This window comes from Microtus oregoni, unplaced genomic scaffold (genome assembly GCF_018167655.1).
Source record: "Microtus oregoni isolate MIOR12 unplaced genomic scaffold, Mior012 000073F_001, whole genome shotgun sequence".
Taxonomy (NCBI): domain Eukaryota; kingdom Metazoa; phylum Chordata; class Mammalia; order Rodentia; family Cricetidae; genus Microtus; species Microtus oregoni.
Window position 1 is genome coordinate 2,524,174 of NW_024543981.1, and position 259,912 is coordinate 2,784,085.

The window sequence follows — 259,912 nt, forward strand, 5'->3', positions numbered from 1 at the left end:
TCAGAATTAAGTATAGGGTATGTTGCCAGAACCCTGGGTAAGCCAATTCTAATTGCTGGTGGAGGCATTGTATCTTGTCCTTGTGCCTCCTTACTCTGTTCACCAGCTGCAATAATTTCTCCAATCTTTTCAAATCTTTTTATCATTGTCTCTCTTAAATCCTGAATCTCCTGACCTGTATATATTTCCAGTGATTTCACGGAGGTATCAATTTTTTGGTCCCCATTCTGCACCTGTGATTCCAAAGCTTTAATTTTTTCCTTCAAAGATAACATGTCCTCCTTAAACTTTTCTTCTATACCATGTAGATTCCCATCTCGGAGGTACATTCTGTCTGTTACCTTATCAAAACTTTGTGATAAAGTCTGAACGTCAAATTCAACAGCCTGAACCCTTTCAGGTAACCTTCTAATACCCTTGGATATGGAGTCAGTTTTGTCTGTCATAGTATCCACTTGTTCAGATAACCTCTGATTTTCAGTAACTTTAATCCTGTCAATTAGTTGTTCATTATTAGTTTGTAAAGATTCTATCATTCTTAGGAGTGCCATATTCTTCCTTAATGATAGAATATGGAAAAGAAAACTGAAACCTAGTAACAAGCAAATTAAGGTATCCCCATAATCATATAAACCTTGTATGACGTAATCCATTATATTAGTAAATACAAATTTACTAATCCATTGTATTAGTGAAAACAAAGCAGTAAAATTTGCGTTAGAAACGAAAACTGCCATATTACCTATTATCCAGCAGGTGGCACTGTTGCCAAGTCGCGATTAAAATGGGGTCCTGTTTCAGTGCCTTAGTAGATGTTAAAAACTGGAAAATGCAAGTTTCTCAACAAAGTAAATGTAATTAAATCAATTCCAGAGTCGGAACCAGAAACCCAGAATCCAGGGGTAGAGAAGAACAACCTGGAAGCCGCTTATGCCTCCACATGACAGAGTCACCCTGAGGGGTTACAGCTTTCAGCAACTGCGTGCTCTGGTTCGCGCCACTTAAGAGCTGTGCTTGCATGGGAGATTTAAAAATGACTCAGAAAAGAGCAAACCACGCAGGCAGAGACTACGCGGGCCTGTGGAGTTTAAATCCACGTGGGGAGGCCAAGGCCACAGCTGCAAGGCACAGGCGGTGGCTGAGGAAGGGAGGGCTACCGCCAAGCCTCGCGTCCGGCAGCCTAGCGGGGGGAAGGAGAGGTTTTAAAACCAAACATTGGGTGCCAACTGAAGGTGTAAGTCACAAACAATTGTACACCAGTTTGGAATTATGATTAATAGGGTGGTATTTATTTAAAGGGGAAAAAACTTACAGATCACTGTCCCAGGCAACATCCCTCTACGCAACCAGGACCGGCAGGGCAGGAAGTGAAGAGAGAGAGGAGAGGGAAGTGGCCGCTTTTTTAAAGGGAGAGAGACCATGCCCCAATGGGCTGGTATCTCAGCAGCATTTTATACTCATAACAGGAACAATTCATCAGGAAGAAGTCTCAATCCTGAATATCTATGCCCCTAATATAAAAGCACCCACGTACGTAAAAGAAACATTACTAAAACTCAAGGCAGCCGTCAAACTGCACACACTAATAGTAGGAGACTTCAACACTCCTCTCTCACCAATGGACAGGTCAATCAGACAGAAACCTAACAGAGAAATTAGAGAATTAATGGAGGTAATGAAGCAAATGGACTTAACAGACATCTACAGATTATTCCACCCGAAGAGGAAAGAATATACCTTCTTCTCTGCAGCTCATGGAACCTTCTCGAAAATTGACCACATACTTGGTAACAAAGCGAACTTACACAGTTACAAAAAAATATTAGTAACCACCTGTGTCTTATCAGATCACCATGGATTAAAGTTAGAATTCAACAACAATGCTACCCCCAGAAAGCCTACAAACTCATGGAAACTGAACAGTCATCTACTGAACCATACCTGGATTAAGGAAGAAATAAAGAAAGAAATTAAAGTCTTCCTTGAATTCAATGAAAATAAAGTAACAACATACTCGAACTTATGGGACACTATGAAAGCAGTCCTGAGAGGAAAGTTCATAGCACTAAGTGCCCACCTAAAGAAAACAGAGAAAGCACATATTGGAGACTTAACAGCCCACTTGAAAGCTCTAGAAAAAAAAGAAGCAGACTCACCTAGGAGGAGTAGAAGACTGGAAATAATCAAATTGAGGGCTGAAATCAACAAAATAGAAACACAGAAAACAATCCAAAGAATCAATGAAACAAAAAGCTGGTTCCTGGAGAAAATCAACAAAATAGATAAACCCCTATCCAAACTAATCAAACGAAAGAGAGAGAACACGCAAATTAATAAGATCAGAAATGAAAAGGGGGACATAACCACAGACACAGAGGAAATTCAGAGAGTCATTAGATCTTACTACAAAGGCCTATATGCCACAAAACTGGAAAATGTAAAAGAAATGGACGCTTTTTTAGATAAATACCATTTACCAAAACTAAACCAGGACCAGGTGAACAATCTAAACAGACCTGTAAGTCGCGAAGAATTAGAAGCTGTTATCAAAAACCTCCCTACCAAAAAAAGCCCAGGACCAGATGGTTTCAATGCAGAATTCTACCAGAACTTCCAAGAAGACCTAATACCTATACTCCTTAATGTATTCCACAATATAGAATCAGAAGGGTCATTACCAAATTCCTTTTATGAAGCCACAATTACTCTGATACCAAAACCACTCAAAGACTCAACCAGGAAAGAGAACTACAGGCCAATCTCACTCATGAATATCGACGCAAAAATCCTCAACAAAATACTGGCAAATCGAATCCAAGAACACATCCGAAAAATTATCCATTATGATCAAGTAGGCTTCATTCCTCAGATGCAGGGCTGGTTCAACATACGAAAATCTATCAATGTAATCCAGCATATAAATAAACTGAAAGAAAAAAACCATATGATCATTTCATTAGATGCTGAAAAAGCATTTGACAAAATTCAACATCCATTTATGTTAAAAGTCTTGGAGAGATTAGGGATACAAGGGTCATACCTAAATATAATAAAAGCTATATACAGCAAGCCGACAGCTAACATCAAATTAAACGGAGAGAAACTCAAAGCCATCCCGCTTAACTCAGGAACACGGCAAGGCTGTCCACTCTCTCCATACCTCTTCAATATAGTGCTTGAAGTTCTAGCAATAGCAATAAGACAACATAATGGGATCAAGGGGATTCGAATTGGAAAGGAAGAAGTTAAACTTTCGTTATTTGCAGATGATATGATAGTGTACATAAGCGACCCCCAAAACTCCACCAAAGAACTTATACAGCTGATAAACAGCTTTAGTAATGTGGCAGGATACAAGATCAACTCCAAAAAATCAGTTGCCCTCTTATACACAAAGGATAGGGAAGCAGAGAGGGAAATCAGAGAAGCTTCACCATTCACGATAGCCACAAACAGCATAAAATATCTGGGGGTAAATCTAACCAAGGAAGTGAAAGATCTATTTGACAAGAACTTTAAGGCATTGAAGAAAGAAATTGAAGAGGATACCAAAAAATGGATGGACCTCCCTTGCTCTTGGATTGGGAGGATCAACATAGTAAAAATGGCAATTCTACCTAAGGCAATTTATAGATTCAATGCAATCCCCATCAAGATCCCATCAAAATTCTTCACAGATCTGGAGAAGACAATAATCAACTTTATATGGAAAAACAAAAAACCCAGGATAGCCAAAACAATCCTATACAATAAAGGATCTTCTGGAGGCATTACCATCCCTGACTTCAAACTCTATTACAGAGCTACAGTAATGAAAACAGTGTGGTACTGGCATAAAAACAGAGAAGTCGACCAATGGAATCGTATAGAAGACCCGGATTTTATCCCACAAACCTATGAACACCTCATTTTCGATAAAGGAGCTAAAAGTATGCAATGGAAGAAAGAAAGCATCTTCAACAAATGGTGCTGGCACAACTGGATGTCAACCTGTAGAAGAATGAAAATAGACCCTTATCTCTCACCGTGCACAAAACTCAAGTCCAAATGGATTAAAGACCTCAATATCAGTCCGAACACACTGAACCTGATAGAAGAGAAAGTGGGAAGTACCCTACAGGAGATGGGCACAGGAGATCGCTTCCTATGTATAACCCCAGAAGCACAGACATTAAGGGCAACATTGAATAAATGGGACCTACTTAAACTGAGAAGCTTCTGTAAAGCAAAGGACACTGCCACTAAGACACAAAGGCAACCTACTGACTGGGAGAAGATCTTCACCAACCCCGCAACAGACAAAGGTCTGATCTCCAAAATATATAGAGAACTCAAGAAACTAGACTTTAAAATGCTAATTAACCCAATTAAAAAATGGGGCACTGAACTGAACAGAGAATTCTCAACAGAAGAAGTTCAAATGGCCAAAAGACACTTAAGGTCGTGCTCAACTTCCTTAGCAATCAGGGAAATGCAAATCAAAACAACTTTGAGATATCATCTTACACCTGTCAGAATGGCTAAACTCAAAAACACCAAGGATAACCTTTGCCGGAGAGGCTGTGGAAGAACGGGTACCCTCATCCATTGCTGGTGGGAATGCAATCTTGTGCAACCACTGTGGAAGTCAGTGTTTCGGTTTCTCAGGAAATTCGGGATCAACTTACCCCTGGACCCAGCAATACCACTCTTGGGAATATACCCAAGAGATGCTCTATCAAATGACAAAAGCGTTTGTTCAACTATGTTCATAGCAGTATTATTTGTAATAGCCAGAACCTGGAAACAACCTAGATGCCCTTCAATGGAAGAATGGATGAAGAAAGTATGGAATATATACACGCTAGAGTACTACGCTGCGGTAAAAAACAATGACTTCTCGAATTTTGCATGCAAATGGATGGAAATAGAAAACACTATCCTGAGTGAGGTGTCCCAGACCCAAAAAGATGAATATGGGATGTACTCACTCATAATTGGTTTCTAGCCATAAATAAGGACCAAGGAGTCTACAATAGGTGAACCTAAAGAAGCTAAGGAAGAAGGTGAACCGAAGGAAAAACATATAGTTGTCCTCTTCGCTAAGGGAAGTAGACCAAATTTCCGGGGAGAAAATGGGATCTTGGGGGGGGGTGGGATGGGGGTAAGGGGAGATGGGGAGAGAAAAGGTAGAAGGGAAGGAGGGGGGACCTGGGAAACGGGAGAATTGGGATAAAGGAAAGGTGGATAGGGGAGCACGGAACCACAATTCTTAGTTAAGGGAGCCACTTTAGGGTGGGCAAGAGACTTGACCCTAGAGGGGCTCCCTAGTGCCCAAGATGAGGTTCCCAGTTAGTTCCTTGGGCAGCTGAGGATTGGGAACCTGAAATGACCCTATCCTAGAGCAATACTGACGAATATCTTGCATATCATCATAGAATCTTCATCTGGTGATGGATAGAGATCGAGAAAGTGACCCACACAGGAGCACTGGACTGAGCTCCCAAGGTCCCAAGGAGGAGCAGAAGGAGGGAGAACATGAGCAAAGAATTCGGGACCACGAGGCGTGCATCCACCCACTGAGACAGAGGAGCTGATCTACGGGGAGCTCACCAAGGCCAGCTGGACTGTGACCGAAAAAGCATGGGATAAAACCGGACTCTCTGAACATGGCGAACAATGAGGGCTGATGAGACACCAAGGACAATGGCAGGGGGTTTTGATCCTACTTAATGTGCTGGCTTTGTGGGAGCCTAGCCAGTTTGGATGTTCACCTTCCTAGATATGGACGGAGAGGACCTAGGACTTAACACAGGGCAGGGAACCCGGACTGCTCTGTGGACTGGAGAGGGAGGGGGAGAGGAGTGGGGGAAGGGGGAGAAGGGTGGGAGGAGGGGGAGAAGGGTGGGAGGAGGGGGAGAAGGGTGGGAGGAGGGGAAGGGAAATGGGAGGCTGGGAGGAGGTGGAAACTTGTTTTTTGTTTATGTTTTTTTTTCTTCTTTTCGCAATAAAAAAAAAGATTTCTGTCTCTTCCCCGCCACTGCCTCCCATTTCCCTCCCCCTCCCCCAATTAAGTCCCCCCCCCCTCAGCCCGAAAAGCAATCAGGGTTCCCTGTCCTGTGGGAAGTCCAAGGAACCCCCACCTCCATCCAGGTCTAATAAGTTGAGCATCCAAACTGCCTAGGCTCCCACAAAGCCAGTGCGTGCAGTAGGATCAGAAACCCATTGCCATTGTTCTTGAGTTCTCAGTAGTCTTCATTGTCCGCTATGTTCAGAGAATCCAGTTTTATCCCAGGCTTTTCCAGACCCAGGCCAGCTGGTCTTGGTGAGTTCCCAGTAGAACATCCCCATTGTCTCAGTGTGTGGGTGCACCCCTCGCGGTCCTGAGTTCCTTGCTCATGCTCTCTCTCCTTCTGCTCCTGATTTGGACCTTGAGATTTCAGTCCTGTGCTCCAATGTGGGTCTCTGTCTCTGTCTCCTTTCATCGCCTGATGAAGGTTAATATTCAGGAGGATGCCTATATGTTTTTCTTTGGGATCTCCTTATTTAGCTTCTCTAGGATCACTAATTATAGGCTCAATGTCCATTGTTTATGGCTAGAAACCAAATATGAGTGAGTACATCCCATGTTCCTCTTTTTGGGTCTGGCTTACCTCACTCAGGATAGTGTTTTCTATTTCCATCCATTTGCATGCAAAATTCAAGAAGTCCTTGTTTTTTATTGCTGAGCAGTACTCTAATATGTATATATTCCATACTTTCTTCATCCATTCTTCCATTGAAGGGCATCTAGGTTGTTTCCAGGTTCTGGCTATCACAAACAATGCTGCTATGAACATCGTAGAGCATATACTTTTGTTGTATGATAAGGCCTCTCTTGGGTATATTCCCAAGAGTGGTATTGCTGGGTCCAGGGGTAAGTTGATCCCGAATTTCCTGAGAAACCACCATACTGCTTTCCAAAGTGGTTGCACAAGTTTGCATTCCCACCAGCAATGGATGAGTGTACCCCTTTCTCCACAACCTCTCCAACAAAGGCTATCATTGGTGTTTTTTATTTTAGCCATTCTGACAGGTGTAAGGGGCATTGAGCTGAACAGAGAATTCTCAACAGAAGAACTTCAAATGGCCAAAAGACACTTAAGGTCATGCTCAACTTCCTTAGCGATCAGGGAAATACCTGTATTTTTTTAACTGTATTTTGATACAACATAAAAACCTTACATGTCCAGTTTATGGGATCAAGAAAAGACAATCAATACTTAAAGGAAACATATCAAGGTGAAATGTGTTGAATCGTAATTTATTTAGAAAACATTTAATAAGTAAAGGATATGTATCCAGGTGAAACTGTGTTAGATCATAAATATATCCAGGGTAAGTAAGCCAAGTCATGTCATTCCATTTTGCCTCACACAGTATTTGTTTCAATCATGCCTCCACATGAGGCAGTTTCTGCCTATGTAAACTGCCTTGCAAGTTCCATCTCCCATATCAATGCACCAGGACAGGATAAATCACGTATTTAGCTACATCAAAGTGTTAAGTGCTCAAGGAGTCTCATGAGCATGGACATACTAACTGGTTTGAAGGAAAAGATGAACACTGGGAGTTAGGAACAGCGACTTAGTGCTCGGTTGAGCCCAGAAAATAAAGAATGTGTTAAAAGGCAGTGATTAACTGCCAGATGCTGAAAGGTGCCAGAGATACTATGCAGAGGTCATAAAAGGGCTCACAATCGTCCCAGTGCATCAACCACCATAACCAGGACATCCACTTTCAGCTAGCTCTAGGGCCACCATAACCACGACCTCCACTTTCATCTCTAGGGTAACAGTAACCAGGACCTCTACTTTCAGCTCTAGGGTCACCATAACCAGGACCACCGCTTTCACCCCTAGGGCCGCCTTAACCAGGATATCCACTTTCATCTTTAGGGTCACCATAACCAGGGCTCTGACATTCAGCTCTAGGGTCACCGTAACCAGGGCCACCACTTCTAGCTCTAGGGTACCCATAATCAGGACCTCCACTTTCAGCAAGCTCTAGGACTACCTTAACCAGGACCTTCACTTTCAGCTGGGATCACCATAACCAGGACTTCCACTTTCTGCTCTAGGGTCACCATAAACAGGACCTCCACTTTCATCTGAAGGGTAATAGTAACCAGGACCTCCACTTCAGTTCTAGGGCCCCTAACAAGGACCTCCAATTTAACCTCAAAGGCCACCTTAACCAAGACTTCCAGTTTCACCTTTGGGTGACCATAACCAGGGCCCCCACTTTCATGTAGCACTAGGGCCACCACAACCAGGACATTTATTTTCAGCTCTGGGGTCACCACAACCAGGACCTACACTATCATCTTTATTGACACCATAACCAGGACCTCAACTTTCAGCTTTAGGGTCACTGTAACCAGGATCTCTACTTTCAGCTCTAGGGTAACAGTAACCAGGGCCCCCACTTTTATCTCTAGGGTCACCATAACCAGGGCCCCCACATTCAGCTCTAGGGTTACATTAATGAGACCCTCCACTTTCAGCTCTAGGGTAACAGTAACCAGAGCCCCCACATTCAGCTCTAGGGTCACCTAACCAGGTACAAAACTTTCAGCCCTAGGACTACCCTAACCAGGACCTCCACTTTAATCTCAAGGGTCACTGTATCCAGGGCCTCCACTTTCAGCTCTAGGGTTACCTTAACCAGGACCCCCACTTCTAGCTCTAGGACACCTGTAACTAGGACCTCCACTTTCACCTCTAGGGCCACATTAACAGAACATCCACTTTCAGCTCGAAGGACATCATAACCAGTAACCAGGGCCCCCATGTTCAGCTCTAGGGTCACAGTAACCAGGGCCCCCACATTCTGCTCTAGGCTCAGAGAAACCAGTGTTACCACTTTCAGCTCTAGGGTCACAGTAACCAGGGCCTCCACTTAAAGCTCTAGGGCCACCCTAACCAGGACCCACACTTTCATCTCTAGGGTCACCGTAAATGGCACCCTCACTTTCAGCTCTGGGGTCACCAGAATCAGGGTCTTTTCTTTCATCTCTAATGCCAACATAACCAGGATCTCATCTTTCAGCTCTAGGGGCACCGTAACCAGGACCTCCACTTTCATATTTAGGGTAACCGTAACCACAGCCCCACTTTCGGTTCTAGAGTCACTATAACCAGCACCTCCAATTTCAGCTCTAGGGTCACTGTATACATGGCCCCCACTTTCAGCTCTGGGGCACAAGTAACCAGAACCTACACTTTCAGCTAGCTCTAGGGCTACCGTAACCAGGACCTACACTTTCAGCTCTGGGGTCACCATAACCAGGTCCTCCAGTTTCATCTTTATTGACACCATAGCAAGGTCTTCCTCTTTCAGCACTTAGGGTCACTGTAACCAGGGCATCCACTTTCACCTCTAGGGGAACCTTAATGGGACATTCACTTTCTACTTTAGGGTCACCATAACCAGGGCTCCCACTTTCAGCTCTAGGGTCTCTGTAACGAGGACCCCCACTTTCAGCTAACTCTAGGTCCATCGTAACCAGGACCTCTACTTTCATCTCTAGGAACACCATAAACAGGAAATCTTCTTCCAGATCTAGGTTCACCATAACCAGGACCTCCACTTTCAGCTCTAGGGTAACAGTAACCAGGGCCTCCAGTTTCAGCTCTAGGGTCACCATAACCAGGGCCCCCACTTTCACCTCTAGGGCCACCTTAACCAGGACCTCTACTTTCAACTTTAGGGTGACAATAACCAGGGCCCGTAATTTCCGCACTAGGGTCACTGTAACCAGGGCCCTCACTTTCAGCTTGCTCTATGGCCACCATAAACAGGACCCCTACTTTCAGGTCTAGAATCACTGTAAACATGGCCCCCACTCTCAGCTCTGGGGCACCTATAACCAGAACCTCCACTTTCAGCTAGCTCTATGGCCACGGTAACCAAGACCTTTACTTTCATCTTGGTCAGGATAACCAGGACCTCCACTTTCACCTCTAGGGACACTATAACCAGTAACCAGTGCCCCCACTTTCTGCCTTAGGGACACCGTAACCAGGCCCCTACTTTCAGCTGTAGGGCCACAGTACCCAGGGCCCCCACTTTCAGCTCTAGGGCACTTGTAACCAGAACCTGCAATTTCAGCTAGCTCTATGGCCACAGTAACAAGTACCTTCACTTTCAGCTGGGGTCACCATAACCAGGACCTCCACTTTCATCTCTAGGGACACAATAAGCAGGAACTCCACTTTCAGCTCTAGGGTCACCAAAACAAGGACATCTAATTTAGCTCTATTGTAACAGTAACTAGTGCCACCACTTTTAGCCCTAGGGCCAACCTAACCAGGATCTACACTTTCATCTCTAGGGTCACCATAACCGGGGCCCCCACTCTCAGCTCTAGGATCACCGTAACCAGAGCCTCCACTTTCAGCTCTAGGGCTACCTTAAGCAGGACCTCCACTTTCAGCTCTCTGCACACCATAACTAGTAACCAGGGCCCCTACTTTCAAATCTAGTGTCACAGTAACTAGGACCTCCACTTTCAGCTCTAGGGTCACCATAAAAATGACATCTTCTTGTACCTCTAGGGTCACCGTAACCAGGACCTCCACTTTCAGTTCTAGGGTCCCCATAACCAGGACCTCTACTTTTATCTCTAGAATCACCATAACCAGGACATCCACTTTCGTCTTTAGTATAACAATAACCAGGGCCCCTAGATTCAGCTCGAGGGTCACCTAAACAGTGCCACAAATTTTGTGTTTAATGCTACCCTAACCAGGCTCTCTACTTTAATATCTAGGGTCATTGTATCCAGGACCACCACTTTCAGCTCTAGGGCACCTATAACCAGGACCACAACTTTTCCCCTAGGTCCACCCTAACCAAGACCTCCACTTTCATCTCTAGGGTCCCAGTAACCAGGGTCCCCACTTGCATCTCTAGGATCCCAGTAACCAGGGCCCCCACTTTCAGCTCTAGGGTCTCAGTAACCAGGGCCCCCACTTTCAGATCTAGGGTCACAGTAACCAGGGCCCCACTTTCAGCTCTAGGGTCCCAGTAACCAGGGCCTCTGTTTTCAGCCCAGAGTCACTGTAACCAGGATTTCTACTTCAATTCTAGGACCACACTAACCAGGACCTCCACTTTTTTCTTTAGAGTCAGCTTAACCAGGACCCCGACTTTCAGCACTAGGGTCACTGTAAACATGGCCCCCACTTTCAGCTCTAGGGCACAAATAACCAGAACCTTAACTTTCAAATAGCTCTATGGCCACTGTAACCAGGACCTCCACTTTCAGCTAGCTCTAGGGACTCCATACCCAGGATCTCCACTTTCAGCTAGCTGTAGGGCAACCATAACCAGGACATCCACTTTGATCTCTAGGGTCACAGTAACCAGGGCCCCCACTGTCAGCTCTTGGTTCACTGTAACCAGGACCTCCACTTCAATTCTAGGGCCACACTAACCAGGACCTCAATTTTCAGCTCTAGGGTCACCTAACCAGGGCCACGACTTTCAGCCCTTAAGGCCACCCTAACCAGGACCTCCACTTTCATCTCGAGGTTTACTGTATTCAGAGCTCCCACTTTCATCTCTAGGGTCACCGTAACCATGACCCCCACTTCTAGCTCTAAGTTACCTGTAAACAGGACCTCTACTTTCATCTCTAGGGTCACTGGAACCAAGAATTCCAATTTCAGCTCTAGGGCCACCTTAAGCAGGACCTCCATTTACCTTTAGGGACAGCATAACCAGTACCCAGGGAGTCCACTTTCAGCTCTAGGGTAATAGAAACCAGGGCCCCCAATTTTAGCTCTAATGCCACAATAACCAGGACCTCCACTTTCAGCTCTAAGGTCACAGTAACCAGGGCCCCAAGTGTCAGCTCTAGGGTCACCTTAACAGGGACAAAACTTTTGTCCTTAGGGCCATCCTAACCAGGACCTCTACTTTCATATCTAGGGTCACCGTACCAAGGGACCAACTTTAAGCTCTAGGGTCACTGAAACCAGGGCCCCCACTTTCAGCTCTAGGTCACTTGTAATCAGGGCTACAACCTTCCCCGCTAGGGCAACCCTAACCAAGACCTCCAGTTTCATCTCTAGGGTACTATTAACCAGGGCCCCCACTTTCAGCTCTAGAGTAACTGTAACCATGATTTCTTCTTCAATTTTAGGACCACACTAACCAGAACCTCCACATTCATCTCTATGGTCACCGTAATCAGGGCCCCCACTCTCAGCTGTAGTGTCACTGTAACCAGGGCCCCCACTTTCAGCTCTAGGACACCCACAACCAGGACCCCCACTTTCAGTTCTAGGGTCACTGTAACCAAGGCACCCACTTTCAGTTTGCTCTAGGGCCACCACAACCAGGACCTCCACTTTCAGTTCTAGAGCGACCTTAACCAGAAGATCCACTTTCATCTTTAGGGTCACCATAACCAAAGCCCCCACTTTCTGTTCTAGGGTCACCATAACCAGGGCCCCACTTTCAGCTTGCTCTAGGACCACTGTAACCAGGACCTCCATTTTCAGCTAGCTCTAGGGTCACCATAACCAGGACCTCCACTTTCAGCTAGCTCTAGGGCCACCATAACTGTGACCTCCACTTTTATCTCTAGGGGCGCAGTATCAAGGGCCCCCACTTTCAGCTCTAGGGTCACAGTAACCAGGGCCCCTACTTTCAACTCTAGGGTCACTTAACTAGGGCCAAAACTTTCAGCCCTGGGGCCACCGTAACCAGGACTTCCACTTTCATCTCTAGTGTCACCATAACCAGCCCCTCCACTTTCAGCTCTAAGGTCACTGTAAACATGGCCCACACTTTCAGCTCTAGGTCACCTGTAACCAGAACCTCCACTCTCAGCGAGCTCTAGGGTCACCGTAACCAAGACCTTCACTTTTACATGGGGTCACTGGTGTAGGAGTGTCTTCTTTCTATGTGTTGCTTTCATTGGTTGAATAAAGAAAACTGCCTTGGCCTTTTGATAGATCAAAACTTAGGTGGAATAGACAGAACAGAATGCTGGGAGAAAGGAGGCAGAGACAGAGAGAGCTGCCCTGGAGCCAGCTGCCAGGTCAGACATGTTGAATCTCTCCTGGTAAGCCACAGTCAAGTGGTGATACAGATTAATAGAAATGGGTTAATCAAGATGTGAGAGTTAGCCAATAAGAGGCTAGAACTAATAGGCCAGGCAGTGTTTAAATGAATACAATTTCCATGTAGTTATTTCTGGGGTTTACCTAGCCAGACAGCGGGACACAGCCAGCTGCTCCTATTACAGCAGGTCACCATAACCAGGATGTCCACTTTCAGCTACTTGCAATACTATGCTGGGCTTCAATCTTCAAGATAGTGTTCTCTGAGTGAGCACAGGAGAACAAGCATGCAGGTGACTTAGTACTGATCTCTAGACAGACGATCTTGAAGCCAGAATCCTTCCTTAAATCTAGAATCCTCCGTTTAGTATTCCTGTAGGGAAAACAGAACACAGAACACTATGAGGTAGAGACATTACTATAACCCATCAGGATCAATGATAACATGTAGTGACAAAATTATATTTCTTTTTCTTTTTGTCATTCCATATACCATCTACCAGCAACATATTGTTACACAAATACTATATCCTTTTCTGTTTTCTGTAATCAATGAATGTTCATATTGTCTTGCTATTCCTGTCTTCATGAAATATCTCCATTATGGATATCTCTCAACAGTAGCCACTCTTGCCTGTATTAAAAAATTAAAACCCTCTGTAAGATATCAGAGTTGTTAAGATAACCTCAACAGATGTACCAAACCCCTTACATTGATTTTCAGCATTCACTATTAACTAATTGTGGGAGATTATCTGGTCCACTCTTGCAACAGGCTCCAGGATAATGTCTTGCTATCTTCCCATATATGTATTACACACATTCTTATTGAAAAGCTGAGTTCTTGACAGTAACAACTGAAGACCATCAATCATGCCTTTCAGTTCCCTGTGTTTCTTGTATACTAAATTTTCTAATGTAGAGACAAAACAGAGTCCAGCCTTTACCATTGCTGTCAGTGTCTTCTTATGCCCATTCATTGAGGAGACAGCATTGAACAAGACGACAACATTTATCACTAAACAGCACACATTATTTTTTTCTTTAATTGCCACCAATCCTCAGCAATCTTAACACTCGTGTCTTTCTTCTTTGTAATAATAATACAATATTGCAAATCTGACAACAGTGCCCTCAGTGACAAATATCCCTATATTCAATATTTTAAGAAACTTGCTTTCAAAGTGACCTCAGGTATTGGACTAAGAGTCCCACATTCTTTATCACTATGTGCACATATTACCTTTGGAAGTGGAACAGGATGTGGTGTAACCTCCTGTGTCTTGGCATGCCTCTATTATAATGGGTCTTACCTAGATCCCGAGTTCTGAACAGGCAGGAATTGAAGACCTTCCAGCATGGCTGTCAGGAGTTCACGATGGGATTCGTGCACAGTTCATGTTCCGATATGGAGACAGGTAAAGGGCCGAACCTTCACCATAGCCTTCACTATATTCTTATGCACACCCTTAAATGCAGCAGAGAGGAGTGGAACAAAAAGCTCCCTTGAGATCTCCTCGAGAGCATGAATAGCTGCAGATTTATTACTCAGGAGCTGATGTATAGCAAGATCCAAGAGTGTGTTTGGTTTCTTGCTGTCCAGCTTAATGCAAATACATAAGGGTGAGAAACATTTAGAAAACTTGACAGATATCCACAGAGTCTTCTTTGCAACAATTGTTGGAAATAATGGATACCTATATGCAGAATAAATAGTAAAACAGCCACTTCTATTTGTAGGCAAACAAAATTGATTGTTGTGTACATTAAAATCTATTTGTATATGGATAAACACATAACCAACTTCTCTACTTCTATATGCATATATAAATAATTATACATTGCAAAATGTGAATAGAAAAGAGCACTAAGTTAGCAGAAGACAATTTTGATCACCTAGCTATTGGACTCCTTATATTTGATCTCAATCGTATATAAACCATCACAAAAGAAAGGGTAAATCTGTGCAAAAGTGATAGCATCAGTACTAACTTGGAAAAAGAATATGCTAAGACATCAAATTAACTGTGATTAAAGAAAAAAGAATGACATTATAGCAGCTGATTACAATGATTTTGTTTATGATCTACCAAATAAATCTTACCTGAAGATTAGAGAGAAGTCAACCACTAGAAAGCTCTTAACTCTATGAAATGTTCAGACTGAAAAGATAGTGAGTTCTTATCTCATCTTGCCTTATATTCCTCTCTAGCGTTGGTATTAGAGGTGTGCGCTGCCACTGCCTGGCCTCTATGGATAACTAGTGTGGGTGCTGGGATTAAAGGTGTGTGCCACCACTGCCTGGCCTGTATGGCTGACTAGTGTGGCTAGCTTTGCACTTTGGTCTTCAGGTAAACTTTATTTGTTAGATAATCAACAAAATATCACTATACATGACTTGTCATACTTGGTCACCTTTGTGGCATGTGTAAACATACCAAAATTGCAAGAGATATCCTTGAAAGAAAATGGTTAGGGTCTTCAAACTGAACTGAGCCTATAGTCAGAAGTACTAGTTCCAATATAATCCTAAAATACGAAAATGTATCTTAAAGATAAAGAAAATGTATCTTTAATGAAGCACCTCTCCAAATGATGTCCAATTAAATTCCTACATTGTCTCCTGTATGTGGACCATAAGGGACCTGCCACCTGAGACCCTGGTGACATCTGGGCCCGGGCTGCTCCCTATGAACAGGTCAGAGTCTGTGGTCTTGCCACAGTCAGGGTCTGTATTAATATCTGTGGCTCATGTTGCCACCAAAGACCTCTGGTGTCTGGGCTGCAACCTGTGGCCATGAGGGTGTCGGAGGGCTGTGCTTTCACCAGGGACATGTGGATATTAACAGCCACCCAGAGCCACAGTGCCATTCAGGAGGAACAGCATGGAAATGTCTGGCACAATCCACCACCTAAGGCCATGTCTGGGTTCATGGTCCTGCAGCAGCTGGGATCTGTGATGATTGATGCCCATGGCACATTTTAGAAGAAGGGATCATTGGAACCATGCTGTGCTGAGCCAGGCCCACGCTTCACTGGCCATGGGATAGCTGTCCCTGCCCCTCACTGGATACTACAGCAGGGGAGCTGGCCCTACCCCATTAAGAAGAGTTCCCTCAACACAGGTAAAATGCCACCCACTGCCACAGGTGTGCACCTCACCTGGGCAGGACACTGTAGCTGACCCTGTGGGCAGGGAGCAGGTTTGCTGACCCTAAAGGCATGAGAGCAGGAGATTTGATCCTGCCACCTCTCATCTGTCACGTGGTGGCATGGGTGAGAGAGAAAATGATGCCCTCCCCCCTCACCATTACCACCTGAGGCAGGTGAGAGAACTGGCCCTGGGTCACAAGAGTGGGAGAGCTAGCCCTAACCCACAGCAGCTGCAGTGCAAGAGAAAGCAGGCTCTGCCCCCTGTCTGGGCAGCACACTAGAGCTGACCCTGTGGTCTGCGGCAAAGTTGAGCCAACCTTGATGGCCTGAGAGCAGGATAGATGACCCTGTCTGGCCTTGTATGCCCCCTACAGCAGTCAGCAGAGAGGGCCCTGCACTTTGCCTGTGCAATACATTAGAGCTAGCCCTGGTGGTGTGAGTGTGGGAGACCGGATCTGAGGATGGGAGAGCAGGAAAACTGGCCCCTCTCCTTAATGCAGGCTGCATTGGTTGAGCTAGCAGAGGCAGTGCTAGAGAGCTCACCCAGTAGTGTTGATGAGGGAAAGAAGGTAGGCTGACCAAGCCAGCTACCAGTCCCTTCTCACCCTTCCCATACCCAGGCCCAGAAACAGCAAAATGAGTTAGCCCATCCCAACATCCACCTTATCTATGAACTTCTGGAGCATGTGAAGGGGACGAACTTACAGGTCCAAAACAGTAGGATCTCTGCAACACAGTACAAAATCAGAATATCCAGGAGGAGCACCAATGAGAGCCCATTATCAGTAGTCTATCAGAGGCAAGAGGCCTTGAACCAGACCAATGAGCCATAGCAATAAGCACAAGCTGAATGAACTAAATAGGGTAAACTGTGCGATTCAAATGGTCACACTACAGCTTCCACGACAAAGTTCTTCTCTCTTTTATTTATTTATATCATGTTTTGTTTTGTTTCTTCTGTTTGGTTTTTCTTCTAAATTTGGATTTGATTGGGCGGGTTACAAGGACAGAGGGCAGATGCAAGGAGTATTAGTAATAAATGGGGATGGGATGCATGATTTGAAATCCACAAAGAATCAATAAAGAGCAATAAACAAACAACAAAGATGATGTTAAATAATCTCTATGGACAAATGATGTGCTCATATAATTAAAAGAGTAGAAACACAAACACAAACACGAATATGTGCTGAATCCTTTCACCAGGGAAGCAGAGTGCACAGTACGATAAAAAAAAAAACAAACCTGTCATCAAAAACCCTGATACAGAGAAATAATTCAGAAACACAACCCCATGCACAGTGGTTAGTTTTAAAATTTATCATACCTAGGAATAAACCTAACTGATGAGTGATGTACTTGAACAATGATAGCATTAAAACACGGAAGAAACCGAAAGAGGCGCTAGAATAGTAAAAAGCTATCCATTCACATAGATGAACAAAATGACTATGTGACTGAACGTTATATACAGATGCAATGCAATGCCTTGCAAAATCCCAAGTCTATTTATCTCAAATGAAAACAAAGATCCAGAATACACATGTTAGAACAAAAGTAGCCACAGCAATGCTGGAGGTGGTACAATACCTGCTCTCAGATTACACTATGGAGCTAGCAACAAAAATGAATGCAACTGCAAGAATCAAGATATGCAGAGCTCTGGAATAGAAAAGAAGACTCGGAAGTAAAACTATACAGCCACAGTTACTTATATATTTCTAAAGATGCCAAAAGACAAATATTGAAGAAAGCTGCTTCAATAAAAGTATCTGGTAAAAATTGGCTAACTAAATCTAAATGGATGATTATTCATTCTTTACTCGCACTACTCCAAAACTAATTCAAAATAGATCAAGGATCCTAATTTATCATGGGACATACTGAAATCTCTTCAACAAAACTTGAGGAAAACATTGCTTTTAATCCCAGCACTTGGGAGGCAGAGGTAGGCGGATCTCTGTGAGTTAGAGGCCAGTCTGCTCTACAAGAGCTAGTTCCAGGGCAGACGCCAAAGCTAAAGAGAAATCAAGTCTTAGAAAAGAAAAAAAAGCAGAAACAAAACAAATCATAAAAACAAGATATAGGTACACCATAGCCTTACTAAAAAGAAACTGGAAACAGCTCAGAAAATAACAAGAATTCGTGAGTGACATTGCATGAAATAAACAAGCTTCTGCAAAGCAAAGGAAATAAGTGAAGAGGCAGACATCAGAATGGCAACAATGCTTTCCCACTATACATCTGATGTGTTTAATATCTACACTCTATAAAGAACTCAAAATCTAATATCCAAGTACAGGAATCACCAAATAAAAGTGGGAAATGCACTGGGCAGTTCTCACGGGAATACAAATGACCACTACATGGATTCAATATGTTAACTATATCCATTAGATAAATGTTCATTAAAAACATACTGAAATCATACCTTCCCCAGTTAGAGAGGGGATAATCAAGAAAATAAACAAGAACAAATGCTGAGGTGAATGTAGGGAAATGGAACAACTACACAGTGATGTTGAAAATGTCTAGAAGACAAAAGTAACATGTGTTTTCTCATATTAAGTATTAGGCTTAAATACCTATTCACACATATATGTAATATAATATAGACAGATCGATAGGTAGATAGATATATAATGGTTCCTTACTTAAACTGAGTTTATTGTATTCTTTTGTCCTCCATCCATCTTCCTTCTTCTAGAATCCCTTTACTCCACCCAATCAGTCCTCATTTTACTTTATATATATAGATTATATGTAATGAAATATACATATATGTGTGTACATGTCATAAGAAAATGCAGTATTGCATGCACTACACAAAAATTTTAAGTGAGACATATCCAAATTGAAAGGAATTTGGAAAATATCCCTGACCAAGAATCTTCAAATATGTTGTATTTGCAAAGTCCAGTGAAGACTGAGGAATTGTTCTACTAGAATTGACTATGGAGAAATGATGACTAAATTCACTGAAGTATCTTGAGTGGAATTCTGGAATGCAATGACAATAGTATTTGAATAGATCATAAAATTCAAATGAAATATGTAATTAATTTCATATCACTTCAGCAATTGATCTCTTTGATTTTGGTAATTTTTAAGTCTGTAAGTTGTCTATACTAGGCAAAGTCGAGTGAACATTTTCCATGTGCCTAAAATCAATGACTAAATTGAAGGATAATAATAGGCCATGTTCTGAGATACACAACTGTAATACCATCACTATGGATACAGAATCAAGGATCATAAAGGTCAGTGAGCCGTTACTTAGCAACAGTGTCTGACAAAGTTCCAATGCATTTTCAAAGTTCCAGAGCTCATTATACTAAATAACACTCATCTATAACAGTTATTAACATATAGGTACATGGCCATGAACTTGCTCTTGAGATGTGAAAATCAAGTTAAAACAATTATTGTAGAAAGAGAAACACGCATCTACACAATTCAGTCCTTACCATTTTAAAGGACTCGCATATAAAAGACATCTCAGTACGTTATCCCAGGTTGATGAAGAATTCCAAATCCTCATACCAGAGTTGTGGAAACGCCACGAAGACCTTCTCAGGAATATAAATCTTTGAAGTGGAGGAGGAAGGATGTATGGAGAACATTAAAGAAGAAGTAGGGAATAGCTAGTCACATAATTGAAGCTAGCACTGAAAGACCTGGAAAAATGTTAGCCCAGACCCAAAAAGAGGAATATCTAACTCAGTAAAGTGTTTTGGTTAATCCCAGATTAAAGAGATTTTGTATAAGGCACCCTAGGGTAAACAGCAGATCCCATTTTGAACTGCAAGTACCCATTTTAGAGTCTATGCCCAACTACGTGACCTAAGTCCACTCTAGCACATCTGCCAAAATGACTCTTAGGTCCAAATTGGGCCGCAGAGATTGCATGCCTGGCGTCCCAAAACAAACAGATCTTCACCTCAGCCAAGCCCAGTCCAGCAGGTCTGACCACCTCTGGGTATCAAACCCCTGGGGTGAGCTCACAACTTCAGCAGGAATTCGAAAAATGACAAAAATAAGTACTAATGGTCCCCCAAAAAACCCATAGCATAGACAAGAAAAGGAACTCACCAAGACACAGCCGCTGTTTCCCAGGAGCTAGTTTAAACATGGTGTAGAAAACTCAAATTGTAGACTAGGGGAGCTTTCAACACGTGGCCAGCCACATGGAAAGGCCTGCCCTATCTCAGTGGCAATATTTCCTAACACGAGCTTTCTGACAACGCAAAATTCCCAATCAAGCCAAATCAAAACAAGCCAAATTAAGGAATATCCAGGTTTAACGGGAGTTCTGCGCTCTCAGGTGGCCCCTAGGGGCCACTAAGGTGACTAGTGGGAGGAAGGAAAAGGGACCGCCTGTTTCTCTTTTGGGAGCTCATTTAAATACCCTGGGGAGTGGTCCTGACCCCTCCCTGACCTGGCCTGCTGGGATTTGGAGTCCAGAGTGCTAACTCTCAGGGTTAGGGGCTAGGATAGATTCAAGGGACTGGGGCCTAAGCTCCCAACTTGACACCCAATTCTCCTTTCTTTGTAAATATCTTAATTAGGGTTTATATTGCTGTGAAAAGACACTACGACCACAGCATCTCTATAAAAGGAAGACATTTAATTGAGAAGGTAGCTTACAGTTTCAGATGGTCAATCTATTATCATCATGTCACGGGCCGGGGCAGTGCTCAATTAGACACGGTGCTGGAGAAGGAACTGCTACATGCTGATATGCAAGTAACAGGAAGTAGGCTTTCTCATTTGAGCATAGGAGACTTTAAAGCTTATCCCCACAATGACATACTTTCTACAGCATAGTGACACACTTTCTAGAGCATGGCCACACCTACTCCAACAATGCCACTCCTCCTATAAATGTCACTCTTTTTGGGGACATTTTCTTTTTGTACTTCAAGACCCAGCTATACAATACTTGGGCATATACCCAAAGAACATTCAGTCATATTCATTATGGCTTTATTCATAATAACCAGAAACTGGAAACAACCCATCTGTTCCTCAACAGAAGAATGGATAAAGAAAATGTGGTAAATTTACATAATGAAGTATTATTGAACTGTTAAAAATAACATCATGAAATTTGCAGGCACATGAATGAGGAATGGAACTTTCAAGTCATCCTGAGTGAGGTAATCCAGACCAGAAATAGAAATAAGGTGTGTATTCACTTATAAGTCAACATAGGCTGTTAAGTAAATGATAACTAAGCTACAATCTGGTTTCCCAACTTTCTGAGGAACCACCATACTGATGTCCAAAGTGGTTGTCCAAGTGTGCACTTCCACCAGCAATGGAGAAGTATTCCCATTGCTTCACATCCTCTCCAACATGAGCTGTCACTTGGTTTATTGATCTTAACAATTCTGATAGGTATAAGATGGAATCTCAGAGTTATTTTGATTTGCGTTTCCCTGAAAGCTAAGGATGTTGAAGATTTTTATGTGGTTTTCCACTTTTTGAGAATTCTCTGTTTAAATCTGTAGCCCATTTTTTAAATTGTATATCTCAACTATTTAGATTGTTTGATATATAATTCCTTAAGTTATTTATATATTTGGAATATTGGTCTTCTATCAAATATAAATGTGGTCAAAGTCTTTCCCCATTCTGTAGGCTGCCGTTTTGTCTTTTTGACAGTGTACTTTTCCTTACAAACATTTTTCAGTTTCATTTATTAATTGTCAATCGTAGTGCCTCCACTACCAGTGTTATATTTAGGAAGTTGTCTCCTGTGCCATTGCATTCAAGGCTATCCCACACTTTATCTTCTATCATGTTCAGTGTATCTGGTTTTATGTTGAGGTCTTTGGTCTACTTGTACTTGAGGCTTGTGCAGGATGATGTATGTGGATCTCTATGTGTTCTTCTAGATGCAGACATCCAGATTGACCAGCATCTTTTGTTGCAGACAGTATCATTTTTCCTCTATGTATTTCCGGTTTCTTTATAAAACCTCAGGTTTGCGTAGGTGTGTGGATTTATTTCTGGGACATCAATTCTATTTCATTAATTAACATATCTGTTTTAATGCCAATACCTTGTTGTTTTGTTACAATAGCCCTGTAGTAACAACTTGACATCAAAGATGGTGATATCTCCAGCAGTTCTTTTATTGTTCAGGATTGTTTTAGTTATCCTGGGTTTTGTGATTTTTCACAGGAAGGTGAGGATTGTCTTGTCAAGGTCTATAGAAATTGTGTTGGGATTTTTTTTTAAATTTATTTATTTATTAAGGATTTCTGCCTCGTTCCCACAACCGCTTCCCATTTCCCTCCCCCTCCCCCGATCAAGTCCCCCCCCCCTCATCTGCTCGAAGAGCAATCAGGGTTCCCTGACCTGTGGGAAGCCCAAGGACTGCCCACCTCTATCCAGGTCTCCTAAGGTGAGCATTCAAACTGCCTAGGCTCCCACAAAGCCAGTACGTGCAGTAGGATCAAAAACCCACTGCAATTGTTCTTGAATTCTCAGTATTCCTCATTGTCCGCTATGTTCAGCTAGTCCGGATTTATCCCATGCTTTTTCAGACCTAGGCCAGCTGGCCTTGGTGAGATCCCAATGTTGGGATTTTGAAGGGGATTGCATTGACTCTGTAGATTGCTTTTGGTAAGATTGCCATTTGTGCTATGCTAATCCTACTTATCCCTTTTCTTCAATTTCTGCTTTAAGACATGCAGTGTTTATTGTTCATGTCTTTCACTTCTTTGGTTACATTTACCCCACAAAATTTTATATTATTTGAGGCTATTGTGAAAGGTCTTGCTTCCCTTATTAACATTCCCTTATTAACATTTCGATTGTTATTTGTACATGGGTGGGCTACTATTTTTTTCAGCGTTTAATGTTTTCATTGTTCAAGTACTTCACTCATCAGTTAGGTTTATTCCTAGGCATGATAAATATTGAAACTAACCACTGTGCATAGGATTGTATTTCTCTGTATCAGGGTTTTTGATCCCAGTTTCTTTTATCTTACCATGCATTCTACTTTCTGTGGTTACAGGTTATTATGTGCTACTTCATAGATGTGGGCACTGGAAACCAAACTTAGGTCCTCTGGAATAGATGTACACTCTCTTTAACTTTGGGGTCATCTTGACAGCTCCTCTTCATTTGTTCTTGCTACTAAGAGTCCCATAGGTCGTGATAAGCATGGTTAATTTTTGCAGGGATTCACTAGAGAAGGCCATACTGAGTGCCAAACAAGAAAAGAGAGCAACCAGATGGCTTAAAGGGAAAAGGCATTTGAAGGACTATCCTCCTGGACAACCTGATAGAGGGAAAGAAAGATTCATCCAAGTTTTCCTCCAAGATCCATATGCATCCCATGGCTCAGGAGTGTGTCTATCATATATGTGTATCTCACATAGTATATGATGACTGTGGTTTCTCCTCTCTCTACTCCTGCCAGTTCCTCCCCACTTGACCTTCTATCTGGAGCCACTCCCTTTTGGTTTCTCATTAGAAAGCATACAGGTTTCTAAGGGATACTAATAAAATAAAGCATGCTATAAACAAGATAAAGCAAAAGCTAATACATCAGAGTTGGAAAAGACAAGCCAACAGAAGGAAAAGAGCCCAAAGGTCAGCTCAAAAATCAGAGACCCGCTCAGTCACCCAGAAGCCCCATACATGTACTAAACTAGAAATAATTGAATATACACAAAGGAACTGGCACAGACCTGTGTAGACCTTCGGCATGTTGTTTCATTCTCCATGAATTCATGTGAGTGTCTATCATGTTGCTTTCTAGTGATGTGGGAGTGTCATATATCAATCTGTTGATTTCATTGGTTAAGTAATAAAGAAACTGCTTGGCTGGCCCTCATAGGTTAAAACATAGGTGGGAGGAGTAAACAGAACAGAATGCTGGGAGGAAGAGGAAGTGAGCTCAGACTCAACAGCTCTCCTCTCGGGAGCAGATGCCTCAGGAGAGACGCCATGCCCCACTCCAGGGCAGACATATGCGATGAAGCTCTGATCCAGGATGGACATAGGCTAGAATCTTCCCGGTAAGCGCACCTTGGGGTGCTACACACAGATGGTTAGAAATGGGCTAGATTAATATGTGAGAATTAGCCTAGAAGAGGCTAGATAGAAATGGGCCAAGCAGTGTTTAAAAGAATACAGTTTCTGTGTAATTATTTCGGGTAAAGCTAGCCGTGGGGGTGGCCCGGTGACGGGAACGTAGCCCCGCCGCTCTTACTACAACATTCTAGGGCCTTGATGTTTAGGTGTCCTTCACTACTTCTCTTACACCCTTTCCACCTCCACTTCTCTGGGGTTCCCTAAGCCCTGAGGGGAGGTATTTGATGGAATCTTCCCATTTAGGTCTGAGTATTTAAAAGACTCTCATTCTCTGCACCTTGCCTGGCTGTGAGTCTCTATATTTGTTCCCATCTGCTGCAGGAGGAAGACTCTCTGATAATGGCTGAGCAAGGTGCAGATCTATGAGTATAGTAGAATGTCATTAGGAGTCATTTTATTGCTACTTAAAAAAAAGTAGCATTTGGTTTCAACCTAGGTCACTGAACAATTACTCTCAGGTTCTGGGTCACGTAAGCAATGTTGGACCTGGATTCCATTTCATGGCCTTCAATCAAATCAGATACTGGTTCAGTACTTCCACAGGCTTTGTGCTACCATTACTCTAGCATATTTTGCAGGCAGGACTCCACTGTAGATGAAAAGGTCTGTGGATTGCTTGGTGTTTCCATTTTTCTTGTGGTAACCTACAGAGTACCTTCCTATACCAATGATGCTAGCACATAGGGTTGAAGGCTCTATGTAGGCACCAGTTGGACTTCACCATGTTCAATAGATTCTGTAGGTGTTGTCTTCAGCAACATGTGCTTGCCATCAGCTTTTGGACAGCAATCTATAGTTATAATCTTGGCAATATCCTGGGTTGTTTAGGTCTTCTCATAAGACTGGTTTGGCCAACAGCTCAATTAGATGCAACACAATCCTGGTACAGGAATTTTCATTAAATAACAAAAGATGGAGCCAGGCGGTGGTGGCGCACGCCTTTAATCCCAACACTCGGGAGGAAGAGGCAGGCGGATCTCTGTGAGTTCGAGGCCAGCCTGGTCTACAAGAGCTAGTTCCGGGACCGGCACCAAAGCTACAGAGAAACCCTGTCTCGAAAAAAAAAAAAAAGATGGTCATTTATGGTGCTGTATCCTTCATTATTTGATGATGTCATTTATATTGACTTCATATAAGCATATATTTTAGGATGATTCCACTGTATTAGGTTTCCATACTACTCCTTAAATGACACATAATTTTAGCTATTTCTTCAAGTATTGTGTCTTTGGCCACCTTTCTCATGCTCTTCTCTCATAAACTTCCCATTCCAGTACCCTCAATCCATCCATAACTGTATATTCTATTTTCATTACCTAATGAGATTTATTCTCTATCCCTTACCCCCAATTCTTACCACTTTACCTAACCTCTATAGTTCTAGAGGTTGTAGCTTGGTTATTAGTGAATCTAACAGCTAATATTCATATAAAAACAAATACATACCACAGTTGTCTTTCTGGGTCTTATATGCCTTACTCACTGATTTTTCTAGTTTCATCAATTTACCTATGAACTTCATGATGTCATTTAATAGCAGAATAATTTTATTTAATAGCTGAGTAATACTCCATTGCACAAATTACCACATTTTCTTTATCTATTAATCTGCTGAGAGACAATCTAGGCTGTTTCCAGTTTCTGGATAGTGTGAATAGAGCAGTAATGAACATGGTTGAAAAAGTGTCCTTCTGGTAAGATGAAGAGGCCTTTGGGAATATGCCCAAAAGTGGTATAGCTGGATCTTGAAGTAGATTCATTCCCATCTTTATGAGAAACTACTAAACCAATTTCCATAACGGCTATACAAGTTCACACGCCCACCAGCAATGGATGAGTGTTCTCCTTTTTTCATAATCTCGTCAGCATGAGCTGTTACTTGTTTGTTTTATTATCTTAGTCATATTAACAGGAGTAAGATGAAATCTCAAAGTAGTTTTGATTTGCATTCCTCTGATAAGTAAGGGTGTTGAATAATCCTTTAAGTGTTTCTCAGGCATTTGAACTTCCTCTTATGAGAACTCTGTTTAAATCACCCAGAAGCTTTTTACTTCAATTCAATCCCATTTGTCTACTTTTGTTTTTATTTTCTGTACTTTTGGGGCACCTGATTTTGTATAAAAGAGAAAAAATAAACATTGGAGAGTTGATAGTCTTTGTAATGACTCATGTGGGAGAAAAGATATGTATATGCTGAAATATGAGACTAGACCTTTAGCTGTTACTACTTGCAGATGTCAACTTGAAATTCAAAAACTAAGGTTCGAACTGAGAATCTAACAGAATGGAGGGGAAATTTCAGTCCACTGACCTCAGAAAATATTTTCTTGTTTGTTTGTTTGACTGATTGATTGATTGACTGACTGACTTAATATATACAGATCTGAACCCCTCTAAGGCAGAAATATCTTAACAAGCATCCATGTGTCGGATTTACAGTGACACGTGAGCGCATTAAAGGTCAGGTACAATGTTAAGAGAATACAGAGGTATGGGCCTTTTTCCAGGGATATGTCTTGAAACTTTCTTTTTGATTTTTGACATTGTACAATTCATTTTATTTATTTAATTTTTAACATATTGTATTACTTTATAAATCATACCAATCAAAACTCCCACTTCCTCCCCTCCTCCCACTTCCCTTTTTCTCCCCCACACACCCTCACCCCACCAACCTCCAGTCCTAGGAGAGGGCAAGGCACCCTGCCCTGCCCTGTGGGAAGTCCAAGGCCCTCCCTCGTCCATCCAGGCATATGAAGGTGTGCGTCTAAATAGACTAGAATCCCAAAAAGCCAGTACATGCAGTAGAGACAAATCCCAGTGCCATTATCATTGGCTTCTCAGTCTGCCCCCATTGTCAGCCACATTCTGATGGTCCAGTTTGCTCCCCATGCTCGTTCAGTCCCAGACCAGCTGGATTTGGTGAGCTACCATTAGATTAGGCACACTGTCTCAGTGGGTGGACCAACCCCTTGTGGTCCTGACTTCCTTGCTCATATTCTCCCTCCTTCTGTTCTTCAACTGGACCTTGGGAGCTCAGTCCAGTGCTCTCATGTGGGTCTCTGTCTCTATCTCCATCTGTTGCCAGACAAAGGTTCTATGGTGATATTCAAGATAGTCATCAGTCTGACTATGGGACCAGGCTAGTTCAGACACCCTCTCCTCCACTACCCAAGGTCCTAGCTGGGGACATCATCATGGACACCTGGCAACCCCTGTAGAGCCAAGCCTCTTGCCAACCCCAAAATAGCGCCCTTAATTAAGATATCTTCTTCCCTGCTCCCATATCCACCCTTCCTCCATCTCAACCATCCCAATCCCCAAAGCTCTCCCCAATCCTCCCCATCTCCCTTCTCTCTCCCCCTCTCACATTCCTCCAACCCCACTCCCACTCCCATGCTCCCAACTTTTGCCTGGCAATCTTGTCTGCTTCTAATTTCCAGGAGTGTCTATATATTTTTTTCTTTGGGTTTGCCTTATTACTTAGCTTCTCTAGGATCACAAACTATAGGCTCAATGTCCTTTGTTTATGGCTAGAATCCACTAATGAATGAGTACATACCATATTCATCATTTTGGGTCTGGGTTATCTCACTCAAGATAGTGTTTTCTATTTCCATCCATTTGCATAAAAAATTCAAGATAGCATTTTTTTTTACCGCTGAGTAATACTCTAATGTGTAGATGTGCCATACCTTCTTTATCCATTCTTCTATTGAGGGGCATCTAAGTTGGTTCCAGGTTCTGGCTATTACAAATAATGCTACTATGAACATAGTTGAACAAATGCTTTTGTCATATGATAGGGCATCTCTTGGGTATATTCCCAAGAGTGGTATTGCTAGGTCCTGAGGTAAATTGACTCCCAATTTTCTGAGAAACCACCACACTGATTTCCAAAGTGGTTGCACAAGTTTGCATTCCCACAAGCAATGGATGAGTGTACCCCCTTACTCCATATCCTCTCCAGCATAGGTTATCATTGGTGTTTTTGATTTTAGGCATTCTGACAGGTGTAAGATGGTATCTCAAAGTTGTTTTGATTCGCATTTCCCTAATCGCTAAGGAAGTTGAAAATGTTCTTAAGTATCTTTTGGCCGTTTGAAATTCTTCTTTTGAGAATTCTCTGTTGAGTTCAGTACCCCATTTTTTAAGTGGATTATTTAGAATTTTAATGTCTAGTTTTTTGAGTTCTTTATATATTTTGGAGATCAGACCTTTGTCTGATGTGGGGTTGGTGAAGATCTTCTCCCATTCAGTAGGTTGCCTTTTTATCTTAGTGACCGTGTACTTTGCTTTACAGAAGCTTCTCAGTTTCAGGAGGTCCCATTTATTAACTGTTGCTCTTATTGTGTGTGCTACTGGCATTATACATAGTAAGTGATCTCCTGTGCCCATGCATTGCAGGCTACTTCCCACTTTCTCTTCTACCAGGTTCGGTGTGGTCAGATTTATATTGAGGTCTTTAATCCATTTGGACTTGAGTTTTGTGCATGGTGATAGATATGGATTTATTTTCATTCTTCTACAGGTTGACATCCAGTTATGGCAGCACCATTTGTTAAAGATGCTTTCTGTCTTCCATTGTATAATTTTAGAATCCTTGTCAAAAATCATAGGTTCATAAGTGTGAGGATTCATATCTGGGTCTTCAATTAGATTCCATTGGTCAATGTCTCTGTTTTTATGCCACTATCAAGTTGTTTTCATTACTGTAGCTTTATAATAGAGTTTGATGTCAGGGATGGTAATACCTCCAGAAGTTTCTTTATTGTTTAGAATTCTTTTGGATATCCTGAGTTTTTTTTTTGTTTTTCCATATAATGATGATTATCATTCTCTCAATATCTGTGAAGAATTTTGATGGGATTTTGATGAGGATTGCATTGAATCTATAGATTGCCTTTGGTAGGTTTTCCAGTTTTACTATGTTTATCCTACCAATCCAAGAGCATGGGAGATCCTTCCATTTTCTGGTATCCTCTTCAATTTCTTTCTTCAAAGACTTAAAGTTCTTGTCAAATAGGTCTTTCCCTTCCTTGGTTAATGTTACCGCAAGATACTTTCTGCTATTTGTGGCTATTGTGAAAGATGATGTTTCTCTGATTTTTCTCTCATCTTCTTTATGCTTTGTGTATAGGAGGGCTACTGATTTTTTTTTAGTTGATCTTGTGTTCTGCCACATCACTAAAGGTATTTATCAGCTGTAGGAGTTCTCTGGTAGAGTTTTTTGGGATCACTTATGTACACTATCATATCATCCGCAAATAACAAAAGTTTGACTTCTTCCTTTCCAATTCAAATCCCCTTGATCTCCTTATGTTGTCTTATTGATATTGCTAGGACTTCAAGCACTATGTTGAAGAGATATGGAGAGAAAGGCCAGCCTTGTCTTGTTCGTGATTTTAGTGGAATTGCTTTGTGTTTCTCTCCATTTAATTTGATGTTAGCTGTTGGCTTGCTGTATATTGCTTTTTATTATATTTAGATATGATCCTTGTATCCCTAATCTCTCCAAGACCTTTACCATAAAGGGGTGTTGCATTTGGTCAAATGCTTTTTCAGCATCTAATGAAATGATCATATGTTTTTTTTCTTTCAGTTTATTTATATGATAAAATACATTGATAGATTTTCATATGTTGAACCAGTCCTGCATCTCTGGGATGAGGCCTACTTGAACATGATGGATAAATTTTTGATGTGTTCTTGGATTCGGTTTGCCAGTATTTTATTGAGAATTTTTGCATCGATGCTCATGAGTGAGATTGCTCTGTAATTCTTTTTTTTTTTTTTTTTTGGTTGTGTCTTTGTGCGGTTTTGGTATCAGGGTAACTGTAGCTTCATAAAAAGAGTTTGGTAATGACCCATGTTTCTATTATGTGGAACACATTGAGGAATAGAGGTATTAGCTCTTCTTTGAAGTTCTGGTAGAATTCTCCACTAAGACCATCCAGCCTTGGGATTTTTTTGGTTGAGAGGTTTTTGATGACAGCTTCTATTTCCTCGTGACTTATAAGGTCTATTTTAATTGTTCTCCTGGTCTTGAGTTAAATTTGGTATATAGTATCTATCTAAAAACTTGTCCATTTCTTTTACATTTTCCAATTTTGTGGAGTATAGGCTTTTGTAGTAAGACCTAATGATTTTCTGGATTTCCTCAGTGTCTGTTGTTGTGCCCCCCCCCTTTTCATTTCTGATGTTGTTAAATTGGGTGTTCTCTCTCCGCCTTTTGATGAGTTTGGATAGAAGTTTATCAGTCTTGTTGATTTTCTCAAAGAACCAGCTATTTGTTTCATTGATTCTTTGCATTGTTTTCTGTGTTTCTATTTTGTTGATTTCAGCCCTCAGTTTTATTATCTCCAGTCTTCTACTCCTCCTGGGTGAGTCTGCTTCTTTTTTTTTCCTAGAGTTTTCGGGTGTGCTGTTAAGTCTCTAATGTGAGCTGTCTCCATTTTCTTTATGTGGGCACTTAGTTCTATGAACTTTCTTCTTAGCACAGCTTTCATAGTGTCCCATAGGTTCGGGTATGTTGCGTCTTCATTTTCGTTGAATTCAAGGACAACTTTAATTTCTTTCTTTATTTCTTCCTTGACCCAGGGGTGGTCCAGTAGTTGGCTGTTCAGTTTCCATGAGTTTGTAGGCTTTCTGAGGATAGTATTGTTGTTGAATTCTAACGTTACTCCATGGTTATCCAATAAGACACAGGTGGTTACTCCAATTTTTTGTATCTGTGGATGTTTGCTTTGTTACTGAGTACGTGATAAATTTTAGAAAAGGTTCCATGAGGTGCTGAGAAGAAGGTATATTATTTCCTGTTTGGGTGGAATGTTCTATAGATATCTGTTAAGTCCATTTGATTCATTACAATTGTTAGTTTTCTTATTTCTCTGTTAAATTTTTGTCTGGCTGATCTGTCCATTGGCGAGAGAGGAGTGTTGAAATCTCCTACTATTAGTGTGTGGGGTTTGATGTGTGCTTTGAGTTTTAGTAATGTTTCTTTTACATATGTGGGTGCATATCTTAGGGGCATAGATATTCAGGATTGAGACTTCATCCTGATGAATTGCTCCTGTTATGAGTATAAAGTATCCTTCTCCATCTCTTCTGTGATTTTAGTTTGAAATCAATTTTGTTAGAATAGCCACATCTACCTGTTTCTTAGTTCCATTTGATTGGAAAACCTTTTTCCAAACCTTTACTCTGAGGTAGTGTCTCTTTTGAAGTTTGAGGTGTGTTTCTTGTAAACAGCATAATGCTGGGTCCTGTTTTTCATATTCATTCTCTTAACCTGTACCTTTTTATAGGTGAATTGAGTCCAATGATATTAAGCTATATTAACGACCAGTGGTTGTTAACTCCGGTTATTTTTTGTTGGTAGTGTTTGTGTGTTTCCCTTCTTTGAGTTGTGTTGGTGGCAGGTTATCAGATGTCTGTGGGCGTTGTTAGCTTCCTTGGGTTGAGATTTTCCTTCTAGTACTTTCTTTAAGGCTGGGTTTGTGGATGCATATTGTTTAAATCTGTTTTTGTCATGGAATATCTTGTTTTGTCCATCACTGGTGAAAGAAAGCTTTGCTGGGTATATTAGTCTGGGCTTGCTTCCGTGGTCTCTTAGTGTCTGCAGCATATCTCTCGTGGAACTTCTGGCTTTCACACTTTCCATTGAGAAGTCAGGTGTAATTCTGATAGGTTTACCTTTATATATTTCCTTTGCAGCTCTTAAAATTCTTTCTTTATTCTGTATGTTTTGTGTTTTGATTATTACATGGCAAGGGGATTTTTTTTTTTTATCCAGTCTATTTGGTGTTCTGTAAGCTTCTTATAGCTACACAGGGATGTTTTCTTTAGGTTGGGAAAGTTTATTTCTATAATTTTGTTGAATATATTTTCTGGGCCTTTGAGCTGGAGTTCTTCTCCTTCTTCTACCTCTATTACTCTTAGGTTTGGCCTCTTCATGGTGTCCCAGAGTTCCTGGATGTTTTGTGTTAAGAATTTGTTGGATTTCCTGTTTTCTTTGATCAATGAGTTTGTTTCTTCTATAGTATCTTCAGATAGATTCTTTCTTCTATCTCTTGTATTCTGCTGGTTATACTTGTCTCTGTAGTTCCTGTTCATCTACCCAGATTTTCCATATCCAGTCTTCCCTCGGTATGTGTTTTCTTTATTACCTCCATTTTGGTCCTCAAGTCTTGAACTGTTTCCTTTACCTGTTTGATTGCTTTTTCTTGGTTTTCTTGGGTATCTTTGAGGGAATTATTAATTACTTCAAACTTTTTCTTTGTCTCTCTTCCATTTCTTTAAGGGAGTTTTTCACTTCCTGCTTAAAGGTCTCCATCATTTTCTTTGTTTTATATTTTTTATTTTTTGTTTTGTTTTTTGTTTTTTATTAATTTATTAATAATAGGAATAAAAATTTCCACTTCCTCCCCTCCACCCACTTCTGTCCCGCTCCCCCACTCACCCTCCTCCCCACCCCCTCCAGTCCTAAAAAGGGCAGAGTATGCTGCCCTGTGGGAATTCCAAGGCCCTCCTCCCTCCATCCAGGCCTAGGAAAGTGTGCATCCAAATAGACTAGATCCCAAAAAACCAGTACATGCAGTAGAGACAAATCCCAGAGTCATTATCATTGGCTTCTCAGTCACAATTGTCAACCACATTCAGAGGGTTCAGTTGATCCCATGCTCAATCAGTCCCATTCCAGCTGACTTTAGTCAGCTCCCCTTAGTTCAGGCACACTGTCTCAGTGGGTGGGATCATCCTCTTGTGGTCCTGACTTCCTTCCTTGGTCATATTCTCCCTCCTTCTGCTCTTCAACTGAACCTTGGGAGCTCAGTCCAGTACTCCCATATGGGACTCTTTAACAAATGGTGCTGGCATAACTGGATGTCAACCTGTAGAAGAATGATACCAAGGACCTCACAGGTGAAAGATAGAAGAAAGAAGGTAGATTCATATCTATCACCATTCATAAAACTCAAGTCCAAATGGATTAAAGACCTCAATATAAATACAACCACACTGAACCTGATAGAAGAGAAAGTGGGAAGTAGACTGCAACACATGAGCACATGAGACCACCTCCTACATATAACCTCAGTAGCACAGACAACAAGAGCAACAATGAATATATTGGACCTCCTGAACCTGAGAAGCTTCTGTAAAGCAAAGGACACAGTCATTAAGACAAAAAGGCAGCCCACTGAATGGGAGAAGATCTTCACCAACCCCGCATCAGACAATGGTCTGATCTCCAAAATATATAAAGAATTCAAAAAACTAGACATTAAAATTCTAAATAACCCAATTAAAAAATAGAGTACTGAACTGAACAGAGAATTATCAACAGAAGAATTTCAAATAGCCAAAAGATACTCCATCATTTTCATAAGGTTATGCTAAAGTCTTTTTTTTTTCTACTTCTTCTGCGTTAGGATGTTCAAGTTTTCCTGTTGTGTGTTCACTGGTTTCTGGTGTTACCATGTTGCTTTTCAGGATGTTGGAAAAGTTTTTGCATTGGTGCCTACCCATCTCTTCCTTTAAATGAGGCCATCAGAGTCTTGGCGTCTTGGTCCAATCTTTGCTGTGGCTGACTTTGTACTTGGGAGCTTTTCTTGGTCTGCCCACTCTTAGGTCCCCTCAGCACTGGAACAGGCTGTGTTTGAGGATTCCAAGGACCTCACAGGTGAAAGGTAGGCTTGGAGGAAGGGTGGGTTGAGGGCAAGCCCAGCATCAAGGACACTCCCAGCTGGCTGGCCAGAAAAGCTTAGATAAAGGTTTAGATATTCACTAAGAGGAGTTGAAGCCTCAGGAACAAGTAGACACCTGAAACAGACTGAGGACAAAGGATAGTCTCAGGCAGAAGACCTGGAAAGCCACCAACTACAAATGGGCATGATGGGTCCATCTTGTATCCCAGAATTCAGGAGGTTCATAAAAAGTTCACAAAGAGCATGAGTTGCAGAGTAAGATCCTGTCTTGAAAACTGTAAAACAAAAAGAAAAATAGCACTCTACCAACTATATTATGTCAAACATTTAATAAAATCAGTTTCAGTGGACCTGGCAAGATGGTTCAGTGGTTATGAGCACTAGTTGCTTTTCCAAGACACCTGGATTCAATCCCCACCATTCACATGACAGCTTATAACCATCTGTAACTCCACTTCCAGGGGATCAAATACCTCTGTCTCCCAAAGAAACCAGACACACACATAGAGACAAAATACCATAAACATAATATAAATTTAAATCCATCTTTTAAAAAATAAAAATGAGTATCAAATCTGTATAGCATGGATTGCAAATGGTATTAGTAAATTTAATGATGGGAGGACTTCACTTTCTCAGTTCACCTTCTCTGTGGAAAATGCTTTGTGATAAGTTAGAGAGCTAAGAACTCAATGGAGTGATTCAGAGGGGACAAAAAACCCTTTTCAAACATTATTATTGTTCTCTCTTGTTCTTTCATTGAAAAGATTTCAAAATAAACATATATGTGTTCAAGGCCTCTTTCAGAGGAGTTCTGATACCATTCATGGATCTTCTGCACATGTCACCCACCACATCTCCGAGGCCTCACCACTATACCATTACCTCCGGGCTTAATCATCCAACATATGGACATTGGTAGAAAGGAACCATAGCAGGGACACAATTTCTATGCTATCTTTGAAATTTTCAGCTATATATGCTTGGTATATGTTTATATATTAAGAGCCTGAATGTAAAAAATTATAATGAAATGACCTACCTCATGGACACATCCATATAGTGACATGGTGAATGGAGACCTGACAGTGCTCATGACATGCTTGTTCAGATCATAGTCTTCAATGGTTCATACACTAATTTTGCAAGTTTCTTTTTTAAGATTATAATTATATCATTTCCTCTTTCTTTTTTCTTCCTCCAAACCCTTCCATAAAGCCCTTCATGTTGTTATAAAAATTCATGGTCTCTTTATTTACTAATGGCTGTTATATATACATGTGTGCATTCCTAAATCATAAATATGATCTGTTCAATTGGTATGATGTTACTCGTGTGTGTGTGTGTATGTGTTTCCAGTGTAGCACTTTCTTAATCAATTTGTGAATGGGGTACTCATCTAGCAAAAGAGAAAATAAACAAAAATCTATCTTGAATGGTTGTTATGATGGTTGTATACTGTGATATTTCTAAGAACTGTATGGAACCACAAAGGTACTTAAACATCCACATTTATTGCTGTTTTCTTCACAATGGCAAGGAAATAAAATGGATAATGAAAATGAAAATGAAATAAAAGAATACATTAGAATTTTAGTCCTCCACACTCCAATTCCTTTCAGATCCTCCCCATTTCTCCCACCACCTAATGGTGCAAGTTTGGAGACAGGTTGTCATGTAGCTTTAGCTGACTTCAAATTTTTGGGGTGCACAGACTGACCTTGAACCCTTGATTCTCCTGCTTCTGCCACTTGAGTGCTAGGATTACATTCAGCTGCTACTACAACTCAGTTCAGGTGGTAATGGAGATTAAAGCCAAGACTTCATGTATGCTGTACATGCATTCTAGTGAGCCCTGTCCATAGTCTGTAAATAATCATTTTGTAGTGCAGTCTAGCAGGCCTGCACAAGGCATGAGTCCTAAACTGTCATGGAGGAAGAAGACTATTCAAGCAAAGAGGCCATGGACTCGCAGATTTGGGATTATCACATTATTAGTATTATGTTCATGTGCAAGATGAAGTATTTCCTGCTCAATTGTGTAAAACCCTGTAATTGAGGAAAGCACTGACTATAGACATACTACTTGGGTTATTATTATATAGCAGGCTAATGAACCTGCTGAGTATCAGAATTCTAGGCAAGAACCTCACTACATGGTAACTCACTAAACAAGATGTAAATAGCATCTGGCTTCATTAGGATTATAAGTGTTTCTTTGAAATGTTTTGAAATTAAATACAGAAGAAAATCAACTAAGTTTTTGCACTTAGTGATTGCAAGTGATAGACTGCTTCCTACTCATATAGAGGACTGTCTGTGTTCATTGTTCTCAAAAACTTCACAAGTTATAAGTTATCACATATGTCACTTCTCCTCTTAGCAAGTCTTTCATCTTTGGTGAAGATTTCTGTCCTTGGCTTGTGTGGGAAATTTCCAGGAACAGAAAGATACCTCAAATAATGCCTCGAAGTAATAAGATATCTAAATGATACATACTTATCAATTTGTTTCATTTCACAAAGTTTCCATTATGTAGGTATTATCATCTATTACATATTACTATCGTGTGTTCTCCATTCTGTAATTAGATGTAGGGCTAAAAATAATTGAAGTCATTAAACCACAAAATTATTAGGGTTCAATAATGTGACTGAACTCATTTTTGAGCACAAAAACCTTTCAGAGGGGCATCTTGCCTGACTTTACTATTATTGTTTCAAACTTTCTATGACTACCCTTCAAAAATGATTTCACAGTTTAGAAATCACTGTTTCAAAATGTTTTCATGGTGGTAGCATTATATACATTAAGAGATGATCAATATTTTGGAACCTGTCAAAAGTCATACTATTGGTTTACATGTGATTACACTGGGTAATAGAACTAAAGCAGAAATAAATTGTATTTATATTTCAAAGTATTTATTTTCTTATGAGAAACCTACACTACCTTGTGTCTAAATATTTCATAAATTAATAAACAGATGAGTACTTAAGACTGTCTGAACTTTTGCATCAGGAATTCATAGCCTGGGTGGCTTCAAATGACAGAAATGTAGTTTTTATAAAGCTGGAAGCTAGGAAGTCGAAGATCAAGGACTTGACAGATAAATATTTTAGTGAGGTTTCACTTTCTGGTTCAAAGAATATTGTCTTCACATAGTAGAAAATATTCTAGTGTTTTTATGAACTAATTTTCTCCCAAAGGCACCACCTTTCAGTAGAAGATTTCAATAGATGTGTTTCACGGGTCTCAAACCTTCACTATCTCCAAAGAGAATCTCAAAAGTTGTTTTATGCAACAAATTTGAAAGCAAACACTATCTAGAAACTAAGAATTTCAGAACTAGGGATATAGTTCAGTGGCAGCAGACATTTATATTATGCATGAAGTACTGGAATCAATCAATCACCAGCAAAACACACACACACACACACACACACACACACACAATTTGCATGCAAGACACCTCTAATTTTTATAAATTGTGAAGTCACTTAGTCACACCATATATTCCATGAAACGATTAACTGGATTGCCTGAAAAAGAAGAACCCAGGAGAAATCCCAAGAGTAAACTTCATTTCCAAGCCTTGTAACTCAGTCTCAATCTGGCATACTCCCAGAGATAAACCTCTTTAGAAATATACACAGCGGGGTCTCCCCACCCCCACCCCTAGAGCAGTCTCCCCCCTAGATCCACTGCCCTTTGGTGCAGACAGAAAGAACAAGTAGCAACTAAACAGGAGGAGAATGGCACTGAGGCAGATTTCCAGCAACAAGTGCTTCGGGGGGCTCCAGAATGTCTTTGAACATGACAGTGTTGAGCTGAAATGTAAAATGAGACTTGCTGTCTACCTGCCTCCACCGGCAGAGAGTGCAAAGTGTCCTGCACTCTACTGGCTGTCTGGTTTAACTTGCACAGAACAAAATTTCATAACCAGGTCTGGCTTTCAGCAAGCTGCCTCAGAACACGGCCTTGTCGTCATTGCTCCAGATACCAGTCCCCGTGGCTGCAACATTAAAGGAGAAAATGACAGCTGGGACTTTCGGCACTGGTGCGGGCTTCTACGTGAATGCCACTGAAGACCCCTAGAAAACAAATTACAGAATGTACTCTTACGTAACCGAGGAGATTCCACAACTCATAAATGCCAATTTCCCAGTGGACCCACAGAGGATGCCTATTTTTGGTCACTCCATGGGAGGCCACGGAGCTCTGATTTGTGCTTTGAAAAATCCTGGAAAATACAAATCTGTGTCAGCATTTGCTCCAATTTGCAACCCAGCGCTCTGTCCTTGGGGCAAAAAAGTTTTTAATGGATATTTGGGACCAGATGAAAGTAAATGGAAGGTGTATGATGCAACCTGTCTCATGAAGTCCTCTTCAGGTTCCCAGATTTACATACTAATTGATCAAGGAAAAGATGACGAGTTTCTTCCAAATGGGCAGTTACTCCCTGATAACTTCATAGCTGCCTGCACAGAAAAGAAAATTCCTGTTGTTTATAGGCTACAGGAGGGTTATGATCATAGCAACTACTTCATTGCAACCTTCATCACCGACCACATCAGGCACCATGCAAAATACCTGAATGCATGAAAACCTTCAGGTGGAAGAATCTCATCGGGATTATAAACCTTGGACCACATGGAATTGCTCAGTAAAAGATTTGGGGTTTCCTCTCAAAAGATCATCCTCCTGCAGTTGAATCACTTTTCTGAATAAAGATATCAAACTTTCAAAAAAAAAAAAAAGAAATATACACAGCGCCAACCAGAAAGATTTGGTACAGCAGTGTGCAGAGAAAATACAGAAGAACAAATAAAATTTAGGAGTCACTCCATCTTTTATCACAGGAAGATCAGAATCTCTGAATATTTGCCCATCTTATAATCTAATCTCTTTTTATAAAAGAATAACTTTCAAATGCATGTTAGGCAATACATTTATTTTATTACTTTTCAAAGAAAATATTGACCCATTCACGTATCTTAGATTAATCTGATTTTGGAGTCATGAATAATCTAAAATGAAGCTGTTAAATACTCACTATACATAATTTTCATGCAGCAATATATAATTACATTTATATGATAAAAGATTGTCAAAGTCAAGAAGATATGAGTAAAAATGATATGCACAATTCTGGTATATTTATTTTTTTGAACTCACATATATATGATTTTATCAATAACATTGTTAAGAACATATACAACATCTATGTTCAAAACTAATGATTCAAATTTGAAAGGAATAAAGCAAAACAAAATACATCTTTTATCTTAACTAAGAAAAACTATAACTGTCTATTCTTCAATTCCATCAAAGACTCCAGAAGGTTATACTACCTAAATGAACAAGAAATGCATTTTAAGCAACTTCCAAAACTCTAGATTGACAGAGACATCTTGCTGCCTGGACAGTCACCCAAAGATCTTCTGTAACATTGGAGCAGCCATCATCAGCCTACAAGCCAATAGTATTTGGCAAACTTTTCAATAAAGCAGGAAATTTCAAAGACAGTTCTGCCTATATGGGCAGTTTTTCAGTCACTTTCTCCTGTGTCCTGTAGAATGTCTGGCAGACACTTTCATGAAGGAGGAACCCTAAACGACTGTCTCACCTTCTTTAGACAACTTCAGCAGTCATTTTTCTGTGGTTCACACATGTCCAGTTCATACAACATACCATTAAGCAGTCCAGGCAACTGCAGTGTCAATATTTGGGTATTTAGACATAGCTCACTCTAACCTTCTTCCTGCTTTTTTGGGGGAAGAGTAATTTATGGGGTTTACAGAGACCATTGATGAGTCTGAGTCTACCAAACTACGTTAGTCTGGATGGAATCCACAGGTTCTCACCCTCTGTGGAAGCAAAATAAGAACCTCTTTTCCAAAGCAACATATCCTTAGACACAAATTTTGAAGTCAAGGTACCTTTAAGGTATATATGTTGATTTAGCTTAGCAGCCTGCACAACTAAATGTGTCTCTCTCTCTATTTGGCTCATTCACACTTTTAAAAAATTCAGAGAAAACACAACAATGTTTATAATCCAGATTCTGTGTGTTTTCTATCTTTATGTGGCTTATTTTTCTTTATTCCTTCATCTATGACTATCTGTGCTGTCTCTTTAAAGACTGTTTTATCTTTTTTATGTTCTTGTTCTTCATTCTCTCAAGCCTACATACATTTTTAAACACACTGTGACCCGTTCAGTGGTTTATTTCTGTGTGAATCTATCTGTATTGCACATCTGTAAATTATTTTCTGACCAGGAGTGCTTTTTCTTAATGATAAGCAGGTGTGGCTAGGAACAAGTAAGTGGTACTGCCTGTTGGCTCTGCCCAGTCCAACGTGAATAAGGCATGTTTGCTGCTTCTAAGAGACATGCACATTGCCCCAGCTCCAGGGTCACAGCAGGTCTGTGTCACCATTAAGCAATTGTAACAAACTGCTCACAGACCCCATTTAAGTGCTCAGTATCCTGAAAGAGTCAGACTTCATGCTGCCAGCACAAACCAGGAAGCTACTATTTCTTATGCTGAGTCAGTAAGATTGTCTTAAAGGAGTCGTGGTGCCCCTTCTTGCCCCGAGAAAACAGAACCTATCTGAAAAAAAATTTTGTTACCAAGAAGCTGTATTTGGCTCCTGTTTTTGTGAGTCTAGAAGCCTTTCTCGTAATGCTTTCTTAGACTATATGTGGAAATTCTTTCGCCATGCTGGCATGCCATTTTGTAGTCAGAAACTGCTTGGTCGATTTTCTGGATGCCCAGATCCAAAATAATCACTCAAACTATATCAATTAAATCACTACTTGAAAAGTCATTTAAGCGTATTGCAAGCTAAAACTTAAACATCTTAAATTAACCTATTTTTATTAATTTTGGTATTGTGGCATAGCTGTGGCTTATGGGGCAAAGTTCTTGCATCTGGCATTTCTGACAGCTATATGGCTTCTCATTGACTCCACCTACTCTCCCTTGCTCTAATTGTTTGAAATTCCCACCCTGGCCTTTTCTGCACTGCAAGAGGACCAAAGCAGCTCTTTATTAACCAGTGGTATTCACAGCATACAGAGGGGAATCCCATATAGTCTCTCTTTGAGTTTCTGTTCTGGGTTCCTTCAATGGTGGTCTCCATTGAAGAAGTGTGAGCCAAAGAAGTCCTTTCCTTCTGAACTTGCTTTTTGGTCCTAATGATTTGTTGCAGTAATAGAAACACTAAGTGAAGAAAGGCACTCTTCACGCTACCAAAAGAGAAATGCAAACACCAACAACACGACAAAATTTGAACAACAATATGTCCTGCCTGCAATGGATTCTAGGGTAGTGGTAGTACTGAACTAGTGGGAGTAGCCAACAGGTAACTGATTCACCTAAAGCCCAATCCACGAGATGGAACCCATGCCGGACATTGCTTGGGTGACCAAGAACCAGAGACTAGATATCGCAGGGACCCATGGTAAAAACAAATAACACTAGTCCTAAAAAGGAAATAAATGTAATGTAAATGACTCCTGATGATATGCTGCTATCCTCATACAACAGGGCCTTATTTGGCTATTCTCAGAGAAAATCCTTCCTGCCACAGAAAGGGTCATATGCACAGAGAGGGTGGCAGAGACAATTCTTGAAACACACATTTCTAAAGAGGATGTCTCCATTAAATCCCTCTCTTCAGAACACAGGGAACCCTGTGAAAGAGGAGACAGAAAGAGTGTAAGAATCAGCAGGGGTGGAGGACATCAGGAGAACAAGGCCCTCAAAATCAACTGAACAAGGCTTACATGAACTCCTACAGACAGAAGCAGCAAGTACAATGTCTCCTCTGGCCTGCAATAAGTCCTCTGTGTATATAGTATAGCATTTAGAATTATATTTTTATGAGACTCCTGAGAGTGTGATAGAGTAGGTCCCTGACTATTGTGCCTGCTAGTGGGGCTCTTTGCCTACTGTTGGGTTGTCTGGTCTGTCAGGGTCTAACCAACATAAACTATCTCTCTGGACTGGCATGGCAGCCTCGGAATAATTGTGACACAGTTCACACAGCAATATTGAAAGGCAGTCTCAGGGTTCATTCAAATCCTGAAGATCACCTGCATTTATTCTCAAAACAGTTTTTATCTCCCAAGGTGAACTGAGAGGGAAGTTCATTAGCATTCTATTTCCAGGGTAGCAGGACTAAAGTCACATCTGCATCTCTGTCATTACCTTGGAATTAACACCTCTTCCCAGACAGTCCTCATAATTACAAAGAAGGAGCAGAACAACATCAGGGCATCCTGACCTCAGGGGACAGCCAGTCCGGAAAGTACTTTTAGCACCTCAGCTGCTATTGTGGCTTGAGATCCTGGCTGCCAATACAAGTGTGGCATGTATACTACTTAACCACAATTCACTCTCTCCTACCAGGACATCCATCATCTAATCTGGTGCCCCATAAGATCACATCCAAAACTGCCTCCAGCTATTCCTGTAGTTTGCATTCTCCCTGGGCCTAGGTCTCTCTGCTGGGATATGACAGCGTTAATTCCCTTTCCCTGCAAGGCAGCAGCTATGACCATTCCCTGTGTATATGATTGGCCAATATCCGAGCAAATGTGGATATAATCTGCAATGGTACCCTGCTTTTTAAAAGGTCTTAGAGCTGCCTTACATACAGCATTACTGTTCTCAAAGTCTAACTGTTTAACTTTTAACTGCCCTGCTTCTGTGTCTCCAATCAACCTATGAGATGCCTGTGTTAGTCTGGAAACAAAGTCCTGAGCTAGTTCATCTTGTCCCTGTCTTATACCAGATAACTCCTCAATCTGTTCTTTTGACGATGGAAGTCTAATCCAGGCCTTCTTGGCCACTGAAGTAATTTCGGCATATGCTGCTATATCCAATTCTAACCACTGATCTCTTCCTGGGTAAGGTTCCTCACTGGCAAGCATTTCATATGAAATAGGAATCTAATGAGCTCTGCTTCTCTCAGCTGTGGCCTGACATTGGTTTGAAAATTCAGTTTTCCACGATAGCTGTCTCCTCCTGACAGGCAAGCCTTGGCTATCTGCTTCTAATCTGCTTGTGGCATAGCTTCTACAGCTATATTCTCTAACAGCAACTGTGTAAAAGGAGCCATGGGGCCGCACTGAGCACAAGCAGTTTTTAATTCTTTGAGTAACTTAAATGATATGGGAGTATGTATCCTAAGCAAGTTTCTTTGCACATCTCTTTGCCCTATTATGGGAAAGAATGGAAACCCTTGCATTTCTTCCCCTCTGCTAGTCGTTTCTCTAACACAAGATTGTAGAGGAAATTCACTGCTATTGTTATGCATCTGCTTCACTTTTGGAGTGCTTTGTATTGTAGGCGAGTCTAAATCAGCTATTATGGTAAGAAGAGAATTACTCTTCTGACAAGAGGCCTGGATCTCCATAGATCCTAGTCTGTGCGATAGCGAGTTTATCATCCTTCTCAAGCCTTTTCATTCCTTCTGAACCTTATTATTCTGTTCCTGTCTCTCAGCATTGCTGGTTGCTAGTAAGGGAGATGAAGACTCCCTTTTACAATCTAAATCATTAGTCTCTGACTGATTGCAACTACTCTGTTCTGTAAAAGCATCTAGCAACTCCTCAGGTGGTGTGGATGGAACTATCTCCTGCTGGTCAGGATTTAAGTCCAACCTTTCCTGTATTAGCATCCAGAAATGCTTTCTGGTCCACAATTACAATAACATTGGTAAATCTTTATCCTTACTTCTTTCCATGAACCAACATCTATGATTCTGAACTCAGAAAACCGAGGGCTTATCTCCTCTATAAATTCTAAAAATTCCTTTATCTGATGTTGCTGTATTCTCTCTCTTCTCTCCTTTAATATATCTCCAATCAACTGTATAGCCATTTAATTGCTTTTTCCTTGCCCCATATTTCTATATTTACAAATTTTACTCCCGATATTACTGTCCCGCTTTATCCTATGCTTCCTTAAATTCTATTCTTCAGTGCTCATTATTCACATGTCGACCTGTGTTGCAGTTTTCCCTCGTGGATTCTTCACATTCTCCTCCGTACTTCTAGTCCCTTCTCCAGCATTTCTCGGGGTTCAGCACTCAGTCCAATGTTACAGGCATCACTATGTCGGGGTCCAACTCCAACATAAACTAAACTTCTGGCCTGGTATGGAGGTGCGGGAATAATTGAGACACAGGTCACACAGCAAAATCAGAAGGCAGTCTCAGGGTTCAATTCAAATCCTGAAGATCGCCCGCATTTATTCTCAAAACAGTTTTTGTTTCCCAAGGTGAACTGAGAGGGAAGTTCATTAGCATTCTATTTCCAGGGTAGCAGGACTAAAGTCACAGCCACAGCTCTGTCAGTAGCTTGGAATTAACACCTCCTCCCAGGAGGTCTTCATAATTACAAAGAAGGAGCAGAACAACATCAGCATATCCTGACCTCAGGATACAGTCAGTCTGAAAGTGCTTTCAGCACCTCAGCTGCTGTCGTGGCTTGAGATCCTGGCTGCCAATACAATGCAAAAATAAGTGGCCTGTGTAATATGGTCCTACACTGGTCCAGCCTCAATGTGATAATTTTTGTTTTTTCTTATTATAGCTTATTTTCTTATTTGGTTGTTAACTCTTGGACGTCTATTTTTTTCAAATAGGAGACAGAAATGGAGTGGGACCTGAGGGGAGAGAAGTTGGAAGCAGAACTGGGATTAATGAAGGGAGGGGAAAATGTAATTAGGATGTTTCACTTTAGAAAAGAATCTATTTTTAACTTTAAAAGAAAAAATAAGTTGTTTTCATTGGCATAAGGGTTCCCAGGGCCCTGAACTAGTTGACTTTCATGGACACTGGGTGAGAGGAATCACATACAAATAAGAGTTCACATTTATTGGTTAGCTGGAATAATAATGATGATACAATGTGTACCTGGTAATAAGAGTTTATATAATCCTTTAAGAAAGATTTTCAACACAGCATTGGAACTGGTTTAGTAAGTAAGTGGTAATGGCAGCTATGCCAGATTAACAATGCTCCTTCCTCAAGATGTGCATGGTAAAAGAAATGCCAGATAACCAATGTTCTAATCCCAAGACGTGCATGGTAAGAGGATGAGAAGACAGTACAAACTGCAATTCTGATTTCCATACATATGTTATGCACTGTTCACGAACTAGATAGATAGATAGATAGATAGATAGATAGATAGATAGATAGATAGATAGATAGATAGATTGATGGAAGTATGGATAGATGGATGGATGCATGCATCATTGCATACCTAGCTAGCTACATATATACATACATGCATGTATACATGGTAGATAGATGTACAAACACATATTTAGATATGATGATAAACTAAACACAAAAATATAGTGCTCTACTCAGACCCACACTGAGCATGACTTACTACTCCCATTTGATGCACAAAGAATGAGGATTCAAACTACAAAGTCTTCTAAACACATACAAAAGCCACACAATGTCCATTTGATGCACAAATATGTGATTAGGAACTGGGCTTTCTTTAGTTTCTGACTCTTGTCAGGAATTACACCCTTGAACTCTTCCTCAGACTTTGGTCTTAATTCATTTACTACTGTGTGCTAACTGATATTTCTAATCCACTGGACAGTAATACTGTTGAAGATTTTTATTCTGCTGCTGATATTTCATTGTACACCCTCAGTTCTAAGATGTTTAAAATACAAAGTTTTATAAACAAAGGGGAAATTTAGCAAAATAAAAGGATCAATGAACCACAAGAGATATTACAAAGACAGTAGGCAGTGACAAAGTTCTTACTACCTAACTAAAAACAAAAATACACCATGGAGTATTATTCATTATTTAAAAACAACAGAATCACAGCATATTTAGGCAAATGGATGTAATGAGAAAAAAATCATCTTGAGTGAAGCAATCCTGACCCAGAAAGACAGACATGGTATGTACTCACTTCTAAGTGAATATTAGTTGTACAGTAAAGGATAATCTTGCTAAGGTACATCTTTTTAAGACACATCAGTAAGAAAGAAAGCTTCCAAATTGCATAAAATTAACCTAGCATCTGGTGGAAAAATGAACACCACAGAGGAAATAATTTTGCACATAAAGTTTATATTCTTGGCAATATTGGTTAAAATGATTACATTTGTAAAGTAGAATTACATAATGGTATGTCTTTGAAACAAAAAGTTAGAAGATATGCATACATTGTGATTTCCAAACAAACTTGAACATGTGAGACATTTAAGCAATTGGTTGCTGGATTTTAATGCCAGTAGATGATAAACATACCAAGAAAATATCAATATAAACTTAAAAGAAAACAATAACACCAATAAGTGAACAACAATAAAAACAACAACAACAAAGTATCCATATCATCTGTGGCATCTTCAGGAGAATATGCAGTTATCTGAACATTGTTCCAAGAACGTAGCTAGTGTGGGCTTCTTTTTCAGCCTCCAGGTTACTGTTTAGCCATTCAGTTCAGGGCACTAAAGATGGAACCACTCCATTTCTGAAGTTGTGATGGATGCCCTGAAGACTGATGGCTGTTTTCCAGACTCTCCTTGCTACACTTGAGCTCTAAGACCTCCAGCCTGAAGGGAGAAATATTATGTTGATTAGCAGAAGTGTGCCCAAGACTTCTTGTCCAACTCATGTACATGAGATGAGTCTTTGAGCAGAGTGGAAATGTCAGACACCTGCTTGGAGAGAAGGAAAAACTAGAGGCCTTTGGATAAGAATGTTAGTATAGACACTTTACATAGGAGACAAGGAAGATCTGAAATTCTCTTGGCCAGATGTGGAGTTTGAATACTCAATTAAAGGGAAAGAGTATGCGGAGACACCTTTGGTGAATGGGAGCACTATGGAAAACCTTATATTCAGACCTTGAACGCCCCCCAACATAAGTCAGAAATATACTAATAGGGGCCAATTGGCAGAAGTGAGATGTTGGGGGAAGGGGGACAAGAGTGATGGAGAAAATACAAGGACCCCCAGGTCAGTTGGGAAATGTTTGAGGGCGTCTTGTGAGGAGTGTGGAAATCTGGGGGCTATTGTAAATATAGACTAACATGTTGGGTTGGGTAAAGCTTGAAATCAGCATACCCACTGCTGGACATGAGATCAAGGTCTCAGCCCAACTCATGCAGTGGAACACATTCTAGGAACTGCCTTATCAGCTTCTAGCTCTTCATCCGAGGTTGAACGTATGTCCACTGTAGAGAATGTGTGGTATGTGAGGCAGCAGTCTGAGTGGTCATCCAATAGTCTGCATGAGAGTCCCAAGCACGTTCTCCTTCTCAAGCAAATGCTCATCTGCTCAGATCTAGGTTTTAAATGATGAGGGCCACATTATATTGGTTTCTGCCTTGAGGTAGTGGAATCAGTTCTAGACATTACTTTCTATACTTTGGTCCTCATACTTTAAGCCTGGGTATTCTGAAGAAGTCATCAGTGAAGAATTAAAAAAATACTCTTTAAGCTCATGTTTGCATGTTGGAGGCCCCTGAATCAGAAGACGACAATATGAGGCACTCATTGGGCAGAAGGGCATATTTGAAGAAAACCATGGCTGTGTGAGATGATCTGAGGCCCACTGGTAAATCAGAGTCAGTAGACTGGAACTCCTTTAGACCCAATGGAATGATCTAAAACTCAATTACAGACCGAGTAAGTCACTCACACAGGGTCATATTCAGAAGATCTGAGAACCCTTTGCATGCTGGTTGACTCTACCTCTCTATTAAAACAGACAAGTCTGAGAACATTTTGGTCAGAAAAAAAAAAGAGCTGGTGAATACTTGGGAGAGGAGATAATGGAAAAGTCACTTCAGCAAGAGAAAGAGAATACTCTCTATAACATAAAGGCCTGCTTGTAGGGGTTTCTGTCCGGCCCAGTTCCCACAGTTGTTAGGTCCCAAATAATCACACAGAAGTCTACATTAATGATAAATTGATTGGCCCATAAACTCAGGCTTCGCATTAGCTCTTATAACATATATTAACCCGTTAGTCTTATCTATGTTAGCCGTACATGGCTCAGTACCTTTTACAGCAGTATAGGTCACATCCTGCTTCTTTGGTGGTCGGGGCAGGACTGGGAGGGAGCTTCCTTCTTCCCAGAATACTCCTATTCTCATTGCTCCACCTCTACTTTCTGTCTGGTTTTCCTGCCTATACTTCCTGCATGACTACCTGCCAATCAGTGTTTATTTAAAATATAATTGACAGGATATAGAATTGTCCCACACCAACTCTCAGAATTCTTGGGATAGGTGGGGCATATCCAGGTTCCCAGTGGGCAGAAGAAGAATTCCTGCTGTCACTTTTGGAGCAGGTGAAAGGTCCAAGACGCTCTAACTTAAAAGGAGGAGAGAGGAGCTCCCTAGAAGTGGATGAAATACTTTGAACCTCTCTTGGTTGTATGTCTGTAGCTCTATTGGGCAGAATCTGAAGGTCAAATGGTACCCTGAGAAAGAGAGGAAGTCCCAGGCACTCACTTCTTCATCAGCACCAAACTTGAAATCACAATCTAGACTACACATCTTCTGAATGTTCATGTCAGGCATGTCAGCAGTCATAGAAATCTTCTAAGAGACTGCATGACAGTAGTCTCTGGCTCAGTGTCCTTGTCTAGTAAAGGTTCATCCACACATTCCTCTTCATGTATGACAGGAATTCTCTGTCTAATAAACTAGAATGAAGGAAGTAGTCTCAGTTACCCTTATCTTGCTGTTCTTGTGATCAAGTACCTCAGTTCAGAGTGCACTGAGATCTCTTTAGTCAGGACAGTACTTTCTAGGCCTCGCAAATTGTAAGTTGTAGGTATGAAATCAACTGTGCACTTTCTTTGATCACACAAGGCAGGGCAGAAGCATTCTTTATTAATGTGGATGTCTCAGTCTCACTTGTAAGACTGACAACATCCTGGACCTTTGAACAGAAATGTAGAAGGAGCGGCGGGCTGCGTTCCTGGCACCCGGCCGCCCGCACGACTAGCTTTATCCGAAATAATTACATGGAGACTTTATTCTTTTAAACACTGCCTGGCCCATTAGTTCCAGCCTCTTATTGGCTAGCTCTTACATATTGATCTAACCCATTTCTAATAATCTGTGTAGCCCACGAGGTGGCTTACCAGGGAAGATCTTAACCTGCGTCTGTGTCCGGTGGGAGAATCATGGCGATTGCCCTGTCTCAGTTTCTTTCTCCCAACATTCTGTTCTGCTTACTCCGCCTATCTAAATTCTACCCTATCAGAGGGCCAAGCAGTTTCCTTTATTAGTTAACCAATGAAAGCAACAGATATGATACAAGACCCACCTCCATCACAGAAATGGAAAAGTTATTATGCCCTTCATCAAAGAAGTAATGTGGCAGACTCCATGGGATTAAGGAGAAATGTTGATGCACCCTGTATTTCAGAGACATTTTGTGAAAAGGTAAAAGTCTACACATATTTGTCTGAGGTATAAAGTTTATGGCAGTGTTCAATGAAATAGGAAATGCAATATCACATTGAATAAAAAGTAAATACCTTGTGGAACAGAGGAAGGTCCAATACTGCTTGATCAGCTTCCAAGTCTTTTTCAGTATTTAGAATATCCATACCATTTTGGGGCTAAGTGGAAGGCCTGGCAGTAATCATTGTACATTTTCCAAGTGGTTTGATGGTTAGCCTCAGTCTAAGAAGCATTTGGTGAGGTAAGATGAGCCTAAGGCTCCTTTGCTCAAAGGAGTATTGTCTTAGATTATACCCAGCAGGGAGAAATCTAGAAGCATTCCTAGACATTTTGGAATACAGAAGACATACATAGTCAATAGAAAAAGATCTATGTGTCTAGAAGAGATTGTAGCCCTTAGTCCCCCTTGGGCAAAAGAGGATATAATTCAGGTCACCTAGGTCTTTAAGAGAAAGTTTTCTTTTTCCCCCATATGAAGGGGGAAACCCAAATAATTATGAATAGAAGGGGAGTGTTGGAATCTATGATAGGCAGAGTGAGAGGCTCTGAATCCCCTTTGTGATGGCAAGACTTTTTCAGACATATGGATCAGAGGGCAGGAATTTGAGGGCCCTTGAACATAAGGAGCATAATGAAATGCCTCTCAGATGATGTATTGGAGGTGAAACATATTTAAGTAAAAGTAGATAGTAGGAGCTCTCCTTCAACAAAAAGTGAAATATTTAATCCTTCATAAGAGAGAGTTACTTTTGAAGGCCTTTTTGACTGGAATTGGAAAATCATGGGGCCTTGGACAGGAAGGTATGCTGTGTAGCCCCCTTGATTTTGCAGGTTAGATATCAGGCCCTCTTGGTTACAGAGTGTGCATTTGAAGTCTAATAGACAGAAACTAATGGTGTTTAAGAGTGGAAGACTTCAGTAGACTTAGAGAGAGTAGCAAAGTCACAAACCACTTAGTGGAACAAGGGTGTCCCAGTCTACCTTGTGCAGTGGATGAAGGACTATCATTGTGTCAAAGAAGATGCAAATGAGCAGAGAGATGAAGGAAACAACTTGATTAAAGATTCGAACAAGAAATTGAACAACTTGGATGAGAAATTCAATAAAGAGAAGAGATTCTTAAAAATAAAATCTCAGAGATAAAAAGCTCATTAAAAAAACCACAATGGACAGAGAAACCATGTCTTGAAAAATAAAACACACAAAAAACCCTCAGTGGAACGCATCACCAATACACTAGACCAAGTGGGAGAAAGATGTCCAGGATCTAAAGCATTCCACTCAGCTAGCAATAAAGAACAAATTAGGTGTTGACAGACGTTTCTGTCCCTCCCAATACCACAGCAGTTCAGTCCCAAATAAATACACAGATGTCTACATTAATTATAAATGGATTGGCCTATTAGCTCAGGCTTTTTATTATCTCTTATAACTTATATTAGCCCATTATTCTTGTCTGTGTTACTCACATGACTTGATGCCTTTTTTGGCGAGGCAGTCACATTTGCTTTCTCTGTGTCTGGGTGATGGGTACAGACTGAGTCCTCTTCCCAGTAGTCTCCTGTTCTCCTTGCCGTATCTCTACTTCCTGCCTGGTTGCTCTGCCTATACTTCCTGCCTGGCCATTGACCAAATCAGTGTTTATTTAAAATACAGTGACAGGATACCGACCATTCGTCCCACAGAAAATAGAAGTTGGAAATAGTCTGAGCTCACACTGATTGGGAGGCGGTGGTGCATGGCTTTATTCCCAGCACTTGAGAGGCAGAGGCAGGCAGATCTCAGTGAGTTTGAGACCAGCCTAGTCTACAAAGCAGTTTCCAGGAGAGCCAGGACTGTTACACAGAGAAACCCCCTCTTGAAAAACTAAAACAAAAACAAAAACAAAATGAGCCCACACTGATCTTGCAGAGGACCCAAGTTCTGTTCCTATAATCCATGTCAGTTAGCTCACAGCAGCCTCTAACTTGAGTACCCTTGGGGAATCTAATGCTCTCTTCTCTCTCTCTCTTTTTAAATTTGTTGTTGTTGGTGTTGTTGTTTGAGACAGGTTTCTCTGTGTAACCGCTCTGGCTGTCCTGGAACTCACTTTTTAGACCAGGCTAGGCTCAAACTCACAGAGATTCACCTGTCTATGCCACCTGAGTGCTGGGACTAAATGTGTGTGACATCACTGCCCGGCCTGATCATCTCTTCTAGATTCTATGAACACCCAGACACATGCACACAATTAAAAATAAAAATAACTCTTTGAAAAAGAGTAAGTAATCACTATTACAATTGTCAAGCCCTCTGTGGCATGATTATGTTGTGAAAACCATGAATTGCCAAGTGGTGGTAACGCACACCTTTAATCCCAGCACTCAGGAGGCAGAGGTAGGAGGATCTCTGTGAGTTTGAGATCAGCCTGGTCTACAAAGCAAGTTCTAGAACAGCCAGAGTTGTTACACAGAGAAACACTGTCTTGAGGGGGGGAAAGGAAAAAGAAAAGACAATCTTTGAATAAATTGAACATAATGAAGGCTGTCCAACAACCCAAAGGTCAGCATTCTATTGAATGGGGACATACTGAAAGCTGTTCTCTAAAATCAGAAGCGAAACAAAGATGAAACAAAAGACTTTTAGAACTGATAAATTTAGCAAAATAACAGAATATAAAGTGTGCACTCAAAAACCAATAGTTTTTACTATACACCAATAATCAATTCACTGAGAGAAAAAGATAGAAGAGTAAATCTTAGAACAATCTTCAAAACAATAAAGTACATAGTGATAAACTTAATCAAGTGGGAGAGAGACTTCCATAATGAAAGCCATAAAGTACTGAAGATAAAAGTGAAAGAATATGCTGGGTGTAGTAGCACACGCCTTTAATCCAGCATTGGAGAGGCAGAGAAGGGCCATTTTCTGGGAATCTGAGGACAGGACAGACTGGTGTACAGAGCCAATTCCAGGCCAGCCAGGAATTATGTAGGGAGACCCTGTGTCAAACAAACAACTGAAGAACAAATAAAAGTTGATAAATGATCAACATGGATCAGCAAAAATGATATTGTTAAAATGGTCATATTCCTGAAAGTGATCCTAAATTCAAGGCCAGCCTCAGTTACATAGTGAGTTTAAGGTCAACTTGCTTCATTGAGACTCACTCTGATAAATTAGTTAATTAATTAATAATTAAAATAATGTATGTATATATGGTGTGAATATAGAGGTAAAAGTGTTAATGGGAACAAGAGAGACTTACAAGAAGGGAAAAGTGAAAAAAAGGATGCTTAGGAGCATATGAGAAGAATATGCCTGATTTTTAATATAAACTTGTACAAAAACTGAAGAAAGAGTAAATTTGTCAGAATTCTAGAGGTCTAAATTATTAAGTATGCAACCATAGGTTTTAATCTTCATGAGTTTGGATTAGGCAGTAGCTTCTTATTTATGATATGAAAATAATAGTAAAAATGGTGAGTGAATTATGTTTCATCAAAGTCAAAGATGGTGGTGCTTCAGAAGGTACTCTCAAGGAAGCGATAATAGAAACAGCTAACAGAAGAAAATACTTACAAATCATGTGTTACGGTTCAAGATATGAAAGGCTCCCAAAGACCTCTAAACAGAATATCATGATTACACTACTGTTTTTGTAATTATAATAGCATGATAACCAATGTTAAGATATTTTTCAAACTGTATCAAAATATTTTTCTTATGGTTTGATCAAACTGAGACTCAAGTATGTTCCACTAGCATACAGGAATACACCCTGGTTTTCCTCTGTAGAATAATGCCAGCAGTTGAATGGTGGCCCCTAGTTTATTGTACAGGCCAAGTCTCCAGGGAGATTTGCAAATACTGAATTAAAAGTGGCAGCAGATATGAAATGAAGCCTGAGGGAAGGAAAAAATCTACACGGATCTCCTGGTAGTCATTACTCCCTCAAGATATTCTTGTAACGTAATTGCTCTGAGGGTTCCTGGACATTTCCTTGTTAGTCAAGAGGTAAACTGAAAGACTTCGCTGTTAAGCTTCATTGGAAATAGCTTGTTGCATGCTCATCCACATAAGCAGATTTGAATCTAAAAACTATTCTGTTGCCACTAAAAATTATAGATTGAAAGCCATTCTTTTCACGTCACACCGAATTTGCTATTTGTTTGCTTGGCAATGTTTCTATAGGCTAAACTGTAAGAATAAATTAAGGAACCCTACCTACACACAAATGGACTTGGTAAAAACATTTGTAGCACTAAAATTTGTCTTTTAAATTTCTTGACACCATGCTTCTGATTGATGCAACATGCAAACTGCCTCTTCCTAAACTCAGTGTTTGAGATCTATTTTTTTAAAGTTTTTTAGAGACAAGCAGCAGCCAGGTTGTTTTTTTTCTCCCCCCAAATTTATTTATTTTTTGTTGTTTTTTGTTTGTTTTGAGACAAGGTTTCGCTATAGATTTGGAGCCTGTCTTGGAACTACCTCTATAAACCAGGCTGGCCTCGACTCACAGAAATCTGCCTACCTCTGCCTCCCGAGTGCTGGGACTAAAGGTGTGTGCCACCACCGCCCGGCTCCCCCAAAACTTAAACATTCTACCCAGGAAACCCAGTATATAGCGTGTGTGTGTGTGTGTGTGTGTGTGTGTGTGTGTGTGTGTTTTGTGTTCATGGCCCGGGCTGCATGTGGAGATCAGAGAACACTTGAGGAAGTCTGTTCTCCCCTACCATGTGGGTCCCAGTGATGGCCCTTACCATATTGAGCCATCTCTCAGGCCTGGAATCCTTATTTAACTTGCTGAAGGTGCCAAAAGCAGAATCACTTGGGTTGCAGATTTTACCTTGAAACTTTTCTGCCCACACCAAAGGAAAAGGTAGAAATGATATGAAATAGTGTTTAAAATTTAAAAGACACGGGGCAGTGGTGGCACATGCCTTTAATTCCAGGCAGAGGCAGGCGGATCTCTGTGAGTTCGAGGCCAGCCTGGTCTACAAGAGCTAGTACCAGGACAGGCTCCAAAGTTACAGAGAAACCCTGTCTCGAAAAAAACCAAAAAATAAATAAATAAAAATAAAAATAGTAAATAAATAAATAAAAGACATGATTTAGATAATGATTATGTAAACCGTATTTTGGCAAGTGTTTTTCTTGCAAAATTTGAAGAAGCCAGGGGTAGTGGCACTCGGGAGGCAGAAGAAGGTGAATCACTGAATTCAAAGCCAGCCTGGCCTACAGAGGGGGTTCCACGACAGCCAGAGCTAAAGAGAGAAACCCTAGCTCCAAAAAATAAATAAATAAATAAATACATACATAAATAAATAAAGAAAGAAAGAAAGAAAGAAAGAAAAATTAAAAAGAACTTTTTATAACTATAGGACTTTATAAGGCAGGAGTGACAAAGGAAAACAAAATTGTGTTTAAAACAAAGTGGTGGGTGCCATCAGTCAATGACTTAAAAAGTCGATTCAATTTCTCTTTTCTCTTAAAACGCGAAAGCTATGTCAAGTCCAGTGTTTTTAAAAACGGGTGCCTTTAATGTTTATTCGCAGGGAGATCTCGGAATTCCTGTTTGTGTGTGCTTAGCTACAATATAGAGCCGTAGTTTGGGGGGAGGGGTCAGTGTTCCCGCGGCCCCTTTCCGCTTTCCCAAGGCGGGCATCCAGTCTAGCAACGGAGCCTTCGAGGCTGCTCCTGGCGGCTCACACGCTAGCACCCACCATTGGCCCGGCGGCCGTCTGCAAGGTGCCCGGATGGACACGTTACCCATCAGGCAGTGCGTGCTGTTCTAATTCGCTCCTCTCGTCAGCGCAGCTCATTTGGCGCTGGAACTCCTTGGGGCGGTAACACCACCGCAGCAGCCCTGTGAGTGGAGGTCACCCTGTGTTTTCGCGCTCCTCCCTTTCCGCTCTTCCTCCCTGCCTCCTGTCCCCCTCGGCCCCCCTCCTCCGTCTCTTCCTCCTCCTGCTCCGCCTCCTCTGCCTCTTCCTCCTGCTGCTCCCGCTCCTCCTCCTTCTCTGAGCTCCGGAGGTCCTGCAGCGTCGTGGGTAAGCCTCCCCGCACCTCCCTGCCTCAAAGGCGAGGACAGCGGCAGCGGCGCACTCCGGGGCTGGGGTTCCCGTGGCTGTGGAGAGTAGGGACCCCGTGGCGCGATGGCGCGTGGCCCACCATCTTGTTTCGGTCCCGGGGAGAGGGGTGCTTTCGTAAAGGTCGCCTGGGTGACGCGGGGCTGGCACTGGCCGAGGTGACCCTGAGCGGCCGCCTCCGAGGCGAGGCCTCAACTGTCCCGGGGGGCCCTCGCGGGCCGGGCCGCGTGGGTCGCGGTCTACGGAGGCGGGGGGGGCTAGGGGGGTGGGGAAGACGGGACACGGACTCCATGCCTTTCCCGCTTTGCTTTCTCGAGAGCCCCTCCGTCTGGATTTTTGTTTGTTTGGTTTTTTTTGGGGGGGGGGGTTGTACATCGGATGTCTCTTTTGTACATTGGAGAACGAGGAGATCCTCCCAGCCGCTGGTCCCGGCCGCCTTGGGAAAGACTGGTGGACCCATCCGAACTTTCCAGAGGCCCTTTGCTTCTGCCCAACCCCTTTCCCTGGGTGGCCAGGAGTTTTTCCGTGCCGATCACCTTATTCTTCCCAAAGGGACTGCCCTCCTCGGCCACAGAAATCTTGCTCTATTTTGTTATTGTCTAGACTCTGGAGGATAAAAGCCCCGAGGGGAAAGACGTGGTCTTAGGCGTGATTTTCCTGTCAGTGATCTGTGTGGGTTTTTTTTTAGCGGTGGATGGGGCGAGCATCTCAATTCGGAGGAGAAAAACCTACCGCCAACATGGGAGTCCCCTCAATGCACCTCAAGTTTGAATTGTTCTCAGGAAGAAGTCTCAGTGACAAGGGAACCAGTTTCTTCCAAATGCGGGAGATTTTATCCAAGGACCTCTCTTTTGTTTGGAGGATTTGCTCATTTTTATTTTAAATCTGTGAGCTGGAGTTTTTTGCTTTTGTTGGTTGGGGTAGGATTATGAGTTTTAGTGCCTGTTAGTGGCACCCGTATTCGATACCTAAAAACATTTTTATTTATTTTTTATTTTAACTTAATTTTTCTTCTTTTTTTTATTGAGAAAAGGAGAAAAAAAACAAGTTTCCACCTCCTCCCAACCTCCCATTTCCCTCCCCCTCCCCCCACCTTTCTCCCCCTCCCCCCACCTTTCTCCCCCTCCACCCACCTTTCTCCCCCTCCCCCCACTCCTTTTCCCCTCCCTCTCCAGTCCAAAGAGCAGTCAGAGTTTTCTGCCCTGTGGTAAGTCCTAGGTCCTCCCCCCTCCGTCCATATCTAGGAAGGTGAACATCCACACTGGCTATGCTCCCGCAAAGCCAGCACATTAAGCAGGATCAAACCCCCCTGCCATTGTCCTTTGCGTCTCATCAGCCCTCATTGTTCGCCATGTTCAGAGAGTCCAGTTTTGTCCCATGCTTTTTCAGTCACAGTCCAGCTGGCCTTGGTGAGCTCCTAATAGATCAGCTCCACTGTCTCAGTGGGTGGGTGCACCCCTCGTGGTCCCGACTTCTTTGCTCATGTTCTCCCTCCTGCTCCTCATTGGGACCTTGGGTGCTCAGTCCAGTGCTCCAGTGTGGGTCTCTGTCTCTATCTCCATCCATCACCAGATGAAGGTTCTATGATGATATGCAAGATATTCGTCAGTATTGCTATAGGATAGGGTCATTTCAGGTTCCCTATCCTCAGCTGCCCAAGGAACTAACTGGGGACCTCGGCTTGGGCACCTGGGAGCCCCTCTAGGGTCAGGTCTCTTGCCAACCCTAAAGTGGCTCCCTTAACTAAGAATTGTGCTTCCGTGCTCCCCTGTCCAACCTTCCTTTATCCCAATCCTCCTGTTTCCCCAAGCCCCCCCCCCTCCTTCCCTTCTAACTTTTCTCTCCCCATCTCCCCTTACCCCCATCCCACCCCACCCCCAAGATCCCAATTTTCTCCCCGGCAATTTTGTCTTCTTCCCTTAGCCAAGAGGATAACTATGTTTTTCCTTGGGTTCACCTTCTTACTTGGCTTCTTTAGGTTCACCAATTGTAGACTCTGTGACCCTTATTTATGGCTAGAAACCAATTATGAGTGAGTACATCCCATGTTCATCTTTTTGGGTCTGGGATACCTCACTCAGGATAGTGTTTTCTATTTCCATCCATTTGCATGCAAAATTCGAGAAGTCATTGTTTTTTACCGCAGCGTAGTACTCTAATGTGTATATATTCCATACTTTCTTCATCCATTCTTCCACTGAAGGGCATCTAGGTTGTTTCCAGGTTCTGGCTATTACAAATAATACTGCTATGAACATAGTTGAACAAATGCTTTTGTTATATGATAGGGCATCTCTTGGGTATATTCCCAAGAGTGGTATTGCTGGGTCCAGGGGTAGGTTGATCCCGAATTTCCTGAGAAACCGAAACACTGGGTATATCTCTTCAGTGTAGAAGCAGGAACCGTTCCTGTCCAGATGGGATTCCTCAGCAACTCAAACATTTTTACTTTTAAACTTCACAGTTCTCCGACGGGTTTGTGAGGTGTCTTGCTTTGAGAGTTACAATATAAATTCAAGCCACCTTATGTTTAAAAAAGAAAAAGTCTATGAAGGTGCTGGTTTATTTATGAAATTTAGTTAGATCTGTGTGATTTGCTTTAATGTCTGCAAAAGCAATTGTCATAGCATTTGAATGTTTTAATGCTGTCGCTCCTTTACTGGGCAGTGATGTGTTAAAGAACTGTTGCAAAGATGAAGAAATAGCCTCAGTTCTTAAATAGAAACAGTTGTGTTTTTTTTTCTTTTAAATTGCGTTTATTTGTTTATATTTCTCTTTTTTGGTGTATGTATGTATGTAGGTGTGCGCACCCTGCAGTTTGGAGATCAGATGACTGCTTGGTAATACGAAGTTCTCTCCTACTGAGGTAGGTACCCACAATGAATCTCTGATTTTGTTTTGGTTGTAAGCTCCCTTACCTGCTGAGCCCATCTCACTGAAACCCCGTTTTATTCTGTTTTTTTTGTTTGTTTGGTTGGTTTTTGAGAGGGTTCCACGTAGCCCAGGCTGCCCTTGAACTTGATATGTAACCGAGGCTATCCATAAACTCTTGATTCTATTGGCTCAACCTCCCCAATACAGTGATTACAGGTAAGAGCCAACGTGCCTATCCCCTTAGAATCAGTTCTTGAACAAGTGTCTTCTGACTTTCACCTAAGGTTCAATTCATTGAATAATGCCTCACTTTTTATGGGCATCTCAAAGTGCCTGAGAAAGATAGGGAAAGAGGGTTTTATGTATACATTGTTCTGCTTGTAGGCAAAAAGAAGATCATGTTATAGATGGTTGTGAGCCACCATGAGGTTGCTGGGAATTGATCAGGATCTCTGGAAGAGCAGCTAGTGCTCTTAACCTCTGTGCCATCGTGCCAGCCTGGGTCACCTAAAATTTTTAAGAAGTATTATTCAATTTTTCCTCTCTACATTTTTTCTTTCTTTTTTGTTTTTTTTTTGTTTTGTTTTGTTTTTCAAGACAGGATTTCTCTGTGTAACAGCCCTGGCTGTCCTGGAACTTACTCTGTAGATCAGGCTGGCTCAAAGTCACAGAGATCCATTTGCCTCTGCCTTCTATGTCCTGGGATTAAAGGTGTGAGCAATCATTCCCAGCCCCTCTATACATTATTTAATGTTTTATTTTTTTAGATGCATTGGTGTTTTGCCATGGGTATCAGGTCCCCTGGAACTGGAATTACAAACAGTTTTGAACTGCCATGTGGGTGCTAGGAATTGAACCCAGGTCTTCTGGAAGAACAGTAACAGTCAGTGCTCTTAACCCCGAGACTTTATAGTTTTGTATTTTAGCATTTGAATAATATTACATCCAAGTATGCTGAAAAATTGAAGAATAGTATTGAAAAAGTTCTGATGATGAAGAGTTCCATACCTCAACTTTTTCTTTCCTGTTCAACTCCTTCCCTCCGACTGTTAAATTTTCCAATTAGACTGGCCTTTTTAGCCCAGCATTTTACCACTTAGCATTGCTTTTTTATTAAGAAAAGGGAAAGGGGTATAGCATTCTATGCCTTCCTTTCCTTCCGCTTATTTTTCTAGGAGAATATTTAGAACCACACAGAATTTGGGGGGAGTACTAGTGATCAATTTGTATGTACTAATTATAGCTAGATGTTCTTTATGCTTCAGAGAGGACATTAAATCTTATTTCTCAAGCCAGCAAGATGGTTTACCAGCTGCCACCAATTCTGACAGCTTGAGTTCAATCCCAGACCCCACAACGTAGGAGAGAACCAGCTCCTTCAGGTTGTCTTCTGACCTCCATACATGCTGTGGCATATGCAAACACACACAATTTGAAAAATAATTGATTTTTAGTGAGATTGTTGTAAGAATAGTATAGGAAGACTTGATTTACTCAGTGAGTTGAGTAAAAATATACATCTATACTTTTTAAACATTCATTCTCTACAAATTAGTTTTTTATTAAAAGGTCTTTGTATTATCTTTAATGGGAAAATTGTCAACACTAAGTACCGTTTGGGTCCAATGATCCACTTTAATTTTTTTATATATTCTTTAAGTTAATTCACACATACTTTCCATAAAGGTAAAAGAGTTGCAGGAACAGCTATTTGATAAAAATCTAGGCATGGTATTCTTTTTTTGTACTTAGAAAAATGAAAAGCATCCAGGCATGGTAATACATACCTGTGATCCTGGCAGTTGGGATGCAAAAGCAGGAGGATCACTGGAAGTTCAAGGCTGATCTGGTGTATATTACAAGTTCAATCCAACCAGGGTTACATAAGAAGGTCCTGTCTCAGAAAGAGAAAGAGGGGCAGTATGAAGGGAAAGAAGAGAGTGAATGAAAATATAAACAAATGAATTTAATTATTTTTACTGCCTTTATTTTAAATGCTTTTAACTTATTTTTATTTATTTTAGTGTGTGTGTGTGGGTAGGTGTATGCACATGTGCTCAGTGTGAGCATGCGTTCTCGAAGGACAACTTGTATAGTTTTCTCTTTCCATTATGTGGGTTCCAGCGATTGAACTTAGGTAATCAGGCTCTGTGGCAGTTCAACTGATGCATTTTAGCAGCTGAGACCAATCTGTTTTCTCCTCTCGGTTCTAAGAATCAAGCTCAGGCTCTAGTGCATGCTAAGCAAATACTCTGCCACTGAAGTGCATACCTAGCTTTTGATTTTTCAAGCCAGGCTTTCACTATGTAGCTCAGGATAGTATTGACTTCCTATGTATCTTATCCCAGCCGCAAACTCATGATTCTCCCTCTTTTCCCTCTCAAATTCTGGGATTACATTTGAATGTGACCACATCTAGCTATAACTAAGATGCTTTTAAAAATTTTTATTTTTAAAGAGAATTTGTAGAGTATATGGTATGTGTATGAGAATTCAGGATATAACTTAAAATTCTTTTTAATGAAGCAATTCAAATTTTTGATTTTAATGTAACACCTGGGGGTTTGTTTGAGACTGGGTTTTTCTGTAGGTTTGGAGCCTGTCCTGGAACTAGTTCTTGTAGACTAGGCTGGCCTCAAACTCACAGAGATCCACCTGCCTCTGCCTCCTGAGTGTTGGTATTAACAGTATGTGCCACCACTTCACGGCCAACACCTGGTTTTTTTTTTAAAGGTCCAAATAAGGCTGCAAGATGTTGCTTATAGAAAAGCACTTGCTTAGCACATGTAAAATCTTTTTTTTTTTTTTTTTTTTTTTTAGTTTTTCAAGACAGGGTTTCTCTGTAGCTTTGGTGCCTGTCCCAGAACTAGCTCTTGTAGACCAGGCTGGCCTCGAACTCCCAGAGATCCGCCTGCCTCTGCCTCCTGAGTGCTGGGATTAAAGGCCACATGTCAAATCTTAAATTTGATTGCCAACACCACAAAGATAAAAGTCTAAATACTGTAAACAAATTAGATTGTAAACTTCTGAAGAATGGGACTACATTTTATTCTTTATTTTCCTCTAGAGTATAGAGGGTAATGGAAATTTGGTAATGAATTAATCTATGAAGTACTTTAGGTAATTTTCTTTTACTTTTCAGTTAGAAATGATAAAAAGGTCCATAAGCAAAGTATTTATATGTACCTTATTATAGTAATAATAGCATTCATTTCTAAAGTATAAAGAATAAGTCCTAGTTAAAGATATCACTTATACTCGAAAAACCAAAATAAAGATATCACTTACATTGAAATTAATATTTATTGAAACATGACTAGATAATTATGTTTTTATGTGGCATACCTTTTAATTTTTATTTCTAATTCTAAAATACTATTTTTCAGGTAGTAATTACTTAAAATATTCATGAGTTTATTTGCTAAATTTACATTCATTCAGGAATAAGCCAATTTGGGAAAGTATTAGATGATGTGTACATTTGATAGTCCCCATTTGGGGATGGGGTTACAGCTGTGAGAAGCCATGCCTAGTTTACATTAATTTTTTATTATTCATTGTGTATTTGTGTGTGCAGGTTTGTGTGTGTGTGTGTGTGTGCGCCACAGGACAACCTCAGGTGCCATCCTCAAGAATGCTGTCCCCTTCCTTGAGACATGATTTCCTCATTGGCCTGGAGGTTACTGACTATGACAGTCCTGCAAGCAGTTGTCTTTCTCTGCCTCCTCACTTCTGGAATTGCAAGTGCTTACTTTTATGCCCAGCATTCTTATATGGATTCTAGCAATATTAGACTCAGGTCCCATGCTTGAAGAGCAAGAACTTTACTGCTTGAGCTATTGCCCCATCCTTTAAAAAAAAATTAATGTGGGTGTGTGCTTGTACACATGCCCGCTCAGACATGTGACATGAGGAAGTGAGAGAACAGTTTGTGAGAGTCATTTCTCTCCTGCTATGTGTACTGGTACTCAAATTCAGGTGGTCAGACTTAGTGGTAGAGGCATCTTCATCTACTAAACCTTTGGGGGGGGGCGGGGTATGAGACAGGATTTCTCATTGTAACAGCCCTAGCAATCCTGGAACTAGCTCTGTAGACCAGGCTGACCTCGAACTCACAGATATCCACCTGCCTCTGCCTCCTGTGTGCTGGGATTAAAGGCCTGTGCCACTGCTACCACCTGGCAGCCACTAAGCCATCTTGCATACTCTCTTTTTAATTTTTTTTATACAAGATCTCATGTATTCCAGGCTATCCTATAACTTCACTTACAATTAGCCAATTGTTATGGAATAATGTGTTCTCTGGGAATGATGTAGCCATTACCTTCTTCAACTATCAGCAGCTATGATTTCCTGAAGGAGACCTACATAAGATTGGGTCCATTAATTTTTCTTCATGGAATGGGAAAGGGGCTTATGATCCCACATCCTTCCCTGAGAATTATAGACAGTTAACAGTAAAGGAGGGGGCTTATGAGGCCACATCCTTCCCCAAGGATTTATAGGCAATTAAATATTGATGTGATGTGAGACTGTGAGATGGCTCAGTAGGACCAAGCTTGATGATCTGAGTTCAATCCCTGGGACCTACATGGTGGAAGGAGAGACTTGACTGGATGTGGCCCTCACAATTAAGTATAAAACCAAAAATGTTGATGGGAGGTGGGGTTAACAGTTGTTAAGAGGAGGACTCATGAGGCCCTGCCCCTCCTCAAGGAATTATGGACTGTTAAAAGTTTCACAGTCGAGTTTGGCCTGATGAGGTCTTGCCCTTCCCAAGGTTTTCTAGACAATAATTACTAGGGGAATGAGCTCCAGAGGTCATAGATCTAGCCAAAATTTGTAAATAATTAGTAGGGGACAGGTTTAGGGGCCCCAACCCTCTTCAAGACTTCCAGGCAGTTGTTTCTGGAAGAATGCTTCATGCCTATCTCCAAACAGACTGAAAGCTTTTGCATGGGGGGATGGGCCTCAAGAAACCACTTGCTAGGTGAAGAGACTTTTTCTTCAGTAGTGAAGTCACCCTCCATAAGTTGCTCATGAGCTTGTAAATAACCCCCAGTTTAAAAAAATTTAGAGGCTGGGTGCACGTGCCTTTAATTCCACTGCTCAAGAGGCAGAGGAAGGTAGATCTCTGAGTTCAAGACCAACTCAGGTCATTGGGCTGGGGCAGTAGGCACCTTTACTCGCTGAGCTACCTTTCTAGCCCCTGTTTGTTAAATTTTGTCAGATGTCTCTAAAAGATGATTTTCTCGGGCTGGAGAGATGGCTCAGCGGTTAAGAGCACTGACTGCTCTTCCAGAGGTCTTGAATTCAATTCCCAACAACCACATGGTAACTCACAACCACCTATAATGAGATCTGGTGCCCTCTTCTGGCCTACAGGCAGGATACTGACTGACTGACTGACTGACTGACTGACTGACTGACTGAATCTTTAAAAAAAGATCATTTTCTCCTGTCCTCTGTATTATCTGTTTTTGTTTATATCTTTTAATCTGTTTAATTGCTTTGGTCTTTCACATTAGAGACTTTCCTCAAAATTTTGGTGTTCATTAATTATTCATAACCATTTTTGTTATTTTTTTATTCTTAGATTATTTTAAAGATGTATTTATTTTATGAGTTTTGCTTACATTTATGTATGGGCACCATATATTTGCCTTGTGCTCTCAGAGATCAAAAGAGGGGGTCAAATCCCCTTAAACTGGAGCTATAAGTAGTTGTGAGCCCTAGTATCACTGGTGGGATATGAACCCTGATCCTCAGCGAGTATTCTTAACTGCTGAGTCATCTCTCCAGCTATTTCTTTGTTTTATGGTTGTTTTTGTTTTGAGACAGGTCCTTGGCTACCCTGAAATACACTGTGTAGACCAGGTTTGCCTTGCACTCACAGAGATCCGCCTGCCTCTGCCTCCTGAGTGCTGGGACTAAAGGTATACACCACCATGCCTAGCTTATATCCATATGTTAAGAATGAAGTACTGAGTTGGCATGACAGCACACACTTGAAATCCTAAGACTCAGGCTGAGGCAGGACATTTATGAGTTTGGGGCCAGCCTGAGGCTACATAATGAGTTCCAGGACAGGTCAGCCCAAACTACATGGAAAATCCCTGTCACAGAAACAAAACAACAACATCCCCAAAGGAATAAGGCACTAAAATGTTTGCTATGAGCTGTGTAATATTTGTAGTACGTCCTTTGTTTAATTTCTTGAGATAGAAAAAAATGTTTACTCTATCCTGGAATAAAATAAGCTTCTCTTTTTTCCCTGTTTTCATCCTAGTATCTCGTTTTTCTTCTTTACCCTAATATTTCTGAATCTGATGCAGTTTTTTTTCCTTCTTCCAATCTAATTGCCTCCTATGCTTGGTTTATAAACACAAGTGGTAGGCTTTTGTCTCAGGTAATAATTATATAATATTCTTTTTGGTATGTATAATATCCTAGTCATGTAATATAAACTTAGCTTGATTGGATTTAATTTTTTGGCCACCTGGGACTAGAGAGATAGCTTAGCAGTTAAGAGCACTGGTTGTTATTCCAGAGGACCCCAGTTTGATTACCAGAACCCACATGGCTGCCAAAGAACTCCAGTTCCAGATGATCTCATGCCCTCTTCTTGCTTCTGGGGGTATCACATACATGTGGTACACAGACATACATGCAAACAAAACATCTATATATTTAAAGCAAAAATTACAAAAAGAAAATTTTGGCCACTGTAACTCAACTGCTGTCCCCAATCTTCTAGCTACTTAGCCATTTTTTACTAGCTTTGTTTTTGAGACAGGGCTTCATTGTGTAGAGTAGACAGGCCTCAGAATAACTATTCTGTTACTTCAACCTCCTGAATGAATGGTAGGTAGGGTTGCAGGGGTATACCACTACACTGAGTGCTTAGTTTAGATATATAAATTGCTTTCTCAGTTTATTCTTGCTATGTGTAGTTATTCAGTAATTTCCTTTAAGATTAATAAAACTTATCTTTAATTATCATACTTCCTGTTACAAAAAGTTTTTTTTCCTTTTGAAAATATGGGTTTCTCTCCTTTAGGAAATTAGATAATTAAAAAATGGCAGAACTTGTTATGGAATGTGAAGAAGAAGAGTTGGAACCATGGCAGCAGAAAGTAGACGAAATTCAAAATAAAGACGATGATGATGATGAGTTGATCTTTGTTGGAGAGATATCAAGTTCCAAACCAGCTATTTCAAGTAAGCATTTATTTCAGTGAAGATTCTTATGATAGTTGTTGGTTTTTTGAGTGGGAAAAACCTGTGACTTTTATTTTTAGTGCTTGATGTATTTATTCTGTACAGAGCTTAGATGAAAAGCAAGATAGGGCTAGGGAAATGCCTTAGCAGTTACTGTACTTGTCATGTGAGCCACAAGCATGAGTACTGGGATTTGGATAACCAGAAGCCATGTAAAATGGCTGCCTTTTTGTAATCCCAAATCTTAGAAAGCAGAGAAGGGGAGATCCCTGGAAGAAAGTGACTGGCTAGTTTGTAGCCTTTTTGGCCAATCTAGGTTTAGTTTTTTGCCTCAGTAAATAGAGTGAAGAAGGATTGAGGAAGACTGCCAGCATCTTGATGCCTTGGGCCTCCCACATGCATATATACCCACACGGTATGACCATGCATGTACACAAACACACAAAGTTTTTTTACAAAGGAAAGCACAGTAACGGTCAGTGAGCACTTAAGATGTTTGTGGTGACAATGTAGTTTGTAGCACAAATTCTAATTGTTCTTAATAATAAAACCTTAGAGTTAGCTATCAGGGTGTAGAAGCTGAAAGATCAGAGAAACAGAGCAGCCACCCACTAGAGTTCCTACCTCTTACCAATACATCCTCAGACTGCAATGAGCTCCTGTCTCCTCCAGCCTTACAGTCCTCTCTCTGCCCAGCCATATCACCCTTATCTCTACATTGCTAGTGCTGGGATTAAAGGCATGGAATCCCAAGTGCTAGGATAACCTTTGTGTGAGCTCTGTTTCTCTTTTAGACTGAATCAGTTTCCTGTAGCCTGGGGTGGCCTTGAACTAACAGATCAGTCTGCCTCTGTCTCTGTCTCCTAAATCCTGGGATTAAAGGTGTGTGCCACCACTGCCTGGCCTCAACAGCTAACTAGTGGCTTAGCTCTGCACTGTGATCTTCAGGCTAGCTTTATTTGTTAAAACAAACAAAATAACACTACAGTGGTTAGATACAGTAATGAAGGGGAGAACTTAAAATAGCGTGTGTAAGAAAAGAGGGAATAATTAAAGTAACTAAGGATTAAGATTACCTGAATGCATTATAGGCCTTATATGATAGAGAGCCTACTTTTAAAATATTTTTGTCACATGTATTTTAGTGCATGAGTGTGTGTGTGTGTGTGTGTGTGTGTGTGTGTGTGTGTGTGTGTGTGAGAGAGAGAGAGAGAGAGAGAGAGAGAGAGAGAGAATACACCCATGGGTAATGGGACAACCTGGAGAAATGGGTTTCTCTTTTCCCTACTATATGGGTCCTGGGCATCAAACTTAGGTCATCAAGCACCTTTAATACTGAGCCATCTCACCAGCTGCTCTAGTTTGTTTGTGTGGGAGGCTCCTTTTATTGAAAATGGATATTTTTCTTACATAATATTTAGCTTTATTATGTTTTCCCCTTCCTCTACTCCTCCCAGATCTTTCCCACCTCCCCTTCCATCCAGACCCACCCCTTTCTGTCTTTCATTAGAAAACAAATAAGCTTCTAAAGGATAATAATAAAGTAAGATTTTAAAAAACCCTAACACATCCTAATAGGACAACATAAACAAACAGAAGAAAGATCCCCCAAAAGGCACAAGAAACAGATATAGATGTAGAGACCCACTCATTCACATACTTCAGCATCCCACAAAAAACACTAAACTGGAAGCTATAATATGAATGCAAAGGACCTGTAGGATTAAAAAGAGAGAAGGAAAAATATATACATACATATAAAATAAAATGAAAAAAAATAAGATAAATTTTTTAAAAGCTAGAGCCCTGACACAGCATTATGAAATACGGAACCTCCAAATATGTGTTGAGATCATTTTCAGGGATTGCAGCCTAGCCTTAAGAGTAGTTAGTTTCCCCAGTGAGACTCCTTTGGAGAAAACTAGATTTTTATTTGCAAGTGGTTATCAAATGGAGAATGCTGCTGGATTGGGGTGGGAACATGTGTCCACTTCTCCTTAAAGCTCTAGGACTCCATCTGGTGTAGACATGTGCAGGTCCTGTGCATCATTTTATTGATTGAGAGGGCCTTGTTCCCTTGGTGTCCTCAATCCCGTCCCCTCTGGCTCTTTCTGCCTCCTCTTCCCAAGGGTTCCCTGAGTCCTGAGGGGAGCAATTTGATGGAGACATCCTGTTTAGGGTTGAGTGTTCCCAAGGTCTCTCATTCTCTGCGTGATGTCTGGCTGTGAGTCTCTTTATTTGTTTCCACCTGTTGCAGGAGGAAGCTTCTCTAATGATGGCTGAACAAGGCACTGATCTATGAGTATAGCAGAATATCATTAAGAGTCATTTTATTCCTGTACTTTCTTGTATGTTTGTTTTGTTCGTTTTAGAACAGTAGTGTTTGCTTTTACCATAGGTCCCTGGGCTATCTACTTTCAGGTTCTTTGTCACCCAAGCAGTATCAGACATGGGTTCCATCTTGAATCAAATCAGGAATTATTTGGTTACTCCCACGAGCTCTGTGCCACCACTACCCTAGCATATCTTGCAGGCAGTACCCCATTGTAAATAGAGGGTTTGTGGCTAGATTGGTGTTTATGTTTCTCTTTTGAGAGCATGTAGAGTATGTTCCTGTACCAAAGACATTGGAATGTAGGGATGAAGGCTCTATGTAGGCACCAGTTCATCAACTCTAGTTGTGTAGATGTTGTCTTCAGCAGTGGGTCCTTGCTGTCAGTTTGTGAAGAGCATCCTGTTGTCTTGGCAACAATCTGGGTTGTTTGGGGGTTCCCATGGGACCCCTTAGGCCGACAACTCATTTAGATTTAACCCAGCTCCAGTACTGGAAACTTCCATTTAGTGACAAGAGATACCCAGTTGGGACTCTGTCTCACCCATTATTTGATGATTTTATTTAGATCCTCTTCATTATACATATATATTTTAGGAAGCTTCTACCGTATTAGGCTTCCCTATAACTCCTCAAATGGCCCTTGATTTTAGCTCTCTTTCCCCATATTTCCTCCCTCATCTCCCACTTCCCTGCCCATCCCTGCTTGATCCTCCCATTCTAGTCCTCCTATGCATCCATAATTTATTTTTCATTCCTTATTAGTCTGTGCCCCCACCCTCCAGTCACTTATGATTATACCTAACCTCTGTGGGTCTATGGATTGTAGCTTCTCAGGTTTATGAGGTCCCATTTAACTATTTGTTGATCTTAGTGCCCGTGCTTAACAGTATTCTCTTCAGGAAGTTTTCTATTCTCCGTTTTCTCTTCTATAAGGTTCAGTGTGTATTTATTTTGATGTTTTTGATCCACCTGGAGTTGAGTTTTGTGCAGGGTAATGAGTATAGATAAATTTGGATTCTTTTATATACAGGCATCCAGTTTGACCAGCACTGTTTGTTGAAGTTGCTTTCTTTTTTTCCAGTGTGTATTTCTGGCTTCTTTATAAAAAATCAGATGTCCATAGTTGTGTGGATTTATATTGGGTCTTTAATTCCATTGATCAACATGTCTGTTTTAGTGCCAATACCGTGCAGTTTTTATGACTATACCTCTGTAGTACAACTTGAAATTAGGATAATGATACTGCCAGAAGTTCTTTTATTGTACAGGATTGTTTTAGCTATCCTGAACTTTTAGTGTTTCCATATGAAGCTAAGAATTATCCTCTTAAGATCTGTGAAGAATCATGTTCGAATTTTGAGGGGAATTTCATTGAATCTGTACCTTGCTTTTGGTAGCTGGCCATTTTTTCCTGTGTTAATCCTGCTGATCCATGAGTATGGAGATCTTGCCTTCTTCAGTTTCTTTCTTCAGTGCCTTAACATTTTTACCATACAAGTCTTTGATTTGTTTGGCTAGAGTTACTCCAAGATATTTTATATTTGAGGTTATTATGAAAGGTATTGTTTCCCTGATTTCTTTCTCAGACCATTTGTTATTTATATATTGGAGGGCTACTGATTTTTTGAGTTAATCTTGTATCCAGCTACTTTGGTGAAGGTGTATCAACTATAGGAGTTTACCAGTGGAATTTTATGGTCACTTATGTATGCTATTTTATCATTTGCAAATAAAGATGCTTTGACTTTTTTCTTTCTGATTTATATCCCCTTGATCTCTTTTAGTTATCTTATTCTAGCTAAGACTTTAAGTACCATGTTGATTGAATAAGTATGAAGAGAGTGGACAGCCTTGTCTTGTTCCTGATTTTAGTGGAATCGCTTTATATTTCTCTCTGTTTAAGTTGATGTTGGCTATGGACTTGCTGTAAATTGCCTTTATTATATTTAGGTATGTTTCTTCTATCCATAATCTCTACAGTACTTTTATCATGAAGTGTGTTGGAATTTGCCAAAGGCTTTTTCAGCATCTAATAAGATGATCATGTGGTTTTTGTCTTTCAGTTTGTTTATTTGGTGGATTATGTTTATCGATTTGCATGTGTTGAACCATCCCTGCATCTCTGGGATGAAGCATACTTGATCATGGTGGATGATCTTTTTGATGTGTTCTTGGATTTGGTTTGCAAGTATTTTACTGAGAATTTTTGCATTTATGTTTATAAGGGAAATTGGTCTGTAATTTCCTTTGTTGGGTTTTTATGTTTTTGGTGGGTATCAGGGTAACTGGCCTAAAAAGAATAGTTTCTTCTGTTTCTATTTCATGGACCAATTTGAGGAGTATTGGTGTTAACTTTTTTTGAAAGTCTTGTAGAATTCTGCACTAAAACTATCTGGGCCCTTGGCTTTTTTGGGAGATACAGGAAGTTGGGAGACTTAATTACTGCTTCTATTTTACTAGGGGTTATAGGTCTGTTTAGATTATTTATTTGACTTTGGTTTAACTTTTGTAAGTGGTATCTATTAAGAAAATTATCCATTTCTTTTAGATTTTCCAATATTGAGGAATGTAGGATTTTTTAAAGTATATCCTTATGATTCTTTGGATTACTTCGATGCCTGTTGTTATAACCCCCTTTTTATTTCTAATTTGGTTAATTGAGATATTCTGTCCACATTTTAGTTACTTTGAATAGAGGTTTGCCAATCTTACTGATTTTTCTCTAAGATCTATTTAATTGATTCTGTGTATTTTTTGTTCTGTTTTATTGATTCCAGCCCTCATTTGATTATTTCTTGCCATCTATTCCTTTTGAGTGTAATTTTTTCTTTTTGTTACAGAGCTTTCTAGTGTAGTGGTAAGTGACTAGTACAAACTCTCCATTTTTTTCAAGTTTCTATTTTTTTTATTGAAAAATTTCCACCTCCTCCCCGCCTCCCATTTCCCTCCCCCTCCCTCTCCAGTCCAAAGAGCAGTTAGGGTTCCCTGCCCTGTGGGAAGTCCAAGGTCCTCCCCACATCCACCCAGGTCTAGGAAGGTGAGCATCCAAACAGGCTAGGCTCCCACAAAGCCAGTACATGCAATAGGATCAAAACCCAGAGCCATTGTCCTTGGCTTCTCATCAGCCCTCATTGTCCACCATGTTCAGAGAGTCCGGTTTTATCCCATGCTTTTTCAGTCCCAGTCCAGCTGGCCTTGGTGAGCTCACTTTAGATCAGCCCCACTGTCTCAGTGGGTGGGTGCACCCCTCGCGGTCCTGACTTCCTTGCTTCCTTTTATTTTTTTTAAATGTAGGAACTTAGTGCTATGAAATTGTCCTTAGAACCGCTTTCATTATGTCAGATTTTGGAGAAAGTTCCATGGGGTGCAGAGAACAATTAACATTCTTTTGTGTGTTGGTAAAATGTTTTGTAAATATCAGTTAGGTCCATTTGGCTTATAAAGTCAGTTAACTCAAGCATTTCTATGTGTAGTTTTTGTCTGGATGTCCTGTCTGTTGGTCGGGTAGGGTAGTGAAGAAGGAACCACAATTGAGAAAATACCCACACCAAATTGGCCTATGGTCTTAACTGATATTTATGTGGGTGGGCCCATCCCATAGGTGATGGTGTCACCCTTGGGTGGTATAAGAAAACAGCAGGCTGAGCAAACCTTGAGGAGGAAGCCAGAAAACAGCATTTCTCCAAAGCCTCTGTGTCAGTTATTGCCTCCAGGTTCCTGCCCTGTTTGAGTTCCTACCCTGACTTCCCTCAATGATAAAGTACAAATTGTAAGATGAAATAAATCCTTCCTTTTCTAAGTTGCCTTTGGTCGTGGTGTTTTTTCAACAGCAGTAGGAACCATAACTTAGATATCATTTTCTTGTGATAAGAAATTTTAATCAGATTTTAAAATTCTGTATTTAAGCTGGGTGGTGATGGCACACACCTTTAATCCCACACTCCAGAGGCAGAGGCAGGTGCATCTCTGGTGAGTTCTAGACCAGCCTGATCTACAGAGCTAGTTCCAGGACAGCTAGGGCTGTTACACAGAGAAACCCTGTCTCACAAAACCAAAAAATAAAATAAAAAGATAAAATTTTGAATTTAAATATGATTCCTCAGTAACCGTAAAATTAACTTCATATGGGGACAAGAGATAGCAGTCTGAAATGGTCTAGAGTATCCTGTCAGACCCAAATTGACTTATAGTGTATTTAACCTCTGAAACTAATCATATACTAAAATCTAGGTTTAACTTAATGTGTTATCTGATAATTTTCCTTTCTGAGCTCAAGTAATAAGCAAGGACGGATTTATTTCATCTTACAATTTGTACTTTATCATTGGGGGAAGTCAGGGTAGGAACTCAAACAGGGCAGGAACCTGGAGGCAATAACTGACACAGAGGCTTTGGAGAAATGCTGTTTTCTGGCTTCCTCCTCAAGGTTTGCTCAGCCTGCTATTTTATTATACCACCCAGGGGTGACACCATCACCTATGGAATAAGCAAGCCAGTCAGCTAGTCCATAATGAAACTTCCAGATATCTATGGATGAGGAATGTGCATGGGCTTGATTTTTGACTAACAAGAATTTGAGTCATAAAATCTTATAACCATTAAGGGGAATAAATATGTTTCTACTGTTGGTTGTATATGTCTATTTTAGACAGTTTTCCATAATCTTTATGTAGTTTATCTCAGTAATGAGTTTTTAAATGTTCTTGTAGATATTTTGAATAGATGTAGCCCTGGTTCATCTTCAAAGGGACTAAAGAATTACTCACTCAATCCAGGTACAGTATTACTATACTCTCTTAATGCCAAAAATTTGTTTAATTTTTTATTTATGTGTATGTATTTGTGCCTGTGTAAGTTTTTGTGCACCATGTATGTGCAGGTGCCCATGAAAGGTAGAAGAGGGCATTAAATCCCCTGGAACTGGAATTAATATGTGGTTATTAAACACCTGATGTAGATGCTAGGAACTGAACGTGGTCACTGCAAGAGCAGTGGGTATACTTAATGGCTAAGCCCTTACAATTTTAAACTCACCTATTTGACAGAATTGTATACCAATATGTTCATTACATTGTTTTTTGTTTGTTCTTTATGTTTAGCTATTTCTAATATATTCAGACCTGCAAATCGACACTACAAAAATCCATTACATAATCCAGTGGCTGCTTTGCCTAGATTTCATCCTAAATCCAAATCTTCAGAGAATTCTGGTGTTCAGACTGTGTTTAAACCTGTAAGTAATTTTTAACTTCACAGTTAATTCAGGAACACATTGGATAGTATATATCCAGCTTTAATGGAGAATGGTCATAGCTAACTAACATAATTACTCATAGAAAATGTCATTATCTTTAGGTTTTCTTTTTTGCTTGTTTTTTTCCAGACAGGATCTCACTATGTAGCTCTGGCTCTCTGGGAAATCAGTATGTAGACCAGGTTGACCTCAAAACAAAGATAGCCACGTGCCTCTACCTCCTGCATGCTGAAATTAAAAAACATGAGCCAGCACACTTAGCTTTATTTTTAAGCCAAAATCATTTCATTGTGTTAAAGAACACTATTTTATGCTCACAATTATGTAGCATATTTTGTGATCTTTATATGCAGGTTTTCCCAATATATTAAAGTCAACACTACAAGTCCAATAGCTACGTTACCTAGAGGTTATTTTTTGCTTGGTTTTTTTTTTACTTTTTTTTATTATTAAAAATTTCCGCCCCCTCCCTTTTCCCTCCCTCTCCCTACTTCCCTCCCCCCCACTCCCCTCCCCCTCCCTCTCCAGTCCGAAGAACAGTTAGGGTTCCCTGCCCTGTGGGAAGTCCAAGGTCCTCCCCCCTCCACCCAGGTCTAGGAAGGTGAGCATCCAAACAGGCTAGGCTCCCACAAAGCCAGTACATGCAGTAGGATCAAAACCCAGTGCCATTGTCCTTGGCTTCTCATCAGCCTTCATTGTCCACCATGTTCAGAGAGTCCGGTTTTATCCCATGCTTTTTCAGTCCCAGTCCAGCTGGCCTTGGTGAGCTCCCGTTAGATCAGCCCCACCCTCTCAGTGGGTGGATGCACCCCTCGCGGTCCTGACTTCCTTGCTTATGTTCTCCCTCCTTCTGTTCCTTATTTGGACCTTGGGAGCTCAGTCCTATTCATTAGTGTTTACCTAGAGTTTTTTGTACTAAAGTCTTGACTATTCCCCTTTGCCCTTTCCAGCCCCAGTAACCTATATTCTACTCCTAGTATTTGACAAAGAGGCCAAAAACACACTGAAGAAAAGACAGCATCTTCAACCAATGGTTCTGGAAAACTGGGTGTCCACATACAGATAATTGAAATCAGACCTATATCTATCACCCTGCACAAAAAAATAACTCAAAGTGGATCAAAGACCTCAATTTGCAACCTGAAACATGGAAACTACCAGAAGAAAGCATAGGCAGTACGCGATGTAATATAGGTATAGGAAAGGACTTTGAGTTGATAAGTGGGACCTCATAAAACTAAAAAGCTTCTGTACAGCTAAAGAAAGAATCAAATAAAGAGGAAACACAAAGGAAATCAACTTAAGAGAGTAAACTTAGGTGTTCTTAATTGAGATGATTATTCCAACAAATTGTGACTGTTTATTGTCAAAACCCTTTTCACTATTTAGTTCTTAAACATTTTAGCCAGCATGGTTGTTGATGTGCCTGTAGTCCTAGTACTTGGGAAGCTAGGCAAGAGGATTTTGACTTTAAGACAGTCTCCTTGGGCTGGAGAGATGGCTCAGCGGTTAAGAACACTCACTGCCTGCTGTTCCAGAGATCCTAAGTTCAATTCCCAACAACCACATGGTGGCTCACAACCATCTATAGTAAGATCTGGTGCCCTCTTCTGGCCTGCAGAACACTATATACATAATGAATAAAGAAATCTTTAAAAAAAAAAAAAAGACCAGTCTCCTCATTGTAAGTTCCAGACCAGGCTAGAATAGAAAGTATGACTGTTTCACAAAACAATAACAAAAGACTTTTAATAGAAGTAAGAAATGGCAGTGATGTTTAACATTTGGAGGGAAACTGTTGATATGTGCAAATGTAATTTTTACATAATTCTTAGGACATCCCTATGAGGGAGGCTATTCCCAATTTATGGTTGAGGAGACGGAAACTCAAGGAGCCAAATGATTATCCGAAGGCCAGCTGGTAACCAAAACATAGGATTTCAATCCATATTAGCCCAGGGGTTTATACACATATCTAATCATACATTTAAGTATATATATATCACTGCCTGGCTGTTTTAGGTAATTTCAGTATCTGTCTCCATAATTCTTTTGTCTGTGTGTATGTATGCACACCATGTATGTGTTTTGTACCTACAAAAGTCAGAAAAGGATTCCAGATCCCTTAGAACTAGGGTTGTATTCAATTGTAAACCTATATGTGGTTCAGGTCTCAGGAACCACAGGTCCCCAGCAAGAGCAGCAAGTACTCTTATCCACTGAGACATTATCTCTCCAGTACCTGTCTTTTTAAGTTCCTAACAAACTGATGAGAAAATTTAGTGACGAAGCCAGTTATGGTGGCATATGGCTATACTCAGGAAACTGAGGCAGGAGGATGAAGAAGCCAGTCTGTTCTTCATAGTCAGTCCCAGGCTATGCAAGATTATATTGGGAAATTGTTTCATTTCCTCTTTCTCGATTTAAAAAAAAGTAATATTTAGTAAGAACAGAAAATTCGTCCAACTTAATTATCTCAGCTTGAAAGCATAAGACAAGCAAACAAAATATTTGTATTATGAAAGTTAATGTATGTGAAAGTTATTAGAAACAAGGGAATATATTATATTTTGATTTTTATTTTCTGTAGATAGTATAGTCTGTCATGACCATATTTATACATATTTAATGCCTATTCCTCATTTTTAACTGAATATTGCATTAAAAATATAGTTCTTTGTCATTCATTGTTTATCATGCTTAATAGTCTGTCAAACTTATGGAACTATTCCTCTTTTGTTGAACATACAGGTTTTTGTGTTTTGCTTTTATAAATGCTCTGTTAACGTTTTCACTTCCTTAACACAAATTCTTAGAAGTAGAATGATTATATCAAGGAATAATGGATTTTGAAAGCCTTTATATTTTAGTAGATACTGCTAAAACGTTCTTGCCGAGAAGTTATACCAAAAATGAAACCTTACCAGTGTTATAACTGTTTTTTATTTTAACACTTTATTTACACCTAATTTTAATTTTCCAAAGAAATTACAAAAATATTTAATAATGCCAATATGCTTTTCACGCAGTATGTGCTCATTTTAGCAGAGGGTAGTAATTACTTTTGTGCTTTCTAACTGATTTTTGTAGTACTAGCATACAATTCGGTTTACTTTTTTAATAACTAACAAAATAACTTTAACGTTTTACAGAGTTTTTCAAAGACTTCATCACAAGATGATCCAGGTGCTTCTATCTTACAGTTAGACTCAGCCAAGGATAAACCATCCTACAGCATACTGAAAAGGAGTACAGAAGGTTTGATTTAGTATTTCTTCTTAAAATTCTACAAAAAGAGACTTTGTTAATGTTCATATAGAATTTTTATACAAGGGCTTAAAGATGGCTCAGCAGGTAAAGGTGCTTGCTGCTAAACTTGCAACCTAAGTTGGATCCCTGGAACCTACATAGTAAAAGTAGAGAATCGACTCCATGCCATCCACAGATGCACACTAAATAAACAAATTAATAAAGATTTAAAAAGGCAGAAAGATTGCTCAACAAAGGCAATTGCCAAGCTGATCTGAGTTTGATCTTTGAACCCACACAATAAGATGAGAGAACTGACTCTGGCAGGTTGTCCTCTAACCTCCACAGTACACCCACATGCATACACATACTTCTGAAATCAGTGCCTTCGTGTTATTTTTTGGATATAAGATGTAAATAGAGCTATCATTCCTGAATGCTTTAGATGTGCAATCTTATTTAATGGACTATCTCCTTTCTTTCTGTTAGTTTAGCTAGTGTGTGCTAATTGAGGTTTTTGGGTTTGGGTTTTTTTGGTTTTTTGTTTGGTTTGTTTGTTTGTTTGGTTTTTTTTTTTGTTTTGTTTTGTTTTTTTTTTTGAGACAGGGTTTCTCTGTATAGCCCTGGCTGTCCTATAACTAACTCTGTAGACCAGGCTGGCTGGTAATTCAGAGATCCACCTGCCTCTGCCTCCTGAGTGCTGGTATTAAAGATTTCACCACCATCCCTGCCTGAGTTTATTCTCATTTAGAACTGTCTGTGAGCTATGAAATCTTAATATAGTTTCTGTAAGTCAGAGAAGTCTCCTGATGACTTAAATACTGTGTAAAATATATTTATTGTTTGGCATGGCTTTAGTTTAATTTTGGTAAACTTTCTATATAATAAATGACATGTGAGATAGCTAAACATAATAGAGTGGTATTATAAAATGGCAGAACTAAAGAGATAATATGCACATGATCAGTACCTAATATATATTCATTGAAGGAATAGAAATTGCACAATTGAAATAAAATTCATTTAAAAAATTTTTTTCTGCCTTGACAAAATCTTAATGAATGTAAATAATATAATTGTAGAAGAATGTTACCTAGATAAAAAAGAAATTCTTTATAATGGAATAAAGTAGCTTCTCTATTAGCTAATTTGATATATTTCACTAGAAAGGAACATAATTATCTTTTGAATTTTTATTTACTAATAAGTAGTATATTACATTTATCAAACCAAAGGGAAAGTTTTAAAGTAATTTGAGTGTCACAATATTTTCTCACTTTGCTAAATACTTCATTTGATATTAACCTATGTCCAGTTAGCAAAATAACCAAGAACCAAAATTGATAGGGAAATAAAATAGTTGTCTTAAATTTGATTTTACTAAGCACATGGTCTCATTCCTAGAACAAATCTCAATTTGTGAAGCTTCTAGAAGTTAAAGACTAACTCCTACTCACTATTTAAAGATCCTCCACTAAGTGTGGTGGCACACATATGAAATTTATGAAATTCCACCACGTGGGAGGTAGAGCCAGGAGGATCAGAAGTTCGAGGGCCAGTCTTAGCTGCTTAGCAAGTTCAAGGGCAGCATGAGCTACATAAATCCCTGTCTCAACAAAGGTTTTTAAACTGTAGAGAAGAGAGCTTTGTCCTGTATATTAAACACTGTTAAAGTTGGATTAAAAGATAAAAGTTTAAACCTCTGTTCTACAGATTTGTATAGGCTTTATCAAGTCACCTAACTTAATCTATGTCACTTTTCTCACATTGATTAAAATACTGTTTTTATTTATTTTTTAGTTTTTTTTGCTCCAATGAGCTGTTTTTTTTTTAAATTTGATTTTTTTAAATATTTATTTATTTATTATGTATACAATATTCTGTCTGTGTATATGCCTGCAGGCCAGAAGAGGGCACAAAACCCCACTACAGATGGTTGTGAGCCACCATGTGGTTGCTGGGAATTGAACTCAGGACCTTTGGAAGAGCAGGCAATGCTCTTAACCTCTGAGCCATCTCTCCAGCCCCTATTTTTTAGTTTTTTGAGATAGGATTTCTCTATAGCTTTGGAGCCTGTCCTTGAATTTCCTCTGTAGATCAGGCTGGCCTCGAACTCCCAGAGATTGCCTGTCTCTGCCTCCCAAATGCTGGGATTAAAGGTGTGCACCACTACTACCTGACTTTAAAATATTATTTTCTGTTTCTCACATAATACATTCATTCTCTGGACCTAATATGAGCCATTTGTAAATAATGTTATTCATCTTAGGATTTTATTGAGTTTGCAAAATTAAGAAAAGTGAAATTGTTTTATAAACTTTAAATGGTTTATTAAAGTTTATAATAATAACCACAAATATGTGATAACGTTTGAAGTCTAGGATGACCATGAAAACTCAGAGAAAATTAGATTTGAGCTTGAATTTGAAGAAGGGAAATAGGATTTTTTATGAGAATAAGTTTTTTGGTTTTTAGCCAGGCATGGTGGTGGTGCATGCCTTTATTCCTAGCAGAGACACACAGATTTCTGTGAGTTCAAGGCCAGTGTGGTTTACATAGCAAAGTCCAGGACAGCCAGAACTACAAAGTGAGACTCCATCCCAAAAATTAATTTCAAAAATATTCTTTTTCATCAATTTATTCTTTCACAATTTCACACATGTATGTAATGCATTTTGACCACACTCATTCCCCCCACCACCACTATACTCGTCCCACCTCCAACTCCCTAGTCCCCATTCCACTTTTTGTTTTTACTTTTCTTGTGTGACCCACTGGATTTAATTAGGGCCGCCTGCTTATTTTTATTTGTGTAAATAGGAAGTCTTGAAAGTAGGGAATAGCAAAGATCAAAGCAATAAAAATAAATAACGTGAAAGATCAGTATTTAAAACTCTTTAAGAGTAATTTTCTTTAATTTAGATAAGGCTGGTGAGATGCTTCAGCAGTTAAGAGCACTTGAGCTCAGTTCCCTGCATCCATGTCATGTCATGCAGCTCACAACCACCTGGAGCTCCAGCTCGAGGAGATCTGACACCTTCTTCTGAGCTCTGTAGACATGCATGTAGCATATAATCCCTAAGATGCACAAATACCAGTTCTGAGAGGTCTTGACACCTTGTGTGCTCTGCAGACATGCATGTAGTTTATATTCCCTGAGATGCACAAACACCAGCTCTGAGAGATCTGATACCTCCTTCTGGGCACTGCAGACATGTATGTAATGTACATTCACAGAGATGCACAAACATACATGTGCATAAATTAATAAAAATAAATCCATCCTTAAAGGCTATATTAAAATGGTCTATTTTTATTACATGGTATATTGTATAATATTACCTAGTGCAAAATGCCAACATTTATTGATTATCCAAGTGACACAGGCATCTTAAAGAAACATTAAAGTCCAAGGACCAAATAAATAAATTTAAAAAAAAAAGAAACATTAAAGTAACAAAACCAAAGTCAGTCTCATGTGCTGGCAGTAATCATTCAGTAGCCATAGTCTCTAATAATGGGAAAAAGAATTCCATCATCTCAAAGAATGAAACATAAATTTGACAAGAATATGTCTACTGCTTCTGTGAATGTACACTTGAGAACATTAAATAAACGTATGTTTGATTTTACAGACTTTGTCACAGAATACAATTTATTTTGGATTATTTTATAAAATCACTTTTTCTGTTTCTGTGGCTGTTTCTCAAACAGATGCCATTGATTACCTAATCCTTTGGATGCTAAGACAATAGTGTTAAAACAAAACTATTTCTCCCAGTCGCAAAAGTCAAATAAAACATAAAAGGAAAGGCTCTGTCAGGAATCCCCATTATGTCTAATTAACTTGGTATAGTAGTTGGAGAACTATAGTTTTTTTTTTCATATAAATGACTTACGCATTTTTTTTTAAATGTGTAGCCCAGGCTGGCCTCGAACTCGTGATCCTCCTGCCTCTGCCTCCTTCAGCAAATCCTACCGGCGTGCGCCACCACAACCGGCTGACTTACGCATTTTTGTTTCCATTTTCTACATAAGAAAGAAAACTTTGATTGGATAGCTCAAGATTTTTAAAACAGCTATAAAAAATTCTCTTGGATTTTAGAATGAGTAATTTTTTTTAGTTTAAATATCTTTAATCACCAGAACATAAGTTCATTTGTAAGGGCATAGCTCAGAAAAAGTTATTTACCTTCTCTTTTCTCTCTTTCTTTTTTGTTATATTATTGTTGTTATTGTTGCTTTGGGTTTTGTGTGATTTATGCTTTTCTTTTTTTTTTTTCCTTCAGCCTGCTTCCTTTAATGGATAGCTTTATTTGAAAGTATCCTTATAGTTTTCTTGCATAAAGTTCATTTTGTGAATCTGAAATATATATGAAGCTGCTTCCTTGTATAATTTCTGCTTTATGATTTTTTTTTCCATTTAGGTTAGCTCCAAGGTGTTTTTACTATATTAAAATCTAAGGCCATTTTTATAGCAATTTAAATAAGTAATATTCTGTACTAAAGCATTTATAAATCTTTCCTGCTGTTCAAATCTTTGTAGGTATCGAACAAACTTCATTAGGATTAAAACATCCTTCCACTTCCAAATTAAACAGTGTTAATCCAAAAAAGCCAAAGACCAATGAAAGTGTTTCTGAAACAAATCCTTCCTCTTCATCATCTTTAAATAAGTCTCCTTCCGAGGCTTCTTCCCAGGTTGTACTATCAAGTAAGTATGAAATCTCATGTAGAAAAATGTATTAGTTAGAAACAAATTTTAATAATTGTGAGATGGATTTTTTTAAAGATTTTTAAGCTTTTTAAAAGATCAGTTTTTACTCATAAAAGTCCTCAATTTATTTTAGATGAAAATACCTCATCAATTCAGGCTGAAACTGGAGCGCCTTCATTAAGATCTTGTCCAAAGTGCAAGGTTAAGTTCAGTTTTTTGGATCCTTTGAAATGCCACATGAAGGTAAAATAGTGTCAAATTTTGAGTTTTGAAAATGTTTATAAATCCAAGAAATAGTAAGAATAGTAGAGAGTGTTTGTCTATATATTTAAATAAAAACCTATTATTGTCATTTTCATATGAATAAAAATTAATTTTCAATTTTCATAATGATTATACAAAATTTAAATTCTTCCCAATCATAAAATTATAAAACTTAAGTTCATCCTACATACACCATCGTATGTGATCATGTATACTCTATAGTATGTGTGCATTGCTTTTTAATTTTAAATGAAAATTCATAAACCGTAATATTGACTAAATTGTGCCATTCTTTTTATTTCTCATAAAGCAGGCGTTTTATTAATCTAAAATATAACTTAAAATTTCCTTCTATTTTACACGTTTTTCCATGTTGTCATATTCATTTCCTATTTTTCAATGGAAATTTTAGTTGTGTGTCTTAGTTTTCCACAGTTTCCTAATGAAACATTTCTTATGAAATAATAGCTTTAGCTAAATCCAAAATAGGATATATACAGTTATTAATGAATTATAGCTTTATATTGGTATTTCAAACTCCTGAACTTAGGTTTTAGATAAATTTGAAGCTACTAAAGTATGGAATTTAGAGGGATTACTATTAAAATATTTTATAATATAATATGGTATTCTGTTGTATCTTTCTAAAGATAGTTCATCTTTGGTGGCGCACGCCTTTAATCCCAGCACTCGGGAGGCAGAGGCAGGTGGATCTCTGTGAGTTCGAGGCCACCCTGATCTACAAGAGCTAGTTCCAGAACAGGAACCAAAAGCTGCAGAGAAACCCTGTCTCGAAAAATCAAAAAAAAAAAAAAAAAAAAAAAAAGACAGTTCGTCTTCTCTTTGTCTGCCCCATGTAAATGGTAGTGAGTGAAGAGGCAAGAAAAACAATAAGTAAGATAGGTGACATGAAAAAGAAGGATAGGGAGAATGCAAAGAAGCATCTTAGGAAAGATTCTGCTTACTGTTCCAAAGAGATTTTTATTAAATCCCGCCCCTTGGAGAAAAGTACAAGAGTAAGAATGAATTCCAACATTTCAAATGCAGTATCTATTCTGGGAACAAAACTGATCCTGGATGTTAATCCCTCTACGTCCCTGAGCATGTAAGAATAGTGAAGCCAGTCTCACATCATTAGTACTTTCTTTGATGTTTGACAATTCTATTTTGTATGTCTCTATCTTTTTCTCTGCGTGTGTTTCATAACTTCACTGACATTTTAAATAAGGTATCCTTTTGCCTTGTTTAATTCATTCTGGCCTAAATTGCATTTTAATTTATTTATATTGTTCATATGTAAATGTGTAGGTATATGTCTGTGCAAATTTGTATGTTTGCGTGTAAGTGTGCACTTCCCACTGTACACATGTAGAGGTCCAAGGACAACCTCAAGTTTTAGTCCTTGCTTTCCACCTTGTTTAAGACAGGGTCTCTTTGTTGATGGGGGCTGGGTATGCCACATTCTCCAATCTCTGCCTCCCATCTTTATGTAGTAGTATAGTATTATAGGCGTGTGTTACCATGCCTGACCTTTCTAGGTTCTGGAGATCCAAAATCAGCTTTTCACCCATGTTCAGAAATGCTTTCCCCACTGAAGCATTTTCCTGGCCCTCATAATTCTTATTTTCCTATTTCCATTTGCTTGCTAAATAATTTATTTATTGCTTTATTTTTGAGACAGGGTTTCTCTATGTAGCCTGGACTGTTCTGGAACTTGTTATGTAGACCATGCTAGCCTTGAACTCAGAGATTTACTTGCCTCTGTCTCCCAAGTGCTAGGATTAAAGGCATGCACTACCTCGCCCAGCTACTTGCTATGTACTTACTTTATCCTATTATTTTCAATATTTCCAAAGCCCTTTATTATTTATATATTTCTAACTTTTACCTGTGTTGCTTTTTCTTTCTAACCCTATGTGAAAACTCCTTTTCTTTCAGGAGTTTAGTTAGATCTATTTGCAGTCATTGATGTAAAAGATTTAACTGGTAGTATAGGTATGTGGACATAAGTGAAACCATAAGCATACACCAATTTCAGAAACCTCCACCTGTCCATTTTGCATTTTCTGTGATAACAACAAAATCTATTCTGTTAGCAAATTTTTAAACATTCAATTCAGTGTTGTCAGCTATGCATATTAATGCTGTACATTAGATCTTTAGGGCCTATTTATCTTAAATAACTAAACCTATATATCCATTGCCACTTTCCCAGATTATGGCACTCAGCATTCTACTTTCTTTCTGTATTATTTAGACTATTGTATATTTCTCATGAAAATATAATCATGAAATACTTATCCTGTTACTGAACTATTTCACTTATATAATGTCTTCCAGGTCTATCCATGTGGTGAGAATAAGTAGAATTCTCTGCTTTCTTAAGGCTGAATAATATTCCAAACTGTCTATTCATCATATTTTCTTTGTCATTTGAATTTTAGTTGATTTATATTACTTTTGTATCTTGGCTATAAATAACTCTACAGTGAACTTGAGCCTGCAGATTTGTCTTGAAATCCCAAATTCACTTGTTTTGGATAAATACCCAGTATGGTATTGAGGGATCATATAGTTATATTGTTTTTAGGAACATCTGTATTTTTTCACATTGATTTTACTGTTTTGTATTTACGCCAACAGTGTAAAAGAATTGACTTTCTCCACTTATCTTTTCTCTTTTAGATAGAACCATCCCAATGAGGCAAAACCTCATTGTATTTTTGACAGTTACTGATTTTGAGTGTTTTTTTTCACATATCTATTGTTCATTTTGTATGTCTTTTTAAAAAGAAATGTCTTTGCCTTTTTTGTTTTCCAAATCTTTATTAGAAAATTTAAATAATGAGAACTAATGAAAGGTAAAAGGCATCACAATAAAACTAAAGTGAAACTCAGTAGAAATAACTGAATGTGGAAATGGGGAAAAATAGAATATAACATTTTTAGTAGGTTAGTGATCAGAAGAGGAAATAGATATAGAAAGAAGTTGAACAGCAATTCCTAATAGACTATATCAGTTTATTATTCAGGGTTCTCTAAATAACAGAACTGATAGGTGAGGAAAATATATATTCAGTTCAATTATATATTTAATATATATTAATATATACTAAAAAGTGTTTGTTAAAATGGCTTATGAGCTGTGGTTCAAGTGGTCCAACAGCGACTATCTCCTAAGGAAAAGGTCAAGGAGATCCGGTAGTTGTTCAATCCACTTCACTGAGTGTCTCTTATTAGGAGTTCTAAGCCTACCAAGTTGCCAGTTTGCATTCCAAATTGGAATCCCAAAAGACTGGATTCTAACACAAGCAAGGGAACAACTCAGGAACGGGATCAATAAACTTACCAGTGAGAGTGAAAGCAAGCAGGCAAAAAGCCAAAAGTTTCTTTTGTTCTTTTATGTGAGCTGCCACCAGGAGATATAACCTAGATTTAGGGTGGGTCTTCACCTCAAATGATCCAGCTGAGAAAAATCCCTCACAGGTGGGCCTAGCTGCTTGGGTTTTAGCTAATTCTAGATTTAGTCACATTGGCAAGCAACGTTAGCCATCACAATAAGTAATGTAAAATTCTTTCATAAATGGCAAAATGCTAATCCAGTCAACAATGACATATATTAAATCCAGCATAGATAACATTTACTGAGATTTAATTATATGGTCATTTGTTTTTCTGAAAGTAATTTTTCTCCTTTCATACATAAGTCCCTTTTCTACCATATGTGATTATTTTTAAGTTGGTTTAGGATATTTTTAGTATAGTTGTTATTGTTGTGCTACTGAATTATAAGAATTCTCACAGTTGTTTTCTTTTTTACTATTTATTTATTATCTTTTGTTTGTTTGTGTTCCAAGACAGTGTTTTTCTTTAGCTTTGGAGCCTGACCTAGAACTAGCTCTTGTTGACCAGGCTGGCCTCAAACTCACAGAGTTTGGGAGACCTGCCTCTTGTCTCCCAAGTGCTGGGATTAAAGGCATTCACCACCACTGACCAGTCACAGTTGTTTTCTAACACCTTAAATAAAAATTTAAATACTTAACAATTATAAGAATTCGAATTTGCTAACATTTTCTCCCATTTTATTTTGTTCTCGTTATTATTTAAATGTTTTTTTTTTTCATTTTATGTGTTTGGGTGCTTTGTTTGCATGTATGTTTGTGCACTGCTTACTTGCCTGGTACTCCTGGATGCTAGAAGCAGCATTGGCCCCCTCAGGACTACAGTTATAGTCGTGATGATGTGGGTGCTCAGAATTGAACCCCAGGTCCAATGTTCTTAACTGCTAAGCCACCTTTCCTCTCTGTTCCAGTTATTCTTAGAGAATCCTCCTAGAGAAATTCTACCACTGAAAATTATATATAATAAAAAATTAATTTTTTCCATTGAGAAAAGACTTACTATATCAGTTTAAATGAGATTCTGATTTTATTCAAAGTAAATTTCCCCCATGAAATATTTAAGTATTATAGATAGGACACATTGAGATTTTGAGGACTGATAACTTTTCTTTGTGGGACATACTTTATGTTAGGAGAAGAGCATACCAACTCTCCACATAAGTCTAGTTCCAACTATGCTTTGTTAAAATATTACTATGTCATTAGATAATTAAGCTTCATACATAAATGATATATGTGACTTTTAAGTTATATCTTGACATTAATATGAATGAAATCTATGATTTGTGTTCAAAAAGCAAATTAATAAGTCCTACTCTGAAAAGAAAAATTACAAGGTAATTTAAAGTTTTAAAAGTTTTCCATTCATTTTGGAAGCTATTTCATTAAAATGGTGTTTATTGTTGGAATTTTTGCAATTTAGAAGGAAAGAAGCGAATGGTTTTGGTGGATGTCTTCCCATATATCATATATTGCTAAGCATAGCTTTATATGATCTGAACCTACTGTAAATATAGAATGATGTCTGGTTTTTATAAGAAGTACAAATAAAACACACTATTTCTCTTTTAGCGTTGCTGCCCAGACATGATAAATAACTTTTTGGAGACTGTTAAGTCAGAACATTCAACGACTGAAAACAAAGCTAACATTGGCTCGGATAAAGAAAAATTGATCGTGCTAGTTAGTGATTTTTACTATGGAAGACATGAAGGAGCTGTTGAGGAAGATCTAAAGACTTACACAACTTTTAAATGCTTCAGTTGCTCGAAAGTTCTTAAAAATAATATTAGGTATGTAAATATTACTTTGTTTGAAAATTAAGAAATAATAATTTGCATCTTGATCTTTTAGTATAAATATATTTTTCTTTGCTATCCTTAGGTAAACCATCATAATATTTCTGCTAAGAAAGGCTATTTGTTATGCTGAAAGTTGTACCAGGCTTTTCTTTTGGTCCACCAACCAGCTGCCAAATCATGACGAAGAGACGTATTAGTTTTCAATGCTCAACCCTAATTTAGGCTCTTTTCCAGCAAGCTCTTTTAACTTAAATTAACTTAACCTGTTTCTCTTTACCTTTTGCCTCAGAGCTTTTTACCTTTTCTTTCCTTCTGTAAATCTTACTTTCGCTGCTTGTGCCTGGCTGGCTGGTCCCAGGCATATTCCTTTTTCTCCCTTTTTCTCTTTTCCTTTTCCTCCCTCTTCCTTCCCTATTTACTCTCTGCCAGGAAGACCAGCCTATTCCTCTCCTGTCTAGCTGTTGGCCGTTCAGCTTTTTATTAGACCAATCAGGTGACTTAGGCAAGCAAAATGAAACAGCCACACATCTTTTCATAATTAAACAAACAGCATACCTTTATGCAGTTAAAATAATAGTCTGCAGTATAAACGAATATAACACATCTTTGCCCAGTTAAAATAATATTCCACAAAAGAAAATTTTTATTTTTTCTTATATTTCATAGTTTTATACCTGGGTCTACCCAGTTAGAATTTTTCAGATAGCTTAAGAAAACACAAGAGTATTTACTGTAACTTGGGGAAAATAATATATTTTCCACTTGTCTGAGTTACTTTCCTATTGCTGTGATAAAACACCATGGCCAAGGTTTTAATTTGAGCTTATTGTTTCAAGTGAAGCAGAGGTATGGTATCAGGAACAGCTGGGCACTCACATCTTTATCCACAAATAGGAGGTAGAAAGAGATCAAGACACTGAAAGTGACCGGAGTCTTTTGAAACCTCAAAGCCTGACTCTAGTGACACGTCCCTTATAACAAGGCCTTTCTGAACAGTTCCTCCCTTTTGGGAACAAATATTCAAACATATGAGCCTCTCAGGTCCATTCTCTTCCTAGACACCACATTCCAATCTGTATTGGTCAGAGTTCTCTAAAGAAACATAACTGATAGCATGAATATATATAAATATGTGTAGAGGGATTTATTAGAGTAGCTTACAGGCTGTGGTCTAAGTAGTTCTACAGTGGCTGTCTTTTGATGGAAAGGCCAAGGATTTGGTAGTTGTTCGGTCTACAAGACTAGATGTCTCAGCAGTCCCCAGTCTGGTGTCAGAGTCCCAAGGAAGTCCTAGAGAGCTGCCAGTCTTCAGTCTTTGTTGGAATCTAGAAAAAGTAGGCAAAAAGCAGTCTTCCTTACTCTATAGCCTTTTATGTAGCTACCATCAGAAGGTGAGTCTTCTCACCTCAAATGATGACAGTAAAGAAAATCCCTCACGGATGTTGCAGCTTGGGTTTTACTTAATCCAGATATGATCAAATTGATAACCAAGATCAGTCACCAAATCCCTACATTTATTTTCTCGTCGTGTTGAATTTTATATTTATTTACATAACAAGAACTACCTTATTCTGCCTAGTATCTCCCATGCTATTCTTATTTTTCAATATTAGCTCGAACTTTTATTCTAGCTCAATTTTTTTCAACTCATGTTATAATTTTCAACATATTTACCTTAGGAAAAAATTATTCATATTTAAATTATCTTCTTTAGAGAAGTTGTATACAACATGTCTGCTTTGATTTTTTTTCTTTACAATTTTTATAACACATGTACAATGGAGTTCTAAAGGTTTTTTTTTTTTTGAGACAGGTTCTTACTATATATCCAAATTCACTATGTAGACTAGGTTGGCCTTAAACTCAGAGCTGTACCTGCTTCTTCCTCCTGATTAATGGGGTTAAAGGTGTGTGCCTCCATGCCTGGTTGAAATTCTAAAGATTTTGTAAGTTTTTATCTTAAAATTTAAGAACTTATATTTTATTATCTGAATTATATGGCATGTTGAATATTTATCATCATAAGTAAGATAGTAATAAATCAAAATAAGACAATTGACTGATTTTTTTTCATTGGTTTTATAGCCTTGTATTTGTGGTAAGTGACTTTTTTTTCCCAATTGGTGTGTGTATAACATTTTTCTTGATATTTATTGTTAATACTTCTAAAATTTTTCTAGAGGAAAAAAAGTTTGAGACAGGGTCTCTCTATTTAGTAGCTCTGGCTGTTGTGGAACTCATTATTGTATCTCAGGCTTGCCTCGAATACACAGCGATCCCCCTGCCTCCCAAGTGCTAGAACTAAAGGTTTTAAACTATGCCTGAATTAGAGAAAAAAAATTTGAGACAGGGTCTCACTGTGTACCTCTGACTAGTCTGGAACTCACTGTGTAAACTAGACTGGCATCAAGACTACATAGCTCTGCCTGGCTCTGCTTTAATCCTGAGTAGTGAAATTAATGGTATGTACCACCATGCCCCCACTAGAATTTTTTTTGCAAATATAACCTAATATATTTCTTAAAGCCTGATATTTTATTCATTCTTTTATTCTATTCATATTTACTAAATTACTACTATTTGTAAGAATTGGGCTATGAGCTCTGTCAAATACAGACATGAGTCAGTAAAATCTTCACATAGCTTGTAGACTCTATAGACACATACAGTACAGCTTTAGGGAAACTAATAAAGTATGGGTTAGTAGCCCTTTTCTTACTGTTTTTATTGTTTGAGAATTTCCTATATGCATATAAAACATTTTGATCAATTCCACCCCATTTCTTTCCCCTACTTTTTACTCCCAAGGTCATTTTTTTTCCCTTAAATCTACTGGATCCACCTAGTACTGTTTGGTGTAGCGATGTAGGGCCATCCACTGAAGCATGAGCAATCTTTTAGGGACCACATTCCTGAAGAAAACTGACTTTTCTGTCCCACCAGCTCCCATTAATTGTCAGTTAGTTTCTCGATTAGGAATGGGACTTCATGAACTCTTTCTCAATCCATGCTGAGATTTTGACTGGCTTGATCCTGTATAGGCCTTGTGCATACAGTCACAACTACTGTGAGTTCATGTGTGTAACAGTGCTAGTTTCCCAACATTTTATAATAAAATTGCTTAAATATTTAACAAGGATTACTTTTCAGAGTAACTTACAGACATCTACTAAAACCAAAAGAGTAGAGAAGATATTGTACTCCATGTATTTACATTGCTAAGCAATGGAACAGATGTGTTCAACTTTAGGGAATACTGTCAGGCACACAGTAAAGGGAACATTTTAATTTACTCTCTCATTGGATCCAGTTACTTTTGTCAGTGCTAGATTTTGTTGTTGTAGCCATGCTAGTAGGCATCTGGTGATGTGAAATTGAGATGAGGAGGGTGGGCATTGGAACTGTGGTGTTCTTTGCAATTTCCAGATGAATAATGGTGCTGAGAACCTTAAGCTCATCAGTGCCTACAACTGTCTTGTGAAATGCCCTTTAAATATTGCTTACTATTTCATTGGATTATCTGTTTTTATGATATTTTTAATTCTTTGCATACATATTTTGAGTTCTTTTTCACTTTTCCTAGAATACAATTAATTTTTTCCCTCCATGGAAAATGCTCTTTTGAAAAAAAAATCTTAAGTTTGCTCCCCTAAAATAATAGGTACATTCTATCAGGTTTGATTCCAAAAAAAATTCATTGCTTTAGACTTAACACTCAAACCTACATTATACCTTGAATTGATTGTTTGTCTGCAGAGGAATAAAAAACTGACTCCTTCTAGATCCACACGAATCATCAGCATTCCCTGGGAAGTTGTATCTCCAGTGCCCTGCACACGTGACCTTCTGTCATTACTCATAGGACTACATGTCTGTGGGTCTGTGTCTGACTGATGTCTGTTCTGTCTTCATCTACTTGCTTACTCTCTAGTTCACATATGTCTGTGGTGTGTGTGTTTGTCTGGTCAGACACTGACAGAAAATCCTTCCTAAGTTGCTCTCACCTTCATTCATTGAGGCAGGGTCTCTCAGTTGAACACAGTGCCCATCATTTAATCTAGTGTATCTAGTCGCCTTATTCTGGGGATCTGCAGTCTCTGCCTTTCCTGACCTGAAATGAGAATGTGAGACTGCATATGACTTATGTGTTATGTGGTGATTTCAGGATTTATTTGATAATCTTTAGATATTCATCATTATCCTGAGACATGAGTATTATCAGTCTAATTTCATAGATAAAGAGCCTGAGGCATTGGGAGGTTCAGTAACTTGAGAAGAGAGCACAGAAACTGAACTGCAATGCCAATAATCCCAGTACCTAGGATGCTGAGACTGTATGATTGTGAAACCATCCTGGGCTACCTAGAAACCCTGTCTCTAAAAAAGTAGATATTGTAGAATGTAATTATAACCAGGTATAAAGAACAGTGTTTTGAAGCCTGTAATCCCAGCACTCAGAAGGTAGAAGCAGGAGGATCAGAATTTCAACACAGGCATCAGCTATGTAATGAATTCAAGGCCAGCTTGGGCTACATGAGACTTTGTCTCAACAAGCAGAAATAAAGAGTGCTTTGGTAGGGGTGTGAATAGGAGATGAATGATCAAAACCTCCGAGATGATTGGTTCTCTAAACTGATAAGATTATTACTCAATTATAGGATGGTTTTTATAGAGACTCATAGTGATTTGTTATAAATAGTCAACCTAATCTTAAAATTGCTTTTGATTGTTGTTTCTCTTACTTCCAACCTTAGCCTCCCTAGCTCTACGATTACAGGTGTGAGCCGCCACACATACCAAAGTGTTTTGATTGATTGAGTTATTTTACTTTGAAATTCAGTTTGGTAAAGGCTTTAAAATAGGTTTGCCCATTTATATCGTAAGCTTTGTCACAGAAAGGCAAAGTTCCTTCTCATAAGAAGCCCATTTATGAGAATGTAAAACTAAGCATATGGAAGGTGTTACAAAGATTAACACACTGCAAGAAAAATAATACTTTCTGCATTATAATTTTTGACATTGTGACAGATATCTAAGAGAAACAGTTTAAGGAAGAAAGGATTGTTTTCTTCATGGTTTCAGAGGTTCCAGTCCATGATTAGCCTGTTGCAAGGCAGAATCAACATGGAGGAAGGATATAGTGAAGGAAAGTCATTTATCTTGGTAATTAAGAGGCATAGGAAGTGCCAGGGGCGAGGTCCCTCATTTTAGGGCCTGCATCCAATGATCTACTTCTCTCAGCTAGGCCCTGCCTTCCAGTGATGCTGTTTTATTACAACTACACCACTGAATTAATACATTGATTAGATCAGAGCCTTCAGGATCCAGTCACTTCCCAAAAAGCTGGCTCTAAGGACATAAATATAATATTTTGAATTGCAGTCATGCAACAACATTTTAAAATTTTTAGGATCAGATAATTATTTGTGAACCTTTCGTTGTTATAAATCTGCATTTTGCACCTATTTTACTCTGATTTATAGGTTCATGAACCACATGAAGCATCACTTGGAGCATGAGAAACAGAACAGTGAATCCTGGGAAAGCCATACCACATGCCAGCACTGCTATCGGCAGTATCCCAACCCCTTTCAGCTACAGTGCCACATTGAAAGTACACACACTCCTCATGATTTTTCTAGTAAGTAACAGTTTTAATGAATTTGATTATCTGATTATTAGGGGGAACCTGTTCCTTTTACTACTCATAGTAGTAGTGTTACTGTATTACTTGATGTTATGATTTATACAAAATGAATCTTGTTTTCATATGCATGTGAAAATGGTATGTTTTTTTTCTCTTTCAGCTATTTGTAAAATCTGTGAATTGTCATTTGAAACAGAGCATATGCTTTTACAACATATGAAGGACACTCATAAGCCTGGTGAAATGCCATATATTTGCCAGGTATACACATTTATTGTATACTTCAGTGTTTGTTCAATGTCTACATGCCATTAAATAGTATTGTGTCCTTTTATTTCTGAAGCATTTAAATAAAATTAATTAGCATACTAAAATTGAAAAACCTTTGTGTTTATAGTGAGATTTCCATTTGTTGGGAATTGTTCATACATGGGTATAATGGGCTAGATTTGGCCTTCTTGGCCATAGTTCTCTGACTACTGTAATAGAAATTGTCCAACTGGAGAATGACAAAGATGGACTTATCATACAGGGAAGAATACAGATGTTTTGGAAAATAGGAAATATTTGAGAACTAAATATCTTTTGACCAGTGGTTTTTCAGAATTTGAAGTGACTCCCAGTATTAAGACAGCAACATAAAAATATACTGTCTCTGGCTTAGCCTGAAAAAAGAATGAGTGGGATCAGTGCTTGAAAATTAAAGTCAACATAAGGGATGATCGATCTGCAAAGAGGAATGAAATCTGTGCTTTAAAATATCCCTAGTGCAGAATGTTTTTCTAAACCAATGATCTATCACTGCTAATGTGATGTGAATTATATGCAAATTATAAAATTTTATATTGAACATAAACTTTATTTCTAGGTTTGCCAGTTTAGATCATCAATATTTTCTGATGTAGAAACTCACTTTCGATCATCCCATGAGAACACTAAGAACTTGCTGTGTCCATTTTGTCTCAAAGTTAGTAGAATGGCAACCCCTTATATGAATCATTACATGAAACATCAGGTGAGATTTAAACTTTCTTTCTTCATATTGTTTTATGGAAAAGATATACAGACTTAGAACATTCATTAAATTTATTCCAAGAAGACAAAATTGTTCCAAACGACGTTTGACAGTTTATGCTGATTTATGAAACATTCACTTCTTTTTCTTTCTCATTTTCAGGTAATTCTAAGGTCCATAATCTGAACTTTCTGAAAGCTATCACTAGAAATAGGAACCACAGAATGGGGGGGAGGGGAGAGGAGTAAATGAATGGAATATAACTTGCATATTTTGGCATTCCAGATTGCTAGGCATTGTGTCTTGTGGGTAATTTTGAAGAGCATAGGAAAGGATTTTAACTGAGAAAGCGTAAAGACTTACAGCCTTATGGTTTTGCTTTTCTTCAAATCTTTCCACTTACTAGTCCATTTTTTTGTTGCTGTTATGAGAAGACAAGTAATTGTCATCAGTGACCCAGGGTGGTTTCTAGTGGTAGCTGCTAAAAGAGGAAACAGTTTTGACCCTTATTACCAGATTTATAAACTGTGTCAGGGAACTATACTTAGGTTGTAACTTGCTTCCTCCATGACTTTTGCTAGTTGTACTTTATAATTTCTAAAATACCAGTATCAGTGCTTGCTCCTCTCTTGAGTTCTGATTTTGTATTCACCTACTCTTTCTTTTCTTTTCTTTCTTTGTTGTTTGGTTGTTTGTTTAGAGACAGGGTTTCTCTGTAGCTTTGGAGCCTGTCCTGGAACTAGCACTTGTAGACCAGATTGGCCTCGAACTCAGAAATCCACCTGCCTGTCTCCCAAGTGCTGGGATTAAGGACACGCACCACTACCACCCAGCCTCACCTAGTCTTTATATATCTCCTCCTTCCCTACTACCTTCCTCTTTCTCACCTATCCCCTTATTCTTAGTTCCTTTATTCCACTAGACAGTTTCATTTCTCTTTTTAGTACTTAGTTCTGGGTGGATTAATACAACTCTGGTCTAAGAGAGTGCTTTGAGGTTGGTGCCTGGTATTCTTTATCCTTAATCTGTTTCTTTATTCTTTCACTGTAATAAACAAAACTGGCTGAATCAGCAAACCTGGGATACTTATGGAAATCATTGATATCCTATGAGTACTCTCTTCATCTATTTAGGCATCTGTACCACTATAATGAACTGGATCAAATAATAATAAATATTTATTTCTCACACTTCTAAAGAAGGGAAAGTTGAAAATCAAGGCACCAAAAGAATTGGGTGTGGTAAGGGCCTGCTTCCTGATTCACAGATGCCCATGTTCTCACCGTGTCCTCACATGGCAGAAGGGGCAAAACAGCTCTTTTATAAGGACACTATCCCACTGCCTCCATGATCTAATTGCCTTCTGAACATTCTGCCTCCCAGTGACGTTACATTGGAGCTCAGGAATTCCATATAAGAATTCATATAAGGGGCTGGAGAGATGGCTCAGTGGTTAAGAGCATTGCCTGCTCTTCCAAAGGTCCTGAGTTCAATTCCTGGCATCCACATGGTGGCTCACAACCATCTGTAATGAGATCTGGCGCCCTCTTCTGGCCTGCAGACATACACACAGACAGAATACTGTATACATAATAAATAAATATTTAAAAAAAAAGAATTCATATAAGAAAGATGACATTCATTAAGTTTAGTATACTTAAGAGGTAGACATTCAACAGGAAAGAGAAAAAAATCTTTTCATAAGGCTTATCATGTATTTCTCAGGTATTTTCAGTTTGAAAGCCAGAGATGAGCAGTTTTAGTCTTGTAATGGAAATTACATTATTAATAAACTAACAATAATTGAATTTTTAGTTTATTATTATTTGTTAAGATTTTTGTTGTATGTAATATTTTCCTAAAAGGAATATAATTTTAGGAATATTAGTTTGCATAATGTTTAAGAAATACTAAAGCTTTTAGATATGCTAAATATTTTCCTTAATTTCTTAGTAGTAAAATTGCCAACTACTAATCATTTGCCTTATAATAACCGTGATGCTTTTATGTCCGTTTTATTTAACAGCTATCCTATGAAGTAAGTATATGATCATTTCCATTTTATAAAACGGAAAACGGGCTGGAGAGCTGGCTCAGTGATTAAGAGCACTGGCTGCTCTTCCAGAGGTCCTTAGTTCAATTCCCAGCAATCACATGGGGTGGCTCACAACCACCTACAGTGGGATCTGATGCCCTCTTATGGCATAAAGGTATACATGCAGATAGAATATTCATACATAAAATAAATAAATAATTTCTTTAAAAAGAAGGGAAAACAAGGCTTTATAGGGAATAATTTGACCAATATCACATTCTCCAACAAATGGCAGCTAAAAGTTGATTCAGAGCCTAAACTTTATCACTGACTCAAAATCCACAATAATAGGTAGGGAGGCAGAAATTACAGAAAGTTAATATTACTCTTTGAAATCCTTTAAATTCATCAAACAGTATAGTGGCTTGTCAAATTTCAGTACAGGGAACCTTTTGTGTTTCTTTTTAATGCAAACTTTTTTTTTAAGATTTATTTATTTATTATGTATACAACATTCTGCCTCCGTGTATGCCCACACGCCGGAAGAGGGCGCCAGATCTCATTACAGATGGTTGTGAGCCACCATATGGTTGCTGGGAATTGAACTCAGGACCTCTGGAAGAGCAGCCGGTGCTCTTAACCACTGAGCCATCTCTCCAGCCCTTGTGTTTCTTTTTTTAACCTTTGTAATATATCACTGTCTCTTTGGTTGGATATCATGGTATTCCTGTATCCTCATCAACCTTACTTAGTACCTTGCAACATACATACACATGAAAGACATTGAAAATTTAAGTTTAGTTAATTTTAATATTAGATTAATATCTCTAACACAGGCCTCTAGGAAAATCTACTCTGAATGGAATAACAGACATTTTAAGCTCAATGAATTGTGTTCTGTGCTTATGTGTATTTTTCCATTCTCTTCTGCCTAACTTGCTATTTATTTAACAAATAATTTATAGCATATAAATATTAGGAATGCTAAAGTGAGAAAAGCAACCTTTGCCCTCTGAAATTTGTACTATAATGTGGAAAAGTGTGTGTGTGTGTGTGTGTGTGTGTGTGTGTGTGTGTGTGTGTGTGTGTGATTTACATATCAGTTAGTAGTAAATACAGTGGGAAGAAAGTGCAGGTGGATTAGGACTTCTAGATCTTTTGTGAAGTGGTGGGTGCTCTTTTTTACATTATTTGGTCAAAAAGGCCTCTCCTGAGGGGATAAGGCAATATATAATATGGCCATCAGAAAGAGAATATATTCTAAACAGCGGGAATATTTTAAGTACATTAGATAGGAGGTGAGCATATATTTGGGATGTTGGAGGAATAGCAACAGTGTTAATATGGCTAAAGCACAGTAAAGAAGCAGTAAGGCCAGGTGTGACTCACAACCTTTAATTCCAGCGCTTGAGAGGCAGAGGCTGGCAGATCTCTAAGTTTGAGGCCAGTTGGGTCTACAGAAAAAGTTCCAGGACAGCCAAGGCTACACAGAGAAACCAAGTCTCAAAAAACCAAGGAAGGGAGGGAGGGGAGGGGAAGGGACAGGAAAGAAGGAAAGGAAAGGAAGGGGAAAGACAGCAGTAGGAAAGTAGTAGCTGAGGATGTGGTGATGGAAGATGGAAGTCAAGCCAGATGAAGTAAGGCCTTGTGTGCCAGAGTCAGGATTCCTGAGAGTAAATGGAAAGTCATCAAAGGACTCTTTTGTTTTGTTTTTTTTTCGAGACAGGGTTTCTCTGTGTTGCTTTGGCTCCTGTCCCTCCTCGAACTGTTAGCTCTTGTAGACCAGGCTGACCTCAAACTCACAGAGATCTGCCATTTTCTGCCACCAAAGGATTTAAGCAACTGAGAAATGTATGATTTTAAGGTCACCCCAGCAGCTGTGGAAAGGAATGACCATACTAGGGGTTAAAAGATAGAAACAAGGAGAAGATAGGAACCTTTTTCAGAGTCCACACATGGCTTTTACTAGTATGGATGGTAGCAGTGGTTGGAAGTAATGAAAAAATAGAAAGATAAGTGATTTAAACATATTGCCAATAACTTACAGGTTGTATTAATGTGTAAGAAAGAGGAGTTAAGAGTGACCAAGTCTGGTGTTTGTTATGAGCTACTGTAAGAATTGAATTTTCATATACTGAGACATTAGAAAAATATGGAAGGAATAAATTTTTTAAGTGTATAATAATTTTTTGAATTATTATTTCCACTTCTTTTCCTCTCTCCAACCCTTCCCATAACCCCTCTCCTCTTGTTCTCTCTCATTGATATCCTATTTTTCTTTATTTGTTGTTACACACACAAACATACACATTCACACCCCTAAATATATAACCTGCTCTAACCATATAATGTTACCTGTATGTATATGATCTAAGGATTGCTCATGTGATACTGGATAACAATGGGGGACCCTTTCATGATACTTTTACATGGAAGCATATAGTGTTGTGTTTCATTCTGTACATGAAAGAGAAGTTACTATTTCCTAGAGAATATATAAATTTGAATCATTGATATATGAAAGTGCTTGCCTATTCTACATGAAATCCCAGAATTCATCTCCAATACTTCAAAAATGAATGAATGAATGAATGAATGAATGGCTCCATGTAGCCCAATGATAGCATAAAGGCTTAAATATGATCCCTAGCACCAAAAAGGAAAAAAAATACTTTGGCATTATCTATGATGGGAGATGGTAAAATGGTTGCTTTTAAAATTATAGAGATGTAAGTCAAAGAGAAATTTCAGGGTTTGTGGTTGGTAGTTGTTAGTGACTCTAGAATGTGGTGGTACATACCTATAATCCTAGCACTTGGGTGCTGAAACAGGAGGATCACAAGAAACCAATAAAGTATAACACAGAGCTTTCAACGGCAGATGGGGTGTATAATGAGACTTTTCTCATAAAAGAAAACAATTTTAATATCATTTCTAATAATTTTTATAAACAGAATAAAGGAATTTATCGTTGCCAAAAATGCAGACTACAATTTTTGACCTGCAAGGAGAAAACAGATCATAAGTTAGAACATCGCACATTTATAGAGCCTAAAGGACTAGAAGGATTGCCTCCTGGAACAAAAGTGAGTATTAAATATGTTGTATCCTAGTGTTTTGTCTAGTAAAATCCTTGACTGGCCAGGCGGTGGTAGCGCACGCCTTTGATCCCAACACTCAGGAGGCAGAGACATTTTTTTTTTTTTACAGAACTTGCCTCAAGTTTATTTGTAAAAACAGCATAAGGTCCTGAACATCTGCAAATACTGTGTAGGTGTTCACACCAGTCCATCTGTCTTCACATTGGCAGACTGAGACCTTTTTTATGGGGCCTTCACAGGGGCCTGGGCACCTTTTGGAGCCTGAGCTGCAGCTGAGGCCTCTGCCTTGGCTTGAACCTTGGGCATTGTTATTTGGAGCCTACGACCCCTGGCCATGTAGCTTCTAATCCGCTTCCCAAGCTTAGGGTGAGCAATTAAAGCCAGACGGGTGAGTTTGCGGCTGGGGCCCTTTGTACCTTGGGCTTCACCACCTGGGACTTCACCAGGGCCTTGATGGCCTCCACACGTGCACTCATGGCCTTTGCATTATTTGCCTGCATCTTCTTCCGGCCTTTCTTGTTGTGCTTCTTGGCAAAGCACATGTTCCTCAGGAACTTGGGGTCAACCCCTTGAGAGATTCGTATCTTTGTGACCGGGGTTTCTTGATGCCGTTTCTGTGCCATTTCCGGGACTGGTTGTGTGTGGTGTCATTCTTGGACTTGGCCATGGCTGGACGGTAATCGGTGGCTCCCGAAGCACCTGCGACCGGAAGAAAAGAAAAGGGTCTCTGTGAGTTCAAGGTCAACATGGTCTACAGAGTGAGTTCCCTGACAGGCTCCAAAGCTACAGAGAAACCCTGTCTCAAAAAATAAACAAGTAAATAAAATCCTTGACTGGTTATAGTGGTGCATGCTTTTAATCCTACCACACAGTATGCGGAAGAAGCAGGTGGGTCTGAGTTCAAAGATAACCTGATCTACATAGTGAGTTCCAGAACAGCGTGACTCTGTCTCAGAAAAGGGGTGGGGGAATAAAGAAAGGGAAAAAAAAAACTCCTGTCTGGGTATTGAATATAATATAAAAATATTGTCTACTTTTATTAAGAACTAAAGTTAAAGTTTTGTTACATTTTTTAGTGTGTGAGTGTGTGTTATATTAGTACCTGTAGAAAGGCATCAGATACCCTGGGGTTGCAAGCAGTGAGCTGCCACCCTACATGGATTATGGATTCTGGAAAACAAACTCAGGCACTCTGCAAGAGTATCAAGTGTTAAGAACTGCTGAGTATTTTATCTCTTCAGCCAGGTTTCATCATTCTTATTCTTGAAAAGTAAAACTTCTGACTGTTGTTCGAGTTGATTGACAGGTGCCTTGTTGAAGTGATATTACTTTGTTGTAGGCTGAGTCACTAAGTGGTTGTACTGTTCTGTAGGCTTTTTATTTATTACATGTCTCTACTGCTAGACTACAAAGCATTTGAGACTGGGAGTCACATTTAATTTATCTTTGTAGTCCAAGCATCTATCATAGCAACTTGAATATTATGGTGTTGAAGTTGATATTACTGAATCTACTTACAGAGAAACAGGTTCTTTTCCTGAATGACATTACTGTTTTTTTAAGGTTTATTTTTCATGTATACAGTGTTCTGTCTGCATATATGCCTGCAGGCCAGAAGAGGGCGCCATATCTCATTACAGATGGTTATGAGCCACCGTGTGGTTGCTGGAATTGAACTCAGGAGGACCTCTGGAAGTGCAGTCAATGCTCTTAACCACTGAGCCATCTCTAGCCCCAACATCACCGTTTTCAGTGAATAAACATACATTTGACTATAAATTTAGTTCTCTATGTTAGTTCACCATATTTTTTCTCTGGTTTCTTTATGTAAAGTTTGCTCCCGAATATTTGGTCTGGCACATGAATGGATAATCCAAAATTAAATTATTCCCAAGCTTTCATGTTTGGCTTTTAGCACATACTTTTGTGAGTGTATCTGCTATTAGAATTACCTAAAATAATACAGAGCAATTGCTGTGAACATCTAGAGTAAGAAAAGCATTTCAGTGTAACTTCTTGCAACCCACTTATCCCGTGTTGAGACTAAACATAGAGAATACTAATATAAACATTGCAAAGCTCTCATTTTCCATATTGTAATACAGTGGTAGTAATAATAATATCCATGTCCTTTTTTATACATTCTAATTTATCCAGTCAGCAATCCAACAAGACAGGAGAGTTAGTATTATCCCTGTATTAGAGATAAAGAGAATTAATTAGATGAAATCAATTATTTACTTAATTACAGGAAGAGTTGAAAAGTGCATTATTTAGATGCTCATATAGTTTACATTAACTTCTAATTATTAATATCTCTTTACATATAAATGTTACCAATATAAAATTATAATATTTCAATAGCAAATAAACATCTAACTAAATTTCATTTAACTGGTAAGAACATTTACAATAAATGGGAAACTGGGCCAGCGAATAAAGGTACTTACCTCCCAACAATGCAAGTCTGATTATCTGATTTCAATTCATAGAACCCATATAGAGATAAAAAGAATCAATTCCAGAGTTTTTCTTTGACCTCTACATATGTACATGTATACACACACACACTACAAAAAGTAGAGTAAATGGAAAGTATATCTAGTTGCATCTTATGGTTTACTCCTTTAAATAATAATATTTGGCTTTTTGAGTCATACTGATTTTTTGTAATAGCTTATTTAGAATATAATTTATGTACCAGACATTTTTTCCATTGAAAGTGCTCAGTTCAGTGGTTTTATTAACATTCAGAGTTGTTAAAACACCATCTTGTGCCATTTTGGCCCATTTGCATTATCAGTAAAAGGAACTCTATATCCATTAACAGTGACTGTGTTCCAGCACCACTCAAAGCAAGATAGAATCTCTTCCCTATGAATTTTCTCATTTTGAGAATTCCATGTAAAGGAAATAATACAATATACAGTCTTTGAGGATTTATTTTATTTGCCTCATCTGTCTTATAGCATGTTCCAGTGCTTCATTCCTTCCATGATTGACCATATTCCATTGTGTGTATATTTTCTTTCATCAGTTGGTAGTATTTGAGTTTTTTAGATTGTGCAATGATGCTATAAATATTTTTGTAAAAGTTTTTGTGCAAGCATATGTTTTCATTTTCTTAGGAATGTACCTAGGAGTAGAATTATGGGCTCCTTTGCTAAGACTTAAATTTAGTGTTTATATCTTCTTTGAAGAGATGCCTGCTTGTCTATTTTGTTATTTGCTTATGCTTGGGATGGCATATTTAACAAGTCATTGCCTGGGCTGGAGAGATGACTCAGCAGTTAAGAACACTGAGTGTTCTTCTAGAGGACCCAGGTTCAATTCACAGCACCCACATGGCAGCTAACAACTGTCTGTAACTTTAAAACCTGACACCCTCACACAGATATATATCCAGGCAAAATGTCAATGCATATAAAATAAAAATAAATTTTTAAAAACTTCATTGCCTGCAGGCATGGTGGTGCCTTTAATTCCATCACACATGGGAGGCAGAGCCAGGTAGATGTCTATGAGTTTCCAGCCTGGTCTATATAATAAGTTCCAGAACAGTCAATGCTATATAGAGAGATCCTCTCTCAAAAAAAAAAAAATTAAAAAATAAAAAGTAGAAGTCATTGACTAACCCCAATGGTATGAGAATTTATTTCTGTATTTTCTTCTGAGAGTTTTGTAATTTTAACACTTGAGACTTGGTCCTTGATATATGTTGAATTCATTTTTTTTATGTTTAATATGAAGTAAGGGTTCTAATTCATCCTTCTACATGTGAATGTCAGTTTTTACATCACTGTTAAAATGTTGAAAGAACTGTCATTCCTGCCTTTGTTTTGGCACTCTTGTAAAACAAAGCATTTGATCACAAATGTGAGGGCTTGGGCTGTCTGGAGAGGTAGCTCAGTGGGTAAAATACTTGTACAAATGGGAAAACTGAAGTTTTGGAGCCGTAGCAATCTCTAAAATAAATATGGGTAGATGTGGTGGCCCAACCATAGTCCCAGAATGTGGGGGATGGAGGGAATACAGGGGATTCTGGGTGCAAGCCAGCCTGCTAGACTAGCCAAACTGTGTTTAAGCAAAGAGGCCCTGCTTCAATATATAAGGTGGAAAGCAATTGAGGAAGACACCTAGTATCAAATTTCAGGCCTCCATATACACAAATGTGTGTATCCACACACATGAACATATTTACACATATTAGATAACTAAATGTGAACCCTTACAGGCAGTGTTTTTTGTTTTGTTTTTAAAGATTTATTCTATTTACTTACTTATGTATACAGTATTCTGCCTGCAGGCCAGAAGAGGGCACCAGATCTAATTACAGATGGTTGTGAGACACCATATGGTTTCTGGAAATTGAACCCCAGTCCTTTGGAAGAACAGAGTTGCCAGTGCTCTTAACCTCTGAGTCATCTCTCCAACCCACAGGTAGTGTTTTTAATGCCACTTTAATAATCTAAAAATGCATCCTGCCTTTGTTTTCATAGGTTACTATTCGAGCTTCGTTTGGATCTGCTCAATCAGGATCATCAAGTCCACCTTCTAGTTCTATTCCTAGCACTTCTCTTCAAATTGCAGCTTCAGAGTCTAAAAGTACAACTACTAAAACCAACACAAAAGTATTTGCAAATAAAAGTAAGACAACTAAGTGTCAGGCAGTCTTAACTGCGACATGTAAACCCAATCCAAGTAAACCAGGTACAGGTGCAACTAAATCCAAAGCCAAGTCCTCCTCCAAGCAAAGGAAACAGCGCACCAGGAAAAACAAATTCAGTATTGCTCTGAAGAATTTGAGGTACTGTCTTTATCCATTATATGATACTAACTTAATCTCAGAAGTTAGCTTTGTTTTAATGACTTACCATGTCACATAACCTTCCTCTACACTTTTATAAAAACTTTATAAAAGTTTTTATTTAATTATAAAAACTAAGCAAATAAGAAAATGGGACATATTTACAACTATCAGGTAGAATTTAAACTGCTGTGTTATGATTTTAATTTTTTTCATTAGTCTTAAACTTTGTATTTTTACCTAATGACATTAAATTGCTTAACTAAGTCCTTTTTGTTGTTGTTGTTCTTGTTGTTTTTGTTTTTGCTTTTCAAGACAGGGTTTCTCTGTATAACCATCCTGGCTGTCCTGGAACTCAATTCATAGACCAGGCTGGCCTTGAACTGACTGAGATCTGCCTGCCTCTGCCTCTCGAGTGCTGGGATTAAAGGCCTGTGCCACCACTACCCAGTTCAACTAAGCCTTTTTACTCTAGGGAAATATTTATATTTGTTAAACTTTTTGCACTCATTTTTCTTATTACTTCAAGAAATTTTCAGATTTTAAATACATCTATTTGATAATCTTAAAAACATCTTTTTTTTTCAATTAATTGTTAATAAGAATTTCCTTATTTTATGGTATGACTTTTTTTTTCTGTCTCCATAAGATGTCACCAGGGAATTCACACGTGTATTGAGTGCCATTCCAAAATAAAAGATTTTTCAAGCCACTTTTCTACATATATAAACTGTGATTTTTGCAAGTACACTACTAACTGTAACAAAGCCTTTACAAATCATATGAGGTAAGTTGAGCATGTAAGTGCCAGTCAAAATTACTTTTCAGAGCTGGGGTGTAACTTCTTGGTTTACCATTGCCTAGTATGTGTAAAAACCTCTAGATTCAATTCCTAAAAACAAAAAATATTGCCATCCAAGTTTGATGGCGAATGCCTGTGATCCCGGCATTTGGGAGGTAGAAGCAGAAGGATCAAGAATTCAAGCTTGTCCCCAGCTTTATATTAAGTTTAAAGGTAGCTTGGGCTTCATGAGACTTCATGTATCAAAAATCACTACCCTTTAAGGAGTTTTTTGTTTATTTGTTGTTTATTTGTTTTAAAGACAAAATTGTCCTATTAAAAGTATCTGTATGTCATCATGGAAGTACAATTCTAGAAATACAGAATGTCTAGGATGTTCCTTGTATGTTTTCTAATTAATAATTTATAAAACCACTGGGACAGAAGTTATAAAACCAGTTAAATTCATATAATTAGACTGGCTTTATTAAATAAATTATTTTAAAAATACTTATTATATTATGTATATTAGTATTTTGCCTGCTTTTGTATACATATACACTGAATAGTTAGTGCCCATAGAGACCAGAAGAGGGTATCAGATTCCCTAAGACTAGAGTCAGAGAAAATTATGAGCTGTTGTGTGGGTACTGGGAATGAATCCAAGTCCTGAAAAAGCAGCGAGTGCTCTTAATTGCTGAGCGATCTCTAATCCCCAGGCTCCAGGGTTTTTAATGATGCTAAAGAACACTTGTTTTCATTCCCCTCCTTCTCTCTGACCTTTTCGTCTCTTTGCCATCCATCTTTTCCCTCATTTAATGAAAAGATCATGATGCAACCATTGGGATCCTTTTTCATACATTGATTCAACTTCCCATTATTTTGCTCTTATTAAGGGTTCTATGTGAGGGGAAAACTTCAGGGCCCATTTTGCTTTCATTTGGACCTCATTACTAGAGGCTTACTTTGTTCCTTCAGGATGGATTTTTAAGCACTCAGACATAATTATATGTCAACTATTCCTATTAAAGTTCTGCCTCTTTTCAGCTAAATAAAGTACAATCTCTAAAAGTAATTTTCTTTAAGATTATTTTACTTGAGACAGGGTCTCTCTCACTGTATAGATAGCTCTGGATGGCCTGGCCTAAAATTCTCTATATAGACCAGGCTAGCTCAAACTCACAAGAGAACTGCCTACTTATCTCTCCTGAGTGCTAGGATTAAATTCATTTGTTATCATACTTAGCTTTTCTTGAAGGTTACTATGCAAGATCACTGTTATTTTTAATACATAGTAGGTCTCTTGGAAGGACTTCACATATTTTGATGACTTCGACTTTTTTTTCATGGTACTTTAGCTTTAGTGCTAGCACTGATTCATATATGCTTTTGACTTACTAAATTCTGTTTCTTGCTACCATGGCATTACCTCATTATATAGAATATTTGTTTCAAATACTTATTGACATAGCTCTTGGGGCCTTGATATTTCTTTTTGAGACAGGATTATCTGTGAACCAGGCTGACCTTAAACTCACAAAGATCTACCTGCCTCTGTCTCTTGAGTGCTGAGAGTAAAGGCATGTGTACCTTTTTTCTAATCCAACAATTCTACAACACCAATCCATTTTCTCAGTCAGCTTTATACTCAGTGTTGTCTGTTTTGAATGCTACTTTGTTTTTTCTTAAACACTTTGCATTTCAAATTATAGTTAGCATTGATATCTTTGAATTTCTCTTATCCTTTTTTATTTCTATCTTCTGGACTATTAAATCATGATTTATTCAATCAGGTCTTAATTCATAATCTTTAATTTCAGCCTATGTTTTGAGCTGGAGAGATGACTCAGTGACTGATTAAGAACACTTGGTGCTTGTTTTTCCAGGGGACTAGAGTTAGGGTTTCAGCACCCACATGGTGGGTTCACAACTATCGATAACTCCAGTTTTAGGAGATTTGATGTTCTCTTCTGGCCTCCATGGGCACCATGCATACTAGTAGTACACAGACATACATGCAGCCAAAACACTCATAAGAAAAGAAATCTTAAAAAAAAGAATAAAAAGTAAAGGGAAGAAAAAGGAAAGAAATGAAATGAGAAAAATAAGAGGTACCAACAAGAACAAGTGTTCTGGTGAAGGCCAATCCCTCATAATACCTTCTTACTATGTTGTACAATGGAGGGAACAAACTAGCTCTTAGGTCTCTTCCTATAAGGGACACAAATCCTATGTGTGAGGATTCTACTTTTGTGACCTAATTATCTCTTAAATGGTTTCTTCTAATGCCATCACATTGATTGAGATAAAGGGGAGGTTAGGATTTTGATATATTAATGGGTGAGCCCTTGCTCAGACCATACCAGGATCAATATAATCTCATTATTTCTGTCATTAACTTCTATTCAAAATTAAGAAATTAAACATAGACTTGAAAATATGAAAATAAAATTAATGACTTATTTAGTAATAAAAGTAATAAATTCTTGTTTGTCTTTTATCTACCAGCTCTCATAGTGACCACCCAAGTAAACAGCTTTATATTTTTAAGAAGCATTCAAGAGCTCTCAGGTAATTAATTGATCTTTTTCTGTACTTTGCATTAAAGAGGTGAAATTATATTTTTTAGCCAGATGTTGGTATACCTAATTTGAAATTCTAAACAATTGTCACTGGATATGATAGAATTATGTTTGTTATATTCTTAGAACAAAGAAAGGGCTAGCCTATCATATGACTAACTTCTGTTTCATTGGTACCAGATATTGAATTGAAACTTTCATGAATTTACTCTGTAAAATGAAAATAAAAGTCTCTTTAGCAATACTTGATTGGGAATAAGTTTATTTAAATGCTATAATATTTGAAATTAATATATATTATTTATAAAGCTCAGTTTTATTCTTTTTTGAATATACTTTATTTTATTATGTATGGGTATCTTGCCTGTATCTATATCTGTGCACCGCATGATTGCCTGGAGCCCGTGGAAGCCAGAAGAGAGAATTGGATCCCCTGAAACAGGAGTTTCAGTTGGTTGTGAACCACCATGTATGTTCTGAGAATCAATTTTGGTTTTCTGCAAGAGCAGCCACTGCTCTTAACTGAGCCATCCCTCCAACCTCTCACTTTTACTCTTTTATGAAAAAAAAAAGTATATGGCTTTTTATACTATACAGAAAGAATGTTTGGTTACTGCTTATAAAGATATTTGCTCAGAGTCAACTAAGTATTATGGGACTTTTCTCATTCTTCTGCAGGTTTTTTACTCAATTTTTTTTAATTATCTCATTCATGTTGTCAAGACATTGAATGTGCCTTGCACATAATAGATACTTAGTTAAATTACAATGTGTATTAAAAATATACGTCTGTAATATTAGGTCAGTAGCTCATAAAAGAAAGTTTGATGCCATTAAAAATCAGGCAGGGCATGGTGGCTCACACCTTTAATCCCAACACTCGGTAGGCAGAAGCAGGCAAATCTCTGAGTTTGAGGCCGGCCTGGTCTACAAAGTGAGTTCCAGGACAGCCAAAGATACACAGAGAAACCCTTTCTCAAAAACAAAAATAAGACCTGGAGAGGTGGGTCATGATTTAAGAGTACTTGCTGCTCTTGCAGATGATTAGAGTTTAATCCCCAGTACCCATGTCAAGCATGTCATATCAAAAGCCTGTAACTCCAGCTCCAGGGGATCCAGAAATCTTCTGGCCTCTTCAGGCAATGCATACATGTATACACATACTCCCCCATGCACATAATTAAAATACAGTCTTAAAGTATATATATTGTAGCATTTGGGAAAGAATGCCTAGGGCCCTAGCACTAAGGAGACTAAGATAGAAGGATAGTGATGTCAAGGCCAGACTGATCTACATACCAAGTTCCAACCCAACCTCTTACCTGTCTCAAAGTAACAACAATTAATAATAATTAGAAAAAGAAAGAATATTAGATAGTGCCATTACTAGAAATATTTGTAAATCTAAAATGGATTTTTTTAAATATTATTTTATGTTGAATTGTTCCTTTAGCTATTTATTGTTCATCTGTCACATGTAACACAAAGTGTTAAGTCATGTACAGATCAATGATGAAGAAGGCTTGGTACCAACTTTCTAGAAGGTACAATTTAAGCTGGGTATGGTAGAACATGCCTTTAGTCCCGGCACTTGGGAGGCAGAGGCAGGAGGATCTCTGTAAGTTCCGGGATAGCAAGAGCTACATAGTGAAGCCCTGTCTCAAAACAATTTATTGGAAGGATATAAGAAGTAAAAATAAGTTAGTACAGCAGAATCAGGAAATTTGTCATAAATACAGTGAGTTACTTATTTCAGAGATGACCAGAGGTTTCTACTTAAAAGATGCATGAAGAAGAAAGCATGACTTGAAGTGTAGAAACAAAAAGAAGTATGTAAGTGCTTCTAAGTCACATTGAATAACTAGTAGTACAGTTTGAATGGATGACAAAGTTCACGTATATGGTGAAATAATAATTTTGAGTTTAGAGACAGAATTTTTAAATCCAAAAAAATAGTTCTAAGGAATTAAGAATTAATTTTACTTTGAAAGACATTGAGAAAATCAAAACCAATGCTTTGAGTCGAATCAAGGGTATGAAAGGAAGATCAGTTTGCAGGAGTATACATGGTGAGTTGTAGCTGCATAAACCACAGAGTAGTTACGGCTGTTGTTTAGTAATTGATTGGGCTGGAACTAAAGAGATGCTGATGTGGTCAAAAGCGCTTGTTGCTCTTGCAGAAGTTCTAGTTCCAGTTCCCAGCACTCACGTGGTGGCTTAAAACCATCCATAATTCTACTTTCAGGGGAATCTTACGTTCTAACTTCCCTGGGCACCAGGCATGGATGTGGTTGGTATACATACATACATGTAGTCAAAACACTTATACACAGAAAATAAAATAGTGTATCTTTTAAAAAAAATTCCAAAAGAAAGAACCAGAAGGGCTAGTGAGATGGCTCAGTGGTTAAGAGCACCCACATGTCAGCTCAAAATTGTCTGTAACTCTAATTCCAGGGATCTGACACTTTCCCACAGACACGCATGCAGGCAAAACACCAATGAACATAAAAATAAATTATATTTTTTTAAAAGGAAGCCCATTTGTTTAAAAAAAGATAATTAAATTAAAATCTTAAACAAAGCTTATGGGCTATTTAAAAGAAAAGGGACAGAAAGTAGGTTTCTGAATCAAAGCGCTAATTTTCAAATATGGGTCTAGCCTTAGATAAGTTATTAAATCTGATCCTGTCCTCTTTAGAAAATTGGTCATTATAACACCTGTCTTTTAGAGGTTATTTGTTTCGAAGAGATAGGTCTTAAAATCCCCAGTTTTGTATAATGTAAATGATATTTGAAATTGTTATTAAATATTAGATATTTGAAATACTAAAATATTTTTATTTGAACCTTAGAAGCAAGGAAATGACATCATAAGAGAAACTAGGAATAAAGGGTGGTTTGGGGGAGGAAAAACAAATTTTGGTTGTTAAAGGACACTTTTTTATGTGTCTAACACCTAGTCTTGACTATAAAACAGGATGTTAAGACAAGAGCTGCAGAGAAAAAAAATCAGCATAAGGTATACTACTGGGTTTTAGACATATAAAGGTAAGGTGTTTTGTATGATGAAGTGGTTGTGGTGGCTCACACCTATAATTCCAGCACTGGGGAAGGGAGGCAGGAGCATCCCAAGTTAGGATCCACTGGGCTATTAGTGAGACCCTGTCTCAAAGCAAACAAAACATAACTAAAATACCAAGTATGTATATGCTTTGTTGATAAACTAATAATTATATTAAATGACTAAATTAAAGGCTTTCACATCTCTCCTAACTTTATTCAGATTTAAATACAGTAGCTTATATGCTTTATAAACTGTACTGTTTTGTTTGCTGTTGTATACAAAATGCCTACTAATTTGATGTATAGAGGATATCCTAGGGCTTATTTTTAGTTTTTAAAGAGACTCTATTCTGTTTTCCATAATACTACAAACGTATACTTCTAACAGCACTGTATAAGAGATCTCTCTCCATTATCTTCGCCAGCATACGTTTTGTCTATTGATACAAGCCCTTCAGACTTGAGTCAGATGATATCTCATTGTGATATTCATTTCTATTTCTTTGATGGCTAATGAGTTTGAAATCTTTTTCAGACCTCTTGACTATTTATATATCTTACTTAGAGATCTTTTGCTCAGTTTTGTGTGAAAATAGTGCTGTGTTTTGTTCAGGTGTATATCCATCTCTCATGAAGACATGCAAGAAGCAAACAAGATATATTTTGAATAAATGTATCTTCTTGCTTGGCAGATAAACCAAAGCATGGAATCACTGTGATTTACACAAGTTATACAAATTGCTAGTGGATCCAAGGCTGCTTTGGGTCTCTGGATGCCAATATTTTAGCAACAGATTGAGAGCAATTTATAAAGCACTAAATGATATCATAATTTACCTATGGCTAGGCCAGATTTTTTTTCTTTTTATTATTATTATTATTACAAATTTTCACCTCCTATTCCCCCTTCCTCTCCAGTCCAAAGAGCAGTCAGGGTTTCCTGCCCTGTTTATTTATTTATTATATATAGTGTTCTGTCTGCTTGTACGCCTGTGCACCAGAAGTGGGCACCAGATCTCATTACAGATGGTTGTGAGCTACCATGTTGTTGCTGGGAATTGAACTCAGGACCTCTGGAAGAGCAGCCAATGCTCTTACCCTCTGAGCCATCTCTCCAGCCTTAGGTCAGATTCTTAGAATCATTTTTTTTTCTTTTCAGGGCCAGTGATTAAATCTAGAGCTTTGCACATGGGAGGCAAATACTGCCTACAACCCAACCCTTTGAAGAGAATATTATATATATTTATAACAAAATTGGAAAACGACAGTGATAGCACATAAAATAAAAATCAAGAGTTATTACATGGAACAGCAGTTACTGAATTTATGTATGTATTGCCATATATAATCTGTCTTATTAGTCTTTTCTCTTTCCATAGGGGCATAACTCTAGTGTGCCTTAAATGTGACTTCCTAGCTGATACTTCTGGCTTAGACCGTATGGCTAAGCACTTAAATCAACGTAAAACTCATACTTGCCAAGTAGTAATCGAAAATGGTATGTACATGTATCTATTACTTTGAATTTATGATATATGAGCCACATTGTGAGCTCTTACAAATTAAATTGATACTCCATCTATGTGTATTCCATTTGTAAACATAAAGCCCTCTGTGATTTCAGTTACAGAAAGAAGCTTAACTTCTGAATCCACTTCTGAGTAAGTTTAATTTTCATTCAGCACAATTTACTTTGATAGATTTTATTACTGTTGCAATTTTTAAATGTATCATTAACAGAAATGAAAAATATTAAAGTATTTTATTTTTGTTTTTGTTTTAAAGCGGCTTGTTGAAATAGATTCCTGCTCTATGGAACTCATGCAACCTGGTGCAAGACAAGTTGGAATTTCCTAAGTTCAAAGTTCTGCAGTGTTTGCCTTTGCAAATCCAGTTTCCTAAGTGCAAAGTTCTGAAATGTTCCATAAAGGCAGTTAAAATCCACAACACTAGTTCGCATTTTTTCAGCTTTCTGATTGCAGTAGATTCTTATTCCACCTTATCTTTGTGTCAGGTTAACATATCTTAACCTGTACTTGGCTTCTCTAGTTAGCTCTGAAAAAAAAAAAAAAACTTTAGTTGCTATTGTCTTTACTTGCTTTGCTTCAGATAATTTGTGTTTCTTTGCTTCAGATAATTTGTATTTCTCTCTGCCTTCAGAATATTACATATCAAACAGTATAGCTATTCTATTTCTTTTTTTCTGTTTTGTCTGCTTCTTAATTTTTTTTAAGTCTTGCTGCTCAGCTGCTTTTTCCTTCATTCTTTGTCTGTCATTGTTCTATTTTTCAGATGCAGAAGCGACACAGAAATTTCAAAAGATGTCCAGTATACTCCTGGACAGTGTCCCCCTTCGATGGACACAACTAATGCCTGTTTTTCTTTCCATGGAATGTGAATTGTTTGACTGTGAGACCTGTTTCAATTTGTGGCCTTGGGAATCTATCAGTTCTTAGGCAGAGTCCCTTCCTGCCTAACTAGCCTTACATAAGGCTGATGTTGATTTGGCCATCAACAACCTCAAGGTCCACCAAAATGAACACAGCTTCCTACTGGGGGCTTTGGTACTTTTTAGGCTTATGAACGATTATAATAATGAAAGCCTACCAAGTAAGTGCTTTAACACCCAAGTTCAACTTTAATCACTTTGGCTGCAGTCCTTTAATCTTCCTCTAGCATGAATACAGTCTGAGGTATATGAAAAACCTGATTGTATAGGGAGTGAAAATTACTTTCATGTTCTTGGAAAAGCAAACTTTGTGGAGTTCTAGCTCCAAAGTAATTTTTTGTGTTGTCATTTAAAGTTTTAGCCAATATTCCAAGAGTTCTCAGCAGTGATACTATTTAAATTCCTAATTTTTTAAAATTTTGATAGCTTGGTTTTTGTCATTCACCAAATTTATTGATGTCTACTTTGTATGTTAACTTTTGTAATTTCTGATTAAACTTTTTGTGTTTGTTAAAAATGCCAAGAAATTTCTTTAAAATTTTTTACAGATTTCATACAGCTACCTGTTGGTAGTTTCTTTTCTTTTTTTCTTTCTTTTTTGGAGGTTGTTTGTTTGTTTGTTTGTTTGTTTTTTGAGCCACGGTTTCTACTATAGTCCAGGCTGACCTTGAACTCACAGATTTTTCTGCCTCAGCCTCCCAAGTGCTGCTTTTAAAGGCATGTGAGGTCCTTGTTCAGGTCATTAGACATTAATATATGATCTGTCTATCTTGAGACTATCATGAACATCTTAGCAGTCAGGAATTAAAAGACAAAGGAACAAAAACTCCCCTTACAAATATTACAAGTTTTACATTGCTATTCAATTAGCAATTACCTTCTTAGCCATTAATGTAATTCCTTTAGATAAAGATAATATATTCAATAATATTGGGACCAAAAAATGCACTTGTTTCTTGCCCACATATATATAGAGAGAGATGTATATTTTTTTATTTTGGTGTTTGTTTATTTTGGTTTACATTGAATCTAGATTTTCTGAACAGTTTTGGTGTTACTTTTTTTTTTTAATAAAATTTGTATTGTTAAACACTCTTAGGAATTATTTTATAATAAGTTGCTATAAAAACCTATAGATTGTATCATATAACAAAAATTGTTTTCCTTTTCACATGGAAGCCTGCCTGCTTTGCCTATAGACTAAGATCTTTATCTACAGAGTATATCTTGTGCTGCTTCCTTAAGCATACTTAAAAGCTCACTAATTTAGGGTGGGTTTTTTTTCTGAGACAGAGTTTCTCTGTAGTTTTAGAGCCTGTCCTGGAATTAGCTCTTGTAGACCAGGCTGGCCTCGAATTCACAGAGATCCTCCTGACTCTGCCTCCCGAGTGCTGGGATTAAAGGTGTGTGCCACCACCTCCCAGTTAATTTGAACTATTTTACATGTAGGCCAAATACCCATATACATAAAATAAAGTTTCTTTTAAAGTTTTGATGTAGAATCTTTCCGTTTAGCCTTGGCTGTCCTAGAACTTGCTGTTTAGACCAAGCTGACATTGAACTCACAGAGTTCCACCTGCCTCGGCCTCTTGATTGAAGTTTAAAGTCATGCAGCACCATACCTGTACTTTAAAAAAATTAAGGATTTATTTATTTGTGTATACAGTGTTCTGCCTGCATGCCAGAAGAGAGCACCAGATCTCACTATAGATGGTTGTGAGCCACCATGCAGTTGCTAAGAATTGCTCTTTTGGAAGAGCGGCCAGTGCTCTTAACCGCAGAGTCATTCTCCAGTCATTTTTAAAGCTAACAAATGACTTCTTAATTATGGTGAAAGGAATATTATTACTTTCTTGATTATGGTGAAAGGAATCTGGGTCTGAAGTACTGATTCAATTATGAGGGGTTTTGTTCATTATTTGTTTGTTTCTTTGTTTGTTTCTTTTGATTTAATTTGAAGTCAGATCTATATGAGCATACTTTGAAACACTCTAAAAGCCAGTTCAAGTGGTTATGTAGTATATCCTTTGTAGTCATAATTAAGAATTGAATACATAAGCCAGACAGTTTTTGCACATGCCTTCAATCCCAGCACTCCAGAGGCACAGGCAGGCAGATCTCTGTAAATTCAAGGCCAGCGAGAAACCCTGTCTCAGAAAAAAAAAAGTTGAATCATTAGGCTAGGTTTTCATACTGATACCTGCCAACAATGTATTTTAAAATCTTTTGGGATTGACTTATTTTGAAATAGTGACCGTGGTGATACACTGGACTTTTATTTATGTACCTAACTAAAGGAATTGTTTTTGTCAGTTACCATCTTTCCACTCTATTTATAGAGCATTTTGTTTTAGTAGTATTAATGGAAAACCAATTCTTAAGTTTTAAACTCTTTATTTTATAGATTTTATTTATTTATTATGTCTACAGGGTCCGTGCCTGCATACCAGAAGGCGGCACCATGTCTCATTGTAGATGGTTATGAGCCAACATATGGTTGCTGGGAATAGAACTCAGGACCTCTGGAATAGCAGCCAATGTTCTTAACCTCTGAGCTATCTCTCCAGCCCCAATTTTTAAACTCTTAACAACTTTCTTTAAATAAAACATTTCAGATGGACTGAAGAGATGGCTCAGAGGTTAAGAGCACTGACTGCTCTTCCAGAGGTTCTGAGTTCAATTCCCAGCACCCACATGGTAGCTCTCAGCCATCTGTAATGAGATTTGGTGTCCTCTTCTGGCATGCAGGCATGCATGTAGACAAAATACTGTATACATAATAAATAAATCTTTAAAAATAACACATTTCAGGCACTTAGTACTAAGCTTGCCTATGTAAATAATATTAATGATCACTAAACTGCAGAGACTTAGATCCATCCTTGCCTCCATTTTGACAACACATAGTTGGAACTTATGGTTTGTTCAGCAAAGATTTATTGATAATTTACTAACTGCCACTATTCTAGGTATTTCAATAACTGAAATCACTGCCCTTGAGAAATTTGTACTTCAATAGTGGGGGACAGACAATAGAAAATAAGTCCTAGGTACTTCTGAAAATAACTCTTAACAGCTCAGTAAATGGTTGTAGGAATTGATTTAAAAAAAAAAAGAATTGCATGTGATTAAAAACCTGCGGAGCAGCAAAAGAAGCAATAAGAGTGAAGTGACAGCCTACAAAATGGGGATAGACATCTTTGCCAACTATATATTTAACATGGAGTTAGTATCTAGAATCTATCAATAAATACATCATTATGTGTAGTTAATATATGCTAGTAAAAATACCAAATAAAAGAATACAAACGTTGAATAATCCAGTCAATAACTTAGCAGACATTTCTTAAAAAAAATAGAAGGATGACTCAGCAATTAAGAAAGCAAGCTGCCCTTTCAGTGGACTGGACATCGATTTCTGGTATTCAAGGGCAGCTCTAACCATCTACAACTGATCTGATGTCCTCTAATGGCCTCTATGGGCACTACATGCACATGGTGCATGGACTTGGAAAAAAACACATAAATATTTTTCTTTTTTTGGTTTTTCGAGACAGGGTTTGGCTTCTCTGTAGCTGGTATTAAAGGCATGCGCCTCTACCACCCGGCTCACTGAACAATTCAAACAGCCGTATTCTTTCTTTAAAATTAAGATAAATGGCTGGGCAGTGGTGGCCCATGCCTTTAATCCCAGCAGTCTGGAGGCAGAGGCAGGCAGGAGGATCTCTGTGAATTCGAGGCCAGCCTGGTCTACAAGAGCTAGTTCCAGGACAGGCTCCAAAGACACAGAGAAACCCTGTCTCGGAAAAAAAAAAAAAAAGTGAGTAAAGGTCATGCCATCAAGCCTGATAACCTGAATTTCATTCTTGGGACTCACATGGTATAGAAAGAGGGATCTCACTCCTAAAAGTTGTCCCCCAACCTCTTCATTTGCCCTGGCATGCATACATGCACACACAATAAACGATGTATCTTTTCCTTCAAAGATATACAAATGGCTGATACACAAAAAATCCAACAGCCTTAACCATCAGGAAAATGCACAAACTACATTGAGATTCCATATGCCAAAGTCTATGAATGGCCATCATTATAATGTAAGGAAAGAACACATGTCTCTGATAGTATTATACACTCATGCAGCCACTATGGAACTCAATGAGGTTCCTCAAAAAACTAAAGTAGAAGTGCCATATAACCCACTGTACTTCTATGACCTAGACACCCAAAGGACTCTGAGTAAACATACCACAGAATTACTCATGTCTATATTTATTGTGGCTCTATTCACAATAGTCAAAATATGAAATACCTAGATGCTCATCAACAGCTGAATGGGGGAAGTGAATGAATTTAAAAAGGTGGTATGTGTGTGTGTGACTGACAAAACTCCATTTTGTGTGTGTGTGTATATATACACAGTGGAGTTTTTGTCAGCCATAAGGATGATGGTAATTGTGTCATTTTACAGGAAAATAGGTGGGACTAGAGTTTACTGTCATATTCAAGTACCACATTTTCTTTCATATCTGAAAAGTGACTGATGGTGATGGTGTGTGTGTGTAAATGAAGGGAACCATGCAAGGGGAAACAAGGCAGGATGATGACAAGATAGAAAAAAGAAGCCATATCTTATGTAGAACCTAGAGTAAATCATTACTTTTTTTATGTGTATAGGTATTTTGCCTGCATGCATATCTGTGCACTATGTGTATTCAGATCCCCTTGGAGCATCATTGCCCTTGGAATTAGAGTTGTAGGTGCTGGAAGTCACACACTGTGGTTCCTAGGCAAGAGAATCAAGTGCTCTTAACCACTGAGCCCAGTCATAAAAAGATCTCTTCCAGAGACCCTGAATTCAGTTTCCAGCATCACATTTTTTTATCATAATCTGATGAGATGCATTATAGCATATTCTAGTAGGAAAGAGTTTTTAATTTTAGTACATTTTTTATTTTTAGAGACAGGGTTTCTCTGTAGCTTTGGAGCCTGCCCTGGAACTTGCTCTGTAGACCAGGCTGGCCTTACACTCACAGAGGTCCACCTATCTCTGCCTCCTGAGTGCTGGGATTAAAGGTGTGCATCACTACCGCCTAGCTATTTATTTAGTCGTTTGTTATGTGTGTATGTGTATGGGTGTGCACATGCCATAGCTCATAAGTGGAAGTCAAAAGACATTTTTGGGGAGTCTGATGATCTATGTGGGATCTGAGGATCAAACTCAGGTTTAAAGATGGACTTTGCTGACTGAGCCATCTAACCAGCCCTGGAATGAGATATTACTATTTACCAAATGTTCAGAGCCTCAAAACAAGATAATTGTTAGTAAATGAGTAGGCTATTTACCAAGTTGTCTCTCACTGACTGGGTCAAATGTCCTAAAGACAATTTGAAATAGTATTTAAGTTAGCTTAGATCACTTAGTAGTCTCTGAGTGCCTCTGAATAAAAGAAATATAATTCAACACAAAATTACTTTTCTAAGCCAAATGGGAAAAGATTGTGTAACCTTCCATTTTCACTTATTTCTCAAAAGAATTCAGGGTTGGTGTGAGCACAGCCTTTAATCCCAGCACTTGAAAGACAGAGGCAGGTGGATCTCTATGAGTTTGAGGCCAGCCAGGTCTATGTAGAAAGCTCCAGGATAGTCAAAGCTTCATCAAGAGACCCAGTCTCAAAATAACTGTATATATGGAAAATACATACAGTATACAGATATCTATCTAAAAGTTATCTTCTTTAACCTTCCAAAATTCCTGAACAAATGGTTTCCAAGCCTATTTTATGTATGAGAAAACTAGAGTGACATCATTCTGGAAGATAACATCATTATCAGGAAGTGCTTATATCTGTATGGTAGAAGTACCACTTTCCCTGCCTCATTTTAGGAAAATCAGCATTTTCTTTTTACTACTAAAGGTTTGGGTTTTCTTTTGTTTTGTTTTGTTTGGAATGGTGTGTTTTGGGGGTTTGATTGATTTTTATGGTGGTGCTGGAGATGGAACTTAGGGCTTCATGCATGCTAGACAACACTCTACCAACTGAGCTATACTCCAAGCTGGAGCACATTCTCACATAGCCCTCAGGTTGGCCTTGAATGTGCCACTAGCACTGTTCTTGTTTTTGGAGACAGAATCTCTCCGCGCACCTTTGGCTTTCCTTTACTTTACAGTAGACCAGGCTGGCCTTGAACTCACAGAGTCTGTCTGCCTCTGCCTCCCAAATGCTGGAACCTGACCTGAGCCACCATACCTGGCCAAAGGATGGTCTTGAACAAAGATGTATTGAATTCTTTTTATGTTGCATTTGTTTAATTCTGTAAAGCTGTGTTACTTTGCCTGTCTAAAACACCTAATTGGTCTAATAAAGAGTTGAATAGCTATTAGCTAGGCAGGAGAGAGGGATAGGTGGGGCTGCCAGGCAGAGAATAAAGAGGAGAAATCTAGGGGAGAGAGCTAAGAGGAGGAGTGAAAAAAGGAGAAGAGGACACCAGGGGCCAGCCATGGAGTAAGAAGGAAAAAAAGATGTATAGAATAAAGAAAGGTAAAAAGCCCAGAGTCAAAATGTAGTTAAAGTGGGATAAATTATGTTAGAAAAGCTGACTAGAAACAAGCCAAAGCATTTATAAGTAAGAATGAGTGTGTATTTAAACAAACTACAGTTATCCCTTGGAGCATTTTATCAGAAAATTTGTAGTATTCAAAGCTGATTTCTGATTTGTAGACAAACAAATAATTCTTATCTTTTGGCCTAAATCTTCATTATCTTCATAGTGAGCTTAACATGCATATGTCCATAAAAAGTAGTGCTCAATCCTAATACTTATATTTGTCAAAGGAATAGTGAACTGGAAAGAATCTTACAAATCATATTCCCATTTCCCAAGTGGTGCAAGAAGTGTCTGTAAAGTACCTCTTCTTTAAAAGCTCTATAGTTCAAAACTAGATTTTCCATCCCTTGCCATTCCCTTCTCTCCTAGGATGTTTTGATTTTTGTGTCCCTGTGAACTCCCAGGTACTAGCCTAAGCCTATTTAAGGATGATTTAACCAACTCAAGCCCTGGTATCCTGTATCAATGCCCATCTACTCTGCTTATCCTAAATGACACAGATATGGGGCCAATAAGCTCAGGCCCAAGAGTGTTTACTCCTCTCAGGTTTGAGATGGAGTGGGGTAAGGGAAGTATGCACTGTACTTCAGGCTGTGCAGTTAGGCATAACAGGGTTCTACCCTATCCAACACTTGGCAGCCACGTAACCCTAGGCAAAATGCTTGGCTCATTATGTGCCTCAGAGGCTATTGTGAGGATTAAGCATGACAGCCAATGCTAAAACCATCATGTAGTACTTAGATGTGGTAGCGCATGCTTGTTATCCCAGCACCCAAGAGACTGAGGCAGAAGAATTGAGAGTTTCAGCCTGAGCTGTTACATACTGAGTTTCTAGACTGCTTAAGCTACAGAGCGAGACTCTAATTCAAAAAACCAAAAATAATAACGTAAGAGCTGTCGGGCAGTGGTGGCACATGCCTTAAATCCCAGCACTCGGGAGACAGAGACAGGCAAATCTCTGTGAGTTGAAAGCCAGCCTGGTCTACAGAACGAGCTCCAGGACAAGAGCCAAAGCTACAGAGAAACCCTTTCTCAAAAATCAAGAACAACAACAATAATAATCTAAGAGCTGTCATTAATTCAGTGGGAAACAGAGACTGAAAACTAGAGTTAGTCCTCATGAAGTACCATGTCGGGGCTGGAGAGATGGCTCAGCGGTAAAGAGCACTAGCTGCTCTTCCAAAGGTCCTGAGTTCAATTCACAGCAACCACATGGTGGTTCGCAACCATCTGTAATAAGATCTGGTGCCGCCTTCTGATGTGCAGGCATACATGCAGGGAGAACACTGTATAGATAATAAACCTTAAAAAAAGAACTATCATGTCTAAATAAACCAAACTTTTCAATTGATTATGTCAAGCCACTGAAGCATATCTAACTTCGGGAAGGGCCATTTGGCCCGTGTTTTTGAGGCAGCAGCAAGTCACAGTGACAAGTCATAATGAGATTCTCTCAGAAGGGACGGCCTTCACATTCCAAAGCTGGGAAATGGCCTTGGTCACAAGATACTGGTCATTAGGGCTTCAGTGACCTTGAGTAAACAAACTCCTTGATTTAACCCTTATCTTCCAATAGTTACTACACCCCCACCATGTTTCTCTGTAAGGACATCCCTAGAATTTACTACCCTAGTCCAGATAAACCATCCTGTTATTACTGTACAGATTTATTGACATTGATCTAAAAAAGTATGAATGCACCATGATTTGATCAATTCTTCAGAACTCAATGTGAAAATTACAGTGTATATGTAAAATTAATTGAAAAAAGTCTTGTCCATCAGTTCTTGTATTGACTTCATTGATCTTGCCCAAGGAATCTACACACAAACTGAGAAGAATAGAGCTAATCTTTTTGTCATCTAGTCTGATATTGTTTCCATTCAATGAGGTCCCCAGAAGAATAAGCAGGACAGTATTTGAGGTACTCCCCTTTATTTGATTTCGTTTTTTATTTTTATTTATATTTTTTTGGTTTTTTTTTTTTTAAGACAAGGTTTCTCTGTGTAGCCCCTGACTGTCTTGGAACTCACTCTGTAGGAAGGCTATATGCCTCTCCCTCTGCTTCTTGAGTGCTGGGATTAAAGACATGCCGCCATTGCCTGGCACCCTTTTATTTGAAGTATCTGAATTTCCATATGGGTTTGTGGGTAGACTCAAGTAAAGCAGGTTTCTTAACCATGATTGTGCCTAAAGCTTCCTCTGGTCATGTAAGATTAAATGCAAAGTCACAGTGCTTACTCAGTTATTGGGGGAAAAATGAATACTAACCACAGAGTCAGAGCCAGCCTTAAAATTCCATTTCTTATTCTGGTTCAGCTGCATCCTGATTTAAGGCAATCAATATATCCCCAAAGCAACAGGACTAGCTACTTTACCGGGCTTCAGAGGCTGCCTCCCTGCACAGATCAAGTGCTTCCTATGTGTCCCTGCTTTTTCCACTCTGCTGCTATGCTATAGTTCTTAACATAGCAGGTTAACAGGCTTCCCGGGAAGAGCGAAGCCCTAGTAATTGGACAAGGAGTAATGTCAGGGCACCTTCAGGTCATTTCCTTGAGTAAGGATATCCTAGCTCCTGGTGTCTAAGTGCCCGAGTTAGTGCCAGAATTTGTTCCTGCTACTTAGGCAAGCATCCAGGAAATATTCATTCAGCTGTCAGAAAACCACTTTGTTGCCATCACTAACTTCGCCAACAGGAGGCGTGTGGTGGACGTGTATCTCCTTTTAGTGTCAATTTTGTCGCTTGCATCTAGAGTGGCACTCGATGTGGAAGTGTTTATACTCAGGATTAGTCTTCCCAAGTCTCTTGAAGTTAAGAGGCTCTTACCTAGTAGTTTCAGGCAAGCAGCCCAAGGACAATGGGTGTGCCCAAAATAGTTTCATTTTTTTTCTTGCTTAGGGCCTGAAAGGATCCACTTCACCAGGCTGAGTTCCTTGGGAACCCAGAGTGTCCTGCTGGCTTTAACGACATGGCTAAAGAAAGACAGTTTCTGCTGTTAGAGCTTGTCAGGAAGCTTATGGAAGACTATACACATGGGGGCACCACAGAATCATCTGTGACCATTTTAAAAATTCCAATTCCTGAACACCACTTTTGAGCTTCTAGATAAAGTGGTTTGGAAATCTGTTCTATAAGTAATTGAGATACTGCAGTTAACTTGAACCAGTATTTGAGATCCACTAATCTAAGAAACTCTCAGATGAAATATTTCATCAATCTTAATGTCTATGCACAGCCCTTAGAGGCACAAACAACCGAAGGACTTAGAATCAAAACAAGAGTTTAACTCAGATGGTTGCTCTGTGTAAATCATGCTGATATGGTCAAGAAACTTAAAGGTACCAGGAGGTGGTGGCACATGCCTTTAATCCCAGCACTGGGGAGGGAGGCAGAGGTAAGTTGATCTCTGTGAGTTTGAGGCCAGCCTGGTCTATAAGAACTAGTTCCAGGACCCTAGGGCTGTTTGTTACACAGAGAAATCCTGTCTTGAAAATCAAAAAAAAAAAAAAAAGACGAAGGAAGGAAGGAAGGAAGGAAGGAAGGAAGGAAGGAAGGAAGGAAGGAAGGAAGGAAGGAAGGAAGAAAAGAAAAACTTAAAGGCAGTTTAAGAGCCTAAGCCAGCCTTTTTTTCCAAAAGGAGCAAGTGCCCTTCCAGGAAGATGATGAGGAATGACCAATGGAGGAAGGTAGCAATGAAGGAAGGCAGCAACTCTATCCCCTTTGGTGTTTCAAAATAATAAACTACCGCCGGGCGATGGTGGCGCACGCCTTTAATCCCAGCACTCGGGAGGCAAAGGCAGGCGGATCTCTGAGTTCGAGACCAGCCTGGTCTACAAGAGCTAGTTCCAGGACAGGCTCCAAAACCACAGAGAAACCCTGTCTCGAAAAACCAAAAAAAAAAAAAAAAGATAATAAACTACCTTTAGAGGCATTTGCTAGTAAACATAGTAGAAATTAAGCCTTGCTTTCTAGAAAGCTGTCTGTACATAACTGGGTCCATGCCATTCCAAGTGAGCTTAGTTCCTTTCCTGGGCTTATCCAACTATTCTGGACTAAGGATTTTTTCTTGCCTTAGCCTAGCCAGTTGTGCTTAGATCAGCATCTGACCCCGGACTCTCTTAGTAATTGAGGTGACGGTCCTTAACATCACTGACCTTAGCCACAATATATCCTCGTGCTAGCTACAAGCCTCTGAGCAAGCAAGTACAGTCTGAGTCACGGCTGGAAGATTTTCAGTCATAAAAAAGCATACCAACCAGGTCATCAAGTCAACAGACAACAGAACCCAAGCTCTTTTGGTAAAATGCAGAGGCAAGACATTGGGTAGGAGCAACTGACAAGAAAACCAGCTCTTACTGGAATACTAAAGACTGGTATCCAGGCCAGGAAACAAGAAACATACTGGTGATTGTGATGAGCCTGAGGCCAGGTGGTCTTGCCAAAGGACTGTAGAGGTGAACTGAACCTTTCTTTGAGAAGCCCACTGAAATGAGTTACATTTTGCTATCTGGGGGCAGAGCTGCATAGGCCTAACAAGAAAGAACTCAGAAGCTGTCATCTCAAGACTCTCTCATAGCAAGATTCCAGTAAGACCATTAAAGGAGCATCTTCAAACATGGACACTCGCCCAGGACTATTGTACCTTTACTAGACATTTTTAGATTACAGTTGAACAGAGAACTAGATGTATAAAAAACAACTATTGAAGTCTCCTGCTGGAGAATCACCAAAAAACAAATAGAGTGTTCCACCTGACAGTAAGGCCATCCACCTCAGCACCCTTTAGGACAATAATACCAAAAGAAATTAAATGTTTCAAAATAAATTTATTTAGCAAAAAGAAAAAAACATAATGTAGGCTTGTACACAGAAACTATTAGGGCAGGTCTGGGGAGATGACTCAGTGGTTAAGAGGCTACTCTCCTAGAGGACCCGGGTTTAATTCCCAGCACCCATATGGCAGCTCACAATTTTCTGTAACTCCAGTTCCAGGGAATCTGACACCCTCATACCAAATGCACATAAAATAGTTAAATATTTTTAAAAGCCTATGAGGGGGCTGGAGAGATGGCTCAGTGGTTAAGAGCATTGCCTGCTCTTCCAAAGGTCCTGAGTTCAATTCTTGGCAACCACATGGTGGCTCACAACCATCTGTAACGGGGTCTGGTGCCCTCTTCTGGCCTGCAGACATACACACAGACAGAATATTGTATGCATAATAAATAAATAAATAAATAAATAAATAAATAAATAACCTATGAGGGCTGTGAGATGGCTCAGTAGGCAAAGACAGTAGGCTGTCAAGTCTGATAACCTGAGTTCAATCCTTGGAACCCATATGGTGGAAGGAGAGAATCAACTCCTGCAGGCCATCCTGTGACCTGCACACAAATACCAGAATGCTTATGCACTTTCCACACACAAATAAATAAATAAAAATATTAAAATAAATTAGATTATTCTTTCTGGGAGCAGTCAGTGATGTTGAGTATATATTCTCAACATACCCTTGTACTCACTATTGCTTAATTTTATTTTTTTTAAGATTTATTTTGTGGGCTGGAGAGATGGCTCAGAGGTTAAGAGCACTGACTGCTCTTCCAGAGGTCCTGAGTTCAAGTCCCAGCAACCATATGGTGGCTCACAACCATCTATGAGATCCGGTGCCCTCTTTCTGACCTTCAGGTGTACATGCAGGCAGAACACTGTATACATAATAAATAAAATCTTTAAAACAAGATTTATTTTGTATGCATGACTGTTTCCTGCATGTATGTATGTGTGCCATGTGCATGCAGAGGTAGGTTACAGACAGTTGTGAACCATGATGTGGGTTTGGGGATCAAACCTGCATCCTCTCTAAGAACAGCAAGGACTCTTAATCACTGAGCCATCTCTCCAGCCCTCTGTTGTTGAATTCCTGTTTCTAAGTAATTGCATTATTCTGTAACTGGGTCACGGGGTCTTTGAACATAGGAGATGTATCTTCCTGTAATACATATTCCATGGCGTCCTTTGCACACTATGTATTTCTTAGCTTGAACCTTGCCTCATCCAAGAAAGGAGAGGGGCGTCACAAATGAAATGTGGGAGAAGAGTAGAATATTTTTGCAAAAGAACTGGAATTGTGAGACAGCCTACTTTTTTTTTTTTTTTTTTTTTTTTTTTGTTTTTCGAGACAGGTTGCTCTGTAGCTTTGGAGCCTGTCCTGGAACTAACTCTTGTAGACCAGGCTGCCTCTAACTCACAGAGATCCGCCTGCCTCTGCCTCCTGACTTCTGGGATTAAAGGCATGCGCCACCACCGCCCAGCAAGACCGCCTACTTTTACACTTTAGAAAAGTTGGGAGGGGGGGCTGGAGAGATGGCTCAGTGGTTAAGAGCATTGCCTGTTCTTCCAAAGGTCCTGAGTTCAATTCCCAGCAACCACATGGTGGCTCACAAACATCTGTAAAGAGGTCTGGCACCCTCTTCTGGCCTTCAGGCATACAGAGAGAATATTGTATACATAATAAATAAATAAATCAATAAATAAATAAATATTAAAAAAAAAGAAAAGTGGGGGGGATCTAAGGCGCACACCTAGGGAATGCAGGAAATGTTAAGTCCACATCTCCTTTCAGGACTTCACAGAGCTAAGTGAAGTGGCACACACATTTTAATCCCAGCACTTGGGGGACAGAAGCAAGAGGATCTTGTATGTTTGAGGCCAGCCTAGTCTACATAGCAAGTTCCAGAATGGCCAGGACTAAATAGGTTCTGTCTCAAAAAAGAAAAAAAGAAAGAAAGAAAGAAAGAAAGAAAGAAAGAAAGAAAGAAAGAAAGAAAGAAAGAAAGAAAGAAAGCCAGAGGTAGTGGTACATGCCTTGCCTTTGATCCCAGCACATGGGAGGCAAAAATAGGCGGATCTCTATGAGTTTGAGGCCAGCCTGGTGTATAGAGTGACTTCCAAGACAACCAGAGCTGAATGGTGAGACTCTATCTTCTTTCTTTCTTTATTTTTTCGAGACAAGGTTTCTCTGTAGCTTTGGAGCCTGTCCTGGAACTAGCTCTTGTAGACCAGGCTGGCCTCTAACCCACAGAGATCCGCCTGCCTCTGCCTCCCAAATGCTGGGATTAAAGGTATGCGCCACCACCGCCCGGTGAGACTCTGTCTTAAACAAAAAAAGAAGGAAGGCAGGAAGGAAGGCAGGAAGGAAGGCAGGCAGGCAGGCAGGCAGGCAGAAAGAAAGAAAGAAAGAAAGAAAGAAAGAAAGAAAGAAAGAAAGAAAGAAAGAAAGAAAGAAAGAAAGAAAGAGAAAGAAAGAAAGAAGAAAGAAAGAAAGAAAGAAAGAAAGAAAGAAAGAAAGAAAGAAAGAGAAAGAAAGAAAGAAGAAAGAAAGAAAGAAAGAAAGAAAGAAAGAAAGAAAGAAAGAAAGAAAGAAAGAAAGAAAGAAAGAAAGAAAGAAAGAAAGAAAGAAAGAAAGGGGGCTGGAGAGATGGCTCAGAGGTTAAGAGCATTGCCTGCTCTTCCAAAGGTCCTGAGTTCAATTCCCAGCAACCACATGGTGGCTCACAACCATCTGTAACGGGGTCTGGTGCCCTCTTCTGGCCTGCAGGCATACACATAGACAGAATATTGCATACATAATAAATAAATAAATATTTTTAAATAAGAAAGGAAGGAAGGAAAGAGAGAAAGAAAGAAAGAGAAAGAAAGAAAGAAAGAAAGAAAGAAAGAAAGAAAGAAAGAAAGAAAGAAAGAAAAAGAAAGAAAGAAAGAGACAAACAAAAAAAAAATACTTATGACTGTCAAAAAAACTCTTCTTGTGGCTAGGAATGTAGCTCAGTGGCAGAGTTCTTTATTACCAGATGCAAGGCCCTAGCTTCTAGCCTCAGCACTCCAAACAACAACAAGAAAGTCTTCCTAGAAAAAAGCAAGACATAAAGGCAGGTGATAATCTATACAAAGTTTATTTTGATATCAGTTTGTATGGAAACAAGCAGGTGTCAGCATTATGCAGGCACAGAAAAAAGGGAAAGAAGAAAACTCCAATGCTAATTCTCTTGTATTTACACTATTTGGTTTCAACAAGGACAGGAAGCTTTACTGTTAGCTTCCTGTGGGAACTCCAGTTTCTGCACCTTGCCTTGCTGCCTCTCAGCATCACGATACAAGAGGGATTTCTGAGCCTTCAGTCGGCAAGCCAGGCACATGAAAATTGACTCCACGTTCTGACTTTCTTTGGGGTCCTTGGCTGATGTCTCAAACAAGAGCATGTTGTGGGCATCAGCAAATTTCAGGGCTAAGTTGGAGGGTACCTGGATCTGTTCCCTCAAGTCACACTTGTTACCCACAAGCACCTTTGGGACTAGTGGGGGCACAGCATGCCCATTGCATTCTTGGATCCACATTTTTAAGTTGGTGAAGGAGGTCATCTTGGTGACGTCATAGACAAAGACCACGGCATGCACATTGCGGTAGTAGTGCTCCACCATGCTTTTACGGAAGCGTTCCTGTCCTGCTGTGTCCCACACCTGAACCTGCAACAAAAACCCACATGTGAAGTTGGAAAAGGAAACATGAGGAGATGAGAAAAAGCATAGTCTTAATGCATTAGAAAATGAGGTAACAAGTCCTGTTATAGCAATAAGTCCTTGACAGATCAGTTGAATGGACCTATCAAAGCTCAGAGAGCTGTTTTAGAGTTTGTTAAGGTTTTTTTTTTCCTTGAAATTGATGCATGAAGCCGGGTGGTGGTGGCAAACGCCTTTAATCCCATCACTTAGAAGGTAGAGGTAACGTGGTCTAAAGAGGGAGTTCCAGAACAGACAAGGCTATACAGACAAACCATGTCTTGAAAAAAAAGAGAGAGAGATCTGAGACAGAGAAAAAGAAAGGAAAAAAATAAATGGATGAATGAAAATACAAAGTTGAAAAATATAAAGAATTGTAGTTTAAAAAGAGTACACAGGACTGGAGAGTTTGCCCAGGGGTTAATAACACTTGATGCAGAGGACCCAGATTTGATTCCACGCATTCATAAGTAAACACACAACTGCTTCTAGCTACAGTCCCTGAGGACTGAATGCCCTCTTCTGACCTTGGCTAGTACCAAGCATACACGTAATGCACTTTACATATGCACAAAGAAAACACTCATGCACATAAAACAATGAATCTTTTTAAAATTAATAGAAATAGTTCACAAATTGGTCAAGTTTCCTGGAGGACAATGTGAAAATTTTATCAATAATCTTAAAAATGTTCACAACTCTTAAGACTTGTAATCCTATTTCCAGTAATCTATTCTATAGACATTGAAAAGATGCTCTCAAATTGTATGAAAATATCTTGATCACACTGTTATTTTTACTGAAGGAAAAATGTTCACTATGAGATGAATAGCACACACACACACAGAGGCATACACTAAAAGTCATATTTGCGCCAATTCACAGCTGCAATTCCAGCACTCAAGGGTAAGGCAAAAGGCTTTCTGTGAGTTCATGTAGCCTAGGCTATATGAAAAAAAAAAAAACCTTGTCTTAAAAGACCAGAGAGAGGATATAACAGTTTACATAAGTGATTCCAAAAATTCTACCAAGGAACTTCTACAACTCATAAACACTTTCAGCAATGTAGCAGGATACAAGATTAACTCAAAAAAATTAGTAGCCCTTCTGTGCACAGATGATAAAGGGGCTAGGGAAGAAATCAGAGAATCAATGCCATTCAGAATAGCCACAAATAGCATAAAATATCTTGGAGTAACTCTAACCAAACAAGTGGAAGACTTGTATGATAAGAACTTTAAATCTTTTTTTATATTTATTTATTTATTATGGATACAATATTCTGTTTGTATATATGCCTGTTAGAAGAGGACACCAGACCTCATTACAGATGGTTGTGAGCCACCATGTGGTTGCTGGGAATCGAACTCTGGTCCTTTGGAAGAGCACGCAATGCTCTTAACCGCTGAGCCATCTCTCCAGCCCCCAGAACTTTAAATCTTTGAAGAAAGAAATTGAAAAAGACACCAGAAAGTGGAAAGATCTCCCATGCTCTTGGGTAGGCAGAATTAACATAGTAAAAATGGCAATCTTACCAAAAGCAATCTACATATTCAACGCAATGCCCATCAAAATTCTTCAAAGACCTCAAAAGAACAGTATTCAACTTCATAGGGAAAAGCAAAAAATCCAGGATAGCCAAAACAATCCTGTACAATAAAAGAACTTCTGGAGGCATCACAATCCCTGACTTCAAACTCTGCTACAGAGCTAAAGTGCTGAAAACAGCAAGGGATTAGCATAAGAACAGACAGGAGGAACAATGGAACCCAATAGAAGACCTGGATATCAATCCACACATCTTCGAACACCTGATCTTTGACAAGGAAGCAAAAAATATCAAATGGAAAAAAAGAAAGCATATTTAACAAGTGGTGCTGGCATAACTGGATAGCAACATGTAGAAGAATGAAAATAGACCCATATCTATCACCATGCACAAAACTCAAGTCGAAATGGATAGAAGACCTCAACATAAAGCCAGCCATACTGAACCTTATTGAAGAGAAAGTGGGAAGTATACTTGAACGCATTGGCACAGGGAACCACTTCTTAAATATAACCCCAGCAGCACAGACACTGAGAGAAACAATTAATAAATGGGACCTCCTGAAACTGAAAAGCTTCTGTAAAGCAAAGGACATGGTCAACAAGACAAAATGACAGCCTACAGAATGGGAAAAGATCTTCACTAACAGCACATCAGACAGAGGTCTAATCTCCAAAATATACAAAGAACTCAAGAAATCAGACACCAAAAGATCACATAATCCAATAAAAAAATGGAATACAGACCTAAACAGAGAATTCTCAACAGAGGAATCTAAAATGGCTGTAAGACACTTAAGGAAATGTTCAACATCCTTAGTCATCAGAGAAACGCAAATCAAAACAACTCTGAGATTTCCTCTCACACCTATAAGAATAGCCAAGATCAAAAACACTGATGACAACTTATGCTGGAGAGGTTGTGGGGTAAAGGGAACACTTCTGCATTGATGGTGGGAATACAAGCTAGTACAGCCCCTTTAAATGTCAGTGTGGCGATTTCTCAGAAAATTAGGAAACAACCATCCTCAAGACAGTAATACCACTTTGGGGTATATATCCAAAAGATGCTCAATCATACCACAAGAACATGTGCTCAACTATATTCATAGCAACTTTGTTTGTCATAGCCAGAACCTGCAAACAACCTAAATGCCCCTCAATCAAAGAATGGATAAAAAAAAATGTGGTGCATTTACACAATGGAGTACTACACGGCAGAAAAAAATAACGATAGCTTGAATTTTGCAGGAAAATGGATGGAGCTAGGAAACATTATTTTGAATGAGTAACCCAGACACAGAAAGACAATTATGACATGTACTCACTCATAGGTGGTTTTTAAACATAAAGCAAAGAAAGCCAGCCTACAAACCACAAATGCCAGAGAACTTAGACAACAAGACAGACTTACATAGATCTAATCTACAAGGGAAGTAATAAGTAGAAAAAGACAAGATCTCCTGAGTAAATTGGGAGCATGGGGACCTTGGGGGAAGATTGAAAGGGGAAGGGGAGAGGCAGAGAGGGGAGCATAGAAAAATGTAGAACTCAATAAATATCAATAAAACAGAATAAAAATAAAATAAAATAGAAGACCAGAGAGAGAAAATAAGAAAGAGAAATAACATATAATATTTTTCAGGGCTGGTATGTTCAATTTTTAACTGGCCCCAAATGTTTTCTCATATGATATAATCTCAATTTTAAAAAACATTAAACACAGGCTGGAGAGATGGCTCAGCAGTTAAGAGCATTGCCTGTTCTTCCAAAGGTCCTGAGTTCAATTCCCAGCAACCACATGGTAGCTCACAACCATCTGTAATGAGATCTGGTGCCCTCTTCTGGCCTTCACGCATACACACAGACAGAATATTGTATACATAATAAATAAATAAATAAATATTAAAAAATAAACACAAATGTTTGTAGGAAAATCTAGAATTGTATATACCAGAATATTAATGGCTATTTGAATATAGGTAATATTTATTGTCTTTGTTCTTTTTCCTTGCCCTAATTTTATGGTTTAAAATACATGTTGCTTTGTAGTGTTGTTGTTGTCATTGTTGTTTGAGACAAGGTCTTAACACACACACACACACACACACACACACGCGCACACACACACACACACACACATACATATATATATATATATATATATATATATATATATATATATATATATATATATTAAGCTGGCCTGAAATTAGTGATCCTTCTGCCTTACCTCACCTTCCTGAGCTCTGGGTTATAGGATGTACCTTCTTACCTAACTTGTATTACACAATTAGAAAAACTAAGATGAGTCAGGCCATATTTGGCTCCATAGCAAGTTGGAGGCCAGCCTGGACTATACAAGAGCCTACTTTACTGCCATCAGAAAAGCAAAACTAGTGTTAAAAGTCTCACCATTGCCGGGTGGTACTGGTATAAACCTTTAGTCCCAGCCAGGGAAGACAGAGAAACCCTGTCTAGAAAAACGAAACCAAACCGGACAAACAAACAAAATACCTTGCCATCTAGTTTATTTGTCTGTTTAAATGAGATCTAATTATGTAACCAAGGCTGACTTCAAATTCATGATCCACCTGTCTCATTCACCCTGGTGGTGCTAGAATTACATAGAATTACATGCTTGAGCCACCATGCCTGCTTTTCAATTTATTTTTAAATTTACGTCTTTGTTATGTAAAAGTTAATTTAATTCACTCTATTTTTCTTCTGCATCTTGGCTTTTGGGATAAAGGCCAAATTATGAAGAGAAAAATCTGGTATCAGTAACATATGCACAGACATAATTCCCAGGGGAACACTCTGGAAGTCAACATATATCCAAGCCCAGTTTTAATTTCTGTGATATATTCAGGGTCTGGGACAAGAGATATTCATGCTCAGAATGCTGATCTCAAGAGCCTATAAAATTCTCAGTTATAAAGCCAAATTTTGTTATGGCCTCTTGCTTGACTACTTTGACTCTTCAAATGAAGTTTCTACTCTTTATTTGGAACTAGCCGTCTGTGAGTATAATCTGTGGAATATAGTTGAATCTCTTTACGGAGTGAAGATCTTCTAAGACCACAATTCCGGACATCAGTTTCCATTGTCCTGGCTCTGCTTCATTAACCTCTAGGATCTTTTAGTGGAGCTCACTTCTCGCCTGGTCTGGCCTCAGTCTTTCTATCTCAGTCTTCTAGTGTTGGGGTTGTGGAATATTTACTATCAGCCTCAGCTTGATTTGGATTCTCATGAACCCTGGTCAGGCTCTCCTCTCTCTGTTTCTGGACTACAACAGTCATTTGGTTCCTGAATGTCTCCACTTCATTGCTCCCTAAATGCTGCTGTCACACTAGCTACCTCCATCCCCTGCTTGGACCTGTATGTCATCTTCCTTTTTAGGAAATTATGGTGGCCTTACACTGCATGTGCTGTCAAATGGAAATAGTTCAGTCTGCCTTAATTTGACCTATTCCTACCTAGGTTCAAGATGCTTGGCCACATCTTTCTCTGTGACTGTACCCACTAATCCATCCTTCCACAGTAGATCCTGATCCCAATCTCACCCATTCTTGAAGACTCAACTTGTGCTTTAGGGGAGGAGGGCTTTTTTTTTTTTTTTGAGGCAGGGTCTCTCAATTTAATCCTGGCTGTCCTGGAACTGCTTCTGTAGACCAGGCTGACCTTGAACTCACAGAGATCCACCTGCCTCTGCATCCCAAATGCCGGCATTAAAGGCATGAGTCGCCATGCTTGGTTCAAATCTTCATTTTTTTTCATTTGCAAGATATATTATTTTATTATTTCTATTTTATATTTATGGATGTTTTGCCTGAATTTGTGCCTATGCAACACATGCATGCAGTCCCTAAAGAGACCAGAAGAGAAAAACAGATACCCCTGGAACTGGAATTACAGGTGGTCCAAACACCTCCCACATTCCCACCTGTATTCCTGCAGGTATTTCCAGATGAAAATGGAACCAGACCTCCGGAAGAGCAGCCAGCCAATGCTCTTAAGTACTGAACCATCTCTCCAGTCCCCCCATCTGCAAATCTCTTATAACTTCTCTCCAATTCTCTTTTCTTAGGAATTCTGATTGCTTTGGGGTCTACATCATTCCATTTAGAATACATGTGTGTCTTCTTTATTCTGTCAGTGCTGCCAGTCTCTCGCTGACTAAACTGTAGGCAGTCTTTTTCAGCTTTGAGGTGGTGATGATGAACAGCAGTATTGGCCTGAGCCCCTAGAACTACCAGCAGTAGGACAGCTCAGGTATCTGCCTGACCATTTCAGAGAAAACATCCCACTTTGGTTATACACAGAAGCAAAAAGCCTCTGTAAGCAGAGACCAAAAAAAAAATGATTTTATTTCCTCTTCCTCTCTGGTGCTCTGAGCAGGAAGGAAGAGAGGCAGATGGGGAGACGGATGGGGGTCAGGGGGAAGAAAACAGGCCTAATACAGGAATATCGTTTCCACTTGGCTCCCGCTCTCCACTTCCCACCCCCACTCTCCAGTAGTCTTAACTCTCGCCTCTGAGTGAAGCTGAATCCCTGTCGGCCCTCAGGCATGTGGCAGATGCTTTAACACCATGAGCTCAGGATTCTAAAAATACCTGCAGGAACACGGGTGGGAATGTGTGAGGTGTTTGAACTGAGTAAGGTTGGCTGTTTGGCTTTTCCTTGGCTTCCTAATTGTGTACAACCACCCAAGTTGCCAGAACTGTAGGGAGAGCCCCTCTGCTGGAGTTCTCCTCTGCCTTCCTGAAGCTACAAAGAAAGCCTTGAAGCTTTCATGTAGACGTTTGGGAGTTCAGGGGCAGTTACTGTTCTAATTCCAGTTCTATATAAACCGCATCCAAAGTTTTTGCACCCCTGCCTGTGATGAGACATAAGCCCGGAAGCAGGCTACTCCCAGCAGAAAACAGAAGAACTAGCAGGTATGGCCTCAAAACCTCTAAAAGGGAAGTACATCAGTCAGGCTCACTGGATGCATTGAACGGGTTCTGTGTCTGGGGATGCAGTTTTCCTGTCCTCAGCATCCTTACTGTCCTTTCATCCTTGCTAGGGAATGAGAGAAGATACTTCCCCTTCTCTTTTTTCTCTTTCTTCCTTCCTTCCTTCCTTCCTTCCTTCCTTCCTTCCTTCCTTCCTTCCTTTCTTTCTTTCTTTCTTTTTCTTTTGGTTTTTCAAGACAGGATTTCTCTGTAGCTTTGGAGCCTATCCTGGAACTAGCTCTTGTAGACCAGGCTGGCCTTGAACCCACCAAGATCCACCTGCCTCTGCCTCCCGAGTGCTGGGATTAAAGGCATGCGCCACCACTGCCCGGTCCCCCTCCTATTTCTTTTCTTCCCAGTGGACATGGTTGAGGACTACTCCTTAGCTACTCATGCCTGGGATGCTCATCACTCTCAGAGGGCCAGTACGGTACAGTGAAGTCAAACCAACTGGAATACAAATCTCTCCCCAAATCTCCTGCTAGTTGTGTGTCCTTTCTCTACTTCAGCATCCTCATCTGGAATGTCTTGGTGACATTTCTTGGACATGCATGGCCTGCCTAATACAGATTCCAGAATTCCCCAGATGCCCACATTATGGAAGATCAAATGCCCTTTGTAAAACAGTGTACTGTTTACATATTACCCTGCACACACCCTTTCTACATTTGTTTGTTTGTTTTTCAAGACAAGGTTTCTCTGTGTAGCAGCTCTGTCTTTCCTAGAACTCACTCTGTAGACCAGACTGGCCTCGAACTCACTGAGATTCACCTGCCTCTACCTCCTGAGTGCTGGGATTAATGGCATTCACCACCACTCCTGGCCTTTCTACATGTTTTAAAGTATCTCTTCTTATACTTATATTTGATACGATGCAAGTGATCAAAAATACTTGATCTAATGTATTGTTTAGGGAAGAAGAAAAAAGTCTGTATATGTTTAGGTAGATTCATGTGTGCGCATGTGCACACACACATACACGTATACACACACACACACAGGCCAATACTGCTGTTCATCATCACCACCTCAAAGCTGAAAAAGACTGCCTACAGTTTAGTCAGCGAGAGACCGGCAGCACTGACAGAATAAAGAAGACACACATGTATTCTAAATGGAATGATGTAGACCCCAAGGCAATCAGAATTCCTAAGAAAAGAGAATTGGAGAGAAGTTATGAGAGAGAGAGAGAGAGAGAGAGAGAGAGAGAGAGAGAGAGAGAGAGAGAGATCTCATCTAGATCACGCTGGCCTGCCTTAAACTTATTTAGCCAAATACAAGATGACCTTGTAGTTTTCATTTTCCTGTTTCTATTCCCTGAGTGCTAGGATTTCAGGTATACCTCACTGGGCCAGGATTATGTGTCACTGGGATTGGACTCAGGGCCTCATACTTGCTAGGCCAGCACTATACTAGCAGAGCTATATCTCCAGTCCCTGCTTCTTTCTCTAAACATTTTCTTTTCAGTTAGTTGGACCCCTTGAGTACAGAGGGCCAACTGTATACAGTGAGTACAGCTGGAAAGACAGCACTCTGGCTTCTATTCAGTAGCTGAGTAAATGAAACCATAATTTCCTCGTCTCTATAGTGGGAAGTTGGGTTTCTCTGTGGCTGCTAAGATGATCCAATGAAATGATAAATGAGAAGAAGTTTTTGTAAGATGTGAAGTGCTCAATGAATATTAGTTGTTATCATTGTCTCAAAGAGCACATCAACCTTTAGTACTGTGCCTTGGGTCTACTGGTTCGCACTGTGGAAAGCTTGGCTCTAGAAGCCGAAACAGGGCAAGGGCAGTTAGTGGGAAGAGGCAGGGAGAAAGATGCATTATCTTGCCATGAGCAGCTTGGATAGGCCCAGATTAATGGGGTGATGGGCAAAGGCTGAGGGGCATGGGGTGGAGAGCTGCCACATCCTGCCTTGAATAAGCTTCAGCAAGCCCTCCATCCCCTACATATACTTTTAGCTGACCTGGGTATTTTTTTTATCTAGTAGACATATCTGGCATCATTTTATTTATTTATTTTTTTAAACATTTTTACGGTTTATTTAACTTTATTTTATGTGCATTGGTGTGAAGTGTCAGATCCCCTGGAACTGATCTTCAGATAGTTGTGAGCTGCCATGTGGGTGCTGGGAATTGAACCCGGGTCCTCTGGAAGAGCAGTCTGTGCTCTTAACCACTGAGCCATCTCTCCAGCCCCTCTGGCATCATTTTATAGATGAGCTACGAATGTCTTTTTGTTGAAGGCCAATGGCAGAAGGCAAACGTACAAATAAAAAGAAAGAAAGAAAGAAAGAAAGAAGAAAAGAAAGAAAGAAAGATTTACAACCTTTGGTGGATACTCCCATGGATGACGGGGAAAGTTTAAAAGAAATCTTTTGTTTGTTTGTTTTTTGAGAAAGGGTTTCTGTGTATAGCCCTGGCTGTCCTGGAACTAGCCCTATAGACCAGGCTGGCCTCAAACTCACAGAGATCCACTTGCCTCTGCCTCCTGAGTGCTGGGATTAAAGGTGTGGGCCACTACCACTCAATTAAAAAAATCTTTTTTATTAATTAGCTGGACTGTTCCATATGTACCATATGTATCTAAGAAACACGCATACACAAAGATGACACACGATGCAATGAAAAGGACAGAGACAAAGACAGACAGGCACCCACTCACACATGCACCCACACTGGGGAAGGGAAAAAAATTAAAGGGGAAGAGAAGGAGGAGAAGAGGGAGGGAGAGGAAGAGAAAGGGGAAGGCAACAAGGGACACACACAGTGATGTATAGTTAACCATTAAGCTATCTGACAGAAGCTTAGAAGGCACCACAGAAAACATGACGTCATTCTGACTGTAGGCAACTTGTAAGGAACATTGAGCTCAGCCACCTTGCACTTAGTAATGTAACACAGGAAGGTGTTTTCCCCAGGGATCAGCAGAGGGGGAGAGCCCTGCATCTGGGCCATGCCTGTCTATAGCCATGGCTGAGCTGCTGCTATAGTGCTCAGCGTGTAGGAGGACCCAAGCTAGACAGAAGGGCTACTTTCTGTAAATGTCACCAAGAATGGTTCAGCAATGCCTAAACCCTCATTGGTTTCTGATGCTTTTATCCCGAGACAGATGCAAAATGGTTTAGCTAAACCTGTAGGTGACACATAAATAATGCATAATTATTAAGTTATAAGAAAAACAGATTCAACACAATGCCCATCAACGTTATTAAGAAAAGCTCCTCCCTTCCTTTGAGAGTTGGAATATGACTCCATCTTTCCTAGATTGAGCAGGAAAAGCTGCCAGCTTTCCTTTGTTGGGTCCCTCCATGTTGTTCTCACAGATAACCTTCTGGGTTAAATGGACTTAAGACTTATGTACTCTTCTAAGCCCGGCAATGGGAAACCCAGAAAGAGTGGCGGAAAAGGGATTAAGCTTGATCTTGTTTGATCTAAGGTAAGTTGCTTTCCCACTCTGAGTTCCAGTTCCCTACCTATAAAATGAGGACTTTGGATTTGAGACTTTTTTCCAAGGTCTTTTCTAGCTCTGAACACCTGTAATTCTCATGCCCAAACTGAGACAGTCCAGGTGTGAAAAGCAAACTCCAACCACTCTCTTGAGTGTCTTGAGTGCAAGCAAAAGAGATTTCTTGCTTGAATTTTATTTTATTTATTTAGTGGTGCTGGGGCTATGAGCCAAAGCCTCACATAGCCTAAACACACATTCTACCAGTGAACTATGCCCCCAAACTTGAAGGAGACAACGTGAAGGCTCTTGGATTTTTGGGCCATAGCCTTGGATTCCTTGCCTATACTCAGTAAGACAGGCTGCTTGGTAGTCTAGCATCACTCCCAATGAGGGGGCTTGATGTTACCTTCGAAAGTAGAGCTCAATGTAAAGAACATGGGCTCTGGGTCTCAGGTGAAACACTAGCAATCGTGAACATTGGTGAAACAGGCCTTTACTTTAAACCCCAGCACTCGGGGAGTCAGAGGCAGGCTGATCATTGTGAGTTCAAGGCCACCCTGATTTATAGAGCTAGTTCCAGGACAGCTAGGGAATATTACACAGAGAAACCCAGTCTTGAAAAACCAATAAAATAGGGGCTGGAGAGATGGCTCAGAGGTTAAGAGCATTGCCTGCTCTTCCAAAGGTCCTGAGTTCAATTCCCAGCAACCACATGGTGGCTCACAACCATCTGTAATGAGGTCTGGTGCCCTCTTCTGGCCAGCAGGCATACACACAGACAGAATATTGTATATATAATAAATAAATAAAAAAAACCAATAAAATATAAAAAAAAGAAGTAAAAAGCCTAGCAATCACAAAAGATTCCTCTGCCTGTGGGCAAGCTACTTCATCTCTCTCAAAATTGGTCTCCTTCTCTGTCAAAAGGGAATGATAAAAATCCCGATTCTAGGATGGCAAGATGGTTCAGCACTTGGCACCCAGCCTAATGTCCTGACTTTGATTCCTGAAACTCACAAGGTGGAAAGAGAACAGATTCTACGAGTTATCCTCTGACCTTCACATGTGCACTGTGAAATACATGTGACTTCACATGCACACAAACACACACGTACGTGTGCATGCACAAATGTTCACACATACTGCATGTAGATCTTTTTTAATTAAAAGTATTTTAAAATCTTAAGTCCTGGGGCTGCCGTATCAAGTAAGACATAAAATGACTAGTTTGGACTTTGTTTAGTCAATAAACAGAAGGGTTTTTGTTTAGTTTAGATTTATTTTTATTATTTGTAGTTACGTGTAGGTATGTGCACATTAATGAATGTGTCTGCAGAACTCAGAGGCATCAGGTATCTCTAGAGCTGGAATTACAGAGTCCTTGAAAGAGCAATATGTGTTTTTAACCACTGAGCTACCTCTCCAGCCCCAATAAATAGAAGTTTTCAATTATTATTCCCTAATTATTGGAGGCATTTCTTTTGAGTTTTATTTTAGGTTTATTGTGTGTGTATGGGGTTTTTTGTAGTGAACATGTAGGTGCTCCATTCCCTGAAACTACAGTTATGGATGGTTATGAGTCACTTGCGGGTGCTGAGAATTGAACCCAGGTCCCGGAGCATTTGTTATTGCAGAGGGCCTGGGTTCAAGTGCTGGTAACCTCTGAGTTACCTCTCTAGCTGCCATGGGGGGTTTCTTGAGTATGTGTTAACCAGGAAACGTTGGATTGTAAAAGGTATGAGGTACAAGAAGACACATGGTGATTGGGGGAAAGAAATAGGGCTTCAAAAGCCAGGTGGCGCACGCCTTTAATCCCAGCACTCGGGAGGCAGAGGCAGGCGGATCTCTGTGGGTTCGAGGCCAGCCTGGTCTACAAGAACTAGTTCCAGGATAGGCTTCAAAGCCACAAAGAAACCTTATCTTGAAAAAGAAAAGAAAAAAAAAGAAAGAAAGAAAGAAAGAAAGAGGGCTGGAGGGGTGGCTCAGAGGTTAAGAGCATTGCCTGCTCTTCCAAAGGTCCTGAGTTCAATTCCCAGCAACCACATGGTGGCTCACAACCATCTGTAATGGGACCCTCTTCTGGCCTGCAGGCATACACACAGACAGAATATTGTATACATAATAAAGAAAGAAAGAAAGAAAGAAAGAAAGAAAGAAAGAAAGAAAGAAAGAAAGAAAGAAAGAAAGAAATGGGACTTCAGACTCCTAAGGATAGCCCTGATACGGAAGATGTGGTTCTGAATATGGCAAATCAGGCATCCCCAGCAGAGGTTGTCATGTGTGCCACCCCTGAGACACAATCGGGAACAAGCCTGGAAGAGGCCATGCCCTATTCCAGAACTGAGAAAAGCCATTCCCCTGCCTGGGCTTCTACTTTATAATTTGAGAGCCTACTCTTGCTGGCTGAACTCTAGGGCTGCCACAGCTTACCCCACTGTACCTTTGTCTCTCCCCCCGAAAGGGCGACTAGCTAAGACACTCAGTCATCCAGTCATCTTCAAACCAAGTTTTGGTACTTGTTCCTGCAAGCAGTCAAAGCATGAGGCACAATCTACTTCTTTCTTGATCTCCTGCCAGGTGCCATGCTCTGCCGTCTTCCAGACACACTCGTCTCTCATTGGCCTGCTTGGGCCTTCTTGTTTCAACAGCTTACAAGGGAGCAGGTTCAGCATCTCCCAGGTCCCACACTCCCCTGATGGTCCTTGGAGAATTTGTCCTCAGAGGTTCCTTCTTGAACTGTGTTATAAGGCTTTGTCCTCTTGAAAATATCACCTTCCCCCAAAAGCCCATATTAAGCACTTATCTGCACGTGGTGTTGTGCTGATCTCTGTTTCTAGTGAGTCACACTGTCACAGGCTCTATCCTCTGGGGGAAAAAAAGTCTGGGATATTTGGCAGAGACTCTGAGACCCAGTTGGCTAAATAGAGGGGTGACAGTAGAGGAGGAATGGTTAAAAACACTCCCCAAGGCCATTTGGGTTATGACTTCATCCACTATTCACCTCCCACCCCTCATTTCTCCTCCCCCCAACCCTCCCCCCTCATCTTCCTTTTCTCCACATACTTTCTTTTTCCCAGCACTCAAATTCCAGATGACTTTAGCACCCTCCCCCAACCTGTAAGCCCAGGGAACTCTTTAGCTCCTTATAACACTTGATTTTAAATAAGCTATAACATTAATGAATGATTTTGAAGGTGTTTCAAAATGCATCCATTGGTTTATTTCTACTTTGGCAAAAAAAAGCAAACAAACCATGTCTTAGACTTTCCAGCATCTGGTAGGCATATATTAGAGAAACTAGACACCATAAAGAAGCCCTGACTTGTGCGAACATTCAACACGGGAGTCCTTGAAAAAGAAAGCCACAGACACCTGCATTGATTTTAAAAGGGCATGAAGCAATCCCTGTCTCCTCAGAAGTGGAAGAAGCAAAAAAGATCACAAGTTCAAAAGAATGTACTATCTCCCCAACCCAGAGGCTCACTCTTCCTTATCTCCTACCAGTCTTCCTGAAGTGCAGTCTTGGCTTGTTTTCTGAGGCCATTTTAATCACCAAGAAAGCTTGCACAATTTGGGATGTTTCATCAGCCCCTCCAATTCCCCAGTTCTTCTTTTCCACTTCACTTAGAAGACAGGACAGGACAGGACATGTGGCTACTTCAGTCGGTTTTCGCAGCAAGAAGTTTGCCTTCCCTTTGGCCCTACCTGGGGTCTAACTACAGGCAGAAGCAAAGGCCAGCTATGAGTCTAGAGGAATTGGTCTTTAGTATCCCTGGTGCCTTCTTAGAAGATTACCATGACACACAAAGCTGCCCTTGCCATATCCTGCTTCCTGCCACCCTCTCCCTGCACTTGACATATTCCTGTCTTACTGAGTTTCTCCTTTTACTGCATGAAATAAATATATAAAATATTTTGACTTGACCTACTTAATAAACTATGGAGAGAGGGGTCAAGGCACTTCCCCTGGCCCTCAGATAAGTTGTGCTACATTTTCCCAATGGGCCTTTTGAAGACAATGCCGGCAGAATGAGCAAAGGGCACTTTGTTCATTAGGTTCCCCAAAGCAAGCAAAGAAACAAGCATTTGAGAGAGACTGCCTCCAAAGAACAAGTTTGGGGGATGCTGAAGGCTCAGTGGGCGACCGACAATCTTTAAAAGGGCTCATGGCTTTGTCACACAACCATCTCTCCACCCCCATTTCAACTCAGCCCCAATCTTAAAAGTAAACTATAATTTAAAATAAAGCAGTTTTCATGCTCCATAAATTCCCAGCCTTCTTAATGTCACAGGGCTTAGCCAAGATGATTTTTTTATTGCAGCCTATTGGCACCCAAGAGGTAGAAAAGACCTCAAGATGTATAAAGTGCTTTGGGATCCATCCCACAAGACATCCGAGAAATGTTTCAGGCCTTCCTGTGCTCAGGGATGTCTCTCCCGCTCAGGGTTGAGGACAATTTCAAACCGGCTTTTCCAGGCAGGAGCTGTAAGGCGAGGGGTAAAAATGCAGCCACTCTGTCTTCCCAGGAAAATTGGGTTAGGTGGGGACGGAGCCCCTGAAAGAAGCTAAAAGGGGTGAGGATGCCACCAGGGTCTTGAACTCGGCAGGTGGCGACACAACCAAAGCTAGACATTTGTTATCACTAGAGCTTTACCTCAGGCGAAACCCCCTCCCAGGTCCCTCCCTTCCCGGACCTGACCAGCTGGATCACCTTGATCTTCTCGCCCTCGATTTCCACGGTCTTCTCCCTGAAGTCCACACCGATAGTGGCCTCAGTCTTCTCTGGGAAAGTACCCCCGCAGAAGCGGAAAGTCAGGCAGGTCTTGCCCACGTTGGAGTCCCCAATCACGATGATTTTGAAGATACGAATCTGTACATACTGGTCCATCGATGAGTCGAGCTCCAGCGATGCCAAGCCAGCAGCTGAAGCAGGCTGTAGGCTCCCATGGCCCAAGATGGGCTGCGCCATCTCCCCGGGACAGGACCGGGGTCCCAACCCCAGTCGAGGGCTCCACACAAAGAAAGCGGCCACGTTAGTGCGCTCAAGGCGAGAGAGCTTTGTGCGTGTGTGTGTGTGTGTGTGTGTGTGTGTGTGTGTGTGTGTGCACGCGCGCGCGTGTGCGTGTCTGAAGTGTGTGTCCGCCTGTGTGTGCGTGCGCCGGCAACGTGTGTGTGCGCGCGCGCTTGAAGGGGATGCTCTCACCCTAGGCACCCCTCCTCCTTCCCCAGTGCACCCTCCTAGCAGCTCTAAGGCACAGACACAAAAGCTTGCAAGAGAAGAAATGGAGAACCTGCCCGCCTTAAGCCCCCTCCTTCTGCCGGTGTGTGAGCTCCAAGACTGCAGGCTCAGGCTGTGCCGCGCCTTCGCCTAGACCCTCCCCTGTCTGGACCCCAGGGACACATGAGGGAGAAAGCCTAAGCAAAACGGGGAAGGGCTGAGGAGGGTGACACACGCCACCCCAGAATAGCCTTGCCTTCTTGCCCCTAGTTCAGTGGTGGGGTTCAGGCTTCCAACCCCCACTTAACTTAGAGCGAATGGGGTGAGTGGACAGTGAGCGCAGCTAGGGAGGACAAAGAGAGTTGTACCCTAAGGCATCACTGGAGAGCTTCGGGTGCGGTGCAGCACTAGGAGGTGGGGAATCTGAGGTACCTCTTTCAGCTCCACAGCAGCTGACAGCTGTGCCGCCGTGGTTCCCTGCCTTCCGCAAGTCTTAGGATAAAGAGGTTTTCGGTCTAATTGAGGGAGCAGGTGCACTTTGGGGCCTAAGGAATTGGGGAGGGCGCTGACAGGACACCGGTACACGCAGTGGCTTATGGAGGGCACTCATGCAGCTGAAAGGAGGAAGACACGGGGCACGGGTGTGAGTGTGTAGGGAGTGTTACAGTTTCTGTCAAAGACTTGCCAGATGTAGGGGGCGCGTACCAGGCGCCAACCTCCCCTCATCACACCACGAGCACCCACCCTCTGAATGTTCAAGAGGGCGGCTCCCATTGGCTGCTACAGTCGGTTGTGTTTGGCTGGCCAATGGGGAAGGCCCGCCGCGGGAGAGGGCCATAGAGAGGGCAGGAGAGGGGGGAAAACTAGTGGGGACAGCTCCAGCAAAGGGGGACTTTGTTTCTGTAGCTAACCATTCCAGGTCGAGATGAGGGCACTTAGGACATGGCATAAACCCCACAATTTCAGACACTCTGAGCCTTCATAGAGTCATAAGTTGTTCCAGAATGGCGGAGTTTCAAAGGGAATTGAGAATCCCAAGGAGGGTTCACCCACCCCCTGAAAGTGAATGTAGAACAGAGTGGTTGGGTCTAATTTGCCAGAAGCCTAGATTATGCTTGGAAGACGATAAATGAATACAACTTTTTTACGATGTCAGAGGGCAGCTTCCCAAGGCTTACGAACCATTACACAGCTTGATCACGACCCATATTCCTTCTCCCAAAAGTGACTTTCAGGTTCAGAATTTGTCTGAAATCAACTTAGGTCCAATTTGCATATAATAAAGAGCACCCATTTTGTTTGTTTTAGAAATTTTCTCATCTCCCTCATATTTCATAGACTAAGGTAGTACTAACATATGCCATTAGCATCCACATGTGAGATATTGCTAATGTCATCAAAGTCATGGGTTCCAGCCGCACACATGAGCTGCCATTTTTTTGTTTTGTTTTGTTTTTTGGTTTTTCGAGACAGGGTTTCTCTGTGGTTTTGGAGCCTGTCCTGGAACTAGCTCTGTAGACCAGGCTGGTCTCGAACTCACAGAGATCCGCCTGCCTCTGCCTCCCGAGTGCTGGGATTAAAGGTGTGCGCCACCATTGCCCGGCTGAGCTGCCATTTTGTATATGAAACTTGATCTACAAGGAAGAGTCAATGTGATTAAATACATTTTCACTAAGGAAAAAAAACAATTCAGTACCTCAGTGATGTGCGTGTAAGCATATTGGAATGTGAATGCTTAGCCAAGTTCAAGTTATTCAAAACACAGCATTCTACTTAATTTTATTCTTGAGTTAGGACATGTATTTATAGTCCTTTATCATACATGTGGGTCACCCATTTCTAAAGCCCTTGATTATACTAGTCAACATTGAAACCATCCAGAGAAGGAGTTACTTAATCCAAGACCATCCTTATGTATGCCAACAATCAACATGTTTTTTAACTGACTATTTTCTACATAATAGAAATTATTATTTGATTATTTCTTGTTGAAAAAAAAAAGCCCTGATGCCTCAAGTGATCCATACCCTTAGAAGAGTAGCTGTAATGATAAGATAGGAGGGCTAGCCCAGTTGATACGGTGCTTGTCCCAGGGAGGAAGAGGCAAGATAATCAGAGGTTTAAGGTTATCCTTAGCTACATAGTGAATTTGAAGTCAGATTGGGCAATAGGAGACACTCTCCAAAAAAAGCAAGGGTAAATAACTATTGATGCCACATCCTTTACATTCAGTGGAAAGCGGTTCTGCCAGTTTATGGGTAAAATTTATGTTATCTTATCTCAAGATAAAAAAATTATCTATTTAAATTATCCACATGCTTCTGTCAAAAAAATTATTGGGGACTGGAGAGATGGCTCAGTGGTTAAGAGCACTGGCTGCTCTTCCAGAGGACCCAGGTTCAATTCCTGGCACCCACATGGCAGTTCACAATTGGCTATAACTCCCATTCCAGGGGATCCAACACCCTTACACAGACATATATGCAGGCAAAACACCAATGCACATAAAATAAAAATAAATAAATCTTTAAAAATTGTCACCGGGTCTACTTTTGTAAGTTTAAAATTTGATTTCTAGAAATACGATTTTTCACAATAGGTTTTTAATCCTAGGGAAGTATTTGTTACTATAAACTTTTGGAATGAGTTTGGTGAGTACATTGCTAGGGTAAAAAGGGTATAGTTTTTCAGCAAAAGTACAAGAGAAATGCCTCATTGTACCTATCACAAAAATGTGTATTTTACACTGATTTTTTGTTTTAATTATGCATGCATTATCAAATTGTTTTTAATATATTCAGTTGTTTCATAATTGCATCTGACTATCAAAATTTTGATAGTATTTTTCAAAGCTGTCTTTATCAGCAGCCATAATTGACTTTGTATTAAATGAATGCATGTTTGTTATTAACCCCTTTATTATTAACCTGATGTTGCTAAGAGATTGGATCTCACTGTGTTATTCCAAATTGACTCCCAAACTCCTGGGCTCAAGTGCTCCTCTTGCCCCAGTTCCTCAGTATACTATGGGTTTCTAGAAATAACAAGGAACAATAGCTAAGTATTTAAAATATAAAATGTATTTATTTTTTCTGGAATTGATATTTTCAATATTTATCCCCCAAAGCATATCTAGATTTTAAAAAAATTGTCACTCATGAGGGCTGGGAAGACAGGTCTGTGGTTAAGAGGACTTGTTCTTGCAGATGACTGGGGTTCGGTTCTCAGCACCTACATGGCCAGCTGTTCATAACTCTAGTTACAGGGGATATGACGTCATCTTCTGACCTCTGAGGGCACCAGGTGTGCACATGGTGCACAGACTTGCATGCAAGGAAAACAGTTATACATACAAAATAGAATAAATCTTTTTTTTTCCAGACAGGTTTCTTTGTGTAGCCCTGGCTGTTCTAGAACTAGTTCTGTAGACCAGACTGGCCTTGAAGTCACTAAAATCTGCCTGTCTCTGCCTCTTGAGTGCTGGGATTAAAGAATTACACCACCTCTGACAAAATAAAATAAATCCGCCGGGCGGTGGTGGCGCACGCCTTTAATCCCAGCACTCGGGAGGCAGAGGCAGGTGGATCTCTGTGAGTTCGAGGCCAGCCTGGTCTACATAGGGAGTTCCAGGACAGGCTCCAAAGCTACAGAGAAACCCTGTCTCGAAAAAAACAAACAAACAAACAAACAAACAAATAAATAAACAAACAAACAAATAAATAAATAAATAAATAAATCCTAAACACGGCGGTGTTGGTGCCTACAACTCACAGAAATCTGCCTGCATCTGCCATCCCCCCCCCCCAGTGCTGAGATTAAAGGCATGTGCCATCACATTCTGCTTGGTTTTTTTTGTTTGTTTTCTTTTTTTTTTTTTAAATTGAGACAAGGTCTTTTGTAGCCCAGGCTTTTCCCCCAACTCCAGAATGAACTGCAACACCACTCCTGGCTTCATTACCTGCAATTTTAAACATTGATCTAATCTGCCGAATGGATAATGACATTTTGGGTGTTTTCATGCAACGAATCCTGCTTCCTGGGTTAAACTTCCTAAAATATGCCTTTGCAATTGCATCCCCTATCCACTTTCACCAAAAAAAAAAAAAGGACTCTCATCACTTGCAAAGACTAAGGCCCAATTCACTTGACAGTTCAAGTTTGGTTCCATCACACTTACAGTCCTTATCGCCACTTCTGACACAGTATGTCTTCTGTCATTGTTTCCTGAAAATGAACTCTATTTCTGGAAATTTTATTTTGTTATTGCTGTTTAAAACCTTAGAGGGTTTTTGTGTGGTGCTTCAACTGAGCAGAGGACCTTGTAGTGTTAGTCACTCTGCCTCTGAACTATACTCCCAGCCCCAGGGTGTTGTTTTGAAACAGTCTATGTTGCTCAGGTTGATCTAGAATTCATAATGAGGTTCCATGTGCTGAGGAATTATAGGCTTGCATTCCTAAGTCCAACTGTCTCTAGACCAGTTGAGGCAATTGGGTAACTTGTCCAAGTAGCAGAGGTCCTAGGTCCCTATGGAGTTCAGGTCAACATGCTTAAACCCTAAAAATACTACTTTTGGTCTCAATGTGTTCACTCTCGGAAAATACTATTCCTTCTCCTCCACTATTAGATTACTGATCATCCTTCCAGACATAGCTCAAATAACACATCCACATTAGGTTGTCCCCTTGGGATTACATCCTAAACCCCTCTTTTGATTTGACTCTGTGCTAAGTATCATTTTAATGATCAATAGATCCCATTTTCCCCTACTTTTTTTTTTTTTTTGCTTTTGCTTTTTCGAGACAGGGTTTCTCTGTGGTTTTGGAGCCTGTCCTGGAACTAGCTCTTGTACACCAGGCTGGTCTCGAACTCACAGAGATCCGCCTGCCTCTGCCTCCTGAGTGCTGGGATTAAAGGCGTGCGCCACCACCGCCCGGCCCCCATATTTTTCATATCCATAAAAGCCTCTTACATAGAACTGGTCAATAGCGAGGGACAGGGTCTCCTCACCACGAGGCCTTGACTGGCCTAGTATAAACTACCTTAGCTTCAAACTTACTTGTTATTGGCCTCTGCCTCCCCAGTGGGAGGACCGGCGATATACCACGACACACAGCTTCGTTAGACACTTTTTTGTTTTGTTTTTCCAGCCCATCCTGGAACTAGATCTTGTAGACCAGGCTGGCCTTGACCTCACAAAGAACTGCCTGCCACTGCCTCTAAGTGCTGGAATTAAAGGCATGCGCCACCACCACCTGGCTTCATTTCATACTTAATATGCAATTCAAATCTATGAAAACGGTGTGCGTGTTCTCTCCACAGGGGAGCAAAAGATCTATTTTTTCTCACTTCTTGCTCTGTATCTCCCACAGCTTTCTCAGTACTGCTCAGGATTTCTTTCACAGAAAATCTGTCAGGCATAAACTTTTTGTCAGCCTGCTCTTCTCAAGCACGAAAGCCATAATAGCGCGAGATTATCCAAGGCACTTGGTACAGCATTATGAAAGTGACACAGAGAAAGAACAGGGGAAGTACACGCCCCCACTCTAGCCCCCCAAAAAGGGCTGCAGGAGAAAGTGCCAGTTACTTGTAAAAGACGGAAGTTTATTCAGGATTCGGAAAGTCAGGTGCGCTGACTCGGACTTGGGGAGACCACCATTGGATAATAATAAGAGATTCAGAAAGGCTTAAATGCCTGATAGCCAATTGCCTAAAACACACAAAAAAGAAAGTAAGGTTCTGGAGTCGGTTTTTTGTGACGTGTGTCAGTTCCCATCGCGGACAGTGCGGTAGCACCGCCCACAGCCTTCAGGCACAAGGCTCTCCATGGACAGGTTGCCGAAGCGGCTCAACCTACCACAGGGCCACTAACTCGCGGAAACTTGCAAATCCGGAGGCGGGACCCGGCTCTTTGCAGACCTCGTGGGCAACTGCACGCATGCGCACGCCTCATTACCGTGGGACCAATTACAAGGCGGCGCTGAGCATTACGCCTGCGCAGTAGGTCTCCAGCCTCAGTGCCTTTTCCCTCCTGCTCTAGCGGGCCGGTTTCTCTATCCAATGTCCACTCGGGGCTGGGAGGAGGAGACTGCGTAGTGTGCGTGTGACGGGAGGGGGAAGCGGGTCCGGCCCGTGGTATTTGACCCATTCGACGGTGTGTGAGAAGAAAAGGAAGGAGCAGGAGCGGGAGGTTCCGAGTAGCGGTTGCCGAAATGTTCCGGTGTGGAGGCTTGGCGGGTGCTTTCAAGCAGAAACTCGTGCCCTTGGTGCGGACGGTGTGCGTCCAGAGGCCAAGACAGAAGAACCGGCTTCCAGGTGAGTAACTGACCCGTCCCGGACCACCCCTTCCCCTACTTCAAAGTCCAAAGGCCTTAGTGCTACAGGCTTTCCGTCCCTTGCAGAGCTCCCCCGTTCTTCCAAAAAACAAAAAACTTCCCATCATAAGAATTCCAAATTGGCGGGATACGAAGCCAGAGTTTGCAAGCTGAGGAATCAGCACTTTTGTGCCGACCTGACCTTCAAGAGATTTGAACACCAGAAGTCGGTGTGGGGCCTTCTCCTGGGACTATTTCTAACTTGCGAATAACAGTACGCTTGGCCACAGCATTTTGCCCATCGCTGCCACCTTGCCCTTTTAAAGCATTGAGGTCAAACGGACGTTGCCATGTATTGGTTGTTACAGCCCTATGCCCAAGTTTCTCCTGTAAATCAGATTATTCTTTCTGCCTTCCAAAACTCCTCATGAGAGCTGTAGATTTGAATGCCCCACGATGTGTAAACGGCGCAGCGCCAGTAAGGACTCAGTTGTACACCAGACATGGAGAGAATTAGCTCAGAATTGATTTGAGAAGCCCACACACTGCAATTCCTGATGGTCTTGCATGCTTCAATGAAAATTATTAGAACACACTGCATTGTTCTCAGGGAAGTTGTCTCATTAAACTCTAGAGCTGGAAGGGATTTTGTGTAAACATCAACCCACTCAGTTTATGGATAATAAATTGAGGAACAGAGAAAAGAAATTACTTGCAAACGGTCACATAATTAATAGGTAGAGCTAAAGCTACTCTGCCGGTCTCTAGGCCCCTAATCTATTGCTCCACCCCTACCCTGCTTCCTAAATTTGACATGAAACAGTTAAGCATGAATTAGGTTCTCTTTTCAGAAATTAGCCTATTGTGCATCCAATATCCATGGGTTTATCTGAGCATGGTTTGAATCAGTTTATTTTCTTTCTTTTTTTTTTCCTTTCTTTTTTTCCGAAACAGGGTTTCTCTGTAGCTTTTGGAACCTGTCCTGGAACTAGCTCTTGTAGACCAGGCTGGCCTTGAACTCACAGAGATCTGCCTGCCTCTGCCTCTCGTGCACCACCACCCGGCTGAGTCAGCTTATTTTCAACCTATACAGATTTGTGGGAATGAATGACTTTTTACAAAGTACATTTTAGCCGTGCGGTGGTGGCGGTGGCGGTGCATGTCTTTAACCCCAACACTCGGGAGGCAGAGGCAGGCGGATCTCTGTGAGTTCAAGGCCAGCCTGGTCTGCAAGAGCTAGTTCCAAGACAGGCTCCAATGCTATAGAAAAGCCCTGTCTTGAAAAACCAAAAAAACAAGCAAACAAAAAAGTGCATTTTAAAAATGAATTATTTTTTTAAATCATCATCCTGGGGTAATTACATTTATAATATCAAATGTTATCCTTGAGGCTTTTGTGACGTGCAGGTGCCTTCTGGGCCTTTTAAAAAGGAGTGGAAAATACCTTTTGATTGTTAAGATCTTTGCAAATTCTTGGAATGAGTCAAAGTGTTTCTTAATAGGTGTTATCTTCTGGGTGTGGTGGACGTGACCTTAATCTCAGCATTCTAGAGGCTGAGACAGGCGGAACTCTAAATTCAAGGCCTTCTTGGTCCAGGCAGAAAGTTCTAGGCCAGCCAGGGCTACTCAGTTGAGACCCTGTCTCAAAAAAAGGTGTTAGCTAGCTGATTTATGTCCTAGGAAGTACTTCTTAGAATTTAAGAATTTGTTTTAGCAAAAATAAACAGACAAAGAAATAAAGAACAACAACAAAAACCCTCTGGCTTACCTAAAAACCCAGTGAATATAATCTGTATGAGTTCTGTGTGCATGGAAATAGTGGTGTGTTATATGTAAATTGTGAAAAAAATCATACAAATGTAGATAACCTGCCTTTCTAATTCTGTGTTTTTATTTTACTCAATACATAGCTTTTACCAGAATTCTGGCTTTAACCAGAAGTTCTCATCAATTAAGCATTCATTTGATTACAGTATTAGAGCTGTTGAAAAAATACAGACTTACATGTTTCTTTCCCACTGCATGACTTTGCTTGAAGGCAGTCTCCTGTAAAAATACTATGACTTCCTGACATACCCATCCATCTTTTTAAAAAAACTTATTTATTATGTATACAACATTCTCCCTCCATGTATGCCCACACAGCAGAGGAGGGCACCAGATCTCATGGTTGTGAGCCACCATGTGGTTGCTGGGAATTGAACTCGACCTCTGGAAGAGCAGCCAGTGCTCTTAACTACTGAACCATCTCTCCAGCGCCCTCCCCCATCCATCTTTTGCACACACTTTTTTGTCCTTTGGCCATGAATCAGAGTATGACATCACCTGCTTTAAAAATGAGAAGGGGTAGGTTACAATTTCAAAAAGAATTTATGATACTTTCATTGTAAGAATATTTTGTGGCTCAATTGCCTTTAATCTGATTTCCTTTTCACATGGCATCATCTGCCATATGCTTTCACAGAGGTGGGCAAGAGTCAAGATTTATATACCACTCCCCCTTTCTTCATCCCCCCCCCACCAATACTTTGCAGGTTGTTAGAAAACTTAATTCTTTTTGGCTTTTTTGTTGGCTTAGTTAACCTTGAGCCTGCCTTGAAACTAAGCATCTTCACCTCTCACCATTGTTAGATTCGTTTCCATTATACTCTGCTTTTTTGCTCTTGAAACCTTAGTACCTGCTATTCTGCTTTATGTGGATTTTCTGCCTCTTTCCAGAAATGATTAAGGTAACTAAGCCATAACTCTGTGTCTGCATACATTACTGAGAAGGGGTTGATAATAGATATTTTGTGTTCTGTAATATTTTTTCCACCAAGCATTATGCTGCCAATTTTGTCAAACTGATCACTACTCCCTGACCTAAGGTCCAAGTATTTGACTTTTCTTCTTTATTTGGAATCATAACATCTTTTTTTGAGACAGGATCTATTATGCAGCCCAGGTTGTCGTAGAACTCATGTAGACCAGGCTGGCCTCATAGAGGTCTGCCTGCATGGATCTGCCTCCTGAGTGCTGGGATTGAAAGGTGTTCAACACGAGGGGCTGAAGAAATGGCTCAGTGGTTAAGAGCACTAACTACTCTTCCAGAGGACCCAGGTTCAGTTCCCAGCACCCACATGGCAGCTCACAACTGTAACTCCAGGGGACCCAGAAACCATGGCAAAACACTAATGCACATAAAATAATTTTTTTTTTTTAAAAGAAAGAAATGTGCCAAGTGGTGGTGCATGCTTTTAATTCCAGCACTCGGGAGGTGGAGGCAGGGGGATCTCTGTGAGTTTGATGCCAGCCTGGTCTACAAGAGCTAGTTCCAGGATAGGCTCCAAAGCTATAGAGAAAGGAAGGAAGGAAGGAAGGAAGGAAGGAAGGAAGGAAGGAAGGAAGGAAGGAAAGAAAAATAAGAAATAAGAAGCGATGATACATTCCATTTAATACTTTTCTGCTGTGGCTGCTGTAGTGAGGGATGTATCTGTGACTGCAATAGTGGTGTGATAGAAGCAGATGAAATCTGGGCCCACGGGGCTGGAGAGATGGCTCAGAGGTTAAGAGCATTGCCTGCTCTTCCAAAGGTCCTGAGTTCAATTCCCAGCAACCACATGGTGGCTCACAACCATCTGTAATGAGGTCTGGTGCCCTCTTCTGGCCTGCAGACATACACACAGACAGAATATTGTATACATAATAAATAAATATTTTAAAAAAAGAAATCTGGGCCTTCAGTAAGAGCTGGGGTTATGCTGGGGCTGTGCCTCAACACCAGATGTTGTCTGTGGCACCATCGGCTGAGAATAACAGTACTAGGAGTCTTCAGTAAAGATTGGGGGGAACTGATTCTAAAGCAAACCAGAATAGGAAAAAAATTAAAAAGCTGGGCAGTGGTGGCCTTTAATCTCAGCACCTGGGAGGCACTCCCTGAGTTCAAGGCCAGCCTGCCTGGTCTACAGAGCTAGTTACATTATAGCTAGGGCTGTTGTTACACAGAGAAACCCTGTCTCAAAAAAAGGGGTGTTTATTCTAGATTGAATCTTTTCATCTTTAAAGAAGGAACTGAGGGGCTGGAAAGATGGCTCAGTGGTTAAGAGCACTGGCTGCTCTTCCAGAGATCTTGAATTCAATTCCCAGCAACCACATGGTGGCTCACAACCATCTGTAATGAGATGAGATCTGGCGCCCTCTTCTGGCGCGCGGACATACATAATGTTGTATACATAATAAATAAATAAATCTCTAAAAAAATAAAGAAGAAACTGAACATTTGGCTGGAGAGATAGTTTAGAGGTTAAGAGCACTGACTGCTCTTCAAGAGGTTCTGAGTTCAATTCCCAGCAACCACATGGTGGCCCACAACCATCTACAGTGAGATCTGGTGCCCTCTTCTGGCATGCAGACATACATGCAGGCAGAATACTATATACATAATAAATAAATCAAAAAAAAAGAAGGAATTCTACTCCTTATGACCTAGAATCCTAGATTGTGGACACTGCTAAATGACACACTGGTTTTTGATGTTTTGAGACAGGATCTTGGTATGTATTTCAGTTGTACACCCTCTCCCCAACTCACTATGTGGCTAAATCCTGATCTCATGGTCCTTCTGTCTTAGCCTTTAGAGTGCTTGATGGCATCTTTTAAAAACCTAAATGATTCTTCTCTACTCATCCTACCTAATCAAGGGTTTTCAGAAGAAAATCTTTGGCGGATAGATTTTTCTATAATCAGTTAATAAGTTAGATTTCTTTTTTTTAATGGTTGCTGGGAATTGAACTCATGACCTCTGGAAGAGTAGTCAGTGTTCTTAACCTGTGAGCTATCTCCCCAGCCCCCAATAAGTTAGATTTTTTTCTTTGTTTTTCAAGACAGGGTCTCTCTGTAGCTTTGGAGCCTGTCCTGGAATTAGCCCTTGTAAGATTTTTTTTTCTTTGTTTTTCAAGACAGGGTCTCTCTGTAGCTTTGGAGCCTGTCCTGGAACTAGCTCTGTAGACCAGGCTGGCCTCAAACTCACAGAGATCCGCCTGCCTCTGCCTCCCAAGTGCTGGGATTAAAGGTGTGCACCACCACCGCCTGGCTAAGTTAGATTTTTTTTAAAAAGATGCTTTGATGGAATTGCTGCCATGTGTTAACATTCTTCTAAGTCATATTTCCTAAAGTTGCCTGGTTATATGATTTGAATAAAGGATAAACCCAAATCTTCTCCAGGATCTGCAAAAGAAACACTGAGATTGAGAATAAAATTCTCTTGGATAGAGTCCTGGAATCTAAATTTTAGCAAACTCTTAGAGTTCATATGACCAGGTAAATTTGGGAAATACTGTTTTAGATAAATAGCGACTCTTGTTTTTCTCTTTCACTGGCTTAAGGATTAAAAAAAAACACTCAGCAACCTTGGTTCTCTTGTGATTTGCATCAAGCATATTTTCTCATAACCAAAGGACTGGGAGTTTATCCTATCTGTTCCTGTGTCCTAAGCATCCTGTACAGTTTCTGAGACACTAAGTTCCCAGTGAATGGTTTCTTTTTTCTGTTATCTAAAGTGTTCTTTTTCTTCTGTGCCATTTGTAAGAATGGTTCATGCAGTACTATAGTTATCATTCTTATTCTAAAATTCCAGCAAGGGTTGATAATTTTTTTAAAGGCTGATAAAATTAAATAGTTGTTGCATTATTTATAAAAAGGCATCTAACAACAGTGGGCATATTAAATAGGCTGTGTTTTATCCATGTTGGAAAAATTAGTTTGATGTTTAGGAATCAAGTTCTTTTTGTTTGTTTGTTTTGGTTTTGGTTTTTCAAGACAAGGTTTCTCTGTAGCTTTTGTGCCTGTCCTAGAACTAGCTCTTGTAGACCAGGCTGGCCTCGAACTCACAGAGATCCACCTGCCTCTGCCTCCTAGTGCTGGGATTAAAGGCATACGCCACCACCGCCCGGTTTGGGAATCAAGTTTTAAGAGCATATAGACTTCTTAATCATTTGGGATTCCTAAGCCCCTCAGCATATGAATGTGTTTCTGGAAAGGTCTGGGAATATGGATAATAGGAAAATTTGAGGCCTCCAAAAATGAGCTTACTGGTTAAAGTATTACTCTACTGATAGTCTGTGGTACTTAAAGTTGCCATTTTTATTAAGCAACTTGAAATTAATGGATCTGGGTCAGAAACCTTCTCAAAGAAAAAAGAAACCGTTCACTGGGAACTTAGTGTTTCAGAAACTGTACAGGATGCTTTAGGACACAGGAACAGATAGGATAAACTCCCAGTCTTTTGGTTTAGGAGGGGGAAGTAACTGCTGCTATTCTGCATATGAGAAAATATGCTTGATGCAAATCACAAGAGAACCAAGGTTGCTGAGTTTCTTTAGTCAATGCCAAAGACATGCTTCATTCCTGTAATCCCAGCAGGAGAATTGCCAAGATTTTGAGTGAATTCTAACCCTGCTTAGTCTACAGTGTGAGATCATGTCTCAAAGAAACAAAACAAATAGAAATAAATGTCCATTCAAAGTATTGGGGAGGTTGAGGTATGGGGTCATGAGTTCAAAGCAAGTCAGAGCTACATATCAAATTCTCATCTGAAAAAGAAAACATCAAAAGTTTGGTCAATATCGATCAAATTAGAAAGACAACACTCTGGAGGCAGAGACGGAAGATTTCTGTGAGTTCGGGATCAGCCTGGTCTACTTAGCAGGTTCTGAGCCAGCCACAGCTACACAGTTATGCCCTCTTAAAAAAATTATTTATACCTACTGTATATCAGGTACTGTTACACAAGCACAAATTGGGTTATTGGGAATTGCATTCTAAGTATAAGTACAAAATCTTTTTTTTTTCTTTTTTCTTTTTTTTTGTTTTTTTCGAGACAGGGTTTCTCTGTGGCTTTGGAGCCTGTCCTGGAACTAGCTCTGTAGACCAGGCTGGTCTCGAACTCACAGAGATCCGCCTGCCTCTGCCTCCCGAGTGCTGGGATTAAAGGCGTGCGCCACCACCGCCCGGCCTAAGTACAAAATCTTGACCTGTGCTGCAGAACATCTAAAACAAGTAACTGCTACAGTAATGGGAAGTCAGGAGTAAGTCACCTTCTTGTAAAACAAGTGAAGAAGGTGGTGGATGCTTCCGTTGGGGCTCTGAAATTTTGTGACTATGAAGAGAAAGGCATGAAAATAGTTTCATAGCTTAAAATGGAGGGCAATCAATCCTAGTGGTTTTGGGGACCGAGTCTGCAGAATCACCAGCTTGGCGCTAGCTAGCCTAGGCAGCATAGCAAGACCCTGCCTCAGAAAAAGAAGAAAAAAAGAGCTAAACTTGGGTTTTTTTATTTTAATGTATATTTTCATTTTTCAAGACGGTTTCTCTGTGTATCCCTGGCTTTCCTGAAACTCTCTTTGTAGGCCAGGCTGGCCTTGAACTCATAGAAAACTGCCTGCCCCTGCCTGCCTCTGCCTCCCAGGTGCTGGGATTAAAAGCAAGCACTACCACTGTCCACCTTATTTAGTAATTTATTGTCTAAAAATTAAATCATTTTATTTCATGACAGCAAAGAGTTCTAAACCAGGGAAGATACCATGAAGAATAAAGCAAAAATGATTTTCTTCGCTGGAGAGTATAGATTTAAAGTCTCTTAGCTATATTTCAGAAATTGAAATAGGATGATCACATTTGTGTAACCAACTTCCCAGTGTGAAATTTGACCTGTGTTGGAAAGATGCTACTTTAATATTTTTTAGGTTTATTTATCTACTTATTTATTTATTTATTTTTGAGGAGGGTCGGGTTCCAAACAGGGTTTCTCTGGCTGTTCTGGAACTCCCTTTGTAGGCCAGGTTGTCCTCAAACTCACAGAGACCCTCTTGCCTCTGAGTGCTGGGATTAAAGGCCTGTGCCACCATCTCCTGTCAATAGATTTATTTATTTTAATTTTATGAGTGTTTTGTCTGAATGTATATATGTGCACCACATGCATGCCTGTTGTTCATGGAGGTCAGAAGAGAATGTCTGAACTGGAGTTACAGATGGTTGGAAGCCACTGTGTGGGAGTTGAGAATAAAACACAGGTTCTCTGAAAAAGCAGCAAGTATTCTTTTTTTTTTCATTTTTTATTGATATTTATTGAGCTCTACATTTTTCTCTGCTCCCCTCCCTGTCTCTCCCCTCCCCCTCTAAATCCTCCCCCAAGGTCCCCATGCTCCCAATTTACTCAGGAGATCTTGTCTTTTTCTACTTTCTACTTCCCTTGTAGATTAGATCTATGTAAGTCTCTCTTGTTGTCTAAGTTCTCTGGCATTGTGGTTTGTAGGATGGCTTTCTTTGCTTTATGTTTAAAAACCACCTATGAGTGAGTACATGTCATAATTGTCTTTCTGTGTCTGGGTTACTCATTCAAAATAATGTTTCCTAGCTCTATCCATTTTCCTGCAAAATTCAAGATGTTGTTATTTTTTCTGCTGTATAGTACTCCATTGTGTAAATGTACCACATTTTCCTTATCCATTCTTCGGTCGAGGGGCATTTAGATTGTTTCCAGGTTCTGGTTATGACAAACAAAGCTGCTATGAACATAGTTGAGCACATGTCCTTGTGGCACAATTGAGCATCCTTTGGATATATACCCAAAAGTGGTATTACTGGGTCTTGAGGAAGGTTGTTTCCTAATTTTCTGAGAAATCGCCACACTGACATCCAAAGGGGTTGTACCAGCTTGCATTCCCACCAGCAATGCAGAAGCGTTCCCTTTTCCCCACAACCTCTCCAGCATAAGTTGTCATCAGTGTTTTTGATCTTGGCTATTCTTTCAGGTGTAAGATGGAATCTCAGAGTTGTTCTTTTTTTTTAATATTTATTTATTTATTATGTATACAACATTCTGCCTCGATGTATGCCCGCACACCAGAGCAGGGCGCCAGATCTCAGTACAGATGGTTGTGAGCCACCATGTGGTTGCTGGGAATTGAACTCAGGACCTTTGGAAGAGCAGCCAGTACTCTTAACCTCTGAGCCATCTCTCCAGCCCCCTCAGAGTTGTTCTGATTTGCATTTCTCTGATGACTAGCATTGTTGAACATTTCCTTAAGTGTCTTTCAGCCATTTTAGATTCCTCTGTTGAGAGTTCTGTTTAGGGCTGTACTATATTTTTTATTGGATTATGTGTTCTTTTGGTGTCCAATTTCTTGAATTCTTTGTATATTTTGGAAATTAGACCTCTGTCTGATGTGCTGTTAGTGAAGATCTTTTCCCATTCTGTAGGCTGTCGTTTTGTCTTGTTGACCATGTCCTTTGCTTTACAGAAGCTTTTCAGTTTCAGGAGGTCCCATTTATTAATTGTTTCTCTCAGTGTCTGTGCTGCTGGGGTTGTATTTAGGAAGTGGTTCCCTGTGTCAATGCGTTCAAGTATACTTCCCACTTTCTCTTCTATAAGGTTCAGTATGGCTGGCTTTATGTTGAGGTCTTCAATCCATTTGGACTTGAGTTTTGTGCATGGTGATAGATATATGGGTCTATTTTCATTCTTCTACATGTTGCTATCCAGTTATGCCAGCACCACTTGTTAAATATGCTTTCTTTTTTTCCATTTGATATTTTTTGCTTCCTTGTCAAAGATCAGGTGTTCGAAGATGTGTGGATTGATATCCAGGTCTTCTTTTGGGTTCCATTGTTCCTCCTGTCTGTTCTTATGCTAATACCTGGCTGTTTTCACTACTGTAGCTCTGTAGCAGAGTTTGAAGTCAGGGATTATGATGCCTCCAGAAGTTCTTTTATTGTACAGGATTGTTTTGGCTATCTGGATTTTTTGCTTTTCCCTATGAAGTTGAATGCTGTTCTTTTGAGGTCTTTGAAGAATTTTGATGGGCATTGCATTGAATCTGTAGATTGCTTTTGGTAAGATTGCCATTTTTACTATGTTAATTCTGCCTACCCAAGAGCATGGGAAATCTTTCTACTTTCTGGTGTCTTCTTCAATTTCTTTCTTCAAAGATTTAAAGTTCTTATCATACAAGTCTTCCACTTGTTTGGTTAGAGTTACTCCGAGATATTTTATGCTATTTATAGCTATTCTGAAGGGCATTGATTCTCTGATTTCTTCCCCAGCCCTTTATCATCTGTGTACAGGAGGGCTTCTGATTTTTTTGAGTTAATCTTGTATCCTGCTACATTGCTGAAAGTGTTTATGAGTTGTAGAAGTTCCTTGGTAGAATTTTGGGGATCACTTATGTAAACTATCCTATCATCAGCAAACAGTGAGAGTTTGACTTCTCCTTTTCCAATTTGTATCCCCTTGATCTTTTGGTGTCTTTATCAGCAAGTATTCTTAACCATGGAGCCATCTCATTGGCCCTTAATTTAATTTTTTTGATGCCACAATGTAATTTCTCTTAGAAATATTAATAGGTTTGAGCCTAGATTCCTGCCCCTTCCTATGCTAGGTATGTGCACTATATACTTAAAACTGTTCTGAATTATAAAATGCTTATTGTCCCAAGAATTTTAATAAGAGACTGCAGGTCTGTATACTTGTTAGTTCCCCTGTACCCTGACACTGTGAAAGGAAAGGGCAGAGTGTTGCTTTTTTCATCTCTGGAAGTATTATATAGGATACTACTACTAAAGCCTTTTTTTAAATTAAACAGTATTAGAAATTGGCCCTAGGGTCCTGCACAAGCTAGGTAAGCACCTTACCATTGAGCTGTATCCCCAACCCCTTTGAAAATATTTTTTAAACCTAAGGTCTCACTACATTGATCTTGCTGGTTTTTTTAACTCACTTTGTATCCCAGTAAGGCCTTGAATTTATGAAATTACCTCAGTTTCGGGAGTAGCTAAGATTGCAGGCCTGATCTACCAGACCTGGCTCTGTTCTTTTTTGTATGTTTGTATTTTCTATTGTTTTTCTTTAAGGTCCAATTCTTACTATATAGCTCTCTGGCTAATGTGTAACTTCCACTGTGCTTGGCCTCTGGTCTTTTTTTTCTTTTTTTTTTTCTTTTTGAGACAGGGTTTCTCTGTGTATCTTTGGAGCCTGCCCTGGCACTAGCTCTGTAGACCAGGGTGGCCTCAAAGTCACCTGCCTTTGCCTCCCGAATTCTGGGATTAAAGGCATTCACTACCACCACCCAGCGCCTCTGTCTTTCTTTCTTTTTTTGTTTTGTTTTGTTTTTCGAGACAGGGTTTCTCTGTAGCTTTGGAACCTATCCTAGAACTAGCTCTTGTAGACCAGGCTGGCCTCTAACTCACAGAGATCGAAGTGCCTCTGCCTCCCAAGTGCTGGGATTAAAGGCGTGCTCCACTACCACCTGGCAGCCTCTGTCTTTTAAAACCTAGTTAGGATAAAAACTCAAAAGATCAGCCTTTAGACCCCTGGTTTTTCCAAGTAGTCTCCTATTTGCAAGGTTAGTGTCAGGACCTTGTTAGAAATGGAGATTAGTTCTCTGTGTGGTGAACCAAGCCTGTGATTCTAGTACTCATCAGGTTAAGGCTGGAGGAGTACCCTGGTCTGCCTAAGGAGACTTTATCTCACAAAGCAAAAAAGACCCAGTGAGATGACTTAGCAGTCAAAGGTACTCGCTGACAAGGGAAAGACTTGCCTTCAATCCCTGGAACCCACAGTGGTGGTGGGAAAAAAACTACTGCTCTAGATCAAAGTGTACATACTCAGCCAAACATGGTCAAATAGCTGCTACTTTTGTGCACTACACAAGTGGAGTGGGTTTTACTTCTTCTTGTTGAAATATTTTATTTTTTGAGAGAGTCTCGCTTTGTGACCTGAGTTGTCCTAGGACCACTACTTAGGGTTCTATCTTTCAATTTAGGATTGTCCAACCTCACCTTCTCAGGTGCTAGAATTAGAATTATAGGCATGACCCACCTTGTCAAGGCTTTATTTATTCACATTTTTTATAGTTTTTAGGTATTTTTGAGACATTCTCATACTGCAACCCAGTCTGGTCTCAAATTTGCAGCAATCATCCTGCTTCAACCTCCCTAGTACTAAGATTATAAGTTTGAGCTACCATATCTAGCAGTGTTTATATATTTTAAATGGCCAAGAAAACCTTAGTAACAAACAATATTTTAATACTTAAGCAGTATATAAAACTTGGGTTTTAGTGGCTATAAATAAAATCTAATTGGAACATAGACTGTTTTTATACCCAGCAGGATTAATTGTTACAGAGACCAGACTGTCCACAAAGCTGGAAACAATCACTTTTCCATCAGTGATGAACACCTATGAGGTCTAATCACTGAGAAGACATTAAGGCCATGCCTCATGAAAATTTCTGCATCTGTTGGGAAAAAGGAAATCTGTAGTGTCTCAACCTTTTCATGAACATATTATTACAAATGCTAATATAAAAATGACTATTATAAACTATTATGAAACCAGGTGGTGGTGGTGGTGCACACCTTTAATCCCAGCACTCGGGAGGCAGAGGCAGGCGGATCTCTGAGTTCGAGGCCAGCCTGGTCTACAAGAGCTAGTTCCAGGACAGGAACCCCCGCCCCCCCCCCCCAAAAAAAAAAAACTACGGAGAAACCCTGTCTCGAAAAATCAAAAAAAAAAATGACTATTATGTTAAATGAGAAACTGCAAGACATTGCTAGACACTTTACATTTTGTATTTCTGGAATATACTTAAGAGTAGAAATTCAGTTATTTTGAGATATTAAGTTCTCTATGAAATTTTTGTTCTGACTTCCTTTTGATCTTTAATGTTTCTTCTAGGACATATTACTTTTCGTACAAGACAGAACTGTGTGTTCCAGGGCTGTAATTAAGCAAGGCTTGAGCCAAGTAGATTGTTCCTGGAATGGGCATTGTAATGTCCCAGGTAGTCTGTGGTCAGTTTTGTATATTTTTAGCCTTATGTTTCTGTTGGTTCCACATCCATGGATTCACTCAACTACTAATCAAAAATATTTATTTATTTATTTATTATGTATACAATATTCTGTGTGTATGCCTGAAGGCCAGAAGAGGGCGCCAGACCTCTTTACAGATGGTTGTGAGCCACCATGTGGTTGCTGGGAATTGAACTCAGGACCTTTGGAAGAGCAGGCAATGCTCTTAACCACTGAGCCATCTCTCCAGCCCCAAAAATATTTTTTAATCAAACGTGATGACATATGCCTTGGAAAGCTGAGGCAGACAACTTAGTGAACTCCAGATCAGCCAGGTTACATGGTAAAGCCCTGTTTAAAAACAAAAAACAAAATAAACTAGCTACACCCCTTTAATCCCAGCATTTAAGAGGCAGAGGCAGGTGGATCTCTGTGAATTCAAGGCCAGCCTAGTCTGCAGAACAAGTTCTTGGACAGTCAGGGCTACACAGAGAAACCCTGTCTTAAAAAACAACAACAACAAAATTTCCTAAGTTAGGCCAAGCCATGGTGGCATATGCCTTTAACCCAATCCCTCCGTAGACAGAAGCAGGGGGATCATTGTGAGTTCGAGAGTAGCCTGGTCTACAGAGCTAGTTTTAGGACAGCCATGACTACACAAAGAAACCCTGTCTTGAAAACCAAACTAACTAACTAAATAAATGAATGAAGCTTATAGCATTATCTGTACTGAACATAGGCAAACTTTCTGTTTTTTATTATTTTCCCTAAATAATATAGTATAGCAACTATTTGCATTATGTTAACCATTATAAGTAATTTAGACATGATTTGACGTATATGTGATTATAAACATAGGTTGTATGAAAATTCTGGACCATATTCTATAAGGTACTTGAGCATATATGAGTTTAAGTTAAATCTAGGAATCTGGACTCAAACCACCACAGATACTGAGGGATGGCTACCTACTAAATAGGTTATCTTGGTGTTTACTTCATTTATGGTGAAGTTGTAAAGATATTTGATGAACTGCTCTTTTTTTTTTTACCAATTTTCTGGAAGCTTTGAATGTTCTCATTGGATAACGTTTAAATTGTACTCTTGAGAACTCCAACAGCTAAGCTGGGTATAATAGTGTCGGTTTAGAAGGATCACAAATTTGATACCAGCTTAGGCTACAAAGTGCAACCCTGCCTCAAAAAAAAATTCTGTTACCGTAGGTTGTACATAAATATCTGTATTATTTATGTGTACAGTTTTGTTGTTTTTTTTTTTTTCTGTTTTTTTCGAGACAGGGTTTCTCTGTGGTTTTGGAGCCTGTCCTGGAACTAGCTCTTGTAGACCAGGCTGGTCTCGAACTCACAGAGATCCACCTACCTCTGCCTCCCGAGTGCTGGGATTAAAGGCTTAAAGGCGTGCGCCACCACCGCCCAGTTTATGTGTACAGTTTTGATTTTGTTTTTCTTGGTCATAGAACAGTGAACATTGTAAAACCCAAGGTATAATTATTTATTTCTATAGTACATTGATAATTTAATCATAAACGTGTTAACTATTCTATTTGTGTATGTGTTAACAAATTGTGTTCCTTTAGGCAACTTGTTCCAGCGATGGTGTGTTCCTCTAGAACTCCAGATGGCAAGACAAATGGCTAGCTCTGGTTCATCGGGGGGCAAAATCGATAATTCTGTGTTAGTCCTTATTGTGGGCTTATCAACAATAGGAGCTGGTGCATATGTAAGTAAAAAAGCAGCTTGCGTAGAGAAGCTGCCAGACAGCTCCCATTGATAGTCTCAGTACTGCTCTGCTTCAAAACTTGCAACTAATTCTGCTTTCTCCTGTAGGAAAACTTCCAAAAAGCCTTCTTTAAAATGTCTATGGGAGCTGATTTGGGAATGACTGATATTTATTGATTTATGTTGATTGTTTTTTGCACTTTTCACTTCTTATTCTTTGCTTGAAAACTGTGTTTCCTGAGGCTTGACTAACCCACAGCATTACCCTTGTTCTTCTCTTGATTGTGATAAAGTAACCTGTAAGCAAAGTCAATGTTCATTGCAGCTCCTAAGCACAATATTTCATTTTAATGTATTTATCAATTTATTCAAGTCTTTTTTTTCTTAGCTTGAGATTGACCATTTACAAAACAGCTTTCAATAAAAATTATTAAGCATTTCCTAAAAGGAAAACTAAATCCATGGCTCTCACTCAAAGACTAAATTATAGAAATGGGTCTAGTATCTCCAGTTGTACAATGGAGTTTAGGGGAGTTGAGAAACAGTATTTAATTGGTACATACTGTTAGCATGGTTATATCTCCTTAAAAGAACTAATCTTAGCAGGTCGCAGATGATTTATTCTGTGGGTGTTTTTGGTTTGGGTTTTTTTTTTTACTTGGCAGAGTGTATTGTAACTAAGCAGATCCACCTAAAACTCAATCCTGTAAGGTTGAATAAATCGCCTTTGATGACACCTGCTAACATCCTTGATCAAAGAAAGCTGTTTGCTTTACATACTAAGAACAAATGGTTCGATACCATCACAACCTTAGTTCTTTCTCTGCTGATAGTAGTAAAATTATTTTTTGTTCCTCTGTCACTAGGTTGGGGGGGGGCATGAAAATTATTTGAAGTTACCCATAGTCTCATACCTTAAGCTGACTCCAAAATGTACAAGAAGAGTAGACAGCTCTTGCCAGTTATAACTCAAATCAGAGCAAGAAATAGATAAAAATTTGCCTGATCCTATACTTTGAGGAAGAGGCCTTCTCCTCCAATACTGGAGCAGCTTTTAACTTTTTTTTTCTTTTTCAATTTTTAGCACAGTAACAAAAATGCTTCTCTGCATTTGCATTAAATGTTTATTCATTAATACTTAGTGCCTTTTCTATTTCCTTTTGTCTCCTTCCTGGCCTTATGTTTACCTACAGTTGTGCAGTATCATCTCCTAGGATCCCCTTCTAGATCGCTAGCGTCTACAGGTGCTTCTGAGAAAGATGGCAGCAGCCTAGTATACTTCTTAATTGTAGGAGCAACAGTGACTGGGGCAGGAGTTTATTATGTAAGATGTTTATACTAAAATATGTTTGGGGATAGGGTGGGTGAAACCATGGCACTAATAATAACTTGGTTCATAGAATACAGTAAAATATTCACAGCATGTGCTTCCTATAGACATTTGTTAAAGGGACATTGTCAGTCACTAGAGACTCCTCAAATCTTATTTTTCTAACCTTTGAAGTTATTATACTAGACCAGTCTAAACTCATAAATTTAGAGCCAAATCCTTATATCAACCTTTTCTTTGAAACGTTTGTCAAATTTGTGCTTATTTTTATACTGCTAAATTATATTGTGCTTTAGTGCTGCATGTCTAACAAGACAGTCTCAGTAAATATTGAATAAGTAAATAAAAGGAACTTGAGCACCATCAACTTTGAATCATTTTAGGTGAAATGTAATTTTTCTGTTTTGTGAGAAGCAATCAGCTTAGCTTTTACTGTGAAAGGGCATTAATTGAATGCTTTTGACAAGGTCCTGAAAGCCATACAGATTAGAGTATTTTTCCAAACCACCCACGGTCTCTACTTCAAGTTAAATTCATTTGGCAGTGTCCCTTTTGTTACCTCTAATTTGGTGAAATTAGTGGCTGAAGCATTCATGTAGGGTGATTTCTTGAACACCTCTCATTGATGATTCAGGTACTACCTTCTGAGCCTTAATTTTTCCATTTCATGTTTTTCAGTTTTTCTCATCACTTCCATTCACTTATTCAAAAATAATTTTAAAGTCTTTTCATTAGATATGTTTATAATAATTGAAATCTATTGAACCTCTGATTTGTGTTGCTGGCCATAATTGAATGGCCTGCCCCCACAGGGTTGACCATGCTGATACTCTTGATGCCAAGCCACAAGATGAGTCAGTCACGGTAGCTTTCTCCTATTCTAGAAATATCTAAGAAGCACAAATTTCTCTCAAGTTACTCAGTTAAATGCTTCATTTCCCTCTGTGTTTCTCCAACCCTGGTTGTAATAAACATATTTTAATGGCTGAAGGTTAAATGATAAGCTTTTGTCTACTTTTATCAAACTAGTCTGTATACTTTTGTTTCAGGTTTTAAATAGTTGAAAATTTGCTATCAAGCAGCTTGAAAGTTATCTCTGAAATTGGTATTAATCATGAGAAACAACTTAAAATCAGTGTCCAGATTTGGTGAGATTCCAATGGCTGGAAGCATCAGCAAGTTCAGGGCTGATGAGATGACTCCGTAGGTAAAGGTGCCGGTCGCCAATCCTGACAACCTGGGTTTGATCTCTGGGATGTACATGAGGGAGAACAAGAAACAATTCTCTAAAGTTGTCCTCTGACCTCCACATGCACGGTGGCACTCACATGTGAGCATACACATACAGACACACAAGCAAATGTAATAAAAAATAATGTAGTGCTTATATTTGTTTCTCAGACTGTCAAAACCAAGTACCACAAAATGACTTTAACTATAGACATTTACTTTCTCAGTTGTGAAGGCTAGAAAGTTAGAATGAATGTCAGACAAGGTTAGGTTTCTGGTGGAGGTTTTCTTCATGACATGCGTGCAGCCAACCATCCACCTTACTGGGTCCTTGCATGGGGGCAGGGCAGTGTTGAAAGTAAATGAAGTAGTGCTGGTGACTCTTCCTCTTTTTGTAAAAACCCTATTCAACTTGTCACCACTCCTGTCTCTGGATACTGTCACCCTGGCAGTTACGGCTTCAGCATATGAATTGAGGAATTCGGTCCTTAGCAATATCCCTTCAAGCAACTTTTGTCATTTGAAGAAATATTGTAGAAGGTGGAGCTGCGGGCCTGCTTTTCATCCTGCCCGGCTCCCAGCCACCTGGCTAGCTTATGCCCCAAAATAACAACACACAAATTGTATTCATTTAAACACTGCTTGGCCCATTAGCTCTAGCCTCTTGGCTAGTTCTCACATCTTGATTAACCCATTTCTAATAATCTGTGTAGCACCAAGTGGTGGCTTACCGGGAAAGATTCAGCATGTATGACCTGGTGGCTGGCTCCATTGCGTTTGTCCCTCACTTCCCTTTGTCCCAGCATTCTGTTCTGTCTACTCTACCCATCTATGTTCTGACCTATCAGGCCAAGCAGTTTCTTTATTAATTAACCAATGAAAGCAACAGATAGACAAATGACCTTCCTACATCAAAATATTTCTGATTTGACTACAATTACTCCTTCAGTAACTCCTATATTAAGGGTTCTTTATCTTCCTGGCCCTCTGTGCCCCACTGGCTTTAAAGAAACACTTTCCCATGGTCTGTAGTAAGAAATGCAGTTTATCTTGCAACCCATAAAACTACAACTACGTAAAATGCAGTAAATTTTAACTTGTGTTATTCTTACTGACTTGTCCATAAGCTATTAATCTCTTCTTACCCTCTGTTCCCCTACTAATGCTGATCCTAATCTACAACTGACTCTCAGCCCAATAGTGGGTTATGACCAGTTTGAAAAACATTGACCTTAATGGTAGCATCTGCTGCTTGATACAAGCACAAACTCCTTATTAGCATCCATGTGAGCTTTTTTTTTTGCCAGTGATTTCCTCTAATACCTCCGTCTAATACCTCTAATATTCTCAGTCTTTTACTAGTGATTTCCTCTAATACCTCAGTCTAATACCTCTAATATTCTCAGTCTTTTACTAGTTTCAGTGAACCAGGCCAAAATGGCCTTTAAAATAATGAAGTTTACCACTATTCAGGTGATAGACTGTTGCCTTAGAAAGTGACCTTTCATTTCAAATTTCTTCCTGTTTAGAAAGGTAGCCTCCTAATATTTTCATAAATTTGTAGTATTTCTTAGCCTAATATGTGTTTGTCCACTCTAATTGGAAATCTTTGTGAACAAGGAATACAGAAACCCCTTGGGGAATATAATTTGTTATTTAATGTGTACATAAACTTTCACTTTAGAACATTGAGCTTAAAAGCTGTATATCCACATTTAACCTTAGTTTAGCCTTTTCCCTGCCAAACCTCCTTTCCTGCTCTACTCCTTTTACGTGTATAAATATCAGGCAGCATAGAATGGCTCAGACCATTTCTGGATGACCCTCTCAGTATGAGCATAACCCAGTCTCTTCCCGTTCACTTTGGTTTTACTCACCTCTCGGTTTGGGTTCCCCATTTGCAGCATGTCACCTAATGAGCTGCTCTGTAAAGTGATCCTAGAAAGTCTTTTTTTTTAGTTTATTTTTGGGTGATAGAAGGGATCAAAACAGGGCCCTTGTGCTTGCTAGCCAAACATTCCACTACTGAGTCACATCCCTAACCTCATAGGAATATTTGTAGAATGTATTTTTTACTTACTCTAATTGCCCTAATTTCTACAGTTAATTAATTTGAGAAATGGCCACTTAATTTTTTTAAAATATTTATTTATTTATTACATATACAATATTCTGTCTGTGTATGCCTGCAGGCCAGAAGAGGGCACCAGACCCCATTACAGATGGTTGTGAGCCACCATGTGGTTGCTGGGAATTGAACTCAGGACCTTTGGAAGAGCAGGCAATGCTCTTAACCTCTGAACCATCTCTCCAGCCCCCGCCACTTAAATTTTTATCTTGTTGTCCACATAGGATATAAAAGAACAAAAATATTGTGATCAGAAGACATCCTTGGGCTGGGACGGTAGCTCAATTGGTTGAGTGTTAGCCTAGCACATACAAAGTCCTGGGTTTAGTCTCCAGAAATACATCAGTCAGACAGGCATAGATACATAGCGTGCCTGTATCCCAGAATGAGAGAGGTGGAGACAGGAGGACCAGAAGTTCATGGTGATCCTAAGCTACTTGAGACCCTATCTCAAAAAACGTCATTGTCTATCAGTTTTTTGTTCTTGTTTTTGAGAAAGCGTTTCTCTGTGTAATAGCTCTGCTGTCCTGTAGACCAGGATGCCTGGCCTCGAATTTGTAGAGATCTGCCTGCTTCTGCCTCCTGAGTGCTGGGATTAAGGACTTGTGCCACCACCACCTGCTTTGCTTCTTTTTTTAAAAAAAAAATTAATTTATCTTTGAGACGAGGTCTTACTATATATGGTTGTGGCTGGCCTCACACTCACAGAAATCAGCCCATCTCTTCTTGCCAAATGCTGGAGTTAAAAGCATGTACTACCATGCACAGCCCATGTTTAAAATTTATGTATGTATGTATGTATGTATTCTCACTGGCTCAGAACTCATTGTGTAGACCAGGTTGGCCTCAAACTCACATAAATCTGTATGCCTCTTCCACCCAAATCCTGGGATTAAAAGTGTTGTTTCTACAACTGGTAATTTTTTTGACAGTTACTAATTAGGGCTTGGGAATATAGCTCAGTGGCCTGATATGCATAAGGCCATGGCTGGTCTCCAGCATCTAAATATTTTAAAAAATAAGTTAAAAGTAACTAATAAACCCTGGTGTTGAGTGTTAATAAAGAGGAATAACAGAAATTAGTCACAATACAAAGATATTGTTCCTCAATTTGAAAGTGTAGCGGAAAGAATGTATTTGAAATAAAATACGTATTTAATGACGATGATATTTGAACCTTAATAATTATTTATATGTTGTATTTCTAAGTGAGACTCCTTCCTCCTTTGTTTAGGAAAAGAAAAAAACTATTGCTGGAAAAATGAGTTATATTTTAAGAATATGATACACCTAGCCACATATCTCAATCCCTGGCAAACTCTGAAACATTTATCAGGAAGATACGGTCCCCATGTGCCTTGATTTTACAACTAGCACCAGCATAGTCCAAAACCCCTTTCTGTACTTTAGCCATTTCTATACTTACTAACATTACATTCCCTTTTCTTTACTTTCGGAATTCAATATCAAGAGAGTTCCTTACCAAGAGTCACAGAAAATCTAAAACATATATTTTGATCTGTTTTTGAGTATTCTTTTTCTCACCAAATATGTGTACACTGAATAGTTTTATTTCTTGAGAAAATAACTTTGGGCTGGGGGTATAGCTCAGTGGTAGAATGCTTGCTTAGCATGCATGAAGCTCTGGGTTCTATCCCAAGTATTAGAAAAGAAGGCTTTGCCTTAGTGATTTTGGCATATCAAACTAACCTTAGTGTAGACAAAAGCTTATCATTTAATTGAAATGATATTAGCTTATGGTCTGAGTTAGCTGTATCATGTAATAATCTTTCTCTGTGTTTGGGTCTATAGGCCTACAAGACTATAAAAGAAGACCAAAAAAGATATAATGAAAGAATGGCAGGGCTAGGACTGACACCAGAAGAGAAACAGAGAAGGGCCGACGCCTCTGGTAAGTATTCCCCCATGTCTCTTCTGTATGATTTGAGACTAAATAAGGGAAAATGATTAAAGATTATGATTTGCTAATACCTTGTTGTAGTGTAACAGTGTGAGATTATAAGCTTCCAGAAATTATGGTTTTACCCCACAACAGGGAGCAATATCCTGAAATATTTGGTTGGCATTTTAGGCTTGAAGTAAAATTATTGTGAGTACCTATCTTTATATAGGCTTTTTTAAAAAAATATTTATTTATTTATTATGTATATAATATTCTGTCTGTGTGTGTGCCTGCAGGCCAGAAGAGGGCACCAGACCTCATTATAGATGGTTGTGAGCCACCATGTGGTTGCTGGGAATTGAACTCAGGACCTTTGGAAAAGCAGGCAATGCTCTTACCCTCTGAGCCATCTCTCCAGGCCCCTATATATAGGCTTTTTAAAAGGCAAGCTTGGTAAGAAAATCAGGAAAAGATAGGAAAGCCATTTTTCCAATGACTAAGCCTTTTTAGTCATATTAATTCCTTTGAATCTTTGGAGTTTGCGTTGTAGATGTTTGTTTTCCTGTAGCACAAAGCTCTAGCCTTCACTTTATTTGAGTCACTTGGTTTTTCAAGGAGGAATGTTTTAATCCTTTAATAACCCCTATAGCTCTGGGTAGGCGTTTTGTATTGCTTTCTTCAATAATGCCATCTTCTTCATGAACATTGTCTAATAATCTCCAATTGACCTCCTAGGTGTTTCCCTTTTATTGCTAACAAAATGTGCAACTGAACTTGATATTTTCCTGGTGGCTGGTAGAAAAATAATAAGAATGGCAGAGGCCTTTTAATATATGCTTTCTAATATATTTGAGAAATAACTAGCCAGGTGTGATGGTGTACAGCTGTAATCCCAGCACATGAGAAGCTGAGGCCAGTCAGGGATACAGAGTGAGACCTAGCTTAAAAAAGGGCAAAGGAAAAGACTAATATTTAAGGTCAGCCCTGGATCCAGTATAGAACTAATGAATGAAAGACACCAATCAACTCATTCACTCCATTTAAAAATTTTCCCCACAGGTAAAATGAAAGGAATGTTCGGAGGATTGTTTTGTGCTTTGGTCACCCCCTTTTTTTTTAGTTCTGGCTCTCAAACCCAGTATCTTGGACATGATAGGCAAGCTTCCTGCCACTGAGCCACATCCTAAACCCAGTAAGTTTAAGATTTGTATAGGTGTGCCGGTTTTATTTTATGTAAAGGATTAAGACAAGTACAAAGTGACTTTTTGAAATAGTGGCCCAGAGTCATCAGAGCCTTTAAGAAGACTGACCCAGGTGGTAGTATCACACTCCTTTAATCCCAGCACTGGGGAGGCAGAGGCACTATATGATCTAAAGAGCTAGTGCCAAGACAGGTTCCAAAGCTACACAGAAACCTTGTCTCGAAAAGCAAACATAAAGACTGACCCTGTATGTTCTGTTACAGCTGCAGAGGGAGGGTCATCTCCTCAAGTCAAAGTACCAAGTCATGTTCCTTTCCTGCTGATTGGTGGAGGTACTGCTGCTTTTGCTGCAGCCCGATCCATCCGGGCTCGGGATCCTGGGGCCAGGGTAAGGTGCATGTTATTTTGCTTGGTGTAGAAGGTATAGTGTGCAAATTTAGCCAATGTGAATGCTTTGACATTTACCTCTTAAATTAGCCCTGACAAGAATTATTTTGTGTCTAAAGGTCCTGATTGTATCTGAAGACCCTGAGCTGCCATACATGCGACCTCCTCTTTCGAAAGAATTGTGGTTTTCAGATGATCCAAATGTCACAAAGACACTGCAATTCAGACAGTGGAATGGAAAAGAGAGAAGGTATGTTTGCTTATGTTAAATGGGCCTGACTAAGCATGAGGAACAGGTTAAGATTTTGTCACTGATCACGTGTAATACATGGGAAGGCTGTACATGGAAGTTTGCTATTGTATATACTTGGTCAGGCTCAGAGGCAACAAAGAACATTCTAGCTTCTGTTCCCCAAACTACTAACAATCAGCAGTTTAATGCTAGACTGTGAAATATTAGGGCTCCTATTTCTAGGACCTTTAGGTTAGATTTCTCTGCCAGAGATTAGCTTAGCCAGTGTTGTCATTTCTTTATAAATACCTAGGCAATCATATAAAAGCAAGTGAAACTGATTATGACACTTCCATTTTTGGGTGTGTATGTGTTCACAAGCATACATATCTGCATATATGTGGAGGCCAGAGGTCAGCCTTTGGTGTCATTCATCAGCCTCTGTAACATGAGGGCCTGCTTGTCAGGGTTCTGTCCTCCCACCAGGTCCCACAGCTGCCAGGCCCCAAAGAAAATCACAGAGATCTCCATAAGTTATAAAATTGATTGGCCCATTAGCTCAGGCTACTTATTAGCTCTTGTAGCTTATATTAACCCATTATTCTTATCTATGTTAGCACGTGGCTTGGTACCTTTCTCAGCTGGGCAGATTACATGTTGTTTCTCAGTGGTCTGGGCAGGAATGGGAGGAATGGGCTTCCTCCTTCCTAGCATTCTCCTGTTCTCATGGTCCCGCCTCTACTTCCTGTCTGGTTGACTCACCTATACTTCCTGCCTGACCAATCAGCGTTTTATTAAAACACATGATTGACAGAATACAGACAATTCTCCCGCACCAAGCCACCATCTACTTTGTTCTTGGGTTTTTTTTGTTTTTGAGACGGGGCCTCTCACTGGTCTGGGACGCAACTAAATTGGCGAAATAGGCTGGATAGCCAGTGAACCACAAGGATTTTCCTGCCTTTGCTTCCTCAGTGTTGGGATTACAGGCGCATGCCAATTTGCCTGGCTTTTTTTTTTTTATTTATTATGTATACAACATTTTGTCTGTGTATATGCCAGCAGGCCAGAAGAGGGCACCAGACCCCATTACAGATGGTTGTGAGCCACCCTGTGGTTGCTGGGAATTGAACTCAGGACCTTTGGAAGAGCAGGCAATACTCTTAACTGCTGAGCCATCTCTCCAGCCCCTTGCCTGGCTTTTTTATGTGGGTTCTGGGGCTTAAACTTGGATCCTTATGCCTCTGCAAGCACTTAGCTGAACTGTCTCCACAGGCCATTGATGATGGTACTTTGTTTGACACTAACCCACATTCACAATTGCAGGGCTAGAGTAGGAAGGCTATAACGAAGAGCCTCATTATCAGAATGCTTGCACAAAAAACACTTGGAGCTAGCTGGGCATGATAGTACATGCCTGAAACCCTAGCATTTGAGAAGATGAGGCAAAACAGTCAGGAGTTCAAGACTAGCCTAAGTAACAGCCTAGTTACTCAAAATGTCTCAAAAATGCAAAACAAACATAAATAAACCCCAAGTATTAGAGCTATAGTTCCAGCTTTTTTCTTCTATAGGACTCCTTAGGTCTCTCAATTCTAGTCCTGTTCTTGGGGCTCTAGTGTATTTCTTATTAGTGATTCTTTGACGTTGAACTAAAATTTACAGACCTGGGCTGGAGAGATGGCTTAGCATTTTAGAGCACTTTTTGCTTTTGCAGAGAACCCACGTTCAGTTTCCAGCAATCACACAGTGATTTTACAGCCATCTGTAACTCCAGTTGTAGGAAATCTGACACCCTCTTCTGACCTTTGCGAGCACAGGCATGCATGCAGGCAAAACATCTACACACATAAAATAAATAAATCTTAACAAATGTAAATGCCAAAATATGTTTGCCTCTCATCTTTACTATCATGTTTCATTTGCAAGCAGACTGCATACTTTCAATGAAATTTTCTCTACTTATAATGTTTTTTACATAATTATTTACTTTTTTTTTTAATTTGGGTTCTCACTTTGTTAACCTGACTGAACCCAAACTACTAGGTTCAAGTAATATTCTTGGTTTATCTTCCTGAGTAGTTGAGATTCTAGCTTAATCGTTTAGGCAGAACCATGTAGGAGCAAGACCTTGCTCCACTGGTCAACAGCACCATTCTGAAAAATTAATGTGAGTCGATACGTGAATACCTGTTCCTTGAGTGCCTTTGTTCTTGATTTGAAATGATTCTACACCTAGAACTAAGTTCCTCAGCCTCTACACTGTTGGTTGATATTTGAGACAACGTAATTTTTTTATTGATATTTCTTGAGCTCTACGTTTTTCTCTGCTCCCCTCCCTGCCTCTCCCTTCCCCCCTTCAATTCTCTCCCAAGGTCCCCATGCTCCCAATTTACTCAGAAGATCTTGTCTTTTTATACTTCCCATGTAGATTATATCTATTTAAGTCTCTCTTAGTGTCCGCGTTGGAGACAACGTAATTCTTATTGAAGGTAAGGGCTGTGCCGTATAGCATAGGCTGTTCATCAGTATCTCGATTCTAGCTATCAGATACAATAACATCCCCTCGTAAGTTGTTGTAACCCATAATGTCTCCAGATATGGCCAAATGTCCCGTGGGGCTAAAGTTGCACCCAATTGAGAACCACTGATCTGTAATACTTTTCAGTAAGTCACCATCAAGATCTAGTGACAAGAGAAACTCTGGAAAATGTACCAAAATTTATTTTTCATGTAATATTTACATCATTTTAGTAAAGCTATAGAGGGAGCCTATAGTAGTTCCAGATGCTTATAGTTTTTTTCTCTTTCCCATACAGCATATATTTCCAGCCACCTTCTTTCTATGTTTCTGCTCAGGACCTGCCTCATATTGAGAATGGTGGTGTGGCTGTCCTCACTGGGAAGAAGGTGAGCTAGTAGGCTGCTTTCTTTGTCAGGCTCTAGCCTATGTAGTTACCAAACAGAAATTACAGTGATGTGCCTTTCCATTACAATCCAGGTTTCCTCTCCCACCATAGTTCATCAAAGGAAAACCAAACATTATAGGACTAATATTATTTAGTCTGTCTAAGGAAAGTCTCTAGCAAAGTGTAGACCATGAAGTTGAATAAACTTTGCCAGAGAAGTCACATTGTCAGATACTATAATGCTAAAAACTATTGCTGCTTTTTAATTTTTTTTATATTTATTTATTTATTATGTATACAATATTCTGTCTGTGTGTATGTCTGCAGGCCAGAAGAGGGCACCAGACCTCATTACAGATGGTTGTGAGCCACCATGTGGTTGCCGGGAATTGAACTCAGGACCTTTGGAAGAGCAGGCAATGCTCTTAACCACTGAGCCATCTCTCCAGCCCCCTATTGCTGCTTTTTAAAAAAAAACTATTTTTATTTAATGTTAGTTGGTTTTGCCTGCATGCATGTCTGAAGCCCTGGAACTGGAGTTATAGACAGGTGTGAGCTGCCATATGGATACTAGATGTTGAACCCAGGTACTCTAGAAAAGTAGCCAGTGCTCTTAACCACTGAACCATCTTTCCAGTCCTAAAGATTGATTGATCAATTGATTGATTTACTTATCATTTATTTATTTGTTTATTTATTTATTTATTATGTGTACAATATTCTGCCTGCGTGTATGCCTTCAGGCCAGAAGAGGGCACCAGACCTCATTACAGATGGTTGTGAGCCACCATGTGGTTGCTGGGAATTGAACTCAGGACTTCTGGAAGAGCAGCCAGTGCTCTTAACCTTCTGAGCCAACTCTCTAGCCCCTATTGTTGCTTTTGTTTATGCTTCTGTATTTGTTCCTCCTTCCTATTGCTTTTTGTTTTGTTTGACCTTTCTTTGGGGTTATTTATGATAAGAAATTAGGCTAATTTTCAGCATAATTCAACATGGAAGATACTGTTGGATGTTACCAAAATGGTTGCCTAAATAAGAAGAGCAGTTATTGCACAATGCTTGTGAGGTCCTAGGAAAGCTTTGTTGTGTTGTGTTTTATTTGCTGTGTTGTGCTTTATTTTTATTAATGGAAACAGTAGGCTATGTTTGTAAATTAATGGCAGTGTTCCAATAGAGGGAATGGTGTTCTCTTAAGAAGCAAAGCTGAAAGTGAAGCACAAATGGGCAGATTCCCATAACAGAGCTGTAGAATGTGGTTAAGCTGGTAGTGGCACCTTATGTTAAATGTCCCCAGTGTGGAATACTGGAGCCCTATCTCCTAAGGGAAAACAAAAATAAGCAGCAACATAGATAATCTTAACACAGAAATGTTATGAGTCCTGGGAATTTGGAGGAGGAGGAATGTACAGTACAGTAATGAATACAAGGAAAGCTTCCTGGAGAAGAAATCTGTAGTCCTAAAATGTCTGAAATTTTTTTTTAATTTATGTATTTATTTTATATGTATGTAAATGTACCATGTGTGTGCATGATCCCCTCAAAAGTTAGAAAAGGAATTTTGGATCCCCTGGAACTAGAATTAAAAATGGCTATGAGCCATCATGTGGGTTCTGGGAAGTGAACCCAGGTCCTCCGCAAGAGCAAGCTTGTTTATTTTTTGGTGTGTGTGTGTATATATATATATATATATGAGTATGATATATGTGAATATAGGTAGTCTAAAGAGGAGAGTGTCAGGTGTTCTGCCCTATTACTCTGCTTAATATATTCCTTTTGAGTGGGGTCTCTTACTGAACTTGAATCTAGGCTGGTGACCAGCAGGCTACATTTAAAAACACTGGCTGCTCTTTCAGAGGATCTGAGTTCAATCCCCAGCACCCACATACTGTCTCTCAACTATCCAGGCACTCATGGTACACATACATACATGCAGAAAGAACACCTATACATATAACATAAAAATCTTTTTATGGCTTTTGAGACAGGGTTTCTTTGTGTGACAGACCTGGCTGTCCTGGAACTCACTCTGTAAGCCACGCTGGCCTTGAACTCACAAAGATCCACCTGCCTCTGCCTCCTGAGTGCTGGGGTTAAAAATGTGTGCCACTGCTGCCTGGCTAAAGTAAAAAAATTAAAAGATTAGAAAGGCCATTTCAAAAATTATTATAATAATTCAGGCAAAAGATTATAATTGCTCAAATTAGGCTGGTGGTGGTAATGATTATGAAGAGGAATGCAAGGGCTAAGAATTTATATAATACCTATTTTAACTGATTTTTTTAAAAACCATTTTGTTTTGTTTCTGGAGACAGGGTTTCTCTGTATAACATCCCTGGCTATCATGGAACTTGCTATGTAGATCAGGCTGGCCTCGAATTCAGAGATCCACCTGCCTCTCTCCCAAGTGCTGGTATCAAAGCTCTGAGACGCCACTACCTGGCAAGAAATTGCTTTTTAAATAAAGAAATTTTAAATAACTGGCCTAAATTTTTACAATACATGAGAGACAGAATATGAGCTCAGGCTTATCTGACTGAAGAGTTGGAACCCAGAAATTCTGACCAGAGCCCAAGTTCCTAATAATGTATTACTTCTTGTGTAGCACTGAGTTAGATGCCCAGCGTGGGAGAAAATACGTGATCAGAGTGAAGGACATGCTTGAGGAATGCTTAGGAGAAAATATACCTAAGGCTTGAAGACTGAATGAAGGTGGGAGGTGAAGTAGACAAAATTTCTAGATTGTATATCAGAGTAGATAATAGTGCCCTCCCCCTAACTGAGAAAAATATTTTAAGAGGAAGATCTGGTTTTAAGGGGAAAGATAAAAATCAGCTTGGACAACAAGTATGGTAGTGCATGCCTTTAATTGCGGTACCTGGGAGGCAAAATAGGCAGATGTCAGTGAGTTTGAGCCCAGCCTGGTCTACACAGAGTTCCAGGCCTTCTAGGGCTACATAATGAGATCCTGTCAAACAACAACCAAAACAATAGAAAAGAACTTAGAGAGCAGTAGATAACATTGTAAAGTTAAACTATTCATTTTTGCATGTATAAATGCATGTTTACATGTGCATGCACATACATGTAGAGGACAGAGGTTGACATAAAGAACCTCCCTCTATTCTATTTACTAAGTCAGATTCTCTTGCTGAATCTGGGACTTACTGGTTCTGCTAGTCTGGTAGCTGGCTCACTATGGAGATTCCCTGTTCCACCTTGTCAGCACTGGGATTGCATGTGGGTGGCCACACCTACTCAGCTTTTATGTGGATGTGGGGTTCCATACTCTGTTCCTCATGCTTGCATAGCAAGTGCTGTATGCATTGAGCCATCTCCCAAGCCCTCCTCTGTTCCTTCAGTAAGTTTAGATGAGCTGGAGAGTGCCTGAGGACTGGAGTTCAATACCCAGAACCCATATAAAACACTCAGGTGTGGTGGAGCATGCTTGTAATATCAGTGCCGAGAAGGCAGAGACAGGTGGATCCCTAGGGCTTGCTGGCCAGCCACCATATTTAGCCAATTTAGTGAGTATGACCGTGTCTCAAAAAAAAAAAAAATGGACAGGGATGACTTGAGGAACAATACCCAAGATTGTTTTTTGCCTTCTGCCTTCAATTCGCATAAGCACTTGCACCCACATGGACATGAAAATACACATGCACACACTCCCAAAGTTTAACTGAAATTTGAGCATAATAGGTCATACCTGTAATCTCAGTATTTTAGAAACTAAGTCGGGAGGACAGCTACAAGTTTGAAGCTAGTGTGGGTTACGGTATAGTCGGTTGCAGACCAGTCTGGGCGAAACCCCATCTCTAAAAAATTTAAGGACTAGCTGGGCGGTGGTGGAGCACGCCTTTAATCCCAGCACTCCAGAGGCAGAGGCAGGCGGATCTTTGTGAGTTCAAGGCCAGCCTAGTCTACAAGAGCTAGTTCCAGGACAGGCTCCAAAGCTACAGAGAAGCCCTGTCTCAAAAAACCAAAACTGGTAGAGAGCTTGCATGGAATGCACAAGGATCTCGGTTCTCTGTTCAATCCTCAGTATAGTAAAAGTCAATAAAATGAATGGTTGGTATATGAGTGTTTCTTTTTTGAAAAATTCTAAATTAAAAATTTAATCAGGGGGAGACAGCATTGGATAGAAGTTTGAAGAGAACATAGAATCAAAGATTTGTCTTACTGGGGCTGGAGAGATGGCTCAGTGGTTAAGAGCATTGCCTGCTCTTCCAAAGGTCCTGAGTTCAATTCCCAGCAACCACATGGTGGCTCACAACCATCTGTAATGAGGTCTGGTGCCCTCTTCTGGCCTTCAGGCATACACACAAACAGAATATTGTATACATATTAAATAAATAAATAAATATTTAAGAAAAAAAAAGATTTGTCTTACTATATTGAACTGAGGTCTAAGGACTCAGGAGAGGGTAAAGGAATAATGGACAGTTATCAGGTGAAGATCCTAAAAGAGAAAAGAATGGCTAGATACACAAGAATAGAAAGATCACTTTATTTCCCAGCTGGAAAAAAGGAAGTGAATGAACAAAAAAGAAAGTAAACAGTTTGTGTACATATGTATGCATGTTGTATATGCATGTGTATATGAAGGTACCATTGCCTGTGTATACACACACGTGGAGTCCAGGTGTTGACATCCAGTGTTCATCTGTTTCTCCACCTTATATTTTGAAACAGGGTCTCTCACTGAACCTGGAGCTCAACTGTTTCACTGAGATTAGCCAGCAAACATCTGGGGTCTGGCTGTCTCTGTCGCCCTAGCACTGGGGTTACAGATGCATTACCTCTGCACTCATGTTTATGTTACAGACTTTCACTTGTTTTCACAATAAGACTGGGTGTTAGATGGTTATTGGTGGAGAAAAAGATAGTTATCTGAACGAGCCATCTGAGTGTTGAGTGGTCAAGCTGTACCGAAGAGAGAACTTACCAAGGACAAAGCACAGGAGGTTAAAGAAAATATTCATGAATACTGTTCTCTCTAGAAAGCTTTACCCAACTAAACTTGTCTCGAACACCCCACCCTGTGTTTCTAGTGCCACTGCACTGCCCTATGTCTATCATGTTTATCACTCCTTATTGTTAGTGTTTGTTAAATTATTTTTGTCTAATATACTCTGAAGACAGAGAAGATAATCTGTCATTCTTATCACTGTGTCCCCTGTACTTAGAACTTCCTTTAAACCATCATAGATGTTTAACAGGTATTGCTCCCCCGCCTCCCCCCCCCCCCTCTCTCTCTCTCTCTCTCTCTCTCTCTTTCTTTCTTTCTTTCTTTCTTTCTTGTTTTTTGAGGTAGGGTTTCTCTGTAGCTTTGGAGCCTGAACTCACTCTGTATACCAGTCTGACCTCGAACTCACAGAGATCTGCCTGCCTCTGCCTCCTGAGTGCTGGGATTAAAGGTGCACGGGCATTTCTTGATTTGATGGTCTCACAGCTAGTAAAGAATGGGGCAGATACTGGAAACTAATCTCTCAGACTCCAAAACTAAAGCTTTTAACCCTAAGTAGACACAAAGGAATTAGGAGTATTGATAGGAGAGTCACTGAATGATTTACCTCTGGTCCAAATTAATGGAATGGAACTGCCAACTAGATAAGTAGAAAATTGGAAGAAGTACAGAAGACTGAGGCTGGGCTGAAGATACAGTTTCATGATACAGTGCTTGTCCAGCATACCCACAGTCCTAGGTACATTTTCCACATTGCAACAAACAAAAAGAGGAGTAAGTAACAATGGGAATTAAGAAGGCAGTGAAGCTAAGCTTACATATGTGTGTAATGGTGTATTCTTTAATCCCAGTGCTCAAGAGGCAGAGGCAGGTGGATCTCTGTGCGTTTGAGGCCAGCCTTCCTGGTCTTCATAGAAAGTTCCGGGCCAGCCAGGCTACATAGTGAGGCCCTATCACAAACAAAACAACAATGAGCCTGAGAGAAAATTGAGGTAGAAGTAGCAGTTTGGAAATAATAAGAGTCTGGACGCGGCAGAGAAAAATAGGAACCAAGTTCCAAGGTCCTTGGAGTTAAGGACCAGTGGGGAAGAAGTGGTTTACTAACAGTGATTTAAAGGGATGTAAGTAGGTGTCACTCAGGAGGATGAAGGTATAAGACTCTAGAAGCAGCAGCAGCAGCAACCACCTCAGGAACTGTGGAACATGCCAACACTTCTTCCTGGCCCTGCGGTATGGGTTACAACACTGTCTCTAAGTGTAACATCCCTGAGGGATAGCTGAGTTTCCGTGAAGACTAGAAGTTGGAGAAAGATTCTGCAGAGATTTGTGAGTATAGTAGAGTTGTTAGCAAAGAAATAAGGATTCCAAATGCCAAAACAGAAAAGACTTTCTCCAGTGTCTGTTTCTATAAATCAGAATGAAAGTTTGGGAATCCAGTTGATGGCTAGTCGTTGCTTGAAGAAACAGGATTTCAAGAACTGTGGTCCCAATAACTAATTAGAAACGATTTCTTGAGGATCATTTTCAGTCAAAACCTAAATCTTCTGAATGAGTTGCCAACATAGATTTAGAATCCCCCCACCTTACCCCGTGGGCATGAAATGTTCTAGAATTAGTGGTGAATAGACTAAAAGTCCAATGACTTGTACACTTTAAAATGGTGAATATTATATCACAATAGTTTTTTCATAACTTATTCATTTCTACTTCTTATATGTATGCATATGACTATCTATACCAGGTAGTACAGCTGGATGTAAGAGGCAACATGGTGAAACTTAATGATGGCTCTAAGATAACCTTTGAAAAATGCTTGATTGCAACGGGTGAGTATTTCTGGAGGTGGCTGTCTTCCCTACTATGGTAGTTTGTTCAAGCTTTAGAGTCTGGCCTTCTCTTGAAAAGATATTGCAGCTTATCCTTAAGACAACTCATATCTCCAGAATCTCTGGTGTCGAAGTCTGGTTAATTTGGACATATAATGTTTTTACCTATTTACAATTTTTTATAATAAGTGTATTTAGCTCAGTGGTAGAGAGTGCTTGCCTAGCAAGTGCAAAGCCCTGGGTTCTGTCCTCAGCTTCGAAAAAGGAAAAAAAGAAAGAAAATCCTTTGGTAACGACATGAGGAAGCTGCTCCTTTTTCCTCTGTGCATGGTACTCAGTCTCTGGCCTGAAGGATATGTAGCTCTATGGGTTTATTGCCAATTCTCATCCAAAATCAGGAGACAAGACAATCAGCTAATGAAAGTGCTGTAACCATGCTAGCATATGAGGCCTCCTGAGAAACTGGACCTATCGTGGCAGGTGGGCATAATAACTCTAATCCCAGCACTCAGGATCCTCAGGCAGAAGGATCAAAGCAGACTTGATGCTACCTAGGATCCATAGTGAGTTCCGGGCCAACCTGATCTACATAGTACAACCCTCTCAGAAAATTGACAGAAAGAGACAAAGGCACATCATGGAAAAAGGAACTAAGTTTTCTGGTTTGGCCAGCTATGGAGGCAAGGTCCTCTAAAAGGATACTCAGATATATTTCTTAAAGGAAGTTGATAAGAAGCCTGCTGTGAGGAAGCCATCTTATCTGCTAGTCACTCCTTGGTAGTAATAGCAGCAGCCGCAGCCACCACCACCAACACTGTTGCTGTGACACTAACACACTTAATCACAGTCAAAGCAGAGAGAGCTCTACCTGTAGGGGTTGTTTGGGCTAGCTCCTGCTTGTCAGCCTAAAGGGCTTTCCTATTTCCAGGAGGCACTCCAAGAAGTCTGTCTGCCATCGATAGGGCTGGAGCAGAGGTGAAGAGCAGAACAACGCTTTTCAGAAAGGTAATTGTTTTAGTGTTTTCTTTGTGTGGTTTTGCAGAGGTAACATACTTTTCTGTCCCCCAGGTGATCCCTCTAATTGGGAGATCCATGTTCTATATAGCTCTTCTGACTTGTTGTCTAGCTTTGAGCAAGTCACTTCTCCCTGCACCTCCAATACTTCATCCACTCAGGGGTTCTATGCTTATAAGAGAAAATTACATTTGGTTTTGATTGCTTGCTGTGCCTCTGACTGCCCTTTTGCAGTTGTTTTCTCTTGATGTATTTGATCCACCAAAACGCCTTGTGGTCTCTTGGCATTTTTCATTACAAGTGCTTTGTGAAGATTTTGATGCAAAAGATCGAGAGTATATAAGTATAATATATATAAGAGTGTATAAGTATAAAGGAGATTGTTTGCTTCTTTTTTTTAAGATTTATTTATTTATTATGTATACAACATTCTGCCTCCATGCCAGAAGAGGGCGCCAGATCTCATTACAGATGGTTGTGAGCCACCATGTGGTTGCTGGGAATTGAACTCAGGACCTCTGGAAGAGCAGCCAGTGCTCTTAACCACTGAGCCATCTCTCCAGCCCCTTTGATTCTTAACAGTGTGCGTTGCTGGAATTTTCTAGCCACACTTAGAGATATTGGATAAAGTTCATCCTGCCTTTTAAATTCTTAATTGTTGGACTGAATAATTCTTTGTGTGGGAAGCTGTCTTTTACTTTGTAAGGTGTTGGCAGCATCACTGGCTTCTCTCCACTCGAGGCCGGAGCATCTTATCCTGACAACAAAAATGTCTCTTGATACTGCCACATGTCTACCTTGGACTGGGAAGAAAAGTTCTACCAGTGTTGACAACCACTGTTGCTGGAAGGAATGTTACAAAGGAGAAAAAAATCACATTAATAACATAGATGCTATAATTGAGTCACTTTTGTACAAGACGTTATATGCAAATGTCTGTTGTAGAAGAGTTAGAGGAAAATATTTTCTTGGATTATTATCTTGTGCCCCTTTGGGAAATCAGTGAACTAAACTGGTATGATCCTGCAGATTGGAGATTTTAGAGCCTTGGAGAAGATCTCACGGGAAGTCAAGTCAATTACAGTTATTGGTGGGGGCTTCCTTGGGAGTGAACTGGCCTGTGCTCTTGGCAGAAAGTGTGAGTATTGAGAACTGTCCTCACTTTTCTTTGTCTAGTAGTTTATCACACATCTTAGTGCACTGTCACAAATTCCAGAAATCTGTTTGCCAGGAGGAGTTGAAGGACTTTGAACAGTGTTTATAGAATGAGTCCAGGCTTGTTGGCACATGTTTGTAATTTCAGTACTCTGAAGGCAGAAACAGGACGATGTTGAGTTAGATTTTAGACTGGGTTGCTTAGTGAATTCAAGGCTAGCCTGGGGCTATGAAGCAAATCCTCCCCCATCTCACTCCTCCCCCCAAAAAGAAGTGTATAGAATGAAAAGCTGAGTATTGAGATTAGGACAAGGATTTCTATCTAGTTGGGTTCTATTGCTGTGATAAATACCATGATCAAAAGCAAGTTGGGGAGGAAAGGGTTTATTTGGCTTATATTTCCACATCACTGTTCATCACTGAGGGAAGTTAGGCAGGAACTCAGACATGAGACAGGAGTTGATGCAGAGGCCATGGAGGAGTGCTACTTCCTGGCTTATTCCCTATGGCTTACTCAGTCTGCTTTCTTTCTTTCTTTCTTTCTTTCTTTCTTTCTTTCTTTCTTTCTTTCTTTCTTTCTTTCTTTTTCTTTTCTTTTCTTTTTTTTTTTTTGTTCTTTTGTTTTGTTGTTTTTTCGGGACAGGGTTTCTCTGTAACTTTGGAGCCTATCCTGGAACTAGCTCTTGTAGACCAAGCTGGCCTTGGACTCACAGAGATGTTCCTGCCTCTGCCTCCTGAGTGCTGGGATTAAAGGCATGCACCACCACCGCCTGGCTCAGTCTGCTTTCTTATAGTACTCAAGACTACCTGCCCAGGGTGTTGGGACCATTCAGGTCAATCATTAATCAAAAAAATGCACTATACACTTGCCTACACGTAATTTGTTGAAGGCATTTTCTCAATTGAGGTTTCTCTTCCTAGATAACTCTAGCTTTTGTCAAGTTGACAAAAAAAGCAAACCAATAAGGACAATCCCCCAGTCCCCAGTGACCAAAAAGTTGTTGTCTAAATAACTTAACAGCAGCACTTCCTTTCCTTTCCTGTACCTTCTCTGCCTAGACTGTTTAGAAATCGTATACTTACAGAAGGGAATTACTAAGGTGAAATTGGCCATGCAAACTAGAGAACTTTATGGATCTGTGAATTGTTGAAGTTGTGACAAAAACCTTCAATCAGAAGTATGATGGTTCCTAGCTAACCAAGTCTGTAGGTTCTGGTTTGAATATTTCATAACTACTGTGTTTCTGTTTTAAATTATGTTCATTTGTTTGTTGGTGATGGTGTGATTATACAATTGCACATGCTAAACTCAAGGCAGCTTCTCAGGAAGATGATTCCTATTCAGAGCTTGAAAAGCTTATGTGACCTCAGGTGACCGCATGAGTGAGTGTACACTAAATTCCAAATTGGTAGCTCAATCCCTGGACAGCAGTTCTGACACTTGCTATCTTTGCCTTTGAATAAACTCAACCACAAGAAAGGCCCTCTTGCCCCAGTGCCCCACAGGCAAGAGCTGTGGCCTGCTTGGCTGCTTTGCTCTGCATTTAGCCAGGATTGACTAGCTCTCCTTTACCTTCCCTTCTTTCTTCCTGGGATTGGCTCAGGCCTTCTTCTGTAACTAGTTCCCTTTCTTCTTCCTAGCTCAAACCTCAGGCATAGAAGTGATTCAGCTCTTCCCTGAGAAAGGAAATATGGGGAAGATCCTTCCTGAATACCTCAGCAACTGGACAATGGAAAAAGTCAAGCGAGGTAGAGACTGTGTCCATAATACTCTGTTTCTTTGGAGTTACCTTTTGGGGGAACTCTTGACATAATTCCTGACATTGGCAGAGGAAATGTTTTGCTATTCCTCAGTCAGACAGGGTCACAAGCGTTTAGAATCTGAGACAACATCTTCCCATATAAAGATGGGTGGTGTGTAGGTAGGGTTCTTGTGGTTCCCCAGGGCTGCCTGCATCTGATTTCACTCTAGGGGAGGCCTCCAGCTGGCTTCTTTCCTCTTCACAGAGGTCCCAAGCTAGTGAGTTCAGTCTTTGGTCTCATTTTTCTTTACAGAGGGAGTGAAAGTGATGCCCAATGCAATTGTGCAATCAGTTGGGGTCAGCAGTGGCAAGTTGCTCATTAAGCTGAAGGATGGAAGGAAGGTAAGGAGGAAGAAACAATGTTAGAAGGCCTTCCAGCCTTTCCTTCCCATCTCCTTACTCTCATTCCTTTGCTGGTAAGGAGGAAGAAACAATGTTAGAAGGCCTTCCAGCCTTTCTTTCCCATCTCCTTATTCTCATTCCTTTGCTGGATATCATTGATTTGTTTTCTTAGCAGCCACCATTAACATCTCCTAATTCTCTGAATTAACCATCCCTTCTTCAAACTAGAATGGTGAGAACCAGAGTAGTTCACACCTGTGAACTGTTTTCCCGTAGCTGCTTCCTGTCTGTACTAGACTTTAGTCCTTGCTAGGGCAGTAGATTTCTGTTCAAGTGATATAGAATATGTCTGGGGCTGGGGAATTCTTATAAAAGCAGAACTTAAATCTTTTTACTGGAGGTAAGTTAATTCATGATTATTTTTAAAGTTCTAATATTGTTTTCTTTATTTTTTTAACAGGTTATTTATTTATTTATTTATTTATTTATTTATTATGTATGCAATATTCTGTCTGTGTGTATGCCTCAGGCCATAAGAGGGCACCAGACCCCATTACAGATGGTTGTGAGCCACCATGTGGTTGCTGGGAATTGAACTCAGGACCTTTGGAAGAGCAGGCAATGCTCTTAACCTCTGAGCCATCTCTCCAGCCCCTTCTTTATATTTTTTATCTTTGTTTTGGACAGTGTCAGTTCTTGTGCATGCTACATAAGCATTTTACCACTGAGCTGTACCCCAGATGCTTGATAGAAAATGCCTGAGTTATTGGATTCCTGAGGACGTTAACTTTTTGAAAGTCTGATTTTTTTGTTGTTTTGCTTTGTTTTTTTGGGTTTTTTGTTTGTTTGTTTGTTTGTTTGTTTTTCGAGATAGGGTTTTTCTGTTGCTTTAGAGCCTGTCCTTGAACTCACTCTATAGACCAGGCTGGCCTTGAACTCACAGAGACCACCTGTCTGCAGGTGCTTTAATCCACGAGTGCTGGGATTAAAGGCATGCACTACCACTGCCCGACTGAAGATCTGATTCTTAGTGATATAAAGTTGTGATGTGAATGAGCGTCAGTAAAAACTGGTAATCGACTAAATTACTTCTTTCCTCTCAGGTAGAAACTGACCACATAGTGACAGCTGTAGGCCTAGAGCCCAATGTTGAGTTAGCCAAGAGCGGTGGACTGGAAATAGACTCAGATTTTGGTGGCTTCCGGGTAAATGCAGAGCTTCAAGCACGTTCTAACATCTGGGTGGTAAGTGTGCTACAGCATAACCTAATCATTGCTCCCAACCTGTGGGTGGGTTTGGCCATGTGCCAAAGCCCAGTAGTCATAGTAAGTCACTTCTGTAAACTCAACACTTTGGAGGCATGGGCAGGGGGATCACCACAAGTTCAAGGCCAGCTGGCCTTCAGAATAAGACCCAGTCTGAAGAGGAAGGAAGAAAGGTAAGCAAGCAAGGAACTACAGCTCATTAATAGCTTAACTAAATAGAGTCAAAATGTTTGATAGCCAAGGAGAAACACTAGAAACCTGTGAAGTGCTTGAATTAGAACAGCACTATGGCTCCATCTGCCAGCTATGGGAAAGTGAAAAGAGCAATGTGTATGGCTGTAGGAACAGAACTCTTACAATTCTTTTTTTTTTTTTGGTTTTTCGAGACAGGGTTTCTCTGTGGTTTTGGAGCCTGTCCTGGAACTAGCTCTTGTAGACCAGGCTGGTCTCGAACTCACAGAGATCCGCCTGCCTCTGCCTCCCGAGTGCTGGGATTAAAGGCGTGCGCCACCATCGCCCGACGTTCTTATAATTCTTTTAGCAGTAGTTGGTGGGCATGAACACAGCTAGCTCACAAACATATCTCCTCTTCCTGTAGCTCAAACACAAGACCTGAGATTGTAGGATGAAGTAGTTTTCTAATGTGTTTTCTGGAAAGAAACTTTGTTTTCATTTTCCTTGAGTCCTCCCTATTTTCAGCTATTTTTAAAACCTATTATGACAAAACCAAGACTTTAATATTATGTAGGAACTGTGAGGTAATTTCCCCATTGCTAGAACATTGCAATGTATTGTGTTTGGTTATGGATTCTGTAACTAAGGCCATAGGTACTTTGAAGGGATATTTTCCTCCTCCAAAGTCTCAAAGTCTGGGTTTTTTTTTCTTTTCCCTATTATATTATGTATTCAATGCAGAAAACACAGACAAGAAAGAGAAAAGGGGCCCAGTCACCTGTAGCAACGAGAAATGTTTTAGTTTATTTCCTTCCCTTTGTTTTGTTGAACATAAAGGTTTTTCCCCCCTTCATTTTATGTGGTTGTGTGGTAAGCCTACTATATATAAACATTTGTATTCTGCTACATCTCACTTAACATTATAAAAGTAAGCATTCTCCTTGTGGCTTCAGACTCTGGAAACAGTTTAATGATTACATATCCCATTAAATAGACTTCATAGTTTACTTTGCTGTTGTTCACTTATTGGATTTTTAGGTTGCTTTGGGGGAGTCTGAATAGGTATAAAAATGAACAAGACTTAGAGAGCTCAAATACCACATCCTGCATGAAGCTGGCCCTGTTCACCCCAGCTGAGGGTTCTCTGAAACACTTAGCTTGTTGAATCTATGCACAGTACTTGTTTACATTGCCCTGTAGTTAAGAATAATGCTCTGTCTTTCCTGTTCTCCATTAGGTTCTACACTCCCCATAGGAAAGGCTTATGTTAGTTTTATTTCATTAACCCATATACAAAGAAAAGCTTCTGTACATAGTAAATAGTCCATAAACACATGTTGACTGACTACTGAATGATGAAAAACAAAACAAAGACACTTATCTTAGAAAAGATAAGAGGCAGTCACATCTGAGAACTGGTTTCTACATGGAGAAGAGAATATTCTCAGTTGATTGTGGTGGTAAAGGTTTATGATCTCAGCACTAGAGAGGCTGAGACAGGAGAGTCATTAGTTTGAGGCCAGCCTGGGCAGTATAGAGAGATCCTATCTCCAAAATTATGACAAGAATATTCTTGAATGCTCCATTATTAAGTATAAATAGCCTGTCTGCTAGAACAAAATGGGCAGGAACAGGTATATATAAAGAAGATTTAGGATACTTTCTGGAAGTATAGTGTCGTAGGGTTTTTATTGCTTTGAAGAGAAGACACTATAATCATGGCACTCTTATAAAAGAAAACATTTTAAATGCAGTGGCTGAAATTCTACATCTTGATCCAAAGGCAGTAGGAAGTGAATTGTCTGGGCATGGGTTGAGCATGTATGAGACCTCAAAGCCTACTTCCACAATGACATACTTCCTCCAATAAGGCCAAACCCATCTCAACAAGACCACACCTCCTAATAGTGCCACTCCTTTTGGGGGACATTTTCTTTTAAACCAACATGTATAGAAAGAACAGTTTCTTTAAAAATGGAATCTCATGGGGCTGGAGAAATGACTTGGTGGTTAAAAATACTCACTTTCTTCCAAAGGTCCTGAGTTCAACTCCCAGAATCCACCTGGCAGCTCACAACTGTTTAATACCCTCTCCTGGTGTACAGATATACATGCTTGCAGACAAAATATCCATATACACAAAATACATAAATAAATAAATCTTAAATACATAAAAATGGAATGTCGCCTGATTAGGAATGATTCTAGCCTGTAAATAGGAAACATTAATTAACATTGCTAGGGTCAGCTGGGCGGTGGTGGTGTTTAATCCTAGCACTCCAGAAACAGAGGCAGGTGGGTTTCTGTGAGTTCAAGGTCATCCTAGTCTACAGAGCTAGTTCCAGGACAGCCAAAACTGTTACACAGAGAAACCCTCTATTGAAAAACAAACAAGAGGCCGGGTGGTGGTGGCGCACGCCTTTAATCCCAGCACTCGGGAGGCAGAGGCAGGCGGATCTCTGTGAGTTCGAGACCAGCCTGGTCTACAAGAGCTAGTTCCAGGACAGGCTCCAAAACCACAGAGAAACCCTGTCTCGAAAAACTTAAAAAAAAAAAAAAATGAAAAACAAACAAGATACTTTGAGGCCCAAAGTTTATATTGTGCTTTTAATTTTTTTTAAATATGTTGTTTCCATATTGTATTTGTTTCCAAAGGCCGGAGATGCTGCATGCTTCTATGATATAAAGTTGGGTCGAAGGCGAGTAGAACATCACGATCATGCTGTTGTGAGCGGAAGACTGGCTGGAGAAAATATGACTGGAGCTGCTAAGCCATACTGGCATCAGTCAATGTTCTGGTAATAGTTCTGTGCCTTGGGGACACAACTGGTTAGAACTCTGTATTAATGAGTCCAAAATACAGCATTTTTTTATTTGGTTTATGATCGGTCTTTTTTTTTGTAGACAATATATTATTCTATGGAAGGGGGAAAGTTCCACCCCATGTCCATACCTTCTACCCCTAAGTGGCCACTGAATAAAAGTGCCATATTCATATATAAAATGGATAGAAATTATTTGTATTGGTGCTTCTGGAAAAGAAAGAGTTTGAGCTGTAGTGGTTGGTACAAAAGTACAGCATTTAGAATGGGCAGCTCTGTATTTTTTCTTTACTAGTATCCCTAATGGTCCCAACATACTGGGAAAAACACAGACCACTCATACGTAGCTTTTAACACCAGGAATTTGTTTGGGATGGTGGCATACACCTTTAATCCCAGCACTTGTTAAACAGAAGTAGGCAAATTTCTGTGAGTTTAAGGCCAGCCTGATCTACATAGCAAGTTCTACATAGTCAGACCCTATTTCAATGATTTAACAAACAAACAAAAAAAGATCAGCAATTCACAGGCCTATAAGACAGTTTGAATTTAAAAAGATTAGCATGGAGCTAGGCATTGGTGGTGTATGCCTTTAATCCCAGCACTTGGGAGGCAGAGGCAGGCAGATCTCTCTGAGTTTGAGCCCAACCTGGTCTACAGTGTGAGTGCCAGGACCAGCTCCAAAGCTACACAGAGAAACCCTATCTCAGAAAAAAAAAGTTTAGAATGGGCTAGGATCCAACACAGTCTTCTGGCCTCCATGGGCAATAGGCATGCATGTGACCTACAGACAACATATAGACAAAACACACATACATGTAAAAACACAGAGCACAAAACAAAACCACCCTGTCTCTCAAAGGGAAAAAAGAGAAAGGGGGGGTGATTTATTGATTGATTAATAGTAATTAGTACTGAACATTCTCAAGTCCTCAGGGTTGGCCCTGTTTAGTACACTTTGATCTTGATTGATTTGAATTGGAAGGTTAGCTGGAACTGTGCCTGACTACTTCCACCTACTACAGGAAGACCTCAAGTTTAAGGTTATTCTGGAACAATGTAGCAGGATCCTGACTCTGATTTTAAAGTGAGAGGAGTATATCTTAGTGGTAGAGCACTTAACATGGAAAGGGTCCTGGGTCCAATGTCCAGTACTCTAAAGAAATGGAAATGTGGAGTACAGAAATGATAGGAGTGGGAGGAGGAGGAAGGAAATGGGAGGCGGGGAGGAGGCGGAAATTGTTTCAACAAAAATAAATAAATAAATAAAAGATAAAAAATATAGTGTATATGGCCTATCTTGGGAACATATGTAAGATATATAAAGTTTAAACAACAGGTAGAGGTATAGTGAGCTATATTTGTGTATAGAAGTGTTTTAAAGAGGTGGGGTGTGTGTGTGTAAAGTAACTAGGTATCATCTTTAGTGAATGGGACTCGTTTGGAGTATAGAGATAATAGCATTCTTTTTTGTATACATGTTTGTTATTTTTAGTAACCACACATTTATATTTTTATAGGTACTGTCAAATTGCCTTCTAAAGTACCAAACTTTTATCAAATGCTTGGAATCCAGATTTTAATAAATTTAACTATGTAACAAAAAAAAAAAGAAAAGAAAACGTCAAGCTTTCAAAAGACTAAGTTGATGCTGGAAATAATTTACAGCTAATAGAAGTACCTTTTAGGACAGTCACACAGTTTTATGAGTGAGTGGCCGAAAGGTAACATAAATTTCTAGGTCAGCACATACAACACAGTTAGGAAAGGTGAGTCCATAGAGTTATCAGTTAGGGCCTTAGATACAGATTCTAAGGATTTGCTGTTTATTCTTCTTTGAAGACATAATCCCCTGAAGATATGATTTAATGATCTATTGTGGCAAAGAAGATAAAATGTGTACTAGGAGAAGCAGTATCTTAGATTATTACTCCAAACCATAATAATGGCAGCAAGATGTATGTAGTAATGGGGTGCAGTGAGATGGCTCAGTAAGTAAAAAGCTTGATGACCTTGATTTACCCTCAAGTTGTCTTCTGACCTCCACATGTGCCATAACACATGCATTCATGTATACACAAGAAGGAAAGCATGCCAGGTGAAGGCCAAGGAGTGACTGCTATTTAGTGAACGAAACTCTAGTCATTAAATCCCAACTTTCACCCAGTAAGGACACATTTTAAAGCTTAAAAAAAGCAGTTTTAATGTGAGCTAAAGAAAATTAGCTTTTAATCCCATTTACTCAGGAGGCAGACACAGGTGTATCTCTGCGGTCAAGGCCAGCCTTGTCCACAGAGGGAGTTCCAAGTCTACAGAACAAGTTCTGTATAGAGCCAGTTTCAGGACAGCTGAGGCGACACAGTCTTGACAAAACAAAAAAAGAAAAGAAAATTAGAGTGTATCAAAAGTGGGGAACCTGGACCTGGTGTGGTGGCTTGTGCCTATAATCCCAGCACTCAGGAGTTAGAGGCAGACAGATCTTTATGAGTTTGAGGCCAGCCTGGTCTACAGAGGGAGTTCAAGAACAGCCAGGGCTACACAGAAACCATGTCTCAAACAGAAACAAAACGATGGGAACCTATCCTACCCTAAATGTTGGATGGGATAAAAACAAAATAAAATTCGGGAAGTTTAAATCATTTTATATGGGTGTATGTTGTGTATTGTAGCTTCTGGGGGGGGGGGGATGCTGTTTGAGATAATCCTGCTCCCTCACACTTGTCCTCAGATGTCCCAGTAACAGTAAATCTGTTTGGCATTCCTCTTATAAATCCTGAATTATTTGACTGGCATAAAAGTACAGTGTCATGAAGAGAATGCGCTACTGTGCCGTCACTTATGGTCCTTTGACAAAATGTCCTCTTTCCACAGGAGTGATTTGGGTCCTGATGTTGGCTATGAAGCTATTGGTCTTGTGGACAGTAGTTTGCCCACAGTTGGTATTTTTGCAAAAGCAACTGCACAAGACAACCCAAAATCTGCCACAGAGAAGTCAGGTATGGAAACCCAACTACTTCTCTAGGAAGAATGTTAAGAAGCAGTGCATCGGAATTCTCCTGAACGAGTTGATTCTGTATGGGCCAGAGGGATCTGGTGTTTAAACCCTCTATGTTGTGATTTAAATTAACCAAACCCACTGGGCAGTGGTGGCACATGCCTCAGGAGCCATAGGCAGGTAGACCTCTCTGAGTTTGAGGTTAGCCTGGTCTACAGAGTGATTTCCAGGACAGCCAGGACTACACAGAGGCCCCTCTCTCAAAAAAAGAAAAAGGTAACCAAACCCAAACTTCCCACTCTGGTGCTCTGAGACCCTGGTCAAAGTACAGACTCTTATATTGTAGCTATCCATCCTAGACAGTGGGCCACAGCCTGTTCAGTCACCCCAGTTTATCTTCTGGGGCTGAGACAAATCTAAGTGATAAAGTAAACCTGGATTTTTTAAGGATTTTTTTTCTTTATATTGCCTACTTCATAATAATCTCAAGAACCAGAAGCGAGAACCCCTTAGGGCCTGGTGTCTTCCCTGGACCCTGGGAAGTAAAGAATTGGGCTAAGGAGTTCTTAAGTTGAATCTAATTTGGTTGTCGGATCTGGATGCCAGGTTTGCTTCATATGGGAGGCACCATTCTTGGAATGGGCTTTCCTCCTACATGTATCTCTTTCATTAGCTCCTTGGCCTTATTCCATGACCTTGGGCTTAAGTTATTTAACTGTCCTTTTTTGCCGGATGTGTTTCATGGGCAAGTTACTTTTTAAGAAGGAGAAAGCAAGACATTATCTGTAAGTTCCAGGTCAGACTGATCCACATAAAACCTTGTCTCAGAAAAGAAAAACAATCCTGAATTGTATGGTTTGTTTTATTACTAACAGTTTTCATTGAAATAGCTGTATGTGGCAAGTAGCTACTGTCCTGAATCATTGTCCTAGTTTGCTTCCTATTTCCGTGATAAAAACCATGACCAAATGCCACTTGTGAAGGGACAGGTTGATTTGGCTTAAATGTCCTGATCACAGTCCACCACTTAGTGACGCCAACACAGAGATTTAAACAGGGCAGGAACCAAAGCAGAGAGTGTAGAGGAATGATGTTTATGGACTTACCCCATGGCTTGGTTAGCCTGCTTATACAAGGAAAAACCGCCAGCCAGGGAGTGGTAACCCCCAACACTTGCTGTCTGAGGCCTGGGCCCACCCACATCAGTCAGTAATCAGGAAAATGCCCCCACAGACTTGCCTACAGTCCAATCTGATGGAGGCAGATCCAGAAGTGATGTTCTGATGTCTTCCCAAATGACTCTAGCATGTATCAAATCAACAGCAACAAAATAACAGTACAGTAGTGAATGAGAGGAGAAGTGCAACCCCTTTCCAGTTGGGAAAGATCCTGATCCTAGAAATGTCTATAGCATGGGATGTAAGTGAAGTAGAAAAGTACAAGGTCAGGTTCAGCAGTGCCCAGGAGGTGGCAAGAAAGAACTTCCTTTGGCCTATGTTAATTGAAAGTGGCTCAAGAATATTCTGAGGAATATTGGAAAACAAACTATCTAGAAGTAGCTTTAATTAAGCCAGTTTGAAAAGAAACTTTTCAGGCTAGGAAAATAGTTCAGTTGATAAAAGTTGCCTTGCAAAGATGAGGATCTGAGTTCAATCCCCATAAGCCACATTTTAAAAGGTCAGTATTGTCACACTATTCTAATTCCAATACTGGGGATGCAAAAACAGGTTTGCTGGGGCTTGCTGGCCAGCCAACGTAGCCTGTTGAGTTCCTGGCCATTGAGAAAGACCCTGTCTCAAAAAAGCAATCCTGCAGAATGACACCCATGTTATCACATGCACATACATATGTTTACCTACACATACATACAGATATTTGCCTTCTAGAATTTTCCAAAGTCAAAATAACTGAACTTGGGTTTTGTATTTGTTTGTGGGATTGGCTACAGGGACCGGTATCCGCTCGGAGAGTGAGACAGAGTCAGAAGCCTCTGAAATCTCAATTCCTCCCAGTACCCCTGCAGTCCCACAGGCCCCTGTTGAAGGGGAGGACTACGGCAAAGGTGTCATCTTCTACCTCAGGGACAAAGTAGTCGTGGGGATTGTGCTATGGAACGTCTTTAACCGAATGCCAATCGCAAGGAAGGTAGGTGCCTGTCAAGACCCTTAGAAGAAGATGGGAAGTGGGGGTTGGAAGATAGTCCTGTGACTTCACCAGGTGCCCTGAGTTGCATTGTCCACCAAGGTCAGATTGTGCTTAAGCAAAACAAAGGCAAAACCTTGGCTCAGAAACATTTTTTGATTTGAGACTTGGCTGGGTAGCCTGAGAGTTGTCAAGCTGCTCATTTGGGGTTAGTAGAAAGCTGTTCCCACAATCCCTTCCCAGTGTGTAACTGGAGACTAGCCCAGGCAGCCCCATTGTGTGGGCCAGGGCTGGGTGCACATGGAATGAGTTAAGAACCTATTGTTACTCTACCCCTCAGATCATTAAGGACGGTGAGCAGCATGAAGATCTCAATGAAGTAGCCAAACTCTTCAACATTCATGAAGATTGAAGCCCCATCATGGAATACACATGCACTTTTCCATCCCTGACAGGGGGGTTGGGTGGGTAAAGGAACATTTTTTTATTCAGCATACTTTCTCTTTATGTAGGAGCAGGAATCGAACAAGCCTCTGTGAATATTTTCATTTATATAGATGCACATGACAAATTAAAATCTGATTCTTTTAAATCCAGTTGGTTTATTTTAAAGGGGATAGGTAGATAAAGGACTGTGTGTATGTGTATCAGCAAGCTGACTACAGCTGCTACCAAGTATATGGTTTTTCTCAGCCATGTATTCAACAGTCCACATTAAACACCTGTCACCACTCTGTAATCTTGGCCTACTATACCTCTCGGCTCACAGCAGTGATCTTATTTTGTATGTATGGATGTTTTGCCTGCACATGGATCTGTGTGCCACTTATGTGTCTGGTGCCCATTGAGACCAGAAATGGGCAGTAGATCCCCTCGGACCAGAGTTACTTCCTGTTGTGAGCCACCATATGGGTGCTGGGAACTGAATACTGGTCCCCTATAAAAAACAACCAGTGCCCTAACCACTGAACTATTTCTCCAGTTCCATAAGGGAAGATTGGTTTTTTGAGATAGGGTCTTACCGTAGTTTTTCTGGCCTGGAATTTGCTATGTAGACGATGTTGGCTCCATGATCTGCCTACCTCTGTTTCCCAAGTGCTAGCATTAAAGGTGTTTACTACCATGCCTGGCCTAATTCTTCTGTAGGCAAGTCACAATTTTTTTCTTTCTTTTTTGTTTTTTGAGACAGGGTTTCTCTGTAGCTTTGGAGCCTAAAACCACCTCTTATAGATCGGGCTGGCTTCAAACTCACCGAGATCTGCCTGCCTCTGCCTCCTGAGTGCTGGGATTAAAAGTGTGCACCACCACCACCCAGCCAAATTTACTATTTCTATGAGGGCTTTCTTCACCCTTCCAAACCCAACCCTCTTTCTGTCTCAGTGACTGACCTATGGCTTCCTGTAAGCAGGCACCGTGACATTAATGTCTTGCTCATGGTTATATATGCAGAAGCAAAAGAGCTCTGGTTCATAACGGGTGCTTAATAAATTATCTTTGAATGAGTGAGCAAATAAACAGAATAAACTCAGGTTTATATTGAACAACTAGCTGCTCCAGAATCGAACTGGTCCTACGGGGGACAGAAAGGTTACACACACACGCACAATGGGTTTAAAAGCCAATTGTGATGATGGCATGTGCCTATATAATCTTAGCACTCAGGAGGCTGAGGCAAGAGGATTGCTGTAAGTTTGGGACCAAACCTGGGCCATATAGTGAGATCTTGTTAAAAAAGAAAAGGATTAGATGGGTCAAGTAGTTAAGGGCAATGACTGCTCTCCAGAGGACCTGGGTTTGATTTCCAGAACTACACGGAGGCTTGCAACAGGATCCCAGGAGATCTAACATCTCTTCTGACATCCATGGGCATCAGGCACTCAGGAGGTCATACATGGAGGCAGAACACCTATACACATAAAAAAGTTTAAGATGAATTTTTGAAAACTTCATAGTCCACTAAGGTTTTTTTGGCATTTTAAAGTACTTAACCTTGTGTGTATTACATTCTAAGCAAATAGTCTACAACTGAGCTACACCTTGACCCCCTTTTTGCTTTTATTTCCAAGCAGTCTCATGAGGTTACCCAGGGTCGGTCTGTCTGTCTGTCTGTCTCTCTTTCTGTTTTTGTTTTTTTTATGGTTTTTCAAAACAGCGTTTCTCTGTAGCTTTGGAGCCTGTCCTGGAACTCGCTCTGTAGACCAGGCTGACCTTGAATTCATGGAGATCTCCCTGTCTCTACCTCCCTAGTGCTGCGATTAAAGACATGTGCCACCACTGCCCAGCTTCACTTTGTATTCCAAGCAGGCCTTGAATTGGTAATCTATGTAACTGTTTTTTTTTTTTTGTTTTGTTTTGTTTTTTTTTGTTTTTCGAGACAGGGTTTTTCTGTAGCTTTGGTGCCTGTCCCAGAACTAGCTCTTGTAGACCAGGCTGGCCTTGAACTCCCAGAGATCCGCCTGCCTCTGCCTCCCAAGTGCGCCACCACCGCCCGGTAGCTATGTAGCTGTTAAAATTGAATCTCATTTTCCTAATGGTAGCCCAGTGGTAGAATGTGTGCTTAGCATATAGGCAGAATTGGGTTCAATCCTCAGCACCAAAAGTAAATAAGTAAAAATTTAAAGTAGAATCTATTTCCACTGGGAGAAATTTTTTCACTACTTCCAAGTATCCATCAGCTCAATGGTAGAGCACTTATGTAGCATGTGTAAGGCCCCAAGTTATGTCCTTGGCACCACAGAATTGAGAATGCAGTTATGAATACTTCTGTAAGCAGAAAAATGCTGCTTACCTGACTTTTTAAAAACTAAAAGAAGCTTACAAATGGTTTTTCTGCTGAATACCAGAATAGGCCATGTTTTCACTGCAAGAATCATCTGCACTAGGACAGATTCTTATTATGTGGAAACAGGTTTAGTGAACTATGATCCTGTGCATGACATACCCAACTTGTATGTAGAAACTTCTTCGGTCTCCTATGAAATAGGATCATTATGCAGTAATAACTGCTGCTTACATAGGTGGGGTAGTCCATTTCAAGTCATTTTAAAACATCACATTGTTTCAGGAGCCTGAGACAAGCAGACCTCAGTGAGTTGGAGGCCAGCTTGGTACATAGAAAGATGCATGACAGCCAATAGTGAGACCTCCCTCAAAAAATGAGATTTTGATTTGTTTTTATGATATTTACAGTTCATTTTAGTTCTCTGGCAGCTGTTGTCTCTATGTCACTGTAATGCGGAGAACTAAAAAAAGTGACCTATTCCATCTAATCAGTGTTCATTACCTTCTGTGAGCTAAGTAGATGCCATAATTGGAAAATGCACTATTAAGACTATGGCTAGGCATGGTGGTACATGGTCTTAAACTCAGAGGGAGAGGTTGGTTTGAGGTCAGTTTGATCTACGTAGCAAGTTCTACATCGGCCAGTCAAAAAAAATGTCCAATGGGGCTGGGGTGATATTCAGTTGTTAAAGTGCTTTCCACATAAGCAGCAAGCCAGAGGACCTAGATCCCCAGAACCCACATAAATGCCAGGTAGTTCTAGTGATAATTCCAGTGCTCCTGAGGTGGTGGCAGAATTTCTGGAGCAAATTAGCTAATTAATTAGTTGAATCAACAAGCTCTGGGTTCAGCTGCCCCACTGACTTAAGATACAGAGAGGAAGATTCCTAACTTTAACCCTTGACCTCCATATACATGCCCACACACGCCCACATGTGTATACTCACACATATGCAAATACGAGTACATACAAATATACACTTGAAAAAAACAGCTATGCATAATGGGGCACACCTTTAATGCTGGCACTCCAGAGGCAGAAGCAGGCAGTTTGAAGCCAGCCTGGTCCAGACAGTAAGATCCAGGCCAGGGAAGGTGAAATGCTACACTGTAAGATTCTATCTCAGAAAAAAAGAAAAGAAACACCTGTTTGTCACCATTGTTGCGGGAGGTACCATCATATCAATTCCAAAGTATCATAGCAGTCCGGGATCTCAGCTCACCCTTCCAGGCTACATCCTGTCTCATAACTCTTTTTGAGCATACATACCCTGGCTAGCCTGAGACTCTGTAGAGCAGGCTGAACTCAAACTCAGAGATTTGCCTACTGCTGCCTCCCAAGTGCTGGGTTAAGTTATGTGCCACCACCCCTGGCCTTTCTCATAACTTTAATATACACACATGTCCGTACAGATATACGTATACATCTGATTTATTGTACTTTCTAAATTTTGCTTCACTCTTCACATATGAAATCCATCATCCTTTCACTATCTAAAGCCTGTTCTTTCAACCCAAATTAAGTCCTGCTTTGGACTAGTGTCCATGTATGATTTCTCTTATCTCTGAGTTCCAATTGTAATTACTACCCTAATCTTTATTTTTCTTTTACCTTTTCAAAATTCTTTTAAAAAGGAAAAAAAAAAGCAGGACTTCTCCAGGGATATGTAATGAGATCCTGTCTCAAAAAAACAAAAGAGGGGCCTAGAGAGATGGTTCAGCTATTAAGATCTCTGTTTGCTCTTAACAGGTTCAATTCCCAGCATCCTCACAACAGCTCACAACTGTAATTCCAGTTCCAGGGGATTTGACACCCTCACACAAACATACACAGGCAAAATACCACTGAACATAAAATTTTAAAAATGACTTTAACAAAAGGGAAAAGAAATAGAATAAATGTATTGCTGTTGTAAATTTTCTTAAATTTAAATTAATTTTTACAGCTGATAATATCACAAAACTATGGCTTGTGGTGCTTTAATTTTGGCTTTCATATATACATTGCATAATTTTCCAATCAGGGTATATATAGTCTTCCCTAGCCCCCATGCTAGATATGGAGCCTAGAGTCTCTGCTGCTGTTGAACTATCCCTTCAACCCATAGCTACTGGCCTTCATGTCATTCTGAATGAATTGTGAGCTATCCCAAAGCACAAAGTGACCCCCTCCACCACATGATGTTGCCCACAGGCCATAACCCTGAAAATCCAGGTGGAGTGCTGAAAGAGTCTGTCCTTGGTTGATACTAGGTAACAGGTTGGCTGCAAAATCAGGTAGGCTCTGATCTCTGTAATTCAGATTGTTTACAAAAAGATGTTCAAATACCCATCACGTCACTCACTGCCATAAGTTGCCACTTACCCAGGATACATTTAATCAGCCTAGGCCATGGAAGATCACACAGTCTGGTTTCTGACTTCACAGAAAAGCAGTGCCAGTTGAGGTTTAGCCTCAAGTAGCAGCTCTGTCATTAGCAGGGCCATACCACAATGCAGGACAGGGCAAGGCACGCCCTGGGATGAACAGTCAGAGCTTTTGCCAGAACATCAAGTATTTGGAGCCCACCCTCCTGACTTCAACCCTGTTCCTTTTGCCATTTTTCAAATGCTATCAGATGCTACCTTGACACTTCTTAATGCTGATGCTAGCCTTTGCTTGGGTACCCCTAAGGCATGGCACAAGATGTCCCAATATTTTTAAGACTGGCAAGATGGAATGAAGAGGTTCACTTGATTGGAAAGGGGTCAGATTGAGCCTCTGAAGGATGAGGTCAACACATGTGGTTTATTTTTTTATTCTAATCAACAAGGCCTGTTTTGGAGACAGGAGACTTATAACAGAAAGGGATGGGGGTGGGAACACACAGTGACCTACAGCAGGCTGCTTCCTTGAAGGAAAACCAGCAGCTTCTCTAGAGACCCATTTATACAAAGGAACTCTTCCCCTCCCTTCCACAGCTACCTCTTCCCTTTCCCGCTCCTCTCAAGTTTGGCTGGTGCAATATCCCTTCTGTCCCTCTTTTACCGACTCCACCTAAAACGGACTACCCTTGCTATCCTGGAGATTGTTGGCAGTCCATCCCAATACTTCCACTCTGGGCAGAAGGAAAGTCCTGCTGGAACCAGAGTAGAAGTAGTAGGTTCAGCTCTGGCTTCATTTCTATCAGGGAATTTCTGGTGGGCACAGAGACATACACAATTCCACACACACAGCTCAAGCCAGAAATGACGTCTCCCTGCCTGGCTGGTTCTACATATGGGTGTGACTGGGTCATAGTACAGGGAGGGTCTAAATACTTAGATACTAGACTGCCAAATTCTGGTTGTAAACCAGAGATCATCTCAAAACAGGCGGTTTGAGAAGGAAAAGTACCCCTGACACCCGGAAGCTGGCTTGGTACTATCAGGAAGGCCTTGTTATGACTAGCAGCTGACCTGGCTTTCATAGATCCAAGTATTCTTTTGAACATAAAGTCACAGGATAGTGGCATCACGCAAGGTTCTGTGTGACCATGATGAATCTGGGGGAAAAAAAAATCAAATAATCCCAGCAATGGTGATGTACACCTTTAATCTCAGCACTTGGAAAGCAGAGGCAGGCAGATCTCTGTGATTTCTAGGCCAGCCTAGTCTACACAGTGTATTCCCAGACAGCCAATACTACATAGAGAAACCCTGTCTGGAAAACAAAACAAAAAACAAAAATGACCAAATACCGCCCCCCCTCCAAGTCTGGGTAATCTGAGTGACTGTTGCTTTGTTACCAATCTTAGCTTTAGCGCTACTCTGCCTTCCTATTGAGTAATATTTGTTAAGCTAGCCAACCCAGGCTGGGTGTGGTGGTATTGTATACCCTTAACCTCAGCACTTGGGAAGCAGAGGCGGGTGGATCTGAGTTTGAGGCCGGCCTGGTCTACTAGTGAGTTCCATGACAACCTGGGCTACTAATGAGACTGTCTCAAATATAAAAATCAATCAGTCTGCCGGGCGATGGTGGCGCACGCCTTTAATCCCAGCACTCGGGAGGCAGAGGTAGGCGGATCTCTGTGAGTTCGAGACCAGCCTGGTCTACAGAGCTAGTTCCAGGACAGGCTCCAAAGCCACAGAGAAACCCTGTCTCGAAAAACCAAAAAAAAAAAAAAAAAATCAATCAGTCTCTAGTTTCAGGACAGGCTCCAAAGCTACAGAGAAACCCTGTTTTGAAAACAACAACAACAACAACAAAAATCAGTCAATAAAGCCAAACCTAATCATGGGATGACTCCTGATTCATGACAGCAGCTAGGTCCAGCGCAAAGCCCAGCTTCTGTAACCAACGTCCTTTCAATCCCATGCCACACCCTCTTAGGAGTTCTCCATGGCTCCCATAGTGTGCCACCTTCCTTGCTGCAATGAGCGATAAACAACCCATTCCACATGAGGGCATTCTCTTGGGCTTTGGATGGAAAACACTGACAATTTGGTGGCAAAAAGCGAGCTTCTCAGCAGGCCCATTACCAGACAGAGACCCAGGACGATTTTGCCTAGTCTTGTCCCTTCTTAATTGCCTGACATAGTCCCCGAGGAGCCTTTAAGGTCTGCATCTCAGTTGAGGAAAGGGTCCCATCTAGAACGCCTTGACATTGGCAGCACATTACCCACAGATACTGCACGGGAGCAGTTAATATGGGTGTTGAATTTGGAACTATCTGCAGAAATGTATTCACTTGGGTAACATTGTTCAACCTTTTCTGACAACTACTGCATATCATGGTACTATATTAAGTCCTAGAGATAAGGAGATGAGTCATATATAGGCCCTGCCTTCAGTGACTTTATAACCTGGTGGCAGACATAGACAAGCCAAAAGGGACTATCGGGTGCAACCCAAGTGCTGGGAGTATGCTATGTGAATGTCAAATGGAATGTCATTACCTCTCACATTGCTTTATTGTCCTGCTTCTGCTTCAGTGACTAAACCACTTTTGTTTGCATCTACTCTATTATTCCCTATGAACAAAACATGGAGTAAACTATGCTTTAAAAAGAGTCGTCTAGGCTGGAGAGATGGCTCAGAGGTTAAGAGCACTGACTGTTCTTACAGAGGTCCTGAGTTCAATTCCCAGCAACCACATGGTGGCTCACGGTCATCTATAATGAGATCTGGTGCCCTCTTCTGGCATGCAAGCATACAGGGAAGGAATGTTGTATACATAATAAATAAATAAATCTTTAAAAAAAAAAAAAGAAAAAGAGTCGTCTAAAGTCCTGCTCAGTGTGCTTACACATTTCTCTTCCCTTTCCTTCAGGCCTTTCATTCTCTTACTTTCCTTCTGAAACCTGGCTGTTCTTCCTGCCACCATACATGGGGTCACCGTCTCACTGTGTTTCTTCCTCTGGTTGCAGCAGGTACTCTGGGCCTGTATGTTTTCTGCTGAGGCAGTGGAGCACAGTGAAAAAGAACATGCATGGATATGAGTGTCTGTTCTGCTACCCACTGCTTGTGTGGCCTTGGGTGAGCCCCCTCCTAGGCATTGGCCTTCCCATAAATAAAGTGAATGTAACAAGCCAGATCATCTCTCTACCTTTGCCTTAACATCCTATGTATAAAAGAAGTCTCTTTGTGTCTCATCTATCCATGGTCTCTACCACTTGTCATTCCTGAGGCCTAGAGCAGATGCTAAGAGAACCTGACCACCCCACCATGACTCTTCTCTCTGTTTGGCTGGACTAGATTTACACGTTTGTTGTTTTCTTTCAGAGATAGGGTCTCACTGTAGCCTAGAACTTACTACTTTGATGAGGCTGGCCTTGAACCTATGGTGATCCTCCTGCCTCAGCATCCGGAGTGTTAGCATTATTGGCATAGGTGTACATCCCCACATCTGGCTAGTTTTTAATCTTATTTTTAGGTTATGACTTTTGAGTCTTTTTTTTAACCAAGCAAGTTACATCTGGATCTGGAAGACCTAGAAATTGCATCCTGCTTGATTTCCCTTCCATGGAGATCTGACAACTTCAAACCTGGTATCTGTGGAATATGACATCCTTTTAGCCCCTAAAGTAGTATTTGGCTCCAAACCCAGAATCCTTCACACACACACACACACACACACACACACACACACACACACACACACACGAAATCCGAGTAATTCTCAGGCATGGCATTGTGCATATATTCCTACCCAGCGATTAAGAGCTCCAGTCCCCTTGCACAGATGGTCAGTAGAAAGCTACCATAACCCAAGCTGGTTCTCAATTTGAAGTGAATATAGCATTTCAGAAAACCTCCCCCGTGCCATAGAAGCCCAAAGCCTTGCCCTTACACCACCCTCTTGCTGTTTGTCCATGGCCATTTCCACGCCGACTATGGCCTTGGCGGCACCATGCCCTGAAGTAGTGTGATACATGAGCCACGAAGCTTGTAAACTTCTATACTGAGCTGTTAACCATACACATGCGCAAAGGGAAACTGTACGGAGGAGGGGTGCACAATCTAGTCCCATGATTTGCTGGTAAGAAATTACGTTTTAAGGATCATGCACCTTGGGGCTGGAGAAAAGACTCAGTGTTTTTTTTTTTTTTTTGGTTTTTCGAGACAGGGTTTCTCTGTGGTTTTGGAGCCTGTCCTGGAACTAGCTCTTGTAGACCAGGCTGGTCTCGAACTCACAGAGAGGGGCTGGAGAAATGGCTCAGCGGTTAAGAGCACTGACTGCTCTTCTAGAGGACCCGGGTTCAATTCCCAGCACCCACATGGCAGCTCACAACTGTCTGAAAATCCAGTTCCAGGGGATCTGACACCTTCACACCAATGCACATAAAATAAAGATAAATAAATCATAAAAAATTTAAAAAAAAAAAAAAAAAAAAAAAAAGAACTCACAGAGATCCGCCTGCCTCTGCCTCCCGAGTGCTGGGATTAAAGGCGTGTGCCACCACCGCCCGGCGAAAAGACTCAGTGTTAATAGCACTTGTCACTCTTTTAGACCAGGGTTCTATACCCAGCACCCACATGGCTGTTCTCAACCATCATATGTAAACGAAATCTTCAAGTAAAAAAGACCATGCCACTCAAGAAGGAAAGGACAGTCAAGAGGTGGTGGTGCACTCCTTTAATCCCAGCATTCGGGAGCCAGAGGCAGGTGGGTGGATTTCTGTCAATTCAAGGCCAGCCTGGTCTATAAAGTGAGTTCCAGGACAACTAGATTTGTTACACAGAGAAACTTTGTCTCCAAAAACAAAACAAAGCAAAACAAGAGAAAGGTCAAGTTTACAGGTTTTGTGTTTCACCTATTAGAGGTCAAACTTGATACTGTTACCCCCTCCGCTTACACACTTACCTGTGCTTGAGGCCTTCAGCTACCTTGTTACCCTTACCACCCAGTAAGACAAGCTAATTTCCTAACCTTTCACTATCCTCATGTATTGGTACAAAAGGATACACTGAAAACCGCCCCAAAGTTGTCTCCACCCCACCTAAACCTGTCCAGTACCAGGTTCCAGAAGGAACAGCCACAGTGACACATCAGGCAATCATCTTGATTTGATTAATGGGCGCAGGACAGTTCAAAGCTCAGATCACTCCAAATCGGTCCCCTTGGTGACACAAGTCTTTTTGGGCTACCCGTACCCCAGCAAGCTACATTCAGTGGTGCAGAGGTAGACCAAAGAGAAGACCTCAGCTTTCAGAATTTCCCAGGCAATCCGGAGACTCTGGAGAGGGAACAGGGCTCTCCAGCAATCTTCTCTGCAGGCCCTTCCCGTAGGCGGTGGTTAACTGGAAAAGGATATCTAATGGGAGTGTTGCCCAAAGTTGCAAACATGCCGCTGCTGGGGCACCCTGTAAGCCTCAGAACAGTGCATCTTGGTGGGGCTGGAATCGAGTGCAGGTCTCCACGTGGACTGACACTTTCCTCCCAGCTGCCACAATGAATCCTTTCCCAGAAGCCCAGCCGCTCCTGCTAGCCTGGGGGACGAAAGGAAGGAGATGGAGGGCGGGAGCAAGAAAGAAAGAATTGAGGCGAAGTTTCAAGGGGTGTGCCCGGCAGGGCGGAGGATTCTCATTCTCTTGAGTCAGCGGATGGGGGGGGGGGGTGGCAGCGTGACTTCACTGCTTCCCAGGAAGAGGCGCCCCAGGGCAGGAGGCCACTTAGAGCGCAGCAGCAAGAGTGGAAAGGTTAGAGCACCGGCTGCCTGAGCCGGGCAGGGTCCGAGCTTGGGGCCACGCTGGCCAGGACACATGGGGTCAGGGGAGGCTAGGGAAGGTAAGGCGCCGTCCAGGAAAGCTGGAGAGTTTAGGTAGCTGAGGAGCAAACCTCTGCTGTTCTTCAGAGACTGGCTAGCTAGATCCAGCAGCTGCGGCTGCAGCCAGAGTAGGCGCTGGCTAGAGTCACGGCGCCATGTGCGTTCTGCCTGTAGGTGGCGCTGCAGAGGCGTCCTGCGCGTCGAGAATGGGTGGGAGCGCTCAGCCCCCCACAGGGTGATCTCGGGGTGGGGAGGTCCCGTCGCCTAGAAAAAGGATGGCGAGGAAAGGCGTGACGGGTGACCAGAGCCCCCACCGTTTCTCGTGACGTTCATCCCAACTCAAAAGAAGGCCTTTTTCCCAAGTAGCAGGAGAGCTGCTCCGACTGTAGACGAAAAAGGAGAGTTTTTCCGTAATCCCTCCGGCCACCTCTTAGGCCCCGGCAGAGCTAGGGGCAGACTGCTCACTTTAGCCAAGGGACTGCAGTTTCAGAGCCTCTTTGCAATCTGGAGATGGTGCTCTTGACCTGTGGGCAGTAGAATGGAAACTTTGAGTCGCGTCTCGGACACTGGGGGTGGGTTTCCCTGAAAATTCCGGCTCCCCGTGAGACCACAGAGCTCCAGTACAGAGCTCCAGACCGTGGTCAGGCATGGGGTGCAGGCTGTGACTAAGGCTCAACCTAGATGAGGGTTCGGCCTGAGACTGGATTTGGAACCAGTAGGGGTTCCATGCCCATCAATTCAGTTTTCTGAAGCTAAATGGAAGAAAAGGCTGAGGCTCATCCTGGGGCAAAATTCGGCAGCTTTGCTCCCTACAGATTGTTTAATTTCTCAAAGATTTATTATTTTTTAAATTATGTCTACATGTGTGTCTGCTTGTGGCCATGTGAGTGGAGCTGCCCGTGGAGTCCAGAAGAAAGCGTCAGATTCACTGGAACTGGAATTACAGTTGGTTGTGGGTGCCCACTCCTCATGTGGGTGCTGACAATTGAACTCTGGTCCTCTGAAAGAACAGTAAGTGCACTTAACTGCTAAACTATTTCTCCAGCCCCATAGCCACAGCTCTGTTCTAACTTCTTGGGCTCTGAACTAGGAGCCATAATTCTGGTTAGACCTCCAATTGTAGTTTATGGCTATGTGCTAACTGTTGAGGTAACTAAGACTACCAAGGCCTCAAAATAACCTGTGGCCACACACCTCTGAGCTGGGGGACTCCAGCCTCATCCTTTCCAAAGGCTAGAGGGCCAGTTTTCATGACAAAACTTTACAGATAAAATATATGGGCAGAGTAAGTCCCCCTTTGCCGAACCATAAATAAATAGACAGACAGACAGAGAGATAAAAGCAAACGCCACGCCAGCATTCTGGGTGCATCTTCTCCCCTGTCAGTCCTTCCAACTCTGTGCTTTCAGGGTGTTCAGTCATCTGAGAAAGTTATCTAAAGATTTTCCATAAAGAAGAGGGAAGAGGAAAAAACTGAAAAGGATCCTAAACGTTCCCAGGTTTCACTGTGTGCCAGGAGAAATACAGTCTGTCTCTTGCCCAGACCTCAGAACCCCGGCCTCTTTCCTAGGGTTGGTGCCCAGCTAAGCTATTCCTGGAAGTCCCTCCCTTCTCCTAGCCCCCTCCCCAAGGTTTCTCTCCCAGAGCATTACTAAAAGGATCAAATGAGCAGAACTTGATGCTCTCTGCCTCCCTTTTCTACCTCTAGAGTCTGCCCCAACCTGAATACCTAGTTCTCACTCTAGGCCCCCTGCTATCACCATGCTGTCTTCTCTCCAACCTGGCCCTATGCCCTACTAGGTGACTGGGAGATGATCTGATATACTAATTTGTGTTAATGTGCTAATGGATGCTTAATGGGGTCATGTGCTAACTAACCACGGACCAAACTCTAGCTCAGCTTCTTTGCCTCAATGTCAAGTCCAGGCTTCAGGGACAAGAATCTGATAATCTCGTGCTGTCTAATCTCCACTACCGGCTGGGGGAGTAAGGGAGTGGAGGAACCCAAGGCCAGGGAAGATCCCTGGGTGCTAGTGCATTAGAACTGCCTTGGTTTCAGTTTCATCCTTGGCTGACACTTCCCTCTGTCCACTGAAATTGCTTTGGTTTGCCTCCAGCCCCTATCCCCTCCCCTGCTACCCCCCTTTTGGACTGCTTCCTTCCCTCAGTCAACCCTTCACTCTGCAAAGAGAGAGATGGGAAGACAATTTGCCAGCAACAAGGGAAAAAATGTACATGTATTCACCTCAGATGCACAGGCTCACATACCACATTGCCTTGCGGAGACACACAGGCACACACCCTGCACACACACACACACACACACACACACACACACACACACACTTATAGCCTTGAGACCCACACAGAGGCACACATAAGCAAACCAGGCTCTAGCTGAGACCCATGCCACACACAGATCCACAGGCACACTCATTCTCTAACACACAAACCAGCAGCAGCGAAGTTGGATGGCTTCCTCAAAAGAGGGCTGGAAAGTTTATTTTCTGCCAGCAAAGGGGCCTAGACATTCCATGAAATGACTCATAGTGCACCTTTATAGACATTAAATATTGCATTAAACAACAACAACAACAACACTCAAACCCTAATGTGGTGTCAGGGTAGGGAAACTGAGGAGTGTCTGTCTTCTCAATGGGCTATGGCTTTGCCTCTGTCTAGCAAATGTCTCAGGCTTGTCCTTGATTTCCCGTGTGATGGGGTAATCCAAAGAGAACAGAATCATTCACCTCCAGGTATTACCCCCAAACTGAACCTGCCCTTCAGCTGGATGTGCTAGGGACACTAATGCCCCCCCCCAGCCTCTTTCCCATCCCCATTCCTTGTCCTGGATCTCTGGGAACTGGGCGCATCCCTCACAATACATCCAGTTGGTACTCTTCATAATCACCGTTCCTTCCTATCCAGGTTCTCTCCCCAACTTCGCTAGGTCTGTCTTTACTGTTGCACAGCTCTGGGGGGGGGGGGCAGGACACATTCAGCTTATAAAATATGTACAGTCTCATGCATGACTGGAGCCCTTTCCTCTTCCTTAATACTCTTCTCTGTCATGGGAGGGAATGCCAACTTCTTGGCTACTGTGTCTCTAAGTCTCAGAGCACTCCTCTGGCAAAAATCAACAAAATAAAAACAACCTTCCCATGTTTTGATATTCCGGTCCACCCACGCTGTGTTGGGACAGGTTAGTTAGGCCCAAGTCTCTCCAGTTTAAGTCTAAAACCACAGAAGTCAAAGCGATAGATAACACAGTATGCATGAATGCAAGTGCATGTGTACACACATACCCATATATCATGCACACACACAAAAATGAATTATAAATTAAAAAGATGATACATGCTGGGAAGTGGTGGCACATGCCTTTAATCTTTAATCTCAGCACTTGAGAGGCAGAGGCAGAGGTAGGTGGATCTCTGTGAGTTTGAGGCCAGCTTGGTCTACAGAACGAGTTCCAGGACAAGCAACAGGCTCCAAACACTAAAGAGAAACCCTGTCTTGATAAAAGAGAGAGGGGGGGGGGGAGGCCAGGGTGGCAGACTAGTGTTGTTAGGCCAGAAGCTGTTGAGGAGTGAAAGGTAAACTCTGGTTCCACTGATCAGTGGCCCTGAACCCTTAGATGCTGTACTATCTCTGGGAGATTCCCAGAGCAAGGACTGAAGACCCACAGTATTTGAAGTTTGAGGGGGGTTTGTCCTAATTTGCCAAGCTCTGCCTGAGGCCACTTCTTTTTCTTTCAGGTGAATTATAGGGATGTCTCTTCTCCCCCTTCCCATTTCCCAAACCTCCCTGCCACCATACCTGAGGTGCCATGGAAAATGAGTATGTTTTCCAAACACCAGCCAGGCTCCTGGATGTGACAGGGACAGCACTTGCTATTAGCATCGCCTCTAGGGTTGGCAAGCTGGGTACCAGCCAGCTCACGGTCCATAGCATCAGCTATCAGGTTCTAACTCCCTTCGGTAGCCTCTGGAGCTGCTTTCCAGCCTATCAAGAAGTGAGAAACAGTGTCCCCTAAAGTTTTATAGGGGCTTTCAGAGTCCCAGAGACTGTGAGGAGAACAAGCTTGTAAACTTGTTAAAAGCTTTTTTAATCTTTTAAAATACGTGTGTGTGTGTCCGTCCATGACACATATGTGAAAATTAGAGGACAACTTTTGGGAGTCAGTTTTTGCCTTCTTTCTGTTTTGAAGCAGAGTCAGTCTAGTTGTTCTGCCACTGCAAATCCAGGTAACCCTGGAGCTTTCCCTGAGTCACTGAGTTACCTGTCTCCTCCTCCTAGCTCGACATGGAAGTACAGATGTGCACCACCCATTTCTGACTTTTTGTGTGGGTTCTAGAGATTGAAGCCAGTTGGTCAGGCTTGTATGGCAAGAGCCTTTTGTTTTAAAGGTATAACTCTGTAGCCAAGGCTGTCCCTGAACCTATAGCAATTCCCCTACCTGAGCCTCTTGAATGCTAGGATTACAGCAGTAAGCCACTGCAACTTCCTAGGAATCTCCATTTTAAGAATGGAAAACTGATTTTTTTTGTATCATCTATTCCAAGGGCCTTGATTTTGGTGCTAATCAGCAAGATTTTCTTTTAAAAATTTTCATTACATAAAAACATAATAACGTGTGCATGTGTGTATGTGTGAGAGAGTGTATGGGTGTGAGCATACTATATGGTATGTGAGTGGAATCAGGACATCTTTAGGGAATGAGTTCTCTCTCCCCTTCCATCATGTAGGTCCTGGGGATCAAGCTCAGGTTTTCAGGCTTAACAGCAGGTGCCTTCACCCATTGGGCCATCTTGCTAAGTTCTCAACAAGCTTTACCTCTGCTGATTAGCCATAATCTGAGGCATCAAGATTTCTGCCTGTCATTTGGATACCTAGGCCTTTCTGAAAACCCTATGACTACAGATGTGTGGTTACTAAATGCAACTGAAAAATGATGGCTTGCTTTATGGAGGGCTAATGGGTCTTCTCAGCTTTAGAGGGAGACGAACTCCTCTCCCTGATTCTGAATATGCCTTTCCTTCCAAAAGTCTGACTGAGCCACGACTTTTCTAGCGTATTTCTGTGGTAGAAAGCAAGGGCCACAGAAATGGGCATTGCAGGATTTTGTTCTGGCCACAGGTTCATACAGAATTTGCTGAGGTCAGTGATTTGAGTGATGGAGGGAAACAAGAAATCATTGTACCTTTAAACAACCTGGTGGGATTTCCAGTAGAAAACAGGGTATGTAGGCACTGCCTGAGAGAGGAGGCAATGGAGGCTGTTGAGGTGAGAAGGGCCAAATGAGAGTACATGGCTAGAAGGGGTCCCGAAAAGACTGGGGACAGTGGCTGGGATGGGAGGGGATGAGGAACAGGGAGGAGAGAGAGACTGAGAGAACTGGATGGTTCTTTCTGAGCATCTACAGGCAATAAGAGAAGGGGAATTCCTGCCAAGTCAGGGAATGAGCCATTGCCAGAGACAGTGGCTGTCCCCTGGAGAATGGTGAAATCAGTCTGGCTGGCCCCACCTGATGGGGGCTTACCCAGTGGGTACATGGGACATGGGGAGGCAAGCAGGGAAGGGCTAGCAGACTGAACAGCAACAGGAGAAAGGCAGCCAGAAATGTCACTCAGGTGGCTCATGGCTTCCCAAGGTGAGATCAGTCCAAGATTTTCATCAAGTTGGGGGGTGGGGTGGGGTTTGCTTTGACTTCAACTAGAAGGGTGTGGGACTGTGGTTAGTTCTGAGTGGCTGGGGAAGGTGGTAACTTACGGGATTCCCACAAGCTGTGGGCTGCAGGTCACCATTGGCAATACGACCACTTTGAGTGGTCCACAGTGTTGACCTCTTTCCCTGCCCAAGAGGAAGAGCTTGCCTCATACTCTGGTTTGAATCTCCAGCCTTCGTTGAAACGACACAGATTTTCAGGAGGTATTCACCTTAAGTCCTCAGCAGCTTCTGCCTTGCTCCTTCTACTTCTTTCAAGAATTGGTTTGAGTAAGCAAACAGAGACTGAAGATAGCTGCCATTTATGGAGGGCTTTCTAGGCACCAGACACTGCCATAGACTGTCACCTTACTCAGTCCTCCCACAACGTTGTCGGGGTGGTTCTTATCATTCTCAATTAAATTTTTAAGATTTATTTATCTTATTTTTATGTGTATGAATGTTTTGTCTGTGTGTATTCTGTGCACCACGTGAGTGTCTGGTGCCCTCAGAGGTCAGAAGAGGGCATAGGAACCCTTGGAATTGGAGTGACAGATGGCTGTGGGCTGCCATGTGGATGCTGGGAATCTCACCTGCATACTCTGGAAGAGCAACAGTTGCTCTTACTCTCCAGCTGTCTCTCTCACTCCCCCTTAAAGACAGGGTCTCACTGTGTAGCTCTGGATGGCCGGCAACTTGCTATATAGATCAGGCTGTCTTGGAACTCAGAGATCCTTTTGTTTCTGCCTCCCAGGTGTTAGAATTGAAGGTGTGCACCACACCCGACTCATCCTCCTTTTGGTTTTACTTTTATTATTTTATGTATTGAAGTGTTTTGCCTGAGTGTACATCTGTATACCAGATGTCTGCCTGGTGCCCTCAGAGGTCCTAAGAGAGAATCAGATCCACTGGGACTGTTGTGAACCACCATTGTGGGTGCTAGGAACCAAACCTGGGTCCTCTTCTAGAGTAGCAAGTGCTCTTAACTACTGAACAACCTCCAGCCAGTTTGGTTTTGTTTTTGAGACAGATCTTACTCTGTATCCCTGGCTGGCCTGGAAGTTACTATGTAACCTAGGCAGATCTTAGTCACAGACATCCACCTGCCTCTGCCTTCCCGGTTCTGGGATTAAAGGCTTGCAGCATCACATGGTGCTTGCTGTTTTAATTTTTGTACGCACTTTAGCCTTAGTACATTTTGAAGCTCTCCAGAACCTACCCCAAACTAGAAAGGAGAGCCTCACCGGCAGGAGTCCAGCAGAAAGCTGTGTTTTGCCAGGATTAGAATCCCCTAAAGAGAATGTGCTCATTTGTAAAAGAAAAAGAAGCGAAAATTTGCTCTTGCTTCTTGCTCTGAGGACTTGTCTGTCTATGAGTAACCAGAAGGTTTCAGGAGCCAGTACCTCAGTGTAGCCGCTAGATTTTTTTTTTTTTTACTGTCAGCTATAATCCACAACTGTCTCTGATGATGTCACCAGCCACCACTCCTGTCCCCTAGACCTGTGCCAGGGATCATCTTTCCCAAAGCTGATGAAGCAGGCTTTTGGAGGCGGGTGAGTGGGTCCTGAACTGAAGACCCTTTTGGCCACCTCTCAAAGGGCCCTCCTCCCCTGGAGTCCCTTCAGTAGCTTTTCTGCCAAGGTCAAGTCTAGCTGCTCCCCCACCATCCCCCTCCTCTCCACTTGCGCACTCTCCTGCGCCTCTCCCGCACCCTCACCCCACCCTGGCTTCACTCTGCACAGTTGTAGTACCAGGTGGGGACAGAGGTGAATACAGGGGCAGAAAAGGGGCAAAAGGGGAAGAAAACAAAAAAATGGGTTGAAGTAGGCAGCTCAAGTACAGCCATTACTTGGCTTTATATTGAAGATATATTTGGCGTGGGCTCTTTCCATGAACCCCAGTCCAGCTGGCTGTACACCTGCTGTGTTGGCCTCCAAAGTGGCCTAGGTCCGGCTTCCCTAGAAGTCCCTGTAACTCTCCAGTCACACCAATCCAGGAAATATCTGGCTCGAGACTCCACGGGATGGGGGCGGGGGTTGACACTCTTTGCAAAATTGTACCCTCTGTCCATTTCTGAGTAGCACCCACTGCTAGGCCGCCTGATTGGCACTCAGCAGATGCTTGATAGTGTAGAGGGCTGGGGGGTGGGCGGCAAGCGGCAGAGGTATCAAGTGATTCGAGTGCCCAGGCCGAGTGGATGGATAGGGCCTTCCAGAATCCTCAGGATATCTCCACGGGATATCGTGTGGGACTTCCCGCCGAGAAGCGCCCAGTCAGAGCTGAGGGCCCTGGGGCCCGCCAATTATGAGCTGAGTGGGGGGTGCTGGCTCGAGAAGTCGTTCGCGCGACGTGAGCTGGGGTGGGGGGCTGTGTCTTCTCTGAGGTGGGGTGGGCAGCGAGCCTCGTTGGGGGAAGGAGAGCCCGCGCGGGCCCCTGGCAAGGCTTCCCCCTGCCGTGCTGGCGACCGTGGCGGGGTTAGGGCGGAGGGGCGCTGTTTCCACCGCGGTGCCTAGTCCCTCCCCACACCCCCCCACACTCCACCCCGCCCGCCCGCCCGCCCGTGGTCCCTCCCGTCGGTCCCTCCCTCCGGCTCTTCAGTCCCTCCTCGCCCTGCCTCCTTCGCGCCCGGCCCAGCCTCCGCCCGCGGGGACGTGTGTCTCCAGTGCGATTTCCCCTTTCTCTCGCTCGCCTCGGCTCAAGTCTCCCCCACCGGCTCGCGGCCCCTCCGCGGGCGCCCCCCGCCGCCGTTCCCTCGGCGCGGCCCGGCCTCCCTGGAACCCTTCGGATTCCGCTCGCCCAGCTGCCACCCCGGCTCCCTTTTCAGCCCAGGCGCCACCGCCGCCCGCTCGCCCGCCCGCCGTCTCACCTGGTGTTTGCATCTCGCCCTCCAACTTGGCCATTGGCGGCGGCGCGACGTGTGGGAGAGCCCTGCGCCTCGCCTCGCCCGCCTGCCCGCCCGCCCGGACCAGCCTGCCCCGGCGCCGAGGTGAGTCACGGGCGGGCGCGGGGCGGTGGGGGCAGGCGGGCCCCGAGGAGAGAAGGAGGGAGGGGAAGAAGGGCGGGCGACGGCGGCCCCCGGCGGGCGGGCGGGAGGGCGGGCGGCCGCGAGGACGGACCAGGAGCCTAGCTCAACTTCCACTTCTCCTTTCGGCGGCGCCGAGCTGCAGGCGCCACTTGCCTGGAGCCCCCCGCTTTCAAGGCGGGAGAAGGCGGCCTGGCAGGGGGTGGGAACGCGGGTCCCCCGAGCCCTGGGACGGGGAGGGGAGCGCTCGGCCGAGGAGCGGCCGTGTGACTGAACCCGAGCGGCAAACCAGCGGACCTCAGGTACGTCGATGGCGCCGCTTCTTGGGACGCGGGGAGACCTCGAAAAGTTTGCCTGAGTGGGGGAATTAAGGGCGCCGAGGCCAGGGAGTAGGGTCGGTTGGTGGCTGGCGGGCGGGCGGGGGCGGGGCGGGGTGCGAGAAGGGCGCGTCAGCCAGGGCTTGAGAAGAGTTGCCTTCGCCTCGCTCCGCCGGGTACCCTGTGGAGCCCGGGCTCCTGCGGTGACAAGTTGAAGGGATTGGCAGAAGCCTTCTTCAGCTCTGGGCGGCTAAGGCTCCGTGGAAGGGCCCGTGGTTACTGCAGCGCCCCCCACCCCCCTCAAATCTCAGCGCCTGTGGGTAGGAGGGTGAGCAGACTGGAGCGACAAGGTTGAACCGGTGGCCCCTAGGGCTTTCACAGTCAGGCGCTTTAGACACGCACACACACACACACACTCGCGCGCGCGCGCGAACACGCACACGCGCGCGCGCGCGCACACACACACACATGCTCGCAGGCTCGCACGTAAACCTATGACTTGGAGACCTGAACTGCCAAAATAGAGACCTCTTGGCAGGGGCTGGAGTTTCCGTGTGAGCCAGCCGCCAGGCTTCCCGTTCCCGCGTTCCCGCTCTCCAAGGTTCTCCCGCCTCTGGGCCTCCTCCCCTGATACTTCTGAGGGGACTCAGCCACCGCACAACGCAAAGGTCCCCAATGCCAGAGTCTGGCTCTGGCGGTTCAGAGACTGCTGAGCTGACAATCACTTTATGAATTCCTGTCCCTTCCACGGTACCCCTAAACTTTGCTGCCCTTTCGTCGGGGTTGGGCCTGGGATTTAGACTTCCTGAGGAGTTACCTCCTGACCCCTTGGCACCTCGGCCCAGCGGGTTTCTCTTGGGTGCCCCCAACTTCCACCGCACCCCAGCTGAGGAGCCCAGCGTTTTGATGGCCCTTTGATTCCTTCCCCTCATCCCTCTCCCTGAGATAGAGGCCTGTCTGGTCCTGCAGCTTCTTCTAGTTAATGTTTGACAGTTCATTGTAGCTAATCATTTTAATTAGCTCTTAAAGTGGGGAGTAACAGTTAACCTTGGACTTCTCGATTTTGGCCTGGTGGGGCCTCAAATGGGAGGAGTTCTAAGGAGGTAAGAGCGGAAGTGAGGTCACCACCCCTGGCCTGAGCCACCACAGCTGGCTCCAACAGCTGGTGGGCACACCCATTAGGGACTCAACTCCTGTGAGCTGACCTTTGCTTGGCCTGAATGCCAGGATGGAGGGAGGTGAAGGGAACCTATCTAGCTCTCTCCTCTTTGGGGAGACAATGCTTTGGTATCAAAACTACCCAGGAAATTTGTAGGTCAGTCAAGGAAGAATGTCAGTCAGTTGCAAGATTTCCCCAGTTTGAAAGTACTTCCTTGACCCAGTGCAGAAAAAAAAAAAACAAACAAAAACAAAAACTAGGCTCGCAGGAGCTGTCTCTAGGTGTGCAGAGGTTATCAGCAACAACCTGGAGCTGCCATAAGGAGTTGCCTTGCATATGAGTGTCTCCGGTGCTGGGTTCAAAGCCAGTCATCTCTTGTGTTTTTTTATTTGTTTGTTGTTTGTGTGTTTTTTGTTTTTCTGTGTGTGTGTGTGTGTGTGTGTGTGTGTGTCTGTGTGTAGGGGGTTGTATATGAAGCAGGCTCCACCATTGCCACCCTCATCCAGCCTCTCTCTGTGAGCCGAAGGAGTGGCTTGTTTGCAGCTATGCCTGGCATTCCTCCCTCCACTGTACTGTTTTGCTGGCTCCTCAGGAACTAGTGCCCACCCCTGGCTAATCTGGGGACCCTGAACCCAGCCTTCTTCACATAGTGCTAAGTGATGGCACAACAGCCTCAGCCTCATCTGCTATATTTTGGGGCTTAAAAATGAGGCTGATTTATAACATACTCAAAATAACCTCTAATGTTGCAAAATTTTAGGGTTTTGGACCCAGTAAGGCCCAGTCAGCCACTGGCTGAGAGTATGGCTTTCCCAGGAAACCCTTTACTCCTGGGTTTCCCCAACTTTCTCATTCTGCCCCCAGTCACTAGAGCTAGCCTGTCTGGGTTGAAACCCCAGCTTTGTCCTTTTTCTGGTTATGTGCCCCAAGTCAGTTGAATGCCTTAATTTCCTTACGTGGCAAGAGAGACTTACCTTATAAAGTTGGAGAGGAACAAATACATTCATACATATAGGCTGCTTATTAGAACACTGTGTGGTACACAGCACACAGGAACTGGCGTTATGATATGGCTAATACAGTGCCTAAGATTCAACTCAGCAAACATTTGCTGGGACCTGGTCCTAGTACTGAGCTGGCCCCTGTTGAAGTGTCAGCAGAGAAAATGTGGCTATGAGGAGGACACCACTTGCCTTTCAGGGTAGTCTGTAGGCTGAAACGGTGGTAGGATGTAGGAGTCTAGAGAGAGTGGATACACTGTGTAAATAATGTAGTTTAAAGCCAAACTAAAGGAGTTGTCTCAACAGTTAAGAGCACTGCTGTTTTTGATTCCTCCCACTTACATGGTGTCTTATAACCATCTGTAATTCCGGTTCCAGGGATTCTGACATCTTCTTCTGACCTCCTTAGGCGCCAGGTACAGGTGTGATGCACAGATGTGCATACAGCCCAAACACCCATACACAAAATAAATTTACAAAATAGAAATAAAGCCAAACTCAAATTCCTGGGCCAGGATGGGGAGCCAGGTATCCCAGACTAAAGGCTTCTCCTTTCATGGGGACGATGGCTCTGTCCTGGTCTGGATGCTATCTCTCCCTCAAGACTGCCCTAAGGTTTCAGAGAAGGAGAAGGAAGGGAAAGTGGGCACATGCAGGGGCTGCAAGTAGCAGGCATCTGGACCGTAATTTACTGGGTGTCAGGGCAGGATGGCATTACTTAGGACCCCTCCCAAACACCCCCAAATCTCTGTGGAACAGAAGGGCTCACAAGCTGGCATGCCTCCTTCACATCCCAGGGTCCCCTGCTGAACTAAGAAGAGCCTTCGGCAACCCTCGCTCCTCTGTTCTGGGCCTGACCCCAACCTGGCCTTGGTTATCACTCCTGGTCCTCTAAGCTGCAAAAAGGTCCCTGGCTTCACTGCCAATTTATTCCCTCTGTGGTTCGCAGACTGAAAACTAGTTCTGCAGGGGAGAAAAGAAACTCATGAAAGGTACCCAGAATCCCACAGGCTCTTTCCTAGGGGTCAGGGGCTTTTCTCATCAACACCAACCTGCCTGCAAATCTCTGGCTGCTGAGCCTCGTGTGTCCTGTAATAGCGGCTGTGCTGCTAATGCCCTGTAGCTTGGGCCCCAGCGCTGGTTGCCAAGAAACTGCTGGTCGGGGTGCTTATGAGGGATCTGACCTCATAGGGGCTGCTGAGTTTCAATTCAGCAGCCATTTATTAACACCTACTGTGTGCCCAACCTGCGCTAGGAGCTGTGGGGGAGCTGAGGGAAGGAGGTGGTGGAGCAAAGCTGACTAAGATGACGCTAGAGCTGAAACAATCAGAGGCGAGGACAAGCAGCCAGTCCAGGGGCTGGTCAGGTGCTAATTGTACTTGTTGGAGCAGAGGCCAGCATGGCCAGGACTCTGAGGTCAGCAGCAGCTAGAGGAGGGAGGGAAGGCTTTGTGAGGGATTCCAGTGAGAGCTAGACCTTGAAAGGGGGCGGGGGCAGCGAGGGGGAGATGTGGCTGAGCAGAAAAGGGAGAAAAGACGCCTTTTCTCTCTATTCCCTAGCCACGGACTGACCTTCGAAGCCTGGATGATTGTTTGGTAAATGCATGTCACATAAAAGAGCAGGTCAGTGAGTGTGGGTGGCTTCGTGCAGACCTCGATCTCCACTTCAGGACATACAAAATGGCTGGCCTAGACAGTGAGCCAGCCTGTATTGATAATACACAAAGGGTGGTCAGGCTTCCCTGCCACCCAAGCTGAGAGGATCTCATTATGAACTGCACCCTCCAACACAGGCAGGCTAGGCGAGAAGGGAGGGAGGGAAGCAGGGGAAGTGAGAGGTAGAAGCCATCAAACCTGACATGCTACAGTAGTTCACAGGAGAAATGGGCTGCCTAGCTCCAACCTTTCGCCGGGTTTTGAGACTTCTCTGGAACCCTGGAGGTAGAGAGCAGAGATTTTCATCACTACCTCCTCTCCCAGCCAGCTTGGAATTGAAGTCAAGAGAGTCCCACATTTGTGCCTGACCACCAAAAATTCACCATGTATTTGTTTTCCTTTTGTGTCTTCCGTGGCTGGATGGGAAGAGGGCTTTGGCTCTTGTTAGGTTTAGTTGGATGAGAACACCTGGACTACCTCCACTCCACATCAGTTTGTTCTCTCCTTGCTTCTTCTGGCTTTGCCTCTCCTCCATGAATTTAAACACCTAAAGGAACCTACTAGAATGCCCTGATTTGAACTGGGAAATTGTGTCATATGGTGATTTCTTGACAAAGAGACCCAGCCTGTTCCCAGACGAAGGGGGAGGCTCAGGCAGCAGAGAAGGGTGTTTTGTGTAGCAGAGTCTTCAAGGAAAGTTCTGGAACATTTCTCAAAGAGGCTAACAAGAAACAAGAGTGTGGTGGCACATACGTTTAATATCAGCACTTGAGAGGCAGAGGCAGCAATCTCTGCGTTTGAGGCCAGCTTGGTCTACATATAGCTTTCCAGGATAGCCAGGGCTACATAGTAGAGACACCCTGCCACAACAAAACAAAACATCAAGAGGTTAAGTAGGTGATTCAAGTTGAACAAGCTTTGCCTTAAGTTCCTACCTGAGGGTAGGCCATTCCTTGTCCACTGCGAATACTTCTTGCCTCTTAGTCTACCTGCCTTCTTCTAGTCTGACACAATATCTTCCTCAATAAGCATTTCTGTCTCCAGGAGGGGTGCACAATCTATATTCATTCATATCCCAGACCTGCCAGGTTCTGGCTGTGTGACAATGGACTCATTGACTTAATCTCTCTGGGTCTCACTGTCCATGTCACAGGAAGAATGAGTTAATGTAGTAAAACACTGAGCATGTTACCTTGCACATTGTACCCACCCAATAAATATTCTCTGATATTATCAGTTCTGGGCTGAGATTATTGTTGCCAGTCATACAATCTTTTCCCTGTTCACATGCCTCAGACTTTTCCAAGATCTCTGGATTACCACTTTCCCAGAAGTTCTGGCAGGATATGCCACCCCATTCCTGAAAACACCAGGATTTTGCAGATTTTTCTGCTACCATTTTTGTTAAGTGTGCAATTATGAAAGATAAAGAGGGAATATGGAAGAATCAGCATATGTGGATGTGCATGTGCGTGCATGTTTGTGTGTGCATTATCTACAAAGCCATTCTGAGTGGTAGACAGTCCTGCAGTTAATATTGGAGCTTGAGGGGCTAGAGAGATGGCTCCGTGGATAAGAGCTTGTGCTTGCTCTTCATGGTTGCCAGAAGCTCCAGACCCCAGAACTCATGTCAGGCAGCTTGCACCTGCCTGTAACTCCAGTTTGAGGGGGTCTGCCACTTTCTTCTGGCTCTGCAGACACCCCTCCCACCACACACATTCACATAAGCACACACATAGCACACATTAATGACTAATCAATCTTTTTCAAAGAGTGGAGCTTGAGTCTTCAAAGTGGCTCAGTGGGTGAACCTAAGCTCAGTCCCTGGAATCCACATGGTGGAAAGAGAGAACCATTCCTGCAAATTACCTGCTAACCTCCACATATGATTCCTGGCACCCTCCCCCACACATGTGTAAAGAGTGGGGCTTAAGTTTTTTTTTTTTTTTTTTTTTTTTTTTTATATTTTATTTATTTATTTATTTATTATGTATACAATGTTCTGTCTGTGTGTATGCCTGCAGGCCAGAAGAGGGCACCAGACCTCATTACAGATGGTTGTGAGCCACCATGTGGTTGCTGGGAATTGAACTCAGGACCTTTGGAAGAGCGGGCAATGCTCTTAACCTCCGAGCCATCTCTCAGCCCCGGGGCTTAAGTTTTTAATATTTGTATTAATATCGCCATTTTTCCTGTCTTCATTATTTTCATTTTGAATATTCACTGAGGAAATCAGAAATGAGCTAGGTGTAATGCTGTACAGCTGCCATCTTGGCACTTTTGGAGCTGAAGCTGGAAAATGGAGAGTTCAAGGCTTGCTTGGCCTATATAGCAAGTTCCAAGCCAGCCTCAGCTACGAAGTGAAACCTTGTCTTTAAAAAAAAAAAGAAGAAGAAGAAGAAATCAGAGGAAGTTTGTTCCTTGGAGAGAAGGCATAGCATTCTACCCCTGGGGATGGTTTAGCAATCATCGGTTTGTTGTTTGCCTCCTGAGGGTAGAACTCTGGAAGCCAGTTGGCCAACTCTGGGCTTACCACTGCTTGATTTGTTTTTCCCTCCTTTCAGTTTACAGAGATGTTGGGTGCCTGCTGGACAAATGCCCAAAGGCCTTTGTTTGAGGCTGGGGCATTGCCTTTGGCCGGGAGTTTTGGGGTTTAGGATCCTTTCCTAGAGTCCCTCCAGGAGATTACTTGGAGGTCCCATCTGCTGTAACTGGATATAAGGGACTAGCATGCCCTGAGTGGAGCATGCTACTGGCTTCCTTGGTCTCCACCCATTAGGCTAAGAAGCTAGGCCTTGAGCAATGCGGACAATTAGTCTTCACCTCCCTAAATACCTGATAACCTGATAACAGAGGTACTCAGGTGTAAACTGAGGTGGTAATCTGTGTTTTTCCAGTGTTTTCTGGGATAAAAGTGGTTCACCTAACTCTTCTGGGTCTGAAAATCCTTGTGCAGAAAGCCGATACCTTTTTACAAGCTCACAAGGTGACCAGGTTTTTAACACCACAGTGATCTAAAAAAGAAAAAGAGAAGGGCAAAAAGACCCAGACCCCTTCTTAGAGACTCCAACCCCCATTCTAGAGTGTCAGGGACATGTGTGCTCTTACTGTGAGCAGCTGCATGATGTGGGACTAATGACTTGCCTGGAGAAAGATCACTTTTCTTCCCTAGCTTTACTGGGGAAGGATTCCTGGAGGTGAAAGGACAGGTGGCCTTTCAAAAGAGGAAAGATAGACCATTGGCTATGTTCTAGGGGCATTCCAGGCTGCATGATAAAACATATTGGCATACGAAAGCCAGAGGTACAACATCATAAGCCCACCACAATCAGCATGTGTGATAAGTTCCAGGTTCAGAATCAGACTCCCACTGGTAGCATCAAAGAATATGTATACTGCCTTTTTTGTCTTCGCTACTACGGCAAAGCAGTGTGATGCTGTAAACAAAGAAATGCCGCATAATGACAAAGCCATAGTCAGTGTTTTCTTTCACAGTAACTTCTATTTTTGTTTTTCTAGACACAGTTTCTCTGTGTGGCCCTGGCTCCTGGACTAAACTGGCCTTAAACTCAGAGATTCGCCTGCCTCTGCCTCTTGAGTGCTGGGATTAAAGATGCGCACCACTACCAGCCAGCAGGGTTAATTCTATAGTTCTCCCACTGGTTGTTATTTTGTACAATCCAAGACACCTTTTCTTTTTATTTTACTTAATAGCTTTACTAAAGTTATATCAATGTACAATAAATGGCAGATATTTCCAAGTGCACAATTTGATCCTATTTGACATATGTACAGGCCCATGAAACCATTGCCACATTCAAGAGAGAGCTAGCATATGTGGAGCTTCTGGGAAGTTTCCTTGTGCCCTTTAGCAATCCTGCTTCCCATTCTAAGGCAACTACTGCTCTGGTTTTTGTCACTATAGATTAGTTTGCATTTTCTAAAGTTTCATATAATTGGAATCATGCAGTCTTTTCTGGTCTGGCTTCTCTCTGCATATTTTTGTTAAAACTCTTCCTTGTTTTTGTATACATCAGTGTTTGTTCTCCCTCACTTTCTCTCCCTCTTTCCCTCCCTTCCTCTTTTGAGTCCAGTTCTCACTTTGTAGCCTTGGTTGGCCCTACAACTCAACTATGCAGACCAGCCAGCTCTCACTCAGTGAGATCTGCCTACCTCTGCCTCCAGAATTCTGAGATTAAAGGCTTGCACCATCATGCCTGGCAGATGTTTCATTCTTTTTTATTGCAAAGTAGCATTCCATTGTATGGATAAAACACACACTGTTTATCTGTTCATCCGCCTGTGGACATTTGATGCTTTTTTCCCAGTTTTTAAAAACCATTGCAAACAAAGCTGCTCTGACATCTGTGTGCAAATCTTTTTGTGGCTATAAGTTTCCTTTTCTTTTGGTTAAATACCTGGAATAGAAGTAACTAGATCATAACAGTAATGAAGCTTCTACTTTTAAAGAAATCATTATACTGTTTTCAGAATGACTTTACCATTTTATGTTCCCTCCCCCAAAGGATGAGAAGCCCAAGTTGTTCATCTTCAATAACACTGGTATATAAGGGTGGGTGGGTAGCCTTTCTACCTTCAGCCATTTTCATAGATGTGCCATTGTGTTACATTGGAATTTCAATTTACATTCCCTAATGATTTACTATTTTAATCATTCTCCATGTGCTTATTTATTATTTATATGTCTTCTTTGGTGAAATGTCTGCTCAAGTCTATTTGCCAATAAAGTCCTTTATAGACTCTAGTTGCAAGACCTCTATGACATTCCTGCTTTATAAACATTCTCTGTTTTCTGATCCTTCTGCCTCCACCTCTCAAGTGTTGGGATTACAGTTGTATGCCACAATCTAGTTCTAGAAGTCTTTAGTTTTGCACTCAGTCTTAGCCAAAATGCAACTAATCACTATTTTTCTTTCCCTATTGAGCTGGGAATTGAACCTCAAGTCTTTTCGTACTTAGGCAAGTGCCTTACCATTGAACTATGTCCTAAGCCTTCATTTTTCCTTTTATAGATCATGCTTTCAGTACTGCATCTAAGGGTTCTGCCTGGGCTTAAATCACAACTATTTCATCATATGTTTTCTTTTATAATTTTAGGCTTCAAATTTTGGTCTGTGATACATTTTGAGTTAATTTTTCAGTATGGAGATCCAGAGCTTTGTGTGGGCTATGAAAGAACTTTCCCAGCCTTATTTTGATCATTTTTAAAATAATTTAAAATTTTTAGTGTGTGTGCGTGGATGTAGATGTGTGTTGACACATATGTGAGTGTGAGCACACACTCACACCACCAAGTACATGTGGAGGTCAGAGTACAACTTTTGGGAATCGTTCTCTCCTCATGGTAGGTTCTAGGGAATGAACTTAGGTCATCACCTGCTGTGCTGTCTTGCCAGCCCAGATTTTGTCTGCTTTAAGTCCTTTGCAATACCATAAGAAGTTTAAAACTGTCTGTATAATTTTTTAATACTTGAATATACCCTATTTGCACTAGTTATTGAAAGTTACTCCAGTTCTTTGCTTTTGAATCTTATAGTCAGGTGTGTGCTCGATATTACTGTTGTTTTAGATGATTCTTTTTAGTGATGTTCTGTGGCTAATGGGTACTTTAACTTTACATTTGTAGAATAAGGCTTTGGTTTTGCCCATTTTGGGTGATAAATCCAAGATTTCTTTCATACATTGTTGTATGAATGCCTATATTATCCCCTTTCAACCATGTCTGCCAAGATAGCAGACCTCATTAATCAAAGTTTAGCTGGCCATGGTGGCACATGCCTGTAGTCCTAACTATTTGTGTGCTGAGGCATGGAACGATGAGTTTGAGGTCAGCTTGAGGTATAGAGCAAGACGTTGTTACCCCCTTCTCTCTCTCACACACACACACCAAAAACAACAAATTTTTGGCCTCATATAGTTTTTCTCATATCCCATTATCTCACATCATTTTGGATCTTAGACCTGGTACAGAATCATGACACTGTTCCCAAAGGTACAGTGATGTGACTAGAACCCAATATTCCCAGGGTGGGACTGTGATTTTGTACCAAAAAAAGTAATGCTTTTGATGATAGCTTGATTATCCACTACCTCCTCAATGATGCTTGGGCAAACAAAGTGATCTGTCATTTGCTCCTCTAACAGAAGCTTCCAGCCAGAGAGGAAAAGTAATATCTGAGTTCCTTGAGTCCTTTGTCTCCCAACTGCAGGACAACTATACTTCTAGATGTACTTCTATACTGTAATCCTAAAATCATTTAGGACCTGTATCTTGACAGTTTTCATGGGTTTAATTCATGGATGGTCAGATGTAGGTTGGAAACAAAAGAAAATCAAATACAGCATGATTTCATGCGTTTTACCGCCTGCTGGAGAAAGAAAAGATACACATGAAATAATCAGCAATTCAAGACCACGTGGACTAAAATAGATCTTGTGACAGAACTTAAAGTCTCTGGGGAGTTTAATGGGGGGCTCTGTGGGTGTAGATTGTAATTACTAGAACATAAACAGCTCTGTGAGGTTAGGGGACATGTTTGGGACCTTGCTAGATGGGTACTGTTTGATTAGACAAAAAGAATCACTAAGGGATGGCAAGCCTGAGAAATTCCATGAATGAGGCTGGAATGTTCCCTCAGGGGACCATGAGGAGACCACTGGGCTAGAAGCCCAGCTTGAGTTGGGAAATCATGGGAACGAGGCTGAGTAGGTAGGGTGGGGTCAGACTGCTAAGGACCTTTGGAAACCAAGTTAGATGAGTTTGGACTCTGGGGCTCTGCTGAGTCGGAGTCCAGCTGGTTGTGGCCATAGCCACAGATCTCAATGTGTGTCCTGAAGAAGTTGGCACCATCTCAGAGGCTGAGGGAGGAGTTAGGTAGAGGCAGGACCAAGAGTGGAACTTGATCTTTCTTACTCCCAGTAAAGAGGAGCACAGCTTTTAGCTTTTTTCAGGCTTTCACACTTCCTCCCCTATAGCTTCATAACAGAGATCACTGGCATGGGAAGTTGATGATGGGACAAGAGACACCACCACCAACAAGCTCACCTACTGACTGCCCCACCCTTCTACTTACCCTGACACCTTAGGTAAAAGTCTCTCGATGGTGTCTGAGAATGAAAATGCAAGCCGAGTGCAGCTATGTGGGAGGCTGAGAAGGGAGGATTGTTTGAGCCTCAGTTCAGGAGATTGAGGCCAACACAACTAGATCTGGGCAACACAACTAGATGCTGTCTCAACATAGAAACAATAAAGAAAACAACAAAGGGAAAACCGAGCATGGCAGTATAGACCTGTAATCTCTTCCCTTGGGAAGTTCAGACAGCAATATTGTGAATTCAAAGCCAGCCTCGGCTCCATAGTGAGACCTGGTGTCAAGGAAAAAGGAATGTGTTCAGGAGAGAAATGACCTGTTCATGCGGTATCAGCTACCAACATATCAACACTAATTGGTTTGAGTTTTATCTTTTTTAATTTATTTTTATGTGAAACTTTATTTTTTTTATTATTCTTTCATATAACATATATCGACCAAAAAGCTTCTCCTCGCTCCACTTCTAACTGGTAGGAAAGACTGTTTCTGTAGAGATGGGATTTCAGCCAAAATTTTTTGATAGAGGGAAGAAATGGGAACCAGATAGTAAGCCTGTAAGAGCGCTGAGAGTCATGAAATCTCCTCCTAGAGAATGAGAACCTGAGATTTCAAGAACCATGTGACACTAATGGCAAAACTATTTTAGCAGAGTTTTCCATGTATTATATATGTATAGAAAGAGAAAGGGAGAAAGGGAGGGAGGGAGGGAGAGAGAGAGGGCCTTACCATGTAGTTCTATCTGATCTTGTACTCAACTGGGATCCATCTGCCTCTGTCTCCCAAATACTGGGACCAAACAGTTCAAGTGTGCCACTACAAATGTCTTAAATTGGATTCTTGAGCTAGAAGACTTGTTCTCATAACATTTCTTTGTGATGTAACATTTGCTCCCCAGCTTTTTGTTTTGTTTTATTTTGGTTTTGGTTTTGTTTCTCAAGACAGGGTTTCTCTGTGTACCCCTGGCTGTCCTGGATGGAACTCACACTGTAGACCAGGCTGGCCTCGAACTCAGAGATTCACCTACCTCTGCCTCCTGAGTTCTGGGATTATAGCTGTGCGCCACTACTGCTCGGCACTCAGCTTATTTATTTTGGGATAGGGTCTCATATAGTCCAAATTGCTTTCAAATTCATTATGTAACAGAATGGGCATAGCCTTCTGATCCCCCTGTTTCTAGCTCCTCAGTGCTGGGATTGCAGGTGTGCATCACAGCAGTTTGTGATGCTTGGAATGGAACTAAGGATCCATGCATGCTAGGCAAGTGGTCTACCAATTGAACAGCAGTTCCAGCCCTGAAATACGAGTCACTTTTTTTGAGACAGGATCTCTCTATGTACCTTGGCTGGCCTGGAACTCAAAGAGATCCCCCTGCTTCTGCCTTCCAGGTGCTATATTTCTCACTAAACATGTCTGGTATTCACTTGAATGTTTCAATCTCCTGCCCTATATAACAATCAATTGATAGATAGCTTAATCATTTGTCAATGAAAAAAACACCCCCAGGAGCCTGTGAAGATGAGTGGAATTTGAACCATAGCTTTGACTCCTAGAGTGAGACTTGGCCAGATTCAGTGAAAAGTCCTTATCCTTGTGGGCCTTGCCTACGGGTAGGTCTGAACCTAGAGATTTTTGAGAAAGAGGCTGGAAGGGAAATCTTATCACCTGCAGCATCATTTGCCTGCCACTTCTGTGTCCTTGGTTTAGAATACATTTGAGAACAAATTGCTAGGCCCTTGTGTTCTGAGGAGAGAACCTTTGACTTGCTCCGAGGTTAGCTCTGTCTCATCTTGTCATTTTGTGTGTGACCAGATCTTGGAGTGATATGTAGAGACTTTAGGCTCTGAAGCCTGAGTGGAGAGCAAGGCTGTTTGAAAGGATTCCTGAACTTCACCCGTGCTACCATCCTCAGCCTACAGCCTTCTATTCAGCTCCATCTTTAGTTTCTGTTATTCATAGTGGAGTGCCAGTATCATTCCAGTTTGGAAGCAGCCTGCCTGGACTTCTCAGAACCTTCCCATATAGTGCTTCCCTGGCTTATTTCTTGGTGGCTAAGGCACTGAAGGCTAAGTAAATTCTCCCCAGCCCTTCAGGCATTTTATTATTGTCTCCATAGCCTGCAGATAGAGATGCCAACTGGAAAAAGAATGCCTGCCCTCCCCAGCCTGGGCAAGCTGGATAAAGCACTATGAATAGTCAGTCAGGTTTTAACCCACCAGGCAGGGCCCCAGGCACTAAGGGCTGGTGCCAGGCAGCAAGCCTTCCTCCACACCCCTTGCCTGCCAGGGGGCTTGGGGCAGATGAAAGAGCAGGTAGGGCTCTGGGCAGGCTGTCTGGGCTGGGCGGGGCCCTGGTTGGGTGAGGCCCAGATTCCCCAGGCTGATAAGGCGTCCTGTAAACACCCAGCAAGTGGGGGGGGGGCAGAGGGCAGGCTACCAGATGGCAGGAGAAGAGGGGAAACTGGAGCCCAGGCCTAGCTACAGGAAGTGGGGCTTGATGTGGAAACATCCTGTCCAGTAGGGGCTAGAGAGGTGGCCACCAGTGATTGCTACCTCCACTATGATAGGGAGGCAAACTCCTCGGTACAAGATAGGGCTGCTTGCCTGGGCATTAAGCCAGGATCTTCGTTTCTGATATGGGACATGATCAATCAGTCTCTGTTATGGGTTGCTCATGGGTCTCTGTTATGGGTTGCTGTACCATCTACCACTGCTGAGAAGGTGTTTGTGTGTGATGGTGGGACGATTAGAGCCAAAATACCCCCATGGAGAAACTGTCCAGAGCAATTGTCTGAGAGAATTTGTTTCTTACGGGAAAAATCATCACCTTTACTGTCTGTGAGGAACATCGATTGGAACATAGGATTGTGTCAATTGTGTCAAAAGCCTCCTGCGGCCCTCCGCAAAGAAGAGTCATGCGGCTGATGCTCGCTCAGCTCTGTCTTGCAGTGCCTTTTAATTAGAACCTCAGAGGGTCAGATCCCGTGCAGCCTTTAGCAGAGATCAGCAGACCTGTATATTTCACTTTACAGATGGGGAAACTGCGATTCAGAGGCACGGGGGCTGGGTCACCTGACAGCAGGCATGAAATTCAAGCCCTTGCCCTGAAAAGCTTCCCACCATCTTCCTTAGTGTGGGAGGTCCAGGCCCCAGGCCTCCCACAGAGGCCTGGACGTACCCTGCATACTCACTGGATCTGTACTTAACCCTGTTGAAGGCTACAGGATGCCTGAAAGGAGGAAAGAACCTCAGAGTCATAAATCAAAAGTCATCTGCTTATATGTGGCCTTGAGCAGACCCTTCTCTGGGCCACACTGATTTCTAAAAGTTTTAGAAAGATAATAGTTTTCACCAGGCTTGATGATGTGTGCCTGTAATCTCAGCACTTGGGAGGTGGAAGCAGGAGGATCGTTCAAGGCCAGCCTTAGCTACAGGCTACAGGATGCCTGAAAGGAGGAAAGAACCTCAGAGTCATAAATCAAAAGTCATCTGCTTATATGTGGCCTTGAGCAGACCCTTCTCTGGGCCACAGAGATTTCTAAAAGTTTTAGAAAGATAATAGTTTTCACCAGGCTTGGTGATGTGTGCCTGTAATCTCAGCACTTGGGAGGTGGAAGCAGGAGGATCGTTCAAGGCCAGCCTTAGCTACACAGTGAGTTTGAGGTCCACCCGGACTATATGAGACCCTCTTTCAAAACAAACAGACATGCAGAAACAAAATATCTAAACGTGTAACTAATCCCTGGTAGTGGTTCACACATCCAAGAATATTTGGGCAGCACAAATTTGTCTTGATGGGTTAAAAAAAATGACAAAGCTGGGTGGATAGGAAAGAAGAGGTGAATTTTAGAAGAGTTAGGGGTCCATATGATCAAAACATACCATATGGAATTCTCAAAGAACTAATAAAGACATAGAAAAACAATTACAAATATATCTTGGCTCTGTGAGGTAACGTAGCATGAAAACCATTTGCTGTGGAAGCCTGGAAACCCATGTTAAATCCCTGGAATCCAGGTAAATATGGAAGGAGAGAACAAACTTCCCAGAGTGCTCCTCTGCCCTCCACACCCACATCACAAAAGTAAGTAAAATTAGTTAAAATAGTAAAACTCACCCACTAGAAATGTACACTTCAGTGGTTTTTTTAACATTCATAGAATTTCACATCCATCAGTAGGATCCACACTATTTTTGTCATCCCTCAAAGAAATACCACATCCTGGGGCCTCAGTTCTGAAGGGATTCTTACTATAGATGCTTTGCGTGTGTTTTGAGGTAAAAGTCTAGCCATGTTGATCAAGATGTGCTAACTCAGCTTACTGGAACCTTATATCCAGAGACCCTACCAGAAGAAAAAAAAGCCAGAGCAGGTGATCAAGCCCCTGGCTGTGGGTCTGGCATATGTGAGAGCTGGTTTTCCATAAATATTTGAATAAACACACGAACCAACACCCTAAGATAAGAACCTAGACTTAACATTATGTGTAAACTGAGTGTAACTGTATGTTTATAGGGCAGGGACCATGCCATGACTACTTTAGGTCTAGAGCCCAAATTTTGTAGTCACTGAGATACAGAAGTTGAGCAGAGCTTGAAGCAGGCTTGAAGTTCATATTGCCACCGTTTAGACAGAGACCTGGTCTGGGAAGTTAAGGACTGGTTTATTAGAATGACCTCCAGTTTAAACTGAGGTCTTAAGAGGTATGGATCCTGGGCCTGAGCAGCTTTTGTAGAAGGGGCTCCTTGTGTTCTGAGCCAGCAGATGGCCAGCAATATGTGTAGAGAAAACAGTATAAACTTTGAGATCAAGGTCATATAAGCCTGGATTTGAGTTCTGCCTCCATTTTTGACAAGTAATGTGACCTTGGTCATGTTACCTAATCGCTTATGAGCTTTTCTGCTGTTTGTAAAGTAGATCTCTTAGCCAGGTTGGTGGGATAGTCCTATAATCCCAGCACTCAGGAAGCAGAGAATCACCCCAAGTTTGAGACCAGCCTGGATAATGAAGTGAGTTTGAGACCAGCCAGGCAGAGTCAGACCATGTATACATAAAGAATTGTTAAAGTAGAATTATCACCAAAATAGATTTCACTAAAACAAAGTTCAAACAAAATAGCAGCTGTAAATAAACCTAAATTCCAGTTCTAGCCCTTCTACTGGTGAGCTATTTTGTAAGAATAAAGGAGAAAAAAAATGAAAGGAAACCTGGGCATGGTGACACATACCTTTAATTCAGTCACTGGAGAGGCCAAGGCTGGAGGATCCTGAGCTCCAGGGCAGCCCAAGCTACATATTGAGACTCCTTCTCATGAAACCAAGCATGCCCGGTGTGGTGGAGCATACCTTTAGTTTGAGCACTTAGGAGGCATAGGCAGGCAGATCTTTGTAAGGTCGAGGCTGACCTGGTTTCCATAGTAAGCTCCAGACCAGCCAGAACTAACTACACAGAGACCCTATGATGGGAAGAGACCAAGTGCTCGAGTGCTGGGGTCATGTGAGTGGTAGAGCACTTACTTGCCTAGCATGTGAAAGACCCTGGTTCAGTCTGAAGCACTACAGAGAGAGGAAGAAGAATGAAAAGAGGTAATGTTCATAGACTGTTCCTTAGAGCAGCAGCCCCGCAGTCCCTAGCCCAGAACTGTAAATCCCTGCCACCTTCCTTGTGCTCCACCCTGTCTGTCATTCTATAATTTTTACTGGCTGGCCCCTCTCCCCAGAAGCAGGGGCAATAACTTGAAGTGCTATCAGAGAGTGCAGAAGAAAATCTTGCCCACATTTAAACAAGCACCCACACCCCTCTGCTCCTCCTCCAGCAGGCCGTGACTGAGGCCACAGTGGCCACACCCGCCACCCAGGCCCCAGTACTTGCTCTGGTGCCAACTCCACAAGTGCTTTCCTTGAGCTGGCATCGACCTCAAGTGCTTCCACCACCCTCCACCCAGGCTTGATGTGCTTTCCAAACACGTGCCTCCAGCTTTGAGTCGGCTTGTAACCAAACCCTGGCCCTAGGTTTGCACTGCAGATGTAGGGAGGGACTGGCAGGAGCCCAGGTGCACATCCAGATGCTGCCTTTGAGGCTCTCTTGGCATCCCTGGACCAGCTGTGAAGTAGCATTCACTGCAAAACATAGGAATGAAGAAGCAGTTAGCCCCCCTCAAGGACAGTAGGGTAGTGTCTTGGGGGAAATGGCTGTGCTTGGTCCTGGAGAGTGTGTTGAGAAGAAAACCAGGGCCCTGCTCTCTCTTTATATTTGTTTTTTAATATAAAACACTTCAAGTTTTTTAAAAATCACATTTATTTGTCTATTTTATATTTTAATTTTAAAAAGGTTTATTTCTTATTTAATGTGTTTAAATGTTTTGCATGTATGGCTGTTCACTACTTGCGGGGGACCTGGTGTCTGAAGAGGGCATTGGCTGTCCTGGAACTGCAGTTATAGATGGTGTGAACTGCCACGTGGGTGTTGGGAACCAATCCAGTGTCCTCTACAGCCAGTACTGACTGCTGAGTCATCTTTTCCATCCTTAGATTTTCATTTTTAATTCTGTATGTGTGTATGGGCTTGTGTTAGTGGTGAGCTGCCCAACATGGGTGCTGTGACTCAAACTCTGGTTCTCTGCAAGCACAGTACCTGCTCTTAAGCACAGAACTATCTGTTCCATCCATTTACTTTGTGTGTCATAGGTGTGTGAATGTGTGCGGGCATGTGTACACCACAGTGCGCATGTGAAGATCAGAAGGCAACTTACAAGAGGTTCTCTCCTTCCACCATGTGGATTCCAAGGACCGAATTCAAGTCGTCAGTGTTGACAACAGGTGTCTTTACTTGCTGAGCCACCATGGATCTGAAGCACCTCGCTCTTTTGACAAGAGGTCTGGCCTGGGTACGGTTCTTGGCCAACAATGCAGGAAGATAACCTGTCAGCAATCTGAGTAGGGTTTCGGGATCATCCCTACATGTGGTCTGCTGGTCACTGATGAGCATCACTTCTAGGAGTCCCCAAAGCCTCCTTTTGTCACAACCTCACTGAGCAGTACTATCCTGGGGAGACTCAGGTAGTGGTGTCCATCTACTGCTAGGTCCTCACAGCAGACACCAGTGCTTCTGGAACCATCATCCTGCCTGCAGTACTAGCCTGGGGCCTGAAGGTCTGGCAGCTGTGCAGACTGCAGGACCTTGGGCTGCTAATATTTTTCTGACACACAGCCTTGGGGCTATCTCATGGAGTGGGTCATATGTCTAAAAGATTGGCTACAGGTACCCATGGACTCCTGGGAGGTACTTAGGTGTAGGTTATCCGTAAAACAGCAGCCCTCATGGAATGCTAGAGTTTACTGTTCTTTTCCTTTCCCCAAGAAAGGCTGCTGCCCTTTGACCTGAAGACAGTATAATAGTTCTCCATTGTTACCTCTGTTCACTGGCATTAAGAATAAGCCCCTGACACATTATGATGTCATATTGATTTCAGTGTCACCTGCTCTTCTAAATTAACCCAACCCCCAGCCCTTGGTCTGATTTCCCCAGATCCTGTTGTTTCCACCTGTCCCTCCATCTGTAGCCACCCTTACTAGTGTCTACCAGGCACTGGCCTCAGGCCTCACAGTCCAGGTTTTTTAACCCAGGCCCTCAAAGACAAGGCAGACATACTCTGCTGATCTCTAAAGAGTACAGCTAGGTAAAGGGGTGAGAGAGGCTGTGGGAACAGCTGTCCCTTCACCAGGTAATACTTCCCTGTCTGGCCCTCTCCCACCAGGAGTCAGGCTGATGGAATTGCTGCTGGGCGTCCCCTGTGTAGACAGCTGTCTCCTCTGCCTTCCTGTGAGGGATCCTCCCCTCTGTGCACTTTCTGACCTGTGCAGAGCAGGGGCGGGGCTGCAAGGGCCACTAGGCCCTGAAGGGGAAACTGCTGAAACCCCTGGGACAGGAAGTGGTAGAAAGGGGCTGCTTCCTCTCACAGAGCAGGGGTGCGGTGAGAGCTGCCTGTGTCCTGGCCCTTGCCTGACTACTGTGAGCCCTGGAAGACTAGGAAGAAGCAACAGTCCTTTTCCCTCCCTCCCTCCCTTCTCTCCAATAGAGGAGGCTTTCCACGCAGTCCACTGGAGGTGGGGAGGGGGGTGAGTAAAGGAGAAAACTTCTTCTGAGGAGGCCATCTTCACTTAGCAGGGAAGGGAATTAGAGATCAGGAGCAACAGATGAGCAGAAAGGAAAGGCCAACTGGGAAGGTGAGTATGGGGTGAGGTACTCCGCCTCACCTGCCAGGATAGCAGAAAAACCACAGCCAGGCTGAGGAGCCCTTTATGAGTCCTTGTTCTGAGAGAAAATGAGTAGGGCCATCCCTGCTTAACAGCAGCAACAACTCAGAAATAGTGGATCCTCACACCATGCATGAGGCTAGTAATGGCCTCTGATCAGCCAGTACCTATCCCTTAGTGTGCTGCTGAGGAAACTAAGGCACACAAAGCTGACGCTTCTTGTTTGAGGCCACATGATGGGCAGAGCCGAGGCCAGCACTCTGGGCTCTAACCCAGCGACTCTCATTCTGATGAAAATCTGCTGACTTTGTACTTACCAATCCTACACCTCCCCCAGACACCCCCCCCCCCCCCACACCGACCCAGGGTTCTGTGGCATTCTTCTCAGAAATGAGCTTGACGAATTTATTCACACCAAAGTGGGGTAGAGTGTTTATTTTAGTTCAGGGATCAGCAAAGGTTTCTGTAAAGGGCCAGATAGCAAACATTTGAGGCTTTGGGGCTCATATAATGACCAAACTAATAAGCATGGCCATGTTCCAATAAACCTCTGTTGATGGGCACTGAAATTGGAATTTCATAATATTTTCATATGTCATAAAATCCCATCCTTGTGGGCCTTCTTTGGTAAGTTTTTCAAGTGCTGTTCAGATCTAGGAAGTGAAGCTAGGTTGTCAAGAGTGGAGTCTACCAGGTGGGGAGGAAGCAGGGAAGACTTTAGAAAGAATGTGACATTTGACTTAAATCTTGAAGGACATGAGGGAATTAAACTCACAGAAGTTGAGGAAAGTCAGGGCTGGCCTAAGGGACAATGTGGACAAAAGTATGGGGAGGTGGAGGTAGGGAGTCACTGTGAACGTTAAACGTGTTCTGCGCATGTGTAGTTTCATTGTTATTTGCCAGCCACTGTGCCTTTCCTACTCTGAGACAGGGTCTCCCTATCTAAACCAGGCTGGCCTTGAACTCGCAGAGATCTGTCTGCGTCTGCCTCTGAGTGCTGGAGTTAAACACCCCACTCTGCCAATGATGCCACCACTGTTCTTACCAGACAAAAGGGTTAGCTTTGAGGATACAGAGAGGATGAGGAGAGGAGGAAGGTTAAGTCAGTGTGAACTTGAGCAAGCACGCCCCTGCCCCTCAGAAACTCAGGAAAGAGAGACAGGAGTGATCTTTTAACTTCTTGGTTTCAGGAGATGCTTCAGTAGTGTGTATGGGGTGTGTGGGGAAAGTGAAAGGCAAAACCCAGGGTAAGAGTTCTCCATAACTTTTGGAGCCAAAGCTGCCAATCTCTGGTCTAGTCAGGTACCACTACTGGGCTGCCTCAAAAAAAAGGCACCATCCCTTCTGTGTAGAGAATCTAATGTACGGGGCTTTGTGCTTGGATCCCTGCACTCTGTCCTTTGTTTTGGATGGCCAGTAGAGGAAGGGCCCACCTGGAAAGGTTAGCCACCATAGCCCCTCCTAGTCAGGAGCCCAGAGCTAAGCAAGGAGCTTCCATATCAGTTTCTAGGACACACTCTGCCAGAGGCCTTGACAAAGAACACTGCCCCTTCAATAAAAAGTTATCTGACTTAATATCCTGCCGGTGCAGAGTCACAGATTACCCCAGCTTCTAAAAAATCCACTAATGAATTTAATTAGTCTTTACTCCATGCTTCTGTTCCTACCTCCTTCCCCCTCCCCAACAATGGAAGCAAACAGAACTTGCTAGGGACTGGGCATGGTGTACTAAACTTCTGTTTCTTCAGTATTTGCAACACCCTGCCACCTTGTGTTGCCTGCTCTGCAGCAGGTCAGGTGATTCCTGTAGCCAATGAACACCTGCCTAGGTTCCTTCCTCCCTGTGGCCTAGCCTAGACAATGTAGCCGCTGAGAGGTGGTGTGAAACTTTAGCATAAGTGGAAACAAGGACAGGAGGATGGTGAGTTTGCAGCCTTGGCTCCACAGCCAAGCCAAGAAAACAAACAAAAAGACAGTAGCTTTGAACGTGTCCATCTGCATCTTTTCTCCCATTAACTGGTGTTTTTCAGAATAATCCTTGCTTCAAAGTATCCAGGCTGAATTCCTTGTCCAACCTTATTTCTTACTCTGATCACTCCGTAGCTTTTAACACTGTTGTTATTATTACTGTGTATGCATGTATGTATAGGCATGCATGTGCTACAACACACGTATAGAGGTCAGAGGACAATTTTGGAAGTCAGTTCTCTCCTTCCACCATGAGTTCTGAATGGAACATGGATCAACAGACTTCCATGGCAAGTGTTTTATCCTACTGTGCCATCTCCCTGACCCATATCTTTTAACGCTGTTCCATGGACAACAGACTATACATCTTGGGGTCTCCATAGCTATGTATTGCACCTCAATCTGTTACTCTTTTCCTTTGAAGTAGCTGTGGTATCCATTTCAGCTTCCCTGCCTGGCCAGCTCCATCTCCCCCACTCAGGGGCTCTTTTATAACAAGACAAAATTACTTTTCCTAAGGAATTGCTTTCCCATGCTCTGCCTTTCTTCAGGGTTCAGCAGGCCCTCCCAGTTGCTCTCTATATTAAGTTCACATTCCACTGTCTGGATCTAGATCTTGTCGACTCACTCAACTCCAAACCAGTCCTCCCAACCAATCCCTCCTTTTCTCCCAGGACAAACTACACACTTTTCTCAACCATATTTTTTCTTTCTTTGTTTTTTAGATAGGGTTTCTCTGTGTAGCCCTGACTGTCCTAGAACTCAGAAATCTGCCTGCCTCTGTTTCCTGAGTGCAGGGATTAAAAGGCATGTACCACCACCACCCAGCTCAACCATAAAGTTCATTTATTATTTTTTATTTGGGGGTAGCAAGGTCTTGCTAATGTTTTCTGAACTCCGCAACTCAGATAGATCTTCCTGCCTCAGCTTCCCAAGTATCAGGGACCACAGGTAGGTGTGTCACTGTGCCTGGCTCTTCCATGAATTTAGTAAGTGTTGGTTGTGGCCCCTCGGCCTTCATTTCATCCCTCTATGTCCATTTCCCTTTCTTCCTCTCCATCTAGGTAAAACATCCTGAATACTTAAGAAGCAAAATTACCAAGACCCACAAATAATAAATCAGACCAGGAAATTGAAAAATGCGTTCAGAGCCAGGTATGGTAGCCCATGCCTGTAATCCTAGTACTCAGAAAGCTGAAGCAGGGGCATTTGTTTGAGTAAGATGCCAGTCTGGGCTAAACATAGATACCTCAAAAATTCAAAAGAACTGGGTGGTGTTGATGCACTAGTTTAATCCCCGCACTTGGGAGGCAGAGACAGGTAGATCTCTGTGAGTTCAAGGCCAGTTGGTCTATAGAGCGAGTTCTAGGACAGCCAGGGCTGTTACACAGAGAAGTCCTGTCCCAAAGAAAAAAAAGGGAAAAAAATAAAATGACATCTGCTGTTTGGGACAAACTAGGGAGCTTTTGCCTACATTAGCTCATTTAGCCCTTGGCAGCAGCCCTTACTTAGGAGTAGTTAGGTAGGCCCATTTTCCACAGGGTAGTGACGTCCCTAAATTCCAAGGCGGAACTAGGTTTTCTACCTGAAAGGCCGTGTTCTTAGAATCTGAAGGGACCTCTATTGCCACTTCTAGGCTGTAACTGGCAACACATTGATAGCTCTGGAGTTCAGTAGCTACCCCCACTTAGCTTTGCTCCCTTCCTGCAGTCTGGTTTCCCACCATTGCCTTTTTCCCTGAGGATGTGGTGGCCCCAGGCCCCTCCAGAGGGTGCTCAGTGAGCTTTCTCCCAGTGACTGAGGAAATTGGTTCTTTTTGTCACCCCCCCTCCTCCCCCTGCCTCTCCCCTTCCTCTCCTATATTAGGGCTTCTGTAGTGCTTTTCTTGCTACATAACCACAACCCAAAGTGCTGGGCGGGGTGACGCTGGTGGGGGACAGAGCACTCCACCCCTAAGGGCCCCGAACCCAGGAGAGGAGTTTCTTCTCAGCTATCAACTGGAACTCTCCAGCTCCCATAACCCTGGGATGGGGGTGGGGGGGCATAATAGTGGGCCTGACACCCGTGCCCTCTGGAGGTCACCTGAAACTTATGCTCTATGTAACTGTTTTCTGGTTTTCAGACTTATTTCCTCCTTGGGTTTTCTTGTTTTGTTTTTAATATGTCTCTCCTTTATTTTTTTTTATTGATTGTTTTTTGTTTGGGGAAGGTTTTTGGTTTGGTTTTTTGAGACAGGGTCTAGCACGGGGTGGCCTCAATGTGCTGTGTAACCTAGACCTTGATCTTCCTATTTCAACCTCCCCTGTGCAGGCATAACAAGTGTCAACGTGCCTGTTTTTATGCAGTGCTGGGAATTGTAACCCCAGCTTTTTTTCCCCTGGCCTGGAAATCACTGTGTAGACCTGGCTGGTCTGGAGATCCACCTACCCCTGCTTCCCAAGTGCTGGTATTAAAGGTGTGTCTCACTGTGCCCACTTTTACCCAGTTTGCATGCTAGGCAAACAGTCCACCAACTGAACTGTATCTCCAGTCCTTGTTTTTTTGTTTTTTGTTTGTTTTTGTTTTTTTTAAGGCAGAGGTCTTGCTATATAACCCAGGCTGGCTTTATACTCAGGGTCCTCAAGTCTCAACCTCCTAAGTATGGGGATTAATTGCATGCCCAACCATACCCAGTTTAGGAACCTGGATTTTTTTGCAAATAAACGTAGAGAAACACCAACCTTGCAAAACCTTTCTTTTCCCTCCTCCCCCTTCCTGATTTCATCCCTAGTGAAGGTGGCAGTAGACAGAAAGGGACAAAGGAGAAGGAGCTGACAACATAGCTGTGGCTGGAGCCACTTTTCTGGGCACTTGCTCAAGAAAAAGGATTCAATTGGCTGATTGGAGTGCAGCCCTAATTGGGACAAGGTTGTGGGTTTGAGTTCTGTAGATGGCTTAGTTCTGCTCTGTTCAGGACTGCACACTTGATTCCTGACTCTGGCCCTCTGGCACTTAAATACAAGCTACTGGTCACATGGTAAGGCAGGCGCAATCTCCTCCGCACTTAACCAGAGGAAAGGCTGTTTTTTACGTAGAGGGGACAGCTGTTCTGTTCCTGGGGCAGCTTCCATTTTGTTTGTGGCTGTTGGGGGAGGGGCGGTGAAGGAGTGGGAAATGACATGAAGGAAATTGTCATTTCCTTTCCAAAGAATTCCAGAAAGGTTTCATGGAGAATGAGGTATTTCAGGAGTGACAGTTGGCTCTGAGAGGATGAGGAACTGGAGGAGAATTGTGCTGTGTGGCCCAGCTGACCATCTGGCCCCCATGTTTCTTGGCATGTGTGAAAATGCCATGGGTATTACCAGCAATTCTGAGAGCCATTGACTCAGCTGATCAAACCTAGATTTAAACTCCCTTGGTAGCGATTGTGGACGTGGCTTTCACCTCAAAGCTGCCCCTTGTGGGGGAGGCCTAGACGGGTGGGCGCTGGAGGCCGCTTAATGTGTTTCAGTGACAGTCCCAGAAAGGAAGTATCTGTACCTCTAAAAGGGGCCTAGTTATGGTGATGCACCATCATCCTAAACCACTTCTATGCCCCTTGGTTTTGAAGTGCAGTTGGACCGTCAGAGCCAAAGGTGTGTGTGTTTACAGGCGCCCTGGCCTTTTTGCTCCCTCTTGTGGTACACACTCTTGGCAATGCACATCAGACTTCAGTGTATCAACCAGGCATCATTTCCCACTCCAGTAAGATAGATTTGGGAATGGACTTTGCCTGGAGCCATTTGTGTCTTCTGACCTCCACTCACTAGTAAAGCAGTGTCCAGGAGGATTACAGGCCACTGAAGCTGTGGCCTAGCCAAAGGGCTGTGAGAGGACCCTGGACAGAAGAACCTTCATGTCTTTCTCACCTACCTCTAATAGGGTGTGCCTTCTGGGGTGGTGGCTTCTTTGGTTTCAAGTTCCTGGGAGAGGGAGGTTATTTTGAGGCACTGGGGGGGGGGGGGGTGAGTGAGTGAATATGCAAATGAGCCTTTCTCTCCCTCTCACTTTCAAATCCTCAAACTTTTGAAGGGGGAGGGGGAATTTCTGGACTGAAAAGTTCCATGGTTGGTTTCTTAGCCTTGCCCCCGCCACCATCACCACCACAGCCACACACAGTCCTTAGCTTCAGGCAGAACCAGATCACCAGAGATGGTTTTCTAAGATCTTCCAGCACTAGATAGGAGTTTAGATACTTGAACATGAAGGTACATAAAAGAATGCTACTGGAATTACCATTCTCATTTCAAACTTGTTTCAGCTTTCTACCTACGTTGATGGTTAAAGGTTCCTTGCAATCCAACACAGTGCTCTGGGAGCCCTTTCCTCCTCCACACTTCCTTAGCAGAGTGGACCTACGACTGGGAATCACTCACTCGAGGGCCCGTAGGCCCCATACCTATGCTAGGGTTGGCTCTTTTTCCCTGGGAAGCACACAGTCAAACATCCTTGTTGACCAGCAGAAGCCTGGCCTGCCCAGCCCTCCCCTATCTTCTCCACAGCATTCGCTTGGGCTTGTCATTCTCACTCAGGCAGCTCAGGCTACCTGCCCTGAAGGAGCAGGAGGAGGAACCTACGATTGAGTTTGTGGCTTTGCAAGCTGGCCAGACCAGAGCAGCCCTTTGACACACAGAGGCTCTCACGCATATGTCCTCATACTTGGCACACATGCACACACCCCGAATAAGCATATATACCTGTGGTCTGTTTGCACACTCACAGCAGACAGACACCTCTGTAATTAGAAATGCAAAAAATAATATCAATTTAACCTCTGAGTTTGTACGTTTCTCCTTAACTGTAGTCAGTGTACATTTACTAATATACAGCTTCAAAAATATACAGTGGATGCTCGCAGGCCAGTACCATTCATTCACTCATTGGTTCTTTCTTTTGTTCCTTTCTTTTTTACATTTATTTATTTATTTATTTTTCTTGTTTTGGTTTTGTGTGTGGGGGTATAGGGGCAGTGTGTTCATGTGGGTGCAGGTATGTACTATGCTAACCCACATGTGTGTATATCATACCTATGGAGGCCCAGAGGTCAGCCTCTCAGGAATTGTCTGTCCTCCTTGGTATTTGTTTGAGAGGAAGGACTCTCATTACCCTAATGTTCACAGAATAGGCTACCTGCAGGTCCCAGAAATCTGCCTGCCATATTGCCTGAGCCCTAGGATTATAAGCATGCTCTCTCGTGCCTGGCTTTTTTTCATTGAATTCAGGTGTTCATGCTTTCATGGAAAGTACTTTAAAGACTGGGCTATCTCCCAAACCTGGTTTTTATAACCCATGCTAGTCTTGAAACCACAGTGATCTATCCACCGCAGCCTCTCAAATACTGGGGCTATGAGCATGAGCTACCACGCCCATCACTGCTCCTTTTTTCTTGCATTTATTCCATAAACCAAACACAAGTCAGTATCTAATAGGGAAGGTAGGGAAATGCAAATAGCACCAGCAAAACTTTTGAAAATGAAATGCTGGTTTAGGAAGAGAAAACAAGAAGACAAACAAACCTGAAAGGAAGGGCCCCAGTGAGTGACCCGGGGCAGGAGCAGAGATTGCCTCACAAGTTTCATGCTAAGACAAAGTGGGCTTAGATGAAAGTGATAGCCTCCATTTGATTATTATGAGAATGTTTCCTAAGGGCAGAGAGACTGGCCTGTGGGAGGGCAGGAGCATTGGGATGCAGCTCTTGAGGGAACTTAGACTAGGGGAGCCAGACACAAATGGTACTGCAAGGTCTTGCAGTCACTGAGGAATAGGGTCATATACAGGTTTGAGTGGGGAAAGGTGGAACTATGGAACCAGAATAAGGCTATTGTCACCACCAGCCCCACTCTCCCATCCCCACAGTTCCACTGGGGATGGACCTAACAGAGAGTTCTCTCTTCCATCCAAAGGAAACTCTACTCTGATGGGTAAAACTGAACTGAGCAACTTCTCCAGGCTGTTTGATGGAGTAGGTGGAAAGGTGTGGGGGCGGAGACTGGGTGGGGCTAGCCCTGTGGGCTAACGGAAAGGAAGTGGGAGAGGCTTGGGTGTCTCCTGTGGAGGAGAGCTAGCGGTCATCAGAGAGGTCACTTGTGGCACCCCCTTTGCTCCCCCCATCTGTTCCTCATTCATTTCCCAGTCAGGATAAGGTTTTGCCGCCCTGGCACTACTAACATAGGAGTAAGGAGTTGGGTTGTGTGCTCTTGTGGATAACCTGTGTTCTGGTTCCAGTGGTTGAATCAGCCTGCGTGTAGTTATCCACACATTGCAAACACAACACACACTGAAAAGAACCCAAAGGGCAAAAGACCTGGTACCTGGATAAGTGCAAAGGCCGATGTGTTCCTAGTGGAAGAGCAGAACAGGCTGTCGGAGGGAGTCTGTGGAGATCAGGTCTTTGGGAGTTGGCCATGGGTGTGATCATGCTAGAAGCACCCTGAGGCTCTAACAGGAGGAGTAGATGCAGGGGAAGCGACAGGCAGCTGTAATGCCTTGCTAGCTTAAGAGGCACTGGGGAGAGACTTCAGCATACTGAGATTTCCTGGAATATGGGGGCTGGGCCAGCCATAGAGGATGAGGAAGGTTCTGCTGGCCCCTCCCCCAGCCAGGGCTCTCCTCACAAGTTCCCTGGGTGACAGTTCAGTCTTGAAACTGAAAGCAAAGCTAAGGCAAGAGTGCAAACCCACAGACAGCACAGCACGGAGGCCACCCTGTGGTGGGCAGTGGGGGTAGGGTTGCTAATGAGCATACAAGGCATATGACCTACCAGCCATGACACTCCTCCTCTCCCTACCCCAAATGAGACATTTCCTCCTCTGCAGACATCTTTGAGCCAGCTGGTCCTCACTTCTAAGGTAAACTGAGCCCTTGAGCTCCCTGGTTCTCTCACACCCACACCTACATGAGTCTTTCTCAAGCTAGGATAGTTAATGGAGTTTTTCCTGCTACTGCCTTGTGCCAGGCCAGGTCGTTTCTACTGTTGCTCTGCTGGAAGTCTGTCCAGGCACAGCAGATCCTCTCCAGTCACCAGCTAATCTGGCCACAGAGCTCAAGGAAGTTGTCTTACTCACTGTCTCCATGTCTCCCTTCTCCTTAGGTTGCTCTTGAGGTTGGCTTAGCCCAGCATGCAGTTTTGAGCCTGGCTTAGGCCACACCCACTCCAACTCTGGATATCCTCCACGGAGGCTCAGAGAAGGCACTACATTTATCCTAAAGTACCTGAATAACATCTCTTCATAAAGAAACCACCGCAGCTCCAGGGAGCCGGGGGAGTGTCACTGTCAGCTCTGGCAGAAGCCAGTATGGCTATTGCCCTGCAGCCCAGTGATTTGGTATTTGAGTTTGCAAGCAACGGGATGGATGACATCCACCAGGTATGGCCTCTGGGAATAAAACGCAATCAGCCAATATGGGCAACTAGGGGGACACAGACACACAAACAGCCAGCCTGTGAGTCCAGGGGGATTGATAGCTAACTAGTCAGCAAATACCAATCAGGCACCTGCTATATTAGAGCACTGGGTCCGTCTGCCAGCCAGCCTGTGCACCAGCTACTTTTAGGTGTCACTGAATGGTCACTCAGGAAGCTCATTACTTCATGCCATTATAGCAGGGGCAGTCACTGTGCTGGCCAAGTAATTATTAGGCCAACTGGCTGAGCTGTGAGTCAACTGGTAAATGGGACTAAGTGGACACTTACATACTACTGAACATCATGTAGGGTGTCTGCTACTTTCCTTCAGCCCCAATGTCATAGTAAGAAAACTGCTAGGACAAATACATGGCAAAGAGGACACTGCCAGCTGGACTTACACCATAATATCTTCAGATGCATGGTTCTAGACAAGTTGGTGGGCTCACCCATAAATGTCTTCTCAGGCTGAGGATTTAGGATATGACAGAGATGGGCTCTTTGGGCAGGAGGAAGATGGAAAATAGGATAGGATCCTGGTATTCTGGTTCCCATTGCTTTGTCCCTTGTGCACTGGAGCCAAGAGGATGCACTTTCTGTGTTGCTAGATATTATACTTACTCAGCTCTTTAACAAGGAGAAAGATGAGGAAAAAAGAAAGGGAGAATCGAAAGAAAAAATGCTGGGTTTTAATCTCAGTTGGGACACAATGTCACCTGTCAAAGTCTTTCCCCTGCCCTATCTAGCTGCTGAATCCCAAATCTTATCCAAGAGAAGATCTAGCTGAATATTTCCAAAGCTCTGAGGGAGTCCCATGCTCTCTGTCTATGGGAGGGTAGGAAACTCTTACTGGGCTAACCAAAGACTGCCCTCTAGTGAACTTTGAGCACATTGTACTTTCTGACCTCTGGGTCTTGAACAAAATAATTCAGCTTTGTTGTCTGTTCTGGGGTATGCAGTCTCGTGGAAGGCATCAAACAAGAAGGGAAGAAAAGTTAAACATTATCTGGATTCTCAGTGCAACTTTTCATCGTTCCTTTCTTTCCAGCTCTGCCAACAGCTATTCCTATTCTTTGTACTCCAAGCACCCCTCTACCCTCAGTGCTGGACAGCCTTTCCTCAGCATTGGACAGCCTCTGGTCCAATTGAGAGAAACTCAAAGCCAAGGCTTCCCTCAGTTGCCCTATTTTCTCCCATTCATCTCTACATCTGCTATTTTTATTCCCTTGCCCAGGTAACTGCTATCCTCTCATATAACTGTTCTTATCTACCTCTGAGATCTCAAAAAAATTAATCACTTTCTCTCTCCCTTTCTCCACTTCTTCCTTGCTCTCTGCTTCCTTCTATTCCTCCTGCCTCCCTCCTTCCCTCTGTCATCTCTTCCCCCCAATCTCTCATCTTTCACAGCTTTCAGCTATAACTCTTAGGGTGTCCCCCGCTCTGAAATCTTCCCTTCAGAATACCAGCTTCTTAGCTTCCCCACGGGGCAGTCTCCTCCCCATGCTTTTGCATTTTCATCTGCCTTTTACTCAACAGACAACAATCTTTACAGTTAAATATCAGAAATAGAAAGAATCTAATAACTGATAGATAGATAGATAGATAGATAGATAGATAGATAGATAGATGTCAGAAATAGAAAGGATCTCATAACTCATAGATAGATAGATAGATAGATAGATAGATAGATAGATAGATAGATAGATAGACAGATAGATAATGAATATACTTAGGTTAAGCAACAATACATGGGACTGAAGAGGTGGTTCAGCAGTTAAGAGCACTTGTTGCTCTTGCAGAAGACCCAGGTTAGGTTCTTAGCACCCACATCTGGCAGGGCACAACTGCTGTCTGTAACTTCAGTTCCAAGCAACTCTCTTCTGACTTCTGTGAATACCAAACACTCACATGGTACACCTAGATACATGTAGGTAAAACACTGAAAATTTTTAAAGAAACAAAACATTTGTTTCCTAGAAGCTCCTAATGTATAAGATAACTAATGTAACTTATTCAATGTCAGGGCCTGTTGTGACTGCATTATGTTTACTGATCTGTCTAAACTATCTATGGGATCAATAATATGGGTTTTATAAATAAGGCCGTTGACACACAGAAAGATTAGGAAACTTTCCTAGAGTCATGGTGCTAGGAAATAACAGACAGTTTAAAATCCAGATAATCTGGCTCTGGATCAGTGCAATCCAATCCAAATTTATGGATTGCTAGAAATGTTCTATATCTGTGTAGTGCAATATAGGACCACTAGTCACATATTGCTTTAGAGTACTTGCCAAGTAGTTGTGCATTGAGCCCCCTCACCCTTGCTATCAAGTGACTCTTCTCATAGACTCAGCTCTAACCTCAGACCATGGACTAACTAACCCAACAAATCAAAAAAAAAATGTTTGCCTAGGTTGGGGCTACAGATCAATGGTAAAGTGCATGCATGTTTTGCATATACAAGGCCTGTACTGAACATACACAAAATACTTGACTGAGTGCAGGTCCTACAGAGCTGTCATCTCTATTAATCAACATCCCACTTAAAGCATAACCTAGGGGGCTGGCAAGATGGCTTAGTAATTAAAGGTGCCTGCTGCAAAGCCTAATGACCCACATGATGGAAGAAAAGAACCAACTCCAGAAAGTTGATCTCTGACCACCACCACACAAATGCTGTGATAATACCCCACCTCTAAAAAGAACAAAATAAAAAGCGTAATTAAAAGAAACATCACCTAGTGAGGTGGGTCTTGATGTCTGGTAGGGTGGGCTTCTTGGAAGAAATGGATGAGCCTTGACCCACAACTTTTTCTTCTCCATAGCTGGAAGACCCTTCAGTGTTCCCAGCTGTGATTGTGGAGCAGGTCCCCTATCCTGAATTACTGCATCTATACTCAGGACTGGATCTGGATGATGTCCACAATGGCATCATAAGGGACAGGACCTTGTGCATGACACAGGATCAGATCCTAGAAGGCGGTATTTTGCTGGCAGGTTTGTTCTTTTTGTGGTCAGGGAAGGTATATGGTGGAGAGAGGACTTCTGCGTTTAGGGAACAGCAGGTCACTGTGGCTGCTAGTAACCCCACATAATAGGCAAGGCTTCCCACAAAAGACGGGGAAGACATCTCAATCCATTTATACACTCCTCAGGTGGGGTGGCACAAAGAATGGAAACCAGGTTGGGGAGGGGGATTGGGTGGGAGAGACTCTGGTGTCTGCCCAGCTGTACCACAGAGTCCCTTCTTGGGTTGGCCCTCATTATAACTGTTCTGAAGCCTGACAGAACTATCCTTTCTACCCCCACCCCATGGAACTTGGAACCAGATGACAATGAGTCCACCTCACAAAATGTGTCATCTACTGAAGTCCTATTCAATGTGGAATCTCCCAATGAAGTCCTGGATGAGAAGCAGATCTGTAAGTTTGAACTCGAGTACCTAAATTCAAGGGGACAAAATATTCCACTTCGCATACATACATTGGATTTTCAGAAACATGTCCATTAGGTCTAGGTACTTGCATCTATCAATATACATGGGAAGAAATTCCAGCCTGGACTGACAAGAGAGGGTCAGGAAGGCACTAGAGACAAGGGAAAGATGGCCAGGAAAATGTTGGTGTTATTTCACCAATTTTTTGGCAAATATACATACAACAAAACTTAGTCAACTTGAAGGGTACAACTCAGCAGTGGTAAGTGATTTCACATTGTTGAGCAGCTATCATGGCCATCTTTAGAGTTCTTTACATCTGATAAAACTGAATGAATAATCCATTACCTGTTCTTTTCTTTTTTCTTTTTTCTTTTTTTTTTTTTTTTTTGGTTTTTCGAGACAGGGTTTCTCTGTGGTTTTGGAGCCTGTCCTAGAACTAGCTCTTGTAGACCAGGCTGGTCTCGAACTCACAGAGATCCGCCTGCCTCTGCCTCCCGAGTGCTGGGATTAAAGGTGTGCGCCACCACCGCCCGGCTTACCTGTTCTTTTAAAATATTTTTATTAAAATTTAAATTATACTTTGTGTGTGGGTGTGTGGGTGTGCATATGCCATATCGTATGTGGAGGTCAAAAGACAACTTTTAGGAGTTGATTCTCTCCTCCCATCGTGTTGGTCCTGGGGATCGAACTCAGGTCATAAGACTTGGCAGCAAGTGCCTTACCTATCAAACCCTCTCACAGCCCTTGTTGCCTGTTCTTGAAGGCCAAATTCTAAGAGGCCACAGATGCCTATTGGTCTTCCATGGCCCATAGATCCTTAGAAAACCTCCCAGGTAGCACCTTTCAGCTCCTTCTCCAGAAGGTACTCTAATGCTTCAAAAGAGTGCCCCCCCACTCGATTGCCCTTGCCCAAGGTGGGTACTATGACATAATTGAAGACAAAAAAATCTCTGAGGCTAAAAGAAATTTCTTCCCTTGCCTCTCACTAATATTGAGCCAGGATTCAACAAATAATGACCATGGCACATGACTTGCCATTTCTTAGTTTCCTTATCAGGAAAGCAGAGAAATTAGGCTTAATGATTTCTGAAGTCCTTTTGAGTTGTCATTGAGTGGACATTCAAATCCTTTATCTGAATGCAACCTAGACCTTCCCCACTACTGGCAGTCAGCAGTAATTGTAGCCATTGTGATTGGGGTTGATCAATGTCTACAGCTCTGCAAATGTTTCCTCATTTCATGGGGCAAGACCCCCAAGATAGCTTTAGGTGTATCCTATGTCTGGGGCTACAGAGAATGACATCCCCACCATCCCCCATGCTGACCACTTTGCTCTGGAGCCACAGCACTAGAGATAAGGGGGGGGTGGGCTATCTTTGCCCTTGGCTTTGCTCACCACGACCCTTTCTTCTTGCAGTCAGCACACCTGAAATACTTCCAGACTCAGACTCTGTACAGGCCATCAGTCTGCCCAACTTCCTGTTTTCTGCCACTGAACCTGAAGACCCAAAGACAAGCGATACTGGTGACCAGAAGGAACAGTCTCTGGAGGAGAGGGTCTCCAGAGAGGAAAGTCCTAAGAAGATCGGGAAGTCAAGGAAGAGAAGTAAGGCTTTGGGAGTCTTCTTTGCTGGAGGAAGTTTTGGGGGACTGGGAGGCCCAAGGACTTAGTGGCTTGAGGCTCACAGATGCCTTAAGAGGCTATCACTTTGGTCCAGCAGGGATGAATTAAAGGTCACTGTTTTGTAAGTCTTGGATTCACTAGGTTTTCATTCCAAAGCCTGGCCTTTCTCCTGCAGCTCCTATCTGTTTAGCACGTTCATAAACTCCTCTAAGCAATGCCAGTAGTTTCAGTTGATTGGATCCTAGATTGGGTGTTGGGACACCAGGCCTAGCCTCTGGGCTAGTTCCTGGACTTCGGGGACCTTCACTTATAAAAATGAGTCATGCCGTATGCTTATCTAGCTTCTATTGCACTTATGAAACAGGCCATCTATGCAAGGACTTTGGGCTTTCCCAAGCCCCTGTGTTATTGATTTACTTGGGGGATGGCTGCTTGATATTGCATCAGTACGCCTATTCATCTCTCTGTACTACACTGGCCTGCACCACAAAAACACCTGTAGGCTGTCTTCCATTCGAAAAGTTAGGTCAGGAATGTCTGCCCTGGTTTTTTTCTAAAGGTACTTTTGCAAACCTTGTATCTTCCTATGTGGTAGCCTTGATGTGGGGTTCCCTTTAGAGACTGAAATGGATGGTGCAGATGCCTGTTCCCTGTGGCTGTGGGGAAGGGTTGGACCTCCTGCCTTAGTGACCTGACTTGCCAGGGGTGGTTGGTCCTGTCATAGCCAGCTTGCCCAGATAACTTTGAACTCAGCTTTCTGCTTACCCACTTTCTTCTCACAGGCCGAAAGACAAAGAACAACCGAAGTACCTCACCTGTCACTGACCCCAGCATTCCCATACGGAAGAAATCCAAGGATGGCAAAGGTATGGCTGGGGCTCAGGTGAGGTGAGCAGGCTGCCCTTTAATTTCAGAGTCCTGAGCTGCCCCTAACTGCCTACCCCTCTGCAGGCAGTACCATTTATCTGTGGGAGTTCCTTCTGGCCCTTCTACAAGACAGAAACACCTGCCCCAAGTACATCAAGTGGACCCAGCGAGAGAAAGGCATCTTCAAGTTGGTGGATTCCAAGGCTGTGTCCAAGCTGTGGGGCAAGCAGAAAAACAAACCTGACATGAACTATGAGACCATGGGGCGGGCTCTAAGGTAGGAGTTGTGGAAACATAGAATTCATGCCCTGAGGGATTACCAAGATCTTCCTATGCCCAAGGAGGCTCTTCCATTTGAAGGAAGGCCTGCCCAGTCCCCTCTAGGATGTGGATCTAACGTTCCCATTTTCTTCTTCAGAAATCCTTGTATCTCTGTATTGAAAAGGGTATTTAGCTCCACACACACCCAATCTCCTCACATTGTGGAAGCCAGAGATGGCCTTGAGTTGTCCCAGATGGGTTGTCAGGCCAGGGAGCTGTCGAACTTCTATCACCCATCCCTTCGCTCCTTCCCCCTCTTCACTCACTGTCCTCAGCCCCAAAACAGTATTGGGGTTGGCACTCAAGACCCCTTTTTGTACATGTGTTAGACTGGAAAATTTTGTAAAATGTCATTATGTACAAGATTCCTCCCTACCCCACTCTTGGACTGCTCCTCCCCAGCCTGCCTGAATCCCATGCTTGTCCTGCTCTAGAGACTAGCATGGACAGATGTAGAGACAGGGCCTCCTTATTCAACTCTGGTAAGCTCACCAATCCACTTTTTGGCCTTCCAGATATTACTACCAAAGAGGAATCCTGGCCAAAGTAGAAGGGCAGAGGCTGGTATACCAGTTTAAGGAGATGCCTAAAGACTTGGTGGTGATTGAAGATGAGGAGGAGAGCACTGAGACACCTGAAGCCCCTCCCCAGGCTTCTACTTCTTCCACACCCTCTACCAGCACCATCCGGAGAGCCAGCTCCAGGGTCTTAACCAGAACCTCCCCCCACGACAAGGATAGCACTTCCTGGGAGAAGCCAAAGGTTCAACATACTGGTCTCCAGCCATCTGCAAGTCTGGAGTTAGGACTGTCTGTGGATGAGGAGGTCCCCACTACCTCCACCATGCTTGTCTCTCCACTACAGAGCCAGGCCAAGCTTACCAAAACTGTGAGGTAAGGGCATCAAAGTAATTGGAGTCTTTCTTTAGTCCCTTTATGTTGGGTGTAAGGGGTCAGTTGTCACCTTCCTGGAAAGCTCTGCTGTGTTTCCAGTTTTTGCCAGATCTTCACAGAACTCCCTGAGACGCAAGCAGGGCACTTACTGGTCAGGAGAGGAATGATGGGGCTGAGAGAGGGTTCAATGGTTAAGAGTGTAAACTTCTCTTGCAGAGGACCCAGGTTTGGTTCCCGGACATAAATTGGGTAGCTCATAACCGCCTGTAACCAGTCCAGAGGAGCTAGCACCCTCTTCTGGTCTCACTGGGTATGGCACACACACACACACAAATTAGCAAAGTTATTTTTAATCTTAAAAAATGCAGTTAAAAATAAATCTTGAGAGAGAGGGAGGGAGGAAGGGAGAGAGGTGACTTGCCTGGGGTCACATAGCAGAGTAATCCAAAGCAAACACTTCACTTGGGGGAGGGGCTTTTGCTACAAGATATGACTGGTCTTGTGACTTCAGAGTGTGTCCTCAGGAGCCATCTGGGGCTTCTACATCTGGACCCATGCCATTAAGTCTCTTCTACTTCACAACGGAGTATGTACGTTGCAGACATAAAACTGCCTTCCATGTCTCTTGGAAAGCACTCACTTTCTTTGATGCTAAAGGGCCTACAGTTCTCTCTGAAAAGATTGGATTTTTGGTTATGTCTATACCCCATGGTTTGGGCCATGGGGACACTTTTCAGAGGAGGAGAAGCAGTTGAATAGAATGTAGAGGAACATGCACTTTAAGTTTCATAAGGCTTGCATGCAAAGTCCCTGCTCCAGTCTTTACTAGCTCTGTGGGCTGTGGACTGTGTCCCTCAGTTTCTTCAAACTGATGCATAATATTATATTATATTATATTATATTATATTATATTATATTATATTATATTATATTGTATTATATTATATTATATGATGCTTATTCAGTTCATGGGTGGTTTTGAAGTTTGAATAGTATCAGTCTTCTAGAATAATCTCTACAAATTAACAAATATTACCTAGAGTAATAGAGGCACAACTGATGTACAACTCCATTCCTCTTGTGCCCTCATTCTTAGCCAGCTAGGGTGCTTCCTGCCTTAACCAGCTCTGTTTTCTGTTTCTTCTCAGTACTTCTTCAGTGCCCAGTAACATCCACCTAGGAGTAACCCCTGTGGGACCGGGCTCCACTGTCACTCTGCAGACCATCCCGCTGACTACGGTGCTGACCAATGGGCCTCCTGCCAGTACTACTGCTCCCACTCAACTCGTTCTCCAGAGTGTTCCACAGGTGTCAACATTCAAGGACACCTTCACTTTGCAGGCCTCCTTCCCCCTGAACACCAGTTTCCAAGAGAACCAGGTGGCAACCCAAGGGGCTCCATTGATCCTCAGTGGCCTCCCTCAACTTTTGGCTGGGGCTAACCATTCAAGCAACCCAGTACCATCCCAGGTCATAAGTGCTGGCTCAGCAGGGCCTAGCTCTCAGCCCCCTGGGACTGTCATTGCTGCCTTTATCAGGACTTCCGGTGGCACATCAGTGCCTGGGGTAAAGGAGGGGCCCTTGAGGTCCCCCTCATATGTGCAGGGTGTGGTGACTGGGCCTCCCGTGGAGGGGCTGTTGGTTCCTGAAGAGACCCTGAGAGAGCTCCTGAGAGATCAGGCTCATCTTCAGCCACTTCAGAGTCCGGTGCTTTCAAGGGGTTCCCATAACCTGAGCCTTGTGGGGAACCAGACTTTATCTCCCCCCAGCCGCCCCACTGTTGGGCTAACCCCAGTGGCTGAACTTGAGCTCTCATCAGGCTCAGGGTCCATGCTTGTAACTGAGCCTAGTGTGACCACATCTGGGAGCCTGCTGACCACATCTCCAACCCCCGCCCCTTTCTCCCCATTCAATCCCACTTCCCTTATTAAGATGGAGTCTCCTCATGACATATAAAGAAAGGGATCACAAGTATGACCTACCAGGCAAGTTTATGAAGCATTTTCATGTGGACTTAAGTAGGTAGAATACCTGCCCTTATCTAGTGGGGTGTGATACATTTGATACCAGGTCCTCCAGGCCTGTCTTGACATCACCATGATCCAACTATGTCCAGCTCAAGTATCCCTTGACATCAGGCCATGGCCTTCAAGAGCACTGGGGAGTTGTTATGCTCTTGGAAGGATTATGGGATAACTTGCTGATAGAGGGAGGGCCCCAAGCCAGGAAACACCTTGTGGCCAGAGCTGGTCAGAGGCCACATGAGAAGAGTCAAGCCTGGTTATACTTTGTTATCTATAGTCCCTACACAGGGAACTTACCATCCCATATGTGAATATCTTCGTGTGTATTTGTGTGCACTTGTAGGTCTATGCCTTCATTTCTTTGAGGAGGATGGGATGTAGATGTCAGGTCTTTTCTTCAAGTGTGTGTGTGTGTGTGTGTGTGTGTGTGTGTGTGTGTGTGTGTATCCGTCCGTCCATTCCTAGGTCAGCCACAGACATGAGGCAGTTTTAAGAGAAAGTGCTATCATCTATCTATCTATCTATCTATCTATCTATCTATCTATCATCTATCTATCTATCTATCTATCTATCTATCTATCTATCTATCTATCTCGTCTGTCTCTCTCTCTCTCTCTCTCTCTCTCTCTCTCTCTCTCTCTCTCTCTCTCTCTCTCTCCTCTCATAGCCACAATGCCATTCTGAGACTAGAAAGTACCAGCTGAATGTCCCCAGTCTGGATAGATGTCATGGAGATGGAACAGGTCTAGGTAGGAGAGCTTCAATGGGCGCATATGCCGAGAGGACATTGCTAAGGGACAAGAGGCCACATATGCTAACAGCATAGCAGGATGGAAAAGAAGCATACCTAGCCTTGGGAGCAATTGTTTGCCATAGTCACCTTGCCATCAGGCTGGAACCTGAAGTACTTTGCCCCAAAGCACTTACCTATAGTCAGCCCCAATTATAAAGTCCCTAGGCAGGTCTGAATGAACTGAACGTTTGTGGCCAGACCTTTGGCTGTGTGTGCGATCATCCCTATGCTTGACAGTAACCTTTTTTTGGCACAGCGGTCCCCATTCCCTGTCTCAGGTGCCTTCTTCATTCTGTTTGAGATGTTCCACCTGTCACGAGTTGCTGAGGCTAGTGGCGTGGCAACCCAGCTCCAGCTACATAGTGCTCTCTATCCTGCCCTCTCCCTCTCAGGTGGACCATTGCTTTTCATTTCTAGCTATCAAACCTAACCCAATTCTCTGTTCACCAAGAAGACAAGAGCTAGTACACATGAGTTCCCATAGCTCCTGTCGGCACAATTCGACTCTGCTTCTTGTCTGTTCCTGCTGCACAAGGTTCTGATCTCTCTTAAAGTCAGCCTCTCTGCCGAGGGCCTCCTTCTCCCTTCCTTGAACCTGCTTGCCTCTCTCCTACCAGGTGTAGGGGCAATGCTTAGAGATGTGAGGCCCAGAAGCAACTTTAGCCTCTGGTAAATTTGGTTAATGTGAACCAGTGCTCCAGGACCTTTGCTATGTCCTTTGTGCCAAAGCACCCACTTGACCTAACTACCTCCCTGGCTGGTCATCATTCTCTCCTACTGTTCTAGCTCCTTCCCTGCGGGGGTGGGGGGGCATCTGTGGTTATGCAGGTGCATTTGCTACATTCCCAGCAATTGGCACTGAAATATCTGTGCTAATAAAATCAGCTTATGATGACACTCTCTCGGTGGTTGGAAATAAGCATCTTGAGAAAAGGTCATCCTTGTTGTTGCTGTTATTGTTGCTGTCATATTTGGGTTTTAGTTTTTTGAGACAATATCTCATATAGCTTGTTGGCTTCGAACTTGCTACGTACGTGAAGATGACCTTGGAATTCTGGTTCTCTTCCTCCTCCACTTTGTGAGTGCTAGAATTGCAGGCGTGTACCACCATGCCCAGTTCGTGTTGTTCTATGGATCAAACCCAGGACTTTGTGCAGGCTAGACAAGCATGCTCATCAATTGTGCTACACCCCCAGCTCAACCAGTTTTAGTGAGCACAAAGGCACACTGTGAGCTGAGATCATCCTACAGCAACCTGGAATCTAATATCTGTATGCACTTCCTAGCTCCAAGGAAATTAATTATCTTAAGGCCATCAACACTTTTCATAGCACTTCTATACCTATTGTGCTTTCTGTTTCTGTGTGGGCTTCTCATCATCTCTTTATATGTGGGTGTTCTCCTGGGGTCCCACCATTGTCATGGGCCAGTTCTTTGAAATGAGTTATTGAATCCAGAGCCTACTTTTCTAAATCCCTGGCCCACGCTCTAGTTAGCTGCTTCCTGACCTTCTAGACTGGAATTCTCCGAGCTGTCCTATGGCTACCTGCACTTGACCCTGTCCCTCTCCCTCATCTCCTGACATCTGGCCTGTCTTCATTTCAGAGCCTCCAGCCCAGCTCATGCTGCTCACCTCCCCCCTTCCTGTCCAGCACTTCCCATCTTGCAGGTCACTTATTCTGTCCTTCTGCCAAAAGGCCTTCAATGAGTCCTTGCCTGCAGGTAGGGCCAGTATTTAAAATACGCATCCTCCAGGCTTTTCTAGAGGTTTAGCATTAACCCTTTAGTTTCTTAAATATGACATGGTCCAGGGTGTTTTGCAGGAATTGGGGAGCACTTGGAGAGCTGTGGGCAGTAATTCTAGACAGAACCAAAGTTTGGTATCAGCTCCTCCAGGAAACAATGCTCAAGTGTGGCCCTTCACTATTGGGTCTTGTCTAATACTCCCCACCGCACGCCAAGGTACTACTCCTAAAGAATTCCATGGTCTTTGAACTTGTTACTGTCGTAAATTCCCACCTATGCTTTTTCTTTCTTGGGTTCTGTTCAACCAAAATGTTCTCTGTCCTCACTAACAACTAAAAATTGTCTCAAGAGTGAATTCGGTGGAAGCCCAGCTTAAGTTTAATTCTTAAACTTGTAACTGCCACTTGCAGGCAATGATAAACAGCCTGTGGCATCTCTATCGTAATCACAAACTGTTACATAAGCCTGAAGTTTAGATCCGGACCTATTTAGTCTCCTGTGTGACTTAGCTCCTGAGGGATAGGCATCACTGTGGCACCCACAAAACTGGGCACACTATAAAGCAGATGAGTATCAGTGACTAGTCATAGTCACTGATTGATCTGATGAAAGATGGGTACCAAATTTAGGGGTAGCTCTCCTCCCCTCTCCTCAAATAGTTACCCCAGGTGCTTCACTGCCCTGGGCCTGCCATTCCTGTCTCAGTGCCTCTACAGTACACCCCATCCCCTATCTTAACACTCAAGATTTGTATTGCTTTGAACATCCTCTGATCCTAAAGACACCTCCCTGTCTGGTTTCTTTCCTACTCAAAGTGTTAAACTAGCCTACCTGTTAACTAACCCTTGCTGACAAGAGTTATGGAAGAGGCTGGAGGAGAACCTCAGGAGACAGATTTACTTTAACCAGAGTCAGGTGGCAGCAATACCCCTGCTTTTGTGATGGCCTAATGGAGTCAGGAGTCAAGTGATGATCCACACCTCCCAGCGACTGATAAGTGTTTCCCTCCTCCTGACTTCCACAGCACTTTGTATATACCTCTTATTGTAGCACAATGTATGTAGTTCTTTAATTGTGTTTATGTATGTTTCCCCTCCAATAGACTGTGAGCTCCTCCAGGACAGGGGCTGTGTGCTAGTCAGTGATGTATCCCCAGCACCTAGCCACAGTGCCTGACACACAGTAGGTGCTCAATAAATGTTTATTGAAAGGATGAATGAGTCCAGATTCCAATTGTGCAACCTCCTGCCCTACATGGCAGCAGGAAGAGGACAGGCAGGGTAATCCATACTCGGGAACTATCACAGTGTATATGTTGTTTTGAGAGCATTGAGGAGGCCATCTCATGTAGCCCAAGCTATGTGACCAAACATGTCCTCCTCCTGTTCTGAGATTATAGACATTGTTTGCCAAAACCCATTTATTTAGTGCTGAAGATGGAGCCCAGGGCTTCCTGTATACTGATCCACATCCCTAATCCCTGCCACAGCGTTTTGACCCATCATATAACATTTCAGGAAGCTACTCCCTTTACTCACGTGTTTATCTACTGTTGTATTCACAAGGAGCACAGAGTTGCTTTCAACTACGCTTTCTGACAGGCGACTCCCAAACGACTGCCACTGCCTCCTTTCCAGCAACTCCTCATCCCTGGGTGGGACTGAGGTAGATCACCCCCCTCGGGCGGGGACAAACAAGTTTTTTTTCTGACGGTCACAAGCTTGATAACTGTACTCAGAAAGGCAGTTGCCTAGAGCTTTGGAGTCTCTGGGCCCAGGGTGAGCAAACTTTGGGCTCCCAGGCGCAGCAGCCTTCTAGCTCGTCTGTCGCGAGCGCCAGATATGGAAGCTAACATCCAGCAGGTGGCGCTGTGGCACCAGGGTCGGTGGACCAGTAAGGCGGAGCCCGGGAGGGAGGGACTGCCAGGGCGTGGCCCACCGCTCCCAGAGGAGCGGGCTAGGCGGGTGTCTTCCTGTCCCTAGAACACGCTCCCTGATTCCCAACTTCTGGGGAGGCTTTGATTCCCGCAGACAACCTCCCTCGCTCTGGAGCTTCGAACTTTCCCCTTGGTCCCCTTTTCTCCCCGAGCAGAATTCAGCAGTCCGTGGGGTGTCTCCTCATTGGCCAACCGTTCCCTGGCCCCGCCCCCAACCTCGCCTACCCGCAGGTGAGAGAGACTGCTGGCCTCGGCTGGCTGCAGCCTCCCTAGAGTAACAAAAGCAAGCCCGGGGGCCATCACCAAACCCGCGACAGGCCCCGGATCTGATGCTCCTCTCCTTGGCACGTTCACGAACTTTATTTCTCCCTTGAAACGGGAGAACGATCTGTTCTCCATTTGCTTGCAGCTTGAACCCAAGCTCCTGGAAGAGGAGCCCTGAGCCTGAGAGGAGCACGCACCCAGTAGCTCATCCTGGCAGTGGCCGCCCCCCACCACCCCCACCAATAATGGAAACTATCCCTCTAAAGATGAGTAACAGAACTAGGCCTGCCCTCCTGAAAATAGCGTGCCTGAACATTTGGTAACTCCCTTATAGTGGTCCAGGATGCCTTGGGCAGAACTGACTCTTTGAAAACACGTCAAGACTCGACACAGTAAAATGACAACAGACTTCCTGACTAGACCAGATTATGAAAGGGGCAACTTATTGACCAGTTCACCACTCCCCGACTTTATATCATCTAGGTAGGGATCCGGCATGAGAATGCAGAAGCTGATAGGCTGCTTTCAACACCAGAAGAAGACCATCCTGGCAAGATCAACATTAACTGACCTTGGCACAGAAGATGAACTAACTCAGCTAAACTCTTGTTTTGTTCTCTATAAAGTCTCATCTATCCAGAGTTTGGTAACTGGCAAGATTAGGCTCTCAAGCAAGGTGTACAGTAGTGAGCCTTATTAGCTCTTCCCTGCCCCACACAGGAAAGGACTCCAAGAACTTTTAATTAAGAGGCCACTAGCTGGGTGGGGCTGGAGAGATGGCTAAATGGTTAAGAGCACTCACTAGCTGCTCTTTCATAGGACTGGGGTTCAGTTCCCACCCACACAAGCATGGCAGCCCACTCCATTTCCCTGGGGATCTGACACCTTCACACCAATATACATAAAATGAAGTTAAAATGAATTATTTAAGAGGCTACCGGCTCTAGAATCAGCCTATGCTTCCAGCCTTGATCCTTATAACCTGACAATGGTCTTCAGTTAATGTGTGGATAAAAGAGCCCATAATAAGCATGAAAATATGTGAAACTGTTGACTCTTCTTAAAAAATTCTCTCCGAGCCTTTGCTTAGATTGTGCCCTCAATCCAAACATCATTCCATACTATTTATTCTAAGTGTGCACCATTCATCACCTCTCCTAGGCCATCTGTTCCAATCATCCAGGTCCCTTGTCCAGCCCTTTGAGCTCCCACAGCATTCTGGGCCTATCTGAATACTGTTAAGCCACAATGTAGCTTCTTGTAACCTACTGACATGCCTGACTTCTGAACTCCAAGGGTTTTTTTGTTGTTGTTATTTTGAGACAATGTCTCGTCTGCATAGCCCAAACTGACCTCAAACCTGCCTGCCCCTGTCCTTCAGAGAAGGGATTACAGGCACGCATCATCACACCTTGCTTGTTGTTTTGCTACAGGGTCTTGCCATATAGCCCTGGCTGACTTAGAATTCACAGCAATCCTTCAGCCTCAACGCCCCACTCCCCCAAGGCTGGGATTATGATCATGTGCCACTATGTATGCTTGCGTTTCAAATAGAGGACAGACCCGTATTAGAAACACTATGGGCTGTGTGGGATGGCCTGCAATCAGAAAGCAGGGAAAGAAAGAAGCAGTGAGGCAGATTAGTGAGCCTCCTGTATCTGGGAAGACTCAAGCCAAAGCAAGTTTCCAAGGTGTGGGCAAGGAGAGGGACTTAAGTTTACCTCTGGGGAATGGGCGGACTCTAAAAACCCAGCCACCCCATTGCTCTGGCTGGCCCACTCAAGCCACAGTGAGAGGCCCCACAGAGCTTCAAAGTTTGTAGGATCCAGACCTTCAAAAACATCTTCACTTAAAGAATAGCAGACACATTCTGGGGCCTGCAGACAGAATTTTAGCTTCTGGTTATTGAAAAGTGGGAATAATCATAAAACTAGGGACTGGTGCCATGCCTTTACTTGCCTGTCATTGGCAACTAGAACCATGGGCAGGCAGCACTACTCAGGTGGGAAGGTAAGGCACTGGGACAACAGTGAGGATGCTGGCAAGGGTAAAGACAGGGTAGGGAA

At 41.7% G+C, this 259,912-nt stretch overlaps 4 protein-coding genes and 1 pseudogene across 8 annotated transcripts; 4 read left to right on the top strand and 1 right to left on the bottom strand.

Moving 5' to 3' along the window:
- The first annotated feature begins 37,767 nt into the window (after positions 1–37,767).
- LOC121441072 lies at positions 37,768–38,674 on the top strand (annotated as a pseudogene).
- A 16,840-nt stretch (positions 38,675–55,514) lies between these two features.
- Znf280c (zinc finger protein 280C) lies at positions 55,515–113,309 on the top strand. Of its 2 annotated transcripts, XM_041642216.1 has the most exons (20): positions 55,515–55,585; positions 58,425–58,490; positions 65,559–65,719; positions 72,764–72,829; positions 73,154–73,287; positions 76,461–76,566; positions 81,104–81,271; positions 81,408–81,517; positions 86,512–86,732; positions 92,225–92,382; positions 92,549–92,649; positions 93,257–93,403; positions 98,393–98,524; positions 103,039–103,346; positions 103,996–104,133; positions 106,636–106,698; positions 111,155–111,273; positions 111,400–111,436; positions 111,561–111,617; positions 112,068–113,309. In XM_041642216.1, the coding sequence occupies exons 3-19, from the start codon at positions 65,578–65,580 to the stop codon at positions 111,574–111,576; spliced, it is 2,166 nt and encodes a 721-aa protein (XP_041498150.1). In that variant the 5' UTR covers positions 55,515–55,585; positions 58,425–58,490; positions 65,559–65,577; the 3' UTR covers positions 111,577–111,617; positions 112,068–113,309. The 2 variants fall into 2 exon arrangements, with proteins under 2 accessions (XP_041498150.1, XP_041498149.1); XM_041642215.1 differs by having other exon boundaries at positions 111,561–113,309.
- A 13,484-nt stretch (positions 113,310–126,793) lies between these two features.
- On the bottom strand, positions 126,794–142,627 carry LOC121441067 (ras-related protein Rab-33A). The gene is made up of 2 exons (XM_041642202.1): positions 142,099–142,627; positions 126,794–127,356 (listed from the first exon to the last, which is right to left on the bottom strand). The coding sequence occupies exons 1-2, from the start codon at positions 142,354–142,356 to the stop codon at positions 126,901–126,903; spliced, it is 714 nt and encodes a 237-aa protein (XP_041498136.1). The 5' UTR covers positions 142,357–142,627; the 3' UTR covers positions 126,794–126,900.
- A 6,032-nt stretch (positions 142,628–148,659) lies between these two features.
- On the top strand, positions 148,660–196,043 carry LOC121441073 (apoptosis-inducing factor 1, mitochondrial). 2 transcript variants are annotated; one of them, XM_041642210.1, is made up of 16 exons: positions 148,660–148,918; positions 164,681–164,811; positions 169,988–170,087; positions 171,544–171,668; positions 171,787–171,917; positions 174,719–174,809; positions 181,516–181,600; positions 182,529–182,605; positions 183,644–183,752; positions 185,411–185,518; positions 185,825–185,913; positions 187,017–187,157; positions 190,008–190,150; positions 193,046–193,170; positions 195,118–195,314; positions 195,652–196,043. In XM_041642210.1, the coding sequence occupies exons 1-16, from the start codon at positions 148,816–148,818 to the stop codon at positions 195,721–195,723; spliced, it is 1,827 nt and encodes a 608-aa protein (XP_041498144.1). In that variant the 5' UTR covers positions 148,660–148,815; the 3' UTR covers positions 195,724–196,043. The 2 variants fall into 2 exon arrangements, with proteins under 2 accessions (XP_041498144.1, XP_041498143.1); XM_041642209.1 differs by lacking the exon at positions 164,681–164,811 and adding an exon at positions 163,346–163,488 and having other exon boundaries at positions 148,662–148,918.
- Positions 196,044–214,708: 18,665 nt separating this feature from the next.
- LOC121441071 (ETS-related transcription factor Elf-4) lies at positions 214,709–253,675 on the top strand. Of its 3 annotated transcripts, none has more exons than XM_041642206.1 (9): positions 214,709–215,013; positions 243,622–243,898; positions 246,765–246,936; positions 247,269–247,361; positions 248,796–248,984; positions 249,785–249,868; positions 249,954–250,146; positions 250,706–251,083; positions 252,232–253,675. In XM_041642206.1, exons 2-9 carry the CDS (start codon positions 243,827–243,829, stop codon positions 253,037–253,039), a joined length of 1,989 nt encoding a protein of 662 aa, XP_041498140.1. In that variant the 5' UTR covers positions 214,709–215,013; positions 243,622–243,826; the 3' UTR covers positions 253,040–253,675. The 3 variants fall into 3 exon arrangements, with proteins under 3 accessions (XP_041498140.1, XP_041498139.1, XP_041498141.1); XM_041642205.1 differs by lacking the exon at positions 214,709–215,013 and adding an exon at positions 215,142–215,351; XM_041642207.1 differs by lacking the exon at positions 214,709–215,013 and adding an exon at positions 233,092–233,176.
- Positions 253,676–259,912: the final 6,237 nt, after the last annotated feature.

Coding starts and splice junctions, on each gene's coding strand:
- Znf280c (XM_041642215.1), top strand. CDS start 65,578: ATGGCAGAACTTGTTATGGAATGTGAAGAAGAAGAGTTGGAACCATGG. Junction 98,525..103,038: donor GATTGCCTCCTGGAACAAAA/GTGAGTATTAAA, acceptor TTGTTTTCATAG/GTTACTATTCGAGCTTCGTT. Junction 104,134..106,635: donor GCCTTTACAAATCATATGAG/GTAAGTTGAGCA, acceptor TTTATCTACCAG/CTCTCATAGTGACCACCCAA.
- LOC121441067 (XM_041642202.1), bottom strand. CDS start 142,356: ATGGCGCAGCCCATCTTGGGCCATGGGAGCCTACAGCCTGCTTCAGCT. Junction 127,357..142,098: donor TCGAGGGCGAGAAGATCAAG/GTGATCCAGCTG, acceptor TTTTTGTTGCAG/GTTCAGGTGTGGGACACAGC.
- LOC121441073 (XM_041642209.1), top strand. CDS start 148,816: ATGTTCCGGTGTGGAGGCTTGGCGGGTGCTTTCAAGCAGAAACTCGTG. Junction 171,669..171,786: donor CTCGGGATCCTGGGGCCAGG/GTAAGGTGCATG, acceptor TTGTGTCTAAAG/GTCCTGATTGTATCTGAAGA. Junction 185,519..185,824: donor AATGGAAAAAGTCAAGCGAG/GTAGAGACTGTG, acceptor TTTTCTTTACAG/AGGGAGTGAAAGTGATGCCC.
- LOC121441071 (XM_041642206.1), top strand. CDS start 243,827: ATGGCTATTGCCCTGCAGCCCAGTGATTTGGTATTTGAGTTTGCAAGC. Junction 246,937..247,268: donor AGGCGGTATTTTGCTGGCAG/GTTTGTTCTTTT, acceptor ACTTGGAACCAG/ATGACAATGAGTCCACCTCA. Junction 247,362..248,795: donor CCTGGATGAGAAGCAGATCT/GTAAGTTTGAAC, acceptor TTCTTCTTGCAG/TCAGCACACCTGAAATACTT.